The sequence below is a fragment of the Prionailurus viverrinus genome, chromosome D4 (assembly GCF_022837055.1).
Source record: "Prionailurus viverrinus isolate Anna chromosome D4, UM_Priviv_1.0, whole genome shotgun sequence".
Classification (NCBI taxonomy): Eukaryota; Metazoa; Chordata; class Mammalia; order Carnivora; family Felidae; genus Prionailurus; species Prionailurus viverrinus.
This window is the reverse complement of record NC_062573.1, coordinates 77,483,398-77,756,019: the sequence shown is the minus strand read 5'-3', so window position 1 is coordinate 77,756,019 and position 272,622 is coordinate 77,483,398. Positions and strand designations below refer to the sequence as shown.

General features: G+C 46.3%; 1 protein-coding gene and 1 long non-coding RNA gene across 6 annotated transcripts; one reads left to right on the top strand and one right to left on the bottom strand.

The window, feature by feature from the left end:
* The first annotated feature begins 49,351 nt into the window (after positions 1-49,351).
* On the top strand, positions 49,352-67,964 carry LOC125150523 (uncharacterized). Of its 2 annotated transcripts, none has more exons than XR_007146361.1 (4): positions 49,352-49,403; positions 50,822-51,085; positions 59,640-59,777; positions 67,905-67,964. It is a non-coding gene; the product is annotated as an uncharacterized LOC125150523 (long non-coding RNA). The 2 variants fall into 2 exon arrangements; XR_007146362.1 differs by lacking the exon at positions 67,905-67,964 and adding an exon at positions 60,735-60,817.
* KANK1 (KN motif and ankyrin repeat domains 1) lies at positions 59,219-263,105 on the bottom strand. Of its 4 annotated transcripts, XM_047830508.1 has the most exons (14): positions 263,042-263,105; positions 195,333-195,453; positions 125,824-125,943; positions 124,783-124,827; positions 88,022-90,688; positions 74,088-74,285; positions 73,327-73,435; positions 71,904-72,146; positions 70,201-70,288; positions 66,978-67,197; positions 64,213-64,355; positions 63,201-63,401; positions 60,837-60,935; positions 59,219-60,248 (listed from the first exon to the last, which is right to left on the bottom strand). In XM_047830508.1, exons 3-14 carry the CDS (start codon positions 125,858-125,860, stop codon positions 60,186-60,188), a joined length of 4,113 nt encoding a protein of 1,370 aa, XP_047686464.1. In that variant the 5' UTR covers positions 125,861-125,943; positions 195,333-195,453; positions 263,042-263,105; the 3' UTR covers positions 59,219-60,185. The 4 variants fall into 4 exon arrangements, with proteins under 4 accessions (XP_047686464.1, XP_047686466.1, XP_047686465.1 ...); XM_047830510.1 differs by lacking the exon at positions 71,904-72,146; XM_047830509.1 differs by lacking the exon at positions 124,783-124,827.
* Positions 263,106-272,622: the final 9,517 nt, after the last annotated feature.

Sequence of the window (272,622 nt, the reverse complement as noted above, 5' to 3'; positions counted from 1 at the left end):
TCGGAAAGGAAAGCGCCTTCTGTCTCACTTAAGAGAACGAAGTATGAGATTCAAGGCCTGAGAAAAGAGAAGTCTCTGCACTTAATCAGCAAATGAGACTCTCACTGTGTGGGGCTCGATGGCACCAAAAATTGGGCCTTTCTGTTCTCCAGTTATCCCTTCGTGCACTTATGTTCATTCGTTCACAGGATTTCCACCTGCTGGCTCCAGATAACTTTCAAATCTATAGCTCCAGCTCTTGTCGCTTCTCACTTTGGGGGCATACAGCTTCTTGCCTTGAGGCAGCTTCACATAGGATCTGCAGGCACGTGAAATTCAGCCTTTAAAAAAACCTCGATGGGGGTGGGGTGTGCTTAACAGATGTAGATATTTCTCGAAAGTCATCCCACACTTAAGATCTGTGCATTCACTGTAATTATCCCTCTAAAAACCGTCAGTCATCTTACAGCCTTCCCCCCACCCCCACCCCACCCATGTGTGTTTCCTCTCTGTTCACAGGTACAGCAAATCCCTTCCCAAGGCCCGCAGATCATTTCTTCCTACACACCCACGTGTCCCTGGAACACCAGCCCTTCCCTTGTCTGGATCTGCAGTAGCTCCCAGCAGGTCTCCCTGTTTCTTAGTATTCCAGTATATTCCATGCAAACAGCAGCTGGCCCCTGCAGTGGCTTGGTATTGTTTGCCTGGTGAAAACCAAAAGTTAAAAAACCTAAGGCTGTGTCTTAAAGGACTTTGAATGACCTCCCTCTGCATTTCTCAGCCTCATAGAGTTTCCACCCAGCATGGAGGACTGTTGTTGGTCCTTTACCTACCTGTTTACTTGGTGACACCTCCCTAACCCCACAACAGCCCTTGTCCAGCCAGGGGGCTGCCCTAACATTGCCCTCCCCCCACTCTCCTTGTTTTCTCCAGTATTAGTTCTCAGGTTCCAAACTCTGGGCCCCCATGGGGGGGGGGGTTAGGTCTGCAAAGGATGGAACCCACCCTACTTGGCTTCTCATCGAGGTGGTTATCTGGTTACCCTCACTTAGCAAATGAGCACTTTCCACATTCTCCATTAGTGTTCTCTGGCTGCAAATTATTTTCTAAAGAAGCTTCTAGCTTTACATAATCCCTCATACCCTACCCATCGAGTCAGTGAAGCTCTATTCCGGACAGAGGCCAGGATCCAACCAATCATCTTGTTCTGGAACCTGTTACGTGATCACCACCAGTTTGTGGAGGAATACTGCCATTAAAACACACAGGCCAATTGCTGTTAGGTACTATTTGTTTATCTTTTTCCATACATTTATACTTTAATACATTAGCTAGAGCAGAATTATTCCCAAAGGCCAATCCAGTTTTAGAGAATGGAGTAAATGTTGGAAGCAGTGACTGTCAAATTCTATGTTACAGGGGAGCCTCCCCTCCCTGGGATCTGTGATGGAGGGGTTTAAGGCTACAGAAACGTTGAGGCTAGGAATCTGTGCGACCAAGGTGCTAACACATAAAATGTGATGAAGCTAACAGCCTAATAAAGTTTTTATTCACAAACCACAGAGGAGGTACCAGGCACAAGATGATCCAAAAGGAAAGTAGGGAGCTCCCAAGGATGAGCCGAGTGGCTCTGGATATTCCGAGTGGCCTGGCCCTCTTGTCTCCTTTCTTCCCGCCCCTCTTTCCAGAAACCAGATCTATGAAGGCTGATGGTGCAGATCTCTACGTACTGAGGTAGAAACATGGTGAAGACATACTGATGAGCGGTGGAGGTGGGGAAGCCTGTTCTAAAACGTGGCAGGGTTAGGCAAAGACTTCTTAGATATGACACCAAATCACAAGTGATAAGAGCCAAAAAAAAAAAAAAAAAAAAAAAAAGCTAAACTGACTTTATCAAAATTCAAAAATCTTTGTGCCTCTAAGAAACTGAAAAGCCACAGGCTGGGAGAAAATACTTGGAAATCATACCTAATAAAGGACTTGTATCTAGAATACATAAAAAAAAAATTCTTGAGATTCGATAATAAAGAGACACCCAGTCGAAGAATGGGCAACATTTTGAATGGACATTTCACCGCAGAAATTATTCGAATGGCCAGTAAGCACATGGAAAGATGCTTGGTATCGTTAGTCACCAGGGAAATGCAAATCAAAACAACAGCGAGGTATCACCTCACACCCACTGAGATGGCTGTGGTCGAAAACATGGACAGTAGCAAGTACTGGGTAGGATGTAGGGAAACCAGAATTCTGATATAGTGCTGGTGGGAATGTAAAATGGCATAGCCATTTTGGAAAGCTTTACCATGTGACCAAATTATTTCGCCCCTAGATATCTACCGCAGAGACATGAAAATATGAGTCCAAACAAATCCCCGGACATGAATATCCATAGCACCATTATTCATTTTAAAGAATCCCAATTAGGGGCGCCTGGGTGGCGCAGCCGGTTGAGCGTCCGACTTCAGCCAGGTCACGATCTCGAGGTCCGGGAGTTCGAGCCCCGCATCGGGCTCTGGGCTGATGGCTCAGAGCCTGGAGCCTGTTTCCGATTCTGTATCTCCCTCTCTCTCTGCCCCTCCCCCGTTCATGCTCTGTCTCTCTCTGTCCCAAAAATAAATAAACGTTGAAAAAAAAATTAAAAAAAAAAGAATCCCAATTCATCAACACATGAATGGATAAACAAAATTGGTATATGCATACAAAGGAATATTATCCAGGCATCAAAAGGGAAGACAATAGTGATACATGCTAAAGCAAGAATGAACCTTGAAAACATGCTAAGGAAAAGATTCAAGATACCACATATCGTATGTTCCCATTTATATCAAATGTCCAGAAGAGGCAAACCAATATAGAGTAGATGAGCATTCACCAGGAGCTGGGGGAGGGATGAAAAGGAAGTGCAAACGGGTATAAGGGGTCTTTCGGGGGTGATGCAACGGTCTAAAATTGCGTTGTGGTAGAGGCGGCTGGGTGGCTTCGTAGGTTAAGCGTCCGACTTCGGCTCAGGTCATGATCTCACGGTTCGTGGGTTCGAGCCCCGCATCCGGCTCTGTGCTGACAATTCAGAGCCTGGAGCCTGCTTTGGATTCTGTGTCTCCCTCTGTCTCTGCCCCTCCCCTGCTTGCTCTCTCTCTCTCTCTGTCTCTCTCAAAAATGAATAAGATATTTAAAAAATAAAATAGTATTGTGGTAATGGTTGCAAAGTTCTGCAAATTTATTAAAATTATCGGTATGACTAAAACAAGAGAATTTTATGTATATAAATTATAGCTCAATGAAGCTGTTTATAATTTTGAGCTGAAAGGCAACAAACAAAAAACACCATGATATACAATGTGGTTCCATTTCTGAAATAGAAACTAATGTGGATTTACATCTGTTTGATAGGCTATTTAGTTCTCCCTGGGTTACAGGATTATGGGTGATAATCTTATAGTTTGTTTTTATTTTATAATTTTGCAAAGTCGATCCAGATTCTGGAACCCTCCATTCTGTCTCTTTTCCATGACTGTATGGTAAGAGCTGATAACCAGGTTTGGGCTGAGCTGGTGCAGCCTCAGTCCCGTGGTCAACCCCAATTTGCCAGCACTCTTAGCATTAGAATTCAGAAACTAGGGGCACCTGGGTGGCTCACTCAATTAGGCGTCAGACTTCGGCTCAGGTCATGATCTCACGGTTCGTGAGAGCTGAGCTCTGTGCTGACAGCTCAGAGCCTGGAGCCTGTTTCAGATTCTGTGTCTCCCTCTCTCTCTCTGCCCTTTCCCCACTCGTGATCTCTCTCTCTCTCTCTCTCTCTCTCTCTCTCTCTCTCTCTCAAGAATAAACATTGAAAAAAATAATAATTCAGAAACTAAGCTCATTTCACAAAAAATTATTATGTGTTTTGCTTTCTAACTCCTATAGCTCAGTGGTGCTTACACTTTACTATCTGATTTTTATAAGTGCTTAGGAGGCATTACTTTCACCATCAGAAAAAAAATACATTATTTTATGAGCGAGGCAGTATAGCATCATAATGAAATGCCTAGCTTTGAATCCCAGCTGTGTGACCTTAGACAAGTTTCTTAACCTCTCTGTGTCTTAGTCTGTTTATCTGTAATAGGAGAATAAGAGGATAATAATAATATCTGCCTAAAGGATTGTTAGAAATACTAAATTAGTTAATACTCATGAAGTGCTTAGCAAAGTATCTGGTTCCCAGTAATAGGGTTATTATTATTATTATCATTATTATTATTGTTGTTATTGTTATTTCCATATTGGAAAGAAAAAAGAGTAGGGAGAAAGCAGGGTACATATACGTCTAACCTTCCACACATTAGTATAATTTAGCGGGGGGAGCTATATTAGAAAGCACCAATGATAAATTTCATCTACTTTGCATTTTGTCCACAGGAAGCAGTCTTTGCCTAAGGTCTACGTACAATAGATTAGAAGGAAAATTCTCTGTGGTGCTTCTAACCAAATATATGAAGCTAGATACTATACCACTCAAAATATTCAGCTCAAGGGTCAAGTGTGGAGCCGAGTCTACTGGCCTGAACTAAAGCCTTGGTGTGCATCTGTGTGTGGGCAATGACCCAGCGACCGGTATGAGCAGTGGGAGCCTAAGGAGGAATGAGAGCAATAGGACCTGAGGCGCGGCATGCAGGGGGACCTGCCATAAGGCCACACTGCCCCATGGCCTGCAGTCTCGCAGGATGTGAGCAGGCACAAAGGAGAAAACAGGACCTTCTAGGTCGTGGGAACAACGGATGGAAGGCTGGACACGGGGAGTGAGCCTGTGGGTTGGGGGAGAGGGCACAGGCATGCCAGTCTGGAACAGAGGAGTCAAGCTGGAGCCCAGCAGGAGATAACGTTGGAAAGATAGCGTGGCACCTTGCCTGCCAGTGAGGAATTTGGCTTCTATCCTATAGGCAAACGGAGAATGATGAAGGTTTTTGTCCTTGAGGTGTTTGGGGAATAAAAATGGTGGGTCTAATTACTGTGTGATTTGAACGAACCACTTAATGTCTCTGAGCCTCCCTCTCTTCATCTGGAAATTGGAGAGGATCTGAGAATTGTAATGATGCAGTGACTACCATACAGCAAGGGCTGAGTTTGGTGCCTGCGAGAGAATAAGCACGATCCGGGTGTGAGCAGGTGTTTCAGAATTCCACAGGAGGAATCTTGAAGCACAGAGGGGACATGAGGGGAACTAGGAGGCAGGTTTTCGGATCTGGACAGGCTGCTAATTCTTCCTGAGTAAACATTAGGTCCTGACAAAGTCAGTAATTAGGAGCCCCGCCTGGAACTTGGAATTAAGTGATGGAACCTCTGAGTAGCTAACATCTGTCACAAGGCACAATGCCCCCCACCTTATCTGAGCATCTGGGACCCGTCTCAGTATCCAAGGAAGACTGACACAGTAAGGTAGTGCAGGAAGAGCGGCACAGGTGGGAGCCAATGAGAGGGAGGAGACAGCACACGGGAGGCGGGGCTCTGAGTTAACTCTGTGCAAAGGCTTGCTGCTTGCAGGACCGCCCCCCCCCCCACCCCCCACCCCGGGCGTCCGGATTTTCTAAGACCATGCAAGGATTGATTTTCCCAAGTAACGCCCTGTGGGTCATCAACACAAATTTAAATCCTGTTCTAGTCCTTACTCTTCGTTTAAGCAAAGAATATAAATATTTGATTTTTTTCCCCCAGGAAAAATTGTTAAAATGGAAATGTTATGACATTTAAAGGGAAAGCTTGGGGCACCTGGGTGGCTCAGTAGGTTGAGAGCCTGACTCTTGAATTCCGCTTTGGTCATGATCCCAGGGTCCTGGGATGGAGCCCCAAGACGGGCATTGGGCTGAGTGTGGAGCCTGCTTGAGATTCTCTCTCTCTGCCCTTCCCCCCCCCCAACCTCTTTCTCCCTCTAAAATTAAAAAAAAAATATTTTAAAAAATGAAGGGAAAGCTTAAGTTATGTGGGGGAAAAAAATTACTTAACCTGATAGTCAAATGAAGTGATCCACAAAAAAATACTCATCATCCAGAGAAATTAAAAAATGTATTTTGAAGATAACTATAGAGGATTTTTCAGTCTTAATTGCTGTTCGGAAATTGTCAGCAGCATCTTGACCCTTTTATATTAAGCTAAAGAAAAAAAATGGCTTGCCATTGTAAGTTTTTCTTGTAGGATCAATTGTTTAAAATGTCAAGAAGAAATTTGGTTAAAAATATTTACTTTGGATGGGAATTGAAGAGTACACATATCATGATGAGCACTGAGGAATGTATAGAATTACTGAATCACTAAATTCTACACCTGAAACTAATATTACAGTGTATGTTAACTAACTAGAATTTAAAATAAAAAAAAATTTTTAAAGCTTAAAAAATAAAATATTAGGTCCAAAAAATTTATTTTATAAAATTTATTTTGGTGGGGAGAGAAAACAGTACACTGGGTCACCTGGGTGGCTCAGTCAGTTAGGTATCCAACTTGTGATTTCAGCTCAGGTTATGATCTTAGAGTTTATGGGTTCAAGCCCCATGAGGGGTTCTGTGCGGATAGTATGAAGCCTGCTTGGGATTGTCTCTCTCTCTCTCTCTCTCTCTCTCTCTCTCTGCCCCGCCCCAGCTTGTTCTCTCTCTCTCTCTCTCTCTCTCTCTCAAAATAAAATAAAAAAATAAAAAACTTTACATTTATTTTCAATGTTTGTTTGTTTGTTTATTTATTTATTTATTTATTTATTTATTTATTTTTTTGAGAGAGACAGAACATGAGCAGGGGAGGGGCAGAGAGGGAGACACAATCCAAAGCAGGCTCCCGGCTCTGAGCTGTCAGCACGGAGCCTGTTGCTGGGCTCCAACTCACGAACCATTAGATCATGACCTGAGCCAATCAAGACCTTGACGCTTAGCCAACTGAACCACCCAGGAGCCCCTAAAAATAAAATACTTTAAAATCAAAGGTGTCTAGGGGCGCCTGGTGGCTCAGTCGGTGATGTCCAACTTTGGCACAGGTCATGATCTCATGGTTCATGGGTTCGAGCCCTGCATGGGACAGTTTAGAGCCTGGAGCCTGCTTCAAACTCTGTGTCTCCCTCGCTCTCTGTCCCTCCCCCGCTTGTGCCCCCCCACTCTCTCTCAAAAATAAACATTAAAAATAAGTGTCAAATTAAAAAAACTTTTTTAAAATTTATTTTGAGAGAGAGAGAGAGAGAGAGAGAGAGAGCGAGCATGCACACATATAAGTTGGGGAGTGGCACAGAGAGAGGCAGAGACAATCCCAAGCAGGCTGTGCACTATCAGCACAGAGCCTGAGTCGGGGCTCAAACTCACAAACTGTGAGATCATTACCTGAGCTGAAATCAATAGTTAGATGCTTAACCGACGGAGACACCCAGGTGCCCCTACTTTTTCATGTTAATAATCCCCCTGAAATTACTGTCTATTTAAGTACTTTCTTATACAGCTACTGCTCTGGTAAATGGAGGCTCTTGCAAGGGTTTTCCTGTGCCTTCTGCCATCACAGATTTAAAAGACCAGAGGAAACAGTAATCACAAATCTTGAAATAACTTTTCATTTAAGAGTTTCAAATGAATCGGAAGTTAAAATGTATATCAACAAAGGTGCTCAGATACATCTCCCATGGGGTTCAATAGCCACTGTCTGGCCAATTTCTCAGTTTGCTACCAAAATAAAAAGAAGATAAACAGATAGATTCAGAGTGCAAATACTGCCAAGATAAATAGCAATGTGAGTATGCTTGGATTTTTACCACGGGCCATTTCATGAGGCAGAAGCCGTTGAGAATAGTAAAATGAATTATTTTGTGGCTGATTCAAAGTTTAAAAATTGAAACCTTTAGTAGACACATAGATCAGTTATTATGTACTTCAGCAAACTTTGTGTTATTGTTGTTGTTGTTTTCCCCCAAAGAAGGCCTTGTCAGGTTTCTCCTTTCCCGGCAAACGGAAGAAAACTACAGTAAGTTTTAGAAATCTGGTGTATGGCACAAAAACAGACACATAGACCAATGGAATAGAATAGAAACCCCAGAACTAGACCCACAAACGTATGGCCAACTCATCTTTGACAAAGCAGGAAAGAACATCCAATGGAAAAAAGACAGCCTCTTTAACAAATGGTGCTGGGAGAACTGGACAGCAACATGCAGAAGGTTGAAACTAGACCACTTCCTCACACCATTCACAAAAATAAACTCAAAATGGATAAAGGACCTAAATGTGAGACAGGAAACCATCAAAACCTTAGAGGAGAAAGCAGGAAAAGACCTCTCTGACCTCAGCCGTAGCAATCTCTTACTCGACACATCCCCAAAGGCAAGGGAATTAAAAGCAAAAGTGAATTACTGGGACCTTATGAAGATCAAAAGCTTCTGCACAGCAAAGGAAACAACCAACAAAACTAAAAGGCAACCAACGGAATGGGAAAAGATATTCGCAAATGACATATCGGACAAAGGGCTAGTATCCAAAATCTATAAAGAGCTCACCAAACTCCACACCCGAAAAACAACCCAGTGAAGAAATGGGCAGAAAACATGAATAGACACTTCTCTAAAGAAGACATCCGGATGGCCAACAGGCACATGAAAAGATGTTCAGCGTCGCTCCTTATCAGGGAAATACAAATCAAAACCACACTCAGGTATCACCTCACGCCAGTCAGAGTGGCCAAAATGAACAAATCAGGAGACTATAGATGCTGGAGAGGATGTGGAGAAACGGGAACCCTCTTGCACTGTTGGTGGGAATGCAAATTGGTGCAGCCGCTCTGCAAAGCAGTGTGGAGGTTCCTCAGAAAATTAAAAATAGACCTACCCTATGACCCAGCAATAGCACTGCTAGGAATTTATCCAAGGGATACAGGAGTACTGATGCATAGGGGCACTTGTACCCCAATGTTCATAGCAGCACTCTCAACAATAGCCAAATTATGGAAAGAGCCTAAATGTCCATCAACTGATGAATGGATAAAGAAATTGTGGTTTATATACACAATGGAATATTACGTGGCAATGAGAAAAAAATGAACTATGGCCTTTTGTAGCAACGTGGATGGCACTGGAGAGTGTGATGCTAAGTGAAATAAGCCATACAGAGAAAGACAGATACCATATGGTTTCACTCTTATGTGGATCCTGAGAAACTTAACAGGAACCCATGGGGGAGGGGAAGGAAAAAAAAAAAGAGGTTAGAGTGGGAGAGAACCAAAGCATAAGAGACTCTTAAAAACTGAGAACAAACTGAGGGTTGATGGGGGGTGGGAGGGAGGGGAGGGTTGGTGATGGGTATTGAGGAGGGCACCTTTTGGGATGAGCACTGGGTGTTGTATGGAAACCAATTTGTCAATAAATTTCATAAAAAAAAAAAAGAAATCTGGTGTAAAAACAAAAATTTGTCTAATTCAAGAAGGAATCTTCTATTCTAGAATCTTCTAGCCAAGAAGCTAGAGAGTGAGGATGACTGTGGTACTGGATGCCAACAATTAGACTCATTGCAATTATTAGCACAAATTATTTTAAAATGACCTGTAAGTCTAAAATGGCAAAAGAAATAATTATACATTTCTATACTACTTTCATAAATGTTGCTTCAAGTTGATTACTGTATATGGTTATTGTCACAGTTGGCTACTACGACTTGAAGGGTCAGAACACCCCTAACCAAACGTGACTTCAGAACACTATAAAGCATGTATCTGGTACTCAGAAAACAAGACAAATGTGTAAAATATTTCACCAAAGAAAACATCAGTAACCATTCAGCTCAAGAAAGGTCGTGAGTTAGTGCAGGATTCATCCCCAAACGGAGGATGACATTAAGCACTAAGACAAACACACTGAAGACTGGAGGGGGTGCTGGGGGGGCTTCTTGGAAGAAGAGGCTTTCAGGAGACAAGCATTGGGATTAATGAACCAAATCAGGAAGGGGTGGTAGACTGGTACGAACTAGAATCACACCTTCCAAAGGGGGAAACGGGGCTGTCTCATGATGGGGACATTCAGGCAGCCTCTACTCTGTCCTGAAAATTTTTGTCCCCAGGGTGCGCACTTCCTCCAGCCCCCATCATTCCTCACTGCCCTACTTGGATGGGCATTCCTAATGGACACATCTCTCCTGCTTTCAATAGACTCAGGAGGCACACAAAGCCCTTCTTTGCCTTTAGGAATCTTACCCAGACAAGGATGGAGTACTTTTAATTTATTATTATTTACAAATACTCATAAAATGGGTACCCGGGTGGCTAAGTTGGTTGAGCATCCGACTCCAGCTCAGGTCAGGATCTCAGGGCTCATGGGTTGGAGCCCCACTTCCGGCTCTGTGCGTGAAGCCGCTTCAGATTCTGTGCCTCCCTCTCTTTCTTCCCCTCCCCCACTCGTGTTCTCTCTCTCTCTCTCTCTCTCTCTCTCTCTCTCTCTCTCAAAAATAAATAAACATTACAAAAAATACTCAGAGAAGCTGGGGCAAACAAGGAAATAACCCCAGAGTGCCATAAATGGACACACCCCTGCTTGCACACGCCCCAGTTCCTGGGGACTCCCAAGGGAAGGGTCACCCTCTAGGGCTCCACCAGCCCACGGCCATGTTTGCCACCACAAGACAGGCCATCATCTTTACACAGTGCCTCTGCGAGCCAGTCTGTTTGGCCCACAGGACTGGGTCATCTTGCACACATGCACCGGTGTGGGGGGTGGGGGGTCCTGGGTGGGGCAAGGAAGCTTCCTCCTGCTCCCTTTCAGGCCCTATTTCCTGCCCAGAAGAGCCCCTCCTCCACAGTGATTGACAGGTAGTGTCTGTGGGTCCTCCCCCGCCCCTCCCCCCACACGCTGTGAGCTGAAAGTGGTCTCCACGTGGGAGTTAGGCACCAACACAGTGGTGTTGGAGGTGACAGGTGGTGGGACTAGAAGGTGGGATTGATAGCCTCATACCCAGAGAATACGACCAATACTCTGTTAAGCCCGGGAGCCAGATAAAATACATAAATATTGCCTGGGACGTACTTATACTAAAAAATATTACCCTTGTTTATCTGAGATTGAATTTCAACACAGAAACAGGTTGAATTTCTGTGTTTTAACTCGCCAAATATGGAGATTCTAATTTTACCGGTTCTTGGAAAAATGACTTACCCCAAGTCTTCTTAGAAGTAGGGAAAAAAAAAAACCTTTAGGGCCAGGGATCCTCCAGCTATATCCCCATATGCCAAATTCAGGTAACTGTATGTTTTGTATAGCCAGTGGGCTAAGAATGTGTTCTACGTTTTTCTGAAGCTTTATTTATTTTGAGAGAGAGAGAGAGACAGAGCACAAGCCGAGGAAGGGAAGAGAGAGAGAGGGAGAGACAGAATCCCAAGCAGGCTCCCTGCCATCAGCGAAGAGCCTTATGCTGGGCTTGAACCCATGAACTGTGAGATCACGACCTGAACCAAAATCAAGAGGTGGTTGCTTAACCGAATGAGCCACCCAGGTGCCCCTGGGTTATACATTTTTAAATGTCTGAGAAAATCAAAAGTACAAGTTTTGTGATACATAAAATTACATGAAATTCCAATTTCGGTGCCTGTAAATAAAGTTTTATAGGAACACAGTTCCACTCACTCCTTTATGTACTGGCTCGTAGCTGCTTCAGAGATAGGAGGGCAGGGGCCAGGAGTGGCAACAGAGGCCACATGGCTCACAAAGCTTAAAATATTTATTATTTGGTCCTGTTACCTAAAAAGAGTGTGGATCCCTGCTATGGATTTCCTTTTCTTTTTCTTTCTTTCTTTCTCTTTCTTTCTTCTTTCTCTCTCTTTCTTTGTTTCTTTTCTTTTCTTTCTTTTTTTTTTTTTTTTGAGACTCCCAGTATGACTTAAAAAACAAATGACAGTATTTCCAACTGGGAAAACACATTTGGAGGTACACTGAAAGTCTTCTGTGGACAGCAGGCTTAGTTTAAAATCGTGCTCCAGGGGTGTCTGGGTGACTCAGTCCCTTAAGTGTCCGACTTTGGCTCAGCTCATATCTCAGGGTTTGTGAGTTCAAGTCCTGCGTCAGGCTCTGTGATGCAGCTCAGAGCCTGGAACCTGCTTCAGATTCTGTGTCTCCCTCTCTTTCTGCCCCTCCCCTGCTCGTTCACTCTCCCTCTCAAAAATGCATAAACATTAAATACATATATATATATATATATATATATATATATATATATATATAACAAAATAAAATGGGGCTCCAGTCTTTACCCCTCAGGGTCTCTCCCTGCCAAGCCCCTGCTGGCTGGCGGGTTGAAGGAAGAACATGACATAAGCCCTCTCTTGCCCCAGCTCGCGATTACCAGGGGAGACAGACACGTAAATCAAGGGCTCTACTGGACGTGTATTAAGGAAGTCTATCCAGGCTCCTGGGTGGCTCAACCAGTTAACTGACTTCTTGATTTCGGCTCAGGTCATGATCCCAGGGTGGTGGTACTGAGCCCTGCGTCAGGCTCTGCGCTGAGGGCGGATCCTGCCTGGATTCACTCTCTCTCTCCCTCTGCCCCCTCCCCTGCTCATGCTCTCTCTCATAAACAAACAAACAAATAAATAAAATGGAGTTGAGAAGGGGCACCTGGGTGGCTCAGTTAAGTGACTGACTCTTGATCTTAGCTCAGGTCTTGATTTCAGGGTCCTGAGCTAAAGCTCCGCATTGGGTTCCGGGCTCTGGCACCCTGCCACTTGCAGACCCCAACGGGAAGAGACAGTACCTTGCATTCCCAGCAGGAACAAGCCTGTACTTGACTATTCCGGCAGGAGGAGGGAAGGTTTTCTCCTTGCCCAGGAACGGCCCAGCCAATGGAAGACGGTCACAACCCAGCCAATGAGGAGCCAGTATACTTCAAACTCCCAGTTTATCCCAATGGACGCTTTGCTTATTACAGCCCCGCCCAACGCCCCCCTTCCCTCTATAAAAAGGTGTTTCTCCCCGTTGTTCTCAGGGTTGCCTGTTGTTTTCACGTGGTTTGGGTTTGCTGGATTGCAATTCTATGATGTTCGCAAATAAACTCCTTAAACAGTTTATTTTTAGGGTTAACAGTGCGAACGGCGATAGCAACTTAATCAGGGTGATTTACAATGAGCTTTTCTGAAGCCGCAGCAAACAAAACAAAGGGGGCAGGTAATTCATGGTTTACATGTGATGCAGACCAAAAAATGTTGTTGCAGATCAGAGAGGAAAGGAGAGGAAGATTCCTGCTCGTCGTAGAGTTAGAATGGGTGGCAGATGGGCTGCCTTTGAGCTGGTCTTTTGGACTCTGAGAAACAAGGGGTATGAAGTCTATGACAGTCCTTTCGTGTTTTTGTTTGGTCTTGTTCACAACTGTGTCTCCATCACCTGGACCAGGACCTGTGATGCCCTAGTGGCTCATTAATGTTTGTTCAATGAAGGAGTGAATTTTAAAATAAATACGTATTTTGGGGGCACCTGGTTGGCTCATTCCTTTGAGCGTTTGACTCTTGATTTCAGCTGAGGTCATGATCTCATGACCAGAGCCTGGTTGGAATTCCCTCTCCCCCTCTCCCCCTCTCCCCCTCTCCCCCCTCTCCCCCCTCTCTCTCCCTCTCCCTCTCCTTCTCTCTCTCTCTCTCTCAAGCACGCGCACGCGCTGCCACTCTACTGTTGTTTATCTCTCTCTGAAAATAAAAAAAATAAACTTAAAAAAATAAAATAGATACGTATTTTTGAATAGATAATACAGTCCCATGGTTCTGAAGTTAAAAGATTCAAAAAGCCGGAGAATGAAGTTCCTTCCTGCCTCTGTCCCCAGTCACCAAGTTCCCCTCCACACAGGCAGCCAGGTTTTAAATTTTTTGAGATTTCTTGCAGTTATTGGGTGCATACACAAGCAAATGCCTCGTGTCTGTGTGTGTGTGTGTGTGTGTGTGTGTGCACGCATGCACGCGTAAGTGCGTGTATTTATTCTCTACTCTCCCCCACACACTTTTTTTTTTTGTGGTAGCATATTTTACACGCTTTGGTGCATGGCTTTTGTTCATATATATATTTTAAGTTTATTATTTATTTATTTTTGGTAATGTCCACACCCAGTGTGGCGCCCAAACCCACGACCCCAAGATCAAGAGTTGCATGCTTTTCCAATTGAGCCAGCCAGGTGCCCCTCGCTAGACATATTTTGAAATTATTCCCTGATAGTCTGTCGTAGGGCTGTGCCCACTGCATTGATGTGCCACACCTTATCCAGTCCTCTACATTGGACACGTCCAGCTTTTTCTTCCTTTGCTTCTAGAGGTGGCATTGCAACGGGGTATGTGTGGGTGAGAGTGAGGAAACGCTGGGATACGGAAACAAAATGACTTCAGAGCACAACAATCACCACTTTTTTAGATTCACCGGAAGTCACCCACCACCATGGTTGTGAAATGCCCACCCTCAGAATCTGACAGCTCCAGAGGTGAGCTGGTCAAGCGAAAGACAATGGATCTTTGGGCAGACAAATGTGAATTCCCATCTGTGTTCTGCTCCTTACGACCCCTGGAACAGCAGCTGAATCCCCCAGTTTTCACATCTGAATTGGGGCTCGTGATGCTCTCGGGCTATGAAGATTCAATTCAATGAGATAAGGAACAGAGCCTGCCTTGGGGCATGTGACTGCTTTGGCGCTTGTGACTCTTAATCTCGTGGTTTGGGGTTTGAACTCTAGGTTGGGTGTAGAGATTTCTCAAAAATAAAATCTTTATTTATTTATTTATTTATTTATTTATTTATTTATTTATTTTTTCAACGTTTATTTATTTTTGGGACAGAGAGAGACAGAGCATGAACGGGGGAGGGGCAGAGAGAGGGAGACACAGAATCTGAAACAGGCTCCAGGCTCTGAGCCATCAGCCCAGAGCCTGACGCGGGGCTCGAACTCACGGACCGCGAGATCGTGACCTGGCTGAAGTCGGACGCTTAACCGACTGCGCCACCCAGGCGCCCCTAAAAATAAAATCTTTAAGAAACAAAAGAAATGAAGTTGCCTGCCTAGGTGTGTGGGACATAGGAGGGAACCAATTCCTGCCTTCATTTCGTTTTGCTTCTGTGCTGTGACCCACAGAATTCTCTTTCTTATCTTTCCCTCCAACCTTTATTCCACCTCCCTTGCCAAGAACAACTTGATGATCTGGAAGTCTACCCCATGGTTGAAGCTCGAAAACATGATGGTAAGTAACAGACGCCAGCCACAAAGGACCACGTATTGTATGATTCCATTTGTATGAAACGTGCAGAGAAGAAAGATCTATAGGTTGATAGTTTCCTAGGGTGCTGGGGGCAAAGGGGGAGTGAGTGCTAAGGGTACAAGGTTTCATTTCTGGGTGATGAAAATGTTTTAAAATTGATGTCGTTGCACAATTATCAATATACCAAAAACCAGTGACTTGCACAGTTCCAGTGGGCACATTTCATGACTTTATGAATTATATTTCCATAAATTTGTTATTTAAAAATGCCCTGGAGGGGGGGCGCCTGGGTGGCTCAGTCGGTTAAGTGTCTGACTCTTGATTTCGGCTCAGGTCATGATCTCATGGTTTGTGAGTCTGAGCCCCACATCAGGCTCTGTGCTGACAGTGTGGAGCCTGCTTGGGATTCTCTCTTTGTCTCTCTCTGTGCCCCGGCCCACGCGCACTCTCTCTCAGGATAGATAAATAAACTTTTCTTAAAAAAAATTAAAAAAATAAAAATAAAAATGCCCTGGAGGGAAAGCGAGGTAGAGGAGAAAAAAGGGACAGAAGGAGTCAGGAGCAGCCGAGAGAAAGGGCTAGAGAGAAAGATGCAGGTCCAGGGCAACAATAGGCACCTAAACCTTAGTACTGGCTCAGCCTCTGACTGCAGGGTGACCTTGGAAAAGCCCTTCACCTTTCACCTCTCTGAGCTTGGCTTGCCTCATTAAATCACAAAATGAAATTAAAAGAAAGAGGTGGAACTTCATGACCTCGGGTCTCTTGCCATCTATGAGTCTGTAATTTGCCTCCTACAGGGGCTGGGGGAAGGGAGGGCAGGGGAAGAGAGAGCCTGGAGGAGAGCAGAGATACTGGCTGGGCCCCTCCCCACCTCTCTTTGCCCTGTTCTGCACCCTGCCCTCCCCTTGAACCCTCGGTCTTTGTTCAGCTTCCCTCAACCCTGGAAGTCCATGCACGCAGGGGAGAGTGTGAGGGCTGGGTCAGGTCAGGGTCATGGGGAGGCCCGGACAGGAGCCACGTTCACAGATATTATTCCACTTTCTAGTAGAGATTATAGACCTTGGGAAGGAAGCAACTTGGGAAAATGAATACAGAGCCGAGGCAAATTCTCAAGGTGGTTTTCCACCTACTGGTAAGGATAACTTTGCTATCATTAAGGTTAATTAGCATCCTTTAATATATGATTGTGACCTGCACCAGATCGAGCGCGTGAATTTTTTTTTAATTTTGGTAGCATATACATAAAATATACCATTTAAAACATTTTTAAGTGTGCAGTTCGGCGGTATTAAGCACGTTCACACGGTGCAACCATCACCACCGTCCATGTCTATTTGAAAATTTTTATGTCGAAGCAGAACACATGTGAAGTGCAAGCATCCAAAGTGTTCCCCACCGTGAGTTTTTACATTGTATATACCCAGATAACTGCCATCCAGAGCAAGATGCAGACTGTTCATGGCCCTCCAGAAGGCTACCTCTTGACCCCTCCCATCACTTATAGTTTGTGTTTGCTAAACCTAACTCTTTGCGGGGAGGAAAAGTTCTTTCGCAGACAACTGAGGGGTTTGCAAACCGCACTGTCAGTATCTCAATGTTTCATTCCTGAGGTTGATGTCCCAGTGTACTTGGGCAGGAAAGCTCTGTGCTAGGTCCGTGAACATGTTGCTCTCCAGAAGCTTTGCTCCCCTTCAGCTGGCTGGAATCCCCGAGTCCCACATCGTAGGGCCAGTTCAGGGACTAAAAAGTTCTCCCTGGAATGCGCTCTGAATTCTCACTGCAGATGGAACAAAGGCGACAACCTTTCTGATAAAAAGAATGCAGAGATATTTTCTTCTTGCTGCAGGAAATCGGTAAGGAATCCAGACCTGTGGTCCACCAGGGACGTCAAGATGTCTGCTGCTTCTGTAACTGCCTTAAAAGTGACATAGCCTAGCCCACATCATCATTCTGTAGCAGGAGCTGAATACTAAGGTTAGCATTAACCTATGCTCTTTTTTTTTTTCAGATTTAAAAATGTAATTTAATTTTTATGGAGAGATCATCAACAAAAAACAGTAGTTTTAGGCGCATACCGTAAAGGTTGCATAGTTGTATATGTTGCAAACTGATCGCCAGTTAACATCCATCACCACACACACCTACACATTTTTTTTATTGTGATGGGAACTTTAAAAAAATATTTATTTATTCTGAGAGAGAGAGAGAGGGAAAGAGAGACAGAGAGAGAGGGAGCAGGGGAGGGGCAGAGAAAGAGAGGGAGAGAGAATCCCAAGCAGGATCCACACTGTCAGCACAGAGCCTGATGCAGGGCTCAGTCCCACAAACCATGAGATCATGAAAATCAAGAGTCGGACGCCCAACCGACTGAGCCACCCAGGGGCCCCAGGATGAGAACTTTTAAGATCTACTCGCATGGCAACTTTCAAATATACGATACCCTTTTATTAACTGTAGTCACCAAGCTGCACTTTCCATCTCCAGGGCTTATTTATTTTATAACCGGAAGTCTGTGCTTTTGACCACCTTCACCCATTGTTGTTTTCAGTATCAAAATTGAGGCTGGTTGCCAGTGAAGGAAGAAGCAGAGGGGTCAGACAGTAATTCATCAGACTGCGAAAATAGCCTGTAGGAAACCAGGGAATATAGATAATGAAGGAATCTTGAATGACAGATCGGAGGATCATATCAATCCCAGAGAGAAAGAGGTCACACAGCTGTGGTCAAGGAATCCAGAAGAACGCAAAACAAACCTCTGCTGATCTTCAGCTCCAACTTTCCTATCTGCAAAATGGCTGGCTGCAGGTTTTTTTTTTCTAATGTTTATTTATTTTTGAGACAGAGAGAGACAGAGCATGAATGGGGGAGGGTCAGAGAGAGAGGGAGACACAGAATCCGAAGCAGGCTCCAGGCTTTGAGCTGTCAGCACAGAGCCCGATGCAGGGCTCGAACTCACAGACTGTGAGATCATGACTTGAGCGGAAGTTGGACGTTCAACCAACTGAGTCACCCAGGCGCCCCATGGCTGCAGTTTTTTACCTTCTCCGGAAGCCCCATGAAAGCTGGAGCGTTTTACTCACCACTGTCTCTCTGGAGCCTAATACAGGTGCCTGGCACGTGGTAAGCAGTCAAGAACCAAGGAGCAAAGAAAGGAGCCAGAAAGGCCCATTTCTAACTGGGGAAAATGGCCGAGGGAGAGTGGGAGGCAAGGAGGAAGGGTCACCAGGGAAACTGTCACATGTTCAGAGGGAGGCAGACTGGTGCTGGGCTTCCCAGGGTAGGTACACAGGTACTTGGGACAAGGAGGAAATAAACCTGAGAGGATTTTTTTTTTAAGCTAGAAAAAAAAAATTGTAATTATGTGTGGCAATGGATGGCCACTAGACTCCTGGTGAAGATGACATCACAATATACACAAGTATTGAACCATGATGTTGTGCACTGGAACTAATATAAAGTTACCTGTCAATTCTATCTCAATTGAAAAAAAAAATAAGAGCAAGGGAAGGAAACGCTTAGAAGGAACGAGGCAGAAGTGCCAGGGGAAGATGAAGAAAAAGCCTTTTCTTTAAATCAACAGGAGTAAGGCCAAATTAAATTCTAAGAAAAATAAAGAAAGAGAAAGCAAGTAGGATTTTAATTTCTTAGACTTCTTGGCAGAAAGTGGGGGCGGGGCTAAACGGAATCATACCCACAAGTGCTGAATGTCTTTAGCAAACGAAAACCCTGGAGACTCAAGACAGGGGGTTTTCATAGTGAATGCTCTAAGCTTTCCCACCACAGCAAAATGCGTGTAGTTTGGCTTCCCTAAAAATAAATTCTGATTTTTAGAACGTGTTAAGCTCTTCTGTGGGACTTAATACATGATCAATTTGGGGACCTGTTCTTCGGTTATTTAAAAAGACTGTGTTACTTCTGGTAGGTGCCAAATCTGAACATATGTTCAAGCTTGAACATACATTCAAGTTCATTTTATTTTCATATACTCAGCATCCTTACTTTATACCTGTGTGATCTGTTGATGTCTGAGGTCAACGTGCTCGAGTGTCCCCATAACCACAAACACAGATCTGTTCCTTTCACATGGCCATGGCTCTGGGGGCATAAAGACTCGTGATTATTACATATTCTCAGTGGCTTGCACCTTTTACAGAGAGTGAAATCTCTCTCCTGGTCACTTGTAATGATTTTTTTTTTTCCAGAGCTTTATTTTGTCTGGATCAGTATTTTCCACACCAGAGTCTGTTGTCCTGGTATATCTTTTCCCACGTGCAGTTCTTTCCTTTCTGCTAGACAGACGGTGCAAACTGAACCAACATCCAAAAACATACCCACAGCTTGAAATTTTCCATTCATTGTGAAAACCTAAGGCAAACCCCAAAGACTGACAGGGTAGACCTCAACTGTTTATATTTTTTAAATTTTTATTTACTTATCTATTTTGAGAGAGAGAAAGTGCTAGTCATGGAAGGGCAGAGAGAGAGAATCCCAAGCAGGCTCAGCACTGTCAGCAAAGAGCCAGATGCGGGGCTTGAACCCATGAACGAACTGGTGCCGAATCCATTCTCTTAACAGAGGGGAGTTTTAGCAGAGAAGAGGTGGATTGATCTCATTCTATTGAAAGTGTGTCTTGTCTTTCTGAATGGTTGTAAGCTCCAGGATGGGCCAAATCATGTTTTATCTTGCCTTGAAATTTGGGCCTCTGGACTCATGGTGCATGGGGCGGGCTTCATCTTTGGAAGAGGCATCCTGGGTTGAGGATATCTTCATATCTTCTAGATATGAGCATATCTTCCAGATATGTTTTGCCTTTGATCCTGCCAGAATCCCCCCCTCCATGGGTGTTAAGAGCCCAGAAACACTTGCTTAAAAAATTTTCTAATGCTTCTTTATTTTTGAGTGACAGAGAGAGAGAGAGAGAGAGGGCACGAGCAGGGGTGGGGCAGAGAGAGAGGGAGACACAGAATTGGAAGCAGGCTCCAGGTTCCGAGCTGTCAGCACAGAGCCCGACGCGAGGCTTGAACTCAGGGACCGTGAGATCATGATCTGAGCCAAAGTCGAACGCTCAACCAACTGGGCCATGCAGGCGCCCCCAGAAACACTTTTTATATTAATACGTCTGCATAGAGATTCTTAGCCTTCACAGGTAGCATACATTTCAACTCCAAAACTCTGCAAATGTGTGGTTTGCTATTATAGATTCTCATGGAAGGTATCCTCCTGACACCCTCCCCCTGCACCCCAAACCAAGGCCCAGGCAGACAAGCTTCCTCCTCATCTAGTCCACTCCTTTGTTCAGGGCGCACCCCCTCGAAAACCCCTGCTTTGTGTTTGGGTTTCGATTTCAATTCAGTTTTTAGGCGGGAGCCCAAGGCCTTGCCTCCTGGCCCCGTGACGGTCTTAAGAGCCAGCCCCTTGATCACTAAAAACGTACAGACCGACAGACCACACCAGGGTACCCAAAGACTCCATTTGCTCACCCTCAGTTTTTCAGCTTCTTTGTGAATGACCTCTGGGGATTTCCCTTACTTTCTTGTCAGCTCCACATTTATAGGACATTTATTTTATACAGAATTTATAAGCCTTTCATTGCAGGAAGTTGCCCAAATATCTATCCTGCCTTTTTTTCTTTTTTCTTTTTTCTTTTTTTGGAAATGGGAGTCAGCCAAGAGCTGTGTTTTTATCAGCCTTTGCCTTTTCCTCAATACCCAACCCACTATCATACAGAGGCTGGATACTCAGTCATAAATAATGGTCACGTGAATGTCTGTCCCATTGCCAAGAGAAAACATACGATCACGTGAAAATAAGTTCATGCATCGTCTTTTAATTTTGAACTGGTGCCGAATCCATTCTCCTAATGGAGGGGAGTTTTAGCAGAGAATAGGGGAGACACAGATATTGGTGAGATTCAAGACCAAGGAGAGATGCTTAGGAAAGGCACGGCCAGGCAGGCTCCTCAGGGGACCCAGGGAAAGGGATGGGCGTGTCCGGAGATAGGTCACTGCAGGTCAAGGTCACTGTCATTCAAGAGGGACTTCTGTCAACGCTGTCCCAACTTCTGCCAACTTTTGTACCAAGGGCAGTTTCTTGAGTGTCCCTTTTCCACCGAGCAAGTCTCTGAAGATTTGTTAAGCAGACTTAGCAAGGTGTGAACGGCAGTTAAACTTTCTTTCCTCCTTTTATGGTTTGTTTGGGGTTAAGAAGAAAAAGTCTGATATTAGGAGGAGAAAATAAGCCCCAGCTTTTTTTCTTCAAATTTTGAGGAAGAGAATCTTAGGAGGGACAGGCACGTTTATTCCCTCTTAATAAATATTTATCGAACGCCTACTAAGTACCAGGCCCCGTGCTGGAGAGTAGGGCTGCAGCTGTGAACTTCGCAGATGAGGAACACGCTCTCTGGAGCTTCCGTTCCAGGAGCCGAGACTAGACATTTGCCAAGAACCACAGAAATAAATGTCTGCGTCCAGAGAATCCACCGAAGGGTGCAGTGATGGCTTGTAACCAGAGGGGGGGTGCACATGGGAGACCAAGGGGGCTTCTCTGAAGAGGTAACTGTATGTAGAGACCCGAGGGATGAACCCAAGGGGTCAGGCTGAAGTGTGCGGACGAAGGAAGAGCTGGAGGAACAGTGTGTGTATCGTTTCTCATTAGTAATAACCTATCTGCAGAAAATACTGGAGCTTTTGCTTCATTATCATAAGACCTGACAGGGGCGCCTGAGTGGCTCCGTGGGTTAAGCATCTCACTCTTGATTTCAGCTCAGGACATGATCTCATGGTTCGTGGGTTCAAGCCCCGCCTCGGGCTGTGCACCGACAGTGGAGAGCCTGCTTGGGATTCTCTCTGCCTCTCTCTCTGCCCCTACCCTACTCACACTCTTTCTCTCTCTCTCAAAATAAATAAAAAGCTTTAAAAAAAAAAAAAACCTTAAAAAAAAAAAAAAAGACCTGAAATTTGGTGGCACTTCATGGCTTCTGGAGTGTTTTCCTGGGGTGGGACAAGCCGGCATTGTAATCCCCGCTTTGTCCATGAAGGAACCAAGGCTCTGTGTTGCCAAGTCACCCGTCCGGGCCACACACCGAGAGAAGGATACAGCTGGAGGCTGGGCTCTGGGTGTTTAAGCGACTCGCGTTGAAAAGGAAACTGTGAAAGGTCCCCAGAAACAAGTGGTTTTCTTTCAGGCAGCAGGCTGGCGGCTCCCTCGACACTCAATAGAAATAGCTAACCCTTTCTGGAAAGAAATGGCCTTTTGAATAGGACAGAGGCTCAGGAGGAAGAGGCCCCAGCTGGAGATTTAACTGTAAGTTGTCACCATAAATAGAACTTGTTTTGGGGCGCCTGGATGGCTCAGTCGGGTAAGCGTCCGACTTCAGCTCAGGTCATGATCTCAAGGTTCATGAGTTCCAGCCCCGCATTGGGCTCTGTGCTGACAGATCTGGAGCCTGGAGGCTGCTTCAGATTCTGTGCCTCCCTCGCTCTCTGCCCTTCCCTCACTCATGCTTTATCTGTCTCTCTCTCTCTCTCTCTCAAAAATAAATAAACGTTAAAAAAAAATAGAACTTGTTTCACCAGGCCTGTAATGAGGTTCTTCTGGGCAGAGTGAACCAAGACCCTGTGGTGGAGGGTGCAAGTTCACTGTCAGAAGATGAGTAGTGGGGAGGCTGTGCCCCAGCTACTGACTGCAGAACACATTTCTACGGAAATTTCTTTTAATAATTGAGTTACTGCAACTTAATGGCCACATTTTTCTAAAGATGGGCTAAGTCAGGGAACACAGACTCCTCTCATCATTCATGAAATTAAAGAACAGAAGAGCAAAAAGTGTCAAATCCAGCCCAGTCAATGGAAAACCCTGGGACGTGCCTTTCCTTTCGTTGCCAGAGATGTCTTAATATGTTCCACGAAAGGGTCTAAGGTGGTGTTCCTCACCTCTGTTCCTTATCACCCTCGAAGGAAAATATTTTAATTTAATAAATTTAAATCAATTAACCAAGCTTAAAGAAATTGTTAAATTCTTCAGTATGAAATGCATGGTTATGTAATTCAGTTTCTTCCTAATGAGAGAAATTAAATACTGAGGAGTATAATTTTGTCAGAGTTTGAGTTTGGAGGAACCCAAGTCTTTGCAGCGTCTAGGAACTTTTTGGCCCCCCAAGAAATTAATTTTTACCTCTGTTTCTGTTGAGAATTCATGACCTAAAGGAGAAGCAAGGAAAGAAAACATACGTATGCACAGACATATACACACATATGCACATGCACACACACACAAATTGTAGAGCTACATTCTCCTCTGGTCTTTAAAGGATGACAGTAAGTGCAGGGGCCCCCGGGTGGCTCAGCCGGTTAAGCATCTGACTTCGGCTCCGATCATGATCTTGAGCTTCGTGAGTTTGAGCCCTGCATCGGGCTCTGTGCTGACAGCTGGGAGCCTGGAGCCTGCTTCGGATTCTGTGTCTCCCTCTCCCTCTCTTTGCCCCTGTCCTGCTTGTGCTCTGTCTCTCTCTCTCTCTCTCTCAAAAAAACAACAATAAACATTAAAAAAATTTTTTTAAAAAGGAAAACTTTAAAAAAGGATAGTACTAAATGGAACTGAGATGATCATCGTGTTGATTAATATTACGCGTCACCTTGGCTAGGCTATGGTGCCCAACTGGTTAAACACTAATGTACATGCTGCTGTGAAGGTATTTTGTAGTGTAATTAATATCTACGATCAGTTGACTTAAGTCCTCAACATGGGTGGGTCTCACCCAATCAGGTGAGGGCCACAAGAGCAAACACAGTTTTCCCTAAGAAAGAATCCTGCTCAATGGCTGCAACATAGAAATCACGTGCGGGCGTCCAGCCCCTCTGGCCTGACTTTAGACTGCTGACTCACAGCCTCCACTGTTGCATTAGCTCCTTCTTTAAAATACATCCATTTCTCTCTCTCTCACTCTCTCTCTCTCTCTCCTTCTCTTTCTCTTTCTTAGCAATAGAGGTAGATATAGATTTAGATACATTTGATCTTGGTTTAAAAGGAAGAAAATAAAGTATCTCTTGTGTGATCGCCATCCCACTATCATTGGACCCCCCCGCCCCAGCAATGCTGTGAGGTAGATATAATCACCTCCATTTCACAGAAGAGAAAACTGAGACACCCAACGTTGACAGAAAGCTTGCCCAAGGTCATGTAATGGAACAGGATACGAAGTCCAGGACCTCCTGGCTTCAGAGCTCCCTGCTTTCCCAACGGCACCTGCTGTCCCTCTGCTGCCTGCCCCGAGCTCACAGATCGCAAAGTGAATGGTTTCCGCTCAGCCTCACAAAGCACTGGGAACACGAAAAGCTTCCCTAACCGAGTCCGCGACTGCTAATGTGCGTGGAACGCTTGACCGTGGCAGTGTTGGCTTGTATTATTTGTCTAATCAACACAACCTTAGCAAGCATATACTGTTACTGTTCACCTTTTATAATTTAAGGGGCTCTGCGTGGGGCGGTGCTCTCAGCTGGCACGTGGCTGAGCTGTGACCCTAACCCATCGCTCTCCCCTCCAGGGCCCGGCTGTAACCACCACACTAGAGAGACTTCTCTGAAGCTGTCCTCAGGACCTTGGCAGAGTTTGTCCCTGGGACCCACATCATCCCCTTTCTCCCTTCTCTACCCTCCTGGCTGGCTCTTGCCGACATGACTCGCTTGTTCCTATTCCCCACTGCAAAAAACACCTACTTGTCCTGGGGCAGGGATGGGTGGCCATCTGATGAACAGTTGTCATGATCGGTCTGAGATGCCTAGCATTTGCCTTTACACAAAGGACCCCCGGAAACACAAAACCTCAACCCACAAGACTGAACGGTGGATTCGGCAGGTGGGCAGAATTTCAGCAGGCTGGGGACGTGCTGGAGGCAGGACTGGTTCGAGGTACCGGCAGGAGGGGGACGGCACCCTCATTGGGGAACGGAGAACTGAATAAAGGCACGGTTTACCGGGGTGTGGGGACGGTGAAGAGACACCAACATGGGACGGTTCGGCACGCTGCGGCTGGCGTCGGCCCTGAAGGGGTGTGGGGAGGAATCGTCCTGGGAACCTGAGAGCTGCCAAAGCCTTGGAGAGGGCCTCCTGGCAGGTGCTGCGGCCTCAGCAGAGACCCGAGCCAGCCTCTGGCCGCCGATGGGGAGAAAACCAAGGAAGGAAGTACTCCCTCCCGCCCTTCTCCTGCCCCCACCCAGGCCATAGGAGGGCCCCCCCATTGACCGCACCCAAGCCGGAGGCAGAGAGTAAGGGGGCCCTGGCTGCAGCACCCCAGCGCACGGAGCAGAGTGGGGCAGAGAGCCCAGGGCGCCTGGAGGGCAGTGCTGAAACCCAGCACGGCAGCCCTCTGGGACAGGTGAGCACAGGGCCAGTTTCACACACGACAACGTATGTTCACCGAGCGGCTGACAGAACGGCAGCGGAGGTGGGCACAGCCCGTGGAGCCGGCCTGCCTGCCTTGGTGTCCTTGCACAGGTTACTTAACCTCTCTGTGCTTTGTTTCCTCCTCTATGAAATCGGGAGAGTACTATCGACCCGCACGGTTGTTGTGGGGATGAAACGAGTTACAGCGTCTGAATGAAGCCTGCCGAAATGAGCACCGAATCATCCTCCAGGCTCCAAAGCAACATGTCCCCCAGGGCCTCACGTACCGGGGAGTTGGGGGGTGGGGACGGACCCAGCAGCACTCACAGTACAGGTGACCTGGGCTGTCAGCAGGGAAGGACGGGGGCGGGGGTGGGGGGGCAGGGGGAGCATCTCTGCCTGGGGTGTGTCAGGGAGGGCTTTGCAGAGGACCAGCCTTGGGCAAGTTCCTGCAGTGCATTTTCAGAGGTCCCTTTTTTTTTTTGTTAATACGTCCAGTGAACATCAGGTGACAGTCCCAGCCCTTTAAAGAAGGAAAGAAGAAAGTCCAAGCGGGGATTAAAGAGGGTAGAGGATTTGTTGACGGTCCGAGGACAAGAATCCACCCGCCTTGAAATCCAGACATGAGTGAGCAGTGCAACAAGAATCCAGTAGGTGGCATGAACAGGCCGCTCGTTTGGAGGGACTTTCATTCGTCACTGTCTTTTTTGAGATTCAGGGAATTTTTCTTTTCCTCTTCGGCCCCCTTATTTACAGAACCAGGAAAATCCTTATCAAAAGACCCACTGAACAGTTCAAATTCATTATTTTTTTTTTTTTGGTCTTGTCTCCTCTTAGAGTTTTCTGGTCAAAATTCATGGTTTCCAGACATTTCTAAAATGGTTTTTAGGGGCGGCTGGGTGGCTCGGTCGGTTAAGCGTCCGACTTCAGCTCAGGTCACGATCTCGCAGTCCGTGAGTTCGAGCCCCGCGTCGGGCTCTGTGCTGACGGCTCAGAGCCTGGAGCCTGTTTCAGATTCTGTGTCTCCCTCTCTCTCTGCCCCTCCCCTGTTCATGCTCTGTCTCTCTCTGTCTCAAAAATAAATAAACGTGAAAAAAAAATTTAAATGGTTTTTAATGTGTTTTTTTTTAAGTTTATTTATTTATTTTGAGAGAGAGAGAGAGAGAGAGAAAGAAAGTGTGGGTGAGCAGGTGAGGGGCAGAGAGAGAGGGAGAGAGAACCCCAAGCAGGCTCCACACTGTCAGCACACAGCCGGACGTGGGGCTCAGTCCCACAAACTGTGAGATCATGACCTGAGCTGAAATCAAGAGTTGGATGCTAAATCGACTGAGTCATCCAAGAGCTCCTCTAAAACGATTTTTTTAGTTTATCTATTTATTTTTGAGAGTGAGAGAGAGCAAGCAATGCAGGGGCAGAGATAGAGGGAGAAAGAGAATCCCAAGCACTGCGCTGTCTGTGCGAAACTGGAAGCCAGACTTGAACCCACGAACCGTGAGATCATAACCTGAGCTGAAATCAAGAGTTAGACGCTTAACCGACTGAGCCACCCAGGTGCCCCTCCAGGCATTTCTATGTGCATTTCATCAATTTTACCAAATATATATCCTGCCCATTTTATCAACTTAGTGATTAGAAGTTTTATATGATTTTCATTGAAGAGGTTAGATTATTTTTAAAAATCCAAGCAAGCCACTTGCAATTGATCTCATAATTCAGCACTTTCCAGGAAGCCAGATATAAGTATGAGCCCGTGGTATCTACAGAAAAACTGATTTATGTCGGGGTAGAACTTCTAAACCCAATTTGCATTATATAGTTTTCCAGAAAAAAAGACAAAAAATACAATATTTTTGAGTGATTTAATGTGATCACTTTCTCTTTGAGCTAGCTCTAGTGTTTCCAAAAGCAGCTGCAAATGTTCTTACTTTCTTTGGGATCTTTGGAGCTGGTTTACTAAGGGAACAAATTATGAATTTACCATAGTTTGGAGTATACAATAGGACTGTGCTTTTTATGTTTATGGGGGCATTTTGGAAAGTAAATAATTTCTTTTTTTTTTCTTTTTTAATTATAAAATAGAATATTATAGAAAACCTAAAAAAAATATAGAAAAGGAGGGAAAAAAATTCACTCTTGATTCCAGTATCTTTGTAGAAAGTGCTGGCAATTTGATGTATTGCCTTCCTTTTTCTTATGCAACTTTTCATTCTTTCATAGAACAAATATTATCCGATGGATTTTCATTCTGGGACCTGGGAATCTAACTGTAAACAATAAGCAAACTCCTGATATCACAGACAAAAACGATAAGTGAAAAAGTGGAGTAAGGATAAATTCAGCCCTTCGCCAACACTATAGAGAAAATCAGACAAGGGGGTCAGGAGACATGAGGTGTCGTCTTTGGATCAGGTGCTCAGGAAAAGCCTCCTGAGGAGGTAATGTTGAGCCATGACTTGCACTGAGGAAGGAGCTAGCATGTGAGGAGAGGGCAAAGAACATTCTGGGCAGAGAGAAGAGCATGCGCAAAGGCCCTGTGGTACAAACAAGCTGGGTGCATGTTAACTATAAGAGGGGCTGGGTGGCTCTAGCACAGAACTAGGACCAGGAGACAAGATGTGGTCAGAGAGCTAGTCAGGGGGCCAGATCATCCAGGCCTAGGCAAAAAAGTGTGGGACTTTATTCTCTTCATCATTGTATATACATTTGTAAAAACACATTTATCACCCTGATTTTTCCCTGGGACATTACTAATATAATTTTCCTTATGTCATTACATAGACCATCGTTTAAAATCAATGCATAAAATTCCACCAAGTAGATCTTTAATAATTAACCTTTTTCCCTATGAAAGGTTTATCCCCTTAACAAATAGCCCTGTGTGGCAATAGAAGCATATTGTAAAATTATGTCCTTTTAAACAAGTTGCTTGATTGTTATTGTTTCCAGTTGTTATTGAGTCAAGTTAGTTGCAATAGACCCTCTTGCTTCTCTTAAGAAAGTTCTTCTGGGGTGCTCCGGGGGCTCACTCGGTTGAATGGCTGCTTCTTGATTTCAGCTCAGGCCGTGATCTCACGGTATGACATCGAGACCTGAGTTGGGCTCTGTGCTGAGCGTGGAGACTGGTTGAGGTTCTCTCTCTCACCCCGCTCCCTGCCCCTCCTCAGCTCATGCATGTGCCTGTGTTCTCTCTCTCCCTTTCTCTCAAAATAAATAAACATTAAAAAAAAATTCATTTGTAGTTGGAGCATTTGACTTGTTTACAGTTTAATGCCGTAAAAGAGAAGCAGAGTTAGACAACTCTGTCATTAAGACCAAGCACAGTTGGGGCGCCTGGGTGGCTCAGTCGGATGGCTGTGGACTGAGTGCCACTGATTGCCAAACTACCAATTATGAAGGTTTCCATAAAATCCAATGTAATATCAGCCTGCGGGGTTTCTTTTTTTTTTTTTTTAATTTTTTTTTTCAACGTTTATTTATTTTTGGGACAGAGAGAGACAGAGCATGAACGGGGGAGGGGCAGAGAGAGGGAGACACAGAATCTGAAACAGGCTCCAGGCTCTGAGCCGTCAGCACAGAGCCCGACGCGGGGCTGGAACTCACGGACCGCGAGATCGTGACCTGGCTGAAGTCGGACACTTAACCGACTGCGCCACCCAGGCGCCCAAAGCCTGCGGGGTTTCTAGAGACCTCTGATTGCCTGGTCTGCCCAACCGTGGGGGTGTTACAGATCAGCTGTGCTGCCCCATGTAAAGCCGTTGCAGAAAACCAGGGATGAATTTAAGCATCCTGATTTCTACGTAGTACGGCACAGGATGATGATGTTACGTTTTGTTCCTTTTCTTTCTTGAGAGCCATTCCCTTGTATTATGGGAAAAGCCATATTCCCGTTCAGTTTAAAATCCTTCTCTCCTAAGTTGTCATTTCCGTTAGCATGTCCCCAGCATGTCACTGCAAAATCGAGGGAGAGGACAGGTGGACGGCAAGGGGAGGGGGACGTTTATCTCTTTTAGGTCCAATCACAACTGGACGGAGGAAAGCATAGGATGTACGAGCAGATATAACCACCCTTCTCTTCCCAAAAGTACCGCCAGGAGGTGACCCTAGGGGAGCGGTGACGCTTGGCTTATATGACAAAATCTCTCTGAGGAGGGCTCAACATGAAAATACACAGTCTCGGCACAAAGGCAGGTACGGTATAACCTTTCGAAGCCTTTGTCCCGTTAAAGATTATTTACCTGAGCTGCAGGTAAAATTATGGCCTGGAGGTGAAACTCTGGAGGGCAGCAAATGAAAGAAATTAGTGCACTGTTAAAATTAGATTTGCCGATGAAGCAGGGAAACCTTTGCCCGCTGGGGCTGCTGAGGGCACCCTCCCAGGTCTCTGGCCAAGGACACTGCCACGGCCACGGAGGAGGGGATTTTTAGCCCATTTGAGCGAGGGCCCTTCCAGACTCCACTGCCATGTTCTAGCTCAGGAAGGGCTGGATTCTCGGAGGGCGCAAGCGCTGCCCGAGTCCCCGGGCCCATTTCCTCATCTTTTTTTTGTTTTGTTTTGTTTTCCTGTTTGGCTCCCATAATGATTCTGCTTATCAGACCACCTCAGGTTTTGCCCCCTGGAATGCTTTTTTGCCTTTCGGAAAGCGAGGAAATTACCAAGAATTACAAAAAGGCAAGTCAGAACCATGGCATTTAGAAAACAACCATATTACTCTGCCCCGCATGGCCTTTGGAGAGGGAAAAATAATCGAGTCGGCGACTTTGAATCCTGAGCCGCTTTGCATGACTCATTAAACTGCCATTTTGAACACTTTTGCCTCATGCTGTAAGAATGATAGAATCCTGGAACAATCTGTACGTTTAAACTCTTTTATATCTGAAAAGCCTCATGGCACGAGTGCCTTCAGACGTGAGCACAGACATCAATTGAAATACAAGACAATCATAATAGACCTAAATTTGATAAGCCATCCGAGCATGACCCAGGCAGTGCGGACTCTTAAATCAGGATGCACAATTAATTGCTATTCTTTTATTTATTATCTTTAATCCCTCCTTGGACACAGTTGACTTGCTACTTCCTGGGATGAAGCCACAGCATAGGTGGGAATGAATAATTTTAAAATTATGAAGCAATTTCTTTGTTACAAACCTGGGTTCAGACAATGTCAATTTCCAGTGGCTGCCTTTTCCCAGTGCCCTTTGAACTTGGGAAGGGCATTCATTTTTCCTTCCTTCTACCTCCAGTGGGCAGAAAGTCAGGTTCTTGGAGGCCACTGGTGTTTTTCTTACCCTCACTAAGGACTTTGCATCATTTCCCAGAATCTCCTTCTCGACACCCTACAGGCTCGTTAAAGACTGATATTATATTCAAAAGAGTAAAACTCTCTCCTGGGTGAACTTGCCCTTTCTACAGCCCTCTTCCACCCCACCTCCAACCTGGTGTATTCATTCCTAGTAACTAGGTCAAGGTCTGCTCCTCTCAGGAGATGAGGATTTTGCACTTTGAACCTTTGGTGGTTTGGGGCTGAGTCAGCCTAATGAATCACCAGGATGTGATTTCAGAGGCATTAGGAAACCACTTTCCTTCCTGCTTATTTAACAGTATTCTCCACTGTCTAGAGGTGTCTAAAATTCTACTGTGAGGGATGTCACCCTTTGCCTTTGTTCCCTGGTGAAACATATTGTCGCGGGTAGCATCACATGTTAAGCATTAACAGTCTTTGACAGTTGAGCCTGAGTAAATGACTTCATAGACTCCTATCTTGAAAGGAAGCCAAGTAAGGGAGAAAGGAAGCAAGTGACAAAGACAGTGGTTCGGGAAGGGCCACACACAGTGGGGACACCAAGAGAACAAACAACCCTTGAACCCCCACTTTGGAGTAGCATTGGCACTAATGTTGGGAGAAAAGGATTAGCATTGTTTGATACGTATACATATTTCAAGATCCTTTTGTATTAAAAAAAAACTATTGATTCCTGATCATAAAAGTCATCGATTCTTATTATAGAAAACCTCATAAAATATGTAAAAATATAAAAATGCTCGGGTGCCTGGGGGGCTCAGTTGGTTAAGCATATGACTTCAGCTCAGGTCATGATCTATCTCACCTTTCATGAGTTCAAGCCCTATGTCGGGCTCTGTGCTGACAGCTCAGAGCCTGGAGCCTGCTTGGGATTCTGTGTCTCCCTCTCTGTCTTCCCCTCTCCCATTTGTGCTCTGTCTCTCTCTCAGAAATAAAATAAACATTAAAAAAAAATTTTGTTAATATAAAAATGCTCATAATCTTATAATCTGGACATATCTAATACTTTGCTGTCATTTTTGTGTCATTAATATCATACATTATGTACACTTGTTTTTGATTCTTTCTCAATTAACACTATGTTGTGAGCATTTTCTCACGGTGATTTTTTTCATGGCTACGTAATATTCCATTGTTTATTTCACGGTTCCTCTATCCATCTCTGCTGTTAAATACGACAACGGCCAACATTTACAAAGCTTTCTTGGTCCTTGTCTCCATGGCTTACGTGGGTTAATTCACCTCATCTTCACAAGACCTTAGGGAGGAAGTCCAAGGATTATTCGTATTTTAGAAATGAGGAAACAGGCACGGAGAGGTATTTTGTCCAGAGTCACAGGCCAGGAAAACCCTGGTGCAAATAGGACCTCCAGGGCCCCGGCTCCTAATATTTCTGCACAGGTGTGATCATTTCTTTAGTAGAATCTCCAGGTCAGAGTTTCCCTTTTTAAGGCTCTTGAAACATTGCTAAATTGCTTTCTGCACAATACACTCTTTGACAATGAGTTTCTATTTCCCTTCCTTCCTTGATGTTTAAAAACAAAAGTGAAAGACAAAAACACCTGTGTTGCTATGGCTGAATGGTTCTATTTATATCCTGCCCCCCCCCCCAACCCCATCCCTGAGCTGGCAGCAGGAGGAGGGACCCAGGAAACAACAGTTAGTCTGCACAGGAGACCCACAGTCCTTGAATTCTGGCAGCTTTGGGGATTTCTGAAAGCACATGCAGATAGATGCATCCTGGGCCCCGCCCTCCCTGTTCTTTGAGTTGCCTTGGAAACGAGGCAAATTATCAGTGTCCCTCCTTGTGGGCTGCTTTTCTAAGCACGGGTTGGGGAGTCAACCACAGGAGACTTTCCAGCCCTCTGTCTGCAGAGTACACAGTGTGCCTGGGAGACCTGCATCCGAGTGGGCAGGGCAGCTTGGAGGGGGCAGCCAGGGTGGGCCGCAGCCGCAGCTGGGAAGCCCTGACATTCACACGGTTAGGTGTTTGTTTACGTGCTTGATGTGTTTGATAGAAAAGGCTTCTAAATGTTTCCATAGAAGATGGGTTAAATAAATTATGGCATACCCACTTAATGGCATAATGTGAATGAAATAATCAGTACTAGGGACGTGGAAAGATGCCCAAAGCATTTAGTTAGGGGGAAAAAAAGGAAAAAAAAAAAGAACAAATTACAGAATTGTAACCGTTATTCATTCCCATTTCAGCATATATACAGAAAAAAAAGATTTCTTCTAGCAACTGGGATGGGAAGGGTTTAGGGCCTTCTATTTTCTATCTTACATATGTTTATATTCCTTGAAATTTTCAGTGAACATCTATTATTTTTAAAATTAATTTAAAACCAGAGCATCTGGGTGGCTCAGTAGATGAAATGTCTAACTCTTGATTTCTGCTCAGGTCATGATCTCACAGTTCGTGAGTCCCAGCCCCACATCAGGCTCTGCGCTGACAGCACGGAGCCTGCTTAGGATTCTCTCTCTCCTTCTCTCTCTCTCTCTCTCAACTTAAAGAAAATAATTAATTTAAAACCAATAGAGAATTTGCAGTAAGGTAGAATACCTGGGGTATGAAATTTTAAAACACACAAACATATAAACTCACATTTACAAGGAAGGGAAATACATAAAGAAGAAACCGAGATCTAAGGCTATCTGGTACAATTAATACAAAAGGACTCATTGATCTGGTATTTGGGAAATGGAAGTATGTTTTTCCTCATTGTGTTTTCTAAATGTTTGCTTGGTGTAATTATATAACTACTTTACACACCATTTATATAGTTCCAACGTAGATGTAATGAAAGAAAGCACGAAACTGTATTAAAAGTAAACCAAAAAGGCAACTCTACACGGAAAAGAGAGAGTATACAGGAGCAGCAAGAGTGAAGCCTAGGATCCAGATACCTACGTCTCCCCCAGGCTTGCTGTGTGACCTTCAGTCACTTGGCCTCTCTGGGCTTTGGATTCTTTATCTTAAGCCTGGCGGTTCTCAACCCTGACTGCACATCAGAATCCCCTGGGGAGGTTTTAGAACCGTATCCTAGGCTTTTCGGGGTGGGGTCTGGATAGGCTTCCTGGTGATTCTGGTGACCACACAAGGGTGAGAACTCCCATAAGCCCGTGCTCAGGGAAGGTCAGTTCACTCGTACTGGGGAGCCTCTTGACCCAGACCCAGAAGCGACTAGTGGTCATTTAAATAAGTAAATAAGTAGATGTTTATGCAGCTCTCGGAGAAGAAAATTTTGAAAGGCATCATTTGGCTGGATCACCTCTTGGGTTTGAAAAGTGGCTGCTCTTTGCGCATAATGACCACTTTCTGTTGGGATTTTCACTCGGCATTTGGGTGTAAAGAGTATGCATTTTTAAAGCTGTCCAAATGCCTATTTATGCAATAGACCATAACTCCTCTCTGGATAAGCTGCTATGCTTTATCAAATAAATGATACACATTTAAAAAACTGTCTGAAGGGGCATTTACCTGAGGGAGTGTTATTGTGTTAGGATTTTTTTTTTTTTTAAGCCCTTACGGTTCATTGGTTAAATAATACCTTTTAACCAATTTTTAAACAGATGTGTCTAAGCAAGATGCCATTGAATCAATCTTACCCACTCTCATACTCTTCAAAGAGGGATCTTTTAGGTTGTTTTTATGTTACTTATTTATTAAAAATGTTTATTTTTTTTTTTTGAGACAGCACATGTCGGGTAGGGGGAGGGGGACAGAGGATCCAAAGCAGGTTCTGACCTCATGTGGAGCTCGAACTCATGAACTGCAAGATTACGACCCTGAGCTTAGGTTGGATGCTCAAACAACTGAGCCACCGAGATGCCCCTAGGTGGTTTTTATTTTAAATTTTACATTAAGATACTTTACCAAAAAAAAAAAAAAAAAAAAAAGGAAGAAAACAAGAAAAAGGATCAGGTCTTTAAAAACTGAGTATTACGGACTCCTGGCTGGCTCAGTCAGCTGAGCGTCCGACTTCAGTTCAGGTCATGGTCTGACAGTTTGTGAGTTCAAGTCCTGTGTCAGGCTCTGTGCTGACAGCTCAGAGCCGGGAGCCTGCTTCAGATTCTGTGTCTTCCTCTCTCTCTCTGCCCCTCCCCCGCTGGCACTCTGTCTCTCTGTATCAAAAATGAATAAACATAAAAAAACACTAAAAAAAAAAAACTGAGCATGAAGAAGGCACCTGGCCTTGGACTTTTCTCCCCTCTGGTAGATAAAAAGACTTTCTTATAAGTTTATTTTTTTTTCTTCAATTTTTGGAGAAAGTGGGGGGATTGGAACTGTTCCAGAACGAGAGGGAGCTATTGAGCTATGATTGTCGAACGAAGAACATTTGGTGGGACGGGGTTTGCATCAGCATGAGTCACGGGACTTGTACAAGCAACAGAGCCAGGGACGGAGCACTGCCCTGCAGACCCCCAGCGAGGAGACGGGAGGATTCGCTAGAGAAATACAAGAAGGCTTCGAGCATCTGTACGGAGGACCAATAGCCCTCTACGGATCAGGGCTCTTAGTGGCAGACAATAGGAGCCACTCGAGCTTGTTCCAGCAGAAAGGGGTTTACCAAAGGATATTAGCTGATGCACAGAACCTCCAGCAAGGCCACACAGGCTTTTATACACACAGGAAATTACACGAAGTAACAAGGCAGCCGGCAGGAGAAAGGAGGAATCAGACCTTAAAAGGGTAATTGGGGGGGGGGGGGGGGGGCGGGTGGAGGGCCTGGGTGGCTCAGTCGGTTAAGCATTTGACTCTTTAAAAAAAATTTTCTTTTTTAATGTTTATTTACTTTTGAGAGACGGAGAGAGAGAATGAGCAGGGGAGGGGCAGAGAGAGACAGAGACACAGAATCAAAGCAGGCTCCAGACTCTGTGCTGGCAGCACAGAGGTTGGATGCTCAACCGACTGAGCCACCCAGGCGCCCCTAAAAGCACATCTGTTTGAACACATTCCATTTGCAGTCAGAGCGAGAGCTTCATACACACACCTTTATATTTAATTTACACCTGTCCTATTAGGTGACATTGCTGTGGCCGTACCGACTGTAAAGTCTAGCAGGGCGCGGAGCCGCAGCGGGGACGTCTGTGTCCTTGGCAGGATCCGCGAACCCCCAAGATCCAGGTGGCCGGGAGGATGTCCCTTCAGTCCCGCTCTGGCTGACAAACGCTTCCCCTCTCGCCGTTCAGCTCTCAGTTCAAACGTCACCTCCTTACGGAAGCCCTTCGCCAGGGCCCCAAACTCGTGTTGCTCACCCCGGAGGTCACTCCCCACCACCAGTGTCATTGTCTCCTCAGTCCATCTCACTCTTTGCAATGAGCTCATTGATTTGTTCAATGCCCTTCTCCCCACCAGAACATAAGTGGGAAAGTGACTTGCCCACCTTGTCACCGTGGCATCTCCCTGCCTTCCCTACCCACTGCCCAGCAGGCTCCAATGACTATTTGGAATAAGTGACGAGGCACGGTTGGGCAGCCCCAGGACCACAGTGCCCGTGTCACAGCTGTGGCCGGTGAGAGAGGCAGTGTCAGGGAACGTGGTTTCTCTAAAACGTGTGGGGGTGCTCCGTCTCTCCAGAGATAGCCTGGTGGACTCGCGGGGACAGAGGAGAGGGAGGCGCCCCATGGAAGGGCCATCTTAGTCACTCAGTTAGAGAGGAGTTGATTAGGGCCAGAATGGTTGTCCCGTCTTCCGGGCTGCTGCTGAAGGTGGAGATCGGCTGCTGTCACAGTCACGGAGACCACACATGTGGCACCTGACACGATGCTCATTGCTTTTGCGGAAAACCTAGCTCATAGCACTCAGGTGTCCAACCCCGGGACTTGGTTTAAGTTAGCTGGACATGGCTGATTGGAAGACATTTGTGCTGCTTCTTCATAGGCAGGCTTCTGTGTTCTCATTCCTAGATGGTTGTTTGCGTTATCTCGATTAATTCACTTTTCAAATCTATGATTTAAAAAACTTGGACATTGATGTACTCTTTCTCAATGGAATTAAAGTTTTACCTGTCTTAGAAATACAAAAAGCAAAATAAACAGCTGAAAGCAAACCTTGTCCACACCGAAATGCTCTGCGCAGAGGTGGTCTGGTGCCTCTGTGGGGGTCCGTCTACGATGCACTCACCTTCTCAGCACCTTTAGTGTCCTTTGCCAAACGAGGAAGATGAGAATCAGCCTATTGGGCTTTGTGTGGCAATAATGAGCTACTGCACAGAAAACTATATAAAGCCTGGCCCAGAGTAAGTGCTCAACTGTGATGGCCACCTTGGGGCAGACCAGAGGCCAAGGTAAAGGTGTTGCACGGGAGGGAGAACGGAGCAGCCACTCTGGGACACGCCCCTGATGCCCAGACAGACTTGCATTCCTGTGATTAGTCACTGTGGTGTCCCCAGGTTGACTACTGTCCCCTAAAAACCATGTGCACCTAGAACCTCACCATGTGACCTCATTCGGAAATAGGGTCTTTGCAGATACAATCAGACAAGTTAAAGTGAGGCCACAATGGCCGGTGTCCCTGTCAGAAGATGGAAATGTGGACTCGGACCCACAGAGAGGAAGGTCTGGAGTAACTCGTCTGCGAGTCAGACTGCCGGCACCCACCGGAAGCGACAAGAGACAAGGATCCTCCCCTAGAGCCTTGAGGGAGAGCGTGACCCCGACTTCACCTTGATTTTGGACATCTAGCCTCCAGAACAGCTAGAGAATACATTTCTGTTGTTGCAGGCCCCTCCTGGCGGTGTGTGTGCCTTCCTGTATTTGCTCGCCACACGGCCGCTGGGCGCCACGGAATGATGACATCACATTTGGAATAAGATCCACTTCCGAAAGCAAGCTGGGGTGGCCGAGTGAGAGACAGGTGCTCCAGGGACAGAGAAATCCACAGATGGAGAAGGAGGCAGACTTGACCATGGTGTAGACGATTGGAGAGTCTCAGTCTTTTTTCAGGGGTGAAAAGCCAAGCACGTCTCCTTCGATGATCACATCAAGCTTCCGGTCAGGGCTGCTAAGTGTCACGGGAGGAAGCGCACCTATCCAGGAGGTCACCTACCTCCTTCTGGGCTCTTCCAAAGACTTAGGCTTCCTGATTACAAAGGCCTTTTCTCTTTGAATTCTGTGGCAGAAACCAAGGCGCCTGCCCGTTGGAGGAGCGAGGATGGCCTTGAACAGCATCGCTGCCCTTCTGTGTGGTGGTGGTCTGGCTGACTCATCCACCTTGCCTAATTCCTTTGGGATCCGTGGTGGCCGTGGACCCATCACCACTGTCTTAAGTCACGGTAACACCCTCCTCCCCACCACCTCTCCCACTCCAGCAGAAGTCCCAGGGTTGGGCAATTAAAAAAAAAATTACATAAATTGGAGCACGTGGGTGGTTCAGTCAGTTGAGTGTCCAACTTTGGCTCAGGTCACGATCTCACAGTTCGTGGGTTCGGGCCCCACATCAGGCTTTACGCTGATAGCACAGAACCTGCTTCGGACCCTGTGTCTCCCTCTCTATCTGCCCCTCCCCCGGCTCGTGCGCTCTCTTTCTCAAAAATAAATAAACATTAAAATAATTTTTAATTACGTAAATAAAACGAAATTGCAAATCCCCATAAAACCCTCTCAATATGTTTCTGTCGCTGGTCTGGATGCATATAACCAATTATATCTGAGTGTTGGCCAATGGATCCTTCCAATGGGCCTTTTCCTCCCGGAAAAGCTGCCAGGTGTGGGATTCCGTGCTAGATTGGAGTTAGCAAGCCAGTGGCACCAACCCCACATTATGGAAGATACAAAGTCTAGCCTTAATGTCATGCCCAAGAACACACTTCGCTGGTGATGTGATTCCTCTGTAATCTCCACGCGGGTTGCTGGGAGTCAGCGATGGGCTGGAAACCCCAGTACTGAGCCGATAAATGAACCAAAGCACCTCATTCCACCAGCTCTCAAGTTGCCAGTCATGGGGGCCCAAGTCTCCCTCTTCCTACTTAGTGCCACTGTTGGCCCCTCTTCTCTTAATATCCCCCCGTCTGCTTATCTAAGCTCTTATTGTACCCATAATTTGTTTACGTTTTTCTTCCTTTCTTTCTTTCTTTCTTTCTTTCTTTCTTTCTCCTTCTTTCTTTCTTTCTTTCTTTCTTTCTTTCTTTCTTTCTTTCTTTCTCCTTCCTTCCTTCCTTCTTTCTTTCTTTCTCTTTTCTTTTCTTTCTTTTCTCTCTTTCCTTCCTTCCTTCCTTCTTTCTGCTTTCTTCTTTCTTTCTTTCTTTCTTTCTTTCTTTCTTTCTTTCTTTCTTTCATTCAAACCTGTACTTGTACTTTCTAATATGTTGATTCGCAGACTACCTTCTTGGTGCACACGTATCAGCAGTGAGAACAAAAGGCGAAAAACTGCACTAGTACAATTCAGTCCTTCCAATCACAAGGACGGAAGTAGAGACAAGTTTCTACCTTGGGGGGCCAGAAGTGCAACCTTACTCTGTACCCAGAAGAGGAGAAAATCAGAGTGCTTAGTGAGTGAACATCATCAGGGGTCCCCACACTCTGCCCACCTGGCGGCCCAGTACCCGGCTCACCCTCCCGCTGGGCGCAGAATATACTCATCTCTCTCTCCCGCCCCTTGGAGCCCAGATGTCCCATCCATTTTCAGTCTCCAGTTCACAATTCGGGGTCTCAGGACAGCCTGTACTTTAGTGAATGAGGTGCAGTCTTATCTACCTGGAAACCAGTGAGCAGGAAAGCTGGGCTAGCTGTGTCCCCCACCCCGTACGCAATGGCTGTGTCATGACAGGATCCGTGCACTAACCACTCCTTCGGGAAAGGAAAATAGGAAGTGCACTACAGTCCCCGGTCCAGAGCAAGACTGAGGGCGCGCAGACATTCTGAGAAGCCCCCACTCCTCCACCTCGGCAGGGAGAGCGTCGTTCTTGAAGGGCCCTGATTCAGCGCCCTGGAGCCAGCTCCCTGTCTGTGCTGCCCATGGCCTGCGGTTCTGCTTCGCTGTTTGATCACTCTCCTAGATGTCATTTGAATAGGGCACTAGTAGAGGACTTTCTTGGGGGAGGGACAGCTTTGTCAGTCTGCTTGCTCCTCAAAGGTGGTGGAGAGGACCAACGGTCATTTAAAGTCTCAAGCAGGGTGCCTGGGTGGCTCAGTCGGTTAAGCGACAGACTCTTGATTTCAGCTCAGGTCATGATCTTGCGGTTCGTGAGTTCCAGCCCCGCATCAGGCTCTGTGCTGACAGCTGAGAGCCTGGACCCTGCTTTGGATTCTGCGTCTCCCTCTCTCTGCCCCTCCCCTGCACTCTCTCTCTCAAAATAAATAAATAAAACATTAAAGCAAAGAGGATGGGTGAATATTCTTCCTGGGTTCCCCAAACAAGCCCTCAGCTTTGGGGCACCTGACTCAGTCCCCAGAGAGAAGGTCTGGAGCCCCGCAAGCTTGCACCCTCCAGTTAATCAGACACCCCTGCCTTAGCAAAGTTTTCTTCCTTCCCTCCTCCATCCTCTCTACTTCATCTTTCATGCTCTCCTTCCAGCCAAATGATTATTAACATTTATGTTTTTATCTCTAGTGCCTGGCAATATGGTTGAAATATACCTACAATTTCTCCCCTACTATCAAGGATTTTCCTGGGCACTAGGGATGTAAATCTTAAATGAGGGTTGTTCTGGGCCCAAGGGACATAAATATTAAATGGGACACACTCCACGCTGGGTAGCTCCCCTTGCCCAGCCAGATCGGCTCTCCACCTCCCCTCCCTGCTCTCTGCCAGAAGTGTGCTTGATTCTGTGGACCACCTCCCTGGACTCCTTGCCCTCTGGCATCGGTTCAGCCCATGGGGAGCCTTGGTAGAGACCAGAGGGCAGGAGGGGGGTGAGGCTGGGGTATGGATTCCCCTGGACTGTCCTTTCCTGTCCCTGTATGCTTGGCTCGGGCTGTTTATGTCCCTCCTGTAAAGGAGACCCTTTTCCACTTGATTGTCTCCTTCTGGCTTTACTGGCTCTGGGTACTGTGGCATCCTCTGTGGTTCCCCCTCTGCCAGCCTTTGTCTTGCTGAATTGTCCCTTATTAAGTCCCCCTGGACTTTCCCAACTTGGCAGTGGCACCTGTTTCCGACTGAGACTGGTCCACGGCTCTGTCCTAATTGGACGAGAATGTGACACACAGGTAAACAATAGGCATACTATGTTGTGACGATAACTCTAATACAAGAAGCTGGGGGAGTTAGTGTGGGTGAGTATGGGTAAGAGAAAGCTTTTTTTTTATTTAATGTTTATTTTTGAGGGGGTGGGGTAGGGGCAGAGAGAGACGGGGGCAGAGGATCCGAAGCAGGCTCCATGCTGACAACAGACAGCTCGACGCGGGGCTTGATCTCACGAACTGCGAGATCATGACCTAAACCAAAGTTGGATGCTTAACGGACTGAGCCACCCTGGTGCCCCTAAATTATGATTTTTCAAAGATTATGTATTAACTTTACTCCAGAAAATATCCATGAAACCGTGAACAATGGTAATCTCTGGGTAGTGAGGATATAAATATTTTTTCATATTTTTATTATCTAGTTGTATTTGCTACCTATTGCTACAGAGCAAAGTCACCACAAACTATGTGGCTTAAAACAACACACAGTCATGACTCCACAGTTTCTATAGATCAGGAGTCCAGGCACAGCTGAGCTGTGTCTGCTGCAAGGCTGTAATCAAGGTGATCACTGGGGCTGTGGTCTCATCCGGGGCGAGAGTGGGAAAGGATATACTTCCTTGCTCACGTGGTTGTCAGGAGCATTCTGTTTCTTGTGGGTTGACAGACTGAGGGCCTCGGTGTCTTGGAGGCTGCTGGCCAGAGGCCACCCTCAGCTCCTTGCCACGTGGGTCCTGCCAACATGACCACTGCTTCCTCAAAGCCAGCAAGGAAAAGAGTCTCCTTGTAAGACAGGCATTACAACCTTATGCAACGTGATCACAGAAGAGACATTCTATCGCCTTTGCATTCATGTATGGGTAGAAGCAAGTCACAGGTCCCACCCACACTCAAGGGGAGGGACATCACAAAGGGGTGAACATCAGGAGATGATGGGGACAATCACAGTGTCTCTGCCACAATTGTTTCCTGATAACAATTTACAGTAAACCTATAGTTTCTGTAATCATGTACTATTTTTAAAATACTGTATTTTAAAATTTAAAAACAGAAAAAAAGATTATTTATAAATAACCAAAAAGGTATTAATTTCTTGGTGAAAATAATTTCTTAAGTTAGGCTCTGTTCCGATTATGTTTCCTAAAGTTGAAATCTGTTTAATGAAGTTAATATAAAGGATAAGACCACTGTTTTTTGTTTTTTGGTGTGTTTTTGTTTTTGTTCTTACAGAAAGACCCCTGAACCTTTATTTCAAATTGGAAGGTCATCGAGGATTAAAGGGCATACAGTAACATACTAACTTCCCATGGGGCCACATCTGGAAGATGATGCCTCCTGTCCAGCTCATCAGAACTTCCTGGGGGTTGGTCTTAAAAAATCTGACCGTTTCCTCTAAAGGCTGCTCTTTACCTGGGGCCGTCGTGCTGTGTTGGAATAAAACCTCAACCAGAATGTGGAGAGCTCAGGTTCTAGCTTAGAACACATTATTTTTGTAACATCAACTGAGAAACCTAATTTCTCTGGGTTTCCATTTTTGTCCATTTGAAGGGGAATAAAAATGATACTTGTATCAGCTGACTCCTTAGAGGCAGATGGATGAGATAAATCAATCCACACCCATCTGGCTTTCTAGAAGCTCATTGGTTAGAGTCTGGCAATTCCAGCCTAGGCGTTTCCTGCTGAAGACCTAACTCGGTATCAGGAGGGTCCTCCCCACCCGTAGCCTGTTGCCACTGCTACCTGGTTCAGACTCTCTTGTGTGCAGTAAGCACCCTCCGGAATGTCAATCCAGTTGACATGGACCAACCCCTTCCTGGTCTTCCTTAACCCACAAGCAGACCCTTGGCCGGATGTCTGGACGAGGGACGGGCTCGAACCCAGCTAGGCCAATTGGTTTTGTATCTTTAGGAATTTGCAATGGGATTTCCTGCCCTTCATCTCACTGGGTCCCTCAGAAGAGGGACTTAAGTTGGACAGATGGACCCACCTTCTTCCCATGTTCGCTCAGTCAGCCGTTCTACTCATTCTTTCATCTGTTCAGGAAGCATTCGTTGTTGTGTGATTTGCAGGCACTTTACCCCATTTCATCTAATCTGTACAACAGCATCGCACCCATTTGGCATTCTAGAAGTTCAGTCGCCACGAGTCTGAAGGCAGGCATTATCACCACCCGCATTCTACGGGTGCATAAGCGAAGTCTCACAAAGGTAAAATAACTTGCTCACAGTGCCAGGTGTAAAGGGGGAAACCGGGAGCCTAGGTGAGGTGTGGTTCCAGAGTTCCTGCACTTTCCCCCTGGAGCCTTGAAGGCCAAGTCCCATGGAGTGGGCTCCGGCTGGGGTTGGGTGTCTGGTGATGGACAGGAGGGAGAACTCCACCCTTCTCAGACCACACTGGGGACAGTGCAGTATCCAGACGGAGACACAAGGTGGCAGAGAGCCATAGGACATGCAGCTCCCCAGGCCAGGGCTGGGACTGGTTCTTGCTTCTGCGTTCACGCATTCTTTTACATAAAGGAAAGGATATGTGCAACTATTCCATATATACCCAAACTATAAATGTTTCATACTTCACTACAAGAAATAGAGGGAGAATCATAGAAGGAAAAACAAACGTAGGGAGAAAAAAAAAAAACAACAGTAGTGACAGGTATCAGCATTGTAACAGGCAAAGATTCACTTAAAATAGCTTTTTTTTTAATATGGTTGTTTAGATGAAACCTTGCAAGAATTTATTATTGAATGGTATATTAATTCCTACCTAATTTTTGAGACAATAATAGACCTCTTTAAATTCTCTTTTCCTTAGTTTTACTGGAGGGAAGAATATCTTTTTTTTTTTTTTTTTAAGAGAGTGAGCATGAATGTGAGAGCAGGGGAGAGACAGAAAGAGAGAGAGAGAGAGAGAGAATCCCAAGCAGAGAGAAAATCCCCACTGACAGAGTAGGGGCAGACGTGGAGTTCAATTTCACAACCGGGAGATCATGACCTGAGCCGAAATCAGAAGTCAGATGCTCAACTGACTGAGCCACCCAGGTGCCTCAAGAGTTTCTTTCTTCTAATTATGGAGCGGGAAGGGCATCTGATCTCAATTTCTAGGAAAGAAGTCTACTCAGATGGTGTTTTATTTTAATCTTACAGGGTTTTACAACGTTAGTACTGAGACTTGAAGTCACGTTCTATTTCTAAGACTGTAGGTGGAAATGGGCCCACAGAGCAGGTGAGGTAAAGGGGAGATCTGGTTTAGCTGGTCCAGGGAGCCCTCTTCGGGCCCTCACCTTACTTGATGTGAGGTACGGCACGTCCAGAGGCCTACAAGAGGAGAGAGTTTCGCCTTTTTCCAAAGTAGTGGAGGGCACGCTTTCAGAGATGAAGACTTTTCCACTTTTCTTTTCTTTTCTTTTAATTTTTTAAAAATAATTTACGTCCAAATTAGTTAGCAGATCGTGCAACAATGATTTCAGGAGTAGATTCCTTAGTGCCCCTTACCCAGAGCCCATCTGCCCTCCCACAACCCCTCCAGTAACCCTCAGTTTGTTCTCCATATTTATGAGTCTCTTCTGTTATGTTCCCGTCCCTGTTTTTATATTATGTTTGTCTCCCTTCCCTTATGTTCATCTGTTTTGTCTCTTAAAGTCCTCCTATGAGTGAAGTCATCGGATATTTGTCTTTCTCTGGCTAATTTCACTCCAGTTCCATCCACGTAGTTGCAAATGGCAAGATGTCATCCTTTTTGATTGCCGAAGGCTCTCCCACTTTTAGCCATAATGAGATCCGAAGCCTTCTTCCCTGCGTGCCGCCATGTCTGGTCACGAAGCTCCACTGGTGGCTAGAAACACTCAGCATTGCGGGTGTTAAGCGTCTGGTGTGTGAGAAATGAGGGGCCACAGCTGTCAGCCGCAGAACGGAAGCAGGGAGGCCCTGGAACGGGACCAAAACTGGACTAGTGTCTACTGACCGCCTTCCCTCCAGATGAGCGGACATGAAAGGCGTGCACTGTTCCGGTCCATCCTGATTGTCCACTGATATGCCCAGGGGTATGGAGAAGGCCACCCCTCAGAACCTTGGCGGGGCCGTGCTTCTCCTCGTGGCGCAGACACGTTTGCTTGGCAAACAGACCAGCGTTTGGGGCTCAGAAGCGCGAGAGAAGCCAAGGAACATCAGCTCTTTGTGGAACACGCTGGGGAAAGGTCATGAGTAATGTAACTTTGTTAAGGTGGGTGACATGTGTGCCTAAGTTTGAGGACCCTGTGGCAGCTTGGTCTGGCAGAGTTGGGGGCTCTGGGGATGCCTGAAACAGGGAATAATAGGACCATCAAGAGGGACAAGACTGGAGGTGGAGACACCAATTCAGACACTCTCCTTGCAATTCAGGCCGTCGGGGGCCCTGCATCGGGGGCCAGAGGTGGGGGCAGGGGACGCACACATAAGCTGCTAGGTAGGTCGAATGGGTGAGCTTGCTGAGGACCTAGCTCAGGGGATTTGATGAGGTGATGCCCGGGAAGTGCTTAACACAGTGTCAGCCCCGAGGAAGGGACCAGGGACCGGCAGACATCAGCTGCTGCCTTACGGGAGGAGGGGTGAGTGCGTCGTTACAGAGGGGGGACCTGAACACTGCAGTGCATCCGGGGAGGGGGGAGTGTGGAATCAGTTTGTCCGACATCGGGAGGAACACGGGAATGAGGGCCCCCCTTCCTCCTCGTGCCCCACAGACGGGCTGCAGGTTCCACAGAGAAACCTTCTCGCTGCCCAGTGTGGGTTTTTTTTTTTGTCTGAGACCAGCCTGCCTGGGGTCAGCGCTGCAGAGGGCTCTCCAGACGGAACATGGGCATCTATAGTTTATTCGTTTATTTTTTTAATTGTTTTAAATGTTTTTATTTATTTTTGAGAGAGAAAGACACACACACACACACACACACACACACACACAGAATCCAAAGCAGGTCACAGGCTCTGAGCTGTCAGCGTAGAGCCCGGCGTGGGGCTCGAACTCATGAACTGCAAGATCGTGACCTGAGCTGAAGTTGGACGCTTAACCGACTGAGCCACCCAGGCGCCCCTGGACATCGATAGTTTAAATGATTGCCCAGCTGCTGTCCATGCTCACGGGGTAACTGGGAAGATATTGTCCTTGGGTGAGTGCCTGGGTGCTCTGGGGAGGAACGCCAGTGACTGAAACTTGAAATGCAAAGCAACCCAACCTGGGGGAAAAAAATGCCCTTCCCCTCAGTGAAATAGCTGACCAACTGCTGCAGCGCTCGGCCACGTCTACAAAACACCCTCACAAGCATGACCTCATGTGATTCCTTGTCCCTTGCTTTTCCAGGTGTAAGAGGCTTGGAGCAAAGCAGCTACAGAGTCTTTTTGGCTTTCCTTCCAGAAGTTTCTCTCCTCCTGGCCAAGTCACATGACCTGAACGTAACTAGGGGAGGCTGTCAGGCGCGCGCGTGGCTCTTCTGGGGTCTGCGTGTCACTGGCAGGGTGCTGTCGCTCACAGGGGTTTCCTACTTCCATGAATCCTTTCTTGCTCGAGCTCTGGACAGGGTCTTAGGCTCCATGAGGACTCACAGGGACCGGTCTGTGAAGGCCTCTGGGCAAGAGGGGGGCTGGAGTGGGGCTGGAAGGTGTTTGAGCTCCAGAGAGCGGTTCTGGAACTGCAGTGTCCAACCCGTGGCAGGAGACACAGTTCCCTCTCCTTGACCGTCTCACCCTGATTTCTGTGGCACCTTACCTCTGACGTAGGAGACCTTGGCTAACACTGTTGGGTGGGGAAGGTTGAAGGGAAAATTTCAAAATGGCTAGACACATGAAGGAACAGGGCACGCGTGCCCTGTCTTGCTGTTTTCACAGTCTGTGCCGCAAAGGAAATGGCAGAGGCCAGCAGACTGGTTGCTTTCGAAGGGCACCCTGAAGGAGCCTTATCAAAGCTACAGCCTGATGCTCTGTGGCGGGTAAGGAAGTTCTGTTCTTGTTGACTGATCAGCTGAAGTCCTCAGACTTACTGGCGGAAACCACCCACAACCTGGAGCGCTCCGACAGCCACACTGCAAGGGCACAGAGTCCCCCGGGGCTTGGACGTTCTAGTGATACATTCTCTCAGCAGTGCCTGGAAATAAACGTCCTTGCTTATTTTGCTGGAGAGAGCAGGCCTCCCTCCTCTAGTCGCCCTCCTTGGGGTGGGAGCGCTTTTGCTCATCGCTTGCTTTTCCAAGTAGAACAGACTTGGAGAAAGCCGCCGTGCTTTCGCTCTTCGTTCTAGAAAGGTCTGTCTTCCTACTCGACAGGTCACGTGATCTAAAAAGAACCGGGACAGGGTTGTGGGTGCTTGTGGGACTTTTCTGGGGTCTGCAGATTACTGGCCCAGCCCTAATTATAGCGGCTAGGGTAGGCTGGAGCGTGAGACCCGGACACGCGGAAAACCAAGCAATTGTACTTACTAGGAGCAATCACATCCCCAGAATGAGACTTCTGTGTCTTTAAGTGAGCAAAGTCTAGAATTTTTTCAGGAACCAATTTTGGGCCTGAAGGATTTTCATTTGCCCTGTAGTTCCTCGGTCATTTGGTCAAGGGAGGAGACTATCCCCCGAGACCCATGCAGAGTTTGGGGCCACAGACATTTGCTGAAAAAAGTCAGGTGTAACTCAATTTGTAACCTTTTCCCTGGAATAAATTTGCCCTCCCCAGTTAATCTCAGACAGAGGGCAGCTTGACTGATTTCCTCTCTGGAATTCAGGTCTCTAACACTAGAAATGTAATCCCACTGCATGTACTGTTTTGGTGAAGAATGCTTTTCTCTCTGTAACAGAGATAGGGATTCTGGAACTGGGTTCTGGGCCCGGCTTTGTCACTTAATAGCTATGTGATGTTGGGCAAGCTGCTCTCTGCTTGTTTCCTCATCTGTAGAAAAGGGGACGGTTTACAGCAAGGAGAAAATGAGTCAATGTGCCTAAAGCACTCAGAACAAAGCCTAGTACGCATTGGTATATAAGAAATTGTTATTTTTCACCATATGAAACCAGAGCAGAATGTGAAATGAAGGGATGTCGTGTTGGTAACTTTAAGTAGTGACAGTCTCGGCCTAGCAGGCAGGAGGCCTGGAACTCTCTAATCAGGCTTCCCATTAAGAAATGGGGGAATTCTGAGCTACTCAGTTCCTTTTTTTTCTTTCATTAAGAAAATATTTTTAACGTTTATTTATTTTTGAGAGAGAGAGCGAGAGAGGAGGGGAGGGGCAGAGAGAGGGAGAGAGAGAGAGAGAGAGAGAGGAGGGGAGGGGCAGAGAGAGAGGGAGACAGAGAATCTGAAGCAAGCTCCAAGCTGAGCTGTAAGCACATAGCCTGATGCGGGGCTCGAACTCATGAGCTGTGAGATCAAGACCTGAACCAAAGTCAGACGCTTAACCGACTGAGCCACCCAGGCGCTCCCAGTTCCTCCATTTTAAAGGGAGGTGGTGGTAACAAGCCCATCAAGAGATAATGGATAAACATACAATGCACCATCACTCAGCCATAAAAATGTAGTGCTGACTCTCTGTCACAACATGGATGAAATTTAGACCTTATGCTAAGTGAAATAAACCCGACACAAGCAGACAAATTGATTGCGCTTATGTGAAATATCTAGAAAGACAAATTCACAGAAATAGAAAGTAGAACCAGGGTTACCGGAGGCGAGTGGGAATGGGAGGTGGGTAGTTCATGCTCAACGGTTAGCTCCTGTTTTGGGTGATGAGGAAGGTTCTGGAGATGGGGGGTGCCAATGGTTATTCAACCGTGTGAATGTACTTAAATGCCGCTGAATTATACGCTTAAAAAGAATGAAAATGGCAAACTTTGTATGACGCGTTATTTTACCACCGTGAAAAAAAAAAAATCAAACAAAAGAAGCCAAAATAAGAGAGGGAGAGAGAAGCTTTGAAAGAGAAAGGCACTTGCTATAAACTTTGAACTTGTATAGTCCGTGAGGCCACAAATATGGGCTACCAGGGATAACATGAGGTGGTGACATTAGCCCCAAAGCCCTTTCCAGCCTGAGCCTGCTGTGGGTAAACTCCCTTCCTTTCGGGCACTTTCAGGCCCTTTGCTTCCTTGGGGACACAAGTCTGGACAAATCTTCCCAGCCCCCGTTCTCTGTCCCGGGAGCTCCCCTACCTACTCTGGGCTCCACCAACCTGCCATCCCTTCTCAGATGCCCGCTGCTCCATAACTTGCTTTTCTTTACTTGTGTGCGGCTGTTTGCCAACTATATTGTTAGCCCCTCCATGGGGAGGGGCTGGTCTTCCCCTACTCAGGGCTGTGCCCCACCCCCAGTCCCCAGTCCCTGACTCAGAATGAGTCACAATGGGTGCTTGACAGGGCTCCTCCCTGCATTCCTTGCCGGGAGGAACTACAACTACGACGGCCTGGCTGCATCAGGTTCTGGACCTGGTTTTTGCAAATTCTTAGACTTCCGTTCTACCCTCTGTAACCAAGACCTCTTACCTTGTGACCCAGAACATATGTGTGTGTGCACACACACGTATGTATGTAGTTTCATGAACTATTACTAACCATTGCTCTATGTGGTACAAACTGAAATTCTGGATTTATTCGATTTTTTAAAGGGCTTATAGTAACAGGGATTTTGCCACCATGACTGCGTGTGTGGAAAACACGATCAGGGGGAGACTGGCGAACGCCTGGGCGTGTCCACCACTGGCCGCTAGGGGGGAGCTGACAGGCCAGGCCGTGCAGGGAACGAAGGGACAGCGTTGGTGGCTTAGACTGAGCAGTCTCAGTGCTGGTGGGACCTCAGGATGCCCAAGCGAGCTCTCACACCCCTTCACGCCAGCGGAGCACATTCTGACTTCGGTTGACTTAGCTGAAAGAGCGGTGTCCTGTTTCACCCTCTCCTGGGGGGAGCCATTTAAATGTGTACCGTGCTGGGAGTAGGATTTTTGGCTTAGCGTTGGGACCGTCCTTCTCCGGGAGGACAGAACCCCTCTTTCTCCCTTTTTGCCCAACTGCCCTTTAGATGTGTGACTGGCCGCCTTGGGCTCTCCACCAACACCCTGCAGAATGTGCCTCACGGGGCGGGTTCTGAACCGTACTCGGGCACCCTCCTCCAGACGCGGCCAACAAGGCCTCTCCTGATTGCCATTTTGGCTGTGGGGCCACCTGGCCTGGTCTGGGCTCTCTCCCTGAAGCAGCCACGAGAAGTCCGCCTTAGCCACAGGCCATGGGATGTTCCAGCCTTCCTCTGTGAGGGCCAGGAGGGTCAGGGCATCGTCATCAACGGGGTGCCCGGTGTGTGTGAGTTACACGGTTCTACTTGTCTACGAGGGTGTTTCTTGTGCTTGATCAAAGTTATGATGCAGGCGGCTCGACCTTCCCAGTGGAACCCGGGAACACGTGCCTCCATGTTTTGAACAGATTCAGCAGACATTTTAGACACAGAGTAGCCAGAAGGGTTACAAGGTGTGTAGGCAGTGAGGGATTCCTTTCACATCACTGGCAAGTGGTAAAGCTCTTCTCTCTGCCCACCGCCTCTCCCCCAGCCTCCACATGCACACCCCCTCAGTCGGCACAGCCAACGCCCCAGCAGCGTGGGGTACGTTAGGCTGGGAGCAGCCCCCAAAGAGTGAGGGTAATGCCCTTCAGGAGCTGCCCCGACCCTGAGCCAGACTTACCTGGTAAGGCCTCAGAACAATCCCACGGACAAGAATTCAGAAAGGATTGCGGAGCCCCTTCTGTTGGCCACGGGAGGTAGCCATGGCCTGGGGTAAAAATAATGCTTTCGGCTAGGACCTGAAAGCCATGACTCATGCCAGTCCCCTCTTTGTTTGTGTCAGCAGGGCGCCAAAGGCTGTGGAGATCAGACTCCCCTACCGATTCCCCATGCAGGCGCCTGGATGAGGACGTGCAGGAGGTATTGAGTTCCTTCCTCAGGCATGTCTCACCTCGACTGATCCTTCTCAAAAACAGCATTTGAAACCGGCTCCCGAGACTCTTAGGACAAGTCCTCCCTTCCGGCTGCTGCTGGGTTGCCAGCCCCATCATGTCCGAGCTACTGCTTTCTGCCTACTGCTGGAAGTTCAGTCACTGGACGCTTTCGGCAGGTAAGTCTAGTTAGGGGCTCCCCTAGGGCGATGCTCACGGTAGAGATGATGATATGGCTGAGAAGTGACAAAGGCATCCACCGTGGAAAGGACTCTACAAACATCAGTTAGCCTCAAGGAGGGACCAGATTTATGGTCTCTACTCTTTCCCACAGGTGTTTAAAGGGGACCAATAGGTCTCCAAATCCTGGCCAGAACCACTTAGGGGAAGGATCTCACTGTGAAAAATGTATTGCATTTGATGGTTCCAAGTCCTTCATTCCTTCTATAGCCAAACATTCTGACTGTAGCATCGAGTGCTACTCTCTAAAGAGGCAGGACCTGTTTCCCAATCTCTTTGAAACTGGGCTGCTCTTGTGACTTGTTTGGGCCAAGAGAATGTCACGGAAATGATGGGGAACCAGCAGTGAGCCTGAGCCTGAAGAAGCCTTGTCTGCTTGTTCGTCTTGCTTCGTTGTCATGGCCCCCAGAACGTTCTTGGGCTATTCAGCCAGAAGATACGAGTCACAGGGCTAAAGTCACCTTCTGTCAGCTGACAGGTACAAGGCGAGACTGGCCAAGGTCAGCAGAGCTGGTGGTCAGTGGACCACTCAGACACTCAAGCAAGAAATGCTCATGGTTGGGGCGCCTGGGTGGCTCAGTCGGTTAAGCATCCGACTTCAGCTCAGGTCATGATCTCATGGTTTGTGAGTTCGAGCCCCGCATCAGGCTCTGTGCTGACAGCTCAGAGCCTGGAGCCTGCTTCCGATTGTGTCTCCCTCTCTCTGCCCCTCCCCTGCTCATGCTCTGTTTCTCTCTCTCTCAAAAATAAATAAACACTAAAAATTTTTTTAATAAAAAAATCCTCATGGTTTTATGCCATGGGGGCTTTGAGGGCTGTGTGTTACACAGCATTACTGTGGCCACAATAACTGACATGCCCACTTATAAACCAGAGAAAGATGCACCCTTGGAAGAATTATTAGCAGCAACTTTCGCCTTTCGCTGGTCTTCAAGTCTATAGATGTGTTTAATATCTTCATAGAGACCACAGAACGAGCACAAGAAGTGAAAAATCATTCTTTATTAGGCATCAGATTGACCGAGGTAGGAGTAAAGCCAAGAAAAGTGACATCGCATTTCCGCTGCTTCTGGATAATACGGGATGTCCCTATCCAGACGGCGTGGTTGCTTGTAGCAGTTAGTATTCTTCATGTTGGCATCTGGATAAAAACTCCTCTTTGTGTAGAGGTCGGTGTATGCACAGATCATTGAAAGGTAACCTTTATGAGACTTACTGGGAGGCAGTGGCAGTGTTTGGCTTCCTGAATTTCAACGTGGATCAGACGCACAGATAAGAATCTGGCCACACAAATTCATGAATCCAAGTCTGTTGTTCCAGCAATCGTAGGATTATTGGCTTCCTGAGCTGGAGTCCCCAAACTCTTAACACAGAAAGATAAATTGAAGTACTCTGTCCTACCTTTTGAAATATTATGCAGACCAGAAAACACCGCAGGGTTTTTAAGATCAACATCAAGCTTCTGGCTATTTGGTTATATATCTGATCATGTATCCTGACAGTGATTGAATGGGGCATATGGAGGAACTTCATTAACGTTCTCTGGTCATTCAAGGCCTGCCATCAGTCAGTGTCAGCAAATGTACTTTCTGAGAGTGAGTCTTGTCTCTAAGAGATTAATTTATAGATGGGGGAGGATAGAAACGAGTTGCCTCCAGTTTCCCTGGGAAACACTAATTTCTCCTCCCTCTTCTTACTCATCTCAACTCGATCTCTGACCCCAGAGCTGTGGACACGCAGGACACGTGCCTCTGGGTGGGGAGATCCCTCGAGTCGGCCCCAGGGGCCCCAGGGGCTTTCCCTCACAGATGTCCCTGTCTCTCAGACCTTGGCGTGAATGACCACAGCCCTGGCTCTGAGAAGGGAAACCATTGTGTGTCTCTGCCCACTGCAGAACAGCAACAGAGGGAGGAATTCAGGGACAGCAGCTGGAGGCACCAACACGGCACACCCTGTCCCTGGTGCCTCCCTGGCGTTTCAGCAGGAGACGGTAGTTTTGAAATGAGCATTCACGAGGGAGCCGACACAGAGACTCAGGGGGATCAGCACAAATAAAGATTTCTTTCTTTCTAAGTGTAATGTGTGCATCATTTTTCTCACCAGACTGCAGTGATTCAAGTCAAGTCCTCTGGCCGTATTCTAAAACCCAGTTCTGCAAGAACACCGGATTTATAAACCCTCAATATATCCCACAAGCTCTACAAAGAAAGATCTGCCATTAGGCAAATGCAACTTTGTAAAATTTGTGAGCAAAAGGTCCACGGTGAACAAGCTAAGTGCTATGTCTTAGTCACGGGAAATCACGAATATTACCGAGATTAAAGAATATGGACGCTTCGGAAGCCTATCCAGCAAGTACTTGTGGTTGAGATAAGAGAGTCTACTTATAACACTCCCTGCCCGTGAGGAGTGGTTCTCAGGGTGTGGTCTCCAGACCAGCAAAATCAGCATCAGTGGGGAACCGGTTTAAAACGCTCATTCTCGGGCCTCTTCCCAGACGGACCGAATCGGAAGCTCTGGGCTGGGGCCCAACAATCTGAATTGTCACAAGTCCTACCCGGGATTCTGATGTGTGCTCAAGTTTGAGAAGTACACGTTTATGAGATACCATCTGCCTCACGAGGTACTCGGGATGATGGCTTTCCTTCCCAGACATCTAGTCCTTAGTGCCCTAAGGCATCTGTGGAACGGGTCACCTTCTCCCTGTGCATCTAGAAGCCTACTGGCACGTAGTAGCTTTGGGAAAATAAGGAAAAGTGTCGAACACGTTGCTGTGTTCTTGACTGAGTCCACAATGCGAGTGTTCTTATTGTCCACAACTCATCTACCAAGCCATTCGGTTAGAGCAGCATCTACCTCCCTGAACCAATTTCTGTATCAACACAGAAAACTTCAGTCGTGCTGTGGTGACAAATCGCCTGCAAACTCCCCTCATGTAACGTCATAAAGGTTCACTGATGGTCACAACACACCTGTAATCAGGTCGGGAAGGACACTGTACTCCACGCGGCACTAGGGGATCCAGGTGACACTTATTGCCATGGACACCATGATGGGAGAAGGGGGCACAGTGAACCACACACTGGCTTTTCGAGCTCTCACCTGGAACTGACACGTCACCTCCGCAAATGTGTCATTGCCAAAGCAATCACGTGACCGAGCCTAACTTCAGAAAGAGGCAGGGAGTACCCAGAAAAAGAAGGGGAACATCTGAGATTGGCCCAAGTGATGACAATCCAGGGTTATGAGTGGGCCACAACCCCCGTGTTGTGCAAAGCTGTGTTTTAACATTAAAGAAACGGTCGGGGGTGGGGGGTAGCACTTGGGTGGCTCAGTCAGTTAAGCGTTTGACTTCAGCTTAGGTCATGATCTCATGGGTTTGAGCCCCGCGTCAGGCTCTACGCTGACAGCTCGGAGCCTGGAGCCTGCTTTGGATTCTGTGTCTCCCCCTCTCATGTTCTGTTTTTCAATAATAAACATTAAAAAAAAAAAAACAAACAAACCATTCCTAGGGGCTCCCCAGCCCCTCACAGGCTCCCTCTCAGTAATCTCCCCCCCCTCCGAGTGGTAACTGTCCTGACTTTCAACGCCACACATCAACTATTTTTTTTTTTTACACTCATTCATTCAACTAGTGTTTGTGAGCCAGGCACCAGAACTTCTTAGTCTTGGCAGGTGGTGTTACAAACCCAAGTGTGACAGCTGAACTTCCGAGCTTCATTTTGGAAGACTTGTTTTTGTGTGTGGGGGGGGGGGGGGTGTGTGCAGAGAAATGGTGACATATTTTATTTAAAGAAAAAAGGCTTAGGGGCGTCTGGGTGGCTCAGTCGGTTGGGTGTCTGACCTCGGCTCAGGTCATGATCTCGCGGTCTGTGAGTTCGAGCCCCGTGTCGGGCTCTGTGCTGACAGCTGGGAGCCTGGAGCCTGCTTCGGATTCTATGTCTCCCTCTCTCTTTGCCCCTGTCCTACTCACATTCTGTCTCTGTCCCTCTCAAAAATAAATAAACATTAATAAATAAATAAATAAATAAAGCATAGGTTAATTTCGTACTTAATAGTGAATACAGAGTAATTTTTAAAAATAGGATTTGTTTCTGGGGTGCCTGGGTGGCTCAGTCAGTTGAGCCTCCGACTTCGGCTTGGGTCATGATCTCATGGTCTGTGAGTTCAAGCCCCACATCGGGCTCTGTGCTGACAGCTCGGAGCCTGGAGCCTGTTTCAGATTTTGTGTCTCCCTCTCTTGCTGACCCTCCACCGTTCGTGCTCTGTCTCTGTCTCAAAAATAAATAAACATTAAAAAAAAAAAAAAGAAAGAAAAAAGGTTTTTTTGGGAGTGCACGCATATGCACATGTGGGGGAGGGGCAGAGAGTAAAAGGGAGAGAGAGAGAATCCCTCTGTGGTATTAGCACTGGGCCCAATGTGGGGCTCAAGCTCACAAACCGTGGGATGGTGACCTGAGCCGAAATGAAGAGTGGGACGCTTTACCCACTGAGCCACCCAGGTGCCCCTGAAGGGTGACATGTTTTCGATAGGATTGAGGGACTGGAGTCCTCTGAAGTCACAGGGATCCAATCCAATTGGCGACTTGTCTTTATCACCTGTTTATTCAGGCACATGATTACACAGCGAGGCGGATGGATCACAGCCAGAGTCCCTCTGCTGCCTGACACGTGAGAAGCGAGTGGCCCGCCCGGCCGGCACTTGGTGTGGAGCCGCCTGACGACACTGGTGACAGAGCAGCACCTGACAGTCTGGGCTCAGGGGTCTCCTCTTGCTCTCCACCACACAGCCTCGTCCTTGCAGGTAGTTCTAAGGCGGGACGAGCTGGATCCTTCCGGATTGGGGAACGGGGAGCAAGTATAAAATTTATTTTGGCTCAAATACAGGACTGGTGTTTGCTCTTTGGAATACCTCCTATGCGACTTCTGTCATCGGCAAGCGAGGGATACGGTTCCCATCCCTATTCAATCGCTAAAGATCTGAGTCGGAGAGGCGGCGGGCAGCTGGTTGCCTCAAACGCCAGCTCCTCCCCCGATGTCCAATCGGACGCCTCTGTACCAGCGTGTGGTATTTTGCGCTCTAGCTTCTCCACAGAATCCTTGCTGGAATTCAGGCCGCGGGTCCCAGGGACACGACTCTAAGTGCTAATTCCACCTTTCACACTTCCAGAGCTGACTGTGACTTCCCAGTTCCCAGCCCCCCTCCGCACCCCGGAGAACCACCAGTGACTTTGGTGGGGAGGGAGCGTGAGCACGTGCGACCCTGGAACACTGTGGCCACCGGCTCGGCCACATCCTTTTGTGGTAATCGTCTTTGGCAAAACGGACTGTAAATATATTTTTATAATCAGCTGGCTTCTAAATTACAGCCGTGTGGCGTAATGGCAGAGTAAACATGTGATTAGTAATTTCCTTATGGCAGAAAGTGGAACGGTCTCGGGCTGAGTCTCTGGCTAAGGCCCAGGGCTTAAAAAGAACTGTTCTTTCAGTACAAGAGAAAAGAGAAAACTCTCTTTCTTCCAAAGCCAAAGCAACGGGTCACGGCCTTCTTCCTGTGTGGAAACAGTTCTCCTTCCCGAGGAAGAGGGCAACAGCAAGATGAACTTGGGAAAATACTCCAAGTGCTGTCTGCACGCTCAACCTCTGTCCCTGAAGTACCGCCTTCCCCGTGGCAGCCATGGTTCCTGGCCTTCTAGAAACGACTGTTCCGGAGTTATAGAAATGCCATCCAACATGGACACACACAGACTACCATGGCTCCTTATACACCCAAGATAAAAGATGCAGCATAATGCTTCTTGTTTTGTTACTGTTGTCTCTGCCCCATCCAACTTGTATACAAAAGAACTACGGTAGTTCTCCTAATTCGGGACTAAAACAATTCTCAGTGTGGACCAAAGCCCGTGTTGAGAAACTCTTGGGCTGCTGCTGCTTCGGGTGAAGCTCAGAATGGGCATTTTCCCCAGGTCCTGCAACCATTTCTGACGCGTGCTGTGGACGCGCAAGTTCCCACCAAACAGGCAAAAAATTACTCATTAGGACCTGATCCCATCTGCGAGGGTTACCACACACCTGCACACCCGAGAATCTTCCCGCCACAGGACTGGCAAGTTACAAACCAGAGCTCCAGAGCCCACTTATGGGGGGGGGGGGGCTGGTCTAGAACGCACACTCCTGGTAACTTTCTCCAGCAGCGAGGCTCCCCCAGCCCTCCCCACCCCCACACAGGGTTTAGTCCATTAAGCCACGGTGGAGCAGGACAAGTTGTATTCAACGTTTTTGTTGTGTTTTTTTTTCAATGTTTTAAATTTTTGAGAGAAAGAGAGAGAAAGCATGCGTGTGAGTGGGGGAGGGGCAGAGAGAGAGGGAGACACAGAATCTGTCAGAATCAGGCTCCAGGATCTGAGCTGTCAGCACACAGCCCGACTGGGGGCTTGAACCCACAAACCCTGACATCATGACCTTAGCCACAGTCAGACGCTCAACTGACTGAGCCACCCAGGCGTCTCTTTGTTTCTTAATGTTAAAGTCTCAGAGTTCCCACTGATCTACCCTTTTGTCTAGGGGTGTCTTCAGCTTCTAATTTTCCAGGGTAAGAAAACAGAGGCTGTCACTTACAGGTTTAGGCTTCTCGTCACATCTGCCAGAAAACAAGATCGGGAGTCTCCAGCCCTAGGCCGGCCTCACGTGGGGGAACCTGCCCCAGTGTCCTGTCACACATTCCTTTATAGCCTTGTGGCTCAAGAAACTGCAGCTACACCAATGGGGGACAATCAGGCTGGTTTATATAATGTGCCAAGATCCCAAGATAAAAAGCCTTGTAAGTGCCCAGCGTTAGCAGAGCAAACAAGGCACAAAGCAGAGCTCCCGGCAGCTAGATTCTGTATTGAGTTAAGACCACACTCCATGATAAAACACTCACTCATTTTCTTTTGCAAAATTTAGCATAAGAAATCTGCAATGAAGGACAGACGTAGGAATTTGTTTTCTCATGCACTGACATTATTAATGACTTCTCTTGTCAAACAGAACAAAACTCCCAGGACCACAAACCAGCAGGGACACAGCCCTCCCTGCTCAAAAGGCACGTCATGCCATCAAAGGGTACCGAACTCACAGCGCCACTTTTCTTCACACACACAACCTTCTGCTTTAATTTATTGTGCTCTTTCAGGTCTGAAGGAGCTTGAATAACTATGCGAACTGAAATTTAGTGCCAATCCCTGAGCTGGCAGATCTACCCCGGGATGGACAAAGATGTTCGCGTCCCCAGGCAGCTGTGACTTCACTTTCACGGTTCATGGAAGAGGACGGTCCTTCTGCCCTAGATGTCCCAGCATGGGACTTGGGGGCCATCACATACGGCCCCAAGTTGGCCTCAATTCCCAGTGCTACTTTTCAGAGCTCCTCTGAGTTGTTCTCTAAACAACCACACCTCTAAGCCTGTGAAACAACAGGCTTTCTAGGACAGGCATCGTGGTGCACACCTGCTGGGAAAATCTGTTCTCTGGTCTCTTTCTCAAGCCCAGCAATGAATGAGCAGAGGAGGAGAAGGAAAGAGGAAGAAGGGAAAGAAACGTGCAAGAACCCGTGATGATTCTCCGGTACACGTGACTCTCATAAATGGCCTGGGTTAAAATTCACCACTGGCAACCGGGCCCAAGTACCTCATTTGCATTTTGGCGGCCACACTTCTTCATTGAAACGAGATAGACTGGATCCCCTTCACTTTGTAGAAAAGGCTACAAGGCAGGTGCAGTCACCCAGCAGCTGTGCCCGAAACCAGGACCAGAGGCCTGACAAAAGCTAACTCGTCGCCTCCGCTCGGAAGTTACCTGTCTGATGAGCTGTGTGCCTAGTAAGGCCTTAAATTTCCGACTCCCGACGTGCAACCTGAGTAACGGGCAGAGCCATGCAAACGCAGTGCTCTCAGAAGGTGTCTCGTCTCGTCCAAGTGCAAGACCAGCGGGCCAGCAGTCCCTGCCGGCACAATCCGTCAGCTTTTGCTGCCACTGCTGTAAGTCAATAGGATCGGGCAGACAGCTGTCAGAGATGAAGCCGGGACAAGCAAGAGCACTTAATGAAATTTTATTTTGAAAATATGGCAAGAGTCTAAGGCACTTCAAACATTTAAATACATTTAAGACCAAAGTAAACGTGACATGGTATAAAGGAATCCATAAATACGTGGAGAACTACACTATATTTCTCTAGAGGCAAATATATAGCCAATTCCTCTAACGTGATTCAACCCTTGACATTAGGTACAGATTTGTGCAATTATTAATTAAAAACATGGTAATGTTACACGTACTTCTTCATGTCTCAAGGACGACGGAATATAAAAGGTGAAAATACTGTGTCAATTTTATATAGATGCCTTTTATATAAAAAGTCATATAATAACACCCACCCAGATAAACCCAACCGAAAAGCTTTCTTTTCATTAAGTTTTGTACTTTCCGAGAGTTCTGTCTTCTATTTTTAAACCAGGAATCTACCAGGCCAGGCCCAAGGTGCTGACGATTGGTCATCTCCACTCCCTCACTTTCCAACAGTGAAGACAAAAGGAAAATCAACAAAACCCTCCCGGAATGGGATTTTCAGAGCTTTCCAATGGCTCCACAAGGGGTAAATAGAAATACTTGCGGACAATTGTAAGACCGCCAAGCCAGTGAGAACCTGACGCTTCTTGGCAGTGGCGAGGGCGGGAGAGATGGGAGTAGGGGCTGCCCGCTCAGGTCAGGTCACCATATCCTACGACTGTACATAACGGAGCAGAGACTCGACAGCAACAGAGACAGGGGTGGGCGCGCCCCGCGCACAGGGAAGGCGGCCAGGTGGGAGGCGGGGTGTGCCGGGCGGCACGCCCCTGCTGGCTCCGCCCCCACCGTGCAGCTCCAGGCTTCCGCCCTGGCTTACCCGTTCTGTTTGCTGGTGAGCTCAGGCACAGCACGCATACATTCAGTATCTGTCACCCCAAGAGGAACAATTAGCAGCTTAGTGGTGGCATGTAAATGGACGGCTATTTGCATATCATCAGTCAAATGAACTCCGGTGGGTGGGGCCAGGAGATGTCTTCCTTCCAAGCCTGGGGGTACCCTAGAGACCAGGAAAGGAAAAAAAAGGGGGGGGGGGACAGTTAATGAGTGACCTCAAGCAGATGTGTCCTCTATAACAGGGGCTGTGCCCGCCACAGCTGACAACCACCTGTGAGCCAGCGTGAGGGCAGCTGGGACAGGGGACACAGACCCATCAGCAGGAGCTGCTCTGAGCAGCTGTCCGGCTGTCCTGGGAAGTCACTGTCCCGCTAAGAGTGGGCTCTGGGAACAGAGGTTGCTGCTCACTGTCTGCTTTAGGAAAAATGCCAGGAACGTAGCAATATGTACTCACGGGCACACGATGTGCCACTTGGATAATTCTGTCCAGAAATAAACCCTTCACGTGAGGAGGGCATAAGCGAATGTTTGTTTCCCAAGGACAAGCAGGTGCCCAGCCTCTGTGCTGCTAACCATCAGCACTCCTGGTCTTGTGGGCGGGGCAAAACTCATGAACTCTCAAGTTCCAGACTAAATCTCCCATTTTCAGAATCCTCAGAAAACCCGCACTGCCTGCCAGCTCCCGAAGAGGGGGGCCGGCCAGCCTGCTGGATTTCGGCCTGTTCACAAATGTCAAATGCACAACACTGACCGGCGACTGGGCCTTCGCGAAGTTGACATGGGCGTACAGGAGAACGGCGATGTCCTTGTGTCCTGCCTCCAGGGCTATCGAGAGTGCCGTGCTGCCGTCCTTGAGGAAAGAACAAGCCAGGCTGGGTTTCTCACACTTACAGACAGCCAAATGGGAGCAAAACAAATACTTTCCAAGAATAGATAAAGTTCCCCAAATTTGTTCAGTTCTTCAGGAGACTTTTCCAGACCTCTGTGTGCTAAGCCCTAAGGACGAATGGCGCACAGCGTCCACAATGGGGAAGTCCCAGTTGGAGAAGAATCACCTCATCCCCTCTGGCTCACGGTGGCTAGAGTGTAGATGTGGGCACAGTACGTGCTCAACAAATGCAGGCTGCCTGCGAAGAAATTTCTCAACTATTCTTCCCACCAGCTGGGGGCTCTAGGGGAAGATGTGGGTGGAAACATAGTTTCCTTTTTCCTTATATTTCCAAGGGAGCAGGCAATACCACAGTGTGTTCTGACACCCTGCAATTTGTCAAAGATCTTTTAGTTTTCCTCTTCAGGAAGGAGTCCCTCCTCCAGCCCTGATCACCCCCAATCGAATGCTGTGAATCCTGCTGCCTTGCAGAAATACATCTTATGAAAACATGCGGGTGGGGTGCCTGGGGGGGGGGGGGGCTCAGTTGGCTAAGCTTCCGACTTCCGCTCAGGTCACAGTCTCCCGGTTCCTGAGTTCGATGCCCGCATCTGGCTCTGGGCTCAGAGCCAGGCTCAGAGTCTGGAGCCTGCTTTGGATTCTATGCCTCCCTATCCCTCTGCCCCTCGCCCACTGGCACTCTGTGTCTCTCAAAAATAAACATTAAAAAGAATTTTAAAAGAAAAGTATGGGGGGAAACACTAAATATGGAAAAGTTAAAAAGTTTCCAGTTAAATGTTTGGTTCCCATTAAACTGCAGGGATATAGAGGATGTAAAGGAGCAATAAACCAAAAACCCAAAAGCAAAAAACCAGAAAACAAACAAACAAAAACCCAGCACAAATTATTTTCCGTCTGGTCTTGGAATAAGGATTCCCTTATGGTCCCTAGCAGCAGGAAACAATTCCCATGTGGCTGGCATCTACGGTCCTTCCCTCCCACCCAGAATACTCGGAGCGACTTGTCCAGGGGAGACCAGCGGCACACCCTCGTCTTCCATTAAGCATAAGGAAGCAGACAATTAGCTGAGGTGGCCAGCATTTCTGGAAGCCACTGCGGTTCTCTGGCCTCTTCTTACCACACTGACAGGCTGTTCTTTGCTAAGCGAAGAGTAAAGTAAAGGCAAACGAAAAACAAGACACATGAAACACAAACTGCTCTTGAGGAAAGGGGAGGTGGAAGCTGTCTCCCTGCTCCAGCGGAAGGCGTTCACTCCCAGGGAAGTGCGTGCATCTGCGGAAGCCCGTCAGCCCTTGGTACCAGTAAATACCTGCACGGGTTTGCTCTTCCTGCTGGCTTGGGCCCACAGGGACCCGACATTAAGTGCAAAAACGGATATTTTCCTTCTAATGTTTTAGTGTTTTGAGCTGAAGGAAGCTCTGGTCCAAACCTGTGCTCCACAGAGACAAACTTTCCAAAACAGAACCAATCCAGCCTGACCTCTGTGACCTTTGCACTTGGAACCACATCACCACCCAAATATTAGTTCCTGTGCCTTCACCTGTTGGTACTCCTCCCCTTTGATCCGGAGACATCCAGAAGCTGCAACTTTCCTTACGACGTGTCCTGGGCAAGGGGTTATCTCGAACAGGGACAGCTCAGGAACCGGGAGAACGGATCAGATGGGGAAGATGGAAAAGCAGAGCAGGAGGGGGGGAGATGTGCTCAAAGGAGCCGGGATGGTCTGGAGGGCCTACAGCTGAGGAGCTGCATGAATCAGCCACTCTGACGGGCCCCAGGGAAGGGCAGGCTTGCTTTCATTTCACGGGTGGGAAAGCGTTTCAGTGTGCTAACAAGTGGTTCAAGGCATGCAATAACCCAGCCCGGAACAACTCGCAGTCCAGATTTCCAGGACTGGGGACCTGGTCCTCTCTTCTTCGTGGGCCTGCAAGTTGCCCACGCTGGCTCTATTCTGTGTTGTAAATCTGTTTATGGCCCTTCGGCAAACTGGTTCTCATCCATGCCCGTCACCCCTCCTCCTGTAACGAATGAGGGGGCCGAGGCCCGCTGACCTTCCTGCCTTCCCCTCTAGTTGAATCAAGTGTCAGTTTGCACATGGTAAACGGTGCCAAGCCAGACAGGGAAAGGAGGTGGCCCCGACCACAACAGAAATCCCCACAGAGCATCAGGGAGGATGTGCTCTTTCCCTTCCCTGTGGCCCCTGCAGGGCCCGTGGGAGCCACTTACGTTGTCTTCCAGGTGGCCGTTGCAGCCCGGCTGGGCCAGCAGCAGCTTGACGATCTCCACGTGCCCGTGCTCACTGGCACACATGAGGGCGGTGGAGCCCTCGTCGTCCTGGATGTTGACGTCGGCCCCGCAGGCCAGCAGGCCCTTCACCATGTCGATCCGCCCGTGACTGACCGCCAGCATGAGGGCTGTCTGTCCCGCCTGTGGGGAGGCACGGCGGAGCGCTTCAGCGGCACATGCTGGCAGAGTGGGGGAGTGGGGGAGTGGGGGGGTGGGGGGGTGGGGGGGGGTGGTGGTGCCGGACTGGGGCGGGAGGTGGGGGGATGGCATGACGACACAGGGAACGAAGCACATGTGGGATTAACGTGGGGCTGTGCGGTGGCAGGCACGGAGGGAGAAAGAGTTTCTCATTCTGAGCTACGAGCTAAGCAACGTCAAGGAATGGGTCAGTTTTCGCCTGTCGCTTGCAGGATCTATCTGGTTACAGCAAGAAGCTGGCAAGTTCAAAGGTGCTTCAAAGTCCAGCTGTGAACACATCTGCACCACGCACGCTCTGCTTACGATATGGAGACAGTTGGGAAGCAACTGTCGCTGAGCAGACGGTGGAGACTCCCGGGCCCCCAGAGGCAGGCTGACCTACGGTTTACATGCACATGCTCCCAACAGAGGCAGCGCCAAGGCCGGGGAGTGGGGAGCCTGCAAGGTGAAGCTGAAGCCAGTACCTCACAGCTCTGCCCAGTCGCTATGGACTGCCAGGCAGCCACGCGGACACGAGGCCAGGCCCCAAAGCCCATGTTCAGTGACGGGAAGCACAGCCCTGGCCCGCAGAGGTCAGAGCTGCGGAAGCGCATGCTCAGCAGCGGAAGCGCGGCAGGGTCTGGGGCGCATGCTCAGTGTTGGGAAGCAGGGCGCCGGGCCGGCACGGGTCTAGAGCTGCGGAAGCGCATGCTCAGCGGTGGAAGGTGCGGGTCAGAGCTGCGCAAGCGCGGGCCCGGGACGCAAGCGCGCTCACCTGGCTGGCTTTGGCATTGACGTCCCCGCAGCCGAAGAGCTCTTCCACGACACGCATGTCCTTCTCTGCTTCCACCGCGGCAAGGGCTGCCAGCATGATGGGGGTGTATCCCGCCTTGTTCTGGTGGTCCACGTTACACACGTCTGCAAAGACACGTGTCCCTTTAGGGAGAAGCCTTCCAACAGCGTCCCTTCTGCGCAGCACCTGAAGGAACGGGGTTTGGAGGAGGCCAGTGAAATGGCCTCAGGTGCTCCAAGTCCCAGAGTGACTCAGACGGAAACGCAAAATACGTTTTCATGTCAAACCAAGAAAAAAGGTCTCTTTGGTACTGTGTGAGGCCAGAAGCAGCAGAAGTGACAGTAAGCTTCCACGGCACCTCTTGTTCCCAACTAGTGGCTGACCTTCAGAAGCTCCGAAGTCAGGGGGCTTGGTCTAGGAAATGGTTGCTTTGAAGGGTCAACAAAGATGCTGGGATATGGATATTAATCTATGTTAAGGGGACCCCTGTTTTGCAATGAAGAAGGCAGTGAAAGCTGCAAATACTTAGGAGGGACTTGCAAAGGCTTATGCAGAGAACACCATGGTGTTACCTGCTCAGCCATCAGTACCTGTTCTGACACCCTGATTTTGCTACCCTGACTTGTTGGGGCCCTTGGAAGCCGGACTCCAACCCCACGACACCTATCAAGCTGTTCTAGGAACTTGGTCTGAGAGCAAATGCAGTTAAGAAACCGTGAGGACTGACAGACACAATAAACCAGACCTTTTCTGTTCCTGTAATTCTTTTTTTTTTAAATATATATATTTTTTAATGTTTATTTATTTTTGAGAAAGAGAGAGACAGAGCATGAACAGGGGAGGGTCAGAGAGAGAGGGAGACAACAGAATCTGAAGCAGGCTCCAGGCTCTGAGCTGTCAGCACAGAGCCCGACGCGGGGCTCGAACTCACGGACCACGAGATCATGACCTGAGCCGAAGTCGGACGCTTAACCGACTGAGCCACCCAGGCGCCCCAGCCGTTCCTGTAATTCTTAAGGAGGCTTTGGGGGCTCAATTACCCTTAGTAAATTCCTTTAGCACTTTCTAATAAAATGAAAGGAATGGAGAGTGCAGGAAAGCAGCTTTCACATGTGACCAAATATAGTTAAAATGTTCAGGATGTTTCATCGTTAAGGGGTGAAAAGAGAAGGTACTACCACAAAACGTCCCTTGAGTTCTAAAATAACTGCATACCAGGAACATGATGGTATTTACACAAGGGCATGTTTTTGTATGTAGAAAGGGAAAAAGAAAAGAAAATGCTGGATGATGGAGAAGCACGTGGGCAAACATGCTCTCAGAGGCTCCTCATCTGTGATGTTCACTCCCTCACAGATGGTTGCCAGTCACCCACATTCACCAACACACCGTATGGAGCCCCAATCACAGCCTGTAATGGTGACCAGTACAAAGCTCAGTCAACCCAGAAGGGTGACTAACCAAAGCCATCCAACAATGGAATTGAAATCATTTGATTTACCAAAATATCTCATCCACACAAATTTTCCAAGGGTAGATTAAACTGTTGCTTTCAAGAGCAAAAAATCTGAGATCTGTTTAGCTTTTCTGGATATTAACCACTTTTCTGTTGAGACAACAACGTGGCCTGACAGGACCAGCAGCTCTGTTTATCCTCTGGGAAGGAGGCTTGGAATTCCTTCTCATTAGATGGAAGCAGTTTTAGCCTTCATAGCCCCATACGCTGGGAATAAGCAAACTTAGAAAAGACGATAAATCTGCCCAGTTACTTCTCTGCATTAATTCAATTTCCCCAAAACAGAGTAGAAGAAATTGGAGAGTTGAATCAAGAAACAGTACATGAAAACTGGACAATTTTATTGCATATTCTAAATCAAATGTTCACACTGTTCTCACTAATTAGACCAAAGTACTGTAAGTTCTGTATCAGTCACATACTAGAAGTAAAAATATGTATTTCAAAAATAAATCAGAGTCACTTGGGGACTAGGTGAACCACTGGCTGCTCTATTTGAACAAAAAGTTGGAAGCTCCCAATTTTCCAAGGGGACCCCTTCTATCTAGCACACCCTCGCTTCATGTTTAATACACGTCAGAGGCTATATTCTGGGATGGGATATTCCAGTTATAAACAAGATTTGTCACTGTCCTCATTTCTATGGCTCAGAGAGAAGAATAACAATTTCTTCACTCTATGCTGAGTTGTCAATAACAAGGTATATTTTGGTGGGAATATACCATTGGTGATGATTCTACTATAATCTGGTATAGTGGCTTTGCATGGTCCCCATCTCGGCTAACTGTACATATCTGTGAGGCAGTTGGATGGGGTCGGGGAGCCAGGACAGGAAGAGCAGCCTGGGGACACCAAAGCTGTGACTCTGGCCCTACGAGCAGTGATCTGTCTCCTGAGAGCGCACCCGCCCAGCCCGCATGACTCAGCTCAGGAGGGACCCTGAGTCATGTTCACCTCCAGGGATATACCTCACCTGAACGCAGCGGAACTGCAGCAAGACTATCCTTAAAACCTCCCCTCCAAACAGACCTGGAATCTGTGCCACCCTGCTTTGTTTCCATTTCACGCCTCCCCTCAGTGACTCAAGGATGACATTCTTGGCCACATCATGCGGAAAAGCAATGGAAAGGGTGTTAGGGTGGTCACAGAACTGAGGTGTGGCTCAACCAGCCTCTCTGAGATGAGTCACACCCCAAGTGCTGAGGGGAAGAGACCAGGACGGCCAACGCACCGGCGTCCAAGAGCAGCTTCACGATCTCGAAATTGGAATGTGACACGCTGTAATGGAGGGCCGTGTTGCCGTTGCCATCTGCCATGTTGATGATGTGGCGCAGGACGTCCGGGGAGACGGCCTCAAAAGCAGCTATGTAGTCCCCCACCATGGCCGGGCAGGCCGACTTCTGACTGGATACGCGGAACCACTCGTGCTGCAGGGTGTTCAGACAGGACCGCTGCCAAGACACCAGCAAGGGGCATTAGTTCTGCTATTTATAGACCTTTCCGAGACCCAGCTGCAAGCCCAAGAAATGAGGCCTTTTATAGTCAGGGTGCGTGCAGTTAGAACTTGCTCTCCAAGAATGACTAATGAAACGCAGAGCCCTAAGAGAAGCCTCAGACTCCAAACTGGAGTCCCTCCTGCTTTTCAACGACAGGCACGTTCTAACTTCTAAAGAAGAGGTCAGACAGCAATACTCAGGAGCTCCACCAGCAAGGTTCAAAATCTGGCTCTGCTCCTTGGGGGCCGTACAATCCTGGGGAAGACACTCATTCTGTGCCTAAGTTTACTCATCTGCAAAACGGGGATGGTAAGAATACCTTTGCCCCACAGCACTCGCCAGGAGGACAAACGAGGCAATACACATGAAAACGCTCAGGCCTGGCTCCATTGATGACCGAACTATTAACATTACGTAATTGTGCTGGCCCTGCACCTGATTTTCAGAGTAGTCAGGACAGAAGAAGTGACCTCACTCACACTTGATGATGCTGCTTTCTTCCTATACAGACCAACCTCAACTCCTTCAACATCCCCACGGCACTGGGCCAGGAGACTGTAAGCATGTAGTCAGTTCATTGTCACTCCAATCCCAGATACAAACGTTCAACCACGGGAAGGGCTTAAAAAGCAGGTCCCAAACAAATGACATTTCTCATTTAGGATCCTCTGCATCTGATCACGAGCCCCAGGCGCCCTCCCTTGGGCTGTGGACACATGAACATGGCGTTTGTTTCCTGGGCAATCAAGTCAATCCCAGACCGTATGAAGTTCAGTGCAGACTGTGGGTAGCCACTGCTGGTGTTGGAAAGAGCTATAACACTTCTTCCATGAGTCCTCTTTTACGTGAGTTTACCATCCATTCATTTGTGCTTTGCTTCTTTTTTTTTTTTTTTTTTTTAAAGTGAGTTCTGTGCCCAGTGCGGGGCTTGGGCTTGGGCCTCGTGATCTCACGATCCCAAGATCAAAAGTTACGTGCTGTACTGACTGAATCAGCCAGGTGCCCCTTGTTGCTCACTCTTTAAAGACTTCAAAATATATCAGAGAAAGATGGACCGCCTCTGTCAAAAGCACCAGAACCCAAGAAGTCCCCTTTCTACAGAGGCTGGAGCTGGGATTGTACAGCTTCCGTATCTTTATCATCCTGCTACTGATTATTCAGTTTTAGCCCATTCAGTCGTACTCTGGGCCACCTGGTAAAAAGGGTCCTGGGCTGGAAAAAATGCATCACATGTTTTCTTCTGCTCACTCTTTTACGTATTCAGATTTCCATTTCTCTGGAGTCCATCATCACGCAGAGGGAAGGGAACTGTGTCGTCTGGGTGGCGACGTCTGTTACGGATATGCACGTGCTGTCCTGTGATGGTTACCTGGCCCCGGCAATGTCATCATTCAGGTGTCTCCCACTTTTCACAGAACAATGCTTTAAACACTTTTTCACCAAGTGAGTTCAACTTAACCAAAAAGGTACTGAGCACAGAGTGTGCATGTGACAACATGCTTGGCAACCTGGGGCCGCAGCATCAGTATTTTGGGAATGGTAGAAGAAAAAGTCTATTATGGCTATAAGACCTAGGGTCCAGAAGCACCAGTTTTTAAGTTTAGGTTAAACCTTGTGGGAAATATTAACACTGCAGTGACGTTTCCTGGTTTTGCTATTTGTGACTGAAGCACAGACAGGGATTTAGTTTATGCTGATGGAGTTCAACATGTGGTTCTGTGATCCCTCTAGGTCAGGGGTTTTATTTAGTATTTCCTTCTGTAAACATCACCGCCGTGCTCCTTCCTCAGCACACTAATTCAATGTCAAGACACAGCTGGCTCTGATAAATTTAAGTTTCTATAGCAATATAAACAAATGGGTGAAGAAAACATAATTTAACAAAAAGGATTCAGAGAGGAGAAATAAAACACGGACCAGGACTTGACACAGGTAAAATCTAGCCCCAGTACTAACTAGTAGCTAGTTAACTAGCTCTAGATGAATCTCATAGTCTTTAGGGCCTCAGTTAAGACAGGATAGACCAGAATACAGTGGCCTCACAGGTGTGCACGCCCAGGGACCTCTCATGCCTGTGATGGCTGTCACCAGGTCTTCTTCAGATTGTGTGTGTTGTACATGATGAAAACTGCGCCTTTCCAGGATTAGGCAGCCCCTGAAGTCCCTTCTTGTTCTAACATTTTGGTTTCATAACTTTATAATCCTCTGAAACTCAGAAATCAACTTTCTCGCTGGCTGCTGACAGATGCAGCATAAAACTTCACATGAACAAGATGCAAATATTCAAATGCAAACTGTATCTAACGTAACTGAGAATTTACATTTTTCTCACTGTGCTGCGAGAAGTGTCCATCAGAGGGCCAGTCTGACTGCGAGACGAGCTGCACCTCCAGACGTCACCAACGCACGAGGGAGCGACGAGCTCGGCCGTGGTAGCAGAGGCACCATCGCCACGGAAACGCTCACCTGTCCTGCGCTGGGCCATTCACGTGCCCAAAGCGACCCCCAGCTTCTCTGCCGCGTGTTTCCAAGTCTCTCAAAGTGTGCGACAATGACAAGTACAGTCACTCCTAAGTTTAAAAATAGTGGCTGCCTGAATTCCGCATCAGAACTTAATACGCAGTTTCATAATTGGAAGGAATGCTGACCTCGGCCCAGAGAGGTTGCTTTGAAAAACACACGCCAACTTGAAAAAAAAAAAAAAAAATTCTGGTGACTCTTCTCCCTGCATGACAAGGTTCTGTGAGCAGAAGCAGAACCTGTAGAAAGCTGACGCCTGACTGCAGTTCGCCTTCCGTTCCATGGGCGTGAGGCCCACTCTGCATACACGAGTGAGAAATAGTTCGGGGAAAGGCACACGAGTGACAACAGCTCAGGGCAGGCTAGAGACACCCTCACAATGGGGTCCACTCGGGTCCTTTGTACGGACTGGGGAGAGTGTCTGTAGGGAAGACTCACCATGTCCTTGCTGGTCAAAGCTTTGGGGTCATTTATGTTATTTTTCAGTAAGTTGCATGCAGATAACATCTTTTCACTTAATTCATACCTAAAAGGGGACAAGACAAAAGAGAGCTTATGTTTGGCCACAAAAGGAAAGACATTTTTATTTCCAACTCTACAGTCCTTTAAAACACAAGAGGCCCCAAGTTGACCTGGAGCAGGTCGTGGTGGTATAAGGTGCTTGCCTGGAGGTCACACAGGCGTCCCCAGGCATCCAAGCATCGAAGCCACTGCACAGAGCCAGTGTGTCCAGCCAGAGCTCAGCTCTGGCCATACGGGGAGCTTTTGGCTTCACCTGTTTGGCCTTTATGATAGTATGGACTAACATCTGGAGATTTTTCCCTCCTTCTGTTCTAAGTTCTCAAAAATATTTTCAATCGTAAGAGGTTGATGCAGTCTGTGTTACCACATATCCGTTATGCTGACCAGTAAACCACACCTGTGAACTCTGCAAGTGTGGAACACTCCTGAAAATATCAACTTAAAAACTGCATGACACATGGTACACAAATTATATCTCAATAAAGCTGTTAAAAAAAATCGAGATGATAAGATCCTGAGCCACGTGAAAATACATGGAAATATAAACTAGAAACACTTACCTCGTATTCATGTAGTTAAACTTCCATTTGCACAATTAAATAGAAGTTTAGTGAAATGTTCTATTTATACTTCACACAGTGGAAAAACCATCTTGAAATTTCCATCTGTTCTAGTCTCTCCTGTTTTATAAGCATTGATTCTCTATTTGATAACAGTCTGTAAAATCTGCTACATCGTTAAATACGTTTCAATCAGAGTATTTATTTGATATTTTAGCTGCTGTTCAGGATATTCCCAAACCCATTCTTGCGGTGTTCCTTATCACTCACTGAGCAACAAAATATAGACACGTGACTGATTACATCATCTTTACGGTGAATGTGGTCCCTGAGGCTAAAACACTGTTCCTCTTATGCATGGAGATGTTACCATAACAATACTGACACCAGTATCCAGAAAAATGGCTAATGATATAATCTGAAACCTTGAAAGAAATGTGCTGGCCACACAAAATTCTGATATGCCTTTAAATATAAGGTGGGTTGTCCAAACAATGGAAACCTCAGTGGCACTTAATAGTTCTGTGGACAGTGGCTCCACATATAAAATTAGATCGCAAATAGGTTTAAATTTTTTTTTTTCAACATTTATTTATTTTTGGGACAGAGAGAGACAGAGCATGAATGGGGGAGGGGCAGAGAGAGAGGGAGACACAGAATCGGAAACAGGCTCCAGGCTCTGAGCCATCAGCCCAGAGCCTGACGCGGGGCTCGAACTCACGGACCGCGAGATCGTGACCTGGCTGAAGTTGGACGCTTAACCGACTGCGCCACCCAGGCGCCCCATCGCGAATAGGTTTAAAGGAAACAAAGGTGACAGGCTGAGGAGCCCTTCCCTTTGCCGCTCCTGTGAGAGACCTAGAACTTATCCCCCTCCACCTATATTTATGAGCAGCAGACGCGATGGTTGTACCTTTGAGGATGAAGTTTAGCTTTCCTTTGGGGGTCAGAAAGACCAAACCAATAGTTACAACTGCAAAATCTCCTAACCGGACAACTCTTCTGCCCAAGCACATTGAACGTGGGAAAGGTTAGGGAGGGGAGGGGAGTGTACCACACCTCTCTCTGATTTCCACCTTCTCAGGTTCACATTCTGGAACCTGCATTTCATCTTCCACCCTGGCGGACTTGAAACCTTCCATATTAACTGCATGGTGCCCTTCCGCCATTCCCCGAGTGTCTTCGTCCTCCTCTTCCTCCTCCTCTTCCTCAGGAGGATACTCAATGACGTCACACTCGTCATCTGACTCGGAGGAAGAGCTTTCATCTGAGCTGGAATCATCACTTGAAGTTGTTTCATACCTAGGTGGCAATTGGGAGTTCAGGAGATGCAAGGCGTGCCCGGAAAGACCCCGTGACAGAAGTTTTTATGCAGGGAAAGCTAACTGACTCCGGACATTTCACCAGTGGTTTTAGACCCTGCATTTAGAAGTTCAAAGTAAGTTCTATTTAAAAATCTGGTGGTTTTGAATGGGCTCTGACTTAAAAGGGATAACTTGGGTTCCCAATCGGTATCATTATACACTTGTAGGAAAAAATATGTATAAATACAGCACCTCTGGCTTAGTAGAAATCAAAGGAAACTTAACTTCATGAAAGAAGTTAAGGTCTGCAGTGGTTCATTTTTTTCTGTGCCTTTTCTTCTCCCTTACATTCTTCCTGTTTTGCTTCATTAACTGTACCAGTGTTACGGTGAACCGATTATGTAAGTAACCCATAGTTTCTCTGGTCCATATGTCCTCCAAGACCTCCTGGGCCACATCACCCAATACGACTTCAAAGATTCAGAAAACAGGCCTCATTAAGTTAAATCTCTACGGTACACTTTGCTATAAATATTACCTCCAATAACTGCCCTACTGCTTTCTTGTCGAGGCCATATATGGATTCATAGATTAGCTGCTCTGATTCAACTGTAGGAAGACAAATTGGCTGCACTACTTATCTGGCTCAATGAGAAAAAAAAGAATAAACAGCTAATAAACACTCTATTTAGAGAGTCAAGAAGTGACGCACGGCTGGATTACTCATCAAGCGAAAGGCCCTACAATTTTGTTTGTATGCACGGAGAGCTAACAGCCCATTCTCAACGAGTGGACGGCCATCACCGGCCCGTGGAGTGATGCTCTCTCGCCTCTTTCTGTGTGTTTCTGAGTCTCATACAGGTAAGCACAAGTTGGCCAACACCGCGGGACACCTGCTGCCTGCTGCTTTTGTTGAAGACTACCGGTTTCAGATCAGAGGTGAGAAGATGTCAATAGCTCAGCTCCGTCAGGTGTCCTTTCAAGAGTGAGTGGCATATCCTTAAAGAGAGCGAGAAGAGGAGAGAACAGAAGCCCAACTGCACCTTTCTGAGGGGATCTTCCATCACCAAAATGTGGCAGCAGCCCAGACTAGCCACCTTTGAATGGGACTCGAGGAGGGAGGAGGCAAAGTAGACAGACAGACCATGGAGAGATGCTCGGACCCCCATCTTCCTTACCCTCCGTTAATGCCAACAAACTGCAGATTCTTCTTTGCTCCATTTGAATCTCTGTTGCCATCCTTCTTCTTCATGATCGACTTCAGCGTGCTTTCACTGTTGGTACATACTGTGAAAAAAGGAATCGAGGCGATCGAAATTAACATAACTCATATGCACACAAGTTAAGCGAACAAGAAATCTCTCCTCACGTATGTTTGGTTTTTCACCACATTTATGTCAATCTAGATCTTGGCATGTACATATGAGAAACTTGCACAGAATCCAATGGAAAAAATGTATGCATACAAAGAAAATAATTTCAAGTTTTTTTAATGGAAAAAAAAACCCATTAGTACTTCCAGACATAACAAAAGCAATGACAACTAGCATTTGTATCAGGTTTCACTGTATAAAGTGACGCTGTATCTCATGTGGGCCTCAAAAATCACTTAGGCACTAAAATAGGGATTGTTATTATTCTTTTCCTTCAGCTGAGATGATCTGGGAAAAGTTGCTGCCTGCCAGACTGTGGAAGAATGAAATGGTGTTTAAAATATTTCATAATTCACAAAATTAGATGAGTTTTCTTTGGGGATAGCACACCTCTTTCTTTGGTAAATCTTCATAAAAGATATTCTAGGCCTACCTTCCTAACGTTTGGTTCTTAGGTCAGTGGTTATTCCAGGTCAATCTAGAAGGCACACTGACACCAGACTGGAACGCAGGCAATGCCGGTCCCAAAAGCCTGTGGCTGAGAGGGACCAAGTGAGGGGAATTACCATAGAGGCCGGCGGCTATCTGGTCGTCTGTCAGGTTCACGGGAGACAGCGTGCTTTCCTGAGAGGGGAAGGTGTCCTGGCTGCCGAGGGGTCTCCCTTCCGTGGTCCCTGCTTCTTGCTCATGCCGGGATGTCTGGGTGTTGAACGGTCCTCCTGACTGAAGGCCTCCGCACTTACAGGGGTATTCCAGACTACTGCCTGTCAGGAAGGAGACGGGTGCACGAGTGTGTGATGTTAGGACCAAACGAAGTGGGTTCAATTTTTTTTTCTTGAAGATTTATGCAACTCATCGTCTTCTCAAGGACTTTTCTCCCTGCATTTTCTTTCTGCATATATGGCAGTACCGTGCAAGCTGCCCAAACTCAAACCCCAAGGCCGCCTTCACCCTCAACCTTCCCTTTATCACCACATCCGGGTCCGCCCGGGGGCCTGTCCTTCCACCTCCCTCCCTTCTTCCTGACCTGGCTGCTATCACCCAGCCTGGGAAGAGCCAGCAGCGTAGGATGCTGACTGCCCTCTTGCTCCGTCACGCGCCTGGGGCACACTGCTACAGAGCAACAGCCCGGCCCCTGGAGTCCCGGTGGCATTCCGGCTCAAACGCACCTGAGCAAAGCTAAAACACTCCCCTCTGCTCAGGAAACACAGCCCACCCTGTTTAGCCACGTATTCTAGGCCACCCACAAGCTGGCACATCTTCTTTCCTCTCCACCTTGGTTTCCCACCATGCCCGGGGTCCCTGTGGAGGTGAGGACTGCAGCCCAGTCACTGGGATGCTGAGAGTGGGCGTCTCTCATTCTCCTGACAGCACTTTGTACCTTAGGAATGCTCCTTCCTCCCCCCTCCCAGGGTCAAGCCCTCCATCACCCCCTCTCCTGAGCCTTCCCTGACCTCGCTGACTCTCTTACAGGATCTGTAGTAAGACAAGGCGCCAGATAATTCCTGGGACCGTCTAAGACTCCCTTCTAGTCTGTGAGTATTCTGAGGGCACGAAACCGTTCAAATCAACTCTCTCTCCTCACATTGACTACACTGCTTTTGTGTATTTGGAGTGCCTAATATTTGTTCATGGACTCAAGCAGAAGATGTGGTTAAATGACTGCACATAATTAACGTATACAGGCATAGCACAGTATTTTCAATGTGGCTGACAAGGAAAGATGTTTACAACATATGATTAAATAAGAAAAGCAGATAAAAGTCTACATATGTGATTCTATTAAAATACATATAAATACACACATCTGGAAGCTATGCAGATGTTAACTTTTCCCTGTGCTTGCCATTTTTTAGAGTGACTATTAACTGTGTTCAAAATCTTTCCTTCCTCCCTCCCTCCCTCCCTCCCTCCCTCCCTTCCTTCCTTTATGAGACACACAGCCTGAGTGGGCAGAGGAGTAGAGAGACAGAAAGACCGAACTCAAAGCAGGCTCCAGGCTACGAGCTGTCAGCACAAAGCCCGATGTGGGGCTCCAACTCAAGAACCCTGAGATCGTGACTTGAGCTAAAGTCGGACACTCAAGTGACAGAGCCACCCAGGCGTCCCTGTTCAAAATCACTTTAAGAAAAGAGTAAGAAAATGCTTTGCCTAGCAATTTGTTTCTAGAAATTTTATCCTAAGGAGGTACAAAAAGATACAGAAGGATGTTTATTGTCTGCATGAGTAAAACAGTGAAGAGGCAGATACCGCAGTATGCCAATAAGAAACCAGTGAAATAAGCTCTGGTATGTTGACACAAAGGAATTCTAGACAGCCATTAAAAGTGTTGGTGCAGAGGGGCACCCGGGTGGCTCAGTAGGTTGAGCACCTGACTCTTGGTTTCGGCTCAGGTCATGATCTCATGGTTTGTAGGTTCGAGCCCCACATCGGGCTCTGTGCTGACAGTGCGGAGCCTGTTTGGGATTCTCTCTCCCTTCTCTCTCTGCCCCCCCCCCCACCTCAAATAAACTTAAAACAATTTTAAAAAATGTTGACGTGGGTGGACATTTATTAGCACAGAAAGATGAGCATAATGTATTAGCGAAGTTTTTTTTTTTTAACTTTATTTTATCTTGAGAGACAGCACAATTGAGGAAGGGGCAAGGAGAGAAGCAGACAGAGAATCCCAAGCAGGTTCTACTCTGTCAGTGCTGAGCCCAATGCGGGGCTTGAGCCCACAAACTGTGAGATCATGACCTGAGCTGAAGAGTTGAACGTTTAACCAACTGAGCCACCCAGGTGCCCCAGTGTGTTAGTGAGTTTTAAAAATAAGTTATTAAATTGTTCAGAGAAAATAAACTTATTTTGGTGAATGATTATACGTATACATATTAGAAGAAGTCTGGAAGGATCTAGAATAAACCTACTTAACACTTATTTTCCAAGGCCAAAGAATTATAGGTTGTTACAATTTTTTCTTCATTTTGTTTATTTCCTAAATTATGTGTTGTAAACCTAATTTACTAATACAAATAAAAAATTTAAATCTACCCACAATGTGCTATGTTAAGAATTTGATCACAACTTTCTCTCTCTTCAAGCTGTGAAATCCCTTAGATCCTTAGAAGAAAAAACATTTAAATACTGATTGTATTCTAAGTCAATTAGGAAAAAAAGAACCATGATAGATTCTACAACTGTTCTCTTCAAACTCCACTGTTGATACCAATCATCTGGGATATCTGTTAAAGTGCAGGTTCCCAAGCACCTGCTGCTGTGACATCATTCTGCAGAACTGGGATGGGGCCCAGTGGTGGGCATTTCTGACATCTCCACGGTGCTGTCCCAAGAGACGCTGATGCAGGTGGCCCACTTTCAAAAGCACTGGTTTAAAACAATGACCCCCTAATAAAAAAAAGTGGAGGGAGGCAAAATAGTCACAGTGGGGCATTACCACCTCAATTTTAACTGTCATTTATCCAAGCTAAGAATTCTGAAAGCCAGGGACATTTGTTGACTTCGGAGCTGGACCAGAACCCACGTTTCCTAATTCTGTCCGTGAATCAACAGCACCAGTGCCCTCTGCTATAGCTCTGCGGTCATGGGGCCTCCCTCGGGGACTCCACAAACCTTCTTCCCTTGCATACACAGGCAACATTGAATGCAGCCCTCCAAATCATACTTAGCGCCCTTTTGACCTAATGTGCTCCCCCAACATTAAACAGGAAACGTCTAGAGCGCCTCTGACTTACTTTAAGTGAAGTAAACAACGCAGGGCGTTTGCCTCTGTCCCTCCTTCTCCAACCCCACTCATCACTGCTGCGAAATTACTGCAGTCACCTCTCCCACGTCTCAGCAGTTATAATCCCCAAGTGCCAGCACACTCTTCCTGGACAAACACTCACTAAGCACGCTCCTATTCAAGAACCAGTGAGGACTTTTACAATGCAAATACACCAACAGTTTTTTTTTTTTTTTTAAATTTTTTTTTTTTTCAACGTTTATTTATTTTTGGGACAGAGAGAGACAGAGCATGAACGGGGGAGGGGCAGAGAGAGAGGGAAGACACAGAATCAGAAACAGGCGCCATCAGCCCAGAGCCTGACGCGGGGCTCGAACTCACTGACTGCGAGATCGTGACCTGGCTGAAGTCGGACGCTTAACCGACTGCGCCACCCAGGCGCCCCAACCAACAGTTTTTTATTACTGAAACCACAAGCACATACAACATTAGACGCCAGTAGAACAAATCCTTGCGTGCCCATTAAGGGCTTCAACAACCGTGGGAGCTACCTGGCCTCACCTAGACTCCTCCACCCACACTCAGGATTACTGGGATGCAAAAACTAGAGGGCTTACCACTCTCATCCATAACTATTTTAGTATACGTTCCTAAAATAAAGGGCTCTTAAAAATAATTACAGCATTAAAACTTTCAAATCTAAAAAATTTTAAACAAAAGCTTACTGCAGGGGCATCTGGTTGGCTCAGTTAAGTGTCTGACTTTGGTTCAGGTCATGATCTCACCGTTCGTGGGTTTGAGCCCCGTGTCGGGCTCTGTGCTGACAGCTTAGGGCCTGGAGCCTGCTTCAGATTCTGTGTCTCCCTCTCTCTCTGCCCCTCCCTCACTCTCACTCTCTCTCTCAAAAATAAATAAACATTAAAAATTTTTTTTTAAAAAGATTATTGCATATTTGCTCAGTATTCAAATTTCTCTGATGGTCTCTCAAAAAACTTTCATAAGGTATTTGAATTTGAGTCTTTGTCATAAATTTCCACTGGCTACTCTGGTTTTTAAGTTTTGGGATCCATAGATTTCTTTCTTCTTTTTAACCACATCTTTCAAAAAATATTTGTAACGTGAGGTATAATTTCAATAGAAGAAAATGCACCACTGTGTAGTCTGACGAGTTTCGGTACATGCATACACCTGCGTAACCACTTTCCTCCGGAAGATACAGGACATTCCTAACAATGGAGAAAATCCACGCTGCCCATGCCGGCTTTTGTGGACAGTCCGCCCACCAGAGGCCATCGCTCCTTCTCACCAGAGCTCAGACGTGTAGACAAGGGCTTCGGAGAACTTCTCCCGTGCAGGGCCAAGCCCTCAGGTGGGCATGTGAGGGTCCTTTGTAATGAACAGGCAGCTTCATCTTGCCTGTGGGAGTTCTACTGCTCAACTATTCCTACCCTCTAGGTGTTCACAGTGCTCATGTGATGTAATCACTCCCACCTCTGTGCCCTTCTTTACTAGACTATTCTACAGGCTTGGAATTTCAGCGACCTTCACCACCTGAACACCTTTCAAGGCTCGCCAGGATTCTATTTCTAGAGCCTCTTTCCTCTGGTGCTATCCCACAGAGGTCTCTTTTCTCCCTCAAAGTCCTGCAGAGCTCGACCGTCCAGACCAAAGTATGCCCGTCCTCTGTTTTACACGTGTCTCGTCCAGGAGCACGCCAGCTCCTGACTCCATGCTATCCTCTTAGCTGCTGTCCCCTTCAGGGCTGAGAACAATGCTGGGGAAAGGAAAGCCTCCAGCAAGTGCCTATATCATTTGATGGGAAGTCACGGGGGTTCTGTTCAGACTAATCAGCAAGGCAAAGAACAACATTAAATGCTAAACTAGTTCTCATTTGCTGAAACCGGAAGGAATGTGTCACTTTTATGGCCAGAAAATGCTTTTCAGAGAGGGCTGAAACTCTGGCTGCTCTTGAATGACCCATAAACAACTGTCCGAACTTGATAAGGACCCATGGTAGTTAGAGGGCACACACAAGGACAGGCGCACCAGCACAAGGCTGACAAATGACTGCTGTGTTCAAGTACAACGCAGGAAAGATGCAGCCAAGAAAACCAAAGTACAGAGAACAATAAAATTCAACAGCCTCGACCCTGGCTACACTTCAAAATCACCAAAGTTGCGGATGGGGCTTTAAAAAAATACAGATATGATGAGGGGTGCCTGGGTGGCTCAGTCGGTGAAGCATCTGACTTCGGTTCAGGTCATGATCTCACGGTTCATGGGTTCAAGCCCCATGTCAGGCTCTGCACTGACAGCTCAGACCCTGGAGCCTGCTTCAGATTCTCCGTCTCCCTCTTTCTCTCTGCCTCTCCCCTGCTTGTGTGCTCTCTCACTGTCTCAAAAATACATATTTAAAAATAAATAAGTAAAAAATACACAATGAACTATCTGTAGGTGGGCCCAAGTATTTATTAGTACCTTTTAAAAGCTCCTCAAATGATTCTAATGTGCGGCCAGGATTGAGAACCACTGAATTAAATTAATGGGTACAAAACCTGAATGCTGAGGGGCACCTGGCTGGCTCAATCCACACAGCATACAACTCATCTCAGGGTCACGAGTTCAAGCCCCACCTTGGGCATAGAGCTTAAACTTAAAAAAAACAAACTTGACTGCTGAACACAAGAGTTTAGACTTTCCTCTGGTTAATTTAGTCCATCAACTTGGACCATGTGAACTCTTAGGAATTAGTGGAGTTTACTTAATAGTTCTGGACCATTAATTGTAGAAGTCCATGACTACCAGTAAATGCTACCCCAACAACATGGGCAAAACGACAGGAGTAACCACAAAACACCTGCAGAATTCCAGCACTGGGGCCTAGATGCTCAAAACTCCCACCAGGTGGCAATGGTTCCTACGGGAGGCACCCCTGGAGACTTAGGGACCAGGCGGGGAGGCAGCTGGGCTTCAGTCTTTAACTCATAATGACCATCAATGCCAATAATGCATGAACCTCATTTGATGATTTGACCAGAAGAGTGGTAACTAAAACACAGCGAGTCACAGAAATCTCAAGGTTCTGAAAAACAAGAACACCTGGAAATATTAATTCTAATTCTAAAGTACATGTAGCATTTAATATATGGATAATTCCACTAGCTAAGGCAAACTATAATGAAAACTAAGTCACATTATTAAAGAGAAAACTTTCTGCATGTTCCTGACTTGAGAATGTTTAGAAAGTAACATTTAGAAATGCTGAAAGCAAACGATTTTAAAAGAGAAATCTTTTAATGAAAAACAGAGCTGGAGGAGTGTTGTTTTTTTTTTTAAAACAAGATCACCCTCTCCAGTTTCCTCCGTGACATTTCTCCATCTAGAATTTATATTAGTTCTTGGCACAGAGCAATGTGTATATTTGTTAGACAACTGATTTTAAAGAATAAAGTTGATTTAAAAAATTGCTGTTAAAATATTCCAATTCTTCTGCATGCCAACCAACATTTTCATTTACAATGCCAAGAGCGTTCTGAAAATGCAACTGTGAGCACTGTGGCCAGGTATTAAACATGTTATTTTGCTAAAATTTCAGCTAAACATTCTGATTTGAGCTTGTCAGGAAGAAGGCCTGAAATGTCTGAATCATTATGGAGGCCATGCCATCATCTAGGTATTTTCCCCAAGTAAAACAAAGAATTCAAAGGGATCTGAATATGTCTAGTTTTTTCATAAAGAAAGAAGCTTGAACACAAATTTACCCTTTTCAGCCCACATACTGGTTTGGGGAAATTAGTAGAAACTATTCATGAAGGATCACCTGGGTTTTTGTTTGTTGTTTTGTTTGTTTTTGTATATACTACTTTTGGGGGAAGGTATGTATCTTTGATAGAGGAAAAAGGGCAATCCCGTTCTGAATGAGGCTCAATATTCGGAACCCTGCCTAAAGACCAATGTATGGGGCTACCAACAAAGTCAACTTGAACTGGAGAGCTTCAAGGATCCGAGCTGCTTAAAAATTTCTAGGGCCATTTTAATATCTCCCTGGGAACATTCCAGACAGCTGTCACGAATGTATCTAAAAGTGGGTACTTAAAATGCTAGAGTGGAGGAAAAATCGGATTCTCCTTCACCACAAGCCCACCCACATTTAATTACACACCATCCCAAGACTTGACCCAGAAAACCCACACTGACAGGCTGCAGTGACTAAACTTGGGTTAAGCATGTGTGTGCTTCTAGATACAGCCAAGGACCTCATCTCCTCCCCCAGCCACAGACGACTTGACTGCAGCTGAACCCTTGGAGCATCTTTCTATTTGAACATTATTTGGTGGCTAACACACAGCGCCATAGGTGATCGTTCATATTTCTGGAATACATATCTTGGCTTCCCAACTGGACTGCGAGTTCTTCAAGGCAAAGACCACTTTACATCATTTGGGTGCAAGTTCTTTAAGGCAAAGACCACTTTACACACTTTGCATAGAGCTGGCAATGAATGGATGGCTATCAACTGACCTGAACAGACAAGGGGGCAGGGCAGGCTGTAAGCATCTTTACTGAGATATTAATAACTAGCCGCTTGGAGGAAGTATGAACTAGTAGCTAGTAGCTACTAGTAGCTTGGAGGAAGAATGAACAGCTGTGACGACTGTCCAATATCAACATATTCACTTCATCGTTTACGACTGAACATCCAAGAACTCACTTCAGGTCTCAAAAACTACCAATCTGCATGCTTGGGCCAGCAATGAACTGCGTATTTTAGGATTCAGAATATAGGCTAAAATAAACTTGTATCTGTTTCAGGAGTTCCCTGTCCATTCCACCAGCACCCGTTTAAAATAATAAAGCATCAGTTTAAGAGGGTAAGATTTTCAAACACGTGTCAGCTGATGGGTTCACAAAGGTGGTAGACAGATTTTAAACCTTTATAAACGATTTTCCTTAGGGCTGGAGTACTTAAGCGCCAGGTTTGTAACAGATGTCCCAGACCTGCAGTTTCAATTTTTCTGAGCGTAAGCTACCTCTTTTGAGGATCTGAGAAAAATTACGCAGTTTCTTCACAAAAATTCCTAACACAAAACAGTTCATGAAGCAATGGCCCCCAGATTAAGAGGCCTTGCTCTAAGGCTGTTTATTCTAACATTTCCCTGAAACAGGGCCTGGGTGGCCACCACCAGGCGGTGGGTGGTGCTGGTGGGAGGCAGCAGGAAACCCATGAATTTTAGAAAAAAAGTTTCCCAGCTGAATCTGATGGGCGGGCAGCCTGGCGAAGAGGTACGTTAAGAGAATAATTCTGCTCAAAGGGCATCAAGCGAGAGAAACCGAATCCAAACTTCTCATGACACCGGAGGGTATGGCAGCCTCCTGGCTTCCTCTCGCAACCGATACTTCCAAGTTCGCGAGCAGCCACTTCCGGGTCAGCTCTTCAGACTTCCGGGTCAGCAGGACCTTCCCTCCATCATGCCATCAGACACCCCAGGGTTTCAGAAACATTTTGTCTGGATTACATGACGCTCTGGTAACACTTATTTTAAAAAACTGCGATTAAAAAAAAACCCCAAGACCTAGGACAAGTAGATGGTGTATTAGTTGAGCTAAGATAAAACCAACTAGAAATAGTTACTTCTGTGACGACTTTATTTCCCCGATTTTGCTTTGGCTCAGATCTCTTCTACAAAATTACTTTCACAGTTATGGGAATGATTTCAAGTTCATACTTTTTTTTTTTTTTTAACCCAAGAGTTCAAATACAAAGCTGATTTCAAAAGCAGTTCTCCCCCTACCCAACTCGTGTGCATGTGCTGTCTCTCAAAAATGAATAAACATTAAAAAAATTTTTTTAAAGCAGTTCTTCTGAGTATAAGAGTTGAGTTTTCTGTGAATCGCGGCAGGCAGTTAAGTTCCACTGTTAGAGTTTTGTTTGTATTTGCTCAGAGACAAAATATGAAGTACATGAAACTCACACTACCAGCAATCAAAAAGGACTTTATAGATATACGCACCCCGATGTTCACTATAGCACTATCAACAGCAGCTAAATTATGCAAACAGCCCAAGGGTCCATCAACTGATGACTGGATAAAGGAGATGTGGCTTATGTACAGCATGTAATATTATTCAGCCATAAAAAGAATGAGATCGTGCCATTTGCAGCAACGTGGATGGAGCTAGAGGCTATAATGCTAAGTGAAGTAAGTCAGAGAAACACAAATACCATATGATTTCACTCACACGTGGAATTTAGGGAACAAAACAAATGAACAAACAAAATAAGAGACAGACCAAAAAAACCCAGACTCTTAAATATAGAAAACAGATGGTTCCCAAAGGGGAGGTGGGTGGGAGGACGGTGAAATATGTGAAGCAAATGAAAAATACACTTATTGGGGCACCTGGGTAGCTCAGTCAGTTAAGCATCGGCTCTTGATTTCAGCATAGGTCATGATCTCACGGCTTGTGAGATTGAGCCCTGCACCAGGCTCTGTGCAGACAGCACGGATTCTCCTTGGGATTCTCTGTCTCCCTCTCTCTCTCTCTCTCTCTCTCTCTCTCTGGCCCCTCCCCTGCTCACTCTCTCTCAAAAATATAATAAATAAACATTAAAAAAATACACTTATCATGAAGAGCACTGAATAATGTATTGAATTGTTGAATCACTATATTGTACAACTGAAATTACTTGAACACTATATGTTAAGTACACTGGAATTAAAATTTTCAAAAAGACACATTGAGGAAAAAAAGTGCTTTACAGAACATCTTGGGTCATCAACAAATGGCGGCTGCGTCAAAATTATGACAAGGTCTCTTGAATCCTAGAAGAATGTTGGTGACCTTCTATGTGAAAAATAGAGTATGTACAATTCAACTTTTGTTAAGAAATTACATCTCTAAAATACAGAGCCACACACATACACACCTGTATACACCAACCACACAAGGGGTCACCCCAAGAGAGCACGAGGAGACTTTCCCTTTTTATTTTGTGCTCTTCCTGAACTGTTAATTTGCTATGAGCACATATTTCAGTTACAATTTTAAAAAACTGAATCGGGGCGTTAGGCATTATGGGGCTACAAAAAAGAATGTTCTTTCACTGTGAAAAAGTGATGCCCTCCAATCTCCGACCTAGAAAAATGGAGAAGTCTCTGGACTGGGCACGAATACACAAAATTCAATTTAGGCTTTAGCTTTAGCTTTTACGCAGACTCTGAACGACTCAGAATTGAACACTTATTCTGTTTGTTTTGTGTTTTCCCATTGTTACCGGTATCTTTATCTTGGTAAAACTGTTCGTTGGGGAGGCATAATAATTGAGGGAAGAAGGTGACGGCCAGAATTATGAAGACAAAAACTTGGATTAGAAACAAAAGGCCATTTGTACAATTTGCATTTGGGCCACTTGTTCCGTATCTACATTTCCATTTCTGGAAGTACTAAAACAGCAATGACAGCCAGCATTTATTGATCATTTACACTCTGTGCTGCAGACTATTCCAGAAGCTTTCCTCCTATTGACTCATTAAATCTTCATTTCAACCCCACGAAGGAACAAAGACAAATTGTCCTAGTGGCTGAGCAAAGAATCTGAACGCAGAATGTCCGGCTTCAGAGCCAAACTTAACTTCTTAAAGTAAAGTACTAGGTTCATGTAAGGCATCATTTCTATGCTCTTTTGGTGATGTCAAACTCAAATTCCACATTGTTTTCATTGGGGGAAAAAATGCCTATGCTCTACATGAAATGTATTCTAGACTGGGCGTGAACAATATTCTGTATCCTACAGAGCCTGCGGTAAGTCCCAGTGATTCTGACACGTCTTCACTCTTCACAGCCTGCAAGTGCTGAAAAGCTCTACTGTAACAAGCTACTTTAATCTTCAGTCCATATAACAATAACGAGTAACAGAAGCTTAATGCTCTGGGTGAGTCCCTAACCGGACTCCTTCTTCACTAGAACTTTAGAAGACAAATGTGATGTGAATTACAGAAATACTTTATTTTTAAATGTTTTTTAACATTTAATTTATTTTTGAGAGACAGACAGAGACGGAGTGTAAGCAGGAGAGGGGCAGAGAGGGAGACACGGAATCCAAAGCAGGCTCCCGGACCTGAGCTGTCAGCACAGAGCCTAAAGCGGGGCTCGAACTCATGAAGTACGACATCACAACCTAAGCCCAAGTCGGATGCTCAACCAACTGAGCCACCAGGCGCCCCCAGAAGCACTTTAAATTTGCTCTTGTGTGCTGGGAGGGAGCTGCCACTATGACCAAATAAGTGCTATTAAAAAGATTCATACTTTTGTTCAAATGCTGTAGGTCTCCTGTATTTTAGCTGATTAAATTGGTGTTCGTTTGCGGGGTCAGATCTAAACAGGGATGTCAAAACCTTCTCCCTGTTCCTGATGCTCACGGTGTCAGGCGGGTGACTGCAAGGGTACAACTAAATATTTTTGGCAGGAATGTGAAATAGAAACCCCAGTTTGGGGAGGAGGGAGGAAGCTGGCAGGAAAATGTTCTTATAATGGATGATGCATTGTACCATCTGTGTCTGGAGGTATTTAAGAGTTTTATTTTGACTTCACATCTGACATCATGATTTTTAAAAAGAAGTAGAAACAAACATGTTATTAGTTACTTAAGACTGCTTCAGTCCACGTATCATTTTAATCCTATTTACTCTAAAATGACCCCTCTGTACATTTACTAGGCTTGATTCTAAAAGGCAAAAACCCCACACATCGGCTGTCATTGCCATGTTCATTTTTTTTCTTCTATGATAAGCTATCTCTTCCATAGAACGTTTACTAGAAACTAACATTAATTCAGGTTTGAAAGTGAAAACATAGGAACACATAAAAGCAATCTATTTCAGCCTATTTTAATCATTACTCTTTTGACTGTAAAGGGAAACAAAGAATTAAAAATTTTTGTTAATGGTTTACTTACAATTCAGTCTATAATACATGTTTTCATATCAAATTAAATGCACACCATACAATCCGTTTGAGGCATTAACATTCATTTTACCTGAAGCATTGGTCAGAGAGTGTGGGTTTTTTTAAATTTCTTTTTTAATGTTTTATTTCCTTTTGAGAGAGAGAGAGAAAGAAAGAGCATAAACAGGGAAGGGGCAGAGACAGACACACAGAATCTGAAGCAGGCTCCAGGCTCCAAGCTGTCAGCACAGAGCCCAATGCGGGGCTTGAACTCACAAACTGCATGATCATGACCTAAGCTGAAGCTGGACGCTCTATCGACTGAGCTACCCAGGCGTCCCGAGAGTGTGTTTTTAGTAGCTTTCCAAACCTCAAATACAGTTCAGCGTGTCAACAAAAGAAGCCACACGGGACACACACGGTTAACACCATCACCAATGACAATAAAGGCTTATCCCGGGCTCACCGTGTGCCCGCAGTGAATACAAAGGCAGCCTTACAGGATGGGTGCCCTTCTGTTCCCATTTTACAAATAAAGGGTAAAGAAGGGTGACTCTGTCTCCCCAGATCATGCTGGTGTGAGAGAGCTGGAAAACCAGGAACAGAACCCTGTCCTATGATGATAAGATGCACAATTAGAGACACATGGCAAAGGGAAGTCCTTCTAACGAGGCCTGCTGGGAAATACCGTATGTCCTAAAACCTTCTGGGGTAATTTCTCAATTAGTTTCAATTTAAAGAAAAGCTGGGGTGAGCAGGAATCCCCCTGAAGAGAGGAGGGGAAAGACAAAAATGTAAGCACCTCTCAAAATGAACCACGGGAAAGGCTCTCTTCTCTGAGTTCGGGCTGCGGACGCCCTTATCAGAGCGGCCTTTCTGGACCACCCCATTTCCAAGAGCTCCCCCCCACCCTCCCACCTCCCCCCCCGGCCCCAACCATCTCCACTCACTATCCCTATAACTGGAGTTCTTTTCTTCATAGCACGGATCATCACCTGACATCCTTCAGGTCTACTGTTTATTGCCTGTGCCCTCAACAGGAAAGTAAGCATTGTGACGACAGAAGCCTCTAACTGTGCTTGGAATGGAGTAGGAATTCAATCATTACTTGCTGAATTAGCAAGTGAATTCATGGAATCGCTCTCCCTCGGTAGAAGTTTTTAAGTTTTTTTTTTTAATGTTTGTTTATTTGAGAGAGAGAAAAAGCATGTGCGTGATGGGGAGGTGGGGGTGGGGGAGACAGAGAGAGGGAGACCCAGAATCCATAGCAGGCTCCAGACTCTGAGCTGTCAGCACAGAGCCCGATGTGGAGCTCAAACCCACAAACACGAGATCATGACCTGAGCCAAAGTGGGACACTTAACTGACAGCCACCTAGGCGCTCCATACCTTGGTAAAAGTTTTAATGAGAAACATTTTACGCCAGTATGTGTCACTGATCACATACAGGTAACTATGATTACAAACTGTGGGACTTTTTCAGGCTGTCCTGTATAAAATGAGCAAGTAAGTAACTAGAAGATGTCGTAGCAAACCGGTGCGTCCCAGAAGACAGCCACTAGGCCAGCCAACGCTAGCTTGCTTTTCTGCTCCCGGCCACAGTCCTCAGCCAGAGGCCAGTGAAACCATCAGACAACGAGAATCAGCAGAGCTGTTTCTGGGTTTTGATTCTTGCTGCTTATGGGTGTTCCTGCTACGCACTACCATTCTAAAGCTCTCTCCACGGTTCCAAAAAAAATAGTTCCAGCAATTAAAAAGACCCACACCTCCTGGAAGTACATTATTATTCCCACCCTCCCTCCTCCCTGGCTCCCTCAGAAACCCACCTACCTGTGACTTTACCCAGACTCATTCTTGGGAAGTCAGGGTTCCTCAGCTCCTCCGTACTTGCGGACTTCATGACTGAGTTGATCGAGGACAGGGTGCTAATGAGCTGCGAGTTCAGAGAGCCGATCTGCGAGTGCGGCTCCCCAAAAGCCTCTGCCAGTTCGCTGTAGTTCTCAGCCAGCAGTGTCTGCTGCTCAGCCAGCAACTTCTGGACACGCTCAATGTAGTGATCCAAGCCGGTCACCATTCCAGCAGGAGCCTGGGGCAGGGGGCTCTCCGCGACCTCGCCAACAGGCCCATCTCCTACGCCGACGCTCCTCCTGCTGGCTGCCAGCCCCAGAGTCAACTGCGGAGGGCCACAGGCGATGGTCCTCATTTTGAGGCCAACCAGATAATTGTCATTAATATTTATCTGCCCCACGCCTGACTCTCTGGTCTTCACGGCCGACGGCCTGTCAAACCCAGAAGTGCCAGAGAGCACGGTTCCAACTCCGATGGACCGTGTGTTGGTGGAGGAATTGACATCCTTCACGCGGCCTTCTCCTACGGCCACCGTCCGCATCTCCACGGTCTGAGTGCTGGTCTGCTTGTCCAAAGTGCTGAGGGAAGTGCTGGTGCAGGATTCCGCAAGGGTAACCACCTCGGTGTTGGTGCCCCGGTCCACCTGCTCCCAAACCGTGCTGGTGTGCCGGCTCGCGGTACGAGGCACCGCCATGACAGCAGCCTCCACCTGGCCAGCGGCCTCCGTGTTCACGCTCCGGGACGTGAGCTCCTTCGGGGGGCAGACAGTCACGTCAACGGAACAATCCCCGCAGCCGATGGATCGCACTTCTTTGAGATTCAGGTTGGTCTTGAGGAGCGACAGATCGTGCACGGACTCCTCCGTGTTGCTGCCCGTTTCGCAGACGCTGATTTCCACACCCACGCTCTTGTCGCACGTCTCCACGGACCTCCCAGTACCCTGCTCGTGCGTTTCCACCCTCTCCTTGACAATCCACCAATTCATGGGCAGCTCGGGCCCCACGAGCCTGCTCTCACAACGGGGCCGGCAGGAGACGCCCAGGCTGTGCATCTGCACGGCGCTCCCGACACAGGCATCCGCCAGGTCCACGTGATGGCCAGCCGTCTGGTCTCTGGTGGCCACCACCGCCTCCACCATCTTGCTGAGAACCAGCGGCTGGGCCGTCACGGCTTTGTCCGCCTTCTTCCTCGACCCCGCGGCCTGCAGCTCTTGCTTGAGTCTCGTCATCTCGCGGTCATGGGTGGTTTCTTTCAGTTGCACTTCCAGGCGGTAGATCTTCTCCTTCAAGGCCTCTATGGTCTGCTGCTGCAGCTCTATTTCCTTGTCCGCTTCCGTGGTCACGCCAAGCATGGCCTCTGTCACGCCGACCCCACAGTTCCTCGACTCGGTGGCCGTCCCGACGGCGGCGTCCTTCAGGGACGCGGAGCCCCTGCGGTACACGACCACGCGGTCCATGGTCTCGTCGGCACCCACAGCCACGGACCGGCACTCCCCGTCCTCCCGGGGCCCCGAGGAGGCCTCGCAGCTGCTGTCCTGGATCTTCCGCTCCAGGGCCTGCATGTCTGCCGCGAGCTGCCGGAACTCCCTGATGCTCTGCGCGCTCTGTTCCACGCGTTCCATCTCGTCCTCCTCGTAGTCGATGTACAGTTCACCTCCGCCGCTACCGCGCCGGGCCCTGGAGAGCCGCTCCAGCTGCGACGCGTTCCCCGCACTGTAGGACCGCTTCCTCACACCGCACGCGTCGTTCTGGGCTGTCGCTCTCTGGTGTTTCAGCTGCGAGGCCAACTGTCTTTTCTCCTCTTGCAAGACGGAGATCTTCACCTGGAGCACGGGGATGGTTCGCACCTGCTCCTCGAGCTCCTTCAGGCGCTTCAGGGCAATGGCCATCTGCTCGCGGATGTGCTGCAGGTGCATGGGGCTCACGTTGGTCACTGGCGTGGAGATCCCTGAGCTCAGGGGGCTGTGGCGGATGGAGCTCCCCATGGACGACGTGGTGGCCACGGCTGGGGCATAGCCGCTGTACTCGCCGTTGCCTTGGTATCCATTCTGAAGCTGGTGCGCGGCAGGATTGTGGTTTCCGGAACCCATGAAGGAGGAGAGCGAGCTCGTGGAGCCCATGCCTCCAAAACTGGCCAGCCTGGGCCTGCGGAACTCACCCGGGGCCACCTGCATGGTGACTCTCTCCTGTTCCAGTCTCCTCCGGGTCTCCATCAGCGTCTTGGTGACATGAAGGTTGTGCTTTGGGAGTTGAGGGGAGGGCGGTGGCAGCTGTCGACTTTCTGGGACGGTAAGGAAAGGGGGTGAGGTCTCCAGAGGGGCAGGGGGCCTTGGGATGGGAGTCGACGTAACGTGGCTTCTGGCTACCAGGAAGTGAGGACACTGCCTGTTGTCATCACTGTTGGAGGACGAGAGGGATTCCGTGGAAGTCCACACAGCCTGCTGACCGGGCACGGCCCTGCTTTCCGGGCATGGCACCGACGGCTTCCGCCTCTTCTGGATGTTGAGTTTCTTGATGGTGTTTCCTTTCTGTATGTCGTCCACGTACTTGAGGAAGTCTAAGTCCAGCTGATAACCATAGGGGGTCTCCACAAAGTAAGGATCTTTCTGTTCCTTGTCAGGATCTCCGTTCAGAACATCATCTGTTTTTCCTAGGAAAGCGAGAAGGGAGTATTATAATGCCATGTGATACTCAGTGATAAAAACCAGTATCTGTATATTCGGCAGTGTGGCAAACTAGTGTGATTTCAGAGTTGACGGACTTCTGTCTGTTCTGATCCTGGATCTACAACCTGACAGTTGGGTGAGTAAGTGAGTACACCCCTGGGAACTTCAGCTTCTCCCTGAGTAAAAATGGAAACAACAAGTATATTTACCTCACAAGGTTGGTAAAGAATGTAATGAGACTGTGGTTTTAAGGATCCCAGAGTATATGAAGTCCTTACCAACTACTTTTATTTTTGGAAAGAACATATTGAAAAGACTTGTGTTTTCAAGGAGATCATTTCTTTTGTTGTCTACAGGCCACTGAGGTATAGAGAACAGTCCTTAAGCCTCCTATTTTCGGGGTGCCTGCGTGGCCCAGTTGGTTAAGCGTCTGACTTCGGCTCAGGCCCTGATCTCACGGCTGCTGAGTTTGAGCCCTGCGTGGGGCTCTGTGCTGACAGCTTGGAGCCTGGAGGCTGCTTCGAGTTCTGTGTGTGTGTGTGTGTGTGTCTCTCTCTCACAAATAAAGACATTAAAAAACAATTTTTTTTTAAAGACTCCTATTTTATAAAGTGAACTATGAGGCACCAAAGGTGAAAACGCTTAGAATAAAGGACCACATCGGTGCAGATCCAGGAAGCCTGGAACGTGAGTTCTCCCCACCACTGGTCTTTTGCAGACACTGCAGCCTTTCTAAATGGTGGCCGAAAGCACCCCAGTGCCTGACCACCACCACAAGATCACAATTTGCCTTGACCCTTTCCTTGCTGAGAAAGCCGGGGGCAATGAGTGATTAACTCTAGCAGCATGTGTGTAAGAACACAGAAGGCAGACTTCAACTCTTCGTGCCTTCCCATTTAAAAACCACCACCACCACCACCACCCCTGTCCCAAACGGAGGAGAACTTTTCTCTCTTGGATTTCTTTTGGACAAAACATTCGATCTCCCAAGAACACCTCCTTTTGTATTTGTAACACGTCCAAACAGATGCAGAAGAGAACGAAAATAAAAGCAAACCTATACTCTAAACACTGGATCATGTGGCATTCAGTAAATGCTACTTGGGGCTAAACCAAACATTTAGAAAAGGAAACACAAGAACTTTTCAAGGCACAGACCTTGCTGCTGACCTGAGCTGTGCATTTCAAATAGAAAAGCAAGGCCGTTTTTGTTTGTTTAAATTGCAGGATTAAGTAATGTGTTTTCCTAGAGTCATAATAACAAACTCTGCTTTTTTTTTTTTTTTTTTTTTTTTGAGCAGTGGAAAGATCTCAAAACCAATGAGTGAAAATGCAAGCCATGTGTACCCCTGCTCCTATCCTGGGTGTAAAAACCCACCACATTGCCGGACAAGCATTTCCAGTTCACTTTATAAAAATTTGGGTTGCCTGCCTGTCCTTCCTAGTCCAATCACTGCTGGGCATTTGCACCTGATAGGGTGAAGGCACTGAGTAAACCTTTTGCCTCCTCTCTCCTCTGAAAAGTTGGAAAGAAAAGTACGAAAAGGCTGCCAAGCAGTGGAGTAGAAAGGTTATGTATTCTTCGTGTCCCGATTTAAAACAATATTAAGCTGTTCTCCCTGTTCGTATTTAGACACTGGATTTCATTTCTAAAACGTGGAAATTCTATTGGAACCAGGTGCTCAGCTTTAATCCTTTTCTAACCTCGGGGTGAGCTGATGAGGAGCCGGCACCCGAATACTTGGGCTCACGCTAGCAGAATGCTTCCTTCCTTCCCTCTTTCTTTCCTTTTTAACTCCACACGGGCAACACGCTCGCTCAAAATATGCAGCCCGACCTGTTTCCAGAACTGTCTGCGATTCCACAAGCAGAGAGAAGCCGCCGGCTCGGGTGTCCAGAAAAAGCAGGCAGATCTGACCAACGGGATCCGGCGATTCTAAAACCGGGCCACCGCTCCTGCAGGCCACGGGGAGCGGGTGCCCAGGCCGGAGACTGAGCTCCGCGCGCGCATGCCCGCCGCGCTCCGCTCCCCGCCGGGCCCGCTCGCCTGCCCGCCGCCCCGCCACCAGGTGCCCGCGGCGCCGCGCTCCCCGCCGGCCTGAGGCTCGCCGCCCGCCGCCCACCCGCCGGGCGCCCGCTGAGCTCGGCTCCCCGCCGGCCGGCTCCCCTGTCCCCGCACACCCACAGGCCCCCTCTCCTCTCTCCCCGCCGGCCTGCCCCCCGCCGGCCGCCCCGCTCACCAGCTGGCTCCCAGCGCGCCCGGCCCTGCCTCGGGCGCCCTCGATCGGTCTTCACCCCGTAAGGAAAAGAGGTTCAACATTCGTGCACACTTCGCCCGGCCACGCGCAGACACCATAGGCCCGGTGCTCGCCAATGAAGTCTCCCTCCGGCTCCGGTGACACCGCCCCCCGCACACACTCAGCTGCTCGGCATTCCCTGCTTTCTTAATGAAAACAGGAAACCGGCAGCTTGTGCAAATGTGGGTTCTCCGTTCCAGTCGTCGCCAGGCATAAAAATAAAGCCGGCAATTGAAACCTCTCCACACAGAGGTTCTGTGTCCGCCGTACCAGCCACTTCGTCCCCGAAGAGTTTGTGCGCCGGTGTGGAAACTAAGCAGCCTGGGGCCTGGGTCACCTGAGGAAGTTCCAGGCACAATGGGCGCCACTGTCCCCTGCGGGAAATCTCAGCACTGGGCTCATAACCAGTGACAAGCAGTTATCCTTTGACAGTAGTAATCTCAACCGCGCCTTTGCCACTGATGAAAAGCTCTTCAAAAACAAACACCACCCCCCACCTTTTCCCAGCTACAAAAGTAGTCCATGCTTATATTAAAAAAAATAATAAAAAATAAAAAAATCCCGTACAGGCCATTTAAAGAACGAAAAAAGTCACTCTTCTCTCACCACCTAGTGGTAATATCAATACTTTGGTTTAACTCCTAGATTTTTCTGTGTTCTCTCTTAACATGGTTATTTTACCCATCTGCAGTAGAAAAAGGTAATTTTTGTGTTCTTTTCAAAAACGTTTTTCTAAAATGCACTGATTTGGGGCGCCTGGGTGGCGCAGTCGGTTAAGCGTCCGACTTCAGCCAGGTCACGATCTCGTGGTCCGTGAGTTCGAGCCCCGCGTCAGGCTCTGGGCTGATGGCCCAGAGCCTGGAGCCTGTTTCCGATTCTGTGTCTCCCTCTCTCTCTGCCCCTCCCCCGTTCATGCTCTGTCTCTCTCTGTCCCAAAAATAAATAAACGTTGAAAAAAAAATAAAAAAAAAAAATAAAAAAAAATAAAATGCACTGATTTAATGTTAAGATTTGGAACACAACCAAACACATCACATTTTTCAGTGAAATTTAACTGCCCGGCTCATTTTAGTCGTTTCTTAAATGCACACTGAATTATCCCCCAAATGAACTCTGGACTTCTAAGTCTGGGATTCAGGAAAGGTTAGAATTCAACCACGTTAAGGTTTGATCATTTCCTAATACTGCTTAAATCAGACTATCTTAAGTGACTTCTAATCCAAATTTTATCCTCCAGCAACTAAAAAAACAACCCGTGTTTCTCAAGGTGTCATTTTTATAACCTACTGTCCACTGTGTATTTCTTCTACAGTTAAATAAAGATACCCAGGGTCATTTTTTGCCTCCTGCTTTCACATACAATACCACAGATATGGCACTTATAGGACCCTGAATGTTTTCCCAACTTTTCCACACGTGTATATCCTATCCCTCTGTGCTAGACTTTCATGTATCTTGAGCAACAAATTAAAAAAAATTTTTTAATGTTTATTTTTATTTTTATTTTTGAGAGAGACAGAATGTGAGCGGGGAGGGGTCAGAGACAGGGAGACACAGAATCCGAAGCAGGCTCCAGGCTCCGAACTGTCAGCACAGAGCCGGACGTGGGACTCAGGAACTGCGAGGTCATGACCTGAGTCGAAGTTGGATGCTTAACTGGCTGAGCCACCCAAGTGCCCCAAGAGCAACAAATTTAATTTTAAAAATTTCCTTCACTGCTCCCCCTTGCCAATCATATACATCAATTAGTAAGATGTGGAGAACAACATGGATGTTTAAAAATGTTTACTGAAGGATTCCCGGAATATACAGTATTAATGAATTTTTAAGAACATCTTAATACTCTGTAGACAGAAGTTGTTTGTTCTACATAGCGTTCAAGACAGCTCTTCCATGAAGCTGTTTTCGGTGTTTTTTTTTTTTTAAGTTTATTTATTTATTTAGAGAGAGAGCACAAATGGGGAAGGGGCAGAGAGAGAGAGAGAGGCAGAGAGAAACCCAAGCAGGCTCCGCACCACCAGTGCTGAGCCTGATTGGGGGCTTGACCTCACGAACTGCAAGATCATGACCTGAGCCGAAGCCGGACGCTCAACCGACCGAGCCACCCAGGCGCCCATCAGTGGTTATTTTTACACTGTAGAATCATGAGTGGTTGTATGTTGTTCTTCATATTTTATAAATTTTTACAACCTACATATTCATCTTTTTAAAAAGATTTATAAGTCACTGTTTGGAAAGCAGGAGAAATATATTGGAATCAACTCCGAGAAAATTCATTTGGGAGGGGGATGAATGGGCAACCATGGCAAAGACAGCTAGATGTTCCCCAATATGTGTTATTCCATTCTTTTTTTTTTTTATTTAAAAAAAATTTTTTTTAACGTTTATTTATTTTTGGGACAGAGAGAGACAGAGCATGAACGGGGGAGGGGCAGAGAGAGAGGGAGACACAGAATCGGAAACAGGCTCCAGGCTCTGAGCTGTCAGCACAGAGCCCGACGCGCGGCTCGAATTCACGGACCGTGAGATCATGACCTGAGGTGAAGTCGGCCGCTTAACCGATTGAGCCACCCAGGCGCTCCTGTGTTATTCCATTCTTTGACACTAAAAGAACTCCTGGTTTAGCTAGGCATACATGAAGATTGTATTTCCCTGGCTTCTTTTACTGTTAGTATGTCCATATGCAGAAATGTTATGAAACAGCGCCCCCCCCGCCCCACCCAGAACCTCCCTTACAGGACACAGGAATAGCTCTCTGCCCTTTCTTGTTACTTTGTCCATCCTGCTGCCTGGAATGCAGATGTGATGACTGGAACACTAGCAGCTTTACTGGACCATGAGTTCACACATGTACGGATGGAAGAACAATGTGCTAGAAAGAACCTGGGTCTCTAAGAGCTTTGTGGATCAGAGCTATTATAGCACCCCTGGAAAGCCACCTCTATACTTCTATGTGAAAGACAGATAAACTTCTCTCCTGTTTAGCTATTCGATGTGTTGGGTCTCTGTTACTTGGAGCTAAACGGAATTCTAATGGATACAGCAGTCTCTCTCCCACAAAAAAATTAAGACCAGGGCAGTTGGGGGGCTCAGTCAGTTAAGCATCCCACTTCAGCTCAGGTCATGATCTTATGGTTCCTGAGTTGAACCCCGTGTTGGGCTCTGTGCTGAGAGCTCAGAGCCTGGAGCCTGCTTCAGACTCTGTGTCTCCCTCTCTCTCTCTCTGTCCCTCCCCTGCTCACGCTCTGTCTCTCTCTCTCCCAAGAATAAATAAACATTAAAAAAAATAAATAAAGGCCAGATCTTGAAAAGAAGAAAAATGTTAAATGATTAACTGGGGAGATGTTATAATAAAACATTTTTATTATAAAAGTTTCATTAATTCAAGAGTAATTAGGAAAGTATAAAAACAACAGTTTAAAAAAAATCTCTAAGTGGGTTATAAAGAGACTCTTAACTGCCTGAAAACTCTTTAGGTGGGGGGTGGGGGACTAACAGGGTTATGTCTGCTTATATATAGCCAAAAACCGCTGTCTATGTCTGCAAATGGAATCCTGAAAGTAACAGTTTCCAACTAAATATTCTGGAATCAGAGGTCTGTCCCTGGGGTTTACAAGAATTTTCTAAATGTCTGGAAATCCAGTGGTGGAGACTGATCCAGGCACTACCTCTGCCTTCATTATATAGCATTTATTAAAAGCTTAATTGGGTGCAGAAAATGGTCCTATTCAGTGGAAAGAGTAGGAGGAAGGATTGTAAGAAATAAAAGGAGGTATAGTCTCACTGGGAAATAAATGCCAAACATCCTAAACATAACGCTAATTGAGATCAGTTACAAAAGCATATTATGAACAAGAACAATATGATAGTATGTGAATCATTAATCAAAACAGAATGGAGTTAACCGAGGGCTGAGTTTTTCAGATAAGGTAAGTGATGACAGAGTGTTAAACAACAAGAGGTAGACGATAAAGAGCCAGGGCAGAGGCTGCTGGTGCAGCTGGAGGAAAGGGGTGGTCAGAAAAGAGGAGGATGGCTGGGCACCTAAGAGGCCACCAGACTCAGGCGCCGGACCGGGGCATCTTGTCTACTTACAGTCACCCTTAGTTTGCACACCCAGCCCCGTGCTAAAGGTTAAAAGGCATCAGTAAAGACTGTCTTGACGCTGTGTGTGGATTAGACCAAGGTAGGCGCAGAGTTTAAATTTAAGGGGGCCAAGTGGAATGATATAATCCCCAAGTGTGAAATGCGGGCCAACCAAATAAAAAGGTATTCCTACATTCGGCTTACAATATTGATAAATAAAAGCAATCTTAGTCCTATCTATCCATCCACCCATCCGTCCATCTATCTATTGTCACTTACTATTTACCAGGCACTGTTCTAAGAGCTGGGAACACACTGTGATGAAGGCTTACGGTCGGGGGGGGGGGGGGGGGGGAGGTCCATGGGGAAAAAAACAAATAAAATGCAAGGCAGAAATGAAGAGGTAGAAACACCAGAATCTGTACTGTTGTGTCCAGGTAAGCAGATGGGCTGCTAAGAGCAGGTGCCCAGCTTCTTGGGTTCGCATCATCTCTGAGCTGACCTACTTGCTAAACATCAACGGTATCAGAGTCCCTCTTCCCCGTTCTCTCTCATGACCCAGTTTGTACAGTTTGCAATTTAGGGTAACCAAACACCAAATGTGACAGCACCAACTAGAGACAATGAGGCCAAATTCTCTTGTGTTCAGAGAGAAGCTGAAATCAACAAACTAAGGGTAATTCTACTCTTTATTTCTACATTTACCACCTATCAAACTTGGTGCTCCATGAGAGTGGCCCAATTTATGGCCTCCGGAATAATTTAAAATTTCTTTGCAGTTTTTCAGCATTAGTCAAGTGAAATGGAGATACGGATATCTCAAAAATAACGTTTTTTAAAGTAAGCTCTATGCCCAACTTGGGTTTGAACTCAAGACCCTGAGATCAAGAGTCACATGCTCTACTGACTGAGCCAGCCAGGTGCCCCCAAAATAATTTATTTTATTTTTTTATTAAAAACATTTTTTTAAGTTTATTTATTTTTACGAGACAGAGAAAGACAGAGCGTGAGCAAGGGACGGGTAGGGAGAGAGGGAGACACAGGCTCTAGGCTCTGAGCTGTCAGCATAGAGCCCGACGCAGGGCTCGAACTCTGGAACCATGAGATCATGACCTGAGCTGCAGTCAGACGCTTCACCGACTGAGTCACCCAGGTGCCCCTGAAAATAATTTCTTTTAAATTAACAAAGAATTATATGACCTTGATTTTTCTTTTCTTTTCTGGTGCAAAAAGGTGATTTTATTGAAGCAGGGGGACAGGACCCGTGGGCAGGAAGAGCTGCCCGATCTTGATTTTTCAAGCGAATTAAACTTACTTTCCAAACAATATTTGGTTTGGGCAGACAAAAAAATTTAACACACTCCCTGGGAGGTGGGAGATCAGACAGGTGGCAGTAAACTAGTCACCGTATTAACCTGTTTGTGGTGGTTCTCGACTAGGGGTCATTTTGCCCCCCAGGAGACATCTGGCAATATCTGAGGACGGTTTTGGTTGTCACAGCTGGAAGGGGTGCTACTGGCGTCTCGCGGGTAGAGGCCAAGGTCGCCACTAAACATCTGAGAGCGCACAGGACAGTCCCACTCTCCCCGACAAAGGATCATCCAGCCCGGGATGTCAGTAGTGCTGAGGCGGAGAAGGCCTGCGCTCAAGGCAGGGGGCAGAGTAACAACTTCTCATAGAGCAACTGAGTGTTTGGCCTCGTACGTCATGGTGTTCGAGTCCCTCACCTCCTGGGGCGGGGGTGGGGGAGGGTGGGGGTGGGGGGGCATGACATCATGCACCAGTGACAGGGTGAAAAAAACACCACTTCTGAGTAAGAAAACATGACATATTTCCTACACATTCTACCACACGGAGCCACTCTTTAATAGGAGCAAAACGCACCAAAGGTTTCTGAAATAACATGTCCTGGTGGACTTTTAAATGGCCAAAACTTTGGTATTATTAGTTTATCTATTAGTTAGGAGACAAGGACTTCTTTGTGCCAATGTCACTGCTGCACACGCTCAGCCCGATCACCGACTGTCGAACCCCACCTTGAGAAATAATTACACCCATGTGCCACCCTTCCACACATTTTATGGATTTTTCTTCACCAGATACTCTAACGTGACGGTTGAAAATGAAGAACTTTGCTAATTCTGGTAACTGTACTGTCTCTCCTCCCACAAAGCACGAAGGCTTTGTCCAAAGAGCTGAGTCAGTCCCCGAAAAGCACATAATTATCCTGGATTCCCATGTTTAAAAGCAGCAGAGGGGCGCCTGGGTGGCTCAGTCGGTTAAGCGTCCGACTCTTGGTTTCAGCTCAGGTCATGATCTCACAGTTCGAGAGTTCAAGTTCCCCATCAGGCTCTGTGCTGGCAACCGGGAGCCTGCTTGGGATTCTCTCTCTGTCGCTCTCTCTCTCGCTCTCGCTCTCTCTCGGCCCCTCCCTTGCTCATGCTCTCTCTCTCAAAAACAAACTAAAAAAAAAAAAAGCAAGCAGAGTTGCAAGCATCCTATTGTTAGAAGCAGTAAAAAGATTCCACGTCAGCCAAGGCTGAGAGGCAGGAAAGAAAACCAGTAGGACGAACTCAGGGAGGGGTGGGGGGCAATGGGGGAAGTTCTAGCCAAGTTAATTACTCCTAGCCTGAGAGCGACTGAGTTCCACGTCAACTTTCCTAGGCTCGCATCAGCGGGACAGAGAAGAGAGCAAAGTGGAACAGATCCTTCTGGACGGGTTTAACCGGAAAGTTCTCCCGATGACATTGTTGGCATCAAAACTTTCAGACCCAAGGACCTTCCCTGTACCAAATCCCCAAGAAACACTACTGGCAGAACACAATACGAAGGAGAACAACGCAAGTGTTCCTCATTCTGCTTTAAGATAACATGCGACAGATGAGATCTCCTCTTGTTCTTTCATTCCCCCAAGAGTTACTTTGACACCAACGCCTTGTCCCTCCCAGTTACCAAACCTATCCGTCCTTCCATTCGCACGAGGACCTGCTAGGAGTCAGAACCTGTTTTGTCAAGCCCGAGTTCCTGTTCCGGGGACCTGCCTGCCTCCGCCCTGCCTTCTCCAGGTTGCAGCTGTTCTGAACAGCCACCCCAAGGCTTCGGGCACACGGGAAATGACAACGGTGAAGAAAGCGAAAGTGTTAAGCCACAAGTTCACAGGAAATCCCAGGCCAAGTGAGCTGCTGTACAATGAACTGCAAGTGTACAAATTATACAGGCTTGGCTTGGTGAGAGGGCTAGGTTGTGAGATGGTGTGGTTTCTCGTGTCCGTAACTCTTTGCAACTCCTGTTGGCTTCTCCCTCTGAACGTTTAGACTTCCTCTCGCAGCCAATCTCATCTCTGCTTTTTTAACCGGTGCCCGCGGACACATCTCCCACGGTCTCCCATCACCACCCGGCTCCATAATCCCACACCTCATCAAGGGCAGGCTGATCGAGAGCAAATGCAACGACCAGACTGAAAGAAGGATTTTATGCTTCCGTTTGGCGAATATTTATCAAGTACCTACGATGGGCCAAAGCCATGAGCTAATAAGCACGTCAGACACAGAGCCCGTTTGGGTCAACCTGGGAAGCACCGGCGGAGATGGAAGAGACCGGGGGAGGACTGTGGCACGAGAACACCAAGGACAGAGCGGGGACCCCACCAGGAGGGAGTCTGGAACGTTCCACCACAGCGCTGTGCTGAGGACCCCGTGCAGGGTGTGTGTCTGCAGGGTGGAGGGGAAGGGGGTGGGAGAAACTCTAGATAAAGAAACTGCACACCCACAACCTGACACTTTCAGGCACTGAACAGAGGGGCTCTGCCCCAAGCGAGGCAGAGAGGGGACTGCGCCCCAGCCGTGCAGGGCCCTGGGAGGCACTCTTTTCCCAAGTGCCCTGGGAAGCTATAGAAGGGTTCTCAACAAGGGAGCGAACTGCTCAGATCTGCATTTTAGTAAGACTGCTCCGGCCACATGCTGGAGTACGGATCACAATTCCCTTCAGCATCCTGCATCAGGTTTCCGAGGGTGGCTCCCAAGGCCCCGTGAATTCTTCTCTCGGTATCACACGTTCCCTTGCACGGTGTGAGTTTTATTTATTTTTTTTATTTTTATTTTTTTGCACGGTGTGAGTTTTAAAACAACTCGATGTAAGTGCTCGCCACAGTGTTAAAACCACGAGAACCTACAACGTGCGTGTGGGGACCTGCGGCCTACACCTTCCCCAGAAATCCTGAGGAGGGAACAGAGAGGGTCTGGCAAATCTCAGCCACTCTGGGCTGGGCTGGGCTGGAGACCAGGGTCGGCTCTCGGGGACTCGTCCCCTGGAGCTCTATCCATGACCTCATTATGCTGCTCAAAAAGAAAATATTTTTCTTCAAAGCAGCGGATGACTCACTGTGGAGAAAAATGATAGGATTTCCTTTTCTGAAAGTCACTAAAACATGATAAATCTAACCTGGGGGGGACAGGGGTGGCACGGGGGAGGGTCCGACTTAACTGGCTCTGAGATGCAGGGTACAAACTTGGTGTGTCCTTGAAAATCTAGGACGGGAGCAGCAGGGACTTCAACGTGACTGTGAAGCGAAGACAGCACTGCCCCTGACACCAAGCAAGCGTCTCCGTGCAGGAGGGAGAGCGAGACAGGAGACAGGACAGCGCGTTATCACCTCCCCTTAGGGCTCCCGTCCCAGCCGATACTTTACCCACACCTGGCCAGGGGCCGGCTCACCTAACAGGGAAGGCTAACGACAGAGAGGACAGAGTCTGGGAGAACGTAAGCAATGCTCTTCAAAAATCCAAGACTTCCACTCACTAAGCTGGTCTCCGACCAGCTCAACTTCAGGTCCCTTGAATCACCTGTCATAGCCCGCCTGCCCGACAAGGATCTCACTGCAGGTGGCCCCTCCCTGTGGCCTGAGGTGCGTACAACATCTAGAACTCAGAGAACACGTGCCACCTATCAGTTATTCTCAAATGTCGGTGCACCTCAGATCAGCTATTCATTTATTTTTTATTAAAAAAAAATTTTTTTAACGTTTATTTTTGAGAGAGACAGAGACAGAGTGCCAGCTGGGGAGGGGCAGAGAGAGGGAGGGAGACACACAATCAGAAGCAAGGTCCAGGCTCTGAGCTGTCAGCCCAGGGCCCGACAGGGGACTCGAACCCACAAACTGCAAGATCATGACCTGAGCCGAAGTCAGATGCTTAACTGACTGAGCCACCCAGGCGCCCCAGTTATTTATTTATTTATTTTTAATGTTTATTTATTCATGTGAGAGAGAGACAGAGAGACGCTCAGAGGGAGAGGGAGGCAGAGAATCTCAAGCAGGTTCTGTGCAGTCAGCACAGAGCCTGATACGGGGCTCAAACTCACCAACTATGAGATCACGACCTGAACTGATATCAAGAGTTGAATGACTGAGCCACCCAGGTGGCCCTCAGATCAGCAGTTTAGAGACAGCACCCACCTGGCTCGGAAGGTTTCTTCTGGCTTCTCACTGTCCCACTCAGGGAGAATTTCAGCATCAAAATACTGTGATTGATGATACAGCAGATGACACCCTGATGAATAAACCAGGGACCTCCGAGGCCATGATGTTCTAACAAATACACTTGAGTGCCAACTAACGAATAATGGAATTATGAAAACAAAATCATCACTTAACAGCCACTATAACAGTGGCTGATTTGGGAAGGAATCCTCACCACTGGACATAAAGCTTACGAGCAGAGACTCTGTGCTGAAGAACAGGGTATTGGAATGGCCTCTGACTACCTTCCCAGAAAATACTTATCAATCACAAAGGGAAACAATAGTCTGCGGTGCAGGAAGCTCACAGACAACCTCATGGACCAGGAGGTCAAGGCTGACGTCACGTGACCCCGAGGGCATGCTCTTTCTCCGGTGTTCCTGCCTAGAAGGCATGGCGTGAGTCTGGAAACGTGGATGGATCCTACTTGAAAGGCATCCTGCAGAACAGAAGGTCTTTCTTTAAAACCGTCAAGGTCATGCAAGAAAGGAAAAGGCCAAGAACTCTTCTAGGTTGAAGGAGACTTACAGAGACAAGGTATACGCATGACAGACATGGAAAGAGACGGAGCAAATGTGGTAAAAGGCTAACCACTGGGGAATCTGAATCTGGGCTGAAGGAGGAGTGAGAATTTCTTCGTAAATTTTCCATAAGCGTGAAGTCCTTTCAAAGTCAATCACACACATACGTGGCTGTATACGCGGAGTCTAGAGAGGACAGTAAACTCTCTTCGCTTGTGTCTTTAGGGACATGAGTACAGACAGCCAGTCACCAGGGAGCAAAGCCAAGACTCTGCTCATAGATGCAAATGAGGCAGCTTGCTTTTTTTGTTATTGTTTGGTTTGAGTTTTTTGTTTTTTGTTTTTTGTTTTTAAATCGGGGCCTGATGCCTCTGCTGTTCTGTATGACATATCCTTTGACCAATTTTACATCTGCTTGAGGTATCCCTGGCAACGCAGAGGGCTTCTCAATGATTAACCTTGCAGACTGATAGGTCAGGAGCCCCATTAGAGGGAAAAACGTCTAAAAGCTCCTTTCTGTGGCGCTGAAGAGTCTTTAACAGTTTGGCCCCAAGCCACCACCTCCCAGGTTCCTTCCCACCCTGAACCACAACCCAAGGAACAACCTTTGAGCCTAACCACCTTCGCTCGTCCTGTTCCCTCCACCCACCCCTGCCCTTCTCATCTGTCAGAATTAGCTGCGCTGTCCTGGCCCAACCCAAACAGCCCATCCTTTGTCGAAGCTTCGCTTATCCCCAACTGCTCTGCCCTGGGAGGAACTGGTCACTTTCTTCCTTCTGTTCTAAAACACTCAGCCTACACATGCGGATGAGCAGGCGGGTCTTCCCCAACCAGACGGTGTCTCGGGCCGTGGAGGGCGGGCGGTGGACAGGAACGCAGAATTTCTTTTTTTTATCCCTGAGTGCTTGGCAGTGTGATCCATATATGTCGAAATGAAAAACTCCACATCTAGGCATCTACAGATTAATGAGGACGGGTGGAGGAAGAGACGTCATGATTAAGAGCAGGCACTCTGGGGCCAGACTGCCTGGGATTGAATCCTGGTCCTGCCACTTTCCAGCTGTTGGCAACTTAGATCCTATTTCGGCCATATAATTGGGAAAATAACAGACCTGCTTCACGATGCTGTTGCAGACTGCTTAGATCGATGCCTGCGGTCTGTTATTATTTACTATGACTGATCACCCTCTGTGGCTGGGTGAAGCATCCCAGATGATCCAGAATGGCTCCCCTTCACCCTGCTTCTTCTCTCACACTCCATGAAGCTAGGGTTTGAGGTGTTTAGCCAATGAGTTTGCTAAAACTTTGAGGTCCATGTTGGATCTGGCTTCCGACAGCGGATAGGGGAGATGTTGGCTGGGTCGTGCAGGGGATGTGCGTGTGGGAGCACAGGGACACGGGGGGCATGGAGAGCAGGCACCAGTTAAGGGGGAGAAGTCCTGGGCCAACACCAGTTATGCAGGAAGGAGGTGACATAAAACAGGAGCAAAAGTAGACGAACACCCCCAATCTTCAAAAATAAATTATGGCCAGGGGCACCCGGGGGGTTCAGCTGGATAAGCATCCGACTTCGGCTCAGGTCCATGAGTTCGAGCCCCACATCGGGCTCTGAGCTGACAACTGAGAGCCCAGATCCTGCTTCAGATTCTATGTCTCCCTCTCTCTCTGCCCCTCCCCTGCTCACGCACGCTCTCTCCCTCTAAAATTAAATGTGAAAAAATTAAAAAACAAATAAATTATGGCCAAATTAAAACATTCCTTCCTGCTAAGAAGGGGACATGAGTCGGCACTAATTTTCTTGAACCATCTCGTGCTTCTAGCTCCACGGCAGCCCTAAAGTAAAGCCCTCTTCAACACGCTGTGCGGAGACGTGTGCTTTAGGACCATGGGCACATCTCTGTGACGGTCTAGGCTGGCTTGCCTAAATTGGGGAAGGTATACTTTTCAATAAAGAGGAATAGGAGGTATAAATATTTCCCAGGTCACTAACAAGCAATGGGCAGCAGGGGCCGGGGACCGCACAGGGCAGAGATAAGCGTTGTATGCGTGAAATGAGAGGGCTGGTAGGACTCTGAGACTCCACGGAAGTTTCTTCCAGACTATGACCCTGTGACCGTACTGCACTCACAATGTCACGACACCGCACGCAAGGTGCTCAAGCGAAGAAAGTGGTTAATGGTGGCAGGTGTCAGACCAGATGAGCCCACACAGACAGTGCCCGTGGCCTCTTTCTTTGCCCCTTTCATCCCGTAGCACCTTCCCTGACGTGTCACATCACCCGGCACGGCCCAACCGGCCCCGAACGCGGCCCCCCTTTGCTGCATCATCAGGTCTGGCCCGGGCATGTCGCCAGAGTCCAGAAGCCAGGCTACAGGTGAGCGGTTGGGAGGGAAGAAAGCGGAAAGGGTTACGTTCCTGGGAACGGAATGGGCTGTGTCTTAATGAAAGGCACTTTGTGTGAAGGGGGCACGTGACACTGCAGGGGCCCTGAGGTTTACACAATGGCCCTCTTCTCCAGTGCTCCGTGCCAGCGCTCAGAGGCGACGACTCGACCCCAAATGGGTCTCGAAGTAGGGCCCTTCACCCACGGAGGCACTGCTCTCTAATGTTCACCACCTAACGTGATGAGATGTTGCTGAAATACAGCCTGAAATATCTGTCACGCATGCACAGGAGAGAAGGAGCCTGGGGACTAAGGGCCGTTTCTTCAGAACTTTCTTCAGAAACAAGCATGTCGTGCTAAGTGTAAATATAGGAAATGTGGCAGTTCAAAGGGTAATTCTGTGGAAAGCAGAGGAGTCACACAAGCCCAAAACACTGGGCTTTTCTAACAAAACAGCATGGGTTTGGGGCGTGGGGTGGCGGGGGGACAGAACTGAGGTAAACTGTATGAATCACAGCCCTTACTTTGTTTTAAAGTGTTTATATAAGAACAAGAAGCCAGCTTTAAGGCACCCAGAACGGTTCCCCCTTCGAAACACAGAGCTGAAAACAAATGACCAAAAATGGATTTAGCAACAAAAAAGCAAATTCTGGAATTGAAATACACCATCAATGCAGAAACTCAAACCGTAGCATCTACGTACAACCTTTCACTCCCACGACAATGACATCTTTATGTCGAAGCCACAGCTAAAGCTGAAATGATCAATGAACCTAAAACCAAGTACCGAGTTTTCATTTCCAGCTTGTAATAAAAGCAAATATTTGTCATAACCTCTAGCGTTCCCCTCCCCCCACCAAACTTCACCCTCTCCTTTTTTCTTCTTTTGGGCTTTCTTACTTACCTACCCAGGAACAAAATAACTATGATTCTCAGCAAGCAGGAAGCCAAGCCTCCAGCATACTTCCCTCGTCATTAAAGGAACTATACACATTAGCAGGCAGACAGCCCAGGAGCTGCTGGAGAGAATTTATTTATACCCATTTGGAATTTCCTGACCAACTAAGAGCCTGCTGGCTGCGGGGTTTAATTCCAGCACTCCAGGCGTCAGTGAGACAGCAAAAACTACCACCCAACAGAATCGCCAGCGAGGATCTTAACAACAAATAAAGAGGTGGAGACAGACCTCTCCTGTGCCCCTTCCTATTTTTCAAACACGCTATCCTCATGTTCTTTAAACATGTGAAATGCTAACCTAGAAGTATAGCTGCAGATCAACTAATTCTAGGAAGAAGTCAGAGAAGCAGCAAATGTTTTCTGTGCACCACCCCCCACCACCCTAACTTATTCCCTCCCCAAAGCCTCCCTGTTAGAAGAACTTTGAGCTACGGCTCACTAGCCGTCTGCTGAAGGAAATGATTCAGTCGAATGCTGAGCCCAGGCTGGGCTGGAGGCGAGTGGTTCCCCCGCTTGGTTTATTCTTCTGTAATGCAACATGTAATTTGAAGGCTAAAAACACTCCCGGTTGTAAACCACAGACCCAAGCCTTTTTTTCAAATCGCTTTAAACATTTTTATCCAAAATCAATCATGTGACTTTCAAAGACACAGACTTAGTTCCCAAACAAGTGCATTCTGTCTTAGGATGGTAACATCTCTCAGCAACCTTTTGTTTCTGTTTTAAAACCTAAGAATGATGTGCTCCTCTAATGGAACATTATTTCTGAGAGAGAGAGAGAGAGAGAGAGAGAGAGAGAGAGAGAGAGCGAGCGAGCAGGGGAGGGACAGAGAGAGAGGGAGACACAGAATCCAAAGCAGGCTCCAGGCTCTGAGCTGCCAGCACAGAGCCCAATGCGGAACTTGAACCCACGAACTGTGAGATCATGACCTGAGCTCAAGTTGGATGTTTAACTGAATGAGCCACCCAGGCACCCCAAGAAAAGGTACTTTAAAACCTGCTCTTCATTTGTTCCTAACAGCACTGGATAAAAGTGACTCTAGTAGGGGGCGCCTGGACATCTCAGTCAGTTAAGTGTCTGATTCTTCGTTTCAGTCAGGTTATGATCTCATGGTTCGCAGGTTCGAGCCCCACGTCAGGCTCCACGCTGACAGAGCAGACCCTGCTTGGGATTCTCTCCCTCCCTTTCTTTGTGCCTCTCCTCTGTTCTCTCACTCTCTCACAATAAATAAATACATTAAAAAAAAATAGTGACTCTAGCAGAACAAGATTTACTGAACTCTGTCTATGGGGCAAACAAGCAAAACCCGTTCTAAACAAAAAAGAGAGATTAACAAAGATTAGGGTGACTCCAGATCACCTGGTTTGCAAAATGCATAACAGCGGACAGCTATGCACAGAAAAGCCAAATGTTTTCAAGAATCCACTGAATTCGCCTCGTGTGACTGGTCCATCTGAGTGCCTGTACATGTCCTGAGTCTCACTCCATTTACCTTCTTGTTCCATCGTCCTGACACCCTGCTGGTGGCTGGATGCTTATCTTTGGGACATACACCTTTCTGCGTGAAGCTACAAGGACTCAACTTTTTTAAGAGGGTGTGGGACTCATTTGGGCTTGTTTTACGACAAATGAAAAAACAGATTAAAAAAAAAATGAAGAACAAAGCTTTGAGTGCCAGACAGTCTGAAATATAGGGTCCAAATAATTCCAAATTATTTTATCCCCAAACGGCTACATTAGATGAAAGATTTGAGTTACGGGGCACTGGGGTGGCTCTGTCGGTTAAGCATCTGATTCTTGGTTTCTGTTCAGGTCATGACCTTACCATTTCATGGGTTCGAGCCCCACATCAGGCTCTGCACTGACCGTGAGGAGCCTGCTTGGGATTCTCTGCCTCCCTCTCTCTCCGTCCCTCCCCCACTCATGTGTACACGCACACGCTCTCTCAAAATAAACTTAAAAAAAAAATTCTTCCTCTTTGGTGAGCTTCAAAATGAGCTTATTGAGATATTTACATACCATAAAATTTACTGATTTTTAAAAGTGTATATATAGTTTGGTGAGTTTTAGTAAACGTATACAGTGTGGCATCCACACCCACAATCCAGTTTTAGGAAGTGTCCATCATCCTAAAAATTCCCTCGGGCTTGTTTTAGCCTTTGCTTTTAACAGAGAGACATTTTTCTCTGGACTTAGGAGAAAATTCTGGTATTATTCAGTCACACTATTATATTCCAAACTAGGTATTATGATCAAAAGCCTTGTTCTTAAGAACTAAAGGGATGAATCTGAACGTAGTGTTTCTTAATCCTGTGAAAGAGGATTCTGCTCCATTTTTATTCTGTAAACATTGTGTTCTGGTTAAGAATATAGCTTATTCTAGGGGCGCCTGGGTGGCGCAGTCGGTTAAGCGTCCGACTTCAGCCAGGTCACGATCTCGTGGTCCGCGAGTTCGAGCCCCGCGTCGGGCTCTGGGCTGATGGCTCAGAGCCTGGAGCCTGTTTCCGATTCTGTGTCTCCCTCTCTCTCTGCCCCTCCCCCGTTCATGCTCTGTCTCTCTCTGTCCCAAAAATAAATAAACGTTGGAAAAAAAAAATTAAAAAAAAAAAGAATATAGCTTATTCTAGAAGCAGCTGAAGAAGGGAGCCCGGGTGGCTCCGTTGGTTAAGCGTTCGACTTCAGCTCAGGTCATGATCTCAGGGTTCTTGAGTTCAAGCACCACACCCGCTTCAGATCCTCTGTCCCCCACTCTCTCTTTGCCCCTCCCCTGCTTGCGCTCTCTCAAAAGTCAATAGCTGAAAGCAATTATTTCCTATGTGTGCTTCCATTAAGCAGAAAAGTCATAGTATACAGATCCATATCTAGTCCTTTATGATGGATGACAGAGGATGGAAACGGTGAACAATAAAAACAGGAATGCCTTCTGCCTGGAAAGTGCCAGTCACACAGGTTCCCTCTGCCGGGAGAGAAACACACCTGTTGGCCTTCACTCTCTTTTAATTTATGTACAAAAGAAGCATCCAAGCGAACCCTGGGAGAACGGGGATGTACTTTCCTCTGATAGGTGGAAAGCAGCCGGAAAGGCTGACAGCCAGCGTGAAGGGAAAGAGACTGTGGACAAAAGCCTTCTGTGACACCAGGCAGGCCGAGGGCACTGACGGTCTTTGTCCCCTGGGTGGCCGCTGCGGGGCACGGAGGCTGCAGTCAAGCATATCTGAACCCACAGTTCTAATGCTTACTTGGCAGGATTACTGCATCGAGACTTTTATCTCTGGGGGGGCCTGACCCCCAGTCTAGAGATCAAACCCAAGTTAAATGAAGTAGGGAGTGGTAATGGGGAATTATACTTCGGACATTTTAAGATGCAGATTTCCTGACACACCCCGAGTGTACCTTCCTCCCCCAGTACGTTCCTCTTCTCTCAGTGACTGATTACTAACGCGCTCCCGGCCTCACAGACACAGCACTGCGCCCCCATCTATCCCGACCGTCCAGTGCACACGATTCTTCTAGACCACTGTTCGAGGCACTTCATACAAGTGCGAATGCATTTCAACTTCACCACCACCCTGTGAGCTAAGTATGGTTACTGGTATTTTACAGATGCAGCTTACGTCATCTATATTGCTCACTCCTCCACGGCTGGGTGAGTACTACCCAGTACTGAAAAGCCACTTACAAAGTATAGTCTTTTCTATACCTCAGAGGGCAGAGAAAGACGGGGGCGGGAGACGGGAGCAGGAAACTCTGAAGGGTAGGGAGAAGGAACATGCTTTGGCTTGGACTGTTCCTTCCCCTTCTGTATTTACATTTAAAAACTATATCCCCCCCCCTTTTTTTTTTTAATACTTTTAACATTTATTTCTTTTTGAGAGAGAGACAGACAGACCAGACAGGGAAGGAGCAGAGAGAGACGGGAGACACAGAATCCCAAGCAGGCTCCAGGCTCCGAGATGTCGGCACAGAGCCAGAGTGGGGCTCGAACTCACAAACTGAGATCATGACCTGAGCCGACTTCAGATGCTTAACTGACTGAGCCACCCAGGCGTCCCTGGATTTTTCCTTCCCCTTTGATGTGTTTTCCCGGCCTCTCAGACAAAGTTCTCCTAGGTTGCACAGACCAGCTGAAGTTATCAGTTCTGTCTGAGGCTGGCCCTTACCCTCCAGCCATGTCCTCTCTGCAGGCTTGCAGAAGGCCTGTGCCTCCCTCTGCCCCTACTCCTGCACACACCCCACACCTCGACAAACTTAGGGGAGCCATGTCCTCTAAATCTCCATGAAGTGCGTGTCCCCAGAAGGGCAGGCGCCCAGAGCCCAGCAGGCTAATTTAAATCCTTCCAGAGGAGCCCAGCTCTGCGTGTTACTCTTTCCTTTTAAACAGATGTGCGCACCTGTCAGAGATTGAGCCCATGCCCTCATCTTACAGCTGAGTCAGGACTCTGGGCTGGGGCGGCCACAGCGCTAACATCACTTTTAGCTTTCGGGGCAGAAGTACCAACACTGGGACGTCCCAGACCAACACCCTCCGTGCCAGAAGTTTTCAACCCCACTGCACAATTAAACTGCCTGGGGCTGTTTTCAAAAAACGCTGAGCTGCCCGCCCCCCACCCCAGTGAATCAGAATCTCCTGGAGCAGAGCCAGAGGCATCAGCATTTTTAGAGGTTCCCCAGATGAGTCTATACTGAAGCCAGAAATAAGGTCCTCCGCTTTAAGCCAAACAAGGTCTGCGTCTCAAAGTGTGTCTGGCTGAGGGCCAAATTGGGGGCAGCCCCTTAACCATACAATCACCCTCAGGGTCCAGATGACAAGTTCAAACACCCTCAGAGTCCAGGCCAGTCACTGAAAGGAGGGGTCCAGGGCAGCTGGGGTGGGGGGGGGGGAACAGCGAGCACCTGTTCCCTCCAGTTCACTTGGCCTGGGGAAGAACAACATCCAACAGACATCTTTGACCTTTCAAGAGAAGCTGAAGAAATTAGTATTTTTATATGAAATCACCGCATTTTTAAAATCTTGGCAATTAAATTAAAACAAAACCCTGGGTTGGCCAAACAGAACTCACTCCCAGGCCTCAGTGTGACCCAGCACGGGCTTCATGGTACCCATCCGGGATCCAATTTCATCCCTGGTCCCATTCCTTTTTCTTTTCCCATTTTCCAGGTGACCACCTATTTTTCTTTCCCATTTGATTATTTTTGAAAGATTTTATTTTTAAGCAACCTCTATACCCAACGTGGGGCTCGAACTCACAACCCTGAGATCAAGAGTCGCACGCTCCACCAAATGAGGCAACCAGGCGCCCCTTCTTCCCTTAAAAAAATTTTTTTTTTTACATTTATTTATTTTTGAGAAACAGAGTGAGACAAAGTGTGAGCGGGGAAGGGGCAGAGAGAGAAGGAGACACAGAATCCGAAGCAGGCTCCAGGCTCTGAGCTGTCAGCACGGAGCTGGACGCGGGGCTCGAACCCATAAACTGTGAGATCATGACCTGAGCCGAAGTCAGACGCTCAACCAAATGAGCCACCCAGGCGCCCCCTTCTTCCCTTTTTAAATTAACAAGAGTCCTTATTGGAGCAAACCATAGAACAGATTAGAAAAACAATGTTAATTGTGCTGCATATTAATTTAATCACTTTATGTTTCACTTAGCTCTGTTACTATTATGATGTTTCATTAAAAAAAAAAAAGATACAGGAGTATATGGGGGGCTCAGTGCATTGAGCATCTGACTTCAGCTCAGGTCATGATCTCATAGATCATGGGTTCGAGCCCCATGTCGGGCCCTGTGCTGACAGCTCAGAGCCTGGAGCCTATTTAAGATTCTGTGTCTCTGGCTCTCTCTGCCCCTCCCCTGCTCATATTGTGTCTCTCTCTCAAAAATAAACACACACACACACACACACACACACACACACACACACACACAAAAGGTGAAGACAACAGCCTGGGATCCTTACCACCATTCCTCATGAAGGTAAACTTAAGGTGCAGGAGTGCTACGTATAAGAATTCATCTTAAAAAGAGACAGACTGAAATCAGGATGCTGTGCTATCACTCTTGAGGAAGGCCGGGGTTATTTCTGCGATACTGTAGATGTGCCTCCCTCCCAATCCCTACAGAATTCAAACTCCTTACCATGCTTCTTCACCCTTCCTGGGCTCTCAGAACAGAGATGGACTGACACACAAGCTGATGTCCAGGCTGACTCCAGGGAGGGAGTGCCGTGGGAGGAGCTCCCTTCCACATCCCTGCCAGCTCCTTCTCCACCCACCTCTGCCACAGCCCTTGAAGGGGATTACAGGACAGGTCCAGTGAGGGCTTCTAGCTCTTTCTAGTCCTGTTAGGCGTGTGCAGCGTTGGGGATTGCAGGAGGGTTCCTCCTTTACATGCCTGGATTTGAAGGATGTACTCTTTCTAAAACTTAACGTGTTTTGGAAAGGGGAGATTTTCCAAAGAGAGGCCACAGTCACCATGAGGAGGGTGTGCCCAGCAGAAGTGTGGCATTCTGGCCAGGAGAGTGATATTAGGACAAGGACACTGTGGGTGATGGGCCTATGCAAAAAGGCCCAAAACAAAAAAAAAAACCAAAAAAACCCCCAAAAAACAAAAAACCAATCTTCTGTCTTTGTTATACCTTACTCAACAAAGTGCATTTCCTCGAACACATGTAAGTCTTAACGCCAGAGTCAGAATGATTTTCTACACGACAGGCTTTCTTCACGGTCTGGGGTGCCCCATGATTATTACTTTCCTCAAACTTATACAAGAGACTGTCTCACGATATACTTTCACCTAGGTCTTGAAATCAGCTTTGAAAACAGCCCATGACAAAATGGATTGAGAGGCGTGAAAATAAATAAGGAGATTAAGACTTTAAAATAGATTACCACAAAGACCATAACCACCTCAAACAAGAACAGTCTATTTAATATTCATTTATAATTAAAATTTATAGTTGATAATGATTATAATTTATTAATTATAATTTATTTAATAATTATTTACTATAATTAAAGAACCGTTTATTTCCTGCCACCTAAAAGGGGTCAGAGATCTGTAGACACCTCCCCAAGAGCACCGTGGGAAGAAGGCGGGCCGAATGACCAGCCATACTCCCAACCTGAGAGGCCACCAACTCGGTTTCCCAACCATGGTTCCAACCAGCCTGCCAAACCAGACTAGGTAACAAGCCCGGGGCAAAAGGAAGTAACATCCTCTCTCTGGCTGGATCCTCTCTCTGGCTGGGTCGCTGACAAGAAAGAGACCATGGAAGCTAGAAAGAACTTTCCAATGGCCTTTGACAATAATCTTCCCTGGAAGACCACATTGTATCTGCTCACCTTGCCCCGGAACCCAAGGCACTTAACAGACAATATCATTTCACACCGACCTTAGAGCACGTGATGGGGAGAAAGGAGATACGAGAACTTGCACTCAGTGGTGAGGTAAGAGGAGGAAGCCTGTAAGCGAGTGTATGCCACAGACTGAAAAATACCCAGGGACCCAGGCTGGGAGAAAACCATAAAAGGTGTAACGATGTAAGACGGGCAAACGGCAGGGCTCAATTCAATCGCACAGAGACGCAAGCAGGCCCTGTGCCTGTGTCTTGCTCTGGATTCGAGGCCCAGTGTTATGCCAGCACAAAACAGGTGCGCTGCAAACAGGTGCCGCTTGAACGTGGAGCCTGAGCAAGCCACAATGGGCACAGCTAGTTGCAGATGACGTGGCTCTTGCCTCTGGAGGCCTCCATCCTGACAGATGGGTGAGGCCCACAGCCCTAACTCTTAATGAAAAGACAGGGCTCTCCAGGAATAAAGAAGAGGAAGGGGTGAGGTCCTCCTGGGAGCAACTGAGAACACCTGTTAGAAGAAATAAGTGAGGAAGGTCTTCAGGGAGGAGCAGTAGGTATGGGAAAGAAAGCCAGAGCAAGAGGACAGTGCTTTGAGCAAGCCCCTAGGAGGCGAACAGAGCAGGTGGGCAGCGGGGACGGTGCAGAAGCCCCAGCCTGTTCCACAACTCTGCCCAGAACTGGTCTCTGGCTGCCTGGGGCCCCGGAGGGCTGGGAAGGCGCCCCATGATTTTCCCAGGCATCAGGACCGAAGAAACAGAAACAGATCATGATTTCTATCCAAGGAAGGTCAAAAACAAAAGCCCAGAGTTAAGAGGAGGGAAGAGAGATTAAAGTTCGTGAAAGCTAACATGTTTGGAGAGACAGAAAGAATAATAGAAGTATAGAAAATCCAATGATCCTTAATCTTGCCAGCCATCCTTAACAAAACAAAATCACAAAGAAGGGAGAGTAAGGCAAAGAAAGACCAACTTTCACAGGACCTCAGGGTGGGTCCAGGTCACTAAAAAAGGGAAACAGCCGTCCCTCTGCCAAATGAATTTCTGTGTAGTCATTTAAAAGTGAGCTACTGGGGGTGCCTGGGTGGCTCAGTCGGTTAAGCCTCTAACTGCGGCTCAGGTCATGATCTCGAGGCTCGCAGGTTCACGCCCCGCATCAGGCTCTGGGCCGACAGCTCAGAGCCTGGAGCCTGCTTCGGATTCTGTGCCTCCCTCTCTCTCTGCCCCTACCTTGCTCATGCTCTCTTTCTCTCTCAAAAATAAACATTAAAACAAATTTTTTTTAAGTAAAAAAAATAAAAGTTCGTTCGACTGAATGAACGAACTCATTGAAGTATTTTTACTGAGTTTTCTATCATTCCTTCTGGTTGTTCCAAAACTGCACCCTGATTTATATTCACCACTGTCTGCGAAGTATTTTTTTTTTCATATGAAAGTGGCCAGAGGACAGAAGAGCAAAGAATAATGCCCCAGAGGGGAAACCCCAGCTTTGAGGCCCCTTTACCTTTAAGGAAGATTTCCTGTCTGGGGTTTCTTCATTGAAAATCAGTCGGCTGAGGGGCCGTAAGTTCGAGGAGCTATTTTCTAGCGCCCAACAACGTCCAAGCAGCCCTGTTCAGGGAACCCACAGCTGCTGTATGTGTGAGTGATGCATGAGACTGTGGAAGAAGGTGCCCAGGAACTGGTGGGATTCCTTCCCACACGGGGTGACAGGGAGCCAACCACAGAAGCTTAGGATGTGAGGTGACTGCTTCCCCTTCACACTGCCAAGCTGCTGTCCCTGGGACAGACTTGGAACCCGTGTAAAGCGTGGTGCTAATGGAAAAAGTTGGCGGTACAGGGCATCGGTGTTTTGCAATTTTTTTCCTGTAAGCTACATTGTTGGAATGGTTTGACATGCAAACCTCTCCCTCCACCCCTACCGGCCCACAGACTTCCAGGTCTCCACCCTGGTACGCGACAACAATCAGCACATCATCGGGCTGACTCACCACCTACAGGGGCGGGGTCCCGGCTGGGGTCCCCGCGGCATAAAGCCCACAGGTACCGATGCCTCCTTGGCCAGCTCGTGGGAAGACAAATCAGTCTTTGTTCTCCCAGCTGGACGGGAACACGCCAGAATGTGCTGCCTCCAAAAACATCTCCACGGCGTGTTCCTGAGATGTGTTAATACATCCCAGTCAATCAATTTGGAATGTTGGTGGAAAAGGAAATCAATCAGCCATACGGGGTGGGCTCACGGACGTAGCCGAGGAGGACACTGACAGCAGAGGAAGAAGGAACATTTTCGGCTTTAATCAGAAGAAAGTGAGAGGTGACGCATGTAACTAAGGGTGTAAAGATATTATGCAGCTGGGCTAATCAATGGTTAGAAACATCATCTCTCTCTCTTATATTTCGAGTCCGGGAACATCCTTTTCCTCTTCTTCCGGGAGACCTGGTGTGCCTGCCGAACAGCAACACTTAAAATGCCTTCACTTTGTGGGCAGTTAATCTGAGAGAAAAAAGGCACTCAGAAGTGGGCAGGGATGGGAAAATCTGACAGCACAAGCTGAACCAATGTTTTCACAAAATGGTTTGCAAAGCTGATGGGATTTATTGACTGAACCAAATATTGTGAGACTAAATTCAGAAAAATCACACGATGACCTCTTGATTCTACCTAAAAGAGAGCATGTCCAAAATACAGAAGATCCCTCTGGGGAGGCAACTTGTTCACTTAGATAAGATCATGAAAAAAGACCTAAAATACACACAGTACTTGTGACTCTTCACAGAAAATTGCTTCCATAAACATCATGCTAAGTAGCACCTCCTTTATTTTTTTAATGTTTGTTCATTTTGGGGGAGAGGGGCAGGGAGAGAGAGGGAGAGAGAGAATCCCAAGTCCCAACCCCAAACTGGGTCTCGAACTCAGAAACCGTGAGATTATGATCTGAGCTGAAATCAACAGCCAGACACTTAACCCACTGAGCCACCCAGGTGCCCCTAAGCACCGCCTCTGTTAAATAAAGGCTCACGGGGGCACCTGGGTAGCTCAGGTGGTTAAGTGTCTGACTTCGGCTCAGGTCATGATCTCAGGGTTTGTGGGTTCGAGCCCCACCTCGGGCTCTGTGCTGACAGCTCAGAGCCTGGAGCCTCCTTCAGATCCTTTGTTCCCCTCTCTCTCGGCCCCTCCCCCACTCATGCTCTCTCTCCCTCCCTCTGTCTCAAAAATAAATACACGTTAAAAAAATAAAAAATAAAAAATAAATGAATAAATAAGAACTCACAAGGTGAAACTTTACCATGCCTACAACCTCCAACCCAGCTGGGAGAAAAGTTATGGGTCCCTCAAACCTGGCCTGTCACAACCAAGACAGAGTAAGTGCACACAGATTCAACTTCTGGGATAAGAATGCTTCCTATCAATCCCATAATCTGTCCATCGACCCAGTTTTCATTCATGGTCATAATCTGCTTTGCTTATCTGTTGGTCAGAAAGGCCTTCTGAATATTACAGAATGTTATTTAAGCTCATTCCAAGAGCTGCTAAGATTAGAAATCTGGTCAGTATTAAAAAAAGAACCCTCACGAGAGCGGAATACTTATTTTTAAGTAGTGAGATCACTTGTGCACTTAGAACTACCAGCTGAGATCATGAGGAGACACACATGGGCTGCATGTTTAAACATTTCTTGTTGCCAGGATTTACGGCGAACTGCAACCCAAACCAGAACCAGGCTTAGCCTCTAGAACTGCACACTGGGGCACCGTGGTGGCTCAGTCGGTTAAGCGTCCAACTTCAGTTCGGTGGTGATCTCGCGGTTTTTGAGTTCGAGCCCCGCATTGTGCTGTGTGCAGACAGAGCTTCAGATTCTGTATCTCCCTTTCTCTCTGCTCCTCCCCTACTTGTGGTCTCTCTCTCTCAAAAATAAACATTTATATATATAACATGAGCATACTTTTCCTAAAGCATATGGAAATGAGTAAATCAGCTGCAGCTCATTCCAAAAATATCCGGCAGAGAAGCCAAGAGAGGAAAAACAGAATCAACCAACATTTTTTCCAAGTGAGAATTTCTACAAGGGTTTGAATGAATCCTATCAAATCTGATTTCCCGGTTGGGTCTCCTAGGAGGTTTTGATGAGAAAAGTCTACTCAATGCAATTTTTAGGTATGTTGCCAGGAAACAGCAAGAATTTATAACCTCTGTGAATTCGAGAACTATGCTGATATTCTTTGTGCCAGAGCAAATCAAACAGCCCTGTACAGAGAAGGACCCCAAAGCAGCAACTGTGAGCTGAAGTCGCTCATTTTCCAAGCCCACACAAACCCTTCTCGGGAGCTGCACAAAGGAGATGAACTGGAATTATCTGGGGCACAGAAGGCAAACCTGTGGAAAAGAGGCTAATGAGCTAGACTTTGGATGGGGTTGGCTAGCCCACCCAAGCTCTTCAAGAAAGAGGGAAGTGCAGAATCAGAAATAAATGCCAATACTCACGATGGGAAGTCTGGGGGGTAAGCAAGGCACAGAATATTCAAATCCTGTAGGAAAGGCTGTTTTAATCCTTTGCCTCACTCTGCAGCTTTAGAAAGAGAGCAGGAGCTCAAGTTTTTAATGTAGCGCATCTCCCTGCTGGGCTTTTATTGTGTGTGTGTGTGTGTGTGTGTGTGTGTGTGTGTGTGTTTGTGTGTGTGTGTGTTTCCTTTCTTCTTGGCACCCAGAGAGCATCTGGGCAGAAATCTCCAAATGGAGGGTGTATTTGTGCCTGATGCCGGGAAGAGCCGGGATCTACCCCTTCCCACATCCACGTGGGCTGTCTCTCGCTGCAAGATAAGGCATCTTTCCTTGGCTTAACCAGAGTTTAATCGCCTGTCTGAAACCTGAATGATGCTTAACCCATTCTGACTCGTTCGAGGTCTGGAACCACAACGCCCATAAGGTGAAGCTGGCTGCGGGTTAAAACAGAAGCCTTACGAGGCAAAACAAGCTAGCCCTGAGGAGGGAGGGACCCTTCAGAAGCTCTCTGGGGGCCGGATGAATTCTGCGGTTCTGATTTAACCAGACAGGTGGAACTCTGAAAGGCAAGGCCTCCTATTTGTAGTGGTCTCAGCAGTTTATTTGTTTATTTTATTTATTTGTTTATCATGTTTATTTAATTATTCTGAGAGAGAGACAGAGCAGGAGCAGGGGAGGGGCGGAGAGAGAGGGAGACAGACAATCCCAAGCAGGTTCCGTGCTGCCACGCACAGCCCGATGCAGGGCTCGAACTCACCAACCGTGAGATCTTGACCTGAGCCGAAACCAAAGGTCAGACCCTTAACCAACTGAGCCACCCAGGTGCCCCTCGGCATTTTAAAAATTAGGAAGTTCGGGGTGCCTGGGTGGCGCAGTCGGTTAAGCGTCCGACTTCAGCCAGGTCACGGTCTCGCGGTCCATGAGTTCGAGCCCCGCGACAGGCTCTGGGCTGATGGCTCAGAGCCTGGAGCCTGTTTCCAATTCTGTGTCTCCCTCTCTCTCTGCCCCTCCCCCGTTCATGCTCTGTCTCTCTCTGTCCCAAAAATAAATTAAAAAAGTTGAAAAACAAAAAAATTAAAAAAAAAATTAGGAAGTTCAAGGGTAACTACTACTTTCTTAAAAAAAAAATCTTCTGAAACACCATCACTATGTAGGAAAATACATTATTTCATTTACAAACTCCAGGGTGAAATTAGCCTTTCATAAGCTAAAAACTAAGTTTCATTTAAAGTTGAAATGTATAATTAAGATCCAATTATTAAACACACCAGAGGAATGGTGCTGCATGCTATACTAAATACGAATATGCCTGTTACTTTGGCTCTTAATTCACACTAAGAAAAAATACCTTTTCACCATAACCTCTATCAGGGAGGACAGTTTACTGGTGACTGGCCTACTTTTGGGTTTCACGTAGTTTTCTCAACTATATACCTTCCCCTTGATCTGTTTAATCAGAACATCACAGACTCTACGCTTCTGATTTTTTAATGCCAACAGAATGCGGGGAACAAGGAAAACCGCTCTCTGTGTTCCGCTTCTGGCTTAGCCATTAACTAACAGTGTGAGTTGGGCAACTTGTGTTCTGTGGTCTGAAAGTGGGGACAAGTGGAATCAAAAAGATCCCCATTGGCCCTCACCTATGCTTTTATGTCAGACAACTTTGTTTCCTCCCTTTGTTCTTCTGATACACCACTCACAGGAGACCCCAAAGGACTGATCAGAACACGCATTTAATCCTTGTGCCGACTTTTCCAGGATACCCTGAAAGGTCATGGAGGGCAGCCCCAGCCTCTCATCAGCTTCCGTTCTGCCTTGGGAGAACAGGACTAAGACCCAACACCACAGACACACACAACGGGTCTCGCGCTTGACCATCAGCAGGCAATTTCGCTATCGGGTTCACCGCAGTGGGCTCAGAGTTCTGTTTGAGAAATGCTGCTGCTCAGGAAAAATATTTACACAATCGAGTGGGCTGCACGGCACGGCAGTGTTCGACCTGCTCAGCCAGGAGCCTGTCTTATCAGCGGCCTTTGTACCTCACTTAAGATCCACATGGCGACAAAACCTGGAGCCAGGTAACTGACCAGAAGATCAAGGTCTTATGAAATTGATTGTATGAATTTTAAATGACCACCAAATTTTTAACGCAGTTCGTAAGTATTGTAAATAAGCAAATATATAGTTATCTGGAAAAAATAAAAAACTAACAAAGGCAAATATTAGCAAAAATAAGGCTGGGTGATGGGAGACATAAAATGCTACTCTCTAATACTCATCTGTTGCTTTCATTTATTTAACTTTCATTAACAGTAATATGTCTAGCCTTAAAATCACCGTATCTATGCACCCCAATGTTTAGAGCAGCACTATCAACAATAGCCAAATTATGGAAAGAGCCCAAATGTCCATCAAGTGATGAATGGATAAAGAAGATGTGGTTTATATATACAATGGAATACTACTTGGCGATGAAAAACAATCTTGCCATTTGCAACAACGTGGATGGCACTGGAGGATATTATGGTAAGTGAAGTCAGTTAGTCAGAAAAAGACAGGTATCATCTGTTTTCACTCATATGTGCAATTTGAGAAACTTAACAGATGACCATAGGGGAGGGGAAGGGAAGGAAAAAATGAGGCAAAAACAGAGAAGGAGGCAAACCATAAGAGACTCTTAAATACAGAGAACAAACTGAGGGTTGATGGGATGGGGGGTAGGGGAGAGTGGCTGATGGGCACTGAGGCAGGCACTTGTTGGGATGAGCACCGGGTGTTGTATGTGAGTGATGAATCATGGGAATCCACTCCTGAAGCCAAGACTACCCTGTATGTTAGCTGATGTGATAAATAACACACACACACACACACACACACACACACAGAGAGAGAGAGAGAGAGAGAGAGAGAGAGAACAGGAGAATACCTCTGATTATAGGAAAAAAAAAAAAAAAAGGAAAAAAAATCACCGTATCTGATGGGACCTTGTACAGTGGTACCTGAACAGGTGCCTTTCGGACCAGGAACTCACAAGAGAGTCAGCAGATCAAGAAGGGCAGTGATTTCCCCTGACATCCAACCAGCATTTTATACCGTAAAAAAGTGTTTTTATGGCTATTATTTTATCTCTCCTTCACAACACACCTGTGAAGAAGGTAGGGCAGGTATTCTTATCTTCATCTGACAAATAAGCCACCTGTCATTTAGCTTCTGAAGAGATGCTAAGCTCTAATTAAAGTTTTACAACAGCAATTAGTGTTTACAGAGGTAAACAGTGCGTCCAGTTTACAACATGATTTCAGAAACCTGAGAAAGAGCAGACTGTCCCCATCCCCAAAGTGCAGAGACACAGCCATCCTCCTAACCAACGACCCTCACTTCCTTCGTAGCTGGCCCCAGGAAAAGGGGACAGTCACGAGCAATTTATAAAGCTTGTACCTTGTCACGCTGACAGGTGGCATTAGGGTGCTCTCTGGAATACCATAATAAAGGGGTTTTCATTAATGAAATCACAACTGGACCAGTCAACAGAAGTAGGACAGAGATCGTGTGGAAAAGAGGTCACACAGAAACAAATGACTGATACGGACAGGGTGGCCTGGAGGAAGATGAATCTGGAAGGGGTACCCAGGCGAGACTGTCCTGTGTAGCAAGTAAGAACAGAGGACACCCGGCTAAATTTGAATTTCAGATGCACAGTGCATACTTTTTTTAGTGTGAGTCAGTCCTCTACTTTATCCAGAGGCTCTGCCCACAGGAACCCTCAGCTTCCACTAGACGAAAGGTCTTCGAAAGCAGGAGGTGCGTCGACCGAAGGCATGTTTTGTTCCCTGCTGCATCCGAGTCCCCAGAACAGAGCCTGGCCCGCTGGACGCCCTCCATAATCTTTGCCATGAACTTGTAAAGTTTATTTCTGAAGCCAGGTGCTATGTATGCAGGTGCCTGTCATACCACCTTTATACATTTTGTATGCCTGGAGTTTATTATAAATTTACAAATTATAGCATCAACTAACTGCTCTTGTTTTAAAATCAATACCTTTTGGGGTGCTAGGCGGCTTAGTTGGTTAAGGGCCTCTTGATGTCGGCTCAGGTGGTGATCTCATAGTGCGTGAGTTCGAGCCCCGTGTCGGGGTCCGTGCTGACAGCTCAGAGCCTGCTTGGGATTCTGTCTCTTCCTCTCTCTGCCCTCCCTGCTTGCACCCTCTCTCCCATTCTCTCTCCTCCCCTCTCTCTCAATATAAATAAATTTAAGAAACAAAATAAAATAAAATCAGCTTTTATTCTAGCTAACTGAAGGACTCAGTGGGGAAGTCCAAGTGTAAAAGGACTCTGAATAGTCCCTTACTCAGTTTCAAGTCTCAAACAAGGACACGATATGTGATGTCAGACCTCAGATGTGCTGGCAGGCCAAGGGCACTGCTTGGCCAAATGGTGTTTTTCTCAGCTGGCTTCTTCTGCTTCTGCTTTGTTCCTAAGACCATGAAAAGCATTTCTCGTGCCAATGCTCTGACTCCAACCTCATATGGGACTTTTCCTCAGGTTTTATGGAAGCCCAAAGCCTTGATTTTTCAGGGGAAGGGGTGGGCCAGACTCCTTTTGGGGCCATAAAGCCCTCTTTAACCCATCTTAATCTGCAGTCTGTAAATGTTTTTATGTTAATTACATTTCAAAACAGTATATTTATAAACAGCATATACTTCTGCATGTTTGAGTTTGGCTTTTTTTTTTTTTTTTAAACAATGGGCAGGCATTTCTTTTGCAATACAGAGTAGGAAAACAAAAGGTAAAAATAGTGATTTTTATAAGCATTATCTCAACTGCGTGAAATATTTAAAATTTAAAGACCATACCAAAGGGGCGCCTGGGTGGCTCAGTTAAGCGTCCAACTTCGGCTCAGGTCATGATCTTGCGGTTCCTGAGTTTGAGCCCCACGTCAGGCTCTGTGCTGACAGCTCGGAGCCTGGAGCCTGCTTCGGATTCTGTGTCTCCCTCTCTCTCTGCCCCTCCCCTGCTTGAGCTCTCTCTCTCAAAATCATAAATAACATTAAAAAGAATTTTTTAAAAAGTTTAAAAAATAAAAATAAAGACCATACAGAAAAGGAGCACAACATGTATTTCTGGGTGGGGGCATTACCAGTAATTCTTGCTCTATTTTTTAAGAAAACGTTAAACTTTTATATCTTAGAATTTTCTAAAATGGGCCTCATATATATGTATATATGCATGCATATACGTGTGTGTGTGTGTGTGTGTGTGTGTGTGTGTGTGTGTGTGTAACTATAGTAATTATGTATGGCTGAGCTTCTAATCAGATTGCTTACAGAGGTCATGGCGACTAGAAAAAACAAAACTGTCCCTTGCCTGGTGCAGACACCTGTCTGCAGTAACTAATCATACCCTGATACCCCAGAAGTCACAAATCATAGAGCTTCCCTTTGTTTCTGGACTCAGTGCCCAGACCTGCTAGGCAGGGGGAAAGGTTACAGCTGGGTCATCAGACTTTAAGAACCAAAGGAAAAGAGACACTCCAGAAGAGTCAGGCTGGAGAAGGAACTGAGGGCAAATGGGGTAGGTATCTACACCCTTGAAGACAGGAATGTGCTAGACACACCAGTGGGTCAAGGTCTAGAGGCACCACTAACTCCAGCCCCCCTTCCTCTGAACGTGTGGGAAGTGGGGGCAGGAGAGGGAAGGGAGGAGCATCACAGGAGATTGAAACTCACTCACCACACTCAAGACATTTCATGTTTCAATCTCCTCCCTCAGCAAGTATTTGACTCAACACGAGGAATGATCCTGACTTTTCTTACTTAGGTTAAGGGACTGAGGTTCTCTGCCATCACACAGGGCTGATAGCGATGGTGAAGGGGACAGTGTCATCTCACAGGATTACGTACGAACTAGGGATGGGAGTAGAGACAGAGCAGCTTTGGCATCATGGTACGCTGTGGGTGTTCATTTAAAGGCTAGATTTGTGTCGTTTGTATTTTATTTTTAAGCTTATTTATTTTGAGAGAGCAAGCAGGGGAGCGGCAGAGAGAGAGGGAGAGAGAGAGAGAATCACAAGCAGGCCTCGCAGTGGCGGCAAGGAGCCCGACGTGGGACTTGAACTCATCAACCATGAGATCATGACCTGAGCCGAAGTTAAGAGTCAGACGCTTAACTGACTGAGCCACCCGGGCGCCCCCAGTTTTCCTTGCCGACAGCAGTCCTGAGCAGAATCTCTACAAGTCCCTGGCGGCTGGCAAGTAGAAGGGACCAACAGAAGAATAAACAGAGAAAGATCGGTCGTCCCAGAATAAACGGAGTTTGGCTGGGTTTGGCCTGGGGCAAGAAAGCTACCAAGTTCTTGTCAGAGGGGATGCTTGCAGCCAGGACTGCTAGAAGGAAAAGTCACACGGGTGGGCTGGGGACACCCCCCACAGAGGGCTCCTCCTGCCGCAGTCCTTACCAGAGCTTGCCGGCTTACCTGGCACTTGTAAGTCCGCTTCTGGTGCTCGCGTGGGTCTCAACCCTGCAGGCAGACACGTTTACTGATACCGCACACACGGAACAGTCCTGCCCCCTATTTCATGGTTAGTGCTGGAGCTGGGACTCCAATTCAGGTGTCCTGATTCCAACTCCACATTCCTTCCATGACCCAGTGTTCAGAGCAGCAGAGCCCCGACCCCTTTTCAGACACCGCGCGACAGTTCCTGCATACATACACGGTCACCATTCTCGCACATTCTGCTCTTTGGCTGATCGCTCAAGAGAGGCACGGACGCTCGGCGTACCGTTGGGGGCAGGTGGTCGTCTCTCAGGAGGACTTCCTCTGCATTTGTTCTATAAATTTCTCCCACATCTTATATAGGCAATACCGGACGAGCTATGCAACCTGTGTAGGTCTCTAACGTAACTAGAGTAACAGCGAGAACACAAATCTTTATGATTCGTGATATGGCTTGTTGATTATTCCTCTCTGGGAAAGTTGCTCTAGCAAGTAAGCTCTTCCCTAGCCACTCTGTCCCTTTGTGCAGCAACACGAAACAAACCCTGCTTGGGACCAGACACTAGGAACTGGTTTTAGGCATCCAAACCTATCTCCTCTCGCATCGCTCAATCCCTCATAAAGAAGGGCAAGAGGAATGCCCATTATCCTTGGATCAGCACTCGGGGTTTTACATTGATCTTTCAACACTTCAACAGTATTGACTTGGGTAATAATTTACCTAACTGATTTCTGCACATAAAGACTCTAAAGATAAAAGCAAATTCTCTAAGAGATTTTGGAAAAAACAAAAACAAAAACAAAAAAATTAAAAAAAAACCAACCTAGCTTCAATGGATAGAAAATTGCTTTCAAAGTCCAGTTACCTAGGCAACCTGCTATTATCTACCCATTACTGAAAAAAGACATAAGAAATCAGTTTGAGCAAAGGCGTACACACACACACACACACTCTCTCTCTCTCTCTCTCTCTCTCTCTCTCTCTCTCTCTCTCTCTCTCTCTCTCCAGAGTTGAGTTACCTGAGGCACAGCCGTTAACCTTTGTGGCGTGAGCCATGCTGGCTGGAGTCCAATGACAGATCCAGAAAGGAGTGAGGAATCATGCAAATTTTATGCATCAAGTTCCCAAATGCGATCAACCTGAAACAATGAAGACAGCCTCATCAAAATGGATCATTTAAAAATATGTACAACACTAAATCTTAAACGTCTGTTTACAAAGATGGCTGCTAATGGAGAGAGCAAATCAGGAGTCAGGGAGAGATGGCCTGTGGATGGGGGTGATGACGGCCTGGCCCCGCCACTCAGTGCTGAGATTCATGTACCCGCAGATGTGCCTGTGGACGGGCACCCAGAGCAGGGCTCTAGACATGATACTCTTATCAGAGATGGAAATGGTTCTCCAGAAACGTGACATTTTTAGGAAGGTGGCCTTCAAATACCAAGGGCCTCCTCAGGGGCATCATTCCCTAGCCTACCGCAAATCCACTACAAACCATTTTTGGTACTTTACAAAAAAAATTTATTTATTTTTGAGAGAGAGACAGAGAGAGAGAGAGCGAGTGCACAAGCAGGGAAGGGGCAGAGAATCCAAAGCAGGCTCCAGGTTCTCAGCTATCAGTATAGAGCTTGATGCGGGGCTTGAACATGCAAACCTAGAGATCATGACGTGAGCTGACGTCGGATGCCTAACCGACTGAGCCACCCAGATGCCCTGACCATTTGTGGTTCTTAAACGTAACGTCTTTTCCAGATGCTGGCTCAACACCTTCAAGGTAGTTGCTGTTGTAGCAAGCCTTCACATTTTTAAAGGATTGATTCACGGGAACCCTTCTGAGGTATCTCAAAGTCTTTTGCCTACTCGGTCTTTTAAAACATAAATCTGAGGGGCACCTGGGTGGCGCAGTCGGTTGAGCGTCCGACTTCAGCCAGGTCACGATCTCGCGGTCCGTGAGTTCGAGCCCCACGTCGGGCTCTGGGCTGATGGCTCAGAGCCTGGAGCCTGTTTCCGATTCTGTGTCTCCCTCTCTCTCTGCCCCTCCCCCGTTCATGCTCTGTCTCTCTCTGTCCCAAAAAATAAATAAAAACGTTGAAAAAAAAATTTTAAACATAAATCTGAGCCAGTCAGCTCCCCTCTTAAAAAAGTCTTCAATATCTCCCACCGTCCTGTCAGATAACCTTCAAATGACAGTATGGCACAGCACATGGTTCGGAAACATTAGGGGTCACAACAGGCACCATATTTCTTACTTTATATTGATCCTCTATTTAAAAGTTACCTGAAATTACTACTATAAGACATAGTAGAAACACACAATTTAAAACAAAAAAGAAACAAGAATAGTAACAGGAAGGGAACATTGCTCTAACCTCTGCTTTTTCAAAACGCCTTTTGAAAAATGCTGGTAAGGAAAGCAAACAATGGTATAGAGGAAAATAGTCCATTTCCACTGTGCCCAGATCCTAACTCTAGACCCACAAAACCCGAAGAAACTGATCTAACAAGTTCCAAGTTGGGAATTCAAGTGTCGGTTCAGAAACCCGCAGTGACCTCCCTAAAAGAACAAAATGCTGGGGCGTCTGGGTGGCTCAGGGGGTTAAGCGTCCGACGTCGGCTCAGGTCACGATCTCACGGTTTGTGGGTCCGAGCCCCGCGTCGGGCTCTGTGCTGACAGCTAGGAGCCTGCTTTGGTTTCTGTCTCCTGCTCTCTCTGTCCTTCCCCACGTGTGCTCTGTTTCTCTGTCTCTCAAAAATAAATAAATGTAAAAAATAAAATAAAATAAAATAAAGAACAAAATGCTAATACATACGCATATACACGTCTAATGCAGCCAGTGAAATCACTTAAGAGCTTTCAATAATGTAGTAAAATACTCAAAGAACATCGATAAAAATTGTATTCTGTCATAAACCCAATTTTGTGAAAAATATGTACATATTTACACATTGATTTAAAACCCCAAGAAATAAATACACCAAAATGTTCCTTATGGTTGCTCCTGGCGGATGCAATTAGGGTGGAACTTAGCTCCTTTGTTAGATTTGTAATAGTAACTATTAAAAAAAAAAAAAAGATTGGAGACTTCCCGTCTCTGGTTTTATTTGCTTTCAAGTGCACGGGAGAAAGAAGAAAGAATTTTCAAAACGCAACGTGAAAGGGAACTATGAGGCCACGGTCATGGAGAGTGTAAGAAGTGAGAAATCCAAGTACATAGAAGGCAGGCACAGGAAATGGCTGATCTCTGTGGTCACACAGTGACAGTCACTAGCTGAAGAGCTAGTGAAATTGTCTTCGCTGCCTGAATGGGTTTTCGCTTGTAGTTCAAAGTGAACTATTTACTGTTCCCTTGCTTGGCTTTTCCAGCTTTGGGGACTGCCACTCCGCCGGCAGAGACCGGATTCTCAGCCTCCCCCGAGAAGCTCCCTGCTGGTCCCCACTTGGTGTGTGACAGCACACCATAAGGAAAGGATGGCTCTAATCTCTCTGCAGTCACCTGACATTCTGTTGGAAACAGGCACTGGTCCGGGTCCATGGCATTGAGCTTGGGAAGCAGTAACCTCCGTGCGGGCAGAGCTGGCTTTAGGGATACAATGAGCATTACCTTTAAGAATAGGAGGGGGGGCCTGGGTGGCGCAGTCGGTTAAGCGTCCGACTTCAGCCAGGTCACGATCTCACGGTCCGGGAGTTCGAGCCCTGCGTCAGGCTCTGGGCTGATGGCTCAAAGCCTGGAGCCTGTTTCCGATTCTGTGTCTCCCTCTCTCTCTGCCCCTCCCCGGTTCATGCTCTGTCTCTCTCTGTCCCAAAAATAAATAAACGTTGAAAAAAAATTTTTTTTTAAAAAAAGAATAGGAATGACTACACAAGTCTGGCAAATGTAGCTTGGTTAAAAAAAAAAATGTGGGGACTGGTAGAGAAGAAGGAAGAGAGGGAACAGGGAGATAAGGGGACAGAGGACTTCCTGTCCAGCTTCTGAAATTCTTCAACTGATTACACTTTTGAAAGCCAACAAAAGCAAATCTAAGCTGATTCGTGACCCCTTTCTAGATCGGTACGCTGGGCTGGTGCTCTTGCTTCAGAATGGCTTGTAAATACCACCCCTTAAACTCGTGAGGGCAAACAGAAGGCAAGAAGAAACAGGCTGCATGTGTTATGGGTGCATGAAGTAGGTGTCAAGGTATTTGGATGGAGATATGCCCAGAATCTCCTGAGTGAAGCTTCATAAACTTTGGTCCAAGGTCCCCTCCTGTTAGTGAACACCCTTCGCCTGGCAGAAAATCTTTATGTCCGATCCAAACTGGTCTCTCCCACCCTCCCCCAAACCGAACGATAAAATCAAAAGGAAGGAGAAACCTCAAAAAGGGAACAAGCATGCCACTGGTAATATAATAAGATATGTGTCACCGGGTGTGGATCCCAGTAGTGTCTATGCAAAAACAACAGTTTCATATGGTGTATTGATTTTTCCCAGTTATTGTTCATGCCTGACAGGTGGCCTCCAACTGTGAGGACTTAGTCTTCTTAATGATATGCAGATTCTTATGTCAGTGCATTATATAAACCAGAAAAGGGTTGGCCATGTTCCATTCTCTGTTACAGATCAATAAACTGCTTCTTTTCTTCCCCAGAGAAGGCTGCAAACCAGTAAATCTTAAGCGGTACAATGGTGGCTTAGTTGAGCTCACTAAGAAAAAGCACTCCTTTGAAAGCCTCTAGGGAAATACATCAATACAGAAAATAAAGAATTTGTCGTCTTCTCTATTTCAAGCGACAAATCTGAAGAACATTTTAGTAGCTCCCCGAGCGCAGCACAGAGAATAATGTAGACGTTGCATGAATTTATCCCATAAACGCATGACATTAGTTCAATACGAAACCAACGGGAGGAACAGCCCACTGGGTCTTCTCTAAGAAAGCATTAGTGAAAACAGATAGATGAACTTGAGATTTGACATATACCCTAGACTGGCTCTGGCAACCAACCAAATGCCACTGCCTTGGTTAGAGCCCAGATAATGACCACGAGGACACTGCTGATGACCAAGCAGATGACAGCTGGTATTCACTGAGCTCTTACTGTTATCAGTTATTGAGATATAAATGGTATCCATTCTATGGTGCACCATTACTTTAAGTAGCACTGATTAAAAACTAATGTTGCTAATTAAACAGTCTTAAAATGCTTATTAAGATTATATTAATTGTAGGATATATCCTCGTCTCAGAAATGTTAGAATGTGAAAAATGTGCATCTTAGAATTTGTGAACTTATGTTACATTCAGGGCATTTAGGTTTTTTAAAAATTTATTTGGGGGGGGGCATGAGTGGGAGAGGGACAGAGAGAGAGAGAGAGAGAGAGAGAGAGAATATCCCAAGCAGGCTCTGCACTGTCACCACAGAATCCTATGTGGGGCTTGATCTCATGAACCACGAGACCATGACCTGAGTTGAAATCAAGAGTTGAATGCTTAACCAACTGAGCCACCCAGGCGCCCCACATTCAAGGCATTTTTTAAAGCACCTAACAGTTATCACCTCATTCAAACTTCACAATAACCCTGCGAGCTACTAAAAATTCTCTCTCCCCATTGTACAAACAGGAAGCTCAGGCATAGGGAGGTCAGAACACGCCTGGCTATGGGTGCCTGAGTGGCTCAGTCGGTTGAGCGTCCGACTTTGGCTCAGGTCATGATCTCGTGGTCCATGAGTTCAAGCCCCGCATCGGGCTCTGTGCTGACAGCCTGGAGCCTGGAGCCTGTTTCGGATGCTGTGTCCCCCTCTCTGTCTGCCACTCCCCCGCTCATGCTCTGTTTCTCTCTGTCAAATATAAATAAACATTAAAAACAAACAAAAAAAACATGCCTGGCTCACAGAACTAGGAAGTGCCAGAGCCAAGTGCAGGGGTGAGCAATCCAGCCCTAGAGCCCGCACTCCAGCCCTCGTGGGTAAGGGCCCTGTTGCTTTAACAAGTAAAAATTTATGCACCTAAATAAGGGGAACCTTTCAAGGCCCTCACCTGAGGGATGTACACACTTACTGAAAGGATACTTAAATTCCTTTTAGAAAGAAAGCTATGTTTCAGAATGTTACGGCATTTGTTTTTGAAGCAACCGTATTTCCCGTCTTACTCCTTGAGATTACACGTTTAAGAGCCTGAGGAGGGACTTACATGACACATAGGAAAGGCCATCGTATGCGCCCATCACACTTTGATCGGGACTCCCCAGGATACTCGTCCATGTGGCTATCCGCCTTGTTCCTTAGACTATACTACGGATGTCATTTGACTCAATACGTTAAGTACTTTTTCACCTGACCAACATCCTCCCCCGCTCAGGGTTAGGTGGGAGGCTCCCAATGGAATCACAGTAATTTCAAAAATGGACAGAATCAGGGCAGTCAAATTGGAATAAGAACCTTCCTGTTCAAATGACAAGTGTTAAGAGGGGAAACCACCGTTTTGATGTATATGTTCTGGAATCTCTTCTACAACATGTCATAGTATTGTTTCTTTTGCTTCACAAAATTAACAACATAGTTATACCTAAAATCTGGAAAAGACAGAAAAAATAGTCACTCACAATCTCTCAGTGCTGACATGGCCATCATGACCAGCTGAGGCTCGCTCTTTTTTTTTTTTTTTAAGGTTTATTTATTTTTCAGACAGAGAGAGAGAGAGAGAGAGAGAGAGAGAGAGAGAGAGAGAATACGAGCAAGCAGGGGAGGGACAGAGAGAGAGAGGGAGACACAGAATCAGAAGCAGGCTCCAGGCTCTGAGCTGTCAGCACAGAGCCCGATGCGGGGCTCGAACTCACAAACTGCAAGACCGTGACCTGAGCTGAAGTCAGACACTCAACAGACTGAGCCACTCAGGCGCCCCCCTGAGGTTCTTTCTCTTCAACGTGTGAGGACTCTACGTGTACTTTTGTCACTTCAACACGTTTTAAACACCTGCAACTCTTAGAATTGGTACCAGCCACTCTTCCTTTTCTACTTGGAGGCAGCAGATAAACGAAAGCTCCGCATCATTCTCAGAGGCTGACGCACTAGTGCCGGAGGCAGACAGACACACAGTCAAAGCACAAAGCACTCGAACAGCAGTGTACACGCAGTTAATTCTAATCCACAGCAAGATGGTCTTACCTTGCCCAAACAGGCTGTGAATGGCCAAAAATGTATTCATAAGAGACCACGTGGCCAAAGTCTTAAAGGATGAATGAATGTTTTCCAGGGTGACAAAGACGGGCATTCTCGACAGAAGGAACAGAGTATGCAAAGTCAAGAGATAAGGAAGTGCATGGTGGGGTGCCTGCCTGGCTCAGTCGGTGGAACATGCAACTCTTAGTCTTGGGGTTGTGACTTTGAGCCCTACGGTGGGTGTAGAGATTGCTTAAAAAATTTTGGGGCACCTGGGCGGCTCAGTCAGTTAAGTGTACAACTCTTGGCTTCAGCTCAGGTCATGATCTCACAACTTGTGAGTGTGAGCCCCGCTCGGGGCTCTGTGCTGACAGCTCCGAGCCTGCTTGGGATGTTCTGTCTCCCTCTTGCTCTGCCCCTCCCCTGCTCTCCCACGATCTCAAAAACAAATAAATAAAATAAAATAAAACCTTGAAAAAAAAAAAGAATAGAGTACATGAAAAGTCGGGCTGTGGCTAGAGCAATGTCTGTTTCCATAGGGGCTCAGTTATGATAAAACAAAGAGGACTAAGGCCTGAGTGCTCAAGAGAAAGCTAAAAAGAATACAGTCTACAAGCCAAAGTCCACACACACACACACCCCTTTACCCTAATAAAACATGCAAAGCTCATTTATTTCTTTAAATAAGGCAGTCTTTCAAACAACCATCCAAAAACCTGTCGAACTTATTATACACCCTCGATGACTGCCCAGATATTTCTGTCCAGAGATTAATTAAAAGTAACTTAATTAAAAGTACTTTTGAGTGCAAACTTTGGCCATCGTTCATTATCAGATTATCTTCTGGGGGTTTCTAGTATTGGCTCCTACCACAAGAATTGTGGTGGTAATGTTAACCAGCTCTTGGTCACTTTCCAACCAAATTACCTAATTATGACCCAACCCCATTTACCCTTCTCAAATACAGGGGATAATTTTCTTGGTATGGGGTTGGGGGTGGGGGGAGGGTTTGTCGGAAGGAAATCTCAATTATCAATCAAGATCTAAATCAGAGTCCTGGATGCTAGTTTCATTTATAACATAGAAAGGCAATTGCGTTCTCCCCATTATAAAAATTTTATGCTACGCTTGTTCAAACAGTTATATTTACAATCTTATTCTCTGGGGTGATATTTAAGAGGCCAGAAGAAGTGTTTCTGTCTCAGGAACAAGTTGAAATGCAGACATTAAAGAGAATGTATGGAGGAAGCAATAATAAACACATTCATTTATTCATTTAACAAGTGCCCTGTCATGTGCCAGGCACTGTTGTTGGCACAAAGGATACAGCAAGGAGCAAACAAGACACCCACCTGCCCCCATGCCCCAAACAGTCTAACTGGATCTGTGCTTTGGGTTGAAAGAGACTTTAGATTTCAGAGTATGTTTAACAGATGAGCTGTACTAACAGCCAATTCCTGACTCCTCTTTTCCGCATTATTTGAAAAGAATTCCCGTGTTAAGACCTGCCTCCTTGTGCCCCAAAGTGGGTATAGGCGTGTCCAGCCCTCGCCCAGACCCCCCCCTCCCCCCATCCACATCCACTTTCTGCGAGTGTGTTTACAAACAATGCTCTTCCAACAGGTTAAAGGCACCTCAGAGCCTGCAGACGCTCAGAGCCCAGCCTGGCTCTGCTCCAGCCGGGTTGCTGGAATCCACACAGCTTCCTGAACACTTGAAGAAAATGAAGGTAAATTTTCTTTCCAGGAAATTTTCAGTGATCAGAGTTTATCAGATCATAACCACCTAGGCTGAAAACTACCTGTTTTTCTCTGCAAAACAACGGGGCAACGGACGGGCAGACAAATCAGAATCCGAAGTGTTGAAGCTGTTTTTTTTTTTAAATTTTTTTTAACGTTTTATTTTTGAGACAGAGAGAGACAGAGCATGAACGGGGGAGGGGCAGAGAGAGGGAGACACAGAATCGGAAGCAGGCTCTAGGCTCCGAGCCATCAGCCCAGAGCCCGACGCGGGGCTCAAACTCACGGACCGCAAGATCGTGACCTGAGCTGAAGTCGGACGCTTAACCAACTGAGCCACCCAGGCGCCCCAAAGCTGTTTTTTTAAAGCTTATCACCTTTATGTTTTTTGTTGACTTGAGAGGAAACTGCTTTTATGACTCCGCATAGGCACACGAAATAGAACTTAACCGATTTGCTGTGGTTCATCTCCAAAGGGTGTAGGGAAAACAGACCACAGCAGAGACCTAACCCTTTCATTTATAAATTTGTTCTCATCAGTGAAATCTTGCTCTTACTTAGCAAGCATCTCCATTGCTACTGGTTTTGAGTCAAAATGTCAGTGCTTTTGCCGATTCAAATATTAAAGGACCCACATGTGATGGCCACAGCTGTAAGAGAATTAGTTTACTGTCAATCAAAAGGATTTTGTTCATTTCCTATTTTAATTTTTTTTTAATGTGAAATTCTCATTTATTTACTGCTGTAGCAGGCATGTTGCCTCGAACTCCTCTGGGATTGGATTCTTACAGGACATTCTCTGTGATTACTCTGAAACTGATCAAAAGTAATTGAATGGTGAGTTTAAGGGTGCCTGGGACTGTCACTAGGCCAACGGGGATAACGCATCTTTAGTTGCTTCATCTTCAAGCAAAAGTCTCTCAAAGTGTGGTTCCTTGGCAGCAGGATTAGCTTGGATGTTCTGGGAACTTCTTGGAAATGCATCCCAGACCTACCGAATCACAATCTTTGGTGGGGTCTGCATCTTAACCAGTCCTCCAGGTGATTCTGTTTCAGGCCTAAGGTTCTCAAAACCACTGCCTTAAAAGGTGGGTTAACTGAGAAAAAATAAATCCTAAGGCTCCAAGAGCCAGGAACGTCCACTGATTTAATTTTTTAATTTTATTTATTTTGAGAGAGGGAGAGTGCAAGAGCAGGGGAGGGGCGAAGAGGGAGGACAGAGTGAATCCCAAGAGAGCTTCATGCTGTCAGTGCAGAGCCTGATGTGGGGCCCAAATCCACAAACCGCGAGATCATGACCCAATCCAAGATCAAGAGAGAGATGCTCAACTGACTAAGCCACCCAGGTGCCCCAAGAATTCCACTGATTTTAAGAAAATGGCACCCTCTGATTTAGAAAACATCCCCCAAGGGGCACCTAGATGACTCAGTCGGTTAAGCATCCGACTTTGGCTCAGGTCGTGATCTCATGATTGCTGAGTTCAAGCACCACATCGGGTTCTCTGCCGTCAGCACAGAGCCCGCTTCGGATCCTCTGTCTCCCTCTCTCTGCCCCTCTCCCACTTGTGCCCTCTCAAAATAAACATTAATAAAAATAAAAATAAAACATCCCCAAGAGGCCTAACTTTTTGCCATTCATTTACCCCAAAAATAACGATTGGGTGCTCAGCATGGAAGAGGCACACTGCTGGAACTTGAGGGGTCAACAAAATAAACCCAGTTCCTGCCTTCTTGGGGCTTCGAGGCAGGAATTTCACACACAGTCACACACACACACACACACACACACACACACACACGAGGAAATTATTAACATTATGCTAAATTCCACAAGGGAGGAAAAAAGTAGGTGTTGAGTGAGAATACGAAGGCCAACGTTTTTAGGGTTGAAGATGAGGACAATGGAGCCGGGTGGGATGGGCGGTCCTCAGAAGCATCTCTAGGGAAACGTCACTGAAGGTGAGGAGTGAACAACAGGTAAGGGCCAGCTGGGGGAGTATGGGAAATAAGGACAGGGCCCAGAAGCAGCCAGACACATCAGTGCTCCCACCAAGTCCCGCGATGGCGTATCAAACAACTCCATAAAGGAAGCAAAGTCTTTTCAAAGAACAGCAAATGGCCACTTAGAGGCAAAACAAAAAACCCTGACCTCAACGTTTCACCTCACACGAAAATCAATTTGATAGGACCCATAGTCTTGAACGTAAAACAAAAAATACCTTCTAAAACCTTTAGAAGAAATCGCTGAAGATCTTCAAGACCTAGGGCTTGGAGAGGAGTTTCCAGAGGACGATGAAAGATCCATAAAAGTAAAAACTGATGAAGTGATCTTCATTAAAATTAAAATCCCCCCCCCTTTTTTTCCCTGTAAAAGCATGGTCCAAAGGCACTTGGGGAAAGAAAAAGCTCTATAGATTTGAGAAACTGAGTTTATTTAAGAAAGGTAAAGAGCAGAGAGGTGAACAGAGGCTAAATGAGAGGAGAGGACATTTGTTGGGCCTTGCTGGACATGGGAAGGAGAAGACGTTTTATTTTTTTCAAAGTTTATTTATTTTGAAAGAGAGTGCACACACACGCGTGCATGCACACACACATACACACACACATTCACACAGACATAAGTGGGGGAGGGGCAGAGAGGGGGAGAGAGAATCCCAAGCAGGCTCTGCATTGTCAGCCCAGAGTCTGATTCAAGGCTTCATCTTAAAAACCGTGAGACCTGAGCCAAAACCAAGAGATGAACATTTAACCGACTGAGCCACCCAGGCGCCCCAAAGTCACTGAGCATTTTAATCCCAATGAGTAACACAAAATAAATTATCTTACTTTCAAGTATTTTGCTTAGGCTTCTTACCATTTTAAGGAGTGGTAGGTTGGTTCTTCTATTATAATTATTCTTATTCTTATTACTACTACTATTGAGAGAAGACACTAGATGTTCCAGGAATGGTTTTTTCAGACTTCACAGAAAATTTCCCCTCTGAGTATACTTTGGCTTTGAAAATTTTTACTTCAGACTCTTTCACAGAGAGGCACAACCATGCCGAGCAGACATTTCCCAGAAGTTCTTGCGTCTTCTCCAGAACATACAAGTTCCTACTTATTTTAGAGAAACTTAAAAGATGACAAGTACACAGCCCACAATGGTACACTGTGTTATCAATAGAGCATATGCACTTCAATTAAAAATGGTTACAAGAAAAGCTGGAACCAGAAACTAAACCTAGAGACTTGGGAAAAACCAGCTTCCGCTGTGCCTCTGGACACCCTCAAAGTCAAGTTGCCCTTATATGTCCTACAAACTGTTCCGGCAAGTCTTAGATGTTGTTTTCTTTAGCTGAAACAAACCTCACTTAAGCTTTTCCCTTTTGAATGCAGGAAACTCAAAACATTCACTGCTTTTTTTTTTTTTATCGTCTCAGGCTTTCATGCCGGGACAAGCACACTGCTTTCGTGACTCTGCAAAGGTCCTGCTCACGTTCATCTACCCATGGTAGGTGAGTAAACACCAGGGTGTAGGGTGGGGGCGCTGGCACCGGCCGAAGCGGAGAATGGAAACGCTTGGATCTAGCCAGCATCTCATTCCACTGAGGGATGCTTTGGATAGGAGCAACAGAGTGAAAGCCTGACCAATGACCGGCCACACCTGAGCCTTGTCTCCTGGTCATCAAGGGAAGGGCAGACCCCTGGCGTCATTCCCACCAATTTCAAATGGTCAGAGGGCACAGATACGTCCTCTGGGGGCCCATTCGAATGCCATCGATCACTCAACCTGTTCAGCCGGGAAAGGCAACAGGCCTGGGGAAGGTGACTCAGCAGCGGGACTTCAATCCCTGCCTCCTCGTGCACAGGTCCTGCCTCCTTCAGGCCCTGCTTCTCTGTTCCTTCTTCTAGAAGGCTCTAATAGCAACGGCTCAACTCTCCCACACCTGGAAAAGTGCGAGAGGAGGGAGCCTGTCCGAGACAGGCTTCACCCCTAACCCAGGACAAAAACGCTGGGCTTGAGTCAGAAACACAGGCTGAACTCATGTCCCCAGAAGGGCAGCTTCGGAGGATGAGAGCGGACATCTGCTCCCCTGGGGCCTTACTGAACATTTGGCCTCCTGGGTATTAACACCTCGCGGGTAGGAGGGGAGACAGCCGGGAGGCGAGAAGGCAAGGTCCCAAACTCAGAAAGGCAGCGAACACTGAGATCCAGCTACAGGGGGGTAGAAAGGTCTGTTAGGGCATGTGTATCACACCGAAGCAAAATTAATTCACAAACATTTTCATGAACCTACAGGAAGGGGGTAGGGAGAAGCCCAAACAAGAATTTCTAGCCATCAAGGGAAGATAAATGTTCATTAATGGCAAAGTATCTATTATTTCTAATTTAAGACGTCTAACATCTCAGGGACATGTTTTTATTAGGGTTACACTGTTTAATAAAATAAATATAGGGGTATCTGGGTGGTTCGGACGGCTGAGCGTCCAACTTGGGCTCAGATCATGATCTCACAGTTCATGATTTCGAGCCCCACATCGGGCTCTGTGCTGATAGTGTAGAGCCTGCTTGAGATTCTCCCCTCTCCTCTCTTCTCTGCCTGTCTCCTGCTCATGAATTCTCTCTCAAATAAATACATTTAGAAATAAATAAATATAAATTACAGGTTGATAGGCAGTTACAGGTGTTGGCTAACAGCTTCTAAGCCCCCGTGCTGTTCCAGCACATTCCGGGTCTATATTGCTTGTAACACAGTAAGCACGCCACCAAAAACTACGCATCCGAAATCTCTCTGCACACAACTGATGTGTTTTCAGGAAGTTTGAAATTAACATGACAATTTTTACTGTTCACTAGGGGATTCTCTGCTTATTCTTCAATCTTGGCTCAAAGTAACTCAGGTTTTATAAACTCAGTTCCTACATAGGGTATTAATGTTGTCGCTGGGGGTAAATTTATCAAAAATGTTTCATTCTTTCATCCGGAAGTCCAGGAAAGAGAAATCCTTGATTGACTTACAGTGGCTCATTACCTACTACATTATAAGAGGCTTGATGTGTAACTGACTGGTCAGAACAGAGATGGGAGTAAATTCTAGATTCCTGTCCTAAGACTGAAGAAGTCGCTGTAGTCAAGCACATACACTGGGAACAGGCTCTCAATTATCCTTTTAAGGAGGTATCTAATGCACATGTCCACACCCAGAATAAGCAGATGGTTCGAGAAAGTGCTGGTAAACCACAGAAGAAAATTTAGCTATTGCTGCCCTTGTGAGGTCACAATCTTTAAGTTAGTCTCATGGAAGGAGAATTTAATACAGTCAACTATGAATTCCATAAAATTTTTTTGAAGCTATGAAACAAAGATGTTTTGATGTGTTTTGTTTTTTCTTATTTTGGAAAGAGGGGCAGAGGCAGAGAGAGAAAAAGAAGGAGAGACTCCCAAGCAGGCTCCACGCTTAGGGAGGAGCCCAACACGGGGCTCCATCCCACAACCCTGGGACAGTGGCCTGGGCTGAAATCAGGAGTCAGACACTCAATTAATTGAGTCACCCAGGTTCCCCCAAAGGTTTTTTTCTTTTTTTTTAAAGAGAGCCGAGACGGCAGGCAAAAATAGAAAATATATATGTTGACACTCAAACATATTTTGGAGGTGCCCTTATAGAAATAAAACCACACACAGCAAGTGAAAACATGTGAATAGATTACATATATAATGCTGTGTGACCACGAAATTCTTGGTTGCTGTGGCTTAACAACCGAAAGGGCTCTGAAGATCACCTACATTAAGATCCTGTTTGCTTTTGTAGAGGAGAACGTTCTGTGAAGTAACAGAGGAGAAGAGGCAGAATATAGTCGGAGACACCAGTGAACGGTGGCCCCGTGTCCTTACGGGTAAAGAGAGGAACAGCTTCTCTCCTAGAATGGAAGCAAGAGGGGATGGAACTTTCCTTTCTGAACTTCCTCTAGTTTCCTATTCATTTCCTTAGACTTCTGTCCTCCCAGCCCTCCACTGATATAAAAGGAGCCCGTGTTTGGAATTCTAAGCCCACAAAATGTGCATGTCTGTATTTTATTGGCAGGAACGCTGGGCCTCTGTACAGGACACATTATTTAAGAGTTTCGAAGACACTGGGAACCAGAGGTAAGGTGCCAATGGACGGTTCTTCCTGCTCTAGCCTCTGCAAAGCACAGCAGCTCGTGACAGTCCAGGGTTTCCCCCCCACCCCTCACCCCCCCATGTCACTCTAACTTGCCTGCAGTGCAACAGCGACATCCAGAGTCAGAACCAGCTGAAGCACCCGTGTCCTGACTCCCCGCGGAGCCGGTCAGAAAGCAGTCTGGGGCTCCCCGTCCCACCCCGAGGACATCGGAATCTGCATCTCCACAAGAGCCCATGTTCAAGTGTGAGCAACACTGGGTTTTTTTTTTTTAAATTTTTTTTTTTAACGTTTATTTATTTTTGAGACAGAGAGAGACAGAGCATGAACGGGGGAGGGTCAGAGAGAGAGGGAGACACAGAATCTGAAGCAGGCTCCAGGCTCTGAGCTGTCAGCACAGAGCCCGACGCGGGGCTCGAACCCACAGACCGTGAGATCATGATCTGAGCCGAAGTCGGCCGCTCAACCGACTGAGCCACCCAGACGCCCCATCACTGGTTTTAACAGAGATCTTTATACCACGTCTGACCTCTCTGAAGAGTGGGCTCTCTGGGGAGAGCACCACATTGACTGTCCCATCGGTTTTTCTTTCTTTTCTGACCTTGTGCTTTCGCTTTTCAAGACTTAATTCCTACATATTTCTTTAAGGCTCATGAGCAAAGAGGCCAAGCCCAAACTCCAGTACAGCTGTCAACGGAGAAGGGCGGTTATGCATTGCTTTTAACCAACCACAACGTGCACTGAACTTTTCGGTCAAGTGCTCTGCTATGAAAATACTAGGATCACAAATACTAAGATAGTAGGGGAGCCTCTTGACCTTTTCACAAATTCCACATGATTGCTGGTTGGTAGGAAGGGGCAATTTCACTCTGTTACAGTGAGGGTCGCAGGGGGGACGCAGAAAGTGGCACCCACCCCCTTGTACAATTTTCTCTTTAGGCTACTGCACCTTACGGTCCTACCTTCTCATTCGGATGGAGGAGCAGGAGGATGTGGGGGAGACGCCCCCTTGCAGGCCCACCCCTGGGAGCCGCCTCCCACTCACACCCACCCCCTGGAGTTATGCAAGGAGAGCTGCAGGTCTACCTACCCCCCCCCCCCCCCGCCCCGGCTAGCTGCCATGGGTGTTCAAAACCAAGATGGAAACGGGGGCTCCCTCCTGGCTCAGGCAGTAGAACTCGAGACTGCTGATCTCACTCATGGTCCTGAGTTCAAGCCCCACAGTGGGTGCAGACGAAACTTAAAAAATACCAAGATGAATACCATCTTAATGCAAATCCTCACATCAATGAACACCTGGGGAGGCCTTTAAGAAGGAATGTGAGCCTGGGGTGCCTGGGTGGCTTCACGGTTTGTGAGTTCAAGCCCCGAGTCAGGCTCTGTGCTGTCAGCTCAGAGTCTGGAGCCTGCTTTGCCTTCTGTGTGTGGGTGTCTCTCTCTCTCTCTCTGCCCCTCCTTCCCTCCCCCTCTCTCTCAAAAATAAACATTAAAAAATTTTTAAAAACAAGAAAAGAAGGAATGTGAGCCTTCAAGCTCCAACAAGCCAAGCTAGTATGGAAAATGACTCGGAGGGTGTCAAGGCTACCGTTCTGAGCCACGGGGCACAAACACATGTTCTTGTCTGAACAGCTCTCAGTAGGGAACCTGCTGCGGTGTGTGTGGAGGACCAGGCTCTCTGGACTTTCACCTGCAAACTGTATTCCAGGACATTATGGGACCAAATCCACACTCCCGGTCAGTGCAGTGACTGAGGTCAGTTCTCACAGATCTTCACAATTCCACTAATTTCATTTTTTTTAATGCCTTGAACCAAGGCATTGAAATTTCCTCCAAATTTCATATTTCTTTTTTCTTTCCTTCCTTCCTTCCTTCCATGCCTTGAACCATATACAGCTTATGGCCCAACTCAGGGCACTTTTGAGAGTGCGAACACATCGGGTAGATGGGGTGTTGGAACAACAGACATAAACTAGGATGGTCCCGGGCAAACTGGGACATGTAATCTCCAGGCCTTTAAAGAACTAAAAGAAGGAGAGGGAGGGGAATACCAATACGTAGAAACACTGAGAGACTGCTATAAAGACCCTAGAACCCAAACATAAAACAGGCACCTGTTCAGATCCCAGGGCTGCGAGGCTCTGTACGTTCTTATCTGTGGGTAGAGTGAAAATACACCGTGGGTGCCGAGAAAGGCCGACGGCAGCCAGTGATATCCAACAAAGCCGCACTGTTCTTGCCGTCCTCACCACTGGGCCTCTCGTCGATAATATGATTTTCTAGAGTGAGCGGCTCTGAATAATACAACCTCTAATGTTCTCCGGGGAACTGCACTCGACACTGATGTGCGTTGTTTCCCCTTAACTCACAATCTCAGAGCTGGATTATCTAAATGGTGTCAGGACAGAAAGTCTCCCACCTTCTATTTTAAACCACACCTGACAACAGATGGGGTCCACGCCGTACAATTTTACAAGGTTTTCACATGCGTTATCTTAGCCGAGCTGCAAAACAGCTTCGTGAGATTTGTTCCCCTCCCACACTCCCCGTAACAGATAAGGAGACTGGGTTCAGAGAAGCGAGCTCCCCTTGGCGCCTGCCCCCGCAAGGGCACTTACCAGCAGGATGCTCACGGTCAGGGTCCCGCTGCTCCTCCCCACTGGGCTGTAAGCTTTCCAAGTGCCATGATTAAATCGTCCATGTTTTCTGAGTATCTAGCACTCAGAGCCTAGGACAGCCAATATCCCAAATTATTCTTAATGAGCTAATTAAAAATTATTTTTTGAGGTAATGAATCAATTGCATAGGAAAACGAATTGGTACATTTCGATTCTTGTGTCTGTGTTCTCATTTTATGACCTAGAGAAGGCAAATACTGTACACATACAATATTTTTTTTAAGTTTATTGATTTGGGGGGGGGGAGAGAGAAAGTGGGAAGGGGCAGAGAGAGAGGGGAAGGGAGAGAGAATCCCAAGCAGGGTCTGCACTATGAGCACAGAGCCTGACACAGGGCTCAAACTCACGAACCGTGGGATTGTGACCTGAACTGAAATCAAGAGTTGTATGCTTAACTGACTGAGCCACCCAGGCGCCTCTATAGGTAGAATATTTTTAAAGAAATACGGAGATGATCCTGTTAAAGAGAAAAGAGGGGTACCTGGGTGGCTCAGTCAGTTAACTGTCTGACTTCAGCCGAGGTCATGATCTCACAGTTTGTGAGTTTGAGCCCCGCGTCGGGCTCTGTGCTGACAGCTCAAGAGCCTGGAGCCTGCTTCGGGTTCTGTGTCTCCCTCTCTCTCTCTCTCTGCCAATCCCCCGCTGTCTCCCTCTCTCTCTCTCTCTCTCTGCCACTGCCCCGCTCACGCTCTCTCAAAAAAGAATAAACATTAAAAAAATTAAAGGAGGGGCGACTGGGTGGCTCAGTCGGTTGGGCGGCCGACTTCGGCTCAGGTCACGATCTCGCGGTCCATGAGTTCGAGCCCCGCGTCCGGCTCTGGTCTGACAGCGCAGAGACTGGAGCCTGCTTCCAATTCTGTGTCTCCCTCTCTCTCTGCCCCTCCCCTGTTCATGCTCTGTCTCTCTCTGTCTCAAAAATAAATAAAACGTTAAAAAAAAAAATTAAAAAAAAATAAAAATAAAAAAATTAAAGGAAAAGAAAGAAAAGAAACACAGGACTTACTACTATGTAGTTAACATGGTTTACAGGAGAAGGAGCGTCGGAAATGGCACCTGAAAGCAGAAGGCTGAAGTGTCTTAGATCAACCAGACCCTTTAGCTCTGCCCTGATTTCCACGGACTTCAACAACAGTCCCATGTAAAACACTTTTCCCAAGCTGCCCACTGAAGGTTTTGGATCGGGGATGCTTGTTTCCGGTCTCTGCTATAATAAGTATGGGCCAGAAGAAAACCTGAGGTCATTCAGTGCCTTCTTTAGTGTTTGTTCTGAGTCAACAAGGAAAAAATAGTGTGGAACACTTTAGGAGATTATGGCGAGATCCTATCATTTCCCGTTTCAGTGCTTCTCCTTAGCTGACACCAGGGGTGCACACGACTGTATTAAGAGCTTTTTCTGCAATACTACTCCCATAAAGCAAACTGGAATGATGAAAGAAAGAAAGAAAGAAAGAAAGAAAGAAAGAAAGAAAGACAGAAAGAAAGAAAGAAAGAAAGAAAGAAAGAAAGATGGAAAGACGGAAGGAAAGAAAGAAAGAAAGAAAGAACGAACAACCCCCAAACAAGACATAGAGTGGGGATTAAACACACATTTAATGGAGAAAGCGTGTGGACGCTAAAAACCTACACTTGTTTTCTGTAGTTTTAGCTACTTTGAGACCTGACCAGTGCCAAAATCAATACGTACAATGGATTAAATTTCGTGGAATGTCAGAGGAAAACACACAGATGTCAAAGTGACAGTCCTCTTATATTTAAGCTTCTGTAAACTGCCTTGTCATATTTCATCAATATAGTAAGAGTACATTACAACATCTGTATGTAGGACACCACGAAATATTGTAAAGCATCCTTATGTGATAATGACATACCTACCCAGAATTTAGGTGTCTGCTTGGAACCCTAATGAGAATAGAAAATAACCAAATAAACAATAAAAAATAAATCGATGAACTTTGCTTACACCGAAACCTTAAACCCATGGCCAATTTACTCTTTTTCACGGGGGATTCTATTAAATTTGGCTGTGTGCCCTCCTTCCCCCACAGCCCAGATCAGATTACAAATTCGGGGGATTGCTTCAGAAAGTCATAGTAACTCAAAGGCAAATCCCAACAGCAAGGGAAGAGATGGTAAAATGATGTTGAGAAAAAGCAGTCGAGCGCCTGGATGGCTCAGCCGGTTAAGCATCGACTTTGGCTCAGGTCATGATTTCGTGGTTGGTGAGCTGGAGCCCCGTGTCAGACTCCGTGCTGACAGCTCCGAGCCTGGAGCCTGCTTCAGATTCTGTGTCTCCCTCTCTCTCTGTCTCAAAAATAAATGAACATTAAAAAATATGAAGAGAGGGGCGCCTGGGTGGCGCAGTCGGTTAAGCGTCCGACTTCAGCCAGGTCACGATCTCGCGGTCCGTGAGTTCGAGCCCCGTGTCGGGCTCTGGGCTGATGGCTCGGAGCCTGGACCCTGTTTCTGATTCTGTGTCTCCCTCTCTCTCTGCTCCTCCCCCGTTCATGCTCTGTCTCTCTGTCTCAAAAATAAATAAACTTTAAAAACAAAATTAAAAACAACAACAACAACACAAAACCTTCTTAACCCTTTACCTTTTCTTTTTGCTGCCAAGACCAGGTGCACGTATGAGTTTTTAAACATTAGAGATTCCATTTCTTAAAAATGGGACCTCTTTTATTTCTCTGATTAACTTAAGACCTAATTCTTAAGCTCCTAAAAATGCCAGAGGAGAACTCAATTCCTTTTTACCCAGGTTAATGGGTAACTGATGCTTGTTCTCAAAACAGCAGCACACACACAAAACTCACAGGTACCTACCACCTTGAGTGAAACCACAGTGACCACGTAGATTTTAAAATAAAATCTGTGCTTCCTTGAACTGCTTTCCCAGAAGACGATACAACCTAGTCTCCAGACCCACCAGGCCAGGATCCTCTCTAGTACATTATCAAGGTTAAGAAAGCCTGGTTTTACCACAGACACTGCATGGACAGGCACAATACAATTGTGGTAAAGAACATTCCATGGTCTATAGAGCCTGCATCACAGACTGCCCTTAAATACCCATTTTCCCACATGCAAAACACATCAAATCCAAGTTTCATCCGTTTCTATTAAAATCCCTTGCTTTAAAAAAACATACTCATGGGAGAAGCCCCCTAGAAGAATGCAGATTAAAATTTTAAGTGGACAGTAAATTAAACCAAACAAAAGATGAATATATTGCAAAAAAGGATATTATTCTGCAAAGGAAGCATTTAAAGAGTTAACTAATATCAGAAGTTGTTTTTTTAATAGGGAAGAGCAGATCTCAAAACAAATACGTTAAAAACTTATCGTCAAAAAGGTATTTTAAAGCAGTGGCTTTGAAAAGCTTATGAAAATTACAGACCTTATCACCGGAAAGTGCAGATATGCGTACACACACCCACATACACACACATGCGCGTGCATGAGATTTCAAAGGAAGATGGAGACAAAACATGCAAGACTGTCACCCTCACCCTCAATGAATTCACGGTTCCAAACTTTGGTTCCGAAGTATGAGATCTTCCCAAATTGAGATCTAAGCAGACACTTAAAAATGACCTTCCCTTCACTCTTTGTTTCTAGAAAGGCTCTCCTCTCCTCTTTTTCTGTTTTGTTTATAAAGAGGTTCTTAACATATTAAATATGGGACTGTAAAGTAGGACAAAGAAGATAAATTTACTCGGGCATAAACTGCATCAAAAAAATCTTCTACAACACCGGAACACTTACCCGCACCATCATTTCGACACTGGCTTACGGACAGGAAAGTCTGCCAATCGGAGGCACAAAAATAAAACTTTCAAAATACCACAAGGAAGCACTAACTTTCTTCCGTCGACAGAAACTTACCAGATGAAAGAGAAAAAAAAAAGAAAGGTAACGAGTACCTATTTACTTTGAAGGACGTACAAAGAAACAAATTTGTCTTCAGAAATTCAAATAAGTTTCAAATAATAATTACCTGCCATAAAAGTTCTTGTCTAGCTTGAATTTTTCTCCCCCGCAAAGAAGGTGAACTCTATCAGTTGGACCTTCATGGAAATACAAACCACTGCTCAGTTCTGGTGGGTGAGTATGTCCATGATCCCAGAATTTGGGGTATGAAATGGACAAAAGCAAGTCTGTGCATTGCTGGGATTAGCAAAATCAAACACGTGTTCAAAACCAGACCTGCCCCTCAACACCACTCTCCTCAGTTTTTGTTTGCCCAAATGTAAATTAATTCAGAGAAGTTGCTGGAAAAATAATGTCTGTTGTTTTAAGGGCAGAGAAGAGAAGCAAATGGGCCTTTACATGTTACCCTCCAAGAGAAAGGCCATTCTCTCCCCCTACCTTTGTGAAACACAAACGGAGGGGCCCGAGGACGCCTCTGTTCCAAGTTCTTTCAGTGTGGCGCCATGGGCGTCAAAAATCTTTGTAATCCCAATGCTTGAATACCATGCACACTGCTCCATTTACGCTTATGATGGTGGTGGTGATGATCTCATTAGTCATTTCATGGACTAAACCCATTGCTTGGTAAGCATACATAGGGTACCAAGGAAAAAGGATTACCAGGATAGATGTCCTCCTTTACTTCCCAAAACCAAAGCAAACATGTGACAAGGTGGATTCTAACACAGGAAATAATTTACTTAAGTAAAAGACTTTCATTTGTTTATCTGATAAAGACAGAGTAGATACATACATGCCCAGACTACCTCTAGACATACTGTGCAAAACGTCTAATTGCATTAATTATCACTTCCGTGGGGAACCTGGTTTCTTACAGCTCAAGTCCTCACTCTGGCAGGGCTTTTCCCCACGCAGAGCTACATTTGCAGGCTTGAAGCATCACTGGTTGTAAATGGGAAATTGGTTTAGGCAATCAATACGGCTCTCGACAACATCTATTTAAAAAATGACATCAAAATTGAGCACACCCTTCTACAAAATATCATTATAGCCCAGGCAGACATTTTTAAATGCTGGTGCGTATCCCAAAAAGGAACTTCCATTCAAGCAGACTGCACCTGCCTGAGTAGTTAGGATGAAGGTGAGTGGCAGAGAGTCGTGCATTTCACAAAGCACAGGACTGGGGAGGAGAGTCTTTGGGTCCTTAACTCGGATGTAGAAAGAATTCTAAAGTGGAGTTGTGTTCAATGAGATCTAGAGACCTTACTACAGCCTGAAACAGACACACACAGACACACAGACACACACACACACACACACACACACACAGTGTCTCCCTCTCTCTTTCTTTCTCTCTCTCTCTCCCTCTCTCAAGAAAAGCAGAAGGGTGTGGCACTGTGTGGTAAAATCATCCAAGATCAAATCTCCAAATGGCAAGAAGGTGGGTTCTTGAGAAACTGGATACGGCCAAAGATATGAATGAGAGAAAATTAAAAGGGAGGTATATATTCAACTAAAATGGAGAGAATGTAATCTTACAGTACAATGACAGCTAGAAGAGAGCTGGTGGAGGCTGGTGAAGCCAAGTGTTTAACATCACGTCTGTGGGGGAAAAGTGCATCCTAAGAAGGCTTTTATGAGGCTCCATAAGGAAGGCAGAACTTCTATCGAGATACGGTTTTGTTTTGTTTTGTTTTAACATACCATGCACTTTTATGAAGCTTCTAAATCATTAACCTTGTTTAGATGAATGTTTTAAAAAATTTTTTTTTCAACGTTTATTTTTTTTTTTTTTGGGACAGAGAGAGACAGAGCATTAATGGGGGAGGGGCAAAGAGAGAGGGAGACACAGAATCGGAAACAGGCTCCAGGCTCTGAGCCATCAGCCCAGAGCCCGACGTGGGGCTCGAACTCCCGGAACGCGAGATCGTGACCTGGCTGAAGTCGGACGCTTAACCGACTGCGCCACCCAGGCGCCCCTAGATGAATGTTTTAAAACACACAAAAATAGGCACACCTGGGTGGCTCAGCCGGTTATGGGTCCGACTTCGGCTCAGGTCATGATCTCACCGTGCGTGAGTTCGAGCCGCTCCAGGATCTGTACCCTCTCTCCCTCTCTCTCTGCCCCTTCCTCACTCATGCTCTCTCTCAAAAATGAATGAATGAATGAATTACACAAAAATAAATGTAGTCAAGTCTACTTGCTCAGCCTTGGGTTAAAAGAAGCAAGCTGTCTCTGAATTGCGGACATCATTATGCCCCTTTTTATACCTGTTCCTGCCAGCGGCATGAGGTGAATGGCAGTGGAGAAATCAGACAGAAGAGGAAACGTCACGACTCTCGTCGGTTTGGCGAGCAGAGAAACCTACAGAGGAGAATTACAAGAAACCAAGGGCTCCCTCAATGACAGACGTCAAGTTCATCAAGTTTACAGAGGACAACAAAGTCAATCAAGTTTGAAAGGACAGACAGCTGCCAGTCTGCCCAGTGGCACAGACAGCCCCCCACTATGCTTGCCAAGTATTCTGCCTCTAGCTGACAAGACACCCTGGGGACGCTTCGCGGAGCTGGTGGCAACAAGGTAATCTGAGCCCCAACGGTTAGGAAATGTTTATGTGAGGCTCTGTTTACCCTCACATCCTAAGTAAAACCAGCACAGCCCCGACACAGCAGAGGGGCCCCATCACAGCTACCTTCGTGAAGCGCCAGACTATGGCCGAGGGAGGACAACCTCAGGAAAGGTGCAGGAGAGGAGAAAACAGAAGTGGCTTCTAGGGTACAAGATTTGAGCCGTGGAGGCTCTAGCAGAACCACAGGTAGGGAAGGCAGCAGGAGCAGGGGGCTTCTGAGTAAGGTTCCCATTTGGTCAAGTCCTGTTTGTAACTAGCCTCTGGCACAGAGGGCGGCTTCGTCTGCAGTTTCCTGCTGTCATTTTGGACAAGCCAGGATTCCAGGCAGTGACAGAAGCCTGGTGTCTTTCTTCGTGATACTGGTCTTCCCAAAGAATCACTGGAACCGGAAAATTCTACGATATACCTTGAAAGTAGAGATGTTTAAGAAAAGCCTCAAATAAGTACAGTGCGGGGGGAGAAAGAACCACAAGGGTATACTTCTTGAACGACCAATGTCTCCATCTGCCACTGATGATGGAGAGCACAGAGCTAAATTAACGTGGCCCTCAGGACCCCTGGGTGGCTCAGTCGGTTGAGCGTCCGACTTCAGCTCAGGTCATGATCTCACGGTCTGTGAGTTCGAGCCCCGCGTCGGGCTCTGTGCTAACAGCTCGGAGACTGGAGCCTGCTTCGGGTTCTGTGTCTCCCTCTCTCTCTGACCCTCCCTCATTCATGCTCTGTCTCTGTCTCAAAAATAAACAAACATTAAAAAATTTAAAATAAATAAATAAATTAACTCGGCCCTCAGTGACTGCTGTGCTGGTACCTTAATCACAATACTTGATAAGAACCCCTGGATCTTCCATTTCAGTTTCCCCAACAGTTACCACCGCTACATACATCACCTAGACTACAGAATAGTGTGTATCTGGGTATGATCTGGACGTGATGCTCGGCACTTCTGCAGCCGTTCTGCCACCATGCAGAGCAAGCCTGAGGACCAGGAGCACGTGGTAGAAAGCAGAGTGGAATGACAGTAAGAACCTGGGTCTTTGCTGGTATCACCGAATCCCACGTGAAAAGAGATGGTCCTCAACTTATGATGGTTCGGCTTGTGATTTTTCAACTTTACGCTGGTACGAAAATGATACGCATTCAGGAGAAGCCACACTTCGAACTTTTAGTTTTCATCTTTTTCTAGGCTAGCCACGTGTGGTACAATATTGTGGGGTTTTTTTTAACATGTATTTATTTTTGAGACAGAGAGAGACAGAGCATGAACGGGGGAGGGGCAGAGAGAGAGGGAGACACAGAATCTGAAACAGGCTCCAGGCTCCGAGCCATCAGCCCAGAGCCCGACGCGGGGCTCAAACCCACAGACCGCGGGATAGTGACCTGAGCTGAAGTCGGACGCTTAACCGACTGAGCCACCCAGGTGCCCCACAATATTGTCTTTTGACTCTGGGCAGCAGCGGCAAAAGCCACCCACCCAGGCAGCCACGTGATCGTGGGGGGAAACAGCTGATATACTGACACCCGCCTGTACCCTCCAACCATTCTGCACATTATTCAATAAATTACAGGAGATACTCCACACTTCATTACAAAATGGCTTTGTGTGAGATGATTTTGCCCAACTGTAGGCTAATGTAAGTTTTCTGAGTACATCTAAGTGGGCTGGGCTAAGCGGTGATGTTTGGTAGATTAAATGTACTACATGCGTTTTTGAATTACGGTATCTTCAACTTACGATGGGTTTATCAGAACGTAACCCCATTTCAAGTCAAGGAAGACCTGCCCACTTATTCCTGGCTTATTTCTTGGTCCCACAGGACAGTGATTCTCCAAGTATGGTCCCCAGATAAGTAAAAGAACCACCACTGGGGAATCTGATACAAATGCCAATTTTCAAGCCTCACCCCAGACTTACTGATCCACAAGCCTGGGGGTAGGGCCCACCAATCTGTGTGTCAAGAAGGACTCCTAGTGATTCGGATGCACTCTGACACTTAAGAACCACTGCCGTAGCAAACCCTACTTATGATATCAGGTATCAGTCACTGTTAGACACAATCAAATGCATGTTGAACCATACAAAGTGGGTTAAAGACCTACAGTTCTGGGGCACCTGGGTGACTCAGTCAGTTGAGCATCTGACTTTGGATTTCAGCTCAGGTCAGGATCTCAGGGTCATGGGACTGAGCCCTGCATTGGGCTTCATGCTGGCCGTGGAACCTGCGTAAGATGGTCTCTTCCTCTCCCTTTCCTTCTCCTCCCCCCAGTCATGCTCTCTTTCTCGCTCTCTCTCTCTCTCTCAAAAAAAGTATCATTTTACCCTCCGTTTTCTCAACAAAGAACATACTACAGGTGGCGAAGAAAGGTGAGAGACAAATGGACATTCAACAAATTCTCAAACGAAAGCTTTCACATCGTTATTGTAGAGAGGGAATAAGGATCTTTGCTGGCTTCCGAAGAAAGCAGAAGACCCACGAAGAGCAGATTTGAGAAAGAATGGGGCTGGGAGGAACAGTTATTGCAATCAGCCAGGACAAGCCTTCTTCCCGATGAGAGACTCAAGAGTTGCTGGAGGAGGGGAATACAGAAGTTGTCAAAAAAAAAAAAAAAAAAGGCACACAACTGGATTAAATAAACATAAATGCTCGATAATCGGACACGAAGCACACCAAAAAAGTAAGCACATATGCCTTGTGTGATCAGACATGCTGGTGAAAAGAAACAATAAAATGTGGCAGCAATCTGGGCAAGAACTCTGAAAAGTTTGAAATTATTCTGATAATTCTCACCATGAAGGGTTTTGCCAATGGACATGTAACTGTAGAGTTCTCAGCCCAGCTGCCCAGTACAACCTCTTGGGAAACTCTTAGATCCCATTTTATGAAGCTACATCAGCCCTATCTCGGAACTGGCAATGAATCTTTGAGGATGATGTTCAGATGTGCATATTTTAAAATTTTTTTAATGTTTATTTTTGAGAGAGAGAGAGGGAGACAGAGACAGAGCATGAGTGGGGAAGGGGTGGAGAGAGAGGGAGACACAGAATCCAAAGCAGACTCCAGGCTCCGAGCTGTCAGCACAGAGCCTGACACGGGGCTTGAACCCACAAACCGTGAGATCATGACCTGAGCCAAAGTCAGACCCTTCACTGACTGAGCCACCCAAGTGCCCTTAGATATGCATTATTTTTAAAAACCTCCTCCAATAATGATGATGTATACTGAAGACTAAGAAGCACTGTCTGAGAACATCAGAAAAACAGTAAAATTTTTAAAATCTGAAGCCTGTTACACCATCGCAGAACTGGGTTACAACTGTCCCTTACAAAAGAGACAAAAATCAAAACGAGTGGAGGAAGAATATGAACATATTGTGAATGTTACTTTCACGTCTTCTTGTTCTACTAATATGGAATTCTTACTTATCTAATAATGGAAAGGGATGACTGTTCTATTTTAAGGACTGGCTCCAGTCTCAAAGAGGCTAAGATGTTAAGAACACTTCCTTCTGTGGGTTATGTTAGAATTAGTAACATTTTGGGGAAAGGGTTTGCACAAATAAAGTCAGGGTTTGTGGTTCTCTGAAAAGTACACTAGGGAATAGAGACAACCACAGACATGCCCCCAGGATCTCAGAATCCAGCTGGAGATCTGACCTTCACACAAGTGCCAAATGAGCAGAAGAGAGGGAGGGCAAAGAACATTTCACGGAGCAGAGGGAGCTTAGGTGAGGACCTGGGGGGTGCCTAGGATCTGGAGGTGCGGCGGTAGGCAGGCACAACTTTGTAAAGCCACCAAGGGGAGGCCAAAAGGGCAGGGGGTGGTTTTGATGGGTTTGGGGAGGAGGGATATACAATAGGAAGGAGGAGTCCTCATGGTGGACTTTCCACCTCTGTTCTGGCCAGGATGGTTACCATAGTAACCTCCTTGTCCTTGCAGGTGATTGGTTTAGGAATGGACATGTGGCTCCACTCTGGTCAGTGAGATGCAGAGACGTTCTCCAGGGCATTTCTGGGCAAAGATTCCTCCACTCCTTAAACACACCCACAATGCCCTATCTGGAGGTGGGGCTTCATGCTTCTGCAGCCATTTTGCCAGGGGATGCATCAACCGATGGCAGACAGTGCGGCAGAGGGCCACCAATCACCGGAGCCTTTGAATCAACCAACCTCAAGAGCTGCGCTGTAGACTTAGGTCATGAAAAGACTAATCTTCCTTATCACACAAGGCACTATTGACTTGGAGTTTTCTTGGGTTTTTAGTTGTACCTAAAACTTATTCAAATAGTACTAGACTGGAAAGAGGAGTTAGGATGAACTCTTGAGGGCTCATAGGCTAGGTTCAGTACCCTGGATCTTGTGCCGTGGGCAGAGAGATTTCACTAATTTGGAGTCTCATAAGAGGGTCACTGTTGGTAGTGAACGGCATGAAAAAGAGGTGGGTTACTTATTAACAGTTCATAAAATATCTCATTCCCTCGTTTTCTTACGGGATGTTAAACGTGTACACAAATTCAAGGTTGGGCAGAAAATGGTATAGAAGCTGTAAAAAAAAAAAAAATCCAGCTGCTTGATTTTGCCTGAAACCTCCATCTATATCGGTTACGATACACGTAATAAGCAATTATCTTCTCAATGTTCCCAATAATTATCTTCTCTAACCGGCTTTTAAAATATTTCCCATTCAACTTTTAAGAGGAACAACATAATTACCAAACCATTGATTCCCTTAACTTCTCTTAGACACCCAAGGCAAAAGTGCAATTATCTTGACAAATAGGGACACGCAATGGATAGGCGTCATCCCAGAGATCACAATCAGGGAGCGTGGAATTTCAGGAATATTTTTGGTCATGAAAATCTAGAAAAGCTGTCTGCTAATACCTGAAGTCAAAGGAAAATATGAAATCCGACTTAGAAGCTCACTGCTACTTTGTATTGCTTGGTCAAGTCTTGGTCATCCTTAAGTAGACCATCAAATGTCACCACCTTTTCATTCCCATCTTCCAGAGACTGTTAAGGGCCAGACACAGTGTTCGTCTTAGGGAGACGGGGATTAGTGGTACAGCCTTGGTCCTCATCGAGCATGGAGTAAGAGAAGGGAAGTTATTATGACATATTTCAATTTAACCTCATGATAAGTACTTACCCGAAAGGTGTGAGCTGAGGGCTACAGGAACACAGGGGCGTAGTCGATAATCCAAACTGAGATGTGGGAATGGGTTATCAGAGGGCATCACCCTTGGAGGAAGTCTTCCAGATCAGTGAGTTGACCCTCAAGGGGAGGAAGTATAGTCTTCTAAGAAGGCGGGCACGCAGCAGACGTAGAGGCAAGGAGAGCCCACAGGACGGGGTGTGCATGACAGAGTTGTGGGAAACCAAAAACCCCCAGGCTGGATGACGAAAGGCTTGATGTGTCAAGCCAAGGAGTTTAGATTTTGTTTTGAAAGTAACGGGCGTCAGTGAATGTCACGTGAGCTCAGAAGCCACAGGACTGGGTTCATTCTTAGGAACTACTGCTCTGGCTGAGCTCAAGAAAAAGACCTGCCTAGGAAAGGAGCAAGGACACTCCTTCGGAGCTGTTCCATCGTGGAAGTATAGAGCAATGATGGCATCTACGGAAGTGATGGAGGCAGGAGCGAAGTCTGGGCTGGAGCCTGGTGGTATGGGGCAGTGGGGCCCAAGGGTTGATGGACCCCTGAGAGAAGGAAGTGGTCTTGGATCTTGGAGGGTAAATCCATGAAGCAGAACCCTGGTTAGGGTTACCCAGGGGAAGCCCCAGTGATCCTGGGATGTTAATGAGGCCATACAGCATTTCATTTGTGTGTGGACCACGTAACTTTCACAGATAATTGTTTGCTGGGCATGTACTGCATAATTAATCTGTTTCCAGCTCAAATTCTCATTTCATGCCCTTTATCTCAAGGACAGAGGCATAAAAATCTATGTGTGGGTGGGTGGGATTCAAAACATGGGATCAGAAGCAACAACAAAGGGTCCATATCGCTCTCAGAACTGCTTACAAAGCTCCCATCAACCAGTCACGCCTTGACTTTGCCTTTCGGGCAGAAACCCTTCAACCACCAGATTTAGGACAAGCTCTCTGAAGCCTCTCTCACTTCCCGTTTCTTGCCTTCACCTGAAATGTGTTGATGCTCCTGATTACTACCTTTTCATTCCCTTTGTTTATTCCCTTTGTTCTTAAAATGAGCACTCCTAGTCCACTGACAGATGAGCTAATAATAATATACACCAAGAGCCTAGTGCAGGGCTTGACTTATAGAGAGAGGGCACTGGCCAAGTTGTCTGTTGGCTACAACACTCTCCCTTCTCCAAACACAAGTCTTGAGTCCAAGTGCCCTCTTTGTCACCCGCCTCTTTCTCTAGGCGGTACACCATTGTATCCGAGACCGCAGCTATGAACCTGTCGCCGAGAGAGAATGGGGTAGCTATTCGGCACCTTCACCAGGAGAAGGGAGAATCAGCTATTTGTTACTCATGTTTGCTCCAGAGACCAATGCATTTTCTCTCCAAACACATGTTTGGATATTTAAAATTGTTTGGCTCCTACCCGCCCTAGGGGAGGCAGGAGAGCAGTTAAGTTACTGAATCAGAAAATGTCATCACTTTTCCTAGCAACGCATCCGAGCAGATGGCAAACGGCTATTTTTACAGCTTGTTTCTCTATTGCACGTAGAAATATTGGTTAACATTGTATTTCTGTCCTATGTGGGCAACAAGCAAGAACCTAAGTTAGGCGGCCGCCAGGAAGGCTGGGGGGAGGCTCAGTGAATGGTGGTGATACATTCCAGCTTTATCGTGGCAAATAAGCAAGCCTCAGCCTGTGCCAGGCCAGGGAGCTGGGAGCGCCCACTTCTCCCGAAGCCACGCAATGCTAAGCAAGGCAGCACCAACAGCCACCCAAAGTGACTCTCACCGCCTAACACCACACCACGTTCCATCAAATGTGCGATGTCACCATCACAAGAGGGGCATTATTCTATGGACCACCGAGAAAAGAAAGGCACCCAAAGTGGAGAGTTTAGGAGGAGAGCCCCACGTGAAACGAGGGTACCAAAAAGCCACAGAGAAGTAAGCCCACCATGCTGAAAGGGAACTGCAGAGAGACCTTGGAACCGAGCGTGGAGGAAGGGGGACTCTCCCCTGAGGATGTGAACTGCAACCAAGTGCTCCGAGCGTTTGCCTTCTGAATTCCCATTACCAGCGTGGTCCAAACACCCTCAGGCAGGGATTGCAAACCTTGGCCTGAGTTTGGTCGTGCCCCCAGTGACCTGTAGACACAGACTCTCAGGAAGAGGACGTCAAGGGTGACCAGAAGATGCACCTCATTTCAGATGCATGAACGCCTAAGACCATGTGCACCTGGGAACAAAAACTACAAGAACCGCCCCCCACGATGAGGATTATCCCAGGAGCTATTCAGAATCGGCAGCTGAGAACACCACAACCAAAAGAGGGAAGACTGAAACCGAAGTCCAAAAAGCAAGACCAAGGTTGAACAGGTGACCAAGGGCAGGCAAAGGCAGCACACGGGAGGCAGGACGGCCAGGTCGGCGGCTAGGAGCAGGTCCTCAAGAGCAGGCTGGGGTCTGGGGCTAAGCCCCCGTCCGCTGGCTGTTCTGGCCTCAGGAGCCAGGAAAGAAGCTCTCCCAGTTTCAATTCACGGTCAGGAAAAGGCAGAAAATACCTTCTCTAGGATGAGTGAGGACATGAAACAAGTGATTGTATTTTAGACGTGTTTTGTACACCATAAAAGCACTGTGCCCGTAAAAGTTTATGGTTTTCTCCTCCTCGGATGAGCATTCTGAGGGGCTCCTTCAGTCACAACCCACATTTTCTAAAAAAATAAAAAAATATTTTGTTGGAAACTTTCACTTAGCAGAGGGCTGTGCATAAAGTAGGGCCTTAACAAATCCTTATGAACTGAATAAATAAGTACTGTTAACATCTGGCCCCAGCCCTATTCAGCCCCAGTTCCTGAGGGTCCGTTGCTGTGGTGGCTGCAAGCAGAAAAGAGAGGGAAAAAATAAAACCCACTCGCCTGGGATATGAGGTCTTTGTGCCCAAACAAGGATCCCACACACTCACTTCTGGCCTCCCTGAAACTCACAACGAAACCAAAACACTAGCCGGGAGGACAGCGGTGACTGAAGGCAGGTTCCAGGAGCCAGCTTTACAAGGGGGTCAATCAGGAGAGACGACAGGGAGCTTTCAGAATGGCAGGGTTGCTCACCTGCCATATTTATTTATTTTTTTGGTGTTTATTTTTTTTTTTTTTGAGAGACAGAGAGAGAGAGAGAGAGAGAGAGAGAGACCACGCACAAGCAGGAGAGGGGCAAAGAGAGGGGGAAACAAAATCCAAAGCAGGCTCCAGGCTTTGAGCTGTCAGCACAGAGTGGGGCTCAAAACCACAAACCATGAGATCATGACCTGAGCCAATGTCGGACGCTTAACGGACTGAACCACCCAGGTGACCCAAAGGGGCTATTTTAGTTAATAAACCAGGAAAAAGGCACAGAGCTGTTCAAAACACTAATTTAAAAAAGGGATTAGACAGTCTCACATTCTGGCCTTTTCCAGACATTCCTTACAGAGTCAGGTATACAAAAATACAGAACTTTTAACAATGGACAACTATCACAAGACCCAACCTACAAGTTTCCTGTGGATTAAAAGAGGACACACACACACACACACACACACACACACACACACACACACACACAAGCACGTCTGCACAGTCAAAGGCCTGAGCTGAGCGCAGTAGAAAACAATTTTTCTGGGAAACTTGGGAACAAGGTTTATTTCACCTCAGGCTTTCAGCCAGCATTTTTGTTGGACTCAAGTTCTTACAGATTTAAATAGTTCCTGTTCTCAATCGCTGGCTTCGGGCTAAATACTTAAGGGTTCTTATCTAGGTGCCCTACTTGATAAGGACTTAGGAAAACATACTAAAAAAGAAAAGTTTTAGTAAACTTTTTCATGACAGTAGCTGTCTTTTCCTCCCTGAGGAAATCTGGCTCTTATCTACAGGAATTTGCTGCCAAAGAAGGGACGCCTCTGCGAGCTTAGGGGGTCTGTACAGACATTAACAATCCTAAATGCCATATACCCTTGGTGGGACACTTCTGATCCCTGAGCACCTTAGAGACGCCAATTTTATAGACTCTGATGATAGGTTCTGCTGCCATTTTATAATTTAGAAATTAAGGGAGAAAAAAATTAAGTAGTTTGCCCAAAAGCATAAAGTTAAGTCTGTGTCAAGATCGAAGCATCAGACTCAAGACTGTCTGGGTGCACACCTTTTTTTAATTTGTATTTTTTAAACATTTATTCATTTTTGAGAGACTGAGAGAAACAGAGCACAAGCAGGGGTGGGGCAGAGAGAGAGGGAGACACAGACTTTGAAGCCGGCTCCAGGCTTCGAGCTGTCAGCACAGAGCCCAAGGCGGGGCTCGAACCCACAACCCCGTGAGATCATGACCTGAGCTGAAGCCAGATGCTTAACCGACTGAGCCACCTAGGCACCTCTGGATACACACCTCCTGACTCATACATAAGAGGTAAGACGGGCTTGGTAAGAACATTTTCTGTATTTTTATTAAGTTATTTTTAAAAGGAGATTTGGTTTGTTGTTATTTTTTAATGCAAGTGTTCAGATGCTTCTGTGCAGCTCACCAGGTACACACGAGATCCATTCGAAATTAAGCGATTATTTACGCATTTATTGTTTGCTTCCGTTCGAGTGTAAGCTTCTTCCTGAGTAGGATTCATGCCTTACTTTTCCACGTGGCCATCTCTCCCTACACCTAGTGCACTGTGCCACCACACAGAGCCCGAGAGGGGCATGAAGTAATGAGATGCAAACGCGGCCGCCTTCGTTTTGCTGCAAGACAAGTCTTACCTAGACATTGACAACCCGAGTCATCAATTTCAGATACATTTAATCAGGCTTCAGGTATCCAGCTTGACTGGCCCAAATCACACTACTGCTCCCTCCTTCCCTTCTCATCTTCATCCCTGGTAAAGTCCCATGACCCAGCAGGGCAACGGAAGCTCTAAAAGCACACTGTATCTAGAAGCTTAAAGAAGGGTCGAAGACAATTGTAATGAAAAACAAACTTCGTATTAAAAAAAGGAAAATGAGTACATTCCAATCTTTAAAGTCATGATTCAGCGTGTCTCTGAACATCATGTAAGATTTGCATGGTCTTTCTCTATCATAATACGGAGCTTATGTGTATAAGTTTATATGCGTAATATGAAGCCTTAATATGTAGTCTCTGCACAGCATGTAGAACAGTGAGTCATGAATCCAAAAACCCCAGTTATACGGTCTGAGCTCTGTCAGTAGTAATCTATGAATTACTCAGCGTCTCAACTTGTAGAAACCCCTTACCTCTTTTTTTTTGGTTTTCTATTTGAAAAGATACATTCCTTTTGTCTTTCACTTCACAGGACTAGTGAAAAAATTAATACCTCAATCTACATTATGCTTCAAAACATGAAATTTTTACACAGATTCTTGTACTAGTAAAATGGGCACGATTGGTAGACTAGGCTTTTACAGCTGAGATGTTACTACCCAGACGTAACCATCCAAGAATCCAAAATAGAAGTCCAGAATTGTTTGTTCAAATTCCCTTCTCTGTTGTTCTGTACCAGTAAAATCTGTTCACATGTACATGGATCATTCTTGCCAAACTGATAGGTCTATTTTTTAGATGCAGATTTTCCGGGAAAAGAAAAAATGGTGCAAAGAGGTTGGAGACAAATTAAGAATCTCAGGATGCTGAACAAAGGGCTGACAGTATCCATGGGGACAGGGATTCAAACCAGGTGGGCTAGAAAGGGGGAGGGGCAGAGCCTTGGCACGACTCAGAGTCCCTGGGGCCGAAAGGAGCTTCAAGACATCCACGGGCTTGGAGGTTGGGCCGTCCAGTGTTTGCCCCTCAGCGCTGTCACTTGCTGCGTACTTAAACTTCTCTGAGGTTTCCTTCTCTGCAAAACAGTGACTAAAAGCATACTCCGCACGGTGATGATAAAACACGAAGTCATATACACAGCACCACGTACCCGGGGAATGTTCTGGGAACGGCCGTGGCTTAAATACGAGCAGAAAGAAGCCGGGGCTTCCTAGAGCATTTATAATGCCAGGTGGTAACTGATGTCTACGCTTCTGCCTCCACCAGGCCGTGTAAGCTCCTGGAGGGCCGGCATCCATGCACCAGGTCGGCTGCAAATTCAGGACACTCTGATTCCATAGGTCTGGGGTGACGCCCCAGCAAGCAAATTTGAAATGAGCTCAGGGGTTCTGATGATACACGGCCGGGGTTTAGACACACTAACCAAATCCAATATGAAATCCCTGTCTGCTCGGGACTGAAGAGGCAAGATGGTACCCAACAAATGGGTTTACAGTTCCACGGTGGGGAGAGAAATCAGTCAATAACTAGGCTAAGTTTACCAGCTATGGAATCACGCAAAGCCCTGTTATACGCTGAGTGGAAGCCGCAGAAGCTTCCCCATGCCTGGAAAAGACAAACACACACCTAGAAAACCTCTCCCAAAAATCTTTCACCCCTTCCCTTACAGTCTCTCCCTCCAAACGGGTGAGGAGATTCACTATTAGCTTGACGTGCTTTGAAATGGGTACAAAGCCCAAGAACCCAATAAGTAAGAATTTTTAGCTGGAACCTGCCTGTCCCAGTAGGGACAGCCTGTCAGTTATTCTTTTCTAACTGAAGGAAAAGAGAGTCTAACTTTTCTGAAGGCAGTTTTGTGGGTGTGTTCTCTCTCTTCCCAGGAGGCTCTGGCAATACAAGAGGTCCCCAGCGCAAACCAAAGCTATCCGGCAGAGGATTTGGGTTCCTCATCCCCTGTGTCTGGACTGAATCCTCTCCGCCGGGAAGGTCACCAGCAAGATGCCACAATGGGCAGTGGAGGGACAATCAGGGGGAGCCCGCGTGGCTGGAACGCGGGATGGGAGCACCCACGGCAGGGTCCGCTTCGGAAAGAAGAGGGGACCCAGGCTCTCACTGAGAGAAGAAGGAAGAAACCCACTCCGGCTGCAGGATGTTCTGGCAGCCATGGGAAAGGAAGGGATGAGTTACCGCGGGGCTTGCACATTTCATCTGCAGCTGCGTGGGAAACGCCGCTCCTTGAGGATTTGATGGCAGAGATTTACCAGATGAAATGAAGGAGGCCCGAGGCCTGGGAGTAATGGTTTCCGTGGTCTGCGACCCCTGTGTGGACTCAGATCCCTTTGTGTCAAGATGACTTAAGAATTTCCACACCTGCTAAGTCAGCATTACGTGGAACTCAAACCTGACTCAAATGCACCTTGAAGCCTTTGCTGACACTTGTTTTACTCTGTTGTCAGTAATGCTTCCTAAAGTTCAAGTTTAATGACAGAAGTTTGGCAGAACTGATATATATAGTTCAAAAGGATTAATTTATCTTTGATCGCAAGGACTATCCAGGCTGCTAATGCATTACCCCTAAAGTAAAATTCTTAGCCAAATACACTAGGTTCCCCAAAGGGTCTGGTGGATTTCAGGAAAGGAGAGAGAGAGAGACACTGAATTAAATACCTTAGATTTCTGGTATTGAGCACTCTGCAAATATTCGTGCAGTTTAGCCCTTAAATGAGGACTGAGACAGAACAGATGAGAGACAGCAAATTACAGAATTTGACCCAAAAGGCTTACCTGGGGTAAATCAAATGACGACTCATTTCCAACATGGAATTAAATCAATTCAATTAGCAAACGGGTATCCTATCTTTAGATCCAGAGCAAAACTAGTTAATAGGGCTGTGCTCACTGAAACAAGACGCGACCCTTTTTCTTCCTTCAAACCTTATATTGCTAATTCTATGCCTCCCGGATCATTTTTTTAAACTATGTTTTCTTGCAAAGAATTGCTTGTTGCTCTCCCTGGACTCTGAGATCAGGTTTCAGATGAAGGGCAGTCAAAGAGTTAAGAATCCATTCCAAGACAGGAGTGGGATGTGGTTAATGACCCTGAGTAATACAGAGGAAAAGCATTTCAGAAGACACCAGGGCCCGCAGAAAGTCCTCTGGCCTACCCAGACCTGACGTAGGTAAACAGGCATACAGCAGGAGACATTAAACCAGCTACATACACGCAGCGAAACGATGCCACCTGAGGGAGAGTCTCTTTAAACTATTTTCAAGTTATGGCAAATTGCTAATATTTTAACATGGGAATCTACTGTATCCAAAACCTTTGAAACTCCCAGCAAGGCTGGCTTGAAGCAATCTGTGATGTGTACTCTGTGTGCACCCTATAAACCAAAGGCAAACTTACTTGTGGATCCAGAAATGTCTTCCTCGACTCTGTCCCTAGCTGAAAGGTGGAAAGCTACTATGACTCCAGAGCGGTTCATGTGATTCTAAAAGAATGGCCCATTTAGCGATTCTAAACTCACGTCACCTCTTGTGTGTGTAAATACTCATACATTTTCTTTCAATTAATTTTTTTAATCTTTATTTATTTTTGAGAGGGGCGGGGGGAGAGGGACAGAACAGGAGCTGGGAGGAACAGGGAGAGAGGGAGACACAGAATCTGAGGCAGGCTCCAGGTTCCGAGCTGTCAGCACAGAGCCCGACGCGGGGCTCGAACTCACGAACCGCGAGTTCATGATCTGAGTTGAAGTCAGACGCTTAACCGACTGAGCCACTCAGGCGCCCCAATACTCATAAAACTTCAAAGCATAAAGGCAACTGGGCTCACCCAAATTTGATGATATGCAAAGGACCAATTACACCTAGCATTAGAACCAAGGAAGAAGTTGCTATGACATCAGCCGGCTAATACTGTGGCTATGAAGCCTACCTCATTCTTTCCCCACCCCCAACCTTCCAGCCAACAAGTGAGATTAAGCATCGTGCCTCTAAGTACTGGACGGTTTGAAAAATAATTCATAGAAGCTATTCTCAAGGCATAGATAAGACACCCTCCCACCCCCACCAAGCCCCCAAATTCAAAAGTACTCTAAGTCTCTCCTACTCCTTTGAGACAAGTATTGATTCTAAAGAAAGAACTGAGGAGTCAGCTCTGCAAGGGAACTTTTAATGGACAAGGTAAGCGTTTCTTTATAAACTTGCACTTAGTTACGGCCATTTTTTCTCCCAAGGGTGCTGTGGATTTTTATCAACAGGTGCTGGACATAGGTTCGGAAAAGGTGAAATCGCGTTTAAAAATGCTCTAAGTCACAGGGAGAAAAGTTTGGCCATTAATTCCCTACTTCTTTTCTGGAACAAATTCACTCTCTGTTTCCAGGTGACACATTAAGTTTGTTCAAAGTACTAGAAGCAGCAGAAAGTACTTGGGACAATAGGCTGGAGCCAATTTTGCCTCAAGACAGACAAGAGCTGGCAGGAACCAGAAGAAAAAGTCTGCCTCCCACCCAGGGTGCACAAGCTTTCCTACAGAACCAAAGCAGCTCTTCCTGGAGGACAGATCTGGGTGTTGCGGTTGAGGATTTTTTTTTTTTTTAAACTGACCAAGCTTGGGGCGCCTGGGTGGCTCAGTCGGTTGAGCGCCCGACTTCGGCTCAGATTATGATCTCATAGTCTGTGGGTTCGAGCCCCGCATCAGGCTCTGTGCGGACAGCTCAGAGCCTGGAGCCTGCTTCCGATTCTATGTCTCCCTCTTTCTCTGCTCCTCCCCTGCCTTCTCTCCTTCTCTCTCTCGAAAATAAATTAAAACATTGAAAAAAATATGTGGCCTGGAACTGAGAACACTCTGCCTTTCTCAAAGAATGCCACATATTTACAGCACAGGAGGTCTAGAAATGCCCATTTCATTCTTGGGAATGTTCTTTACCCAGAGGAAGCTGAGCTCCGGGAGTAATGTTAGTAGAAACAGGCTTGAGGATGAGGTCTTCCGTGCAGGGTGGATAAAAGCAGGAGGCAGGCGGGCCAGACACATTTCTTTGATAACCGCCCACAACCAGCTCAGCATCCGGAGGGTGGTTCCATAAACACCACTGACTGACAACAGCCAGGATTCACTTCTTCCTCCACTCTGCCCACACCCTCTTTCCGTAAGATATTCCACTATATAAAAATGTGTTGTCATTTTGGCCAAAGTGATGTCTTTTTTTTTTTTTTTAACATTTATTTATTATTGAGAGAGAGACACAGAGCATGAGCAGGGGAGGGGTAGAGAGACGGGGAGACACAGAATGCGAAGCAGGCTCCAGGCTCTGAGCTGTCAGCACAGAGCCCGACGCGGGGCTCGAACTCATGAACCGTGAGATCATGATCCGAGCCGAAGTCGGACGCTCAACCGACTGAGCCACCCAGGTGCCCCAACAAAAGTGGTAAGTCTTAAGCGGGACCTACTCTGAGGGAAACCCGAGCAGGAAAGTAAAAAACAGGGGAGCCTGGGTGGCTCAGTCAGTTAAGCCTCTAACTCCTGATTTAGGCTCAGGTCACAATCCTACTACCGTGAGATTGGGCCCTGCGTCCGGCTCTGTGCGGATAGTGCCAAGACTGCTCGGGATTCCATCTCCCTCTATCTCTTAAAAATCAATAAATAAACATTAAGAAAAATAAAACATCTGCTAAAAAAAAAAAAAAAAAAAGGAAAGTAGAAAGAGAACAAGCAATTCTCACTGCCTATAGGTACATGTCCAGAGCTGGCTTGTTTGGTTGAGGTTTCAACAGAGAACATAGGTACAGAACATCACCCCATCTGCCCTAAGTTGGTGGTGGGAAAAATTCAGCCCAGGAAGCGATTCTGTTCTACCAGCCCATTTTGCTTGTGCCTGTCCCATGGCCAGATGGAAAAAGAATCATTATAAAGGTGACCTGGGGCCCCTCCTGCCAGGCTGGCTTCTGGCCCAGCGCAAAAGTAACGTCTCAGACTAAACAGACCCACAGAAGCAAGGGCTGACATCTTTGAGAAAATTAGTAAGGAAATAAAATCCAAGATATGAGACACCTGCCATCCCAGGTCTTCTTCCTGATACCTCCCCTCAACTGACTCCATTTGCCTTGTGAAGACAGTAGACACGTTTGGTTTTTGAAAAATAAATGTTTAACAGCAAAGTCAACAAGTGACAGTTGTAGAATACAAACTGTTAAGCCGCTGATAAAGAACTGGACAAAGTAAAATAACTTGATGTTAGGGTCGCCTGGGTAGCTCAGTCGGTTGAACGTCCAACTTCGGCACAGGTCATGATCTCACGGTTTGTGAGTTCGAGTCCTGCATCAGGCTCTGTGCTGTCAGTACAGAGCCTGGAGCCCGCTTCAGATTCTGTGTCTTCCTCTCTCCCTGCTCCTCCCCCACTCATGCTCAGTCTCTGTCTCTCAAAAAATGAATAAACGTTAAAAAAAATTTTTTTTAAATAATAACCTTAATGTTAAAGATAGCTCAAACACATAACTTTTAAATTATACTTTATTAGATTTAACAGATTGTTTGCAGGAATGGAAAAAAAATCAACCTAAATGACCCACCATTCACTTACGAAAGTATATTTGAAGCATGAAACAAAAACTACCCTCTTAGAATATTACGACCTTGTAGGGTAGGAATTGCATTTTTAGATATGTGGTGGTGGCATTGCTCTTCATCAAAATTTCCCACCCCTTCCTAAGGAGGAATTACACATCCCCACCCTGCTGAGTGCAAGTGTGGTCACAAGATTTGCTCCTGGCAATGACCATGTATCACTTGCAGGAGAAAATATGAAAAACTGGTGTGAACCTTCCTTCACCTAGCTCTCTCTTCCTCCTGCTCTGAAGAATGACAATGATGTAGACAGAGACTGTCCCATCAACAGACTGGGGTCAACATTGAGGACAGTTGCAGCTAACCCACAACGAACGTGGAACACGAATGAGAAATCAACACGAAAGCCACTGAGATTTGAGGTCATGCAGAATAATTACTGTCTTGATTGACTTTGAGTGCTACTTACATAGGGCTCTTCATAAAGCTTGGGTGGATGTCTGGAAGACAGGAAGTATTCGGAAACTCAATGGTGAAATTTGGTAGGTGTCAGGTGAACATAAATCAAATATTTCTTTACAGGGTGTGGAGACAAGAAGCTGTTAGGTTAAGCGACAGCTACAGGAGCAGCAAACAAAGATTTTGTGAACTGCGATTAAAACCTGGGTTATGCAGTGTGATAGCAATTTGAGCAGCACTATCTAGTCTAACAATCAGCACAAGATCTGCCATTTTAATCCAGCGGCTCCAAACATGAGTAGACCGAATATCAACCAGCTCCTGACAAGTCACCAAAGTAACTGCCAAAATAGCTTCACTTTAGTCCCCGTGGATTTAAATTTCTAATATGGTCATTCCAGGGAATGGATCAAAGATTGCCTAAACCTTAAACACACTCAGTGCTGGAAGAGCCTTGTTGGGCCAAGATGATCAACTGGGGCACAGAACTTGGGTTATCAGTTGGCACAGCCTTCAGAACTTGGCATCCCATGGACCAGAAGCAGGCTCATAATCTTTCCCTTGGATTTGGCAGTTCTTTCCTCCTTCTTGCTTTTATGACTCCCTTGGGATCCCCTCTACCCCTGTCTTCTGTCTTCAGACGTCAACCGCAAGATACAAAATTTGCTCCTGATGTCTCAGCCATACCTTATGGTGCCCTAACCGACATCCAGAATCTGGTATTGACTGGATCAATGCGAAGACCAAGCAGGGAACACAGCCACTAATCAAGCCTTTACCGAGAGGACTGGCCCGGTGGTAGGCACCATGAGAACATTTAGGAATCCTCAAGTCCAGGTCTTAAGCTCACAGGGGCAGTTTTTAATCTAGTTGAGGAGAAAACAAAGAAAAAAGAAAGGCAACACACCCTTCTCAACTAGCCCAGTTTACAAATGAATACCCTGTGGGTAGCAAACCTTCACTCAAGGGCAGATGAGATCAGAGAGAGGGAGAGAACACAGGCAAGCCTTCCTCTCACCCAGTGAAACACTCAAAGGAGGGAAAAAGACTAGCAAAAATGGAAGAATCTAGGATGTCGGGACTAAAATAGCGAAGAATATAATTCACCCCTAAGTTATTTGTGTGTTAAAAGTTTCAATTGAGGGGCGCCTGGGTGGCGCAGTCGGTTAAGCGGCCGACTTCAGCCAGGTCACGATCTCGCGGTCTGTGAGTTCGAGCCCCGCGTCGGGCTCTGGGCTGATGGCTCAGAGCCTGGAGCCTGTTTCCGATTCTGTGTCTCCCTCTCTCTCTGCCCTTCCCCCGTTCATGCTCTGTCTCTCTCTGTCCCAAAAATAAATAAACGTTGAAAAAAAAAAAATTAAAAAAAAAAAAGTTTCAATTGAAAATGCAAAAAGACACTTCCTAGTTCTTAAGAAAAGGATACTAAAATTCACCTGAGGGAAAAATAAATGCTTGGAACTTAATTTTTTCTAATGTTTATTTATTTTTAGAGAGTGATAGAACATGAGTGGGGGAGGGTTAGAAAGAGGGGGCGGGGAGGGAGACACAGAATACAAAGCAGTGCAGTCAGCACAGAGCCCGACATGGAGCTCAAACTCACGAACCATGAGATCATCACCCAAGCTGAAGTCAGACACTCAACCCATGGAGCCACCCAGGGGCCCCATGGTTGGAACTTTAAAAGTGGAGGTGGGGGAGGGGGGAAGCAGGGCAGAGGAGAATGAATTATCTGGATGTGATGCATGGGCTAAACAGAAAAACAAAGGGTCCAAGCAAAGTACATGCTGAGGTTATACGGAAAGCATACCAAAAAATGATACATGTACAATTTTATACTATATAAAAACTGTGCTCATGTACAATTGGCATGACAACCCATAAATAATGCAAACGAGAAGTTAAGGTAACATGGTTGTTGGTTGTGGGTTTTTTTTAAATATAAAAGTTATTTATTTCGTTAAAAGAGCATGCCCAGTGAATTCCACAAACCCCACAACTTACCCAGAACCCTCCAGTCTGCAGCTCCCCCGACTACCCCAGGCGATACCACCTCCCCGGCCTTGCCCCCTTAGGGAGGCACAGGGACGTGTATGTTACCGGGTGGTCACAGCGGCTACGGACGCTCCTGGCATTTCATGGACAACGGCCAGGGACACGGATCACCCTACAACACATGGGATGGTCCCACACAACGCATGACTGTCTTACTCAGGACACCAGCAGAGTTGCTATAAATAAAATACCCCAAGGAATAAGACAAAGACCAGTCTTTCTAACACTTGCTACGTGAGATACACTATAATAAAATCCCAAACCTCAACTAAGGGCCTTTAACTTCCTATCATTATGATTTTAAAACAATGCTACCTTTTTCATTAAAAAAACCCCACAAAAACCTGAGAATATAATCTCTCGTCAAAGAAGCAAATGGGCGACAGAGTTTTACATCATTAGAAAACAAAATTACAGGGGCGCCTGGGTGGCGCAGTCGGTTGAGCGTCCGACTTCAGCCAGGTCATGATCTCGCGGTCCGGGAGTTCGAGCCCCGCGTCAGGCTCTGGGCTGATGGCTCAGAGCCTGGAGCCTGTTTCCGATTTTGTGTCTCCCTCTCTCTCTGCTCCTCCCCCGTTCATGCTCTGTCTCTCTCTGTCCCAAAAATAAATAAACGTTGAAAAAAAAAATTAAAAAAAAAAAAAAGAAAACAAAATTACATTTCCTGAGAGAGATTATATTGCAGTGATGCTAGATATGATGCAAGAGTAAGCACCGAGGGTCTAACAATTATTCCCGTGTGCTAAACACATTATTGCACCCTTTCGGGATACCATTAGCCCGCAGATGGTCCAGAACTACTGGGACTACTGGCCTGTGACATGCGGGGGTCTGAGCCGGGACAATGGCTGGAAACCGGAGCTGACCGCACTGGTGGGCAATTTGCTTCTTGCCAAAGGTGCTCCTCTGGGCCTCCCGGATGTGCCTGCAGTAGTAAAGACAGCACCTTCTCTCTGGCCAAAAAGAAGAGAGGAGGAGGAAACAGAATTTCCTTCTCACCAAGGGCGTAGAAAGGAGATCCTGAATGTTCAATGAAAAGGCTTTCCTACCTTTATGATTTTCAGTCCTCGGGAGACTCCTGGGGAGAATCAACTTCCCAAAGGGCTGTTGACACTGCCATCTAGTGAGCACAGTCCTTTTTACACCAGAAAGTCGGAAAAATCTAAGAGCTCACAGACCCATGCTTTCTTAAGGTCAGGTACAGGAAGTAGAAATAGCCTGTTCCTAAAAACATTTAAAGTATCACTTATTTTATGGGGCCCCCGGGTGGCTCAGTCAGTTAAGCCTCTGACTTTGACTCAGGTCACGATCTCGCGGTTCATGAGCTCGAGCCCCACATCAGGCTCTCTGCTGTCAGCACAGAGCCCACTTTGGATCCTCTGTCCAACCCTTCCCACCCCTCCTCAACTCCCTTCCTCCCTCCCTCCCTCTCTCTCTCTCTCTCAAAAATAAATATGAAAAAATAAATAAAAACGAGCACAGAGGCATAGAGGCAAATTCCGTTTTCCCCATAAAGTATGCAGGCTCTGCTCTCTGCCCAGCAGTGGCTGTCCAGGTCCGCATGTCAACAGCACGGCCACTGTCCCCTGTGTGGGCGGCACCTGCACTCTTCCCAAGTAGTGTACTACGTATCTGCTCATCGGCTGTTAGGCACCCAGGAGCCCAGTCCGTTCCCAGTCTATTTACAAGACACAGAACATGCTGTCCCTACCTTCCTTCCTCACTCCCTCTTCTTGTTATTCCCCTCTGTCCCAAGATCCTCACCCACGGATTTCTAATTTTATTTTGCATGCCTTTTTAAGTCCCCACGAAGTGTTTTCTACAACAAGACTGGGAAGGTACATAAACGAAGTCCGCTAGTGTTGCCGTTCTGGGTGCCACGCGCTGCCGGGTCCACAGGTCAGCAAAGGAAAGGGCAACTTCACAGGCCCCCGGGGTTCCTGCCTTCTGGGACCCTTGGGGCTCCCTTCCCTCTTGTTCATTCATTAGCAGAACTGCTGACGGGCTAAGGCGGGGTTCACACTAAGTGCCATCATCCAAGACGCTGCTCGCTTATAACTGCCATTCTCTTCACATTCCAGGATGGCCTTGTAAGGTGTCTTCACCTTGGGATTTCAGGCTAAATTCCCACAGTTTCTTCAACTGAAGGCACTGCCTTAATTCCCATCCCACAAATCGACCGTGTCTCACCGTGTTCGCACCTTGCCCCTTCCCTAAGTAAATGGTCTATGTATTCCAACTTATAGCGTTTATATGAAAGGGTTTTTGTTTTAGTTTTAAATGCAAAAGCTTGTTGGGAGGCAGAATAGAAACTGTTACAGCAATGTGCATGAAGATAATCCCCAATCCCAGAGGCTTTCCCTCCTCTCTCAAGAACCACATTGGAGGGACTGGCTAGCTTATCACCGCCCAGGCGTGTACTGTGCTTATCTCCAAGTCTGGCCTACGTGCTGCTAAACTGCATTCCAACGCTGTTGCCTCCACACTGATACCCCGTGAGTGTTCATCACTGGGACATCTCAGACTTGGTACTGAAATTCCCTTTCTTATTTCCAATAATTGGCTTGTAAAAAAACCATACAAACAAACCAAACCAACAACAACACAGACTGTAAAAATTACATTCTCCATCCTACACTCAAGTGTTACAACATCTGGCTGTGTATTTTCTCGAGAACTGCCCAAAGCACAACACAACGCCTGATATCCTGTTAGCAAAGCAGAGCGTAGGGGGGGTGGGGGTGGGGGTGGGGGTGGGGGGAGGTAGTATAGGCAATATGTGTGTTTGTTAAACAAATAAAGGCAGGTGTTATTTTCCAACATCGTAGTTTTCTATGGACAGGTGCACACCAAGTTAGATGGTAAAGATGATGGGGATAAATGAAAAATTACTGCGAAGATAAACTATCAAAAATGCCTCGGAAAGGGAATCTGAAGGTCCGTGAATCAGTATCCAAGGTTCTGAATTTGAGACTTGACTCCTATCTGATGAGATAGACACTCTCTTTCATTAAAAGCTGAAGGGAAGAACTTTTTTTGTGGCTTCTGTTTGCAATTCCGCCTCTGTGCAGGCTGAGGACAGAGGACACAACGTCTCATGGCTTTTATTCCACTTTTAGTCATCACCTGAAGCCCCCACCTCTTCCTCTCTATGTCCTAGATAGAATCTGGAAGGTAAGTCCAGACACCCAGTTTTACGAGTTGGAAACTAAGGCAGAGGGGGTGAGGAAGCCGGCCCAGGAAGCAGGACTTGGTTCAGTGACAACTGTCTTACTGAAAGATTCTCTAGTTTACCTACTGTTTTTACAGGTAGAAAGCTGTGGACTGGGCCCAGGGCTAGCAAATCAAACGCTGGGGACTGACAGCCAACATCTCCAAAGGCCAAAAAACCACCACACATGTCAGGCCAACCTTCCCTTCAGGTGTGGGGATGGAGACAGGGCTGGGGGACAGAGTGGCAGTAACCTACTTATACTCAGGCCAGGGTAGCAAAGTAAGCGAACACATACAGGACACGGAAGATACCTCCTTTCAAAGGCAAAAGATCCAAAACAATTCAACAAAAAGAAAAAGAAAGAAAAACAAATGGGAGAACACCACGGTACTATTCTCCTGTAAGCAGACGGAGGAAATGAACACAGTTGCAAAAAGCAGTCTTATATATTGGTTTCTTTCCCTTTGCTCAGCCACATTTCCTACAAAGGTGGAAAAGACGTCAAACGTGGTTTCTACCTATGGGTCCAGAAGATGCAATCAAATGTCAAAGACACCCGGGTCACGGACGTGTAGCCAGGAGCGTGTTTTTCCCTGGACGTGTAGCCAGGAGCGTGTTTTTCCCTAAACACAACTGAACTGCTCCCCCCCCACGCCCACCCCCCCAGCTTTCTGTCCGGTCAGTGCTCTTGGGCCTTGGGTATCCAATTCCTCTCTTATCTGAAGGGATTCTTCAATGGCCCTTACACCCAGGAGCGCTGGGGCCTGCTGCCTCCAGCCACCTCTTGAACACAGTCAAGTGGGCATCAACACCACTAATACAGGAAGCTGCACTGTGTCCAACCAGCAGCTACAGAAAACCAACAATGGGTAACGTCTCCGAAGAGGGAACTGCCTGGATTCCGTTTTCTGAAATCGGACAAACCGGTACTTTAGTTTTTAAATACCTCCTACGGTCACCACTTCTTGATCATTCCACTCATCAGGACCATCTTTTCTCGCCGCACATAACCTTTGCTTAAGGGCTCACCGTGGCTCCCTTTGGAAGCATCTTGACTTTATATACGTCTCTACCACTCTACCTTATTAGGGTGATCCTGTAACTGCTTTGATAATCTAGAAACCATCTTTGGATAATTATAAACACCTTAACTAATTCAAATCACGTTCGTACTTTTGACCTAGTTATTTCTGTGAATTTATCCCAAGGAAATAAGGTTTTACTGTCATGGTGTCTAAAGTGTCAAAGAATTAGACATAATTAACATTTTTAACATTAGGAAGACGGTTCACAAATTATAGCACATTACTGTGATTCAACATTATTTATTATTACCGTAGAGGCTTTGTCAAAGAGTCAACTGGGGCACCTTAAGTGAAAAGAGTATTTGAAATACGCCACATAAATAAAATGAAAACTAAAACACGTAAGATGAAAACATGTTTACGTGAGAGACAAAATCTGTAAGTAATTTGAAAAGATCTTGTTGGTTTTAACAAATAAATACAAAATACTTGCTAACCAGGGGTTTGAGGAAAATTAATTTTGCCCCGATTCGAAACTAAGATATGGACCTACTTCTCCTTCATTTAGAGTTCACCCAAGTGGAATTTATAAGCTTTCCTAAATTTTACGGGAGTCTACTAAAAGAAATAAAAGTACCACCAATGGGTTACAAGACAAAACATGACAGCAGCATCAATATCTACTCAATCTCTTTAAAATGGACTTGAGGGGCGCCTGGGTGGCTCAGTCGGTTGAGCGTTCGACTTCAGCTCAGGTCATGATCTCACGGTTCGTGAGTTCGAGCCCCACGTCAGGCTCCGTGCTGACGGCTCAGAGCCTGGAGCCTGCTTCAGATTCTGTGCCTCCCTCTCTCTCTGCCCCTCCCCTGTTCATGCTCTGTCTCTGTCTCTCTCAAAAAGAAATAAAAACATTAAAAAAAGTTAAAAAAAAAATAAATAAAAAGTAAAATGGACGTGAGATTCCAAGGATTCACAAACACACCCCTAAAATGCATAAGCCATAAACTTATCAAAGTACATCCCAAATTAAAACACTGCAGTGGCATCATAACACCACCCTAATTATCAGTTTAATAACATGGTGAATTTCCTCTGGTCAAGACCAAATGCTGTATGTGTGGACAGTCCATTTTTTAAATTTTAATTCACTGTTGCGGCCAACTTTCTGAAGGGGTAGGAGTCAAGTTTTCTTCCCTTTGGGTTTTCAGAACATAAGCATTTACGACCATCTTAAAAAGGCTCAGGTCACAAAAGGTAGCTGGGCAAGGACAGTGGGAGGCCAGCCGTGACCCAGAAAGCTAACAAGAAGCGTGAGTGTGTGCTCATGTGTTCTTTCCCATGGTTCCATCCAAGAAAACGCTGAACTGAAGCGAAGGGTATGAATGCATCCATTATCCCACTGAACATCTTAACACCAGTGCAGTTCACTCCCTTGGAGACAATCTGGGCCATCAACTGGGGTGGAGGCCCTTGAGTAACTTGACGAGTTGGCTTCATCTAGGGAGCTTCTCAGGTGTGGTTCAACAGCCACACCCTAAAGACTGATAACCTTTTGTGAATTATTTATCATGTCTGTTTACCCCTTTGGCTTGAACCAAGACAGAGGACCCAGTCGGCCTGGGTGATGTCCTAGTCCTGAAGGAGACACTTGCAGACAGAGCCCACCTCATTCACGTCAACTGTCTTGATGGTGCCCTCATGCACACGCTCTCACGCTGACCTTCCTGATCTCTTGTACTTGGAAACAATGACATTTTTCTACATGTAACATGGGTCAACAAAGGTATTTCTTTTACGTCTTGAAGAGAAGACATACATATTAATAAAGGAAAATTGTTCTACGGTCACAAGATAACCATCAAATAAAGTCACTCATGTGACAATCCTGAAAGTTTATGCTCTCTCCTTCAAAGGTTCCATGGTAGTGAATAAGTTACGAGCACACATACCCAGACACAAACACAGGTTTCCAGAGGGAAAACAAATGTGGCACACACACAAGCCGGAGAGGGTGGCAAGAACGTGAAAGAGGGTTTTCCTGGTGTTTTCTAGAGATCAGCCTCATTTCAACCCTATGCCCATTTCAGTGCTGCTTCTTGGCCTGAAGATCCTTGAAACCCCTACCGTGACATTCTGTTCCTGCCCTCTAAGTTGGGAGAACAAGGAGAGCAAGAAGTTTATGGAGGTTCTTACAGCACTATTTTTCTAGAACTCTGCTTCTGGGCTCGGTGAAGACAACAAGGCTGGCCTCCTGGACGGGGGTGAGGCAGGTATGTGCAGCTGGCCTTGGAACTGGGTGGAAGCAGGAATCTGTACAAGAACCAACAAGCCCAGGAGAGAGGTACCCAATCGAGCCTGTGTTGAGTGCTTAGCCATCTGTCTTCACATGGATTATGAAATGCCAGATGTAACCCTCAGTGCCATTCCGAATGACCCAACAGCATGCAGAGGAATTAAGGAAGGCGAAAGAGGGTGCCATTCATTCATGAACGACCAGTCCAAGAGCCAGTTTTAGAGGATGACCCAGGAAAACTCATAAAATTGGAATGTATGTGGTAGCCCCCAAGTGTTCCGTGGGCATAAAACGTTCCAAAACGAAAATAGGAGCGAACCACCGCATTTCACTAGTTTCTTCTGAAGTTTCTAAAACCACGCAAAAGCAGGTTGTAGGTCGTCCAAATCGACCAGAACATCAACACCGCGAGAGCAGGTGCTCGACATACATGTGCTGAGTTCAACGAACACACATTAAGCCCTGACTAATTCTGGTTCTCCTTTCCAGCTGCAGTGGTCACATGAAAGCAATAACTTACTTTTGCCTCTGACATTTTTAGTTTTCAAACTTTTCAGACAACGTGTTTAAATCCACTCAAACATATTTCAATTAAACATTCCTCATATGAGATTCAATATGACATATGTGGGGGGTGGGGGGAAGCAACGAGGTTTTTTTTTTCCCTCCCATTCTGGTCTTTTCAAGAGGAAAACACGCTCGTGCTAGTTTGATAAAACCGGCTGAGTGGTAAAAGCCAGAGCTGGAATCCAGCATACGGCAAAGCTGGTTTAACGAGCACCCGCTTTACAGGAAGGGTGCGAGGACACAGGGCCATGTAGCACAGACAGACCTGGTGCTGCCCCAAGTGTCATCTGGGGCATGGAGACAAGTTGATCTCCTTACCACTTCTCTCTCATCCTAGTCACTGCCTACCCCTTAATAAAATCACTCCCACCAGGAATTCACCTACTCACCAAACCGTTCTGGGCACAGCGGCTCTCTTGAGTAAGAGAGCTCATTTCCCCCTATTTCAAAGCACTAAGGGAGAGGTGGCCACCAGCGAGACTCCTTTTCCACCCCTTCCTTTCCCCTGTCACTATGCTCACCATCACTAGGCCGCACCATCCCATTCACTTCCTTGGTAAATCTGATCCCTTTTTTTTTTTTTAACTCCAGAGTTTTCCTATGGCCTGGCATTCCCAGGTATGCATTATCTGGTCTCTCCCCCCACCTCCAGCTTTTGTTCCATTAATGGCCCCTCTAGCACTTAACATCTTCGGCCAAGATGCTTGGTCTAAGCATGAATAAATCAACGAGCTGCAGTTCGCTTGTACATCTGTTGATGACTTCCTGTATTTTGTGGGGAAGAGCACACTTCAGTGCCTCCCTTTCCTCACCTGGAAATCAGATATTAAGACGCCCTCCTATGACTGGTCTACAGAATCGCCATTAGGGAAGATCAAAAAGTGATCGGCAAATAGGAGTTAAGCCTCTAGCGACCTACTTTCCTATAAAAAAAAAATAGTAATATATACTTTTTTCCAAAACATATTAGGACACATACGTGTAACTGAGTATTTTCTAGTGAAATGTATTTTGGACTCTAGCAGATGGATCCAACACACTTCTGCCCTAACACTCTGAAATTGCTCTCCCTGCTACTTGGGAGTTCAATTTCCCTAGATGGACCATTCTCACTACTGCCTGTTGTTCAAGACCCAGGATCAAATGTCCCTCCTTCCATGCAGCCTTCCTTGATCACACTGGACAAAAAGCATCCCTCACGCCTCTCAACTCCTACGGCTCCCTATGCCCCACTGGTCTTTGTTTCACTTGCCAAAGTGTCTGATGTCATGTTGGGCACAGACTGGGGCAGACACGCCACGATTACCATAGCAAGAACGGCCCTTTCTATACGTCCCTTCGTATTTATAAGAGAGAAAACTAGAAACAGACTGAACACCCAACATCAGGGGACAGCTTCGCAAGAACCACGGTGCATCAACACAATGGGGTATTATGTTCCTCATAAAGACGACCGCTAGATGACTTCTGCCCGTTTGTGGAAATGTTCATATCGTACAATACTTTACAGAAAAAAAAAATACACAAACAGATTATGAACCATGCCTCCAATTCTAAAAATGTCTGGATGCACCTTTACAAGGCAATTTGAAGTTAAATAAGTAAACTTGACAAGAAGTAGCATTTTTAGCCTACGTTCATAGTATCACATGACATCTTAAATTCTCCAGCATTAAATATGTTGCCAAAAGAGCCTGACGACGTTAGACATCATCAAATGGCACTCCCAATGCCTGGGAACCTTCTTCACTCTAATGTAACATTGTTGTTTTAGCCCCGATTCTTGAAAACAGGCTTAGAGAAGCTTTACTAGCTGTTCGTACCTGGTGAAACACACCCTTTCTGAAACCAAGTCAAACCATCCAGAAAGCCTTACCCTCAAAGCTGACCTCTGTGACCTTGGATTTGTGAAAAGGAGTGGATTTAGTAAATAGGAATGAGAGGTCAAGTCAAGGAGCGCCAACAAATCAAAGAAACAGGGATGAGAGCCCCAAGAGGGTGGAGGGAAAGTGGTCTCTGTCATTCCACAAGTGCCCATTCTCTGGGCCCCCTCCCCCCGTCCCTGCTTGGGGAAAGGAGCACAATCCAGTCTCCTTCCACCAACACGGGGGTGTCTCGCTGCACTGGGGTCAGGGTACCCAAATGTGCTTAAGCAAGGAAATTCTGGGACACCTGGGTGGCTCCGTTGGCTGAGCGTCCAGATCTTGGTTTTGACTCAGATCCTGATCTCGTGGTTTGTGGGTTTGGGCCCCACATTGGGTTCTGTGCTAATAGTGTGGAGCCTGCTTCTTGGGCTTCCCTTTCCCCCTCTCTCTGTCCCTCCCCTGCTCACACTGTCTCTGTCTCTCTCAAAATAAATACACTGTGAGTGAGGGAAGGAAGGAAGGAAGGAAGGGAGGGAGGGAGGGAGGGAGGGAGGGAGGGAGGAAGGAAATACTAGTGACAAGAGGTCTCCCATGTCAGAATGCCTCTGACTTCAGGAAAGCTCACTCCAGTGTTTTCTACTTATGCCAATCCCCACCCCCCCCAAATTTTAAGAGTCTGCACATGGCTCATATATCATTATAACCATCTTTCTCCCGCAATTTCTAGTCATTTCCTGAAGTGTGATTTAAGAGACAAGGTGGTAACAAAATAACTTCCCATCAGCAACAAAAGAGACCAGGACCTTACTGCTTCTTACCATCACAGCCTTTTCTTCAGTGGTTAGAATAACAGAGTAACAAAACATCAGTTGTGAGTGGCCCTGTTACCCACTTCGGAGGCATGCACGTTAAATAGAGAACGCTGACAGTTTTCTGTCACGTTGTCTAAGCCATCACTCACACGAAAGCCACATGGTTACTTTATACTCAAACCCAATAGCCAAATGGTGTCTTTTAGTGCTCAAGTTATCTGTGATTGCTGTGTTAATAATTTCCACCGTGTCTCTTTTTAGCCTAAGAAGGGAACTTTCAGACTACAGAAGCTGGATAGCTCCTTGAAGCCCCAAATCATCCGTTCGTTACCCAGCAAAACCCTAATACATCTTAAGCCCAACACCTATGACCCCAACTTTTCCTGAACTTGTAAAGCAGGTTTTTAATTACCTGCTGGATGAAAATCCACCCTCCTCCTTTCTCAGGACTTCCTTCTTCCAAGGATGATCTCACCATGAGCCCAGTATAATCACAAGCTCACATCTTAGAGACGTAGGAAGGGTAGATACAAGGGAGGTTCAAGTTAGGGCTTTTTATTTCTTCCAGCTAAGATCCCACTTGCACTATCTGCCAGGCTTCCTGAATCCAAACTCCACACACTGTTGCCGGGTGCGGGTGAAGTGGGAGCACCGGCACGAAAGGTCAAGGCAGCTTCCAGTGACTCATCCCCAAGGTCTATACACTGTGAAGTTTAGTGTTTAAGTGCTTATCTTTTCTGCTGTTAAATATACTCCACCAGCCCAAAGCCTCAAGCTTCTACTCACAGTAAAGCAAGAAAGCCTAAGAGAGAAGTTGTATTCAGCTTCAAGAAAAGGCATGATGGCACCATCTGGGAGCAATTTCCTCTCCTCCTATCTCGAATTTTATGTCTAGAAACCAAAGGTGTGACAATAGCTGAACCCCCAAAAAACTAACCTTAAAAGTCATTTTTTTCAAAATCATCTGAAATGTTTTCAAAATTTAAAGAGACTTTGAGGGGCACGTGGGTAGCTCAGTCTGATGAGCGTCGGACTTGGGCTCACGTCATGATCTCATACTTTGTGGGTTCGAGGCCCACGTCGGGCTCTGTGCTGACAGCTCAGAGCCTGGAGCCTGCTTCGGATTCTGTGTCTCCCTTTCTCTCTGCCCCTCCCCTGCTCGCTCGCACATGCTCGCTCTCTCTCTCTCTCTCTCTCTCTCTCTCTCAGACATAAACATTAAGGGGCGCCTGGGTGGCTCAGTCAGTTGAGCGGCCGACTTCGGCTCAGGTCATGATCTCGCAGTCCGTGAGTTCGAGCCCTGCGTCGGGTTCTGTGCTGACAGCTCAGAGTCTGGAGCCTGTTTCAGATTCTGTGTCTCCCTCTCTCTGACCCTCCCCTGTTCATGCTCTGTCTCTGTCTCAAAAATAAATAAACGTTAAAAAAAATTAAAAAAAAAAAGAAATAAACATTAAAAAAATTAAGAATGCTTTGAGCAAATGGCAACCCTGAAGGCATTCTTCTCTTTAGCGACATGAGGACAGTCACAGAATGCTGTGTGGGATGAGCAGTGACCTGAGACAATAATCCAAGCCGTTCTCGGGTCTACTCACTATGTAATCCTGGATGAGTCATTTCATGTTTCAAGCACTGGGTTCTGTTTCTGAAATATTGGGAGGTTTCTAGTAAGAGCAAATGAGATGCTATTTGCAAACTATCCCCCACACTGCCTGGCACACAGTGCCGGTTCAATAAATGGTTATGAATGACTGACATCACTATTAATATTCCCCATGTCTCCAGGGAAGAGAGGGAATCAAGAACCAGAGAACATGTTTCATGCTTTGAATGTTAGCTCTGTTACTCTAGGCACTAGAGCATCTATGAATTGGTACCTAAAAGTCGAGATCCTATAGGAGAAAGCTTTTTGCAAAACTCAAAGGGCCAGTGACATGCTGCTCACCTCAACCATGACTTAATGAATAAAAAAAAAAAAAAAGAAAGAAAAATTAAGCATAATAAGGTGGAATTTTTAAAAGAGAAAGTTTAGTCCACTTTTTATTTTAATTAATAGTAGGGCACAGAAAAATTATTAATATGGTAGGTAAAATATTCCTGTCCTAGAATGAGGGAAAGGTAAAGACAATTAATGCAGCAACTATAAAGAGTAAAGAAATACCACATGTGAATGTGGCGTCTCTCCACACAACTAGGGCTACAGTTACAATCTTACACTCCTAACCTTTCAACTGGATGCAAAACAAGGGCGCCTGGGTGGCTCGGTCCGTTAAGCATCTGACTTCTGCTCAGGTCATGATCTCACAGTTTGTGAGTTCGAGCCCCATGTCGGGCTCTGTGCTGACAGCTCGAAGCCTGGAGCCTCTGCTTCTGATTCTGTGTCTCCTTCTCTCTCTGCCCCTCCCCCGCTTGTGCTCGCGCTCTCTCTCTCTCTCTCTCAAAAGTAAACATTAAAACATATTTTTAATAAACAAACAAACAAACAAACAAACAAACTGGATGCAAGGCACACGAGCCATTCTTAGCAAAATGTTCTGGCTGAAGAATGTAATGATTAGTTATCAAAACTACTTGAAGCTCTTCAAGATATCTTATTGCTGCAAAGATAATCTGCACATTTAGAGATCAGAGTCAGCCAGGCATATTTTCAAAACATTACCACACTGGGCTTTAACTGGCCAGCTGGGGTTTGTACCAAATCGCACCTAACCCCACTCCCAAATTCAAGGGTATCAGGGGTGAGAAGAATACGGAAATTTCTTACAAAAGGTCCAAGTCGAAAGGCAAAAGCCCTTGAAAAAGAATGACCTTCTTAAATTCTGATATACAGCCACTCTCTTTCCATCTCTATTTCGAAAGAGGAACATACATACAAGAAACAGGTGGTAAGACCCAAGAATGAGCTTTGAACTAGAGCAAAATGCTCAGGCAGATCCTTATCGCTGGAGATGAATACACTTTGTAACTATTATAATCCCACCAATCACCTGTGGAATGTGCTTTGACTTCATGCTTTGTTTTCACAGACACTGCTGGCCACAAGAGCTGGGATGTGGTCACAGAAATATGAAAAATTACAGAGGAAAACAGAAGTTACTCTGGAATCTCATCTAGGCGAGCTCTATTTTGAAAGAATTAAAAGCAGCCAAGAAAGTATACTGGCTCTCCAAGGAAAAGAGGCCCTCAAAGCTCGTGAGTAAAAGATATTTTACCAATGGCTTCTGACTATAAGATTTCATAAATAACATTATAAGGACATAACTAACTTATCAGAAGTTTTGTGCCACATAATGTATATGCAAAAATAACTTATTATAGGACCATCAATCTGCACTTAGACATTGAGGAAAACACTCATTAATAAGAATACATTAAGTAGCATTTACTCTCTATAATTAACAGAAGGACCAAAAGTTATTCATATGAACCTTAAAATATGGCATGGGCTAAAAGTGAGAGTCCAAAATCCTTGAGAGATTATTTGAGGAATGTGAGGAATGTTAGGAATGTTAGGACACTAACACCGGCCTTTCAATGTTAGAATGTTTTTCCACAAAAAAAGTTAACCTGTTCCATTTATAGGCAAAATCCTTACTTGTCTACAGGTCTCTATGTGCAGTGATTTTAATGACCCACCATTAAATGATCTGGTCAAAATGATTGGACACCGAAATGATTAACTGCCCAGCGGAGTCAAGATCAGGTTTCAGGCCTGCCACAACCACAACCGTGCTCACGAGGGAAGAGCTCATTTTAAAACAGATGAAAGAGGGGTGTCTGGGTGGCTCAGTCAGTTAAGGTCCCACTCAGGATCTACAATGGATGCTAAAGTCAGTGACAGGAAGCTTGAGGAGAAGCAAGGCCTTTGCACAGTCTCAAAGGAGCTGACCCCCAAGGTATTTATTACTTACAAAAAGACTAATTTACCAATTACAACAGCAACTTTAGAATGGAGAAACCCAGGAGACACCTGAATCAAGTGGTCAAGATTATCATCACCACCAATAAGGAAAAGGGACATCAAGTAACCACTCACTGGAAAGGAAGCATCATCACTTGTGTGGTCTTCTTCCCCAAAATGCATAGCCTCACAAGCAAATATTAGAAGACATCAGAAAACCCCCAAATTTAGGAAATTTCATTCAACAAAATAAGCGACCGGGGGCTCTTGGGTGGCTCAGTCAGTCAAGCATCTGACTTCGGCTCAGGTCATGATGTCACGGTTCGTGAGTTCGAGCCTCCCTCCCTCCCTCTCTCTCTCTCTCTCTCTCTCTCTCTCTGCCTCTCCCCTGCTTGCTCTCTGTTCCTCTCTCCTCCCAAAATAAACATTAAAATAATAATAATAATGACCAGTACTGTTCAAAAATACCAAGATCGTGAAAAACAGGGTAAGACTGGCGAACTGTAGAAATCTAAGGAGGCAGAACAACTAAATCCAATGTGGATCCTGGACTGAATCCTAGAAAAGAAACAGGATAGGAGTAGAAAACTGGGTGGGAAGCTGACAAAGCCTATAGCATAGCTACAAGTAGGGTAACAACTTAGAAGTCCTGATTGTCATCATACATTCTAGTCATACATTCAAAGAAGCTGGCTGAAGGGCACACGTGAACTCTGTACTAACTTTGCAACTTTTCTCCAAGTCTAAAATTATTTCAAAATAAAACCTTTTTGAAAAACAGATGGAAAAGGAAAGCAACTGAGGTTACTCTTATTCCTCACTTCCATTTGACTTCCTTTGTCTAAAAAAATTTTTAATGTTTATTTTATTTTTGAGAGAGAGAGAGAGAGAGAGAGAGCACGAGTAGGGGAGGGGCAGAGAGAGAGAGGGAGACACAGAACCCGAAGCAGGCTCCAGGCTCTGAGCTGTCAGCACAGAGCCCGACGTGGGCCTCGAACCCTCAAACCGCGAGATCACGACCTGAGCCAAGTCAGATGCTGAACCGACTGGACCACCCAGGTGCCCCTATTTGACTTCTTTTTCTTTGGGGCTTTTACAGAAGCATCTTCCTCTGCTTTTCTTAGTCAACCACAGCAAAGCACAGGAAGGTGTAAGACGGGAGACTGAGACACCGAAGAACAGGTGACCCTACCCCAAAATGGATGTGGTCTGCCTTCTGGGGTTTAGCTAAACTTTCCAGTTAGACTTGAACAAAACGAAGTCTCTATCTTCGGAACATGTGAGCAAATTCTCAAGCTGGTCTTTCTTGGACAGTGCCAGAAAAGAGAACATTGGGTGTTCATAGTATCTGTCACCAAGCAAAAGAACTTTTGGAGTGATTGCCAGCAATTAGGGGGAGGGGTGTGGATAATGAAAGATAGATTAGGAGGGGGGTGAGGTGTACAGCAGGCAGGAGAGAGAAAAGCCCAGAAGGCACTTATGTGCTATCAGTTGCTTTCTTCCCTAACAACATTAAGCTGGGCTAACAACGCATTTAAAAACACCTTGTTTACATAGCTCATACCCAAAAGGATTTTATTATTTACATTTTATTTAGATGATAGGTTACCAGGTAGCGCTAGAAAGAAGAACGGTTAGACGCACCCTCATTTTTACATTTTTCTCCAAGCATTTACTCACTGTGATGTTCTTAGATAAGAGTAGGTAGCATCTATGCCCATAATAAACACTATAAAAACAAAATCTCTCCCTGTCCACCAAAAGATACTATGTGCCTATTTTTTGCTTCAGCAATTCTACTTATGGGAAACTACCTTCAAGACATACTCACATAAGTATGTATGGATACAGGCACAAGACTTAATTGCTACATTGTTTATAATAGAAAACATCACACCATCTGCTGACGTCACACTGACATCGCACGAAATGTTCATTAAAAGAACCTTCTTGGGGTACCTGGGTGGCTCGGCAGGCTAAACGTCTGACTTTGGCTCAGGTCATGATCTCACGGTTTGTGGGTTAGAGGCCCGCGTCAGGCTCGGCGCTGACAGCTCGGAGCCTGGAACCTGCTTCAGATTCTCTATCTCCCTTTCTCTCTCTGCCCCTCCCCTGCTCATGCTATGTCTCTCTCAAAAATGAACAAACATTAAAAAAAATTACAAGAACACTCTTAAAGTACAGAACATCTGTACAACAGGATACTCTGCGGCATTTGAAAGGAAAACTGTAAATCTAGATGTAGTGACGTAGAAAGATATTTATCATCTATATGTAAGTTCAAATGGAGGCAAAGTATATTATGAGTCTACTCAAAGGAACAAAGTTTATTTGCATGTATATGTACAGAAAATATATGGAAGGATGTCCATCAAACTAAACAGGAATATATAGGGGGATACTGGGGTTCTTACTTCATTTTTAAAAGAACCAGAAGAGATTTTTTAAAATTTTTTTATTTAAAACTTTTTTATAAATTTGTTTTAATGTTTATTTATTTTTGAGACAGAGAGAGACAGAGCATGAACAGGGGAGGGGCAGAGAGAGGGAGACACAGAATCGGAAACAGGCTCCAGGCTCCGAGCCATCAGCCCAGAGCATGACGCGGGGCTCGAACTCACAGACCGTGAGATCGTGACCTGAGCTGAAGTCGGACGCTTAACCGACTGAGCCACCCAGGCGCCCCCAGAAGAGATTTTTTTTAATGTTAAATATTTTCTAAATAAAAATAACATATAGGCAGCTGTGTTTCTATATACCAGGAAGAGACAATCTGAAAAGGAAATCAAAGAGACAATTTCATTTGCAGCTGCACCCAAAGAATAAAATACCTAAGAATAAATTTAATGGAGGCAAAACACTTGTACTCTGAAACTATATACCAATGCTGAAATAAGTTAGGACAGATATAACTAAACGGCAAGACATCATGTGTTCACGAATTGGAAAACTTAATATTGTCAAGATGACAATACTATGAAAAATCATCTACAGATTCTGTGCAATCTCTATCAAAATTCCAATAGCCTATTTCTTCTTCTTCTTCTTTTTTTTTTTTTTTTTTTTTTTTTTTTTTGCAGAAATAGAGAAGTTGATCTTTAAGTTCATATGGAACTACAAGGGGCCCTGACTATTCAAAGCGATGTTGAAAAAGAAAAAATTTAGAAGATTCACATTTTCCAATTTTAAAACTTACTACAACCTACAGTAACCATAACAGTATAAATGGACACAAGGATAGACACACAGACTAGTGGAAAAAAACCTAAGGGGTCCAAAAATAAACCCGACGTGACCAATTCATTTTTTTTTTTTAAAGTGTGAAAAGACCACTCAATCGGGGATAGAGAATCCTTTCAATAAATGGAACTAGATACCCACATACAAGAGAATCAAGTTGGACCCTGACCTCTCACCTTATGAAAATTAAATCAAAATGGATTAATAGACTGAATTTAGAGAGAAAAACATAAAATTCGTAGAAGAAAATATAGGGATCAGGAAGTCGGCATGAGCAACTGAAGAAAAAATAAATAACTTGAACTTCATCAAAATATAAAAACTTGTGTGTGTCCAAAGGACATCACCGAGAGAGTGCAAAGAAAAGAACAGAAGAAAATACGTGCAAATCATGTATCTGAGAAGGGTCTAGCATCCAGGATATATAAAGAACTCTCACAACTCAACAACAAAAAGACAACCCAATTTATTTTATTTTATTTTTTATTTTATTTATTTTTTTTTCAACGTTTATTTATTTTTGGGACAGAGAGAGACAGAGCATGAACGGGGGAGGGGCAGAGAGAGAGGGAGACACAGCATCGGAAACAGGCTCCAGGCTCCGAGCCATCAGCCCAGAGCCCGACGCGGGGCTCGAACTCACGGACCGCGAGATCGTGACCTGGCTGAAGTCAGATGATTAACCGACTGCGCCACCCAGGCGCCCCATCTTTTATTCTTTTTTATTTATTTATTTTTTTTATTTTTTTAATTTTTTTTTTTAATTTTTTTTTTCAACGTTTATTTATTTTTGGGACAGAGAGAGACAGAGCATGAACGGGGGAGGGGCAGAGAGAGAGGGAGACACAGAATCGGAAACAGGCTCCAGGCTCCGAGCCATCAGCCCAGAGCCCGACGCGGGGCTCGAACTCACGGACCGCGAGATCGTGACCTGGCTGAAGTCGGACGCTTAACCGACTGCGCCACCCAGGCGCCCCCCCCCCCCAATTTATTTTAAAGACAGACCAAATTAAAAATGGGCCAAGGATCCCACTGGGGGATGGGAAGGAGAAATGGACATTTTTCCAAAGAAGATACACAAATGGTAAGGACACGAAAAGATGACCAATATCATTTGTCATTGGGGAAATGAAAATCACAACCACAATGAAGTGCTACTTCCTAATCACAAGGATGACTAAAGAAAAAGAAGGAGAAACAGCACGTGTTGGTAAGCAAGTGAGACAACTTAAAGTTATGCACTGTTGGTGGGAATGTAAATGGTTCAGTTCCTGGGGAAAAACAGTTTGACGGTTTCCCAAAAAAGTCAAAAAGCATTTGCCTATGACCCAGCAATTCCACCAAAGGACTGAAAATGGGGACCCAAAATGCTTATATACCCGTGTTCACAGCAACACTATTCACAGGCATCAAAAGGTGGAAAGAACCCAAATGTCCACCAGGTGAATGAATTGAAAAAAATTGTGGCACGTCCATAGAAGAGACTACTATTCAGCCACACGGTACAGCACGGATGAGCCTTGAAAACACGCTACGTGAGAGAAGCCAGACACAAAAGGTCACATATTCTAGGATTCCATTTATAGGACATATCCGGAATCCGTCAACTCAAAGACAAAGCAGATGAACGTTTGCCAGAGGCTGAGGGAGGCGAGTTGATGGGTACAGGGTTTCTTCCTGGGGCAATAAAACGTTTTGAAACTAGAGAAGACAGCGATGCAACACTGTGAATGTACTAAAATGCCACTGAACTGCTCGCTTTTATTCTTTATTTTCATTTTTTAAAGTTTATTTGAGAGAGAGGGAGAGCGCAAGAGAAGGGGAGGAGCAAAGAGAGAGGAAGAGACAGAATTCCAAGGAGGCTCCGAGCTGTCAGCACACAGCCTGATGCGGGGCTCAAACTCACGAACCGTGAAGATCACGACCTGAGCCGAAACCAAGAGTAGGATGCTCAACCGACTGAGCCACCCAGGTGCCCCTGTTCATTTTTAAATGATTCACTTCTCTGTTATGAGCATTTGGAGTCATTAAAAACAAATAGAGTTGAAAAGAAATAATACACAGCTAAGACCCAAACACTAATTCCCCGGTGAGTTACCTTTCCCTGGAAGAATGAGCAGCACCAGGGCAGATGGGCGTTTTCTGCATCCAGACACCCACCCCTGCCACACTCTGGATGGATAAAGGACTGTTGCCGGGGCAACGACACATACAAACCAGCGGCTGTTAACGAGCACCGGCCCTGGGGTGGCAAAATGACCCAGTGACTGACAATTAGCTCCCCCCCACCCCCAAGAGCCGAGAGGTCAGAAACGGACATCCAAAGAGGTCTCACTCCCTCCTCTATTTACAGGGACAGGAAATGAACTTGGTGCTTCACCATCCACACACAGGACCCTGGGCAGGGACTTGGAAGAGATGTAGTGAGCTGCGAGAAAAGCCGCGTGTTACCCTTTTACCGAGGTCTAGAAATGAACACTCCCCTGTTCCCTCCGTACAAATCTTCCTGGGAGTCCTCTATCAGGAGGCCCACCCTCAACGGAAACGGGATGGCTCCGATGCTCTTTTAGGCGGTGATGCGGGGTGGGGGGAGGGTGGGGGGAGGGGTGGGATAGGGGTGCTCCCGAGAAGGCAAGAAGTCTCCCCTTCCGAGCGCTCTCCCGGCAAGATGAATTCACACCAGAAAAAGCGCTGGCCCTTCAGCCCCTCATTTTCTGGGTCAGAGAAATTAACTCTGAGTCAAATTACTCTTTCTCTCGCCAGGGACCGAGGACTGCATTTTAATTTAAGCTATTTTCTTTGGCCATTTCAGTGGGGTTATTAGGAAACAAGAGAACTTCGGATCAAAAAGCAGCTTTCAAAACTCCTTAAAGTCAAAATGTTTCACGAATAAGAAAGAAGGACAACTTCAACGCATGTACCTTTACTTGTCCAGTCTCTTGATTAGAATAAAGAGGTTATCAGCAATAAAAAGTGGCTAAATCAAGAGTTTCTTTTATATGTTCGAGGATGCTGGGATAAAGGCACAGGGGGTCTCAACTCTCCATGCTTTTTTAATTTATTTGTAATGTTTATTTATTTGAGAGAGAGAGAGAGAGAGAGAGAGAGAGAGAGAGAGAGTATGAGCAGGGTAGAGGCAGAGAGAGAGGGAAACACAGAATCCGAAGCAGGCTCCAGGCTCTGAGCTGTCAGCACAGAGCCCCACGTGGGGCTCGAACTCACGAACTCTAACATCATGACCTGAGCCAAAGTCGGATGCTTAACCGACTGAGCCACCCAGGTGCCCTTCCATATTTTTATGTTCAATTGTCCACATTCTTGCTCAGTTTAAATGTCATGATTAAATATTACTAATGCTATTTTTTAATGTTTATTTATTTTTGAGAGACAGAGTATGAGTGGGGGAGGGGCAGAGAGAAGGAGACACAGGATCTGAAGCAGGCTCCAGGCTCCGAGCTGTCAGCACAGAGACCTACACAGGGTTAGAACCCACAAACTGCGAGATCTTGACCTGAACCAAAGTCAAACGCTTAACCGACTGAGCCACCCAGGTGCCCCTACTAATGCTATTTTAAAAACTCTTAGACACTCATGGATGAAACCCCATTCGATATTTTTAAAAATCCAAAAATATCTACCCTTGTGGATCTGAGTTGAAGGGATAAAAAAAGAAAAAGGCTCGTGAATTCTCTACTGCATTTCACTGGATCTTAAGACATTTCATAAAATATAAACAAGCTCGAGCTTATTAGCAATGAGAGATTTTTACAGTGTTTCTGCTTCACCTCAATCCTTGGCCGAGTGGTTTCCATCACTTCCTCGAGAGCTCCTAAAATGAGAACTCCACGTTAAGGTTTAGATTTAGAGACTTACAAAGTCAAAAAGAAATCATAACTCCTGCACTTTTAATCATCTACCCTCCTGGTCGATGATTTACCCCATACTTCCCACCAGGAAATGAAGAAAGTTTTGAGGAACGAGTTATTCCCAATGTAAATCTCCAGTCAGCCTCTGTCAATCATGTTGGCCTTTCCCCCAGTTAGCCTCTCTCCACCTCCTGCCTGAAAACTACACTACTATTTAATTGCTTTGTGACTTCACATTTTATTAAGAGCCAGAAAAACATAAAGAGTGAAAACAAGGAGATAAGCCCATGGCCGTAAATTGTCCCCTTATGCAATGAAACTTGCCTTTCTGGTGCAATATAAGGTGGGCACTGTGCAAAACCCTGGCAGGGGCCATTCTGCACAAGCCCGGCGTCCCCATCACTTACAGAAACCCCTCCGGCTCTCTGGGGCGGGGGGTGCAGTGCCATAGATCAGAGGCCGGGGTGGTCAGCGGCTCACTTCGGCCTGCCCGTGTGAAGGGCAGAGGCCTGTGACTCACTGTGCTCTCTGCCCCAGGCCACCCTACACCGATTTCTATTCTCACGACAAAAAAAAAAAAAAAAAAAAGGCAGAAGAGAACGACAGAATGGTGAAAAAATTTAGAACCTGACAGCACCCCAATCAGTGAGCCCCTTCCCCCAGAAAGCAACCTGTGTGTTCTATCAGCCAGTGAAAACGTTTTTGCTTAATGTTCACTCCCACGGACGGAGAAGAATTTCTCCTTTCCCGCCCCACTGGCTTCTAAGTCCCTGTTTCCTCCTTTGCAGTGAGAACGAAGTCATTATCAGATGACACCACATTCCTGAGGGTGCCCGGACCCCTGCCCTCTGGAAGATTACATCCAGTGACTCACACAAACTAAGCAGGACCTGGTGTTTAAAGCCCTGGGAAAAGATCAATTAGTAATTTCTCTAACCAGCTAGAAAACAAAGGCTTCAAGTGTTTTTGAAGCCCACTGATGTGCATAAGAAAGTGCGTTCATGACATTGTTCACAAAAAGTATGCAAATTATTTGTGGGGGATGGGGGAGAGACAAAGAGAGACAGAGAGAGAGAGAGACAGAGAGAGAGAATGTGTCAAGATCAAACATTAATGAAGAATAAAAAAGCCTGGGAGCGCCTGGGTGGCTCAGCTAGTTAAGCATCCAACTTCGGCTCAGGTCATCATCTCGCAGTTTGTGAATTCAAGTCCCACGTCAGGCTCTGTGCTGACAGCTCAGAGCCTGGAGTCTGCTTCAGATTCTGTGTCTCCCTCTCTCTCTGCCCCTCCCCCGCTTGCACTCTGTCTCTCTCTCTCTCTCTCTCTTAAAAATAAACTTCCAGGGGCGCCTGGGTGGTGCAGTCGGTTAAGCGTCCGACTTTAGCCAGGTCACGATCTCGCGGTCCGTGAGTTCGAGCCCCGCGTCGGGCTCTGGGCTGATGGCTCAGAGCCTGGAGCCTGTTTCCGATTCTGTGTCTCCCTCTCTCTCTGCCCCTCCCCCGTTCATGCTCTGTCTCTCTCTGTCCCAAAAATAAAAATAAACATTGAAAAAAAAATTAAAAAAAAAATAAATAAACTTCCAAAAAAATTTTTAAAAAATAGTTGTGTACTGATAGTCTTAAGGGGGAAAAGGGGATAAGGAGATGGAGAATGCCCAAGGGGATGACAAAACCTGGACAGGACAGCACTCTCTCAGGTGCAGAGTGCGCTGAAAACTGGTGAATGACAATGACAGTGAACCACTGATGTGCACTTCTGCGCATGGGGTCGATTTCCAAGAACTTTGCATAAATTCACCCGTGTACTCCTCCCAAGGACACTGAGATTAGTAAGGACTATTATGATGAAGATTGTAACATTACAGGTGAGGAAGAGGTGACTGTGTCCAAGGACACAGAGGTGGTGAATGGAGAAGCCGGGTGACCCCAAGCAGCCAGGTCCGGGGCTCTCTCTCGGGAACTGCCTCTCTGAACCAGATGGAGTCAGGTCCAAGAGATGTGTGTGAGCACACGTGTATGTGCGTGTCTGGCTGTGCGTGTGCGTATATTCAACAAGCACAAGCACATGGTCCTGGCAAAGGGGCAGCGCCTACAGAATTCTGGGGGCAGGAAAGAGCTCGGCAGGCTCCACGAATTGACGGGAGGCCAGGGATGCTGGAACACAGGGTTCCACAGACAGTGACAGAGTTGAGGCTGGACAGCAGGCAGAGACACATCGCGTGGAGCCTTGAGGCCTTTGTAAGCAGACGGCCGTGGCCCCCGGGGCAGGGGAGCGCCAAGAGGCGACACTCAGAACAGGTCATTCTGCTACAAGAAGGGGGAATAATTAAAGGCATTCCTGCCTCCTAGTGAATCTATATGGAAACCACAGGGAAAAGATCTCACTACCTAAATTAAATATTGACTTATTTTTAAAACCGCCAGACAGAGGGTGCCTGGGTGGCTCACTCGGTGAAGCGTCTGACTCTCAATTTCAGCTCAAGTCTCGATCTCACAGTTTGTGGGATCGGGCCCTGTGTTTGGCTCTGCACAGACAGGGTGGAGCCTGCTTGGGATTCTCTCTCTCTGCCCTTCCCATGTGCACTCGCCTCACAAAATAAATAAACATTTTTAAAAAACCACCATAAAAGTCAAAGGCAAAGGACATAAAAGCTAACAATATTTTTATAATAAAAGAAATTTTACAATAAAAACACTCCTGCAGGGGTCCCTGGGTGGCTCAGTTGGTTAAGCATCTGACTTTGGCTCAGGTCATGATCTCACAGCTTATGGATATGAGCCCCGTGTCGGGCTCTGTGCTGACAGCTCAGAGCCTGGACCCTATTTTGGATTCTGTGTCTCCCTCTTTCTCTGCCCCTCCCTCCCTCCCTCCCTCCCTCCCTCTCAGTCTCTCTCAAAATAAATAAACAATAAAAAAAATTTTTTAAACACTCATGCAAATCAGTAACAAAAAAGCAAACGTCCCTTTGGAGATACGGGCAAAGGACATGAACAGAGAATTCACATTAGGAGAAATATAACTGATTCATAAATATATGACCAACGTTCACTTGTCCAGAAAACTGGATAAAGTTGTTTTTTTTTTTCTAATTCTATACTCTAATGTTAAGAAGAGTATGGGAAAGATATCTCTTGCTACTGTCAGTGAAATTTGTAAACTGGTTCAGATCTTTCAGGTAATATACATCAAAAATCTCTTTTCTGAACTTATATTAAATATTATTTAAAAAAATTTTTTTTAATGTTTATTTTTGAGAGAGTGAGAGAGAGCACGAGCAGGGGAGGGGCAGAGACAGAGGGAGACACCGAATCCAAAGCAGGCTCCAGGCTCTGAGCTGTCAGCACAGAGCCCGACCTGGGGTTGGAACCCACAGACCATGAGATCATGACCTGAGCCGAAGTCAGAAGCTCAACCAACTGAGCCACCCAGGTGCCCCTTATATTAAATATTATTAAGAGCAGCCTCAAAACTAGTTAGGAGGGTATGCATTGACATGTATGCCCAGAGGGAATTTCATTAAGCACATTCCTAAACTAGAATCTTCAGCAACTTTAACTAATTATGTTGACAAAGACACCACCAAAAAAGAAAACTACAGACCGGTATCTCTGATGAACACACATGCAAAAATCTTCAAAACATTAGCAAACTGAATTCATCAATACATCAAAAGGATGTTTTACCATGATCAATGAGGATTTATTCTGAGGATTCCAGGTTGGTTCAATATTCACAATCCCATCAATGTGATACATCATCATATTAACAAGAGGAAGAATAAAAACCCTCTGATGATGTCAACAGGTACAGAAAAAAGAATGTGACAAATGAACAACATCCGTTCATGATCAAAACACTCAACAAAGTGGGTTTAGAGGGAACATGTCTCAACATAATAAAGGCCGTATATCAAAACCCCACAGCTAATATCATATTCAATGGTGAAACACTGAGGGCAGCTTTTCCTCTGAGATTATGTACAAGACAAGAATGTCCACTCTCACCACTTTTATTCAACGGACTACTGGAATTCCTAGCCACAGCCATCAGACAAGAAATACAAGGCATCCAAGTTGGTAAGGAAGAAGTAAAACTGTCGCTATTCGCAGATGACATGACACTCTATGTAGAAAACCTGAAAGACTCCACCAAAAAAAACTATTAAAATAAATCAAATCAGTAAAGTTGTAGAATATGAAATCAATACACAGAAATCTGGTGCATTTCTATAAACTAATAATGAAGCAGCAGAAAGAGAAATTAAGGAAACAATCCCATTTATAATTGTACTGAAAAGAATGAAATACCTAAGAATAAATCTAACTGAGGAGGTGAAAGTCCTGTAATGTGAAAATGGTAAGATACTGAATCAAAGAAACTGAACACAACAAAACACAAATGGAAAGATGAGAAGAATATCATTAAAATGTCCATACTACCCAAAGCAGTCTACAGACTCCATGCAATTCCTATCAAAACATGAAGTGCATTTTTCATAGAACTCAAACAATCCCAAAATTTGTACAGAACCACAAAAGACCTTGCATAGCTGAAGCAATCTTGAAGAAGAAGAACACAACTGCAATCCCACATTTCAAGATACGCTACCAAGCTGTAATAATCCAAACAGTATTGGAATGGTAGAAAAACAGACACACAGATCAATGAAATAGGACTGAGAGCCCAGAAATAAATCCACGTCTATATGGCCAATTACTATATGACAAAGGAGGCAAGAATATATGATGGGGAAAAGATAGACTCTTCAATAAATGCTACAAGCACAAGAATGAAACTGGACCACTTTCTCACTCCATACACAAAAATAAACTCAAAATGGATGAAAGACCTAAATGTGAGACCTCAAACCATAAAACTCCTAAATGAAAACATAGGCAGTCACCTCTCTGACCTGTCTTACAGCAACATATTTATGGAGATGTCTCTCAGGAAGGGCAACACAAGCAACAATAAACTACTGGGACCACACCAAAATCAAAAGCCTCTCCACAGTGAAGGAAAACATCAACAAAACATAACCTACTGAATGGGAGAAGGTATCTGCAAATGACATAACCCATAAGAGGTTATTATTCAAATATATAAACAACTTACATACAACTCCCCCCCCCCAAATAATAATAATCTGATTAAGAAAGGAGAAGACCTGGGGCGCCTGGGTGGCTCGGTCAGCTGAGCGTCCGACTTCAGCTCAGGTCATGATCTCGCGGTCTGTGAGTTCTAGCCCCACGTCGGGCTCTGTGCTGACCGCTCAGAGCCTGGAGCCTGTTTCAGATTCTGTGTCTCCCTCTCTCTCTGCCCCTCCCCTGTTCATGCTCTGTCTCTGTCTCAAAAATAAATAAATGTTAAAAAAAAAAAAATTAAAAAAAAAAAAAAGAAAGGTGAAGACCTGAGTAGACATTTTCCCAAAGAAGACATTCAGATGGCCAACAGATACTGTGTAGATACGTATGTGTGCGTATGTATGTGTGTGTATACACATAAAATATAAACTTTTGAGACCATCAGCAAGGTCAATAAAAAACCCCAACGTTCCCACATCCCCACGGACTCTGCCAAGGTGCCTGTAGCAGTATGTCCTTGGGAAATAATGGATGTGCTCAAAAGTCGCACGTAAGGAGGCAGGGAAGGGACATCATTCTATCGCCATGTAACTGAACAACATATGCTGTAGAGAAAAAGGAATAAGCATCTTCTTAAGGAGGAGAAGCAGGTGGAAAAAAGCCCACTGGTATGTTCTGAGTGGGTTTACCAGCCGTGTGAGAGGTTTATTTATCAAGTCATGTATCTGAACCTCAATTTTCTTACAATGGGGATAAGAAAAAACCCACTTCACAGGGTGGTGAGAATTCACACATTGATATAAGTGCTTAGGATAGAGCCTGGCCTAGGGCAGACATGTGATAAACGTTACTCGTTTGCACATATCTAGCAACTTAACATGCAACACACACACATCATTACCAACATTTGTAATATGAATACTACAAGTCATGCACTAAAATTTTAATAGGCATTATCCCTGCAAGTGAAACAACAGCCTTTTTTCTTTTAAATTCTCTGTTTTCTAGATTCTCTTTAGTTGAATAAAGCCAGCAATATATTAATATTTAAATATCTCCATTTTTTCCCAAGTAGCCTTAATACTCCTTTCCATCTATTACGTTTCTCTAATATAATCCACTTTCTGCATCGTGTGTTTATGGAAATAGGGTACTTCTGTTGATTTAATCTGAAGAGTAATACATTTCCCCTTTATTCTTCAGAGCCAAACAGTTTGCTCATATTTCTTCCGATAAAGTCCTTTCTGCCCTCTAATACATTTGCAGATGAAGAGTACCCCGAAAGGATTTTAGAGCATAAAAGGTAGGGAGAAAGAAGGGATTAATGTCTCCACAAAGCAAAGTTAAAGGACACAACGTGGCAAGTTAAGGACAGCCATATGGAAAAAGGACACCTCACCTCAATTATGTAAGGCCGGAAAACTACCGCCATCAATATTTCAACTCCATTCCCCTAGTGTGGTCAAAAGATGGAGACAATTCGATAGCTCAGCAGTCCGTCCGGTGCTGCGACAATCATTCTGGAAGAAAAGGAATCTCGTTGAGGAGAACGTGATGGCAAAATATGCTTGATTACTGGAGACAGCTATAGAGTTGAGAAATGAGCAGAGTTGAGCCATTTTCCGTGATTGGGGGGCGAGGTGGGGGTGGAAGGGACGGGCCAGAATGGCAGAGAGCCTACGAGCTCATGCAGGCATGGGTCCCCCTCGCTCTCGGTAAAAGCTGGCTTGCTTGCTCTTTCGGGATCTCCCCATCGCTTCAAAGACAAGGGCTGTTCCTCCCAGCCTCTCACTGGCACTTCCAACGCTGTTCAGGCGTTTGTTGGCGGGTCTAGAAGCCGGCTCAAGAATACCATTCATTTTCATACTTTGGTATCTCTGTCATTTCAGAGTCAGACTACTCCGTAAGAAGCACATGGCCTTTCCCTGAAAACCAGCTCCACCGAGGATTTTTCTCGGCATGTGGCAGTTCCCTGGGATTAAAACCTTGGGATTAGCGCAAGCCATCCCCCATCCCAGAGCAGCCCAGCACCACTTTCCCTTGAACATCCCACTGTTCTGTGCCTCGTCTTTCTCACTCCGGTCCACCACGCCTGGCGAATACCGGGGCACCCCCAGCCGCCGACAGCAGCGGCCTTGACCCTGCCCTCTCTCTGCAGACCTCCGCCCGCCCACTCTCTTGCAGACCCGGTGTCCCTGTCCTCTAACCTCTGCCACCCCCAACAGCCCCCTCTCTCCTGGGCCTCATCTTTCTGGGCTATAAAATGAAGAATGGATTAAAATGCCCTCCCTCGATCTTCATTGTGCTTTGAGGTCAGATGTCCCTGTGCTTACATCCCGCCCCAGCCCCTTGGCAGAATTTACACAAGTCCTCACAAAGGGGGCCAGTTGACATCTACCCCTAAGGTTGCTGTAACAGGAAAGACTATGAGATCCAGGGCATGGTTTACAACACATGCTTGAGAAATACTGGTCGTTCCCACCCCACCTTATAGGAGATCTCCAACTCTCGACTTCTCTGGTCTCCTCATTTCGAAATCCAGCATTCCTTACATGAGGATCCTGGGTGGCAACAATATTCTCTTCCATCAAATGTCGACTCCTCCACGGACTTTCAGAGGCTTCCATAACCTAGCTCTAATTTATCTTATCTTCCTCCAGCTTACAACAAATAATTCCGGTCCTAGTCAGGCTAAGTCTTACTATGTTCCAAAGAACACACCCTTGACCCTTCCTTTGTTTCATTCCTCACGCAAGATACTGCTTTTCTTATTCCTTCTGTCAAAGCCCAGCTGAGCCTGTGGCCCCAGTAATGCCCATGTTCCAGACACTTGAACCCTCACACAGTGTCTTAGTGGCAATGTCCGTTGTTTTGTGTTTATTAAGTATAGTGCTCCAGCTGGAAAGGGACCGCTCTGATCATTTTAACTTAGTTTTACAGGTTAGCATGGACCACAAACCAACCCAGCATTTTTTGGATCAGCTTTGTGAACACTTTGTGAAATTTATACGCCTTTGTGCCTTGAGGTAATGAGACTTTTTTTTTTTTTTTAATTAACTCCACTTTTTTTTGCCTAGAGAGGCTCACACAGGAGCCTGTTTCATCAGCGATGAGGAAACCGCGCACAGACCATCCAGGAGCCTCCTCGCAGAGCCAGGAGAGGAGCTCTCAGTGCGTCAGATGCCTGTGGATTTTGTGTTGAAGCCAATGTGTTCGGATTTGAAAAGCCATCTTGTGATAACACTCTCGGCAACAACAGGACTCACGGTGGAGAGAAAGAGGATTGGCCGCTAGGCTTTTACCTCCAGAAACACGACGGCTGAAGTTCCAGGGCTAAAGGAAGCGTGATGACAGGAGACACAGTGAAGGATCAAGGGAGACACAGGAGGAAGAACTTAAGGAGGAGATACAGAGCGAGGGGATACAGAGGCAGAAGAAACAGCGTGCAGGTGCCGAGACCACTAGCCCAGGGAAAGATGAGCGACGTCGAGGGCTGCGGATGGGGACGAACACGATGTCACGGAGTTGAGCGCCTAGTAAGGCAGCCACAGGTGACCCCTGAGGACAATTTGTCATAGGGGCTGGTCCAGGATGCAGACCACAGGGGACTGAGGACAAACCAGGAGGGCAGACGGAGACCATCAGAGACACTGTTATCAAGAAGTGTGCTAATCAAGCCACCGAAACAGCTGCTTATCTCGTATCCTGAAGTTCACCGGACTTAAACCAATAAAAATGCCTCCCCCCATGCATGCCCTCACTCCTCGCTTCTCCACGGGCACAGAGCTCAGTGACCAAAAATAACCGACAGCAGACCCTTCCAACCTCTCTCTCCCAACACCCCCCGTGGTGCCTGGTTTTGGCTAAGACACCTTCTAGAACTAGTCAACAGCCACCTGCTATCAACGCTCAGCATCTAAATTCGATTGTCCGGCCTCAGGTAAATGCCAATTACCTGTTTATCAGAGGGAAAAATGAAACCAGACGCTAAAATGTGTCAGCGGAACAGGAACAGAAGCGCAGACTCAGGTCAGATACCTTTGGGTGAACTATATCATTGATCCTCAACTGTCAGAAAGAGAACTTTCAACTTCTACTTCCTTCAAAAGCATGCTTGTTCTTTACTGTAAGTTTAAAAAACAAATATGAATAAAGAAAAAAACGATCAGCATTAGCCTGTTTTTAATCTTCTACTTTGTTACGTGTGCATGATGCATCTATAAACACAACACACGAATGTGTCTCTATTGACCTAAAAAGAGACTCCCTAGCAGAAGGATTTCCAGCTGTGTTTTTAGTAACACTTCTCTTTTTTTTTTTTTTTTTAAATTTTTTTTTTAACGTTTATTTATTTTTGGGACAGAGAGAGACAGAGCATGAACGGGGGAGGGGCAGAGAGAGAGGGAGACACAGAATCGGAAACAGGCTCCAGGCTCTGAGCCATCAGCCCAGAGCCCGATGCGGGGCTCGAACTCACAGACTGCGAGATCGTGACCTGGCTGAAGTCGGACGCTTAACCGACTGCGCCACCCAGGCGCCCCGTAACACTTCTCTCTTAATGGTAACACCAGGGACTACTCCCGTCTCCCTGCCAATACTAAGCCAGGTTAACAGCTTCTGCTTCATTGGTTCCTCTGGTGCTTCTACGTTCTGTGTTAGTCAACTCCCCTCTCTCTCCTCTGTCACATGTCTTTGTTGCTGAAGAGCCATTCTGGTCACGAGATAAATAGTTCTGTTTAGGAACCAAGGCTACTTTATCAGCCACTACAAATGTAACCCGTGACAGTTGACTTTCCAACATTCCCAATACCCTCCAAGGGTCCTCCCTTGGTTATAGGTTAGCAACAGCTAGGGTAACAGTATACGTGCGAACCTATGCTTTTGGCGGGGGTTAAGAAGCACTGTTGCATAAATATTTTAAGTAGAGCCTGTACTGAAATTCTAGATGAAGAGCCATTCACCGATCCTCTGTGACATGCTGGGGGCCCAAGGTAGCAAATTTTTATTGACGCTGTGAGCAAGCCTTGCCATCTGCTAGGGGGGTCTCCAAGATTTCACCCTAAATGTATCCCCCTCCACACCAAATGTTTCTATTTTTTTTTTTTAATGCATTAGCTGCGCTGTGGGCCAGGTAGTGCGTGACACAACGGCCAAGGACGGTGGGTGCTCGGTGAAGCTGTCTGCAGTCACAATTACTCGTCGCTTTGGGAGCCCAAGGGCACAAGTGCACAGTGTATGTGCACCAGGCGGGTGAGTTTCCCCGCAGCAATATCACCACGACCAAGTCATTCATCGACAGAGAAGGGAAAAAGAAACCTCTCCCCAGGCTTTCACGCATGCGCTGAAGATTTATGGAAAATGCTTCGGGATGTGAAGGCTACTTCTCCAGAAGAAGCAGGTTTCCGGACTGCCCTGGGAAACAGCCCAACGATAGATGCCTCTGTCCCCCTTGCTGGTGTGGGGCAGGTACAGCCACCCACAAATCTAGAGCCCTGAGGAAGAGCGGGAGACGCCCCCAAAGTGGGGATCCGACTGTGGGTGACCGCAGCTCTAGGAGCACAGGGGAGACAGAGCCTAGCCTCTGCCCAGCTGTGGCCAGCCTGGGGACAGTCCCCCTGTGGCAGAAGGCTCCTATATTTGTCTCTCCCCACTGCCCTCATTGCTGTGGCTGGAGGGCTCTAACTTCTCTGCTTCGGGGAGGCTGCAGCCAGATTTTGTCAGGAGAATAGGGCTGGAGAGGAAAGCAATTGTCCCCTAAGGAGAGTCTTGCGGGAGGGCTGAGTGGGAGACGTGGAGGAGCGCAGGACTGCACCTGCTCGGTCGGGGTGGCAGACACGCAGGAGGCCGGAGGGAATGGCAGGACTCCTGCTGTGACAAAGTACCCTCCCCAGCCTCAACTCTCACCCAGAAGCAGCAGGGACCAGTGCGGAGAGATGAGCCAAGGGTGGGGGGATGGGTCTTCCAGACCTCATGACATATCATAAGAATGTCGAAGTCTGGGGCGCACATGGGTGGCTCAGTCCAGTGAGCATCTGACTGCGGCTCAGGTCATGATCTCGCGGTTCATGGGTTCGAGCCCACGAGCTGTGCTGACAGCTCAGAGCCTGGAGCCTGCTCTGGACTCTGTGTCTCCCTCTCTCTCTGCCCCTCCCCTGCTTCCACGCGCGCTCTCTCTCTCAAAAATAAAATACACATTAAGAAAATAAAAATAAATTTAAAAAAAGAACTTGGAATCCTGGCACAACCTTGCTGGGGTGTGTGGGAAAGAGACCCAACGTTAACCTTTCTGCTACCACCCTGGAGTAGAAGATGAGTGGATTGAGAAAAACACAGTATTTTTTTGCACCCCTGAGTCTGTGGACCAAGATTCATTCTCAACCTGAATTAACGACTCAATGAGCAAATGAGCTCATGATGAAGGTAAACGGCTTAACAGCTAGTAACCTATATATTTTTCTGACACTGTCAGTTGAAATGCATCGATCTCCGTCAGATCAGGATGCCATTCAGAGTAAAGGACCCTTTGAGAGCAGAGGCTCATGAGGCTTTTGCATCACGCAGACATTTACCGTGAATTTTGGCCTTGCTCGTCACCAGAGCTGTTTTTAAAGGCGCAGCACTGACAGAGACAGGTGTCACTGGAGGCATCACCTGCTGGCACTGACGAGGCCTCATGGGGTGGAGTCACTCAGAAAATTCACTGTCATCCTTGACCTTGATTCCCAGTCTAGCCCAAGGTTTCTTAGGTCCAACACGGAGCTTTTCTTGGAGCCAAAGAGGATTCCTCCCCTAGAGCGTGAAGTTAATGACTAAATCCACAGCAACACGTTCATGGTATGCGTGGGGGGATGCTTCGGTCCCCTCCACATGAACTACTCCCTTCTTTGGAATTTTCTGATCCAGCTACAGGGTCAGAGGGGACTCTCCCGTACTGCCTCCCGGTACACACACATCTCACCCAGCCAAGGCCTCGATGGGCCCCACGGAGGCATCAGACCCATGCTAAGCAAGATGCTTCCTTCCTCAGGTTTTCAGCCAGGCTCCAGATGCAGGTGGCTCTGCCCACAGAAAGAGCTGATGTGCAGAAAGGTGGGGTGAAGCTGAGGGCAGTCGAGACAACAGAGTTCTCCATGTTCCCTGTGCTTTCCCCTTGACCCTACGTTTTCTCTGAGGGTCCTGGACTCCTTGCGGGTACTTTGGTATCCTGAGAAAGCCCTCCTTAAGTTGGTTTTGATTCTCACAGCCAAAGACGCCCAGCTGAATACCTTTCCCTGTTACTGTGTTCTCCAGCAAACAATCAGATGTGCTGGGTGAGCACTGGACCAGACCAGAGAAGGGAGAGCCAGGCTGGGGGGTGGAGGGGAGAGGTGGGAGTGCCTGCTGTAGGCCATGTTTTGAACCTGGAACACCTCCAGGTCTAGGCCTCTCGTCCATTTTCAGTGTGCCTCCCTGGCCCATTTGTGCCTCCCTGAATCCTATTTTTCTAGGCTTGCAGGCTGACTATTCTACTTTAGCTGACGTTTTCCTTACGTACACACATACATATATACATTCCATTTCTCCTCTTGTATTCAGCTGTACTATTTCCAGCTATAGACATTCTATGAAGTCAAGATACAAAGATAAACCCCCAAGAGGGACGTGAGTGCTCTGCTCAGTGCCCACTCCTGGTAGAGGCTTGTCATGTCAAAGGTGGAATTTTTACCACAAATTGAGCCTACGTTACAAAGACAAGTTAAACATTAGACAGAGATGGGAGAAAACGGTCGTCTATAGTAACATCAGGTTTTTTTTCATAGAAAACTGGTAGGGTCTGGTACCTTCTCCCATAAACATGCACGTACAATTTCTTTCTTTTTTTTTAAGTTTATTCATGTATTTTGAGAAGAGAGAGAGCATGCACATGTGTGAGCAGTGGGCGGGGTGGGGGGGTGGTTAGGGAGAGAGAGAATGAGAGAGGGAGAATCCCAAGCATACTCCATGTTGTCAGCATGGAGCCTGACATGGGGCTTGAACCCACAAACTGTGAGATCATGACCTGAACCCAAATCCAGAGTCAGAAGCTTAACTGACTGAGCCACCCAGGCATCCCTACAATTTCTTGAGCTGGTAAAGAATAGTCCAACTTGGTCATGGGTATTTTTTTTTTTCAGTTGTCATACTTGATTTTATTCCTTAAAAACTTGCAATGATGTTGTAACAAAGTATAAATCTTGCTGTTTATTATGTATGTATTTAAGAAAAATCAATGGTGAGAAACACTTTTTTCTTTTTTTTAAAGTAGGTTTCACGCCAAGTGTGGAGCCCAACGTGGGGACTGAACTCAACACCCTAAGATCAAGACCCGAGCTGAGATCAACATTCAGATACTTAACCCATAGAGCCACCTGGTGCCCCTGGTGAGATATATTCTCCAACTGTCCAGGGGGCGGGGAATTAAAATATATTTAATTTTTAAACTATTAAAGAGAGGGTTCAATAAAAAAAGCTTTTCTCTTTTAAGATTTATCAACCAGAAATGAAATCGTTAACTGATGTGTAAACTATTTTTTTTTTTTTTTACCCTTCATGGCTTGACAAATTCAAAAAAAGAAGAAGAAAGGAAAATGTCACACTCAAGAGACTGCACAGGAAAAAAGGCCACTCAGTCATCCAAAGTATAGTTCCTTACCTGATATCTAGATTTTATAAAGGAGGAAGAACATTTCCGCTTAGGGCAAAGAAAACAAAATTACTTGTACGTGTGTGACCCAATCAAAAAGTGCTTTCTCTCTGATGGGGTTACCAAACTTGGCTCGATTCTGCCATTTAAACCGTAAGCCCCAGGATGGAAAGTTCCATGCCTTCCAGCACTTCTCTCCTTTTTCAGTTCTCTGTGGAGGAAGTGACTACATCTGGGAGTGACCCGGGGGTGAGGTGGCAAGAGACCCCTTTGTCGGACTGAGGGAGGGGTGTGCAAGCAGATAACCATTAGCTATAGGCACTCTGGAGAATGCCACATGTCAAACATCTTTACTTCCCGAGAAAATTATAACAAAAGGTACCATTAAAAGAAACCCCAGGGGTGCCTGGGGGGCTCAGCTGGTGGAGCATCAGACTCTTGACTTCGGCTCAAGTTATGACCTCAGGGCTGTGGGATCGAGTCTTGTGTCTGGCTCTGCGCTGACATCGTGAAGCCTGCTTGGGATTCTCTCTCGTGCTCTCTCTGCCCCTCCCCCCTCTCAAAACAAAAACAACCCCCCCCCAAAACCCCCAACACCAAAAACCACTGGTTCTCAAATCGAAGCATAAATCAAAATTGAAAGCATAAATCTATTAAAGCACATTTTTCTGGTCCTCACCTCAGAGTCTCAGACTCACCAGGTCTGGGGTGAGTCCTGAGGACCAACATTTCTAACTAGTTCCCAGTTGATATTGCACCACTGCTGATGGTGAGGTTGAGGGGGGAGGGCAGAGAACCACTGTCTTAGAAAGAGGAGCAAATGAAGGACATGAGCTCTTTAGCTAAGGATACAATCTTTGTGTTAGTAGCCATTGTGTCAATATCCACTGATAGGGAAATTCATTCCACAGCAGTTTACCAAACCCCTTAGCTACAGGGAATCTAATGCTTTACGAGAAGGGCAGGGTCCCTCCTGCCCTCCTCCGCACACCCAAGTAAAATGACTACTCCAGGAACCTCTGTATCTCCAACGCACAGCCTCCAGAAGGAACCGAAACAGAACTCCCGGTGGTTATCCATCAAAGGACCAAAGCGAATGTCTGGAGCTGCCGTTGAGAGTGAGAGCCCAACTAGAAAATGATGAAGAAGCCATGAGGCACGACGAGCAGAGTAATGGCACACAGTAAGGGCACGGGAGGGAGACGCAATCCAGGAGACCTCTGCTTCCTGACCTACCCTTTCTCTGCACCTTCATCAGTCAGGTCCAGGGAGCCCGTAAGGGTTTTCTGCGCCAGGGCCACCAAAAGTGCTGCCCTACTGCCTGAGACCCCAAGCAGGTCTATCACCCTGACGACCCCATGCACCTAGAACTGCATAGACAATGACAGAGAGACAATGCACCAAACTCGGGCTTTTCAGACTCAAGAATGTGTCACAAATACATCAAGGGTGGGGCGCCTGGGTGGCTCAGTCGGTTAAGTGTCCGACTTCGGCTCAGGTCAAGATCTCACGGTCTGTGAGTTCGAGCCGTGCGTCGGGCTCTGTGCTGACAGCTCAGAGCCTGGAGCCTGCATGGGATTCTTTCTCTCTTACTTTGAGAAAAAAAGATTTTAAAAAAAACCAAACCCAGGTTACCCTGGCAGACATCCTTGGAAGCATACAGCAGAAGTGGAGGGGTACAAACTCCTAGCTGAGCCTGTCATTAAAGCTAATTAAAGCGATCACAAAAACCGGAAGTGTGTTGCTCATCTAAAGTCAGCCCAGCCTCACATGAGACATTCGCACAGCGAGTATGTATCTCCATTACCTCGTCCTGTAGGCAGCCTGGCCTTCCTCCATCAGTCACTCTCAGCCCAAGGGGGTAATTCCTCCAACTCTTCACTCAGGATTTCCAAAGCAAACATCCATCCGACTCGGGGGAAGGGGGTGAGTCACAACTCTGTCAACTAGGTTAGCACTTTCTTTAAAATACAAACAAAACAGTGCTGTGACTTCTATATTCATCGTTACCCTTGCCACCGAGAGTACTCTCTCCTGACCATGACTTAGGTTACTTCCAACTTGAACCAACAAAGAAACAAAAAAAAAATCCTGGTTTTTAATTTATGAGGTAAATCTACAGACTGGTAAGGCAGCAATTTTAAGTGATTGATCTTGGCTGTTCACCTTTCCAAGTTACCTTTCATTCTTTGACTGTCAAGAGTGTCCTTTGGTAATGGCATGAACTCATTTAGGACATAAGACTAATCACAGTGTTGTCGGCATCATGAATTCTCCAAGTTGGACTCCCTTCTACCTTGTCAGGAACTATCATTTATACCAGCTGAAATATTTTTCTCAAAACATGGGAGAAAGAAAAGTTAATTTCCTGTTAAACCTAACCTTCACTGTATTAGGACATATATTATAATGTTCAATGAAACTGCACAGAATAAGAAACCAACTCCTGGGGCCCCTGGCTGGCTCAGTCAGTAGAGCAGGCAACTCTTGATCTCAGGGTTGTGAGTTTGAGCCCTTCGTTCAGCACAAAGGTTACAGGTGGGGGGGGGGGGCACAAAGATTTTTCTGCCAGCAACAGCCATTGTCACCTCATCCAGTAAAATGTACTTATGCAAAGAAAGCCCTGGTATATTAAGAATTCCCACCTGAGGGGTGCCCAGGTGGCTCAGTCAGTTAAACATCCGACTCCTGATTTCGGCTCAGGTCATGATCTCAATGGTTTGTGAGATCCAGCCCCACAAAGGCCTCCACACCAACAGCATGGAGCCTGCTTGGGATCCTGTCTCTCTCTCTCCCTCTCTCTCTCTGCCCCTCCCCCACATGAATTCTCTCTCAAAATAAATAAAACTTTGTAAAAAAAAAAATAATAAAAATCCCCACTTGTGATAAAGGAAGCAAGAATATACAATGGAGAAAAATAGTCCCTTCAATAAATGGCGCTAGGAAAACTGGACCACCACATGCCCAAGAATGAAACTGGACCCCTATCTTACAGCCTACACAGAATCAACTCAAAACACATTCAAGACCTGAACGTAAGACCTACAACCATGAAACTCCTGATGTCGGTTTTGGAGATGACGGTTTTGAATCGGACACCCAAAGCAAAAGCAACAAAAGCAAAAATAAATAAATATATAACCAGAACGACGTCAAACTAAAAAGCTTCTCATGACAAAGGAGACCATCAATAAAATGAAAAGGCAACCTGCTGAACGGGAGAAAATCAGTACCAATATTTCTCTGATAAGGCTCAAGGTCCGAATTACATAAAGAACTCCTACCACTCAATAGCAAACAACACAAAACAAACAAACAAAAAATACCACAATCCCATTAAAAAATGAGACGATCTGAACAGACACTTTTCCAAAGACAGAGACGCCAAGAGGTACAAGAAGAGATGCTCTACAACGTTGATCATCAGGGAAATGCAAACCAAAGCCCCAAGGAGATGTCACCGCACACCTGTGAGAAAGGCTCGCCTCTAAAGGACAAGAAGTAACAAGGGCTGAGGAGGATGTGGAGCAAGGGAAGCCCTAGGCACCGCTGACAGGAAGGAAAGTGGTGTAGCCCCTGCAGCAAACAGTAGGAAGGTTCCTCAAGTGATTAGAAGTGGAGCTTCCATCTGATCTGTTGCCACCACGTGACCCAGCAATTCTACTTCTGGGTATTTATCTGCACAAAACGAAGATGCTACTTTGCATGAGCAAGCATGAGTTGGGGAAAGGGGCAAGGGCGGGGGGGGGGGGGGGGGGGAGGGAGGGAGGCAGAGGGAGGGAGAAGGGGAGAGAGAGACAGAGGAATCTTAAGCAGGCTCCAGGCTCAGCAGGGAGCGTGACACCATCATCAACAGTCAGATGATCAACCGACTGAGCCACCCAGGTGCCCTGTTCAGAATTTTCATCGAAAGCCCTCCTACCTTAGAGCTAATCCACTAACACGTGCTGCCAAAGGAACGCGATGTAACTGCTGCATTACCACAACCTGCGGCGACTGTCAACGGTGCCTCCGGTCCCTCCGGCGAAGCTTTTCTCGGGCTCTGGCGCGTACGTAGCTGTAGCCAGTGCCACTGTCTGCCTTGGTAACAATGCCTTTTCTTGTGGAGAAGACAAGGGACGCCGCCTTGTCACACAAACACCCCAGAGCAGGAGCTGGTCCTGGGTGGAGCCCGACAACCCCACCCCCCCCAGTGCTCCTGGATGGAGCACGGAGACCACCCCCCGGGGGGCTAGATGGGAGGCAGGCACGCACATCCCACCACGGGGTGCACACTGGTCTCATTTGAAAGAAACCAATTTTGGGGTGCCTGGGTGGCTTGGTCGGTTAAGCGGCCGACTTCGGCTCGGGTCATGATCTCGCGGTCCGAGAGTTCGAGCCCCGCGTTGGGCTCTGTGCTGACAGCTCAGAGCCTGGAGCCTGTTTCAGATTCTGTGTCTCCCTCTCTCTGACCCTCCCCCGTTCATGCTCTGTCTCTCTCTGTCTCAAAAGTAAATAAACGTTAAAAAAAGATTCTCTTTAAAAAAAATTTTTTTTTAAATAGATAAATGAATAAATAAAAGAAACCAATTTGGCAAAACACATCATGAGTCTTTGGAGTGGGTACAGTTATTTAGTATTATTTCTATACATACACACATAAACACACACAACTTTGTGATTTCCAACCCAGTCCCTTTGCTTCCAATAACATAGATTAAGGAAATAATGTCCCAAAAAATCTGACAAAGATTTAGGCCCAAATACAGTTACTGCCTCACCACGATCACAATAAAACATCAGAAACTCAAATTACGATTGAACATTATGCAGACAGGAAACGTGTATGAAGCCAAGGAGTCTTAAATAATTTTATTAGCATGAAAGGCAACATAATTTAGTCTCTGTATATCCCAAAAACTTGCAAAATATACAAATTTTCAATTGCTCATTATATGTGACTATTAATGTTAAGTGAACAGAGGCAGGTGGTTTTGGAAAATCAATTAAGAGGCACCTGGGTGGCTCAGTCAGTTGAGCATCTGACTCTTGATTTCAACTCAGATTATGATGTCACAGGTCGTGGGATCGAGCCCTGAGTTGGGCTCTGAGCTGACAGCAGGGAGGCTGCTTGGGATTCTGTCTCTCCTCTCTCTCTGCCCCTCCTGTGCACGTGTTCTCCCTCTCTCCCTTGATCCCTCTCTCTCCCTCTCCCCTTCCCTCCCTCAAAATAAATATATACATTAAACACTTAAAAATATAATAAATTAAGTGTCCCATGTTCAGTTTCCATAATAAATAGGGTGAAGCAGGATGCATCCAGATTTTATCAAAAGCATTAAGAAAATAATTTCTGCCTTTTATAGGGATGAAAGTTCCTCTAACAGGTTAGCTTTCTGATCAGAACCCCTCGTGGACAGGGTCCAGGTCACAGATCAGGTTTCGGGGAACCCGGGTCTTGATTTCTTCCCATACGACAGGGGTACCCCCAGCTGTGCCCACTGAGTAACAGCACAGACAGGCAGTGGACTCTTGCACTCCCGAAACTGTGAACCCCACTAGGAAAACAACTCTTCATGGTCAGAACACACCCAAGACATCTCATTTTCATGGTAATTAGAATACAAGTGCAGATTTCAAAAATGAAGTGTAAGTAAAGTTTATGGAGATACGTCTTTTCCAAATGTCCATAATACCAAATATTTATTTGGTATAAATATACTATATATAGTATTTAGTGTTATATGCCAAAGAATTCAAAAAATACTTCAAAGTAGCAGACCACACTCCAAGCACAGATTAAAACAAAACCATCATAGAAATAACAGGCATTTCAACAGGAAAGCCAGGGGCATCCGGGTGGCTCAGTCAAGTTAAGCATCCAACTCTTAATCTCAGCTCAGGTCATGATCTCACAGTTTCTGAACTCAAGTCCCAAGTAGGGCTCTGTGCGGACAGTGTGGGGCCTGCTTGGGATTCTCTCTCTCGCCCCTCCCTCACTTGCACTCTGTTTTCTCCCTCTCAAAATAAACTTAAAAAAAAAATCCCAATACATAAAAGAAACTATTTTCCTAAAAGTTATTGCTTCAAGGAAATATACATCATAAATAAAATTGTTTTAAAAATAACAGAAACACTTGGGGCTGGGGAAGGTGGAGATTAACAAAAACAGAAGTCCTATATATCAAATTTTATGGATCTGGCCAAAGTCAGCACAAAGATAAATTCAAGCCCTGAGTAATGGCAATAAAGTACATATCCGATGAGGAAAAATGTTCAACTCCATTTGTTAGTAAAATTACTACAAAAATAGCTCAGCAACAGTGAATACATAAAAGAGAAGAGAAATCCAAAAGCTTATTTAAAATCCAAGAAAAAGGGGGCCTGGGTGGCTCAGTCAGTTGAGCAACTGACTTCGGTTCAGGCCATGATCTCACAGTTCGTGGGTCTGAAACCCAAGTTGGCTTCTGTGCTGACAGCTGGGAGCCTGGAGCCCGCTTCGGATTCTGTGTCTCCCACTCTCTCTGCCCCTCCCCGACTCGCACTCTGTCTCTCTCAACATACAAAAAAAATTTTTTTTAATCCAAGAAAATATAATAAAATCCCATCAAAGAAGTGTACCTAAGTGAACACAATTAGAAAAAGAAGGGGGCGTCTGGGTGGCTCAGTTGGTTGAGCGTCCGACTTCGGCTCAGGTCACGATCTCACGGTTTGTGGGTTCGAGCCCCGCGTTGGGCTCTGGGCTGATGGCTCAGAGCCTGGAGCCTGCTTCCGATTCTGTGTCTCCCTCTCTCTCTGCCCCTCCCCCGTTCATGCTCTGTCTCTCTCTGTCCCAAAAATAAATAAACGGTAAAAAAAAATTTTTTTTTAAAAAGAAAAAGAAAAGCACTAGGACATACTAAGGGGATACAAGGAAGAATGATGTATAATAAACAGATACAAAGTTATGCTTTTCAAAACGACTTCACAGAACAGGACGGAAGGGCGGCATGAAGACTAGTAGCAGGAAACAGCTGGGTGTCAGGTGGACTGAGGTGAGGTCTCTGCTCCAACAGCCTCCGATGTCACCTGTGTCCCACAGCGGGGACAGTCCCGGATGGAGCATCACAGCTGGGTCGAACAGCACTGAGACCACCCATCCCACCCCAGGGGCTAGGTCCACAGGGAGATGGGCACTCACAACACGGCCATGGGCGTGGGCGGTGGTCCCATAGTTAAATGAAATCAATTAGGGAAAAATGTATCAAGGTCTTTTAAAGTGGTTACAATTTCAAAAATAAATGTAACTTTTCATCCTATAATTTTGCGTCTAATAGCACACATTAAGAAAAAAAGGTTTTAGGGGCATCTGGGTGGCTCAGTTAGTTAAGTGTCTGACTTCAGCTCAGGTCATGATCTCACAGTTCATGAGTTCGAGCCCCACACTGGGCTCCTCACTGATGGTGTGGAACCTGCTAGGGATTCATTCTCTCTCTCTCTCTCTCTCTCTCTCTCTCTCTCTCTCTCTCTCCCCCCCAAAATAAATAAACTTAAAAAACAATTTTAACATTTATTGTGAGAGAGAGAGAGAGAGAGAGAGAGAGAGCACTTGTGCAAGCATGTGATCAGCAGAGGGGTAGAGAGGGGTAGAGAGAAAAAGAAAAAGAGAGAGAGAGAGAGAGAAAGAGAGAGAAAGAGAGAGAGAAAGAAAAAGAAAAAGAAAGAGAAAAAGAAAGAAAGAGAAAGAGAGAGAAAGAGAGAGAGAGAGAGAGAGAGAAAGAGAGAGAGAGAGAAAGAGAGAGAGAGAGAAAGAGAGAGAGAATCCCAAGCAGGCTCCAAACTGTCAGTGCAGAGCCCGACACAGGGCTCGATCCCACAAGCTGTGAGATCATTACCTGAGCTGAAGCCCGATGCTTATGCTTAACCAACAGAGTCACCCAGGAGCCCTGTGATTCTCATTTTTTTTTTAATTTTTTTTTCAACGTTTATTTATTTTTGGGACAGAGAGAGACAGAGCATGAACGGGGGAGGGGCAGAGAGAGAGGGAGACACAGAATCGGAAACAGGCTCCAGGCTCCGAGCCATCAGCCCAGAGCCTGATGCGGGGCTCGAACTCCCGGACCGCGAGATCGTGACCTGGCTGAAGTCGGACGCTCAACCGACTGCGCCACCCAGGCGCCCCTATGATTCTCATTTTTAAAAAGGAGGGGGAAAAAAAGAACCTCTCCCTAGCAAGGCACATATAAACATAATTCTGGACTCAGTGTCACTGACACTTCTCACCTAAAGCCCAAGGATAAGACACTGATTCTCTACCACCTACTTGCAAAGACAGAAACATATATAGGATCATATAATCCTAAACTGAAAGATTCTATGTTTCAACAATGCCAAGTACTTGTGAGGTTTATTCACGGGCTTATCTTGTCAATAACACGATATTAGTGAGTGGCAAAGAGAGAAGTCCCGTCAGAAATAAAACAGCACGCTTGCTCTCGAACACAATGCACGGGCCTGACACAGAGAGGACATCACTCCAGCCACACAATGGCTATTCAGAGCTCCCCGTTAATGGAATATTCACAGTTTAAGACCGAAACACAATGCACAAAGAACAGAAATACAGACAACGTTGCCACATTAGAGATGTGGATGACAGAATTAGCTTCCTGGCCACAGAGACTTCAGCGAGGGCTATACATAAGCCAAAAAATTATTTTCTATTAACGGTCAGGCAATGAATATAAAGTTGGACACAACAGTTCATCGGGTTGAAGTGATTTTATACAACACCGCTCCGGTAAGCGGGCTTGTTCATCTTTTCTCTTCAACCATCAAAGAAAGTAGTCCTTTTCCAAGCACGACCCTCTACCAGCCGTGGGATCTGCTGGGTTGCGGCCTCTGATATGCCTCCTCTTTTCAGTGATTTCTACAGTGTATCGTTGTTGTTGAAGTCAGCTCCATGCCCAACACGGAGCCCAATGTGGGGCTCAAACTCACAAACGTTAAGATCAAGACCCGGGCAGAGGTCAAGAGTCAGATGCTGAACGGATTGAGCCCCCGAGGCGCCCCTCTACAGGGCTCTGTGATGAGAAATCTGCACTGCTTTCCTCACAGACTCTTAACACTGAAACATGACACATCTAGAGAAAACCATCACCTGGTCGTATGCAAAAACTTTCACGACCTTTGTGAAGGGATCTTAGATCGCTTTCCAACAAACGCTGAACTCACTGCCAAAATCCCCAATCCACGCCTCTGGCTTGGGGCCATCCCAATTCTTTAATACATCCATTTCTATTGATAAGGCTGTTTGGTGAGAAATATCCAAGCCTTAGGGGGAAAAAAGAAGAAAAAGAAAAAACAAAACGAGAGTAACATTGAGCAAGCTATTTTGTTTCTGAGAATTTGTCTTCAGGAAGTAACTCGACAAGAACACAGTGATGGGAAAATCTCAACAATATTCATCACAGTGCCGTTGCTTACGATGCTGAAAACAAACAAAAAACCCAAAAAACAACAACAAAAACAGCAACCCAGCAAAATGGCGATCAGTGAGAGATGGCTTAAATAAAGTAAAGGTGTGTTTATATAGTCGAATACATGCAGCCACTAGAAAGAATATAGATAAACATAAAATGATGTATATGTGGTATTTGGTGGAAGGAAGGAATTACCAATGAGTAAAAACACAATCTCTATTTTCTGTGTCAATGCATGGAAAAAATGCTTGAATTAACTGACATAGATGAGAATGTTCTTAAGTCTATCCACAAGCTCCCCTTCTGAGAAGTTTGCTCTCCTTTCTACCCCACAGCCTTTCAACGCTGCCTGGTACCTGGTGAGAGGTACTTTCTAGGCCATTTATCTCCCTGGTTTACCTCTTAAAATGTGGAGCTCAGAACCCAAAGCAAACACTCAGAGGCTGCCCGGCCAAGTACAGAAAACAATGGGATGATTACCTCCTTTGTTCTGAATACCCCATCATTAATGCTGCTGGAGATGGCCGACCACATCCCAATGGTTGGCTAAACCCTTACATCTTTTTAACGAGAGCTGCTATGGACCCAGGTCGCTCCATTCCACAAACATGCAACTTTTTTTTCTATCCCAGGGATAAGGAAGTTGCATTCAGTAGAGCTTCATTGTATATTTGTTCATGTTGGTCGCCTTCGGCTGGTAGAAACCTTTTTCTATCCTGATTTCGGACTCCCTAACGTGGAGACAGGCACATGCGTGACCCACCTTTATCAAAGGTCACTTTCTTAAACCAGGACACCATGTCTTTTTAGAAGGATACGCAAACTATTTATCTTATCACAACTTAAAATGTTTTTATGTCAAAACGAAAACAGCCAAGTTAAAAAATCAAATACAAAGTGGATTCATCTTTGTGCAAAAGCATCCAATGTCAAAGACGCATGGCTCTTGTTTTGCTTCCAACTCACCCTACACTCCCACCTACAATCGACCCTGTACCTTCCACCCCTTCACGCCTTCCCCTCAAAAGTATAAACCCTCCTCTTCGTAAATAGTACTTTGATGGGAAAATGAGAATAGCACTGGCAAGGTAGCGAGCCGCAGTAAGTCAAACGGTTTATCAACCCTCAATATGTCTATAGTTAAGCCCTCGCTTTTCTAACTTATCCATCAAAGGACCCTAAGAAACTTAGTCAAACACCTGGTCTTATTCTGATATCCCCTAACAACGACACTACTCAAACTCTCTCTCAGACAACTAACTGATTTAAAGAGGAGGAAGGGGAGGAAGAGGAGGAGGAGGAGAGGAGAAGAAAGAAAAAGTTAGTTCAAGAGAGGCTTGTCCTTGGGAAAGCCATGCTAACTTCTTGTAACCACTATGCCTCTTTCCTAGGTAATCCCAAACTGTCCCTTCTTCCCTCTTTTTATTCCATTCCAAAATCATTTCGCACCTGTTCTTTTGAAGGCACTGAACTAGTCTAGGACAGATGATACAGTAAGACAGGGAGGCAGAGAGAGAGAGGACACAAAGGCCAACAACTCCAACGCAAAGTAAAAACGCTTCAAGAAAGTTCCAGAACAGGGAAGCACTAGCATGCAGGAGGGAAGACCTCTATCTGGTGGGATGGCGGTAGGCATGAAGGGTGGGAATAAAGGTAAGAATGGGGCCACAAACATTCTTAACGTGAAAAGATTCTGATTTTGCTAGGGAATCGCTTTAAAGCTTTCCGAGCCACACTTGGAAAAATCTATGGTGTTCTATTTCAGGTAATTCAAATGCTTTCAATTTCTCAAGAACACCTGCCCATCTTCTCACTCTTTTTGGCCTTTCTCCTGTCCTCCGAGATTGCCAACACAAGTGTACAAATCAGAAAATATTAGGCCCTTAGACTTTTGACAGCATTTTTAAGGTAACAAAGCATTTGCAGGTGGATTACCTCTGGAAGGACTTATTAAGGTCCTAAGATATGAAGACACCGGGCCTGGAGCCTCGAACTCAACTTTGGTCATCTCCCCCAGCATGGGCACCCCCTCCACTTTCATCTATGTTTTGCTCTCTCCAATTAAAACTCATCATCTTTGAGTATCCTAAGCTGAGGCAAAAATGAAAGCGATCCCCCAAGTGACTAACAGTGTTGACTATATGATCAAAAACTCTGATGCACAAATCAACTGAATGGATGACCACCACAACAAACATGTGCAAGAAATTCGAAGTGGCTACTACCTTTGACATTTAGAGTTCAGAATAAATCTAAGACTATGTCTAAGAAAGAAAGTAGTAGTTCCTTCTTTTTGCCAAGTATGTGGCAACAATACCCAAAACAGGCTTGCAAAACTTTAGAGTGGATCCTCACGGACTCCGTATTTGCCAAGCGGCCTGCTCCGTGAAATCTGTAACCCCCAAGTCAGTACTCACGGCCACTCGCGGGCACGGGCTGCGGGACGGGGAGATATTTGAGTCACTTTATACACACATTCCCTGTTGAGGTCAAACAAGGCGACACGGTGCCTTCTTCTCTCGGCTCTCCTGCTGTCCACAAGGGCTCGTCCCACAGTCACTTAGTGCCCCGTTGTTTTTGCATTTTTGTGCTTTCTGTTGGTCATTTTGTTGTTTCAAATGGCCCCCAGGCCTGGCGCTCCGGTGCCGTGTGACATTCCTACGTGCAAGAAGGCTGCCGTGTGCCTTGTAGAGAAAGCACACGTGGTAAGATAAGCTTCGTTCAGGCCTGAGTTATGGCGCTGGTGGTCCCGAGCTCAGGTCAGTGAGTCACCAACAGGACAAGGGGTCTTTGAAACAGAAACACACATGAGTCAAGGCCACCCATTCAACTGCTGGTGTAAATGTTATGATCAAAAGCTCCCAGGGGCCTAAGCTAGTAACTTTTTCCTTTAGGAACAACGGTGTAGTATTTACTAATGGGGTGATCATAGCACTTTACGGAACCGAACAGCCACACATAATTAGCACAGACTGTGCAACAGTTCGGGGGGGAGGGTTCCACATTCCCTGTCTCTCCTACAGGGAGCAGTTTCAGTTACCTCTGGGTCTCCTGTGATATCACAGAACAACCCCAAGTCCTAGGTGTATTCTTTCTTACTCTTCTCTGCCTGAAAGAGAACGCTGTTTTTTAACATCACCACATGCCCTGATCGAACCCTAACACAATTAATACTGGTCTTATCACTGAGAACTCAGTCCACATTGAAATGTTTGTCATTACCTCAAAGGTGGCTTTTTGTAGATGGTTTGTTGAAGTAACAATCTAAGTAAGATCACACACTGCTTTCTCATCTGCAGAGACGGGATGGAGGCTACAGCAGAGAGAGGAGTCCTAAGTGGGTTTGGAACGAGATAGAAGATGCTCCTACAACTGAAAGAATTAAAGTAGAAGGCGAACCCACAAAAATGGACAAAATAAACAAATCTAACGCTTCGCTGGCAAGTAAAAAATAGGGCAGTAGCCAGAGATAAAGCACCAAGGGGCTTTGTAAAGAGAGTAAATGGATAAATTATTGAATTATCTTAATGGAACAGGGACATTAGATTTTAAAATCCCACTTTAGATCAGTAGAGAAATGGAAAACTAGCTATTAAAAAGGAAAACCTGAGCATGTGAGTGGCTTAGTTGGTTGAGCATCTGACTCCCGATTTTAGCTCAGGTCATGATCCCAGGATCATAGGAGGGAGCCCCACATCAGGTTCCACACTGAACGTGGAGCCTGCTTAAAATTCTCTCTCTCTCTCTCTCTCTCTCTCTCTCTCTCTGCCTCTTCCCTGTTCGCACACACACACACTCTCCAGTGAGAGAGAGAGAGAGGAAGGAAAGAAAGAGAGAGAAAGAAAGAAAAAGAACGAAAGAAAGGCTTACCATTACTGTCTCTAATTTATTTCACTTCCCATTTCTTAGTTTCACACAAGCATTTTCTTTTACATCATGGCACCTTACTAATTACACCAGTAACTTAAAATGATCTTCCATAGAAACTCGTATTTCATCTCACAGGGACCAAATTAAGTGTAAAATACCATGTGAGGTAGTGACATTGGTGTAACTACTTCCAGTTCCTGGGTTCTTATCCAAATCAATCAGCAAATTCAGCATGTTTACTTTATTTTTTGCAAAAAGGAAATGAAATCTAGTCATGCAATTTCTCAAGATGATAGCTAACCTTACCGGTCATTTACCAAGCCAGGCACTCCACAGCAGCATAAGGTTGATAATACAACTCTATCTAAGAGATGTGGAAAATGAGACTTCACGGTTAAACGATACTGTGAGGGTCACATGTGGAAACTGAAAGCTTTGGGACTGTTAAGCCAGCCTGGCCAACTCTGGAGCTTAAGACTCCAGCCGCACTCAATGAGAGGGCAGCACAAGGGAGAAACCAGGGTTCCCAGATGCTTCACCAGCAATCGCTAAACACACAGGGAACTGCTCTCTGTGCAGCAGATACAGACATACGTATACAAATGAGGAGTTTGTTTGCTTAAGCAATACATCCATGTTCATGAATTTAAAAGTAAGAAAATCAAGCAAGATAAACTAGTAATTCTAACAAGAAACAAGTGTTGACAAGGATATAAAGACAAAGGAACCCTCATGTACAGGTGATGCAAACGGGTGAGGCCACTGTGGAAAACAGAATGGACGTTCCCCCCAAAATTACCAGCAGAATTCCCGTATGATACAGTAATTAACTCCACTATGGGTATTTACCCAAAGAATATGAAAACACGAATTCAAAAAGATATAAGCACTCCTATGTCTTTAGAAGAGCTAAATTATGGAAGCAACCCAGTGTCCATCAATAGATGAATGGATATGGAAGATGGGGTGTATATATGCAAACGGAGTATTACTCAACCACAGAAAAGAATGAAAGATTGCCATTTGCAACAACATGGATGGATCTAGACAGTGTTGTGCTCAGTGAAGTCACTCAGAGAAAGACAAATACCCTATGATTTCATTTCTATGTGGACTTTAAGAAACCAAATGGACAAAGAAAAAAAAAAAGACAAACCAAAACCAGACTCTTAACTAAAGAAAACAGATGGTTACCAGAGGGGAGGTGGGTGGGGGGGTGGGTGAAATGGGTGATGGGGATTAGGAGCAGACTTTTGGGATGAGCACTGAGTAATGTGTAGAAATGCTTAATCATACTCTACACCTGAAATCAATCTAACACTGTCTGTTAACTCTACTGCAATTAAAAAAAATTCTAATATATCTCATTTTTTTGAGGTTCATTATCAGAAGTGGCTCCAAACTTTCTCCAACTCTTTAAAACAAGATTTTCTGAAATCCCTTTGTATTTAGTGTTTTGATTTTCCTCCTCAAACTGAAACAAAACAGACTCTAAAGAATAAAGAAGAAATATAACTTAGCACCTCCCCCATCAACTTTCAAATGTTAAAAAAATTTTTTTTAATCTTTATTTATTTTTGAGAGAGAGAGACAGGGTGTGAGCAAGGGAGGAGGAGAGAGAGAGGGAAACAGAGGCCAGAGGGCCAGAGAGAGAAGCAGACACAGAATCTGAAGCAGGCTCCGGGCTCTGAGCTGTCAGCACAGAGCCCGATGCGGGGCTCAAACCCATGGACTCTGAGATCATGACCTGAGCCGAAGTCAGATGCTCAACCGAATGAGCCACCCAGGTGCCCCTGAAATATGTTAATTAGAGAAGGATGATGTAAAAAGTAGTTGTCTCTAGAACACCTGTGAAAAAGTTTGATATTTTAAATATGATCAGTGATGTCTGTCTATACACAAATTAATGCTGTGACTGTAACATCACAGAGGTTAAAACTTTTTTATTTCTTTTATGTTTATTCATTTTTGAGAGACAGAGAATGAGAATGAGTGAGGGGAGGGGCAGAGAAAGAGGGAGACACAGAATCCGAAGCAGGCTCCAGGCTCTGAGCTGTCAGCACAAAGCCCAACGCAAGGCTCGAACTCACAAGTCGTGAGATCATGACCTGAGCCAAAGTCAGACGCTAAACCCACTGAGCCACCCAGGTGCCCGTTGTTTTATTTCTTAATAGAAGAGTTGACAGCATTTTTATCACCACTAGAAGGTAATTTTTGCATTCCAAAAGAATTTTCTTCTAATTGTATTTTGAGAGACACAGTTTCAAAAACATTTACGCACTGGTCTTAAATCAAGTGTTTCATATTCCAATACAAGTCTGGACACATCCAATCTGAAAGAATTTCTTCAGGCTTACTAAATCAGCCTATGTGATTTCATTTCCAGCCAAATAGGAATCATAAACCTTTTGGTTACTGCCGACAGTTCTCACATCACTGCAAAGAGGGAAGGAAAAGCCAGAAAGCCTTTGGCACTAAAACATCCCCAAGTAAGGATCATCTCCATAATCTACAAAGTACAATATTGTACCTATTGGGTTTCTGAATCTTGATTTACATTTACTCATTTGACTCAACCGTATCAGCAGTACGGACAATTATGCGGACTCTGGTAGACAGGCGGATGCCACTCTGATTCGGCTTGTGGCTACTGTCTGAGGCTGGAAAATGGCTCTCGGGGACGAGCTCTTGGCTCATCTAACTTCATTAGCATTTATTACTGTCCCCATCCTCGTGGTTCTCAAACTGTGGCCCGCAGACCCGCAGCAGCAGCACCTGGAAACCTGTCAGAAATCTCCACGCTCAGACCAGTCCCACGCCTTCTGAATCACAAAGTCTAGGAGTGGGGACCAGCAACCTGTGTTTTCCTTTTTCTTCCCTTTTTTTACAATGTTTATTTTTTTTTTAATTTTTTAAAAATGTTTATTTATTTTTGAGACAGAGAGAGACAGAGCATGAATGGGGGAGGGTCAGAGAGAGAGGAAGACACAGAATCTGAAACAGGCTCCAGGCTCTGAGCCGTCAGCACAGAGCCTGATGCGGGGCTTAAACTCAGGGACCACGAGATCATGACCTGAGCCGAAGTCAGACGCTTAACCGACTGAGCCACCCAGGCGCCCCTGATGTTGATTTATTTTTGAGGGAGAGCACAAGTAGGGGATGGGTAGAGAGAGAGCAAGGGACAGAGGATCCAAAGCGAGATCCGCGCTGACAGCAGCGAGCCTGATGAGGAGCTCAAACCCATGACCCGAGAGATCACGACTTGAGCTTAAGTCAGATGCTCAATCGACTGAGCCACCCAGGCGCCCCATCAACCTGTGTTTTAATATAGCCTTCAGGGGATTCAGGTGAGAATTACAATTTGAGAACTACTCGAAAAAAATTTTTTTTTTCAAGTGGTCATGGAGACTGCCATTATATTTGGGTTCAATTCCCACTAAACCATGAAGAACATTTACTGATCTTCCAACAGTCCTATTCAAGTACATGAGAACACAGGGAGGCTTTGAATTTACCAAAACTTTTGTGTTAGACAGCGACTCGCATCAAAAGGCCTTTTTCTCATCTGTGGTCCTTCCCATAGTAAGAAAAAGTCATTACTTGACTCAGATATCCTCAATCTGCCGTCACTCTAGTTGCCAGCATTTGAGGGAACTCCCAGCAACTGCCTAAAATAAACCAGAACGGCACGGGGGCTGAAGAACAGGGACCCTGAGAGGGCCTGAGGTCAGGTCTTAGCTCTGCCATATTTCAGCCTCAGTTTCCCCAAATGCTACAGTATACCTTCATCACAGGGAAGTCATCAGAACCAGAGAGATTACAAGCACAGTAACTTTGCACGAGGGGGCCCTGCATGCACGAGAGTCATTTTATTATTTCCTAACAGAACTAGTCCATTTTAAATTTTGCCTCTGAGCGTGCTTATGTCTCTGGAAAATAAAAGATGCCAACACCTAAACCACTTTCTCTGGAAAAGCACCCAATTAATGATTTTTTTTTTTTTTAAACAAAGGTGACAAATTACAACCACGTGCATTCCTAACAAAGAAAACCCCATCAGGGAAAAACAGCTCATTCTGCACTGAGAGCCGCGTATGTGCGGATCTGAGCGCAAACACCCTGATCAAGAGAAAACATTTCAAAATATTTTCCTTAGAGATCCTGAAGCTGTTATGGGGGCGAAGCCAAGGCCCAGTACGGACTTGCGCAGATTCGCCAAGAATGCGATTGGATGAATTAAAGAAAGTGCACTTTGGCAAGGCTGAAGCCGAAGGCGGGCCTAACTCCAACTTTCCGCTGGGTGATCCAAGTAAGTCCTCCTCTCCTTTCTGCAGCCGATAACTTAATAGTAAAGCACAGGTTAGGTTATAAATGAAAAGGCCAATAAGCCATATGGAAAGAAAGCTTTCACTTCAGAACCTTTTAAATAGTCTGTGGGTTGAGGTGACCATCATTGCTGCGTATTGTTTAACAAAGCGCTCAGGAAAGGATGGCTTTAATCTTCATACAGTTTTGGATTTGAGTCCTGGCTTGGTCACTTCACCAGCCAATGCACCTCGGGCAAGTCCCTGAGCTTCTGAATTGATCTTCTGCTTCGACTTTTGCTCTCATCCTGTCCATTCTTCATCCATCACAGAATCCTAATCTGTTCTTCAAGCAGGCTAAACACCCCTTCTACCCTAGGGCCTTTGCACATGCTGTACCATCACCGTTCCCCGGCTTCACCCTCTGGAGCATCAACCCCCAACCTGCACCCAGCCCATCCTCTCAGTCCTCAGGTCTCAAGTCACTTCTAGGGAAAGCTCTCCTAGCTGATACTAGATTCCATCTTCCCCTTACACACTCCTTTTCCTTACTTTAATTCCTGTCACAATTATAACTGCACTATTTTTAATTCTCTGTTGAATGTCAGTCTACACTACTGGACTGCAAGATCCGTGCAGGCAGGGATCACATCTGCTCACCGCTGTATCCCTAACACCAAGAGCAGGGTCTAGAACACAGCTGAGAGACATCATTATTAACAGGTCCTTAAGCATGGTTTCAGGAAACAGAGGGACCATCTAACTTCACAGAGTTCAGGGGTAAACGCAATTCTGAATCAGATGGGTTTTTAGACATGCAATACGGTCTGATGAGAAAGGAATTTCTTTCAACACCTTTCTCATTTCCAAAAGTGGAATCAGGAAAAACAAACAACAAACTGAAAAGCAACTTTGCACCCTCTGAGTTCAAACAGACAGCTAACTTCACATTCATCATTCTGGAAATCATTCTTATAAAGCCAAATAGCCTCGTCTACCAAAACTGGTATTAAATGCCATCATGGGTCACGACCGTGTCTCCCATCCAGTCTGTCTGCGTGAAAGAGGGAAACAGGCAAATTCCTCTGTTTTCCCTTTGCCCCCATGGCTCATCTGTGTTCTCCCCACCTTATCTTTTCACCTTTATTGGAATGGAGAGAAGCCTGAGGAAGGGAGAGAGGCTTCTCGATCTTCTGATCAGAACACCTGCGGCTGGTGCCACACAGGTGACATTAATAAGTAATCATGACCCGCCACCCCACTTCGGGTCATGTTCTTCATCTGCCTCCTTCAATTCTGCAGGCGGGCTTTCCTCCTTGGAGGAGCCTCCTTGGAGAGGCTTTCCTCCTTGGAGAGCACCTGTTCTAGTGCTCTCCCTTCCTGTCCCGTGTTCAGCTCCTCCCAAGACGCAAAGACACAATGCCACAGCAGCAGGAGCGCTGGCTCTAAGGACTCCTTGAGCCACATGACCTTGGAGAAACTGAGCATACGGTAGGAAATGAATCTGGAGTCCCGGAAAAGGGGGGAAAGGGTTTGATCAAGTCCAGGGATAGTTCAGGGGAAGAAAAAAAAGGCACCTGGATAAAACAGAGTGATTACAGAGATTTCTCCACCACTGCTGGTCCCTTTTCTCTTGAGCCCCTCCCTCCCCCAACCCCAAAGACCTAGAAGCTCAGACCCAGCAGACCAGGCTGCCCATGGCCTCTCACTCCCGAAAGAACTTGCTCTGGTAGAGGAGTCCAGGTTCCTTTAGGTTGGTGGAGTTTGAAAAGGACTTATCTGTTCCTGCTGCTTAGCCCAGAGGAGTACAGTCAGGCTTATGAATGGATGTGGAAGAAGTGGTAAACACCACCATGTTATTCAGGTAACATGAACGAGTGGGTTTTTGGGGGGGGGGGTACCTGGGTGGCTCGATCATTTCAGCCTGTGACTCTTGATTTTGGCTCAGGTCATGATCTCATGGTGCGTGAGTTCAAGCCCCACGTCGGGCTCTGTGCTGGCAGTGCAGAGCCTGCTTGGGATTCTCTCTCTCTCTCTCTCTCTCTCTGCCCCTCCTCCCCTAGCACACGCATGCACACTCTCTCTAGCTTTTTTTAACTGACATCCTAATGGTTTCCATAAAACCCAAAGATCAGAGCTTCTCCTTAGAATTACCGATATCTAAAAAGGAACTAAAAATTACAGAATTTACCACAGATTAAGGCTGCATATTTTTCCTACCTGCAGTATGATGGTTGTTTTTTTTTTTTCCAATTTGAAACTTATTTTCTGAATATCTGCCTTCAACCCAGTGGTCCTGAGACTGCTGACATTTCAGACATGTCCACATGGAAAGCAAGACCTTACCCCAAAGGGTCTCACAGTGACGTGGCTAGAGAGAAAAGACCCCAGTCCACCACGGAAGTCTTCCCTAGGGAATGTTCCGACTCACCCCCAGACTGTGTATGTACAATCCCCCAGTCCTACTGAACGATCATTTTCCCCTCTAGAAGCTATCAAAAGATGAAAGCCGTCCCAGGAAGGACCACGGTCACTTCCTCCACACAGACAATAGGCGGCCACCTGCTCGGGGATTTATTCACCAGCTTCCGAGTTCCTATGTCATGGAGACACTGCTGCTCACACCCCCGATGACAAGGAGGAGAAAGAAACAAAGGAGCCAGGTGGCTGGGGCACTGGGAGGAGTGGGGTGGCTTCTCTCTCACACCCCCACAATGCAGCCGGGGGGCTTGTGGGAGCCAGGTTGCTCCCATCTAAAACTGTGTGCAGAGACAGCTGTCTGAGCCACAACAGAAAAAGGAAGGGAAAACAGGCCTTTCTAAGGACTGACCTGGTCTTTTATTCTAAAGGAAAAAAAACTGGTAAGCACGAAACACAGACTATCTCGAAACACCATAGAGATATCCCCCACCAGTCAGGTTCGGTCTGTCACCAACAACTCCCTGGCAATTCTCTTCACTAACAAGAAGCTTCTAACGAACCAAGTTAGTTGTAGAATGTGGTACCCTTGCTGTTTACTAGGTGAAATGTTCTCTCCCACAGGGAGGAGTGGGATCACACTCACTGTAGGAAGTCAGGGGACAGACCTCGCAGAAGGGTCTTGACCGGGGACTCTCCACTCTCCCTACTAGAAGGTTCTGGAATAAGAGGCCTGGAAGAAGAACTATCAAAGTGAGCAGGAAGAAGAAATAAAATCAGAAGCAAAGTTGAAAATTCATATATGCTTTCTTCCCCTCTTGTTTTCCTGTGGAGTAAGTGGAAAAGAAAGTAAGCGTCTTTGCAAATACTGGGGATACGAAAATGAAAATAAAAGGAGCACCTGGGTGGCTCAGTTGGTTAAGCGTCTGACTCCGGCTCAGGTCATGATCTCATGGTTCACCAGTTCAAGCCCTGCATCAGGCTCTGTGCTGACAGCCTGGAGCCTGCTTCGGATTCTGTGTCTCCCTCTTTCTCTGTCCCTCCCCTGCTGACTGTCTCTGTCTCTCAAAAATAAATGAATTAAAACAGATTTTTTAATGAAAAAAATTGCAATTAAATTAGTATAATTCAAAAAAAAAACCCTTCACTACTGTGAACATTTAAGGATTTCCTTTTATATTTTTTTCTACACAAATGCAGACATATAAATACATGGTGAGTTAGTTGGGGGGGGAGGGTATTTGTTGACAAAAATCTACCTATTGGATTTCTTTTTCACACAAGTCATGAATATCTGTTTGTTCAAATAAATACAGATTTGCTTGTATTCTCTTTGCAAACGTTCTTGGTAAATATCCCTGCTATTTACTGTTAACGCAGTCCTAGAAAGCAAATGGGCATTTGCACACGCTGCCAGAGATTAACAGCCTAGAGATACCCCAGATTCATCGGCTACAATCACAAAATCAGGAATCCTCCATATAGACCTTTAGAAAGACTTCCTGGGTCAGTAACTCAAGTAACACTGAGAAAGCAGTTTGATTCCTTCCCTAGAGAATCTTCTGCTGGTTGTCCGAAGTGAGAAAAAGCATTAATAATTTCCACGGAGGGTTTGCAATATGGTTTCGAATGACTGTGGATACCACACAAGGGTAAGGATTCCCTCATTACTTTCCCTTAATTACCGATCCATAAAAAATACCCTTTCCTCCAAGGAATTACCATAGAGAATTTTGAGCACACAAAATAAAAGGAACTGGGCAAACCAAAAGGCAAATCGTCTTTCCCCTTTTCCCACCCATCATCACTTTCCCCTCACCCAGCATGGGCTGGTACAACAAAGAAAGTGAAAAGCCACAGCGTGTGTTACTATTTTGTGGGGTTGTAGACGGAGTGCGACTTGAGAAGCTGATACAGAAAAGGCATGCCTGTGTCACTGGTCTTGTGACCCTCAGTGTGCAGGAAGAGAATTCTTATCAGCCCCATCTCTTTAAATTACATGAAAGACAATTTAATGGAAAGGGGCCTGAAACCCATCTGTACATAGAGCAATTAATTCAGAAAGGACTCGCCCACAACCAAGGCTTATGGTGCATTCACTGTGGCCAGCGCTCAGTGTGATCCCTCTCCTTCACCCCTTTTTTAATTTTTTTTTCAACATTTATTTATTTTTGGGACAGAGAGAGACAGAGCATGAACGGGGGAGGGGCAGAGAGAGAGGGAGACACAGAATCGGAAACAGGCTCCGGGCTCTGAGCCAACAGCCCAGAGCCTGACGCGGGGCTCAAACTCCCGGACCGCGAGATCGTGACCTGGCTGAAGTCGGACGCTTAACCGACTGCGCCACCCAGGCGCCCCATCCTTCACCCCATTTTAAAACGAAGATGCTACCGATGCCTAACCCACATGTTCCCTCCGTCTTGAGAACTCTGGGCCAACACTCGATATTGAGCTTGTTTGCAATTCTTTCCGGGGCTGCAGATCGACCCGCTGTGGCCGGTACAACACTCCTGGACACAGAAAAGACAACTTTCCTTCTCAAGCTCACCCCGGACTCTCCAAGGCTGTTCTGTGAACTAAAGAACATGGGCAGTAAGTTGGAACCAGGCCGCCGCCGGCCTCACATCAGGGGGGCTCACAAAATCCAGCCGGCAACCTTCCCTACCGTGCAGCACACGGATTATCAGAGGAGTAGCCAGAGTGTCTGAGGAACTCTGCGTTGCAATCGGAGAAGGCTGCAAGGGGAGAGCAGGAGAGGGAGAGCTCACGCAGTGCCGTGCTCCTCCTCAACCCCAAACATTTCAGTAACAACCAACCTGGGAAAGCAGCCTCCGCGTAGTTGGGATAACAACTTGATTTGTTCCCCCCAGGGCTGGGAGAGCTGCTGCAACCCCATCTGGTGAGAACCACTTGAACTCTTCTCTTCCCTGAAGCCAAAGCGAGGCTTGCTTCCAAAGACCAGGAATACTTCCCGTCCTTCCCCAAGCCTGACGGTCCAGGGGTCGATGGACCTCGCATTAAAGCCTTATCACCCTGACCACGAATTACAGGCTACTTTAGATCAGCCAGAGCAACGCCGGTCTCTCTGGTGCCAAAGCAGATTCTCCCGGCCACATGGCATGAAAATACAAATGTCCTACAAGTTGCCCAGAAACAGAAATGAGGACCGAAGAACACCTTGCATCGCAGTAATGGGAAGGGGTGGGGGGCAGGCAGTGAAAATGGCCACAGCGGAGTGACTAGTTGAAAAACTACATCCTGATGAGGAAGGTGACACAGTTAAGGCAGGGAGACCAGCGAAAGGCCACCACACGTGAGGCCGGAGCGGGGGACGGAACGACACTGTTCCCACATCCACCTTCAGCCACCGCCCTCCCCTTCCCTCCTCTTCAAAGAGGATCCTCGAAGATTCACCTCCCCCCAGGTTTCTCAGCCTTCGTACAAGTGACATTTGGGGCCAGGCGACCACGCGATGTGAGGCTGGCCTGAGCACGGCAGGGGGGTTAGTAGCATCCCAGGCTCCTGCACACCAGATGCCGGGAGCACCCACCCCTCCCTTGGTTCAGTGGCAACAACCACAAATGTCTTACAGATTGCCCATATCCTCCTCCCCCCACCCCAGCAAACTGCCCCAGGTGGAGAACTGTGGCGGCACCCTGAGCACCGGCTAAGGGGGCCCGTGGGTGCAGCAGACTCACCCCCGGTCCGCTGAGCCTCACCTCCGGCGACTGTGCCCACCCCCCGGGGCACACCTTGTCCTAACGCCCTCCAAGGCCAGCAGAGACCCTACATCTACACAGGCTGCCGCCCCTTCCTCACGTCCCACCCGTGCCGCCACCCTCGTGTCTGGGCCCAGCAGGCCTCACACCCCGGAAACGTTCCTGCTGCCAGATCCCACTGACGACCCCGTTCTCACGGCTCCACAGGATGGGACGCCACTAACTGCGCCCTCCTTGACATGCATCCCGGCAGGTCTCCTCTGACCCTCTGGACGCCCGTCCTCCGTCTCCTTCCCGGGCTGCTGCTCTTTGGGATTTGGCCCCAAGCCCCCTTCTCCCGCCCTGAGCCTCCACCCCTCGGCGGGCGATCTTACTCCATCTATACGCAGAGCCCCGCGGAACTTGACTCACGGGGCACATTCTTTTCCGAACGTGGAAAGCACAGTTCCAAAGGAGCCTTCCCTCAGACGTCCCGCAGACCCTAGAATTCAGTCTGCCCCAAACTGAGCTCGTCTCCCTCTCCCACAGCCTCCCAGGCTTGCCCTCCCCGAGGAGCAAGCAGCTGGGCCTCCCAGAAACCTGGGCACCTGACTCGTCCCTCTCCCACCCGGTCAGCTCCCACAGTCCCTCCTCCCCCTGACTCCACCCTGTCCACCTCTCTCTGGCCAGGGGGCCCCCGCCAGGCTAGGTGTCGCTCACCTGGGCACCGCTACGGGTACCTCGGCTCTCAGCCATCCTCCTCTCGCCAGGCTGGGGGGCATTTCTACTTACACCACTCACCCGGCTTCACACTCTTGAGTGATCAAGAGATCAAGTTTCAAATTCCTTAATGTGGCTTACCAGGCCCTTTGAGACCTTATCCCCAAGTCAGCACACCCCCCTACCCCACCCCACCCCACCCCACCCTCCAATTCAAAATGGAACTCAACTCTCTTGGGCTGTGAATAAAGGATGCCTTCCCACCTCTGCCTGGAACAGCCAGCCTCTTTCCCCAATCGGCCACCTTACCCGGCTAACTGCACCTCACGTAAGAGGTTTTACGGCTGGAACCTCTCTGCCCACCACCCCCACCGTCCCCGGGACCGTGTGTCCCCAACAGCCTGTACTTCCCTTCCCGCATCCTCTGCCTGTGCGTGCCCCCCCCCCCCCCAGCCAAACACGCCCCATCTCCCCTTCCCACCACCTATCAGCTCCTGCCTGTCTCCACCACACAGTGTTGGCTGGTCCTTCTGCTACTCAGGCGAGGGAAAGACTGAGACTCAGCTTCTCAAAGTGGCCAGGGGCAAATTGACAGGCTGAGAAATTAACTAGAAAAATGGCAAATTTTGCAACGATCAACCACTTTTCTTAATTTTTTTGTTTATCTGAGAGAGAGAGAGAAGGGACAGAGAGAGACAGACAGACAGACACAGAATCCCAAGAGGCCCCAGGCTTGAGCCGTCAGCACAGAGCCTGACGTGGGGCTCAATCCCATGGCTGTGAAATCATGACCTGAGCGGAAATCAAAGGCTGGATGCTTAACCAACTGAGCCACCCAGGAGCCCCAAGTGCCAGATGTCTTAAAATACGCTTCCCCTCGATTCTTACAGCCATCCTCTGAGGCAAATAGTATTAGGTCCACTTGACTAATGGGAAACTCCAGACCTGAATCGAAAGGAGACCGATTTCTCTGTCAAATCTGACGCCTCACCCTTTGTTCTAAGCTGTTCTCAACCAAGTAAATGACCAAGGAACAACCCAACTGCTGAAACCCACCCGTGGGAAGGGACTTTTCCAGGTATCTATAATTTTTTTTTTTAAATTTTAACATTTATTTATTTTTGAGACAGAGAGAGACAGAGCATGAATGGGGGAGGGGCAGAGAGAGAGGGAGACACAGAATCCGAAGCAGGCTCCAGGCTGTCAGCACAGAGCCCGACGCGGGGCTCGAACTCACTGCGAGATCGTGACCTGAGCCAAAGTCGGACGCTCAACCGACTGAGCCACCCAGGTGCCCCTGCAGGTATCTATAATTAAATCAGGAATGTTCCAACTTGAACTAGTTGCTGTCATTTTCCTTTTAAAATTAGCTCTGGCCTGAGGCAAAACAGGTCTCTTAAGTGCCTCAGATTGTTTTGTCAATCACAGAGTCATCTTTACTAAAAAGCTATACATTCTTTCCATCTCCTTCCTGGACAATTGAGAAAAAAAATCCCCTTAAGGGCTTAAGATTCCTACCCCTCCTGGGACGCCTGGGTGGCTCAGTTGGTTAAGTATCCAACTTCAGGTCGTGATTTCATGGTTTGTGAATTCGAGCCCTGCGACAGGCTCTGTGCTCTCAGCAGAGCCTGGAACCTGCTTTAGGTCCTCTGTCTCCCTCTCTCTGTCCCCTCCCCTGCTAGCGCTCTCTCAAGAATAAATCAAAAACATTAAAAAAAAAAAAAAAGATTTCTGGGTCACCTGGATGGCTCAATCGGCTAAGTGTCCGACTTTGGCTCAGGTCATGATCTCACCACTCATGGGTTCAAACCCCAAGTCAGCTGTGCTGACAGCTCAGAGCCCGGAGCCTGCTCCGGATTCTGTGTCTCCCTCTCTCTCTGCTCCTTCCCTGCTCGTGCTCTGTCTCTCTCTGGCTCAAAAATAAACAAACATTAAAAAAAATTTAATGAATAAGTGTTAAAAAAATTTTCTTAAAAAAAAAAAAAAGATTTCTGCCTCTCCTTTATATGCAATATTTTACCCCAAAAAGGGGACCCTAGGACGCTTGGACTTTGCACACAGTCTCCTGATGAACTGCCTGGGGGGAAAAAGACCTTTAACTCTGTCCTTACTACAGGTCAAACATTTTCCAACACCGTCTCTCTTGAATACAACCATCCTGAATTGGGTGCTCTGAATCCCTCCAAGCTCCATGTAGGACAGCAGAGGCTGAGAGAAGTCCAAACCCTGTGTTCTTTCCACTCTGGGGACGGTGCTGACGGCACCACAAGCTCTCCTCTGAGACCAACAAAGATGAAGATCTTAACACGGATGACGGACTCTAAGCCTCCTGAGGGCAAGATGCTGTGGTGAGCGAGAAAATAAAAGGAGCAGACCCTCAGAGTGAAATTCCACCTACGTGTAGCGTTAAAGGCCCATCTGGAAAAGAGAAGGAAAAGAGAAGCGGAGAAGAGAAGACCGGCCCTCCAAAGGTTTGTCAGCCTCGCGCTACTGACCTTTCCGGCTTCGTAACAGGGATGCCCTGGGCGTTGTAAGGTGTCCGAGCAGCATCCCTGGCCTCAAACCACCAGACGCTGGGAGCACCCCTCCCCTGAATCGTGATAATCAACTGTCTCCAGACGGTGCCAAATGGCCGGCAAGGGGCAAATCCACACCCCCACCCCCAGCACCGAAGGCCCTTGAGAAGCCCTGTTCTAAATGAGGCGCTGAAACGTACACTAAGAACTGGTCCTTTCAAGGCCTCCTCTTAGTGAGGCACAAGGTTTTCGGAGTCCCTTTTCAGCATCCTAAGATGTGAACCCATCCAACGCATCATTGTAACCTTAAAAGAAAACAAGAGTGCTCCAAATTACTCGTTCAACAAGGAAGGACGTTAGCAGCACTTAACAGACAGTGTTTACATTCTCCCAGACCTGGGCTGTGTCGAAAAATTAATCTACCCCATCTGTGCTTTGATCTTCGAGCAAATTCTCTCCTGAGACAAGATTTAACTTGTGAGGACCCTACAGACTAACCAGCTGTCAGTGCGGAACAGGCATCCAACTCCAGGTGGCAAGGGGAGAGGATGCTTCCCGACCCCCCAAGGGGACCCTGCTCAGTCACACAACCAGATGCCAGCGAGGGGTCCGATTTTCCCAGGAAATGATACGGCTCAGCTTTGGGTTCAAAGGGGACAGAGCATTTTAGGAGGTGGGCCAGTTTTATACACCAGCACTTCTTCTTCTGTTATGGAAGGCTTCTGTTGTTTTAGTTTTTGTTCTTATTTTCACAGCAAAGAGCAGAGTCCCAACCCGAGGGGTCTCCTTGCTTCCGTTGCTTGGTTCCACTACAAGAGGAAAGGACGAAGTTTCCAGTCTTCCAAAGGCTCTTACTCATCTCGCACCTGTTCTGCAAGGTAAATGCTGCCAGCCAGACGGAAGAGAGGAGCCCTGAATGAAATGCTTGTTGTATCGGCAACCAGACGTGTGGCCTATAGGAATGCTGGCCGCAAAGGACGAGCAGAGACTTAATTTTGCAAAGTGTTTATACCTTCCTTTGTGTGGTGGGCAGAATAATGCCCCCCTGCCTTACCACCAAAGACATCCAAGTCCTAATTCCCAAACCTGAGAGTGGCATCAAAAAGAACTTTGAAGAAGGGCTTAAGGTTAAGGACCAGCAAGCTGAGGAAGGTCACCTGCGTCATCCAGGTGGGCCCGATGTCATCAGGAGCCCTTGAGAGCGGACAGACTTTTCTGGCTGCGGTCAGAGAGACAGAGATGGGACAATGTAAGAAGTAGTGGGAGAAATGTGAAGTGTGAAAGGGGCTCAATTTGCCACTGGTGGCTTTGAAGACGAAGCTAGGGGGTCTTGCTTGGGGCAACGAGTGCCTGGGGGTCTCTAGAAGCTGGGGCAACGAGGAAACAGATTCTCTCCCGGAACCAGACCTGCCCACCCCTTGATTTGATTCCAGTGAGTCCTGTGTTGACCTTCTAACCTACAGAGCTGTAAGATAATACACCTGTACCACTCTAAGCATTAAATCTAAGGACTTTTGTCATGGTAGGGATAGAATTCTAATATAGTTCTTGGTTGCCCCGAGTAGGGAGGGGTGTTGTAACAAAAATCAAAAAACGTGGCAATGGCTTTGGAATTAGGCAGTGGGTGGGTCTGGAGGAATTCTGCAGAGCCTGCTCGCAAAAAGTCCAGACAGCCTTGAACAGACGTGTTAGTAGATGTTAAGGAGAGCTAGGGAGGGCTTAGAAGGAAGTGAAGGCCAGGGGACAGGAAACCTAAGTTGCGTTGGAGCCATCTACACCGCCAAGAGCAGAGGAAATCCCAAATATACATTCTAACATCTGCTGCCTACTGCGGACTAAGAAAGAAAGTGAAGCCCCAAAGTGGGGAAAGGCCTCTGACCATTAGAGGAGCAATCCTGCTGCCCCACCATGTGACCTGGGGCAGACAACCTTTCTGAACCACATTCAGGGGGCGCCTGGGTGGCTCAGTCGGTTACGCGTCCAACTTCAGCTCAGGTCATGATCTTGCGGTCTGTGGGTCCAAGCCCCGCATAGGGCTCTGTGCTGACAGCTCAGAGCCTGGAGCCTGCTTTCGATTCTGTGTCTCCCTCTCTCCCTGCCCCTCCCCTACTTGTGCGCATGTGTTCTCTCTCTCAAAAATAAACAAACTTAAAAAAAAACTCAGGGATGACCACTGTGCCCACCTTCCAGGGCTACGGGGATGAAATGAGGTCATGCATGCAGAGCCCTCACACCACTGAGCCCAGCACAGAGCAGGCACTGGAAAATGGGAACGGTTTCTCTGAGTCTACAAAGAACAAGGGCTGGAGAGGAATGCATTCTTCCTTTCTCCCACAGGAAAGCATGTGAGGAGTCCTCCCTAGGGAGGACGGAGGGTCTAAGTAAGCATCAAAGGAAAAAGCAGGGGCAAACCTGGATGCTCAGGAAGCCGGTGCTCCATTAATCAAAGGCAAGATCTAGGAGTTCTATGGGACTATTCCAAAACGCAGGAGACAGATGGACTGAGGCCTCGGCAAGACAAAAAGGGGGCTGAGTGCTTCTCCGGGTGACTCTATTACTGGAAACTTGCCAACTACAGTTTGAGAACACTGGGCAGAGATACTGTGCCCCACTCTGTGCCAACTTGGACAGGAAGTGATGCGACCGGGTCCCACGGTCGAGAAGCCAGCGGGAGGGGGTGATGGGGACCTCCTCAAAGAAAGACATCATTTTTAATTCTTCAGCCTGGCTTCCTACTCCAGCCAGCCTCCCACCCGTTTCCATCCATGAAATTACGGTACACAACAAAAATTACAAGACCACAGTTGTTCCTACATGGGCATATGGCAAGGCAAAATTCTGCAGAAACCCCGAAAATTCTCTATGGAAGGAGGAATGACAGGTGTCTTCCTATTGTAACAATTCTGTTTAGCTTTGGTGCTTTCAAAAGGTTTCTGGGAGAAGACATCATGGGAAAGAAAGAAAAAAAAGGCCCTGAAACCATCTGAATATCCCTTCTGTCTCTTTACATCTGTCCCCTGGCCTATAAATTACAGGAGTTCATTTCCTCAGGATTAACAGTCGAGAGTTCAATGTCAGCCAGCAGGCTACTGCATAACTAAGAAGGAGGAAAAGTCGCCTTAGGAATGATTAAGATAAAACCGAGAGGCGAGGAACGAAATCAGTCTCCCCTAGTAAGTTCGTGAGACGTGTGTCCACTGACACACTCCTCATTTTCTGCGTTAAGAGTCACGTTTTCTTTCTTCCAAGAAAACCTCCTAGCACCTGCAGGGAAGACACCACTCGTGACGCGCCTTTCTGTTGCGAGTGAAAGCCACAGCCCTCCCGGGCACTGTGATTAAGGCACCCGTGTTGATGAGCCAAGCACATGTACCCACCGAACACAAAGATGCTTTGAAAAAAGAACTAGTTTCAAGACGTCTGCCAACAATCCCATTGTTCTGGATTCACCAACTGGAAAAGCCTACATTTCTGCACTACATTTTCTGAATTTCGTCAAGTGGGGTGGATCTGAAGGCTCATTCTTCACACTCCCACTACGTATCTCTCAATGCCCTTTCCAAGGAAACCCAGAGAGGCAGTTATCAGAGCAGAGGCATTATTTGGGTGCACAGGACAACAGAACTGGACCTTATCTCTGCCCACCCCTTGTGCTCTGCTCTTCAGGCTGCAAACCTCTGCTAACCCCTGGGGATTTAAATTAAAAAAAAAAAAAAGGGTAGTCAAGGGGCTGGGGGACTTACATTCTCCTTATCTCAACCCACATCTGTAGACTCTGGGAGTGTCCCAGATGTGTCCCCAGACCCTCCTAAAAGTAGGATGTGAGTAGCATGCCCAGGGATTTGGTTTGGCTTTTCATAAACTGGGGGAAAGGAGATATGGCTCTGAGAAGGTAAGATAATGAACCTAGCTACTGAAAACAAGTTCCAGCCCACTGCTTGAGGAGGAAAAGGGCATAATGCGTAGAAGCTGTGCAAAATTCCCATGACCTCTGCATCTGCCTCACTCCCTCCCATCAGGAGCAAGCAGTGCTGTCCCAGTTGTTTTTGTCCTTTTTTTTTTTTGTTTTTTTGAGAGAGAGAGAACATGCCAGTGGGTGAGGAGCAGAGAGAGAGGGATGGAGACAGAGAAGGAAGGAGGGAGGGAGGGAGGGAGGGAGGGAGTCCCAAGCAGGCTCCACAATGCCAGCACAGAGCCCCACACAAGGCTTGATCTCATGAACCGTGAGATCACGGCCTTAGCCGAGATCAAGGGTCCAACGCTCATCCGACTGAGCCACTCTGGCGCCCGTGCCACCCCCGTGCTGGCTGAGCTGGAAGAAACAGCCTCCATTACCCGGGACTTCTCACCAGGAAGAGCCAAACACCTAACCGTGTTCCTGTAAAAGGGATTCGCAATTCAAATGAGTCCAAGAGTTCACGGTTGGGAGATCTTAACAGTGTGTCGGGGAGGATAAAAATACACATGTATGTAACGTTCCATTTGCAGGCCTCTTCCAGGAGCCTAAGAGCTCTCCTAAGCACTTAGACTGTGCCAGACCCTTTAAATGCATCGTGCATTACTTGGTCTGTGCCTTACAAAGAACCACCAACAAAATCTGTGTTCATTCTTCACTTGAGTCGATGGAGGCTCGGAAATGTTAAACAACACGCCCCAAGTCACAAATTGGCAGACCCAACCTCCGAACCCAGATTTATGCTCTTACCCCAGGGTTAACGCCTAAGACATACCGTGATCGGCCACCGACTCTGAGAGCAGCAAGGGTTCCTACAAAGTGCCTGCGGGTTCAACAAATTTTGCCGAAAGAATTAATGATTATCTCCCTTTTTCAACAACCTTTGTCCCAGCATGTGAAAACCTCACACCCCCAGCTTTGCCCCTGCCGGACAAGAAGTCACAATATCTCCCTGGCAGCCGGCTTCAAAGCAATGCAAATATTGCAAAATGCCTTCCTCTTGAGGAGTCACCGCTCCTGCCTGACAAACTCCCAATTCCAAACTTGCTCGGGACAGCGACTGCACGGTGCTGGGTGCCTGGTGCATTCTGTTCCAGGGGTCACCCAGCCTTCCCCATCACGGCCAGTGCCCAGCACACACCTACAACTGTGTACACGGGGTTTATTGCACCAGCACAGTCAGCTCTGCGCTCTGGCCAAGAGATAAGAAAAACGCAGTTGATTCGGATGCTACCGTTTGTAAGGAAATTTCTGATCCACTCCAGAAATCTGGGAGTGCCTCTCTTCAGAATAAACTCGGGCAGTTTTACCTACTTTCAGCATGTTTCTAAGGGACTGATGAAGACTGCATTTTCGTCCCCAGCTCAACCAGCCAACTGTAGGCTCAAGCCAAGTAGATTGGTGAAGTCTTGTGGATAAGTCATGTTTTGCTTCAGAGTATCAATTATATATTAGAAAAAATTTTTTTTTAATTTTTTTTTAACGTTTATTTATTTTTGAGACAGAGAGAGACTGAGCATGAACGGGGGAGGGACAGAGAGAGAGGGAGACACAGAATCCGAAGCAGGCTCCAGGCTCCGAGCGGTCAGCACAGAGCCCGACGCGGGGCTCGAACCCACGGATCACAAGATCATGACCTGAGCCGAAGTCAGACGCTCAACCGACTGAACCACCCAGGCGCCCCAGCCATAGCTCCTTTTAAAACAAATCATGGAGGGGCGCCTGGGTGGCTCAGTCGGTTGGGCGTCCGACTTTGGCTCAGGTCATGATCTTGTGATCCGTGGGTTCGAGCCCCGCGTCGGGCTCTGTGCTGACCGCTCGGAGCCTGGAGCCTGCTTCGGATTCTGTGTCTCCCTCTGTCTCTGACCCTCTCCCGTTCATACTCTGTCTCTCTCTGTCTCAAAAATAAATAAACGTTAAAAAAAAAATGTTTTTAAATAAAAATAAAAAAAATAAAACAAATCATGGAAACACCCTGGGCCCACCCGAGGCGTGACTGGAAGAAGTGTAAGTGAGTTTTAGCCCAGAGCTCCTAAAGAAAAATAGGATGAATGTTCTTGATTTACTTTTTTCTTTTTTTTGAGAGAGAGAGATAGAGAATGAGAACATGAGTGGGGGAGGGGCAGGACGTAGAGGGGAAGAGAGAATCCCAAGAAGGTTCCGTGCTGTCAGAAGAGAGCCTGATGTGGGCCTCAATCCCACGAACCGTGAGATCATGACTTAAGTCAGACACTCAACCAACGGAGCCACCCAGGCACCCCAGGAGTTACTTTTTACTCTGCATACACTAAGTGAAACTAAAGTGGTCTTCGAGTCCTCTGAGGAAAGGACTGAGCACAGGGGCTCAGAGCAGCCCAGACCTTATTCGACAGTCTTCTGTGGACGGAATGTTTGTGCCTCTTGGCAAATTCCTATGCTGAAGCCTTAACCCCCAGTGGGAGGGTGCCTGGAGGCGAGGCTTGAGGGGAGGTCACATGGGATCAATGCCCTAAGAAGAAGAAGAGCAAGAGTGACCAGAGCCCTTCCTCCCTCCACCAGGTGAGGACAGAGCAGGAAGGCAGTCTGCCCACAGCCAGGAAGCACACTCGGGCCGGACCCAAACACGCAACATGGTGACCTTGGACTTAAGCTTCCACGACTGTGAGAAACACATGGCCGTTACGCCACGCTCTCTGGGGAACTGCTCCACAGCTGTGAGACCAGGCTCTCTGGGAGACTGTGTTACAGAAGCCCGAACTAAGACAGGTCTCCTCCATACTATACCTGTGTTTGCACTCACGTTCAGGTAATGGTTGAAACTTCACCGTCGGGAGAAAACCAGTTTCCACGACGACTCAGTGATGTGCCTGCACTTTGGGCGCCGGCACTGAGGTGGGCATCTGGATGAGTTCTCTTCTCTTTCCAGGTATCACAGTGCAATATGGCAACAGCCTGGCTCACACAGGGACACACACACACACACACACACACACACACACAGAAGTGCTGGAGTGGTGACTGTTTTTTTTTCCACTATAGGGGCTATTTCAGAGTAACAGGGAGGAGAGATGCCAAAACGCTGTCACGATTCACAATGAAAGGTCTCTGGTTCATTACAGTCTTTTTTTTTTTTTCCATCTGAAAGCCTCTTCACCAGGAAAATCACCAAGGCCGCTGCAGCCCAGGTGACTACTGACATGATATTTCCGACACGTGGAGAATGAACTCGAAAGACTCAGAGTCCCAATCATCGAGCCTCTTTGCCCAACTCTCCAACTGAAGAATTTTGCGTTATAATTATCGACCTATTGCATCATGTTTTTCTTCCCTCGAGACTGAATGCTAACTTGTAAACCAATCTTGATCCCAAAAGTGGATAATTAAGTACTTTTTACTCATTTTGGTATCTGGTTTGCCCCCACTGGAAAAACAAAACAAAACTAAGGCTTTCATTAGAAAACTCTGAGCTGTACCAACCTAGGTCAGCGTACTTCCGAGTTACATGAGATGCTGGTTTCCGTTAAATTTTGCATAATTCACCTTTAAATGTCACTGCAAAATTGGGTGTTAACATCCACATCAACAAAAATAATAAAGAATAAAAAGCTAATCCTAATACCAAAATGTGTTAGAAAACCCTTAATACTTAGAAGCGTTACAATGAAGACGTGAAGAGGGAGGCTGATCAAGGGAACAGTCAGGAAATGGACACACAAGCATGTGGGTGGCATTTCCAATCAAAGGAGATAAATGTATTAATATGTAAATGGCTGGGAAAAGCAAGAGCCTTCTAAAAAAAGTAAACTGGGATCCCTACGTTCTAACATAAATTCAAGGTGAATGAATAATATAAAAACTGAAAGCAAAGCGGTAATGAAAGCAGGCCTGGACAATTAAAAATAATAATTTTAGAGTAGGGAAGGCCTTTTTCTCTTTACAGTGTTAAATTCCAAGGCCTTCAAGTTAGCAGCTGATAAAACGGTCCACAGGGAGAAATGCAACATAATCCAAGAGAAAAGATGAACAGGAAACTACGAACACTTCTAACTTGCAACACACAAAAGGGGCTCATTTCCCTTGTACATAAAGTGACACAAATTGGTAACTGGCAGCTGACTAGTCAAGGAGAGAACATTCCGCAGGAAGGTAGGTGAATACAAAGGGCTTCTACATACAGATGTATGAAAGGACGCTCGCCCTCCCCTCTGAAGTGAAATGCAAATTAAAACCACGTGATATCCTCCTTTTCACTTATCAGATTGGCAAAGATTAACAAGTTTCATAACATACCACGCTGGCACCCATGTAAAGAAACAGGTACTTTCAACCCTTGCTAGTGACAGTACAGATATCCGCGCAGCTTCTACGGAAGACATTTGGGGCAGTATCTACCCCACATACAAATGCCACGGGACCTTTCACCCGGTGATCCCGTATTTAGGATCTCATCACATGCGAGCAAAATAATGTAGGCGCAAAGTTACCTCTTGCAGCATTGCTGCAAACAGCAAAATCAAAAGGAAACCAATTTAAAACAGTATCTGTAAGAAGAAAGAAACTATGCTACTGTCTTTAAAACTGTGAAAGTAAAACTCTACCTATCCAGAGGAATTTCAAGATGTCTGGTTACGTGACAAGAGCAAGGTGCACAACAATGCGTAGTCTGTTATTATTTGTGATGTCAAAAGCGGGGGGTAGGATATGACAACACATGTACAATTTTTTTTTTTTTTTTTTTACATATGAGTATCTTTAGAAGAACATTATTGTCTCTGAGAAGGGAATATGATGGTTAGTGGCAGGTATTAGGCGGCTTTTCATTTTACCCTTCTATGTATTTTAAATTTAAGCCACGTATATTTGAAGAATGTTTTTCAAAAATTCTTGTTTATTTTTGTGAGAGAGAGCGCAAGCGGGCACAAAGGGGGTAGGGCAGAGGGAAAGGGAGACAGAGGATCCGAAGTAGGCTCCACGCTGACAGCAGAGAACCCAGTATGAGCCTTGAACTCACAAACCATGAGATCCTGATCTGACCAGAAGGCTGATGCTTAAATGACCGAGCCACTCAGGTGCCCCAAGGGAGCAATCTTTTTAAAGATATGAGAGAACAGACTATCCAAGCTAGAAGTATACACCTAGCTAAACTATCAGGTGTAGGGTGGGACCCAAGACAATTTAGACGTGCCAAATCTCCAGAAATATCTCTCCTGTATAACCTTTCTCAGAAACTGTTGGCCAATGTCCTCTTTAAAGATAAAAGACCAAGAAAGACCACAAGGAAAGAGGACAACATAGAATCGAGGAGAGAGAAATGCAGGGCATCTCTAGGTTGATGAGGACACACACTCATAAGGAATGCTTTTAGGGGCGCCTGGGGGGCTCAGTCGGTTGAGCATCTGACTTCAGCTCAGGTCATGGTCTCACAGTTCCTGAGTTCGAGCCCCATGTTGGGTTCTGTGCTAACAAACAGCTCAGAGCCTGGAGCCTGCTTCCAATTCTGTGTCTCCCTCACTCTTTCCCCCTCCCCTGCTCATGGTCTGTCTCTCTTTGTTTCTCAAAAATAAATAAATGGTAGTAAAAAAATATTTTTTTAAAGGAATGCTTTTAGGAGCAATAGATCAAAGAGATAGTTACCCTCAGATTTTCAAACATAAAAAGGTTAGGCTTTCATTTGGGGGTAAATCAGTGAGAGGTACATAGAGCTCACAAACAAAACAATTATTGATTCTGGGTAAGAACCAGCTGTATGAGGAAGGAAACGTTCAAATTATACATCTCAGCTATGAGTTATTTTCATACATTAATCAAACCAAAAACTCTATTAAGATGATTTGAGAAAAGAGAGTTCCAAGAAATTATAAGAAACATATTCTCACCTTCCACAGTATGAAGACAGTAAATCATTTCCAAAATTGGCTTTATCCAATTAAATAAATAAAATAACACTGGCTCAGTCAGTGAAGCATGCAATTCTTAATCATGGGGCTTGCAAATTCGAGTCCCAGGTTGGGTGTAGAGATTGCTTAAAAATAAAATCTTGCAGCACCTGGGTGGCTCAGTCGGTTAAGCACTGTGAGATCAGGCCCCGTGTCAGACTCCAGGCTGGGGGTGGAGCCTGCTTAAGAGTCTCTCTCTCCCCCTGCCTCTCCCCCACTCACATGCACACTCTTGCTCTCTAAAAAAAAATAAAAAATAAACAGAAACAAAAAAATAACATTCTTAGTATCTAATTTTTATTTTAAAATGATGAAGATTGCAAAATAAAATCAAAACCCCTTGCACGTCTGTTTTCTGACACCTTGTTCTTGTGAGAGGTGGAACCAGGGAGATGTGTGGGTCTCAAGTATAATCAACTTGAACAGGAAATGGAACTCATCTGTAAGAACCAATGGCTGTAGGTAATCTCATTTTATAAAACAAACTAAAGCAATAGCTCCTTCGAGCAACAATTTCAATTTGTTTAAAAACTAGTCGTGTGGGGGGGCACCTGGGTGGCTCAGTCGGTTAAGCATCCGGCATCGGCTCAGGTCATGATCTCACGGTTCACGAATTTGAGCCCCGCATCAGGCTCTGTGCTGACAGCGCAGAGCCTGCTTGGGATTCTCTCCCTTTCCCTCTCTCTCTGCCTCTCCCCAACTCGTGCTTTTTTTCTCTAATAAACTTGAAAATTTTTTTAAATAAATAACAAAACAACTAGTTGTGTGGCTTCCAAGGAGTCACTAGGCAATCGCCCATCTGGTTTGAATGACGAGCAGCGGCCAGAGGAGCAGGGAAATCGATACAACCCTGGTGTTCACTCTCCTAGAGAACAGTGCCCCTACCACTTAAAGCAAAACACTTACTGGCATCATTAACTCAAATGTGGCCAACTCAGAAATAGGAAATGTCACAGCTTTCTGTTAAGCGTCTGTGTGACGGAATTTGCTAAGACTGCCCAAAAGAAAAAGGGATTTCCCCAACACTTTTAAGCAAAGGTGAAGTTCCAAGAAGACGCTTAAGCTACAGCTTTGGATGCCCGATAAAACCGCCCCCGTTTGGAAGGCACGCGCCAGGACATCAGTGCTTCTGTGTCCAGACCGAAGAGCCCACCATCAATTTAATCCTCTGGAGTTGTAGCCAGCCATTCCCTTTATCGAACTGGGGCAAGAAATTCTTCAAAGGTTCTTCTGTTAGAAATTAGGATCCCTGGATTTAAGAAGCAAGAGGTTGGGATGGACAAGAGCTTACAATATATTCATAGTTGGAGACGTGCAATTCAATCAAATAAAAACTGAAAGATGGCATACCATCTGAAAACTATGGTTTCACAACACTCATCGAACCCATAGCGCTCACTACCTGATGCAGGGGCGCCAACCTGAAGTCCAAAAGTAAGCCAGCTATCAGCTAAGAGAAACAAATCTCTTCTGTAAACTACTTCTCCTTGGCAGAGTGGATCTGAATTCTTATACACCACTGGCATCCAAAGAGGACTTGAAGGGTCTACCAGTAAAAGGCACAGTTATTGTCAATAAATAAAATGAACTCCAAGACAGTTTCACCAACTTCTCCCCTTTCCAGGGGAAAGGGGAAGATGGACTGTAGTATTTTATCTACATACTGGGGCTGAACCAAGCATAAAACTGGATTCCTGGCATCCTGTGGCCAGAGCAAAAAAGCAAGTATGATGAGGTGTACAATTTTCCTAACTGTGGAAAAAAATTAAAAGTCCCTGTTCATCAGGGAAATGGATGTCTTTTTCCTAACAGGAAGTGAAACATACATTTCCTTATACGAGGGATTCACAGTGAACCCTATTAGCAGCTCATTCAACAAATACCTATTACGCACCTTCTATGTTTCCTAGGTTTAAGAGTTTGGTATACGTGAGCCAACAAACCAGATAAAGAGCCCTACCCTGGGGAAGGCCATATTCCGCTGTGGTAGATAGACAATAAACAATAAACCTAAGAGGCAAGTTACATAATCTGTTATTACGCTGTGGGAAAAATATAAGGAAGGGCTCCGTCACGGAGAACGAAGGATGGCAAGAGAGGGCCGATTTCAAATCGCAACCCACAGTCAAGGTCCTGAGATGGTACCATTGGAGCAAGGACCCAGCACGAGCAGGCAAGGGCATGAGAAGAACACTGCAGGGGCAGAGGAAGCAGCCAGGACACAGGCCCTAAGGGGACATACACAAGCAAGCTCGAGGAAGACCACGGGGCCAGCACTGTCAGGCCAGGGCAGGGAGTGGTACGGGACAGGAAGTTAGACAGTACCAAGGGACCAGGTCAAAAGAGGCCTGGAGTGCACTGTGAAAACTTTGCCTCTTATGGAAACAGGAAGCCAACAGAGGGTTAGAGCAGAGAAGCACCACCATCTGACCTTTGTTTTTCAAGAACCACTGTTGGGGGCACCTGGGTGGCTCATTTGGTTAAGCATCTCATTTCAGCTCAGGTCACGATCTGGCAGACCGTGGGATCAAGCCCCGTGTCAGGCTCCGTGTTGACAGCTCAGAGCCTGGAGTTGCCTCTGATCCTGTCTCTCTCTCTCTGTCAGAAATAAAATAAACATTAAAAATTAAAGCAAAAAGAACTACTGAAAAAAGGGGGGTCTACTGAGAGAGGCCACAGAGATCCTACACTATTTCCTAATCCTCAATAATGTGACCTAAGGACAGAACACGTGCCAGGTCAATGAGAGAAATTAGAGTGAAAGGAAAAACAGCATCACAACTACCCAGTATTTTGAGGAGATTGACGTATAACATCCTGTAGAATTTCAGAAATGGACACCATTTCTCAAGTTTTCATTGATACTTAGGGCCGCTTAAGTGTTACTCACTTCAGGTTGGCCCACTTACCTTAAAAGCCAACCAATTATGGTTAGTAATACTATGTATGTGAAAGTGGAGGAGAGCAGATCTCAAAAGTTCTCATCACCCCAAAGGACACATGACAAGATGCTCAACATCATTCATCATCCAGGAAATGCAAATCAAAACTACAGTAGCCCCTCACACCTGTCAGAATGGCTAAAATCAAAAATACAAGAAAACAAGTGTTGGTGAGTATGTAAAGAAAAAGGAACCCTCTTGCACTGTTGGTGGGAACGCAACTGGTGCAGCCACTCTGGAAAACAGTCTGGAGGTTCCTCCAAGAGTTAAAAATATAACTACCCTAGATCTGGTAATCGCATTAATGGGTATTTACCCAAAGGATACAGAAAAGCTACTCCAAAGGGACACAAACACCCCTATGTTTATGGCAGCATTATGTACAATAGCCAAATTATGGAAGCAGCCCAAGTGCCAATCCATAGATGAATGGATAAAGAAGATGTGGTACACACACACACACACACACACACACACACACACACACGAGTATTACTCAGCCATAAAAAGAATGAGACCTTGCCATTTGCAACAACATGGATGGATCTACAGAGTATGATGCTAAGTGAAGTAAGTCAGAGAAAGAGAAATACCTTATGATTTCGTTCCAACATGGAATTTAAGAGACAAATGCACAAAGGGAAAAAGAGAAAGAGACAAACCAAGAAATAGACTCTTAACTCTAGAGGACAGATGGTTAGCAGAGGGAATGTTGGGGCCGGGGCGGGGGGGGGGGGAATAGGTGATGGGGATTAAAGAGTATATATATATATACATCATGACGAGCACAGAGTAATGTATGGGACTGCTGAATCACTATGCTGTACATCTGAAACTCTGTTAACTAATTAAAAAACTTTAAAAAAATAGAAGTTCTCATCATATGGAAAAGAAATTTGTAGCTACATGTGGTGATGGAGGTCAGTTAAACTTAGTGTAGTGATAATTTGGCAAAATATACAAATATTGAGTCATTCTATTACACAGCTAAAATTAACGTATGTCGATTACATCTCATGTTTTTTTAAAAATCAACCAATCAGGGGCGCCTGGGTGGGTCAGTGGGTTGAGCGTCTGACTTCCGCTCAGGTCACGATCTCACAGCTTGTGAGTTTGAGCCCAGCTTCGGGCTCTGTGCTGACAGCTCGGAGCCTGGGCTCTGTGCTGACCGCTCGGAGCCTGGAGCCTGCTTCGGATTCTGTGTCTCCCTCTCTCTCTGCCCCTAACCCACTGGCATTCTGTCTCTGTCTCTTTCAAAAATAAATAAACGTTAAAAAAAGAAAATAAAGATCAACCCATCAGAAGACACTTCAGCATTCTAATAAAAATTATAGGAACTATGCATGACTCTTGCCTACATAGACAGCCCCTACTCCATAAGAAGGCTGTGACCAAAATCCCCTGCCCACCCCCCAAAAAGGGTTCTAAATCTCCCCAATATGTGGATGGAGCATGACCACTCAAGGCACTGAAGTTTTATACCTCGCAGTGAGTTCAATTATAATTTGCGATCTTTCTTCAAAGGTTTCCGACTTTGTCCTTTTTAAACGCTAAGACGGACATTCCCCAGTAAGGGTATTAGCAACAGCTCAGCAGTTTCACTTTTGAAAGAAAAATACCAGGACAGATTCACTAAGCCCTCATAAATTTTAGTTTCTCCAAAAGGCTCATCTCTATTATTCTCTTTACAGCATCATCCACCTTTGAGCGGCTGCCAAAACTGTATTAATTCAGGCAATTAAACAAAACACAATCGACCAGTAAGATAGCAGTAACACATAGAAAAACATCCAGAGATGAAAGTCAAGAGTAATTTACAGAGTAAAATACGGATGTAGACTCTTGAGAAACAGTGAGTGGAAAGTTACCAAATTGTGGGTACAGCTCTCCAACTTATAAAAGATTAATCCATCCTGTATAAAAACTAGACCCAGTTTTCCGTATGTAGGCAGATCTCTGAAGCAGAACTTTTTCAAAACCAACCCCAAAATACAGATGTAATCAATTCTAAACACTGTTTCAGAATCAGCAGACAGGCCATTAAACCTCTTAGAATTAAATATAGTTTTCCATGGCGGTAGATTATGTTGTTGTTTCAATTATCTGCTGCCCTTCCTATAAAAGGATACACTTCCCATTGTCAAGTCACTTATAGTGACTCCAGATGGAAGAATTAATTATACTTCCCAAACACACTGTTGGTAGGTTTAGCCATGTGACTTGCTAGAGACACCTGAATGTGAGAATGGACACATCAACACAATCATTAATAGTTATGAATGGATTGTTCATTCTCTTTCTCACCCTCTACCATGAGATAACATTCCAGAGTGGAGTGGCTCATTGAGCCCAGATCTAGAGCTAGAATAAATGAGACCTGTGGAGCAGAGCCATCGCTGTCATATAATGTGAACAAGAAATTAAAATACGTTGTTTAAGGGTGGCTTAGTCAGTTAAGTGTCCGACTTTGGCTCAGGTCATGATCTCGCAGTTCGTGGGTTCGAGCCCCACGTTGGGCTCTGTGCCGACAGCTCAGAGCCTGGAGCCTGCTTCGGAGTCTGTGTCTCCCTCTCTGCTCGCCCCCCCCCCCACACACACTGTCTGTCTCTCAAAAATAAACATTAAAAAAAATTTAAATAGGTTGTTTTAAGTTACTGAGCATCATGTAGCCTAAGCTGAGAGATGAAACTACTTCTTTTTAAAAAAAAAAAAATGTTTTAATTGGGGCACCTGGGTGGCTCAGTCAGTCAGTTAAACATCCAACTTGATTTTGGCTCAGGTCATGATCCCAGTTTGTGAGATCAAGCCCTGGGTCGGGCTCCTCACTGACAGAGCAGAGCCTGCTTAGGATTCTCTCTCCCCCCTCTCTCTGCCCTTCCCCTGGCTTGTGTTCTCTCTCTCGCTCTCAAAATAAACTTAAAAAAATAAAAAAATTAAAAAGTAATGTTTTAATGATCAATGGAATAATTAATACCTAGGGCAACCTAATCAAAGTAGCAAGACATTTAAGACTTACTGCCAATGAATTTCCATGGTAACCTCATATAATAAACTGAAAATCATGTCTTTTCTAATTAAACTTTTTACCTTATAAATATGTGCTTTAGAGAGGGGGAAGGAAACTTCAGTTACTTGTTTGACTAACCTTTAGAACACCTTATTGAGAACAATGGGAGATTCAGGGAAGATTACCGTCAACGGCACACCCTTCCACAGGCAGGTAATTAATCTCTAGCTGATAAAAGAATCAAGGCTATAAATTCAACTGGCAAATCAGCGGCCCAGCAAAGCAAGGAAATGTAACTGTCCATGATTTTATGGGATGCAGAAATCATTCCCCAAAAAGTCCACGTCCACTTTAGCTTTTCTGTACTAGGCTCTGTCCGTAAATCTTACCAATATGAGTAAGACTCGATGATGACCGTAGTTTTTCAAATCATTAAAACAGGACTTGATGAAAATTAGATCTCTCAAACTTTCTTCCAGAAGCCCAAGAAAAAGCTTCAAGACTACTCTCATAGGTACTCTGACGACAAGATGCATAAATTCACTTAAAAGCTTCCTTGATGAAGGAAAAATATTCAACACCATCTTTTGCAAATTCATGATGGGGTTTTGGCAAGCTGGACACCCAGAGAAACTCAGAACACTTACTGTGAGTAAGCTGACCCCGGAGAGTGGGAGAGAGATAATGCTGTACTCTGCCTTGAAAAGTCCTGAATCTGGGGGCCGCTGTTCACTCTATCACAGTTAGCACGTCCCTAGTAGATATCAGGAAGGCTATTTGTATTACTAATTTCAAATCAAGTTAGGATCACGGTTTGCTACAACTGGATAAAAGTTATATCCACAAGGTGTGAATCTTCAATCCATTTGGGCAACTATTCTATAGTCCCTAAATGATACAAGGCAACAGGTCCTTCTGCAAGGCTAGTTTGTGGGAGACCTTGGTAAAGCTTAGCTCAGGAAGACTTTGCAAAAATCAGGATCAAACTGCTGGGGTTCCTGCTCCCAGTCAGGAAGCAAACACAAGAGTCTGATTTGGTTGTAAGGCAGTGAAGAATTTCCTGGGGGCTCTTTTTCCCTGCTCTTGACCAACTGGGGCAGGAGAACGCATACAAGATGGCACCCGTTTTCTTCCCACACACATTTCCCTTAGCCTTGGTGACTGTTTCCTATGCGATCCCAGCCCCCCTGGCCACAGCTGACTGGACCACAACGACTCCTATTCCCAGGGAGAAAAAAGGAAGCAGAGGCCAAGCAGATCAGCACGGAGGGAGAGAGGGCTAGAAGCAGAGAAAGGTGGTCTGTATGCTGGAGACCAGCTCCCCAGAGTGCCCAACAGGAATCAACTTCCTAAGCCCCCCAGTTCCCAGGAGGGCTGGCTGGACTACTACGTTTTGCGGTTTTACTGGGTTCCCTCCAACAAACTCCTTACTGCTGATGCTGCTTTAAGCCAGTTTAAGTGAGTTTCTCTCTTTTTGTAGCCAATAAGCCTAGCTGGTTTGCTGTAAATCTTGTTTTTTTTTTGTTTTTTTTTTAATTTATAAGTGTTAGATCTCAGGGAGCTTTTACAATGAAGGACTAACACGCATGCAGTAAAATTATAAACCTTAAATATTAATCATGATGAATTCTTACAAATGAACACATTCACGTCATCAACAACCACACATCAAGGTAGGCATCATCAGGATCCCAGAAGCCCCCGCTGTCCTTCCCTAGTCAGTACCTCCCCATGCACCTCCCCCCCTGCCCTATTCTTCTATTCAGCATTGATTTTGTCTCTTCATATAAAAGCAATCACACAATGTGTACATTTATGGCTTCCTTTATTCAATATAGTAACGAAGTTACTCAGTATAGGGGCGCCTGGGTGGCTCCGTCAGCTAAGCATCTGACTTCAGCTCAAGTCATGATCTCATAGCTCATGGGTTCGAGCCCCACATCAGGCTCTGCGCTGACGGCTCAGAGCCTGGAGCCTGCTTCGGATTCTGGGTCTCCCTCTCTCTCTGCCCCTCCCCAACTCTCTCTCTCCCTCAAAAATCAATGTTAAAAATTTTTTTTAATTACTCAATATAATGTATCAACATTCGTCATGTTGTTCTGTATAGCAGTCACTTATTCATTTTCATTGCTGTGTAATATTTTACGACATAACCGTGCCACAATTTATCTACCTGTCCACAGACATTTGGACAGTTTTTCTTATCTTACTATCCTTCTATTATGAGCCTTTTGCAAGTGCTTCTGGAGCAGAGCTGCACTCATTCCTGGTGGCCATATGTATCTAGGAATATAATTACTGAGTCACAGAACATGTCTTTGTCTAGCTTTCCAGTAGGTCCAAAGTGGTCAAACCAATTTGTACTTCTATCAGAAGTTCTTGAGAGTTTGAGCTCTTCCATACCTCCATTAAGATTTGGCTATCAGGGTTTTGGGGGGGGGGGGTTGTTTTGGTTTTCTTTTTTTTTAATTTTTTTTTTAATATTTATTTTTGAGACAAAGAGAGACACAGCATGAGTGGGGGAGGGGCAGAGAGAGAGAGGGAGACAGAATCTGAAGCAGGCTCCAGGCTTTGAGCTGTCAGCACAGAGCCCGACGAGGGGCCTGAACCCACAAACTGTGAGATGGTGACCTGAGCCGAAGCCGGACGCTCAACCGACTGAGCCACCCAGGCGCCCCTGGTTTGTTTTTTTTTACTTCAGTCTTTTGACTATGTGTTAGTATTCTACAGCAGTTTTAACTTGCATTTTCCTTTTTAAATTTTTTATTATTTTTGAGAGAGAGCGCGCACACATGCGTGCAAGCCAGGGAAGGGCAGAGAGAGAGGGAGACAAAGAATCCAAAGCAGGCTCCAGGCACAGAGCTGTCCGCACAGAGCCCAATGCGGGGCTTGAAGCCACGAACCGTGAGATCGTGACCTGAGCCAAAGTCGGACGCTCAACTGACTGAGCCACCCAGGCACCCCTAACGTGCATTTTCCTGATGACCACTTACACAGAATGCCCTTCTGCTCATTTTTAAAATTGGGTTTTTCTTGTTGATTTGTAGCTGCTCCTGACACATTCCGGACAAGCTGCTTGTTGGATATGACAAATATCGTCTACCTTATGACTTATCTTTCCCCTCTTCCTTGTACTGCTAAATCAAAGTTCTTGATTTTAATGAACACGAGAACAGGCAAAACAGTACATGTTGCTGTGAGAAAAAGACCCAATCGTCTGGGCTCCATATAGTCACCTGATTTAAGAAAAGTTAACTAGTAGGGGCACCTGGGTGTTTTAGTCAGTTAAGCTTCCACCTTCAGCCCAGGTCAATCGCACGGTCGGTGGGTTCGAGCCCCACATCGGGCTCTGTGCTAACAGCTCAGAGCCTGGAGCCTGCTTCACATTGTGTCTCCCCCTCCTTCTTCTCCCTCCCCTGTTCACACTCTGTCTCTCTCTCAAAAATAAACATTACAGGGGCGCCTGGGTGGCGCAGTCGGTTAAGCGTCCGACTTCAGCCAGGTCACGATCTCACGGTCCGTGAGTTCGAGCCCCGCGTCGGGCTCTGGGCTGATGGCTCGGAGCCTGGAGCCTGTTTCCGATTCTGTGTCTCCCTCTCTCTCTGCCCCTCCCCCGTTCATGCTCTGTCTCTCTCTGTCCCAAAAAAAATAAATAAATGTTGGAAAAAAAAATTTTTTTTTAAAAATAAACATTACAAAATTCAAAAAAAAAAAAAAAAAAAAAAAGGAAAAGTTCACTAGTTAACTCAATGGACCCAGCCTTTACACAGGCCTGGGACTCTCAACACAATGTTACAAACTTCATTCCCCTTCATTACTATCTTCATTCACGCTATCTTCAGATACAATCGATCACCAATTTAACAACCAGTAGTGGGCGCATTTATGTATGTTTATATCAAGTGTATTTATGCATTCTATCCCAGAAGCATGATTATAAATGGCGAGTGGTTTGCACCACCAGCCCTTAGTAGTAAGCAGCATCCGTAGGGAGTTACTTCCCAGAAGCGATGCACAGAGAGCCAACCTGGGGTCCCAGGACCGGATCTCATTTGTTGCCTTCCCGGTGCCTCCAGACACAAGCACCCCAACCTCAGTGACCAACAGCAATTACCCGGAATCCCCTTATCCTAAACAACCTGCAAAAGTTTCCCTGGCTGTGGCAGCAGGCAGGGCAACAGGCTTCTCGAGTGATCCAGATTTTAACAAAGCTCAGCCTGGCTCACAAGGCTACTACCTTGCTGATCATCTGGAATCCTCTGCCCCGTACCTCTCCTCACCCCCAAGTCACAGGCAGAAACACATGACCTGGCTTGGCCACAATCCTGCAAGACCCTGCAGAGAGAGAAGGGTGGTGGCACTTCTCAGAGTTGGGGGCTCCTGTGGGATCCGGGTCTCTCCCATTTACTTGTTCCCAGGGTTCTTCTTTGATCCACTGTGTGCCACAACGGCCCTTTCTCTGCTCCTCTGGCCATAAGCAAACAGGATGGCTTTTTTGAGATGTTATTCCGGCGGGGGGGGGGGGGGGGGGGTTACAGTCAGGAAATACCATATCCTAGACGTTTCTTCCCTTATCTACCCTCCCCGCTTCCTCCCCTCCCCACCAAGCTACATACACTTCAACACCAGGGCAGAATTATATTGTTTCTTTTCAGACACACGGAGGCAAAGGAAATATACACTTGACAGGAAGCTTAAGAATTGAGACTCTAGGGGCGACTGGGTGGCTTAGTCGATTGAGCATCTGATGTCTGCTCAGGTCAAGATCTCAAGGTTTGTCGGTTTGAGTGCCACATCGGGCTCTGTGCTGACAGCTCAGAGTGTGGATCCTGTTTCAGATTCTGTGTCCTCCTCTCTCTGCTCCTCCCCCACTCATGCGGTCTCTCTCTCAAAAATAAACATCTAATTGAGACTCAAGAGCCCAGGCTCTTGACCACTGCCCTGTATTGAATCAGACCCATTTAACCTCACCAGTCCAAAAATAAAGGTCAAAACAAGGGAAGAAAGTGAGAAAGAAAAGGCTGTCCTGGGCCATGGAGGGTCAAAGTGAGAAAGGGAGCTAGTGAGAATGAGGCACATTTTCCACGGATTCTGCACCCCTAGCCAGCCTGAAACCCAGGCTAAAATGGACATCAACTGTGAACAACCGCTTGAGGTCAGAACTCAGATGAAATAAACAGATGAGCACCATTATTTGGTCAAACTGGATGTGACGCCCAAGGTTCACAACACTTTTTCTTGGAAAGAGCAAGTTCCCAAGAAAATGATTCATCAACTATATACATGTCAAGCCCTTAAGCAGTATTTCCTCCTCTTGCTCGCAAAGGTGATGGACAGGAAAGAGGGACTTTTTTTCCCCATTGTAGTAAAGCTGCTTTATTTACTGGTTCTGGGCTGGTTCAGAGATCTCAAGCTTCTTATTCACCCCTGACTTCAAGAGGTAAACCTCTGGCCGCCCTTCCCAGCAGCAGGCAGAACCGAGCCCAGATGCCGGAGCACCGATTCTGAGTGGGCAATACTGTTCTCTGGAAGGTGTGCAAGAACTTTATGAGCATAAGGGATTTCATTAAAGGAAAATGAAGGTCTTCCCATCAGGTTCCCCTGGTTTCTCATGATTATCCCCAACAGTAGCCTCTCGTTTCCGGAGGTTGGCTAAAATAAACCTAAAAAACAAGCAACGAGAGACGATTCACTTTCTCTATTAAATGCAACTCTCCCGGAAAGAAAGGGACAAATAATGCATGGAAAGTTGTGTCCTGCCGCCTAAACATTTGAGTCTTTCCCCAGAAGTGAGGGGACAGGAGGAGGTCTTCGGGCACCTCACCTCTTTCTTCCATTTGCCACTGCCTTTTTCCCGTACCTTGGTCCTGCCCTATTCTACACTTCCAATTTTTTTTTAACTTTATTTTTTAGTTTTTAAAATTTACATCCAAATTAGTTAGCATATAGTGCAACAATGATTTCAGGAGTAGACTCCTTAGTGGCCCTTACCCATTTATCCCATCCCCCCTCCACAACCCCTCCAGCAACCCTCAGTTTATTCTCCATATTTATGAGTCTCTTCTGTTTTGTCCCCCTCCCTGGTTTTATTTTATTTTTGCTTCCCTTCCCTTATGTTCACCTGTTTTGTCTCTTAAAGTCCTCATATGAGTGAAGTCCTATGATTTTTGTCTTTCTCTAATTTCACTTAGCATAATACCCTCTGGGTTCCATCCACGTAGTTGCAAATGGCAAGATTTCATTCTTTTCATCGCTGAGTAATACTCCACTGTATGTATATACCACATTTTCTTTATCCATTCATCCATTGGCTCTTTCCATACTGTGGCTATTGTTGATAGTGCTGCTATAAACATGGGGGTGCAGGTGTCCCTGTATCCCTTGGATAAATGCCTAGTAGTACAATTGCTGGGTCACAGCGCAGTTCTATTTTTAGTTTTTTGAGAAACCTCCATACTGTTTTCCAGAGTGGATGCACCAGCCTGCATTCCCACCAACCATGCAAAAGAGATCCTCTTTCTCCGCATCCTCGCCAACATCTGTTGTCGCCTGAGTTGTTGACGTTCGCCATTCTGACAGGTGTGAGGTGGTATCTCATTGTGGTTTTGTGTTGTATTTCCCTGATGATGAGTGGTGTTCAGTATTTTTTCATGTGTCAGTAGGCCATCTGGATGTCTTCTTTGGAGGAGTGTCTATTCATGTCTTTTAACCATTTCTTCACTGGATTATTTGTTTTTTGGGTGTTGAGTTTGATAAGTTCTTTGTAGATTTTTGGATATTAACCCTTTATCTGGTATGTCAATTTGCAAATATCTTCTCCCATTCTGTCAGTTGCCTTTTAGTTTTGTTGATTATTTCCTGCTTTGTGCAGAAGCTTTTTATTTTGATGAGGTCCCAATAGTTCATTTTTGCTTTTGTTTCCCTTGCCTCTGGAGACGTGTTGAGTAAGAACTTGCTGTGGCCAAGGTTAAAGAGGTTTTTGCCCACTTTCTCCTTGAGGATTTTGATGGCTTCCTGTCTTACATTGAGGTCTTTCATCCATTTTGAGTTTCTTTTTGTGTCTGGTGTAAGAAAGTGGTCCATGTTCATTTTTCTGCATGTCGCTGTCCAGTTTTTCCAGCACCACTTGCTGAAGAGACTGTCTTTATTCCATTGGATATTCCTTCCTGCTTTGTCAAAGATTAGTTGGCCATACGTTTGTGGGTCCATTTCTGGGTTCTCTATTCTGTTTCATTTATCTGAGTGTCTGTTCTTGTGCCAGTACCTACACTTCTGATTTGTATATAGTGTTGAAGTTGCTGCTTTGTTTTCATACTGACGAGATCACATTGCCCCAAGAGCCACAAACAAATGGGAACTGAATCAAAAAAATAACACTTCTGACAAAACAGAGTCCATTGAACTTGGGAAGAGTAACTTAAGAGTACCCTCATGGCTCCAAGTTCACACACACACACACACACACACACACACACAAGGCTGTAGGGAACAAAACAGGACTCAGATGCATGCCTGGCAGTGGGGTGTGTGTGTGTGTCTCAAATCTTGTTAGGACAAATCTCTTTTCAACCCAAATGTTTCAACTTCAGCAGATGGAAACACAGAATTCCTGATCGAGTAAAGGATAAAAAAGTTACCACACAGCGAGTACCTAAACCATGGTGATGCCCGATCCACTGACACCTTTCAGACCTTCGCGCAGATCTGGCAGCCTTAGGATGTTAGGGATATAATGATGCATATGCATGCCGCGAATACTTCTGAATGCCCACAAAGCACAAGCTAGCCAGTCCCCTTCTATTTGATCACTCCCTAACAAGCCCCCGCTGTTCCTCTGGCCAGTGCCTCCCACTCACCCATACCTCGGTCATTCTCAGCATGGCCAACAATTCTCCCATCCCTTCCCCCCAACGAAAACCTATCAGAACACAAGTTCACATGACTTCATGAGAGGATTAGTCTGGAATTCCCTCAACTTAAAAAAAAAAAAACAAAATTTTTTAAACAATATACAGCAACTTCCACAGCAGTGAATATTTGGCCTGCTTCTCCCAACTGTTACTAAAACCCTGCCTCGATTAAGAAACGGAGTTGTAGGAAGTAAACTCCAATCATTGCTGGCCTGACCTCCTCTCCCAGATCTGGATTGAGTCAACTCCCCCCTGACTCTTGAACTCTTAACTCTGAAAGGAGATCAAAGGGTGGGGTGTCTCTGGAGGCAGAGAAGTCTTACTCAGCTCTCAAGGTCAGAAGCCTGGGTTTCCCAAAGACACTCAGGCTAAGCCACCCAGGATTTCATCTTGCCACCAAGATGCCACACAGTCTCAAATACCTTAAAGGTCCTGAAGACAAATAGTGCCTACCCCCCTGACCAGCAACACCCCCCACCCCATGATACTTAAAAGGAGAAAACATTTGCACTGAATAACTACAAAGGGGGGGGGCTGCATTCCTAAGGACACAATCCTCACAAAGAAACAACGGAAAAGATAAAACAGGCACCTTGAGTAGAGGCTGAAGGATGAAGTTTCAAAAGGCCAACAAGAAGTAAATCGCAACAAAGTCTAGCACATCAAATCACATGTTGCCTTTCATCAAAAGGAACTCGTTTTGTTTTTCTAAAGAAATGGCAACAACTTAGCATGCCACTGACGTTACACAATATCCAATGTCTCCCTGGGTTGACAACCCCTTTCTTTTTTTTGTTACCTTTAAAAATTCTGCACCAAGAGCTCAAGTTTTCTTTTGCTTTTCCTTGTGGAAATTTAATTCCCGGCCAACTCCAGAATTCTACAAATATGTCGTGGTCAGTGGCAGACATCAGTGGCTCAACTTAACCAGAAAAGTTCGAAGGCTATCATGAGGTGAGCAAAATCTCGGTCTTCAAATATACCAAAAGCCTTAATTCTCCTGCAGAGTTTATTCGTAAAGTTTTGTTTACTTCTATTAATAGTGAATCCCTTGACCTGCATCTCCTACCAAATTTAAAGAGAAAAATCCCAAGAGAACCGAATCCCACGAGAAACAGAACAGCTAGAGCAGTTAAAAAGTGGACACAAAATCTCTAGGTGAATTTTTTTTTAATGTTTATTTTTGAGACACAGAGAGCGAGTGAGTGAGCGAGAGGGAGGCTGAGTGGGGGAGGGGCAGGAAGAGAGGGAGACACAGAATTCTGAAGCAGGCTCCAGGCTGTCCACACAGAGCCCAACGCCGGGCTCGAACCCATGAACTGAGAGATCGTCACCTGAGCCAAAGTCGGATGCTTAAATGACTGAGCCACCGAGGAGCCCCTCTAGATGAATTCTGTAACTCGCCTAATCTCTTCTCTCTCACTATGCTGTAACATAAAATCCTATGAGCGCTTTTTTGAGGTGCTCACCTTACTAGTCTGGGGGATTCAATAACGCATATTTACAACTGGCTAAAATAAGACAATGGAGAAGAAGAAGCTTTAGAACAACTAGAACTCACAACTGCTGGGCATTTAAATGAATACAACCATCCCAGCAATCTCCACTACAGAATTGTGCAGCCCAGCAACCCCACTCCCAGACGTGCATCCGACAGAAATGTATACATACGTTCATCAGAACACATGCACAAATCTGTTCATGACAGCGCTGTCCATGCTGGTCCCGAAGTGGAAAGAAATGACCCAATGCACGTCTCCAGGAGGACGGATTCAACAGTGGCATAGGCACACGAGAGAACACAATGAAACCACGAAAAGAACAATCCATAGCCACACAAAACAACGCGGATCAATCTTACGAACACAACATGCAGTGAAAGAAGCCAGACACAGAGGACACACTCTGTGAGTCCATGTACTGAAGTCCAAACACTGACCAAAGGAGTCTTTGATATTAGATGGATACTCCAGGGCCATGTGTAGGGACTTGAAAGCCATGGGATACCAAGATGAGAGGCTTGGGTCCGTGGCTGTTTGGGGAAAGGGAAATGAGCAAGTATTTGGCAGCCAAGTGGCAAATAGCATCATATAATACAGACAATCACCACCCCTAAAAAGGGCTGCTCTTAAGCTGTTTTTATTTTATGTAATTCATCTAGAGAGACAGAGAGCGCGTGCATGGGGGAGGCAGAGAGAGGGAGATACAGTATCTGAAGCAGACTCCAGGCACAGAGCCCAATGCAGGGATCGAACTCACCAACTGTGAGATCATGACCTGAGCCGATGCCCAATGGACTGAGCCAGCCAGGCGCCCCTTTATTTTATTTTATTTTATTTTATTTTATTTTATTTATAGAACAAGCGGGGGTTAAGTAGTTATTTTTATAGCAGAGAGCAATTCTGTTGATGAGGAGGAGGGGGGAGAGAAGTGGGAGGGAGAGAAGGAGGAAGAAGGGAGGGAGAGGGAGAGAGAAAGAGGGAGGGTGAAGTCAGCTTCATTTCTACCCTTACTCTAATTATTTTTTCCTATTTTCCCCAAGATCAATGGGTGAAACCAGTCAGAATTACCAACAGGAAGCTAAACAAATTTAGCCAAAAATGTAATGCAGGCATCCACACATTTACATTCTTACCTATAATCAAGCCAAAAACTATATAAAAAAGGAGTTTTATCTGCAACACACAATAAATGTGAACCTTCAACAATTGAAGTTCCTGAGTGCTTCTCTGGGGACCAGGTAATTATAAAAAGGGATTAGTATGTCTTCTGAGTGTTAAACTAAGCCCCATTGCTCAATTCCATTAACTAATTGAAAAAAAAAAAAAAGAAAGAAAACAACTTCCAACAGAGCTACAGGCCTCCTGACATTACCAGAAATACGTAACTGTTCCCAATTAACTGATTGATTCTGTAATGACAAAAGCATGAGCATATTTAGTTCTAATAGGTTTTTCTGGTCTGTATATCCGTACACAAACACACAACTCAACCATGTACATTTCAAGATTCTTCGTCAGTGAGAATATCATTTGCTTTCATCATTCAGACTTTAAACATAAAGCTCAAGGAAGAAAAAGGCAAACAGGTATCAGAGTTTAAAGGCCAAAGCTAGAAAATAAAAACAGTTGGATTAGGTCACCTGCTATGCTCACCGGGGGACACGCTGACAAGCAATTCACACGTCTAGTGCCTGGAGTGTTTAATAAGAGCCCCACTGTTAGGCCTTCCTCCTCGACAGTTTTGTTCTTTTCCATTGCTGAAATACACACACACACACACACACACACACACACTCAACAAACCTTAGTTTTCCATTTCTCCATGGCCTTGTCAAGTATGGAATGCTTTATTTAAAATCATAAAGGTAAATGGAAAAAAAGAGAACTAAAAATCACTAGATAAAAATTAGGGAATATCTAATAAAATTGGGAGGCAGAGGGGAGACGAAGAGAAGAGAGGTAAGGGGTATTATTAATTCCCTTTTTTCAAATGTGTTGAAATCACGTGTAGATTGTGGCAGTTTAAAAAGGTTCCAAATTTGTCGACACTCTTCCCATCGAGTGGCACATTCATGTTTCCTCCCCTTCCAGTCTGAGCAGGCTTCTGACTGATCCAATGGATACAGCTTGGTGAAAGGAAAGTCATGTAACTTCTAAGGCTAGGTAGCTTCCAACTGGTTCTCTTGAGGCATTCTAGCTCAAGTTAATTGCATTTGTCCATCTGGAGAGTATTTTTAGATGAGATTAACGTTTTAATCAGTGAACATTAGGTAAAGCAGACTGCTCTCTATAATGTGGGTGGGCCACACCCAATCAGTTGATGGCCTAAATGGAACAAAAAGATCAGCTTCCCCAAACAGGAGAGCATTCTCCAGTAGACTGCTTTGGTCTTCATCTGCACCACCTGCTCTTCTGGGTCTCCAGTCTGCTGGTCCACACTGCAGATTTTGGCCTCAACAGCTTCCATAATCCTGTCAGCCAAACTCCTTAAAATATATCTTTTTTTAAAGAAATATATGCACGTTTCTTAAAAATATATATTTTTAAGAAATATATGCACGTTTCTTAAAAATATATATTTTTAAGAAATATATGCACGTTCAGTTTCTCCGAGGAACGCTGATTAATACATGAAGGAAGCTGGTGGCCAGGCCACCAGTCCGACTACCTGGGGCCACCATGCTGAAGTCCCCATGTGTAGTAATACTCTGGCCAACAGTCAACACGGAGCCTGGTCTCCTGGCCATCCTGACCAAGGCCTGGGGCATTGGAGCAAAACCTCCTTGGACCCTCCAGACCAGCCAATTTGCCAGTGGAGTGCCACACAGAGACCTCCATCAACACCACAAGCAGCAGCCAAGCCCTGCCTGACTCTATAACCCACGGAATCCCAAACACCATTAAAATAATTGTTTAAGGTAATTTGCTACACAACAATCACCAAAAGAACTAAAAACAGGACTTAACAGGAACACCTGAGACTGGAGCTGAACGGGCACCCAAGAGTGAAGGGTTTTTGTTTTCATTTTAAATGTCTTTGTTGTTTGGGGCGCCTGGGTGGCTCAGTCGGTTGAGCGGCCGACTTCAGCTCAGGTCATGATCTCATGGTCCGTGAGTTTGAGCCCCGCGTCGGGCTCTGTGCTGACAGCTCAGAGCCTGGAGCCTGTTTCAGATTCTGTGTTGCCCTCTATCTGACCCTCCCCTGTACATGCTCTGTCTCTCCCTGTCTCAAAAATAAATAAAACGTTAAAAAATAAAAATTAAAAAAAAATGTCTTTGTTGTTTGCATTATTTTATGTACAAATATAACTTCGGAAAGGTATGAAAAACTAAAACGACAGCAAATGTGTTTAGTCTTCACAGTGTACCAGGTAGCTTGCCAAATGCTCGGTAAGGTTTTTAACTCATTTAATCTTCAAATAACCACATGAGGGGAGGGCTTTTATTACCCCCTTCTTATGGACGGGAAACTGACACACAGAGAGGTTCAGTAACTGTGCCACAGGCCACAGGGCGGAGAGGTCTGTAGGATACTGAAGGAGGCTGGGCCTTGAAAAATGAATACAGGTGGGGAGTAAAGCAAAGGGCATTGCAATGCAGGCCACAGCTTTTGAATAAGCAAGGCAGTCCGGTAGTGCTTAACAGGTCAGTCACATGCTTAGGTCACAGAGTGAGGCCACTCAGGTGAATGGCACCTTGAGATTATACTCTTTGTCCAGCGGCTTGTGACTGCTGAGCCAGCCTGGTTGTCTTTCCGCCCCTTACGCCACCAGAATGAGCCATGAGTATCAGAAAATCCCACCCTTCAGCCCTCCTACTACGACTCTGTATCTTTCTATCTCCCCACTTGCCATGAACTCTGGGAGGGTCTAAGCGGCTGACTTTCCCCACTAGGGCCTTGCAGAAAATAGAAACATAATTTTTACTAAAGGTAAATGGATACTGGCTTATTCTATGTGCAAGTTGGAGGAGTGGTCTTCACCTCAGAGCAATTTTTGCTGCATTTTGAGAGCCAAGAGGAGGGAAGAGCCATCAATCAGGCAAAGAAATGCTCACTGGACAAAAAATCTGTGACACGTGTTCACAATCGAACCCCATGATACGGACCTTAAAGTAAAAATATATTCTCCCAGGGGCACCTGGGTGGCTGGCTCAGTTGGTTACGCAGCTGACTTTGGCGCAGGTGATGATTTTGTGGTCCGTGGGTTCAAGCCCTGCACCCGGCTCTGGGCGGACAGGCTCCGGAACCTGGAGCCTGCTTCAGATTCTTTATCTCCCTCTCTCTCTCTGCCTCTCCCCAACTTGAACTCTCTCTCTCTCTCTCTCTCTCTTAAACAAAAAAATTTTAAGTTTTCCCAAAAAGCTCTAATCTTTTTTTCTGCCTTTATATTATTTCACCAATTTTCATGATCTTCCAGAGAAAGAATGGTAGGAGACCAGCATCATCCCCACTGTCCAGAACAGCCTGTGCCCTGTTAATCTCTCTTCTTCAAATGGCTTGGTGGTATTTTCTTCAGAGATATCTGCTCCCTTGTCAATTTCTAAGGCTCCCTTAAAGCTCAGCTCAAGTAGTACCTTTCAGGAAAGCCAATCCTAATCATCCAGGCAAAAAAGATCTCGTCTCAGAGCTCATAGAAGTATTCACTATTTGTTAAGTGAACTAAACACTCCTGTGTTTCCTATAAGGATTCTGCCTAGTGTTTTTAATTCTTACATAGAATTTCTGGACAACCAGCTACTTAATGGTATGATTCCTCTTGTATCCCCTAAAACTCCTAGCTCAGTACCTTTGCAAAAAGCATCATATAAAGAAAAATTGTATGTGACTGGCCAATGAAATTACAATAGTTGCATTTACACTACTGAATAAGGTTATCAGGACCAAAGTCACCATTACTTTGAGAATTACATTACAAACCAATTAGATACCTTTTTGTAGGTAACGTATTAGTAATTTAAAGATTTCTCTCATCAACTGTGTACTAGATTCAAGGACAGCTCGATTCTGTAGGAAGTAGGTGAACTACATGTAGCCACAGCCATGAAAAAAAAAGTCTCTAGTTTGTGAAATAATCCAAAAGGGGGGCGGGGGAACTATATGCATAAAGATGATTTCTGCAGTAATATATACCAGTACAAGTCCAAAAAATTAACAATTATTGCCAGTTATGGGGGGATTATTAACTGGAAACCTGTCCATGGGGTTGTGGATGTGTCCAGGAATTAGAAAGTCATGGAGACTAAAGCAACATGGAGATATACTTTAAGAGAAAATACAAAATCGAGCAGACATGGAAATGCACTGGAAGGAAACACAGCTGAAATAATCCAGCTCCTGGAACGGGGTAATACGGGTCACCTTTTGTCCATTTGCAAAACTCTCTGTAGATTTACTGCTTTTGCAATTTACAACAGGACAGAACTCACACACTGCTAGTGGAAATACAAACCATACGATCGCTTGGGCTTCTGTTCACCAGTGTCTGCTAAACTTAACAGTTTAGAACTCAACAATCCTAAGTATACACTCAAACCCAATGTGTACATGTGCTAAAATGTTCACAGCCAGGCTACGGGCCATAGACAGACAGAATCTGGAAACTACCAAAACACCCATCAATCCCAGGACAGGTAAGTAATTTGGGGTATAATCACGATGGAATATTGCACAGCAAAGATAAGTGAATTACAGCCACTTGCAACATCAGTAAAACTCACCAACATCATTTTGAAAGAAGACAGATTAAAAACAAACAACAACAAAAAGCAATGTATTAGATGATACCATGCATGGAGAGCGTGACAACAGGCAAAACTGATCTGTAGTGGCAATAGTGGGTACCCTGGGAAGAAAAAATGACCTGAACAGAGCAGGAGTCCCCACAATATGGCAACACTCTCTCTTGATCTCAGCATGCATTCTAGGTTTAGGTTCACTGTGAAAATTCACCAAATTGTACGCTGAGGATGGTATGTTGCAGTTTAACGATTACTTCAAGAATTGGCATTAAGGCGAGCCACCCATGCAACATGCAAGGTGCAACAGAAGCATAAAATATCCCCCAACATTTGAAACCAACCTGACTTCTTGGTTTGACTGCAGGGCAGAAGAGAAGTGGGGAGGCTGCTGGGTAGCTTAGACAGCTTCACCTCTGCTCCCTGAAATGCGATTTTTAAAACATGCACAAATAATCCAACAAATGCCCGAGGGACAAGTCTGCGATTTTCACGGACATCTCCCACCTCCCCTCGCGGCTTCTGAACCTGCTCACCCTACAGGCCTCAGCTGCCAAATGCACTGCCCCTTTTAGCTTTGCTCCTGCCCCCTCCCCATTGCCTTGATTTTTCTCCCACTACACCCCCTCCGCTCCTCCTCCGAACTAGGTGGTTAAACACAAGAGCACATCAGCTCATGAAACTATTTGTGAGTAAATGCTGACATCACAAAATGAACCCAAGTCTTGACTGTATCGATTCCAGGGGCCATTTGCCTGTGGTTTCTTTCCTTGGGGCCAATTTAGAGGATTTAAAAGAAAACTATTTTTAAAACTGCACTCCTCTTTTGTTCTATCACCTTTCCCCCCAAAACACACACATAGACAGAACTCACTTTTGCTGAGGTGGAGCCTCAACTAGAGTTTCACAAAGTGCGCTAAAGCATCCTTGTGCCCCCAGGGGGAAAAACGCATCCCTCCAGTGTGTCTTCAAAGGAGGCCACCATTCTGCCAATGGCCTGAGGCTCTCCTGCATCTTCAGACACTAATCCCACCACAAGACAGCCCCTACTATTAACAGCCCCAAATCTATTAAAAAAGAACCCAAGTTTCTAATTCAATCTCTACCTTGGGAAAACCTCACCTTAACAGGAGAGAGGGAGGCTGAGGGAGGGTGAAAAGTGCTCATGGGGATGGGGTTTCTTTGGGGGGTGATGAAAACTGTTCTGGAATTAGTGATAACAGAACTTGGTGAATATACTAAAAACCACGCAACTGCACATTTTTTTTTAAAACAGTGTATTTATGGCCTGCTTATTAGATCTCGATTTTTTTTTAAATAACTAAAACGTGGGAGTGCCCCACTTTTTACTAGAGAAGGTTGGATGAAAGGAGCAATTAGCAGGTGAACAGCTAAGCACCACCTAAGAATCAAACTGACTAAACCCGTGAATTAAAAAAAGACGAAAGAGGTCCTGATTTCCATCCAACTCAGAGGTGCAGGGGGGGGGGGGTGGAGGCGGGACAAGAAACTGCACAATTACACGTTTGGAGGATTACCCCTCCTTGTTCGTTGGGTTCTCCTGCAGATAGATTTCATTAATTAATCCGACGAGACGAACCTCGTAGAGAGGAGGTGCAGGCAGCGAGCGCTGGGGGACGCCACAGATTGTTTTTAACGCTAACTCGGCCCAAGCCGTCACCCATCACCCCGGGGCAGCGCGGCTCCCACTAACCCGCAGGACCCACCACCAGGAGCTGTCTCCCAAAGTTCCCCGGGAACCCAGATGGGGGGTGCGGGGGAGAGTGGGCAAGGGGTGGTGGCTGCCCAGAGCGCAGGATGCGCGGGTTTGCTCAAGCGGCCGGGAGAGGGGGCGTCGGGGACCAACTCCGCTCGCACCCTCCCAGACCTGACGCCCCGGAACGCCCAGGAGCCCGCGCCGCGCTGGCCAGGGTCCGGCCCCGGAGGCCCCGGGCTCTCCCGCCCTTCCCCCACCTCCCGACCCCTCCGACCCCGGCCGGAGCCATCTCGGAGTCGGCAGAGCGCGGCTGAGACCACCTGCCGCTCTGGGATACACAGAGAAAGGGGTCCACCGCCACTCCCCCTGCGGAGCGGAACCGCGAACTTCACCCGCTGACGCCGCAGGGAGGGTCCTGCACCCCGTCCCGGGCTCGCAGAGGACCCGAGGGTACCCCAGCGCCGTGCGTCCGCACCCTCCCGTCCCCGGCCCGGACTTCCCCGCTGCCCCGACCGGCCGAGCCCCCCCCACCCCCCCCACCGCGGCCGCAGCGCGCGCCAAAGCCCGGCGGCCGCGCAGCCCCAGCCACCCTCTCGGACCCCGTCCCTAGGCCCGCCCCAGGGCCGCGGGGGGAGGCAGGGCGAGCGCGAGCCCGCGGGGCTGCCCTCCGCCCCCGCCGCCGCCGGGCGCCCCGGGGCGCGCGCCAAGTTTGCTGGGCCGCCGCGGGGGTCGGGGCCCGCACCCCCCTCGCCCACCCCGCCCGGCACCGGGCCCCGCGCAGCGCCGGCTCACTCACCTCCAGGCGCGCTCCCCAACCTGCGGCGCCGGGCCGGCCGCGGCTCCGGGACCTCGGAGGAGGGGGCGGGGCGCGGAGGGCGGAGCCGGCGCCGGCGAGCAAGCGCCAGAATTAAACCCCGAAACGGACTGCAGCCGCCGCAGGGACGGAGGAGTCGCGGGAGGCCGGCCAGCCTCCGTCCCCAGGCGGGAAGTGACAGCGGCTGCGTCCCGGCGCGGGACGGGAGGGAGCCCCGGGCGGCTCCGGAGACCGCCGGGGACCCCTGCCCTGCGCGGCGCTTCTTTGTACCCCGGGGACCCGGCCGGCGGGCGGGCCCCAGTGCGCCTGCGCGCCGCGGCCACTCCACTCGGCCCACGAGGCACCTTCGCGCACCCCCGCCTCACCCCTGCCCGCGGGCCCCTGTCCGGCGAGCGGCGTGCGGGGGAGCTCCCGCCGCCCGGCACGCACCTGCCGCCCACGGCTGTTTGCTCTTCTCCCCGAGGCCGCGAAGGTTCCACCCGCAGTGAAACTTGAGTCGGTTCCCACCTACCGTCCCCGACGGGGAGGGATCCCGGCTAACACCCTCCCACCCCTCCGCCCAGACCTTGCTCGGGCGCCTGCGGGTTGTTTTCTGGCCCCAGGTGAGCGTGCGGGGCTCTCGCTTCCCGCAGGTGCGTGAGTCCCCGGGGCGACCAGAAACCTCCCGCCGCCGTGCCCACCACCGGCCCTGCGTCCTCCGTGCGTTCGCCCCGGCTCGACTGCGGGGCAGAGTCCTCGGTGGAAAAGAAACACGCGTGTCCAGAAGCGCGCGTGTGTTCGGAGGACTCCAGAGAAGGCGCAGTGCCTGCCTCGGGGGCTGAGGGCCCACCAGGAAGTCAGACGCTCATTTCAGAGCCGTCGCAGTGGGTGCGAGAGAGACGGACGAGTGGCGATTGAGAGACCGTGACTCCAGTCTTTCAAATGAAAATGGTTTGAACAAACAGGACTGGAGGGCCAACTTTAAGGAAACCAAGTGTTACTAACACAAAACACACATGCACACACACACAGGCATTAATGCCAGCTCCCCAGTCAGGGCTTTTAACGGGAGTAGGGCCCTCCCCCCTGAGCTCCTCAGCAGAGCATACACCCAGCGGAGCCCTACACTTGTCACGGGTATTTTTCTAAGTGGGTTAAAGTGAGAAATCATCAAACCTCAAAAGACGGAATGCGGGCCTCTGGGGCGAAGAAGCTGTGAAATCAGCGCCTATGTGTTCGGGCACAGAGCACCTGCTAATTCCTGACAGTGATGGCCCTGCCTATTAAATCTCATCAGCGCCCCTGCAGCTCATCAGGTGGCCTTTCCTTCTTCTGGGCCTCAGTATCTTCACCTGTAGAATGGGGTGAATGGGTTCAGTAGATCTTCTCCACCCTCTCTCTGCCTAACGTCCATAATTCTATGAAAAGAATCCTCGTCACCTGGGGGACAAGTGGGGGCGCTGCATACACACGGCGCTCTCTACCCTTTGTTTTCCCTTCATTACGTTTAGTCCCTAAATACCTCTTTCATAAACCCTCAAACGTTGTCAAACCGAATCGATCAAAAGGATGGCAGGTTCTGAATCTTTTTGGTGGGTGTCTATTTGAAATTTCACTTCATTTTTAGTCATTTGCCCGTTGCGATGCAACCAACATACCATAAAAGTTAAAGTTTACAATATGGTGATTTGAACATATTCAAAGTTAAGCAACCATTGCCACTAATTCCAGAACACTTTGATTATTCCAATAAGAACCCCCACACTGGGCAGTCACTCCTCAGTGTCCCCGACACTGATCCCCAATCAATCACTACTCTACTTTCTGGCTCTGTGAATTTGCCTATTCTGGGTATTTCTGGATATAAATAGAAACATACAATATGTAACCTTTGTGTGTGGCTTCCTAAAGTTTACCTAATATTTGCAGAGTTCATTCATGCTATAGCTTTTATCAATACTTTATTCCTTTTCAGGGTGCCTGGGTGGCTCAGTCGGTTGGTCATCTGACTTCAGCTCAGGTCATGATCTCATGGTTCCTGAGTTCGAGCCCCACATCAGGCTCTGTGCTGACAGCTCAGAGCCTGGAGCCTGCTTTGGATTCTGTGTCTCCTTCTCTATCTGCCCCTCCCCTGTTCATGCTCTTTCTCTCCTCTCTCTCAAAAATAAATAAACATTAAAAAAAACTTTATTCCTTTTTATAGCTGAATGATATTCCATTGTATGGATAGGCCCACACCTTATTTATCCATTTGCCATTTGATGGACATTTTGGATTGTTTCCACCTTTTGGCTCTATGCTGCCCTGTGATTGAGGAGAGGAGGGAAACTTCTTAGCTATTTGGTAAGTCTATGATTAACTTTTCCAGGAACTAACAAACTTTTCCCAAGTGGCTGTACTATTTACATTCCCATTATAAGAGTTCTAATGTCTCCAAACCCTTGCCCATAGTTGTTATTTTTATTATATATATATTCTAATGGGGGTGGATTGGTTTTAATTTGCATTTCCCAAATGACTAATGATGTGGAGCATCTTTCTTTTCATAACCTTATTGTCCATCTGCATATCTGCCCTGGAGAAATGTCAACTCAAATCCTTTGCCCATTTTTACATTGGGTTATGTATCTTTTTATGGGTTTTTTTTAATGTTTATTTATTGTTTTGAGAGAGAAAAAAAGAGAGAGAGAGCATGGGGGAAGGGCCGAGAGGGAGACCCAGAATCCGGAGCAGGCTCCAGGCTCCAGGCTGTCAGCACACAGCCTGATGCGGGGCTCAGACTCACAAGCTGAGAGATCATGACCTGAACTGAAGTCTGACGCTTAACCTACTGAGCCACCCAGGGGTCCCTCATTTTGTTGTTGAGTTGCAAGTGGTCTTTGCTTATATCTAATAAGTAATAGTAGTTCTTTATCAGACAGATGATTGGTAAATATTTTCTCCCATTCTGTGAGTTGTCTTTTCACTTTCCTGAGAGTGTCCTTTGAAACACATACGTTTTTAATTTGATAGGGATATGTTTTTACAACATGACATGAGCTAACACTTATGTTATAAGCTAATACTTCACAGGTTTTCAGACTGTAAAAGTAATGCATGCCCATTATCAGAAATAAACTTTGGGTGGGGCGCCTGGGTGGCTCAGTCGGTTGAGCATCCGACTTTGGCTCGGGTCATGATCTCACGGTTCATGGGTTCGAGCCCCGCATCAGGCTCTGTGCTGACAGCTCAGAACCTGGAACCTGCTTTGGATTCTGTGCCTCCCTCTTTCTCTGCCCTTCCCCCACTAGTGCTCTGTCTCTCTCTCTCTCTCCAAAAAATAAATAAACATTAAAAATTTTTTTAAATTAGAAAAGAAATAAACTTTGGGAAAATATAAAAAGGATAAATAAAAATTAACAATCACTTATGGCTCCGTCACCTGCATATGGTCACTTCTCAGATTCTGGCTTATTTCCTGCAGGGCCTTTTCAAACACACATTTTTTTATTTGCTATCACCCCAATGACATCATGCGGCCCGCGCTCTGCACTTGGGGTCATGATGAGGACTCCCTGGCAGCATCCCCAGGTTTAGAACTTCCTCCTTTCCCATCAAAACCAAAGCTTCTGTGCCCATTCCTTCAGGTTCAGTTAAACCATCTAGTACAAAGGGGCACCTGGGTGGTTCAGTCAGTTAAGCGTCCGCCTTTGGCTCAGGTCATCATCTCATGGTTCATGGGTTCAAGCCCTGCACCGGGCTCTTTGCTCTCAACACGGGGCCAATTCAGATCCTCTGTCCCCCTCGCTGTCTGCCCCTCCTCTGTTTGCACAGGCACATGCTCTCTCTCTCTCTCTCTGAAAAATAAACAAACGTTAAAAAAGCTATCTAGGACATTAATAATGCACATGACCGTAAGTTACAGAAGCTTCGCAGTTAAAGGTCATCTGGCCTGGTTCTGGGATATATACCCCGTCAGACCATTTGCATAATGGACTTTCATGTCACATAGTCATCTGCCACATATTAGGGATTTTGTGCAAGTAGCAACTGCTAACTGTTTTACCTCCCTGAGCCTCAAGCTCCTTATCTGTACAATGGAAATAATACCAACCTTGAGGGGCAGTGAGAATCAAATCTCACAGAGTGAGTTGGACGAGACTGGGCCTTGCGTATGCTGCAGGTAGGAATCTGGGACCCTGAATGTCCCATGCATTCGAGCCCAATAAGGTACATGGCAGCACGGAGATGAATCAGGAAAGAGCAAGGAAGACACGCAGGCAAGAGGTCGCCCAAGTCATACTAGTCCTTTGGGACACGTTAGAATTGGGGCAGGCCCTGGGAGTTATTTCCTTTCTCACATTCTTCTTCATTTCATTTTTTTTTTATAATAGGTATATACCACTCTTATCGTTGAGATGGTTTTAAAGTTTTTGTTATTTTCAAATATTTTATAGATGTGAGGGAAAGGGTTTTGTCTGTTTTCACGCCAGAGCATTAAAGAGAAGTCCTGGTGGTAAGAATGTGTGTGTGTGTGTGTGTGTGTGTGTGTGTGTCCATATGTGTGTGTGCGACGGAGCGTGTGTGTGCAGTGCAAGCCTGGACACAAGTGAGACTCTCTCAAAGAAAAGGTAAACTGAGGCACAGGGTGGGGGACTGTGAAGTTGAGACAGCTGGATCCACCCAATCCGGCCTTTTCCCAAGGCCGACCTCAGAGGTTCTAGATTTTACTAAGGGAAGCTATGTGTTCCTCACCCCTGCTCGGGTCTTAACTGCTGTTAAGGAGTCTTCTTTCTGAATAACATTTATTAATATTACAAAACCCTAGTCCCTGACTCACCGCCAGTGGCTCTGTGGTTCCCTCTTCCAAAATAGCACTTGGACCTCCGTCACCGGAGAAAGCTAAAATATAGCAGCAGAAGGGAACGGCCCACATTGCTGGCTCTGGCTTCTTTCCAAATCCCAGGCTCACAACTCAGACTTCACCCTTTCATTTGTCACTGACTTAGAACCATTACAAAGCTTAGAAATTAATGTAAAATAATCGAGTTGCTGACTGCATCAGAAAACATACAGTTACTACCTAAATCTACAAAGAAAAGAGGACCTAATTTATTTCAACCTATAACCAGAGAGCCCCACACTTCTGGTTCCTGGAAACGAGCGTCTCAAAAGTAAAGGACTCACTGATTCATTTGCTTTAGTTATTTTGCAAAGTAACTTAGGGTTTAGTCTGCATGAGGCTGAAACACTGTACGAATACGTTTTACATATTGTTGAAGGATATAAGCCTAGTTCGGGATATTTGAGCTAAGAATAATTTTTACTCATAATTATAATCGTCAATGTATCATTGTTACTAATATAAAATATTAATACAGTACTCAAAAGGTACATGACATTCTCAGAGATTCCTAAGTAGAGGGATTATATATACAAGCTTGTCCCTGCAAACCCACTATATTTAGGACATTTACTTATTTAACAAATATTTATCGGGGACCTACTGTGCCCAAAGCACGGGGTTAAGCTTTATAAAGGACACAGAGACGAAGAATCCCAAGAAACTACCTGTAGTTTAGAGGAGTTAACACGTGTACAAAATTCACTGTCACATAAAAGGCTCTGGCTTGAAAGAGGCATGAAGTATCATTATAATTAAAACAATAGAATGTTAATAATTGATAACACTTACTGAGAGCCTCATTGTCCTGCGAGCTCGTCATGACGATTATTCACGTTGCAGAAATGAAGACAGAGCTTCAGGGAGGGTCGAGTACGTACCAGAAGCCACAATGCTCAGCGGTGGAGGGAGGATTCGAACCCAGGTCGCAGAGCTGCTGAGCCAGAATTCACCACCCATCACTTTCAGCTAGCCCAGTGTGTGCATTGTGTTGGAGGTATTTTGTTTTGTTTGTTTTTGTTTTCATCGTATTGGGTGATAACTTCGCACTGAGTCATTGTCACTGAAGCATTTTCTCCCTTGGCAAGGAGCCCCTGCCCCGGTGATCTTTTGACCTTGACCTCGACCTCATAGCACCATTCTTTAACCTGGTAGTTTTCGAAACAACCCGGCGGTCCTTTGAGCCTTGGTGACTTTTCATCAAACAGACCTTCAATGGAGGATAAACATGAAGGTTCTCTGAACACAGCTGAACAGGGAGGGCATCTTCTGTGGGCTCCAGGGGCATGGGGGGTTGGTGGGTTGGGAAGGAGGCTGCCACACATTCAGTGGAGGCTTAGCACAGCTGAAACCCAGTAAGGAACACTGATGTCAATCCAACCTCGGTCTTGTCACTAAAGAAGCATTCACTTTCCCTGCACTGGCAGGGCTGCATCTAGTTCAACAGATGGATGGGCGTGAACCTGATGAGGTCTTAGAGTTGGTCGTGCTGAATGTTCCTTGTGACATGAAGAGCAGCTTCCTTTAATCGGGAATTATCTTGTAAAGGTCAAAGATGACTTCCTGACCTGGTGGTCCAAACCTGGTCAGGAAGGTTGGGAAAGTCAAACGCTGAGCACCAGAACCGACCAAGTTGGAAAAATGGTGGCTCTTGCTGGAAGGGATCTGGTTACATAAGAGCCTTTTAACGAATGCCTTATTCAAAAATTCCTGGTATGTGTAACATGGCAGTAAGGTTCAACAAAGAAGGGCTTAGTCAATTTGTTTCTTCCGGCCACAATGGTGGAGTCTGACAAAGCCCAGCCAGAGGAGGGGAGGAGAATGCTGGGGAGGGGGCGGGGAGGGGAGGGGAGGCAGTCACACAGAGTTGGGGGACAATGGCTTTAGTTCAGGGATACCCTCCCTGAAATCCTGCTTTGAGACTTGAAGCCAAGGCAAGGATTTTTTTTCCCTAAGGTTTTCTTGTTTACTGTCCTTCCTGTTTCTCTCCAGGAAACACAGAGAACTCTCGAAAGCTATTATTATTATTCAACAAAGAAGCTAACCCAATTCCTTTGCACCTTCTGTCTCAGGTCAGCCTAAAGGGCACTTCACTTACCTAATCAATGCAAGGGCTTGCTATCTGTGGTAGTCTGTGTGCCTTGGCTGACTTGTCCCCTCCGTGTGGTCGGTCTTTCAGGCTTTCACGTACCTAAGCGCAGGGACCTAGTCTATTGAACTCTCAGGACACTGCTCAGGTCATGGGCACGATTTTTTTAAATAATATATGTAATTGACTGTTAAGTTAGCTAACATACAGGGCACACACAATGTGCTCTTGGCTTTGGGGGTAGATTCCCATGATTCATCACTTACATGCAACACCCAGGGCTCATCCCAACAAGTGCCATCCTCAATGTCCCGGGCACTATTTTTATGGTGCCGGTTATTTTGAAAACTGGAAGTAACTCAAATGTCTTATAATAGGTATGATTTGAGATGATGTGACACAGCACTAGTGAAGAATGCCATAGAGCCAGGAAAAATGTTAAGAATATTGTAGTCTTTTGGGACACATGCAATGATTCTAAGGAGGAAGGAACATCAAAATACCAAGCAGTGCATACACATTGATATATACTGGCAACAACTATGTAAAAAAAAATAAATGTTTGTAGACTATCAAAGAGCCATGGTGATCTTTAAAGATCGAACATGATTGAGGCGCCCAGGTGGCTCAGTTGGTTAAGTGTCCAACTCTTGATTTCCGCTCAGCTCATGATCTCAGGTTGTGAGTTCGAGCCCCATGTCAGGCAACACAATGACAGCACAGAACCTGCTTGGGATTCTGTCTTTCTCCTGCTCATGCACACTCTCTCTCTTCTCTCTCAAAATAAATAAAGAAACATTAAAAAAAAATAACGATCAAACATGGTAGAAATGGGTTTAGGCCCAGTCAATCCTTTATAATCAAAAGTTAACTTAAAGTATATATAAACTATTGTATTAGTTATATACTGCTGCATAAATAAATTATCCCAAAACGTAGAAGCTTGAGACAACAAACATTTATCGTCTCACCCGGTTTCTGTGGCTCAGGAAGCTGGGAGCTGCCTAGCTGGATGGTTCCGGCTCAGAGTCTGTCATGAAATTGCGGTCAAAATGTCTGCGAGGACAGCTGTCAAATGAAGGCTTGACCACAGCTGGTGGGTCCACTTCCAAGATGGCTCTGACTCACATGGCCGTTGTCAAAAGGACTCAGTTCCTTGTCATGTAGACCTGTCCCTGGGGAGCACCTCTCTATAGGGAGTGGCTCTCCGTAGGGCTGTTGGTGACGTGACAGCTGGCTTCCCCAGAGCAACTGATGATTGAGAGGGAGAGAAAGACCAAGATCATAGCTGCAAGGCCTTTTACAATCTAATCTTTAAAGTGACATATCATCACTTCCGCCATATTCCATGGTCACAGAGACCAACCATGACACGGTGGAGGAGGGGACCGTACACAGGTCCGAATACTGAGACAGGATCATGAGGGATAGTCTCGGAAGTTAGCTACACAACTATTAGTAACAATAAGAAGACATTTTTGCTCAAAAGCATGTTTTGGTTGTTGAACGTACATTTCGAGTATACCTTGAAATACGTATTTCAAAATACCTAAGCCCCTGACTATACTTTTCAAGACACGATCACAGTATTCACTTAGTATCATCTACGTGCCATGAGCGCTGAATTAAGGTTTTACATGGACTTCCTCCTGTAACCCTCACAGCTTGGAGGGAGGCACTTTTTGTGGCCTCCTTTCAGTCATTTCGGAGATGGAACTTGAAGCACAGAGAGGTTCAGCAACCTGCCCGAGGGCATACATCTATTGAGGACAGAAACCAGCACATGAGCTCAGATATGTCATCCAGGCACACACATCTTCACTAAGCTGTACCGATTCCCCCAGTGACAGTTTTGTGGGATCAATCCCTATCCAAACCCGGCTTTACAAGCTAAGAGCCATCACTCCAGGTGGGTGGGGACTTGAGGATGACCCCGCAGGCACAGAATGAATAAACTAAGACTCCAATTCACAGTTAGGTTCCTGGAGTCTTTCATCATGATGAAGACAGTAACAGTGGCTGGGGCATCTCTCTTCCTCCCCTCTCCCCTCCCTCCACTCCCGCTACACTGGCCTCCCTGCTGCTCTTGAAACACTCCCAGCATGCTTCTGCCTTAGGTCTTTTCTGTTTGATGATCCTCTTGCCATCCCCCAGATCAGCACGGCTCCTTCCAGTACCTCCTTTTCCCAAATGTCACCTCTCCAGGGAGCCCCGCTGATACTGGGCTACTTGACATGATCACTCCACTTTTACTTAGCCCCGTCTTCCCTCCCTGACTCTCCCTTCCCATAGCAGTCACCACCGTCCATATCTGGGTCTGTTTTGTTCACTGAGGTGTCCTAGCACTTACAACAGTCTTTGGTGCATAATGAGAGAGAGAAAGAGAGAGAGATTGTGAGCAGGGAAGGCACGGGGAGAGAGGGAGACAGAGAATTCCAAATGGGCTATGCAATGTCAGTGCAAAGCCTGACGCAGGGCTCAAACTCACAAACCATGAGATCGTGACCTGAGCGGAAATCAAGAGTTAGCCACTTAACCAAATGAGCCACGCAGGCACCCTGAGAGCTGTTGTTTCTTCTTCTTCTTCTTCTTCTTCTTCTTCTTCTTCTTCTT

What these genes read in the sequence shown, in the direction of transcription:
- KANK1 (XM_047830508.1), bottom strand. Translation starts at nt 125,860, where the DNA reads ATGGCTCACGCCACAAAGGTTAACGGCTGTGCCTCAG. An exon ending in GGTTAACGGCTGTGCCTCAG is followed by an intron (nt 124,828 to 125,823) that starts GTAACTCAACTC and finishes GTCTGCCTGCAG; the next exon opens with GGTTGAGACCCACGCGAGCA. An exon ending in GATAGCCGCCGGCCTCTATG is followed by an intron (nt 73,436 to 74,087) that starts GTAATTCCCCTC and finishes CTTTTTTCACAG; the next exon opens with TATGTACCAACAGTGAAAGC.